We start from the raw sequence: 213,796 nt of genomic DNA, 5'->3' as shown, positions 1-213,796 counted from the left end.
AGTGATCCAAGTAGAAAAGTTGATATCATCATTTGATAGTACTTTCCAAGTTAAAGTAAAATAAAAAACTGTAAACAGAAAATAGTTTTAATTTTTCTTTTTTTTTTTTTTTAGAGACGGAGTCTCACTCTTTCTCCCAGGCCGGACTGCAGTGGCGCTATCTCAGCTCACTGCAAGCTCTGCCTCCCGGGTTCACGTCATTCCTGCCTCAGCCTCCCGAGTAGCTGGGATTACAGGCGCCCGCCACCGCGCCCGGCTAATTTTTTGTATTTTTAGTAGAGACAGGGTTTCACCGTGTTAGCCAAGATGGTCTCAATCTCCTGACCTCGTGATCCACGCGCCTCGGCCTCCCAAAGTGCTGGGATTACAGGAGTGAGCCACCACGCCCGGCCAGTTCTAAAAGTTTTAATTCCCTTTTTATGTTTCAGAAGTTTCTTTGATATTGTCAGTACCTTGAGATCAGTGTGAGCATAAGTTATCTCACATAGAAAAACAGTATGGGGTATATGAGATATCTTGCTACAAGCAATTATGTAGCCATATAAATAAATAAATAATAAATGGTTATAAAAAGAAAAACAATATGGTATAGCTGAAAGAAGTTAAATTTAGGAAATTGGGCAAACCTGTATTCATTATGGCTCTGCCATCTACCCGATGTGCAACTTTGAACGAGTTGCTGAAACTCTCTGAGCCTCAAGCTTATCATCTCTCTATAGAGTTCTCTTTTAACTTGGACGAGTTAGTTTTGTTGTCTTTGCTAAAGATTACTTCAGAGGCGCTCTAGCTCTTCTTCTGCAAAGTTAATCACATGAAAAGTGAAAAATCAACTTGTCTAAAGAATACAGGGGCCTCCTGGGAAGATTTTAACTGATATTCTTCAACATCTCCCTGGAATTCAGAGTTAACACAATTCATAGACATAAACTAATATGTCCGTGAGAATTACCAGGGGCAAGAAATGATAGGAAGCCTCCTGAGACTGAATAAAAAGAGAAATAAAGCTGTTGGCCATAGTTAAAACAGGCATTTTTAACCTGGAGTTCTATAAATATAATTCAGATGGTCCATATATTTAAATAGGGAAACAACAGTGCATTTAACTGAAATGTAACATTTTTTCTATTGTGAATGTAGAAAATAAACAACAGCATCATTAATAGTATTGATAACTGCCACTAATATAAATCACAAATAATTTTCTCTCTTTTACTTTTTTCAGATATCTCAAAATATTATTTACACTCATTACTTCAACTTGGAAATTATGCTCATTATTAGACATGCCACAAGATTTATTTCATCCATTATAGAGAAGCACCTATATCAGACAGTTGGGTATAGGTGCTTCTTTTATATTACAGTATTTTGATCGGTGTATTTCAATAGAACTGGTTTCCTTGGTAATCCAATGTATTTTATTTTGTGCATTTAAAATCTATTTTGATATGGGATTCAGAGGCTTGTGCCAAAAGTGTCCATAGCACAAAAATGTTAAGGGTCCCTAGCTTAAGGTAAGTTCCAAAGCCTTGGGCAGCTGCTTTGGAAATGCTAGTGCTGATTTCTCTGGTCCCGTAACCCTGCTCAATTCCAGTGTTCTGTGAAATAATGCTGAGTGCCACCAGGTAGCTGAAAAGAAAGCCCTAGGGGAGGGCACAGGGCCATCCACCATAGATCCGAGAAGTTGCAAAGAACCTTTATGGGAAGAAAGACCTTTTCTTTCACCAGATCCCCTATGGCAGCAAGAAATGTTTGTGTCTGCTCCTCACTTGGGAAGAGAAGTTGGACTGGCCATCCTATTAGACTAAATAAAACCCATGGTCTCTTTTTGGAAGGAAAACATTAAAGAAGCACAAAAAGAGAGTCACTGGACCTCATACCAGTATGGCAGTTGGGTGCTTAAGTAGCTACACATATAAACCAACGGAACAAGTTATGTTTGCAAAGTATAAAAATATATCAAATTGCAGGCCAGGCACAGTGGCTCACACCTGTAATCCCAGCACTTTGGGAGGCCAAGGTGGGTGGATTACCTGAGATCAGGAGTTTGAGACCAGCCTGCCCAACATGGTGAAACCCCGCCTCTACTGAAAATACAAATATTAGCTGGATGTGGTGGTGCACGCCTGTAATCCCAGCTACTCAGGTGGCTGAGGCAGGATAATCACTTGAACCTGGGAGGTGGAGGTTGCAGTGAGCCAAGATCGCGCCATTGCACTCCAGCCTGGGCAACAGAGCAAGACTCCGTCTCAAAAAAATAATAATAATATATGTGTGTGTGTATAAAATTGCAGTGGGACTAAACAAGGTGGGTAAATAGCCACCTAACACAGTGTCCAGAACAGAAAATGCTTAAGGTATTTTAGTACCTTCATCTTCCTAAATACCTCCCACCCTCCCACCACCATTACAAATACACAAAGGTAGAGAGAAAGAGACAGTTTAAAACAGTGGTGGTCCTGTTTCAATTATTCTTTGCTATTAAAAATAAGCAAACTCAAATTAAAATTCCAAATAATAACAATTAGCTACGTTTTACATATATTCAGAAAATAAGGCAAAGAAACTGTTTCTTTCCTAAAGTCACACAGCAAGTTGAGGATCAAAGATCCCTTGTAGCCCACTGGCTCCTGCATTAACCCAGGAATACTTCGTTTGTATCTGTGTATTTAGCTGGGAAGTTGAAGGTTCATTTGCTTGGTGTGTGTTTTATTTTGTTTGGTTTGGTTTGCACAAGAACGTGGCTTACCCATTCATGATTCTTTCCGATTTTACCTCTTTTACTGAAGGCACTAGAAGAAAGCCATCCTGTAGTTTCATAGGCAGACAAGGCAACAGATAAATCATTTCCACTTTAGGACACCCACACCCTCAGCCTATTGTCTTTGTGATTCAGAACTGTCAGGAAAGAGATTTCTAAAAAGCTGTTGAAATCTTCAGGTTCACACTACCATATGTTGGTCTGCCAGGAATTTGGCCCTCCCAAGCTTCATGGCTTGAGCTTGATCCTCCCTTTTGTTCTAGGCGCAGAGAACCTGATGATAAGCCCTCACTGATTGAAATAATGAGAGAGTAGACAGCAGTATGAAAGCTACTGTCAGGATTCTAAATATTTATAATTTAAAATGAAATTTATTAGAGTAAAGCTGTTCCTCTCTCCCTTCCTCACACCGCTGACCTGCCTGCTGAGTGTTTCTCCCTTCAAGTCTGCCCTTAATTCAATTCACTCAAATGATGTTTATCAATTATATATTGTGCTAGACATGGTATTATTCATTCTAGATAACAAATGAGGTGCAAAAGAGACACAGCCCCTGTCCTGGAGCTAACAGGCCAGTAAGGGAAACGGCCATTCTTAAAAATTACATATAAATACAAACACTACATAAATACAGCACACACAGCCAACTGTACTAATTGCAAAGAAAAGACCACAATTCAATGAGAGATAATAGTGGAAACCTGGTTCAAGATGGGAGATCAATGAAGGCTTTTCTGAGGAAGTATCATTTTATCTGAAAACTGAAGAATGATGGATGATGTATATAGGACAGGGAGCAGAGAATATGTGGGAAGATTTCCAGTTACAAAGAGAAGCTTATGTGAAGAACTGAACAAGAGAAATAATTTCCCAGATGGTAGACAATGCAGCTTATTTCAATACAAATGTCTACATTCAGAATAAGGCAAAAAATCTGAATTCCTCGAAGTTGAACAGGCTGAAGTCAAGTGCTGGCATAGTCCCATCACCTATATGAGTAAAATCCTCTACTCCCCATGTGTTGAGTGGTTGCTGAGCTGCTGGAAATGTCCCAGAGAAAGAGAGATGCCATCGGTCTTGGATTGTTTAATATACTGTGTCACTTTTTATTAAAGAGTTTAAAACCGCATTGGTTTATGATATTGTTTAGATGTTCTTGCAATTTATTATTTGATACTTGGTTTTCACAAGTTTATGCATAGTTTATTAACATATACACTTTTCATTTAGGATTTGTTGGAGTTCTCATGAACACTCTTTAGGCTGCTGCAAAACCAAAAATTAAAGTGTGAGATGTACACATGTATTTTCATAGCTAAGCATGTGAACCCACTCCTCTTGTACTATGCTGTAACGAATAATGGAAATAGTCATTTTTCAAAGTGTCTGTATATTTATAAAATTTCAAATATCACTTAGTCCTAACATATCATGTTCTACTGTGGAAAATCATACCAGAAAGACCAAAAAATCCTGCTGCTTTGTTTTATAAATATTTATTACAATGTATGTATCCTGGCAGTCAGTTGCACTCTCTCTCCAAATTCTGCATAGAATCTTTTGGAAATTGGGCTTCATGAAAGAAATTGTATTTAACTGGTAGCTCTTAGTTCTCAAAAACAGGTTTATTCTGCCATGAGAACAATTCCAAAGAGGAGACAAGAATTCCTCCACCTATATGGTAGTTTTGAATTGCTTAGCATCTTATTTACACTTGACTATCTATAAGGATGATAGATTAGTTATGTTCCTGTTTAAGTTTACTCTCTTCCTATTTAAGACTAAAAGATATATCACAACTCATTTGTGTATTTCCATATTTTCACTTGCGTAAATCAGAGTAAGGAGTCAAAAACTTCATAAGTACATAAAACTGCTTACAGTCCTATATATTCCCCATTGCTCATGGGATAATATTTAGCATCTAGCATCCTCGGTACTGAATGTGAGGGTCTTTACAACACAGCCACCTCCATGACAACATTATCTCTGCCACTTCCTCCTTTTCTCTTCATCTCTTTTACATTCCAGCTTTGCTTGACTGATTGCCGTTTCCAAAACATGCCATGTTCTTCCAAGATTTATATCATTCCCTCTTATCTGTTTTACTTGAAAAACCCTATTTATGTTCTAGTTCTCACATCCATATTGTTTTATATGCTAATGTTCTTGGCCTAAGGCAAAAAGTTTCACTGCCTTATTTATGTTTTATAATACTTTTATAACCACTATTATATCACATATTTGTTTTTATATAATCATTCACTTATATTTATGTTTTCCCAACTAGATTCTTAATTTTCTCAAGAAGTTAACAGACCAATTATATATATTGCTTTAGATTCATGCCTTCTACAAAGCCTACCACAATATTTGGTATACAATAAGCCCTCAAGAAATGTCTACTGAATTAAGTTAAACATGATTCTAGAGGCCTGTGCAATAGATTGTTGGCATCATCCAGGTTCTCACAATTTCATTGCATATTCTTCAGATCAACATTTAGAACGACAATTAGATTACAGAGCATAATTTTCCCCAATGGGTGGGGCATTTTAATCAGTCTTGCCCATTTTTTTTTTCTTGTGATGTCATTGGGGTGCCTTGAACATGCAGTCAAATTCCACACACAGAGCAGTCCTTTGTTCTTATCAACATCTCACAGCCTGTGAAGCTCTCAGTGTGCCTCTGTCCTTTGCCACAAACATGAGGTTCACATTCCCTCTCATGGCTATAGTCCTGGAAATTGCCATGATTGTTTTATTTGGATTATTTGTTGAGTATGAAACGGACCAGACTGTTCTCGAGCAGCTCAACATCACCAAGCCAACAGACATGGGCATATTCTTTGAGTTATATCCTCGTGAGTAGGCAATTTACTACTTACTATACATTTTTCGGTTCTTCGGTTTCTCAGAATGTAAAACAATTGAATACTATAAACCCTTGAGCTCTTTGTAGAATTATATGATGGTTATGAGTGCTAAGGATATTACATGTTTGTGATGTGACATCTGGTCTTCTTCTCTGTGATTAAGGTGCTTGGTTGGAACTTTTTCCTATTAAAATATCAGAACAAGAAGCTGAAAATTAAAATAATTGATGCCTTTTGTATTGCTTATCTACTGCTAAATGACCTTTTTCCTTCAGTTGGTCACTAGTTCTGCAAAGAAAAGTATCACGCTTCCTTTGCATTCCCCACTGAAAGGGCCAAAGGTAACTTTGGAGGAGAGAGAGTTCTAAGAATGGAGTTATAAGAAGGGAACCCTAGATTTCATGTGAGGACCCTAAGGAATAAGAAGGGGTATTTAGTATGATGTAGGAAGTTAATGGAGTTTTAATCAAAAAAGTGTACTCAGAGTTTTACAATATTCTGAAAGGAAGTCGGTTTGTTACTTTGAGATGAAAAGAAATGTGTGAATACTTAACATATTTTAAAAACAAAATCCTTCCTTGGGAATGATGATTGAGCAAAGAGAGAAATTTAATTCAAGTTTGGAAGGGTAGGCTGTAAAATAGTTAATATAACAATAACTACCATTTACTGCGTCCTTATTATAAACCAACACATCCATTACCTCATTAGCCAGGAAGGAAGACAGTAGTATGTCACTATTATATAGACTATTTGCTTTTCTTAAGTAAGGTTCAAATAATCTAAAAAATTTAAAAATTATTTAAAATGGTATAATGTTTATTATACTTCATAGCATATGTCTAAGCTTTTTAAAAAACAATTTGACACCCTTTTTTTTATTCCAACATTTTTTGAGGGAATTAATATGATGGGGGTATTCCCATGTAGAAATAATGGCCTAGAGTTGCTAAGTGACATAGGAAAAATATAAAATTGAAAGCTAAGGACAGAGTTAGGGTAATAAGACAGAGAAAACTAGACTCCAAGTCTAGCTGTCTTTACACTGCATAGATGTCTGAGAGGGTTCTTGATTAAATAAGTTTTATAGTTTGCAAGTTAGAGAATAAAACAGAAAAAATTCTGTTCATCTATGTATGCTTTTGTACATTTCATTCATTCATCCATTTATTCATTTAGTACATATTTTATTAAGCACTAAGCATGTGCTACAGCAAATTTATTAAAAAATAAAACAAATATGATTCTTTTATTCTAAGACTCCACTATCTGATACACTTGTAAACAAAGAGATGCAATACAATGTTAAAAATGCCAAAAATATGATCTAAGATTAATATGATTTAAATAAAGTTATCTTAAGACTTTAAGAGCTTAATAATTGTATCATTCAAGCTGAACTTTCTAAGTCCCAGCATCAAAGCTTCTAGGTAAAATTTCAATTCACAATTTGAGATCAACACCAGGTTGAAGGAAAGTCACTAAACATGGTCATTTTTCAGTAGCCTAGCTATAGATGTATAATTTTTGGACATCTAGTGTGCAACATAATGATGATAGTTAACAATACCGTATGGATATTTGTAATTTGCTGAGTGGATATTGCTTCAATTTAATCTGATCACCCCTCGCCCCACCCCCCCGACACACACAGGTATACACAAACACACACACACACACACACACAGGTGTACACACACAATAATAACAATGTAGAGGTAATGAATGTGTTAACTAGCTTGATTGTAGTGATCATTTCACAAAGTATATGCATATCAAAATGTCAAGTTGTATACCTCAAATGTATATAATTGTATACGTCAATTATATCTCAATAAATCTGTTTAAAAATATAGTTTAGTAGTCACATCGCTCTTCTACACTACTTGTAAAAACATGAAAATTTATTGATTTTATGATTCATGAAGAAAATATTTATTAAGCTACCAATTCTCGTAAGCAATCTTCAACTCTCTCAAGCTTGTAGGCACTAGATAGTGAATAAAACAAACAAAATGGGATTCCATTGTGTATATATGCCACATTTTTTTTTATCTATTCATCCACTGATGGATACTTAGGTTGATTACGTATCTTGGCTATTGTGAATCGTGCTGCAATAAACATAAGAGTGCAGATATCTCTTTCTCTTCAATATACTGATTTCATTTTCTTTGGAAATATCCCTAGTAGTGAGACTGCTGGTTCATGTGATAGTTATATTTTTAGTTTTTTGAGAAACTTCCATATTGTTTACATTATAATTTATATTCCCACCAACAGTGTGTAAGAATTTCCTTTTCTCTGCATGGAGGTAGAGAGTAGAATGATAATTACTAGATATTGGGAAGGGTGTTGGAACAGGGAAAGTGATGAAGAAAGTGTGGTTAATGGCTACAAATATACAGTTAGATAAAAGGAAAAAGTTCTAGTGTTTGTCGTACAGTAAGGTGACTGTAGTTAGCAACAACATATTGTATATTTTGAGATAACTAGAAGAGAAGATTTGAAATGTTTCTTATACAAAGAAATGATAAATGTTCAAGGTGATGGATATCCTGAATAACATGATTTGCTTATTACAATTCATATGCATTTATCGAAATACCATCCACATGTATCCCATAAATGTGTATACATATTACGTATCAATTTTAAACAGAAAAGAAAATGAAAAAAAGACAAAATGGGCAAAGTCCATGTCCTCAGGAAGTTTACATTCCACAGGGAAAGGCAGACAAGGAGATATGTGACCAGACACATCTGAATGTCTAAATGTATACCATATATTTAGATGGTTAAAAAAAATGCCATGGCTGTAAACGAAGCAAGATTAGAGACATAAATGCATTTGGACAAGAGATGTTTTTTCAGCCTCTCTCCACCAGAGAGAGAACAAAATCCTAATGACTCAAGGCATCCATTGCGTGCAATTAATTAACTTGTCTCCTATGCACCTAGAATGCCACAAAGTGAAATTTTACATGAAAGGTAGCCATCATTCACTCAAAATGCTGTCCATAACCCAGTCTATTCACAATTAAAAGTTCTCTCTTCAGGAAAGGTGGGTCTCAAGACTCAAAATTCTGGAAAATTCTCATCTTCCAGTTCAGTTATATTATTCCTGCTTAAAATTGTTTGTAGAATAGACTGAGAAAGTACATGACTGAGGTGTTATATACATATATATGCTATATGGATTTCCCTACATTTCAAATAATTGACTTACACAAAGTTTATGTAATGGTATAAGTTAATGGAGAACAGATAGTTAATATTCATTAATAGAAAACAATGTTCAAGTCAAATGAGTAAACATTTTGGGTGCCTACCTAGTTCCATGCCCAGTGCCAGTGCAGGGATTCAAGCAAAGAAAAGGCTCGGTTCCTCCCCAAGAAGTTCACAGTACATTATGATAGTTCTCAATTGTAGTGTGGTAAAAGATTTGAGTATTTCAAAAATAAATGAAATTGTATATTAATCTACATTTTAAGTAAACTACAGAAAATACAAATTTATTCTCATCACTTGTATTCTGTCGTGCTTTTTTAAACAGTAGAGAAGGGAATTAGGTTACAGAACCCTTGGGTTTGCACACAACCGTAAGCACAATCATGAAACTATGTTATGTACCTGAATATCATGTTTCATGCCATGAATATCCCCTGAGATACTCACTTGATAAACTAGCTATACTCCATGGTTTTTGGCTTCCATAGCACCTATCAAAGTGCTGGTCACCCTGTTGAGTCAAATAATTTAACAAGCACTGAAGTTTGACTGTGTCTGTCAGCTAATCCTTGCTAACATGTAGACGGACTAGAGAAAATTAAGGTTAAAGAGAAGGCTCTCTGGGGACTGCTTACATTTTATTAGAGATTCCACAGATGCCAGGTATTTAATATCTAGGGGACATTAAAATCATATTAATGATTTTTTTATACTCTGTGGCATTAAAAATCCGTTAGTTTATCCTGTACTTTGATTGGCTCATTTACTCATGTGTCACACTGTAATACTGTTACATTGTCCATTTGAAAAATATTGATTCACTGACTTATACAGGTCTTCCAAATGTTGACATATTTCCATATATAACATAAAAAAGAATATTCGTTAATATCATCAACAGTCTCTCTAGAAAAGCCTTGCCAAGTATCAGGAAGTTGATAAGCTTGTGATAGCAGACACAAATTTTCTGAAATTCTAATTGTTTAAAAACTGAGAATATATCATAGCTATAAATACTGTCAGTTCTTTAAATTGAGATGATAGCCTCATTTCATGCATTTTTCAGAAAATATCTGCCAGACACTCAAGTCTGAGAAGCAACAATGTATGTGTCAGTCTTTCTTTCAAGCAACAATGGAATCTTATTAAAATGGTTCTTGTTCAATTAGCAACTCAATCAATCACAGAAGTGCTTTTTTTCTGAGATACCATCACATTTCAGTAGTGCTTTACATATATTTGTATTTCACCAGGCTGATTCATACGTATTAAAAAGACATGTCATACACAAAAGGCAAATACGATCCTAGAATTGTCATGAAAATAGTTTTAACTTCTCAGACTCCCTGAAAGTCAGTCTGCAGGACACCCAGATATCTGTGGATCACAGTTTGGGAACCACTGAAGATAGAGGTGAACTGGCAAAGGATCTACACATCACTCGAAATCATTTCATGACTTTCACCAAAAGATTCAGCAAATCTTCATGTTACAAACAAAGGTAGCTGATTTCTACTGTGTAAACAATTCCTAGGAAATGGTTTGCTGCTGCATTGTTACCTGGAATTGTCATGATAACTGAATTAATATACTGTCTGTAATATATGACCTAACAATAAGATACTAGTCTCTAGCAGAACCGATGTGATGCCTTTGAATTGGACAGTTTTGCCTACTTAAAAGGCCTGCAAGCCATGGGCACAAATAGAACTAAGACCTTGGATTTGAAATATCATTCCCCACTCAGGGACTCATTGGAGAAATTGCTGGTTCCAGGTTGGGGCAAAGAAAGCACAAGGTAACCCAAGTGCTTAAAGACTAACAGGGCCATGTGAAAAGGACACAGGATCCTGCTTGAATGGGGCATCAACAGGCCAAATTAGGAATACATGGAGTGTTAAAATAATAATGACATAATGGTAATAGAAATTCAAATAAGGAAAAAGGGATTCAATAAGCCCATAGAAATATTGCATAAAAGAGAAAAAGAGGAGAAGGAGGAAGCTCTTCTTTATAGAAGAATACTAATTAATATAAAGGAGAATAGACATAGAAAATTACAATTTTGAAATTACCAATGTAATAATTCATTTCAGCAATGTTCATCATGGAAGCTAAAATCATTGGGTGAAAAGTTATTGGATAACATGGCATTCACATGTTCTGAAAGAGTCACCCAGAGATTACTTGATACTTACAGGGTCAAAGTTACACTTATAGTGGAGAGGTCTGGCAACACCAGTTTTAACCAAGTGGTCAAACCTACCATTATCAGTAATAGGAAAAACAAATTATGTGCTTCCTCATGTGATCTAGTGGGAAGTACACAATACTATCTGTATAATATTCTTGCCAACAATATTTAGTCTGATTCTAATCATGGTGAAACAATCAAACAAATCCAAATTGTAGGGCATTCTACATAAAAAATGAAATAATACCAGCAATGAAAAGCATGTAAGAGAACTGCTCTAAATCAAAGGCGTCTAAAGACACATGACAAAGAAAATGTATGAAACTTGAGTGAATAATTAATCCAGAAATTTTATAAAAAGACAGTCTGGGAATAGTTGGAGTAATCTGAATATAATTCTATGTTAGGTCATATTATTATACCGATGTTGGCATTTCTTGGATGTGATGCTGATATTATGGTATTTAGAATTGTATGGTATTTTACTTAGGAGATGTACACACACACACAAACACAGAAAGCAAGTGTGAAAATATTAATAACTGATAAATCTGAGTGAATAGTATGTAAGTGTTTATTGTATTCTCTTTTCTAAATATTTGAAATATGTAACAATAATATATTTAGAGGGAGGAAGGAAGATACTGCCCTAAGGATACTATTCTCTCAAAAAAGATGAGTTTAGAATACAACCCCATTGGTTCAAAAGATTGCCAAAAAGTTATATGTATAGCAAACTACCTTGCCAGCCTTGAGCCACTAAAAAGCTGGCCCTCACCAGTAATCTATTTATTTATGAATAAATCAGGCAGTTCCTAAAAAGCTACAGGTGGCAGACTTTCTGTTGAGTTCTCTGAGACAAGCCACCTAATGACTCCTATCTTCAGACTTGCATTCACTTTCTCCTGCAAAAGTGTCTAACTGGCAGTGTTCCATCAAGTCTATTTGAATAACTGACAAATGAGCACACAGAGCAACAAAACAGACAAACAAACGAAATAAAACAAGAGGGATATGCACAACATGGGTAACACTCAGAGAATGATTCTTAAAAGGTATCTAGAAGATTTTCAGGTAAAGGAGTATTGGGGCTGGGCTCATACCTGTGAGAGGTGACAGCGTGCTGGCAGTCCTCACAGCCCTCGCTCGCTCTCGGCGCCTCCTCTGCCTAGGCTCCCACTTTGGCGGCACTTGAGGAGCCCTTCAGCCCACCAGGGCACTGTGGGAACCTCTTTCTGGGCTGGCGAAGGCCTGAGCCCACTCCCTCAGCTTGCAGGGAGGTGTGGAGGGAGAGGCGCGAGCGGGAACCGGGGCTGCGTGCGGCTCTTGCGGGCCAGCTGGAGTTCTGGGTGGGCATGGGCTTGGCGGGCCCCGCACTCGGAGCAGCCGGCTGGCCCTGCCGGCCCCGGGCAATGAGGGACTTAGCACCAGGGCCAGCGGCTGCGGAGGGTGTACTGGGTCCCCCAGCAGTGCCAGCCCACCTGCGCTGCGCTCGATTTCTCACGGGGCCTTAGCTGCCTTCCCGTGGGGCAGGGCTCGGGACCTGCAGCCCGCCATGCCTGAGCCCCCCACCCCCTCCATGGGCTCCTGTGTGCCCGAGCCTCCCCGATGAACGCCACCCCCTGCTCCACGGCGCCCAGTCCCATCGACCACCCAAGGGCTGAGGAGTGTGGGTGCACAACACCGGGACTGGCAGGCAGCTCCACCTGCATGCCTGGTGCGGGATCCACTGGGTGAAGCCGGCTGAGCTCCTGAGTCTGGTGGGGCCTTGGAGAAGCTTTATGTCTAGCTCAGGGATTGTAAATACACCAACCGGCACTCTGTATCTAGCTCAAGGTTTGTAAACACACCAATCAGCACCTGTGTCTAGCTCAGGGTTTGTGAGTGCACCAATGGACACTCTGTATCTAGCTGCTCTGGTGGGGCCTTTGGAGAACCTTTATGTCTAGCTCAGGGATTGTAAATACACCAATCGGCACTCTGTATCTAGCTCAAGGTTTGTAAACACACCAATGAGCACCCTGTGTTTAGCTCAGGGTTTGTGAGTGCAGCCATCCACACTGTGTATCTAGCTGCTCTGGTGGGGCCTTGGAGAACCTTTGTGTGGATACTCTGTATCTAACTAATCTGATGGGGATGTGGAGAACCTTTGTATCTAGCTCAGGGATTGTAAATGCACCAATCAGCACCCTGTCAAAACGCACCACTTGGCTCTACCAATCATTAGGATGTGGGTGGGGCCAGATAAGAGAATAAAAGCAGGCTACCTGAGCCAGCAGTGGCAACCCACTCTGGTCCCCTTCCACAATGTGGAAGCTTTGTTCTTTTGCTTTTTGCAATAAATCTTGCTACTGCTCACTCTTTGGGTCCACACTGCTTTTATGAGCTGTAATACTCACCGTGAAGGTCTGCAGCTTCACTCCTGAAGCCAGCGAGACCACGAGCCCACCGGGAGGAACGAACAACTCGAGACGCGCCACCTTAAGAGCTGTAACACTCACCGCGAAGGTCTGCAGCTTCACTCCTGAAGCCAGCGAGACCATGAGCCCACCAGGAGGAACGAACAACTCCAGACGCGCCACCTTAAGAGCTGTAATACTCACCGCGAAGGTCTGCAGCTTCACTCCTGAGCCAGGGAGACCACGAACCCACCAGAAGGAAGAAACTCCGAACGCATCGGAACATCAGAAGAAACAAACTCCAGACCCAGACACGCCACCTTAAGAGCTGTAACACTCACCTCGAGGGTCCGCGGCTTCATTCTTGAAGTCAGTGAGACCAAGAACCCACCAATTCCGGACACACCTGCACTTTGGGAGGCTGAAGCAAGAAGATCACTTGGGCCCAGGAGTTTGAGATCAGCATGGAAAACATAGTGAGACCCTGTCGCTACAAAACAGAAAATAAAAAATTAGCTGAGTGTGGTAGTGTGCACCTGTAATCCCAGCTACTCAGGAGGCGGAGGCAGGAGGAGGTCAAGGCTGTAGTGAGTTATGTTCATGCCACTGCACTCCAGCCTGGGCAACAGAGCAAGACCCTGTCTCTCTCTCTCTCTCTGTGTGTGTGTGTGTGTGTGTGTGTGTCTCACACACACAAAGTGTTGGGTGTGAGATGGAGCGGACATCATTCCAAGCAGCTGGCATATATACATATCTATATAGGAAATAGAGGAAAAGGAGAGTTTTGTTTCATTTTGTTTCTTTTGGGTGGTAGAGAGTGTTAGAATAATCAGTTACATTTTAACATGTTGAGTTATTAAGTGATATGGTTTGGCTGTGTGTCCCCAACCAAATCTCATCTTGAATTGTAGTTCCCATAATTTCCACATGTCGTGGGAGGGACCCAGTGGAAGGTAATTGAATCATGAGGGCAAGTCTTTCCTGTGCTGTTCTTGTGATAGGAAGTCTCACAAGATCTGATGGTTTTATAAAGGGGAGTTCTCCTGCACCAGCTCTCTCACCTGCCACTATGTAAGACATGAGTTTGCTCCTCATTCGCCTTCCACCACGATTGTGAGGCCTCCCCAGCCATGTGGAACTGTGAGTCAATTAAACCTTTCCTTTATGAATTACGCAGTCTCAGGTATGTTTTCATTAGCAGTGTGAGAACAGATTAATGCAGTAAATTGGTACAGGTAGAGTTGGATGCTGCTGTAAAGATACCCGAAAATGTGAAAGCAACTTTGGAAATGGGTAACAAGCAGAGGTTGAAACAGTTTGGAGGGCTCAGAGGAAGACACGAAGGTGTGGGAAAGTTTGGAAGTTCCTTGAGACTTGTTAAATGGCTTAGACCAAAATGGTGATAGTGAGATGGGGAACTTGTTGGAAACTGGAGTAAAGGTCACTCTTGCTATACAAAGAGGCTGGCATAGTTTTGCCCCTCCCCTGAAGATCTGCAGAACTTTGAACTTGAGAGAGATGATTTAGGGTATCTAGTGGAAGAAATTTCTTAGCAGCAAAGCATTCGAGAGGTGACAGAGCATAAAAGTTTAGAAAATTTTCGGCCTGATGATGCAGTAGAAAACAAAAACCCATTTCTTGGGGAGAAATTTAAGACAGCTGCAGAAATTTACATAAGTAACCAGGAGCCAAATGTTCCCTCATCACCAAGACAATGTGGAAAATGTCACCAGGGCATGTCAGAGACCCTCATGGCCATCCCTCCCATTACAGGCCAGGAGGCCTAAGAGGGAAAAATGGCTTCATGGGCCAGGCCCAGGGCTTCCCTGCTCTATGCAACCTCACGACATGGTGCTCTGTATCCCAGCTGCTTCAGCTCCAGTCATGGCTAAAAGGGGTCAATGTACAGCTCCGGCTGTTTCTTCAGCGGGTGCAAGCCCCAAGTCCTGGCAGTTTACATGTGGTATTGGGACTGTGGGAGCACAGAAGTCAAGAATTGAAGTTTGGGAACTTCTGCCTACATTTCACAGGATGTATGGAAGTGCCTGGATATCCAGATAGAAACTTGCTGCAGGGGAAGAGCTGTCATGGAGAACCTCTGCTAGGGCAGTGCAGAAGGGAAATGTGGGGTGCAAGCCCAAACACAGAGTCACTACTAAAGCACTGTGTAGTGGAGCTGAGAAGAGGGCCACCATCCTCCAGACCCCAGAATGGTAGATCCACTGACAGCTTGCACCGTGCCCCTGGAAAAGCCACAGACACTCAACTCTAGCTGTGAAAGTAGCCTGGAAAGGGGGCTGTACCCTGAAAAGCCACAGAGGCAGAGCTGCCCAAGGCCATGGGAGCCCACCTCTTGCATCAGTGTGACCTGGATGTGAGACATGGAAGCAAAGGAGTTCATTTTGGAAATTTAAGATTTAAGGACTGCCCATTGGATTTCAGGCTTGCATGGGGCCTGTAGCCACTTTGTTTTTGCCAATTTCTCCCATTTGGAATGGGAGTATTTACCCAATGCCTATAACCCCACTGTGTCTAGGAAGTAACTAATTTGTATTTCATTTTACAGACTCACAGGTGGAAGGGACTTGCCTTGTCTCAGATGAAACTGTGGACTTTTGAGTTAATTCTGTAATGAGTTAAGACTTTGGGGGACGGTTGGGAAGGCATGATTGGTTTTGAAATGCAAGAACATGAGATTTTGGAGGGGCTGGAGCGAAATGAGATGGTTTGTCTGTGTTCCCACTCAAATCTCATCTTGAATTGTAGTTCTCATAATTCCCATGTGTTGTGGGAGGGAACCAGTGGGAGGTAATTGAAACACGGGGGCCACTCTTTCCTGCGCTGTTCCCATGATAGTGAATACGTCTCTTGAGAGCTGATGGTTTTATAAAGGGGAGTTGTCCTACACAAGCTCTCTTGCCTGCCGCCATGTAAGACATGACTTTGCTCCTCCTTTGCCTTTCACCATGATTGTGAGGCCTCCCCAGCCTTGTGGAACTGTGAGTCAATTAAACCTTTTTCCTCTACAGACTACCCAGTCCTGGGTATGTCTTTATTAGAACTGGGAGAACAGAGTAACACATTAGGGCTTGCAAGATATCCTATTGCAAGATATAAAGGTAGAATAGAACAAAATTAACAACATAAATTAAACTCTACTAATGAATGAGATGACGTTGAGGATGCTGCTGCTGCTGATGGTGGTGGTGATGGTGATGATGATGGTGAAATTGTATCCTGTCAGGTTCTGGTTACCAACCTCAAATCCAAATTTATTTTTAGCAGAAAAGTAGAACAAATTTTAAATTATAATAAAACCACTGATTATAATGATGCTTAATTTGTCATAGGCACTGTGTGAACTTATCGTGTATTTATTTTCTAATCCTCAAAACTACCCTTGGAATACACATGTTAAGAAGAAATACCTATGGTAAAGTTGAGGTTTAAAAAGATTAAGCAATTTGCCCAAGGTCAAATGTTTGGTAAATGAAAGAGCTTAGTCAGATTCCAACCCAGATTGTCTGCCTCCAAAACCTGTGTTTTAACCACTACATTCTATAGGCAGCATTGTTTATCAGGTAGGAATTTAGGCCACATTTGTCTACATGGATTGATTGTCTCCAACAGATTTGCCAAAATATTTCTTGGTCTTCACTAACATCAGTCAACTTTTAAAGGGTGAGAATGTATTCTTTGTGGGAAAATGAGTTCACTCAGTGAAAACATCAGGTGAGTGATCTTATATCCCTGTATTCTAAACAAAAATTGTAGAATTCAAAGCAATTGCTGATGTTTTCCAAGATAAGGCACTGTGAGCTTAAAATATATAAAGATATATACAGACAAACACATATTTACACATAGAGATAAAATTGATTTTTACACAGCTGATAATATGGGGGGTTTTATGCATGTCATCAACTAATAGCAAAGAAACAGGTTTGGCTATTTGAAAACGGCTAAATATTGTGGTCTCCCTGAAGATTGATCCTACATGTGATAGTCCTTAATATACACGAATATCAAAACATAAAAGTGTGTTAGATGTTAGATGTACACCACAGTTTACATGTTTATTCTGGATATATTTCACATGCACTCTGTACCAGATACTGGAGACATGAGGAGGTAAATAAAACACATGCCCTCATGGAGCCTTATGAAGTATTAGTCCCATTTTACAGATGAGGAAATCACTGGTTATCCAAAGACACACAGCTAGTAAACAATTAGAATGGAATATAAACTACTAGCTAGCATAGAGCTAATACAGTGTCTTTGATCAGTGTGATGCCTCTCTAAATGTGAAAGATGCCAGGCACAGTGGCTCATGCCTGTAATCCCAGCACTTTGGGAGGCCGAGGCTGGTGGATCACCTGAGGTCAGGAGTTCGAGACCAACCTGGCCAACATGGTGAAACCCTGTCTGTACTGAAAATACAAAATTAACCAGGTGTGGTGGCACACGCCTGTAGTCCCAGCTACTCGGGAGGCTGAGACAGGAGAATCACTTGAACCCAGGAGGCAGAGGCTGCAGTGAGCCGAGATTGCGCCACTGCACTCCAGCCTAGGCAAGACAGAGTGAGACTCCATCTCAAAATAAATTAATTAATTAATAAAAATAATAAGTAATAAATAAATGTGAAAGACACAACTTATCACAGCCAGGAGGATGGGAACGCTAAGAACAGTGTAGGATTCTAATGCCTTGAGATTTCTTCGCTTTTATACTTTTCACTATTCTCTTTTATTTTCTGTTAACAACTTTCAGGAAAATGCTTGAAATAAAAACACTGAGTTGCTATGATCTCAGGGGGCAGCAAGGAATGGGAGAAGGGAGCAAGGAAAATGTAGGCACCTGGTTCCCTCCCCGCTGCTATCTTGGCCCAAAACAGAGTGCAAAATTTGCTGTGCTGCTGGGCAGAAATTTTTAAGTAAATCAAGCCAGCATTTTCTGTTTTGGTCTAAAATGTTTAAAGAAAATTAAAGTTTTACACCGCTTACTATGAATCCTTAAAAGCATAGTTGATTTAGATGAGGGTTTCTCCACAGCAGCACCCTTAACACTTTGAGCCCAATACTTCCTTGTGGGAAGCTGTCCTATTCACCACAGCAAGTTTGGCAGCATCCCTAGTCTGTACCCTCAGGACATCAGCGGCACCACTCTACTTCCTCAAGTTGCAACAACCACAAATGTCTCCAGACATTGTCAAATGTAGTCTGGGGGTTAATATTACCTCTTGTTGAGAATCACTGATTTAGACAAGACTTGACAATCCTTAAAACCTGTTGGAAGATTTCTCCAAAGTGCGAACCCCTAAAGAAATTCCTTTTCTTCTATAAAATGGACACTGTATTCCTTTAGTGGCAGAGCCTTGCACCACACAACTATAGTTGTGGCCCTCTCCCTGGTCCCCACCCACAAACTCTTAAAGCAGGATAAATGATAATGCAATAATCCTAGTTGTTTATAAACCTTTTTATTCGTATATTTCACACGGAATCATTATCTGTCAAGAGCCTCCACAACTTTTAAGCTCTCATTAATTTAAATAATAAATGAGGTTCTTAAGCCCCCTTGTGGCGAAAAGCAGTAACAAGAATTACATCAGAAGAGGGAAAAACAGTGAAGCACAGTTAATATATGAAATTTCTTTACCCCAATATAAAATGTCTCAATGGCCGGGCGCGGTGGCTCACGCCTGTAGTCCCAGCACTTTGGGAGGCCGAGGCGGGCGGATCACGAGGTCAGGAGATCGAGACCATCCTGGCTAACACGGTGAAAACCCCGTCTCTACTAAAAATACAAAAAAAATTAGCCAGGCGTAGTGGCGGACGCCTGTAGTCCCAGCTACTCGGGAGGCTGAGGCAGGAGAATGGCGTGAACCCGGGAGGCGGAGCTTGCAGTGAGCCGAGATAGCGCCACTGCAGTCCGGCCTGGGCGACAGAGCGAGACTCCGTCTCAAAACAAAACAAAAAAAAAAAAAGTCTGGTTTTCCATCAAAGGGGAAGGGGGGTGAAATCTGCAGAATAATTGTTCCACTAACAGAAATTATGAAATTAGATAAAACAATTTCTTGAATTAGTTGGTGTATTAGTTCGTTTTCACACTGCTGGTAAAAACATACCCGAGACTGGCAATTTACGAACGAAAGAAGTTTATTTGACTTACAGTTCCACATGGCTGGGGAGGCCTCACAGTCATGGTGGAAGGCAAGGAGGAGCAAGTCACCTCTTGGGTGTCATGGTGTGTCAGGAGGCAAAGAGAGAGCTTGTGCAGAGAAACTCCTGTTTTTAAAACCATCAGATTGCCAGGCGCGGTGGCTTACGCCTGTAATCCAGCACTTTAGGAAGCCAAGGAGGGTGGATCACAAGGTCAGGAGTTCGAGACCAGCCTGACCAACATGGTGAAACCCTGTCCCCACTAAAAGTACCAAGTCCGGCATGGTGGCCCATACCTGTAACCCCAGCTACTTGGGAGGCTGAGACAGGAGAATCACTTGAGCCCGGGAGGTGGAGCTTGCAGTGAGCCAAGATCGCACCACTGCACTCCAGCCTGAGGGACAAGAATGAGACTCTGTCTAAAAAAAAAAAAAAAAAACCATCAGATCTTGTGACACCCACTCACTGTCAGAGAACAGCACGGGAAGGACCTGCCTCCATTATTCAGTCATCTCCTACCAGGTCCCTCCCACAACACATGGGAATTATGGGAGCTACAAGATGAGATTTGGGTGGAGACGCAGAGCCAAACCATATCATTTGGTAACTGCACAGTTTAAAACCAATAAATTACAGGCAGAACCAGAGTGCTCTAAGAAAAAAAAAAAAAGAATGTTAGGAAAAACTTTGTGTAATTAAAAAAAATGAACAAAATGAAAAAAACTGAGTCCTTATTTTTATTCTAGTTTGTGACTATAAACAAGTAACCTAACTTCTCTGTGTCTCAGTGTCCTGACCTAAATGCAAAATAAAATAAATTGTAGAGCTAAGACACTTTAGACATCATGTAATCCAAGTATTCCTTAAAAGATAACTGAGTCCCATAAAGGTTTACTAAAACCATACTAAGAATCATGCATATCCCCTAAGTTCCTGTCCAATTTATTCTATGATCTAGATCAAATTTTTACATACAAAAATTAAATGGTGGGTGACAAATCAATGTGTAAAGAAAAATGAATATATGTGATTATCTCTACTTCAAAAAGCAAAAAGGGAAACAGGTTGATATTAATTGACAAATGCCCATCAGCGAGTCAGGTAAAATCTCAGTTCTAGGGTACCCTGGGTAGGTATGGGATGGGAATCAACACCTTAAGGATCAACACCTGAGGGAAAGAATTTGGGCAGAGAAGGAGAAGGCCTCAGCTGACCCTTCAGGAGGCTCTGAAGCTAGGATTATCCAGTTTTAGGTGGTCCTTTTCTGAGACAAGCGGTTGCTCATGTGAATCAGTTATTGTGTCCAGACTACCCGAAGGAAGAGCTATGATCTTGAGCAAAAGAAGAGCATTTTCCAGAGAGAATTGAGAGCTTAGGGTTTCATCTGGCGGCACTCCTGACCGCCAGGGAAAATGAGAGGAATAAGTCTTTTGATCTGAAGGGGGCATCTGGGCAGCGCATCTCAGCATCCACTGCAGTAGACAAGCCTGAGTAGTGTACCACAGTCTCTTACCCTCAACACACTAGCCCCTGAGCCTGATGGCAGAACAGAAGTAGAGAGGAGCCAAGAAGCAGTAACGTCTCTGTGTGCCTCGGAAGCCAGAGCTCTGCTTCGGTTATTTTATACCCCTACAGTGCTCAATGAATGGAGAAATCAGGAAAGTCAGGTTGGAGTTCAAATCCTGACTTCATCCTTTGGGCAAATTAATGGACTTTTAATGTTGGTTTCTTCTGGGACATATTTTCCAGGCACATCCTCCCTCATACCTATTTCCACTTAAACCTCTGGCCACAATGGTGATGTTTAATTTAAAAGAGACTATGGGGCCGGGCATGGTGGGTCACACCTGTAATCCCAGCAATTTGGGAGGCCGAGGTGGGCAGATCACCTGAGGTCAGGAGTTTGAGACCAGCCTGGCCAACATGGTGAAATCTCATCTCTACAAAAATACAAAGATTATCTGGGCATGGTGGCATGCGCCCGTAATCCCAGCTACTTGGGAGGCTGAGGCAGGAGAATTGCTTGAACTTGGGAGGCGGAGGTTGCAGTGAGCCGAGTTCATGCCACTGCACTCCATCCTGGGAGACAGAGTCTCGCTCTGTCTCCCCCCCCAAAAAAAGAGAGAGAGAGAAACTATGGTGCCCCATTCAGGTTTGTCCACTGTAGTGGATGCTGTTATGTGTACTGCCCAGATCCTTCCTTCAGATCGAAGGACTATTTCCAATGCAAAAATGTCAATCTCATATATGGTTTATCCATATATATGTCTTACCAACTTAACTGTCAGTTTCTTGAAGGAAGAGCTCATGTTTTCACTATCTTGCATTTGATCATATGTTTTATTGGCATAATACTTTACCGTATGCAAATCCTCCTACACAGGTGATCCCACTTGGATTATTCTGTGAAATAGGGCCTTTACAATGTTGCAGATGAAAACACTGAAGCTCATAGAGAGTAAGTGACTTGCCCAGGGTCACACAGTCATGTGATTGAACTCAGGTACCTGAGCCCATATCCCCAGACACCAAGTTGAATATTTGTTACTCAAGAGGATACAGCCTTTATGTTTATTAATGCTTCATGGTTCATAAAGTGCTAACAAAGAAATTATCCCATTTGACCCAAATAATGATCTGGTAAGATTTTCGTGGCTGGTGCTATTATACATATTTGATAAATGGAGACTCATCCATCAAAGAAACGTACTACTTCTTCTCTGATATGCAAGCTATTATGCCAAGTTAAAGAGAGCCAGGTATGAATGGTTCCAAACCCCTTCAATCAAGAAGTTCACAATCTAGTGCAGGAGATGGACACCTTATTGACTATTACAGTGTGACAAATGCTAAATAAATGCTATTATAGCATGACAATGATAAAGCTAAAGTATATACACAAAGCTATGTAAATGAAAACAGAAAATAATTCTGTTTCCTGAGAGTATTGGGAAAGTCTTCAAGAAGGGGTGATGCTTGCTCTGTGCTTTGTAAGTCTGTCCTCAGGTGGAAAACAATGTAGAATTTCTCAGGGACAGGATGAAAGACACACTGTTGTAATAGTGCATAGTCTTCCCAATAAAAAGCTCCAACACTGAATAACTTGCCAAAGTCTCTTGGTTAGTAAGTAGTCAAGCTGGCATTGGAACAAGACTTTTGCTTCCCAGTTAAATGCTCTCTTTTCCTAGTGTGTTATACAAAGGTGGTAGCACTTAATAAGTGGGGTATACTATGATGCAGTACTTTCTTCATGCTCTCATAATGCAGATATTTTTTCCTTTCCTCTTTTCCAGTGTTCCAAGATGTACATGTTATGATATTTGTTGGGTTTGGCTTCCTCATGACCTTCCTGAAGAAATATGGCTTCAGCAGTGTGGGTATCAACCTACTCGTTGCTGCTTTGGGCCTCCAGTGGGGCACTATTGTACAGGGAATCCTGCAAAGCCAGGGACAGAAATTTAACATTGGAATCAAAAAGTGAGCATCCTTACTGTGGGCTGAATGTTTGCATCCTCCAGAATTCATATATTACACTCTTAACCTCCAACATGATGATATTAAGAGGTGGGGGACTGGGGAGGTGACCAGGTCATGAAGGCAGAGTGTTTATGAATGGGATCAGTGTCCTTGTGAAAGAGGTCCACAGGAGACTCCTGACCCCTTCCACTGTGTGAGAACACAGCTGGAAGGCACCATCTACCAACCAGAAAGGGAGCCCTCATCAGACACCAAGTCTGTCAGCATCTTGATCTTGGGCTTCCCAGCCTCCAGAACCATAAGAAATAGATTTCTGTTATTTATAAACAACCCAGTTTATGGTATTTTGTTATAGCAGTCCAAGCAGACTAAGACAATTCTTTATTTATCAGCCATTTCATTTTCAAATCAATCGTTTCTCTGGTAGTCCCCTGTCATTTACTGTACTGGCTGGCAAATTGCCTCCCTTATGCAACAGAAAATTGTTTAAATTCAAAAATCTGAATCAATGCCTTCCTCTACTGAGCTGGATAATACATTCATGTCTGTAACCTCTCTGGTTTGACTTTGAGGATATGAGAAACCCTCTTCCATAAAAGTATTATTCCTTCCATCTCAGCTACAGGGAGCAAAAATTTCCCATTAGTTATTTTTCAGATTGTTTCTAAAATGTAAACATGTATTCTTGTTGTGCAATAGTAAACACACACCCCAGGAAATAATTCACTTATTAGATCAAAGAATATAAAGGAAAACCCTAAATGAGATAAAAGGTGAGTTAAAATATATACATTAGAGCAATTAAAGAGTGTCTGGTCAAAAAGAGGAGGAATAAGGAAGTGGGAGATGATGAGTAAGCCTGGGAAGCACTGGATGTGCCTGGTGGGAGATGGGATTGCACTTTGGTCAGTTTTATGTTGGGTGTGCATTACTCTTCAATTTATTCTTGTTTCCCTTCAGCATGATAAATGCAGACTTCAGTGCAGCCACAGTTCTGATATCTTTTGGAGCTGTCCTGGGAAAAACGAGCCCCACCCAAATGCTGATCATGACAATTTTAGAAATTGTTTTCTTTGCCCACAATGAATACCTGGTTAGTGAAATATTTAAGGTAAGAGTTAGAAAATTTATACTTTCCTAGCTTTGGGCATCAGTTCTGGCTACAAAAAAACAATGGGTGTCTACGGTATATGGGAGCAAATCTTGGTGAGAGTGATACCGTAGCAAATAGTAACAATAACCATCATTTACTGAGTGCCTACTGTAAACTAGGAGTTTTGTAAACATTATCTTATTTCATCTTCACAACAACACTGCATTGTACGTATTATTTTTATTATCATGTATACACCATAAAAACTGATTATCACAGATGCTGAATGGCTTGCGAGAGTCTGAATTCACCTCCAGATTTTTCTAATTCCTCAACTCTTCTTTTGCCTATCAATGATGAATTCCTTTTTTATATTTTTACTACTAGGTGAATAGCCCCATATAAAACATTGTAGTGGTTTTTGTTAAGGCCTCAGTCAAACTTTTTTCTCCACAAATATTTCATTGATTCCCCCCAGGAATAATAAATAAATAAAGAACATTTAGGGGCATTCTAGTACTTTGTTACTTTGTTTGTATTTCTATTAACATTAATTCAACTGCAAATATTTTTGATAACTTTCTAGATGTTGGGGACTCAATGACAAACAAAATATGAAAGTTCCTGTTTTTATAGAGCTTACACTCTAGTGGGAGAGACAGAAACCAAATAAAGAATTACACATTCATCCACCCACCCAAAGACACAAACACACAAATGTTATTATAAATTGCAATACATGCTATGAAAAATATGTAGGGTAGGTCTATGAGAAAGTGTAACTGGAAGATTAGATTGTAGAATCAAGGAGGGGTTCCCTGAGTAAGTGACAGTTACGCTGGACCTAAAAGATACCTAGAAGTTTTCCAGTAACTAATGGGGAGAAAAGTTCTTTAAGCCAAGGTAACAACAACCAGTCTTGAATTGGTGATGAGGAACTAAAAGAAAACTTCTAGAGTAAGGTGAAAAGACTTGAGCGATACCAGATGAAACCACCAAAGTAAGTGGGTCAGATTAATAAAGACTCTGTAAACTCTGTGTGCTAGCTGAATGAAGACTTATTTGATGGTCCCAAAGGGAAAAACAGAGAAGGTTATTTTGCCTGCAAATATGTGAGCGTTTCAAGATAGGCACAGACTCACATGGTATTTGGAAAGTCCAAGCATGATTAATAGCCACCTCCCATCTTCCTGAAGCCACCTGGTGAAGCAAGGCAAGGTTTCCCAGCTGGGAAGGGACTAAGTGTTGCTGGGAGGCTAAAGGTTGCTAGATAGATCATATATGCTGGGAAGATATTTGACTCATTACAACCAAGTGTGGATCTTCAAGGGGACTGGGTCTGTCTATGTCTAGTAAACAAAGGAACAACAACTAGGAGACCCTTTTTACTTAAATTTGAAAATCTTTCATAAATAGATGTGTGTCATCTTACTGTCTATAAGTACAATTTGACCCTTTGAGTATTCCCTCTAGAGGAAAGAAATGTAGAAAACTGGGTCAAAACCACATCATATCCTAAAGAGGAATCTAAATCTCTTGAAGTGAATCTGGGACCTCAGCTGGTTTTCATGTCATCATAGAGCAGAATTAAAAAAATATGGGTAAAAACTCTGGTTTTTTGAAGTTTCAAGTCTTGAGTTACAATTAAGTGAGCTTTAACTGCAATTTCAAGTGAACATATCATCTTCATTTTGTATCGCAAGCAGTATCTTTTTTTTTTTTTTTTTTTTTGGTTTGAGATTAGTTCTTGCTTTGTCACCTAGGCTGGAATGCAATGTGACAATCATAGCTCACTGTAACCTCAAACTCCTAGGCTCAAGTCATTCTCCTGCCTCAGCCTCCCCAGTAGCTGGGACTACAAGGCGTGCACCACCAGGCCAGGCTGAGCAATACATATTTCACTCAAAATCTCCATCACCTAGAGAAGCAACCTTGCATGTCTTGTGTGCCCACCAGGGAACTAGCACTTTAGAAATATGTTCTTATCTAAGTCTCACCACAAACTCTGTTGAGAGTGGGTAATATTTCCCCATTTTACAGAATCCTTAGATCAGAGATGTTTAATAATTTGTCTAAAGTCACATTGCAAGGAAGTAACTGACCTAGGATTGAAAGTCAGTTCTGTATGGCTCCAAATTCTGTACTATTTCTGTTTTACTCCCTGTTTTACCCCCCTTTCTCTGACACAATCTTTCTGTCCCTCTTTAATTTTTTTAAGTTGTTTAACCAACAATGCAATTCTTTCATTGACTTTCCTCCCATAAATGAGTCTCAGGTTCACCTCTATTTATGTGAATGCTATTTTGTCCCTCAGGCCTCTGACATTGGAGCATCAATGACGATCCATGCCTTTGGGGCCTACTTTGGCTTGGCTGTAGCAGGCATCTTGTATCGATCTGGACTGAGAAAGGGGCATGAAAATGAAGAGTCCGCATACTACTCAGACTTGTTTGCAATGATTGGTGAGTGTGGATAAACTTGCTTGAATCTTATCTATTTGAAAAGGCACCAGAGAAGGTTAACTTCAACAAGGGTGTGAGATGCTCAAAAAGAACATCCAAGCCAGGCATGGTAGTGAACGACTGTATCCTCAGCTACTCAGGAGGCTGAGGTGGGATTACTTGAGCCCAGGAGTTTGAGTCCAGCCTGGGTAACATAATGAGACTCCATCTCTAAAAAATAATAATAATAATAATAAATTCAATTAAACTTTGAAAAAATGAGCATCTTTTGCATACTACTTTATGCTGGCTCAATTCTCCTCTTTTCTCTTAACTGTAGATAATCAAGACTAAACAGAGACATTGTCAGTGGCCAAAGGAAACTACATCCTCCAGGCTGGGCGTGGTGGCTCACGCCTGTAATCCCAGCACTTTGGGAGGCCGAGGCGGGTGGATCACGAGGTCAGGAGTTCGAGACCAGCCTGACCAACATGCTGAAACCCCGTCTCTACTAAAAATACAAAAAAAAGTTAGGTGGACATGGTAGCCCGCACCTGTAATCCCAGCTACTCAGGAGGCTGAAGCAGAAGAATTGCTTGAACCTGAGAGGTGGAAGTTGCAGTTAGCAGAGATCAAGCCACTGCACTCCAGCCTGGGTGACAGAGGGACACTCCATCTCAAAAATAAATAAATAAACAAATAAATAAGTAAATAAATAAATAAAGCAAACTGCATCCTCTGGACTGTCTTCCATATTCAGAACTAATATCCCCTCTTTTGGTTCACTACAGGGACTCTCTTTCTGTGGATGTTTTGGCCCAGCTTTAACTCGGCCATTGCTGAACCTGGAGACAAACAGTGCAGGGCCATTGTAAACACGTACTTCTCTCTCGCTGCCTGTGTGCTCACAGCCTTTGCCTTCTCCAGCCTAGTGGAGCACCGAGGCAAGCTCAACATGGTAAGTGCCGCCTTAGCCCTCATGGAAATTTTGCTTCACAACACTGACAGTTGCTCAGATAAGTAGTAGGTAATTTCTGCATCACTGCTGAACTCTCAAGACAAATCAGAAGCAGACCTTGTAGAATGTTCTAAAAACAACAACATTTATTCATTAATTCACTTATTCATCAAATCTGTACCCTGGGCTGGGCGCAGTGGCTAATGCCTGTAATCCCAGCACTTTGGGAGGCCTAGACAGGGGGATTACCTGAGGTCAAGAGTTCAAGACAAGCCTGGCCAACATGGAGAAACCCTGTGACTACTAAAAATACAAAAAAAAAAAAAATTAGCCAGGCGTGGAGGCAGACACCTGTCATCCCAGCTACTCGGGAGGCTGAGGCAGGAGAATCACTTGAACCTGGGAGGTGGAGGTTGCAGTGAGCCGAGATTATGCCATTGCACTCCAGACTAGGCAACAAGAGCGAAACTCCATCTCACAAAGAAAAAAAAAAAGAAAAAAAAAATTTTTGTCCTGGAAGATTAAAAAATGTTCTCAAGGGATTTACAGTCTAGTAGAGAATGAAGGTAGTCTTGTAAAAATCTTTGATTTGAGGTATATTTCTTTAATAATAGAGTTAACTGCTCCCAAGTTCTGAGAAAAGATTTCTTAGAAACAAGATTTATCAAACAGCAGAAAAAGAGAGTGGGATGATGCACACTGATTCTATTCTCCCAACTGCAAACATTCCTCTCAAAGAAATAACAACTAAATGCAATGTGGGATCTTCAATAGGATACTAGAAAAAATTTCAGTAGGAATAATGGTGAAATTCAAATGTCTTTAATAGTATTTTATCAATGCTAATTTCGATTCCATGGTTATGTAAGATTAACATCTTATTTGAGAAACTGGATGAGGGACATATGGAAACATTCTGTAGCATTTTTACAACTTTTATGTGTCTGCAATTAGTTCAAAATAAAATATTTTTTAAATTCCCCCAAATTGGTCTCTTGAGTTTCTTGCCTATGAGCTAGAGAAACACCAGTAAAGGAGTAACCCTCAGATCAGCCAGTCTACCCTTCTAGCTGGGTGGGGCAGGTGGGGTGGAGTGGGGAGGAAAATGCTATTGTAATTTATTTTTTAAGCATTGCTGAGGACATATATCTTATTTCTCCACAAATTGTCTCATGAGAGGTCATTAAAAACAATGAAAAGGAAAAATCGCACAGTTCAGTGTTTCTCTTTTAAAAGTACTGATGACCTCTGCTTCTCAGACAGAATAGCCAGACTGCAACTTTTCTGAGAAATTCTGCTAAACAAAAATTGATTCCTGTCCGGGCACAGTGGTTCATGCCTGTAATCCCAGTGCTTTGGGAGGCCAAGGTGGGTGGATCACCTGAGGTCAGGCATTCCAGAACAGCCTGGCCAACATGGCGAAACCCCATCTCTACTAAAAATACAAAAATTAGCTGGACATGGTGGCGTGCACCTGTAATCCCAGCTACTAGAGAGGCTGAGGCAGGAGAATCACTTGAACCCAGGAGGTGGAGGTTGCAGTGAGCCAAGATCGCGCTGCTGCACTCCAGCCTGGGAGACAGAGCAAGACTCCATCTCGAAAAAAAAAAAAAAAAATCAGTTCCTCTTTCCTTCATCCTCAAATGTCCTCAATCCAGTGACATTTGCAAAAACTATTGTCTTTCATATGTAATGTGTACATTTCAATGTCTCTACATTTCCTCTTTGAATATTAGAATATCATAGACTACAAAACACACGGTGGCCATAGTCATCTTTTGGTTCATGATAACCACAAATGTGTTCCGAAAACTGCATAAATAGAAAAAACATTGCGAGAATATTTGCTCTAAACACTCCTACCCTCCCACTACAACATCTTTTGATTTTCTCAAATGTCTTCCACCACTGGCCTTAAAGAGTTAAGCTGATTACTCATTCACTACCAAGGGACCGGCAAGAAAGATACCAAATGTCAACTTCTTGAAAGAAAGGCCTTCTATAAATCCAAACAAACCTCTTTTTAAAAAAGAACCAATAGCCCTTTCAACTGAAGAATGTGATGTGGGTCTCTTGAACTCTAGAATCCTCTGATCCTTCTGAATTCTCCATCATCCAGCTCACCTCATTTATGTTTCTGCCGCTCACACAGGTTCACATTCAGAATGCCACCCTTGCTGGAGGAGTTGCTGTGGGCACTTGTGCGGATATGGCAATTCACCCATTTGGTTCTATGATTATTGGGAGCATTGCAGGAATGGTCTCTGTGCTTGGATACAAGTTCCTGACTGTAAGTACAGCAGATGTTCTGAGTCAAACTCTGAATCTGCACCTTTTTTCTCACATGTCCCACCAGCAGAAAAAAAGCTACTAAGTTTTATTTTATAAACATTTTTATTTGGAGACCATTTGCCTTCTTTTTGGAAATACCACTCCCATTTCAGTGGTTCAGTGGTTCTACTCTGCCCTGACTTCTGTGTAACAGGAAAGAATCCAGTATCAATTATTTATAATTTAGTTTGAATTAAATGTTAAGTACATGGCCATTACTTTCCTTTGGGACTGCTCCATTGAAGTTGTTGTTGTTATTTGTCTTATGTAATTAAGGACTCTGCTCTTTTAAGAGATTTAGGATGTCGGCCAAGCATGGTGGCTCACAGCTATAATCCCAGCACTTTGGGAGGCTGAGGCAGGCAGATCACCTGAGGTCAGGAGTTCAAGACCAGCCTGGACAACATGGTGAAACCCCCGTCTCTACTAAAAAAAAAAATACAAAAATTAGCCGGGCATGGTGGCGGGTACCTGTAATCCTAGCTACTGGGGAGGCTAAGGCAGGAGAATCACTTGAACCCGGGAGGTGGAGGTTGCAGTGAGCCGAGATGGCACCATTACCCTCCAGCCTGGGCAATGGAGTGAGACTCTGTCTCAAAAGAAAAAAAAAAAAAAGAGAGATTTAGGATGTCATCAGTAGGTGAGAAGGAGTAGAATGTGAAATGATTCCTTTCAAACCCATCCACTAAAGACTGAAATGGGCAGTTTTGCCACAACTATATATTCAAATCCTTTAACTTTAAGTGGACTTCAGATATGGATGGAGAACTGTGCTCTACGTAAAATTTCTTCTGGGTGGAGAAGGAAATGGGGAGATGTAGTTCAGAGAATGCAAAGTAGCAGGAATACAGGAGGAATATGCCTAGAGCGCTAATGCACAGCATGAGGATTATAGGTAGTAAAATTGTACTATATATCTGTACATAGAATTTATTCTAAATGAGGAGATTTTTAGCTACTCTTAACACAAAAAAACAACAATAAAAGTAACTATGTAAGATGTTGGAGACGTTAATATTCTTCACTATATGACCTTTTTCTCTCTATATGTATCTCATAACATCATGTTGTATACCTTAAATATACATAAAAATTATTTATAAAATACTTTTTCTCCATGGAAGAATAGAGCCCAGCTATAGCTCTGTTTCAGTTCTAGAGTTCTATATGTTTAACTAAATAATAAACCTTCTTCCTTTTATAATTTTAGCCACTTTTTACTACTAAACTGAGGATCCATGATACATGTGGGGTCCATAACCTCCACGGCTTACCTGGTGTAGTGGGAGGCCTTGCAGGCATTGTGGCAGTAGCAATGGGCGCCTCCAACACGTGAGTAAAAGAATGGGTTTTTCAGCCCCTGTGGTCCCATGATGTTTTCTCTCACTCTGAGAAATGGGAGAGTTTTCATTTTAGCTGTTCTGGCCATGGTTTGTATTGTCTTTACTGGAGCCAAAGAGACGCGCCTGAGAGAAGATCATTAGAATAAAATTATATTGGAAGAGGCATTTTAACTGAAATTGTTAATTTAAAAAAATTAACAGTGTTATTTTAAATGTCTTTACCAGAAACAACTGTCTCCTAGCAGACAGGGAAATTTGATAATCACAGTCAGATTATAGAAGGATTAGTCTTTTTCTTGATCTCTCCAAAATGGAGGAGGAGGCACATATGATGAGCTGAACAGTCAGTTCCATCCAATCCACACAAAGAAGGATGAGTTGGAATAATACAGAAAGCAGTTGGTTCTGCAGAATCAACAACACTGGTATATGGCCCCAACTCTGCTACTAACTAGTTATGTGACCTCTGAGGTATCACTCAGCATTTCTGGTTTTCAGTCTTCTCCTCTGTAAAATAAGAAGATTGGAGTATTTATTCTCCAAAATCCCTTCTAGCTCTATCAGATGTAGATTCTTCCCTAAGTTGGGTATAAATGTTTACTTAAATGACCAGAGGAAAAACAACTATCAAGCAAACCCCAGAGAATGGAAGGGATGCCACAATATTGGAACAATTTGGTATGAATGTCATCCATGTGAAAAAGCTGAGAAGATCATAGAGTCCAGATCACACAGAGTAAATTAAGAAAAATCAGAATGCTCAATTTTTTTAAATTGTGTGTACTTTAAGTTCTGGATACATGTGCAGAATGTGCAGGTTTATTACATAGGTATACATGTATCTTGGTGGTTTGCTGCACCCATCAGCCAGTCATCTAGGTTTTAAGCCCCGTGTGCATTAGGTATTTGTCCTAATGCTCTCCCTCCCCTTGTACCCCACCCCCCATCAGGTCCGGCTGTGTGATGTTCTCCTCCCTGTGTCCATGTGTTCTCACTGTTCAACTCCCACTTATAAGTGAGAACATGCGGTGTTTGGTTTTCTGTTCCCGTGTTAGTGTGCTGAGAATGATGGTTTCCAGCTTCATCCATGTCCCTGCAAAGGACATTAACTCATTTTTTTTTATGGCTGCATAGCAGAATGCTCAATTTTTAAATCCAATTGAAAGCATGAAGAAGAGGGAAATGTGTGTCTAGAAATGTCTGAATGATCACTAACTAGAGGTGCATAATTTAAAAAGAAAAATCTTATCTTCAGTTTTAGCAGATTAAAATTTAACCCTGTTGAGATCAATAATAATAAATACTTGAAAAACGCATTTAATCATATTTCCTACTAAGTAGTTTGCTTCCTTCTTCATGTGTACAGTTGACACATTTCTTCTGTATTTTTTAACCCTTTTTGCAAATTTAGAAGACAGCTCCAGAATATGCACATCTTTTTCAGTTCCTGAGACTGTAGAGATCAAACACTAAAATATTTTAATGCAAATTAAGCATGATAAAAGCCTGTGTGAATGAGCTCAACTCCTCAGTGTTGGAGTGTGCATACACTGTGCAAACACCCTAAGAGGTGCCTATGATTAAGAATTCTTGAGCATCATGCCTAGAACAGTTTCACAGATGCAATAAAACACGTCTATCTGGCTCTCAAAAGGGAGGCCTCACTGGGAGGTCAGACATTGGTTAAGTCTCATGGTTGAGGGTCTGGTCCTTGGGAATGCAGGTTTAGAAACATCTCAATTTATTCGTTGGTGGGGGTAGGAGGCAGAGGAATATCAGAAGAGGGGAAGGGGGGCAAGCCTTGAAGGTGCATTCACTTCGGTAAAATTTACATATCTCACACCAAATAAAATACTGCCTGAGAACCAAACTACTTACATGTGTCTATTCAGAATATTAAAATGCAAATTAGGTTTTTGGTAAGCATAGAACAAGGGAAAGTTAATATTCTTAAGGGATGTTTTTGCAAATTATAGCAGCATAACTCTAGTAATGCTGTTAATTTTGTATAAATCAGTGTTTTCCAAGTTTATTTGATCACAGAACACTTGTTATCAAAAATATCTTTTAAGACCTTGTAAAAGATCTTGGCAAATTCCTATAAAATTAACAGGAAATTTACAAAAGAAGAAAATCAAATAAGTATATATAAAATACTCAACTTCACTCATAATCAAAGAAATGCAAATTAAAACAAGCTACCAGTTTTTCACTTATCAAAGCGATAAAGCATGAATGAATTAATAATAATAATAATACTGAATAATGGCTAAAGTAAAAAATTGGAATATAAATTGTACAATTTTCTATTTGGAAAAGTTCTTAAGAAGTATATAGACCGGACACGGTGGCTCAAGCCTGTAATCCTAGCACTTTGGGAGGCCGAGGCAGGTGGATCATCTGAGGTCAGGAGTTTGAGACCAGCCTGGCCAATATGGTGAAACCCCATCTCTACTAAAAACACAAAAAGTACCCGGCATGGTGGTGGGTGCCTATAATCCCAGCTACTTGCGAGGCTGAGTCAGGAGAATTGCTTGAACGCGGGGAGGAGACAGCAGTGAGCTGAGATCACCTCACTTCACTCTAGCCTGGCAACAGAGCGAGACTCCGTCTCAAAAAAAAGAGGTATATGTAGCCTTTTACTAATATTCTCATTTCTAGATAGGTTTTATATTAGGAAAATAATCAGACAAGTTCATAAGCATGTTCAGAGGAGATGTTCTCACAGCATTTTTAAAAATATGAAACACTGGAAGCAACCAATACTTTGCACAATTCAAACTATGGTCCAGATCTACACTGACTCACATAAACGGATCCCTAAAACATATTTAATGTGAAAATAAGTAATATAGTAAGATTGCATTTTAATAAAAATACATGTTTTTATTTTACATTTTTATTCTGATACAATCTGAGGGATATTAAACTTTTCTGCTTCTTTTTGTTATCTGCAGTTTCTAATGTTTTCACAATGATATGTTACTTGTGCAGTTTTTTTATATATTAAAATATGTAAACCCTTCAGATAAGGAGAAAAAAAAAGGAATCTGAGTTTAGTGCATCCTTTCCCTTGGATGATGAGACTGGAAGACCAAAAAAACTCTTATTTTCCAATTGTTTTATTCATTGGAGTCACTCATTCAGTCTTTCAACAACTCTTTATTGTCTGCTATGAGTAAGCTGCTGTGCTAAGAAGATCCCCACATTCCCAGGTCATTTGTCATTCATATAACACCTTTATGCACTTCAATGGCCTTTTATCACATTCTTTCATTCTCAAAATTACAAAGTATTTTTTACTAATTTCAGTTTAAGGCAATGACTTCTAAGATGACATATAGAGATATACTTGAATATCTTCAATGAGCTATCTCTACAATATATGCTGAAATTAGCTTTAGTAGCTCATGTTGTTTTATGTATTACTCTATCCTCTGTTCCTAGAAAAGAAACTGACAGAGAGTGGATACTCAATATTTATTAAATGAATCAGATCAGGTATCAATTTTTTGAGAGTGCTAAACCCTCCCTAAGGAAAGTCTTATTTCCAAAGTTTACATGAAAAGATGATTCTCTTCTTTAAGGTGTATCTCAGAATTTTCTAACACTGCTCAAGAGTTTCAAAGAAAATAAGAATATGAAAGAAAAATTGTAACAAATGCTTAATTTGCTGCTGTGTAATGTTACACTCTGGCCTGAAGATGGCAGTCATCCACACCCTCAGTGAGTGAGACTTTCTTTGGCTGAGATCCAGGAAAGACACTGATTCTTTTTTGTTTGCTTCCTTAGGTCTATGGCCATGCAGGCAGCTGCACTGGGTTCCTCTATCGGAACAGCAGTTGTTGGAGGTCTGATGACAGGTCAGCATAAAAAGTGAACACTTCCCTGTATCTTATGCTCTCAGATTATTTACAATAGATAATTAATGAGCAAGTCAATTGCTAAATTCAAAAATGTTCTAAACTTCTGGCAGTAAAGTAATTATGTCATTTAAAGGGGATGATTTTATAATAGTATATAAGCTACTATGCAAGTAGATTTTCCTCTTCAGCGTCACAACATGACTCATTTTCCCTCTACCGTCACAGGTTTAATTCTAAAGTTGCCTCTCTGGGGACAGCCATCTGACCAGAACTGCTATGATGATTCTGTTTATTGGAAGGTACTGTACAGTATTCTAAACAAGAATGTGAACGATGACTCCATTAGTGAAAGCTTTACACACTTCAAGCCTAGATATCTGTGTGCATAGGTGTGATGAAATTGAGTTAGCCTGGCATGGTAGGTAGCTCACACATGTAATCTCAGCACGTTGGGCGGCTGAGGCTGGAGGATTGTTTGATGCCAGGAGTTTGGGTCCAGCCTGGGCAACTCTCTACAAAAATTATAAATAATAAATTTAAAATTTTTCTTTCAATGGGATGTCAAGTGTAAAAGAAAAATAAATAAATGAAAAGAAACTGAATGAACTACCTATTTATAGAAAGAAATTGAGATGATGTGCCCAGCCAGATAAAATCAGAAGTTATGGTATTTTCTAAAGCAGAAGGAAAGAGAAAGAAAGACAGACAGAAAGACAGAAAGACAGAAAGAAAAGAATTTAGTTAGTAAATGTTGTTTCACTCCTCTGAGAGCCATAAAAAGCTATTCGTAAAAATAATATGAATTCTCAGAAATAGTGTGAGATTTTATACCATATATAGTCCACAGGTTTATTTGGTTAAAAACAAAAAACAAAAGAAATTTAACATAATTTTAAACTATGCTATACATAAAAGTAGTCAAAAGCAAGTGAAATATATAAGGTTGAAGAATTTGAGTGAGTACACATCAAGAGGTCCTATGAATAACGAAACATCAGCCTCTTTCTATCCTCCAGTTTCTCTTTACTCTATTGATACTTTTTCCCAAATTATTTCCCGCAAAGCTTGAGAGGGATAGATGTTTGGGTGTTTTCAGCAAAATTTCAGAGAGAATGAGTTTGGAAAAGCGGGAATGTAGTCAGGGTGGGTGAGATAAATGTTTTATTCTTTTATTTTTCTTCAACTCAAACAATTTTTATTCCCAGTTCTTTCCAAGCTTGAATAATAATTACCAAAAATATTTTTGTTTCAATACTAATTTCTGACAAGAACAGTGAAATAAACTATTAAGTGCCCTCAAACTTGTTTTTTTAAAGGTCCCTAAGACGAGATAACTTGACAATCAGTTCCATGGACATGGTGACCACAGCCAGCTGGAACCTGAAGTCTAAACACCATTCCTGCTCTCCAGCTTCCTTTCCCATTATCCAGAATCAAGTCCAAATAAACAAAAAGGGAGTAACCAAAGAGAGTATGGACCAGAGTGAATAGATCCTAAGTCCCAAATGGCCAGTGTAAAAATGTCCTTATGTCTGATGCTGTCTCTTGCTCTTCAATGATTAATTGAGGGGATGTTACTCATAAAACAGATAATCAAATAGATCTTCTCCAGGATTCCCAAAAAGCTTTTGGCAGTGAGTAAATACAGAGTAAACATGTCAGTTTCTTAATGTAGACACTATGTCTTCAATCCCAAAAATTATAAAACTGAAACCCATGAAGCAAGAATAGATGTGAGAAATCTATGTAAAAAAATAATTAAAGAAATGCATGTGTGTAAAGTAGTAATATGATGATTTTAGGTAGTGCTTTTTATTTTAAAAATAGTCTAGTTAGTAATGTTGTATCCTTGCATGAATATTATTCTTAATTCCTTTTGCATGTTGACTATTTGCAACGAGCTCAAATGCTATCTGATCAAAGTCTATTTTGCATAAAATGTCCAATAATTAAATATTGTTATAAAATAAAACATCAGTCTTTGACTCTCCTTTCTTTGGTAGTTGGAATTCATGTCAGTAACAAGCACACAGGTGCACACACACACACTTCATATTTAGTCCACACTCAATTTAAATATTTATCATGTATTTGCTATTTTTAAAAAATCAAGTTAATGTCTCATTATAGAATGTTGTAAAAAGTTAAATTTTAGAAAAGATAACTGACATCGTCAAAAAATCATTTTTAAGAAAATCAAATAACTTATTTTTTCTATCTGGAAGCTTTTAAAGATTTTTCTTCTAGCCTTGGAGTCCTGAAATGTTCCCAAGATGTATCTAGGTATCAACAAGGAAATCAGCCCTACCATAATTAACAGAACACCAGCTTCAGAATGAACTTAAAAATTATAACTAAGAGTGGATTATTTAATATTTTATTCCTTGAAAAAAATTATATAATTTATATTTTATTCATGTATATTACTTGACATAGTTGACTTCTTTTCTTTTATTTTATTTTATATATATAATTTTTATTATACTTTAAGTTCTAGGGTACATGTGCACAACGTGCAGGTTTGTTACATATGTACACATGTGACTTGTTGGTGTGCTGCACCCATTAACTCATCATTTACATTAGGTATATCTCCTAATGCTGTCCCTCCCCCCTCCCCCCACCACACAACAGGCCCCAGTGTGTGATGTTCCCCTTCCTGTGTCCAAGTGTTCTCATTGTTCAATTCCCACCTATGAGTGAGAACATGCGATGTTTGGTGTTTTGTCCTTGCGATAGTTTGCTGAGAATGATGGTTTCCAGCTTCATCCATGTCCCTACAAAGGACATGAACTCATCCTTTTTTATGGCTGCATAGTATTCCATGGTGTATATATGCCACATTTTCTTAATCCAGTCTATCATTGATGGACATTTGGGTTGGTTCCAAGTCTTTGCTATTGTGAATAGTGGTGCAATAAACATACATGTGCATGTGTCTTTATAGCAGCATGATTTACAATCCTTTGGCATATACCCAGTAATAGGATGGCTGGGTCAAATGGTATTTCTAGTTCTAGATCCCTGAGGAATCGCCACACTGTCTTCCACAATGGTTGAACTAGTTTACAGTCCCACCAACAGTGTAAAAGTGTTCCTATTTCTCCACATCCTCTCTAGCACCTGTTCTTTCCTGACTTTTTAATGATCACCATTCTAACTGGTGTGAGATGGCATCTCATTGTGGTTTTGATTTGCATTTCTCTGATGACCAGTGATGATGAGCATTTTTTCATGGGTCTGTTGGCTGCATAAATGTCTTCTTTTGAGAAGTGTCTGTTCATATCCTTTGCCCACTTGTTGATGGGGTTATTTGTTTTTTTCTTGTAAATTTGTTTAAGTTCTTTGTAGATTCTGGATATTAGCCCTTTGTCAGATGAGTAGATTGCAAAAATTTTCTCCCATTCTGTAGGTTGCCTGTTCATTCTGATGGTAGTTTCTTTTGCTGTGCAGGAGCTCTTTAGTTTAATTAGATCCCATTTGTCAATTTTGTCTTTTGTTGCCATTGCTTTTGGTGTTTTAGACATGAAGTCCTTGCCCATGCCTATGTCCTGAATGGTATTGCCTAGGTATTCTTCTGGGGTTTTTAAGGTTTTAGGTCTAACATTTAAGTCTTTAATCCATCTTGAATTAATTTTTGTGTAAGGTGTAAGGAAGGGATCCAGTTTCAGCTTTCTACATATGGCTAGCCAGTTTTCCCAGCACCATTTATTAAATAGGGAATCCTTTCCCCATTTCTTGCTTTTGTCAGGTTTGTCAAAGATCAGATGGTTGTAGATGTGTGGTATTATTTCTGAGGGCTCTGTTCTGTTCCGTTGGTCTATATCTCTGTTTTGGTACAAGTACCATGCTGTTTTGGTTACTATAGCCTTGTAGTATAGTTTGAAGTCAGGTAGTGTGATGCCTCCAGCTTTGTTCTTTTCGCTTAGGATTGACTTGGCAATGGGGGCTCTTTTTTGGTTCCATATGAACTTCAAAGTGTTTTTTTCGAGTTCTGTGAAGAAAGTCATTGGTAGCTTGATGGGGATGGCATTGAATCTAAAAATTACCTTGGGCAGCATGGGATTTTCACGATATTGATTATTCCTACCCATGAGCATGGAATGTTCTTCCATTTGTTTGTATCCTCTTTTATTTCGTTGAGCAGTGGTTTGTAGTTCTCCTTGAAGAGGTCCTTCACATCCCTTGTAAGTTGGATTCCTAGGTATTTTATTCTCTCTGTAGCAATTGTGAATGGGAGTTCACTCATGATTTGGCTCTCTGTTTGTCTGTTATTGGTGTATAAGAATGCTTTTGATTTTTGCACATTGATTTTGTATCCTGAGACTTTGCTGAAGTTGCTTATCAGCTTAAGGAGATTTTGGGCTGAGACAATGGGGTTTTCTAGATATACAATCATGTCATCTGCAAACAGGGACAATTTGACTTCCTCTTTTCCTAATTGAATACCCTTTATTTCTTTCTCCTGCCTGATTGACCTGGCCAGAACTTCCAACACTATTTTGAATAGGAGTGGTGAGAGAGGGCATCCCTGTCTTGTGCCACTTTTCAGAGGGAATGCTTCCAGTTTTTGTCCATTCAGTATGATATTGGCTGTGGGTATGTCATAAATAGCTCCTATTATTTTGAGATATGTCCCATCAATACCTAATTTATTGAAAGTTTTTAGCATGAAGGGCTGTTGAATTTTGTCAAAGGCCTTTTCTGCATCTAGTGAGATAATCATGTGGTTTTTGTCGTTGGTTCTGTTTATATGCTGGATTACATTCATTGATTTGCATATGTTGAACCAGCCTTGCATCCCAGGGATGAAGCCCACTTAATCATGGTGGATAAGCTTTTTGATATGCTGCTGGACTGGATTTGCCAGTATTTTATTGAGGATTTTTGCATCGATGTTCATCAGGGATATTGGTCTAAAATTCTCTTTTTTTGTTGTGTCTCTGCCAGGCTTTGGTATCAGGTTGATGCTAGCCTCATAAAATGAGTTAGGGAGGATTCCCTCTTTTTCTATTGATTGGAATAGTTTCAGGAGGAATGGTACCAGTTCCTCCTTGTACCTCTGGTAGAATTCGGCTGTGAATCCATCTGGTCCTGGACTTTTTTTGGTTGGTAAGCTATTAATTATTGCCTCAATTTCAGAGCCTGTTATTGGTCTATTCAGAGATTCAACTTCTTCCTGGTGTAGTCTGGGGATGGTGTATGTGTCCAGGAATTTATCCATTTCTTCTAGATTTCCTATTTTATTTGTGTAGAGGTGTTTATAGTATTCCCTGATGGTAGTTTGTATTTCTGTGGGATTGGTGGTGATATCCCCTTTATCATTTTTTGTTGCATCTATTTGATTCTTCTCTCTTTTCTTCTTTATTAGTCTTGCTAGCGGTCTATCAATTTTGTTGATCTTGTCGAAAAACAAGCTCCTGGATTCATTGATTTTTTGAAGGATTTTTCGTGTCTCATCTCCTTCAGTTCTGCTCTGATCTTAGTTATTTCTTGCCTTCTGCTAACTTTTGAATGTGTTTGCTCTTGCTTCTCTGGTTCTTTTAATTGTGATGTTAGGGTGTCAATTTTAGATCTTTCCTGCTTTCTCTTGTGGGCATTTAGTGCTATAAATTTCCCTCTACATACTGCTTTAAATGTGTCCCAGAGATTCTGGTATGTTGTGTCTTTGTTCTCATTGGTTTCAAAGAACATCTTTATTTCTGCCTTCATTTTCTTATGTACCCAGTAGTCATGCAGGAGCAGGTTGTTCAGTTTCCATGTATTTGTGCAATTTTGAGTGAGTTTCTTAATCCTGAGTTCTAGTTTGATTGCACTGTGGTCTGAGAGACAGTTTGTTTTGATTTCTGTTCTTTTACATTTGCTGAGGAGTGCTTTACTTCCAACTATGTTGTCAATTTTGGAATAGGTGTGGTGTGGTGCTGAGAAGAATGTATATTCTGTTGATTTGGGGTGGAGAGTTCTGTAGATGTCTATTAGGTCCACTTGGTGTGGAGCTGAGTTCAATTCCTGGATATCCTTGTTAACTTTCTGTCTCGTTGATCTGTCTAATGTTGACAGTGGGGTGTTAAAGTCTCCCATTATTAATGTGTGGGAGTCTAAGTCTCTTTGTAGGTCTCTACAATCTGGGTGCTCCTGTATTGGGTGCATATATATGTAGGATAGTTAGGTCTTCTTGTTGAATTAATCTCTTTACCATTATGTAATGGCCTTCTTTGTCTCTCTTGATCTTTGTTGGGTTGAAGTCTGTTTTATCAGAGACTAGGATTGCAACCCCTGCCTTTTTTTGTTTTCCATTTGCTTTGTAGATCTTTCTTCATCCCTTTATTTTGAGCCTATCTGTGTCTCTGCACATGAGTTGGGTTTCCTGAATACAGCACACTGATGGGTATTGACTCTTTATCCAATTTGCCAGTCTGTGTCTTTTAATTGGAGCATTTAACCCACTTACATTTAAGGTTAATATTGTTATGTGTGAATTTGATCCTGTCATTATGATGTTAGCTGGTTATTTTCTCATTAGTTGCTGCAGTTTCTTCCTAGCATCGATGGTCTTTACAATTTGGTATGGTTTTGCAGTGGCTTGTACCAGTTGTTCTTTTCCATGTTTAGTGCTTCCTTCAGGAGCTCTTTTAGGGCAGGCCTGGTGGTGACAAAATCTCCCAGCGTTTGTTTGTCTGTAAAGGATTTTATTTCTCTTTCACTTATGAGGCTTAGTTTGGCTGGATATGAAATTCTGGGTTGAAAATTCTTTTCTTTAAGAATGTTGAATATTGGCCCGCACTCTCTTCTGGCAGTTTCTGCCAAGAGATCTGCTGTTAGTCTGATGGTCTTCCCTTTGTGGGTAACCCAGCCTTTCTCTCTGGCTGCCCTTAACGTTTTTTCCTTCATTTCAACTTTGGTGAATCTGACAAGTATGTGTCTTGGAGTTGCTCTTTTCGAGGAGTATCTTTGTGGAGTTCTCTGTATTTCCCGAATTTGAATGTTGGCCTGCCTTGCTAGGTTGGGGAAGTTCTCCTGGATAATATCCTGCAGAGTGTTTTCCAACTTGGTTCCATTCTCCTCGTCACTTTCAGGTACACCAATCAGACGTACATTTGGTCTTTTCACAAAGTCCCATATTTCTTGGAGGCTTTGTTCATTTCTTTTTACTCTTTTTTCTCTAAACTTCTCTTCTCACTTCATTTCATTCATTTGATCTTCAATCACTGATACCCTTTCTTCCAGGTGATCGAATCGGCTACTGAAGCCTGTGCATTCGTCACATAGTTCTCGTGCCATGGTTTTCAGCTCCATCAGGTCCTTTAAGGACTTCTCTGTGTTGGTTATTATAGTTAGCCATTCGTCTAATCTTTTTTCAAGGTTTTTAGTTTCTTTGCGATGGGTTCAAACTTCCTCCTTTAGCTCAGAGAAGTTTGATCATCTGAAGCCTTCTCTCAACTCGTCAAAGTTATTCTCCATCCAGCTTTGTTCTGTTGCTGGTGAGGAACTGCGTTCCTTTGGAGGAGGAGAGGCACTCTGATTTATAGAATTTTCTGTTTTTCTGTTCTGTTTTTTCCCCATCTTTGTGGTTTTATCTACCTTTGGTCTTTGATGATGGTGACATACAGATGGGGTTTTGGTGTGGATGTCCTTTCTGTTTGTTAGTTTTCCTTCTAACAGTCAGGACTTTCAGCTGCAGGTCTGTTGGAGTTTGCTGAAGATCCACTCCAGACCCTGTTTTCCTGGGTATCAGCAGCAGAGGCTGCAGAACAGTGAATACTGCTGAACAGCAAATGTTGCTGCCTGATCATTCCTCTGGAAGTTTTGTCCCAGAGGGGTACCCGGCCGTGTGGGTGTCAGTCTGCCCCTACTGGGGAGTGCCTCCCCGTTAGGCTACTTGGGGGTCAGGGACCCACTTCAGGAGGCAGTCTGTCCCTTATCAGATCTCAAACTCCATTCTGGGAGAACCACTACTCTTTTCAAAACTATCAGGCAGGGACATTTAAGTCTGCAGAGGTTTCTGCTGCCTTTTGTTCAGCTATGACCTGCCCCCAGAGGTGGAGTCTACAGAGGGAGGCAGGCCTCCTTGAGCTGCAGTGGGCTCCTCCCAGTTCGAGCTTCCTGGCCACTTTGTTTACCTACTCAAGCCTCAGCAATGGTGGGTGCCCCTCCCCCAGCCTCCCTACCTCCTTGCAGTTCAATCTCCTACTGCTGTGCTAGCAATGAGCGAGGCTCCATGGGCATGGGACCCTCTGAGCCAGGTGCACAATATAATCTCCTGGTGTGCCATTTGCTAAGACCATTGGAAAAGCACAGTATTAGGGTGGGAGTGACCTGATTTTCCAGGTGCCGTCTGACACAGCTTTGCTTGGCTAGGAAACAGAAATCCCTGACGCTTTGCACTTCCCGGGTGAGGCGATGTCTCACCCTGCTTCAGCTCACACTTGGTGCACTGCACCCAGTGTCCTGCACCCACTGTCGAACAAGCCCCAGTGAGATGAACCCGGTACCTCAGTTGGAAATGCAGAAATCACCCGTCTTCTGCATTGCTCGTGCTGGGAGCTGTAGACTGGAGCTGTTCCTATTCGGCCATCTTGGAACTGCCCCCTAGTTGACTTCTTTTAAACACACGTCAGAACTTCTTTCAAATAGGTGTTCTGGAGTGTGCTCATTTATAAAGTCCACTCTTCTCTCCCTTCTGATCCTTAAAAAGAATCATTTTCATTACCAGGGTAATGAGACCCCCTCCCCTCCCTGCTGATCATAAAGCAAATCTTGGAGGGTCTTGGGTATACTCAGGAATATAAGTAAGTCTATCATTTTGATGTGCCAGGGAACTGGCTCATGATCATCATCACTCCCTGGCTTGTAAACACTCTCTCCTGCCTTCCTGCAAGGCAGTTCTTGTAAGTAATAAAGCCTTATTTTTCAAATTCTGAGATAGTGGTCTTCTTTTCACAGTAGAATAATATGTTTTTTATCTATCTTGCCTGGAATTTAGTGAAGCATTTTAATTGTAATACTTGAGTCTTCTGTTCAGTTACATTTTTTTCTACTATTTAGTAACTTTGTCTTCTTCAACTGTTAATTTTTTCTTTTTCTGGCACTCTTGTTATTCATATGGAAAGTCTGCTCGGTCTCTTATCCAAGATCTTCCCGATCTTTATTTCATTGGTTCCATTCATCTATTTCTTCAATTTATTTTTGTTTGTTTCATTGTTGTAAATCATGGTCCATTTTTGTAGGTCCAGCAAATCTGTGTGTGTGTGTTCACACGTGCATACACGTACATGTGCTATGCCTGAATTTCCTTACTTTTATAATTTTGTTTATTGGAGATGGGTGCTATTTTTGTTCAAGTTCAAAATCTGTCTGCAAAACTTAAATAACATCATACTTTATCTCTTCACACACACACACACACACAAACATCTAGGATGTTAACTAATACTGTATTTATGATAATTGGTTGATTTGATTAGAAATCTCGAGTTGTACTTACATGATCAATTCCAGGAAGTCTTTGTTATTCTTTGTTGTTATCTAAATCTGAAAGATTGACTCATAATCACTAACTGCAATTTCAGACAGTTTGGTGAAAGCTGAAATCTTCAGGCTTCCCCAACCCTTTTTTCCATAGTCCGTAACCCATTTCTTGCACAAGACAAGAGAACTCTGCTGAGGAAAGTTGTGGGCGGACTTTTCTAGTAGCTGCATTTTGTTAGAAGCCACTTACTTTGTGTGTTTTCTTGACTCTCTTCACTTTGAGTGCTGGAAGCATTAGGTGGATTGTCCTTTTTCTTTTTGTTTATTCACTGAGGGTTAAATTCCAGCTGCTGAGATACCTTGGGTGACAAAAATCTTAAAAATGAAGGAAGGGACAGTAATCTCTGGCTGAATGGATTAAAGTTTTGCCAGATGCCAAAATAGAACTTCCTTGGATTGGCACCCAAAGGAAATCTCTTTGTTCATTTGTTTTTTCACCTGCTAAAGCGTTGCATTATCTTAGAATCAGGGCTAAAAGTAGCTCAATGTATCTGCTAAGCCCTCCTGCCACCTATGGGGGACCAGAAAGACCCACTGTCATTTCAGGAACACTCAACTGAGAAGCTACATCACGATCCACTGGGAATTCACAAATCTCTGCAAACCAGCTGTACCCACATCCTTAGCTCATGACTCTACAACTGCCTCCAGACTTTCCTCCAACATACAGGAGGGAAGTTCTCTGTAGGTGTTGTCATTGGTGTCTTCCCAGAATCTAAAGGTTTCACATCCTTCAGTCCTGGTTAATGCTCAGCTCAGGAGAGGTCCTATACTTTAATTGTGGACAAGGTTAAGAGGGACACATTGAAGCGCCCATCTCCCCACTTAAATAAGCTATAAAGATGTCACTCCATGTATTTTACAACTCGATAACGTTACATGTTTCATTTAAAGTCTGCTCTTTTAAGAGCAGACACAATTCATTTATTTCTTTGTAACCCTCACATCTTCAATAGAGCACATGTTTTAGGGAAGCTTGTTTAGTGGATGAATTGATAAGTAATTGAATGACTTGAACAAACCAAGGCAATCAGCCTCAAAGAAGCAAAGGTATCCTTTTTTAAATTTATCTGGTTACTCATTTATTCAATAATGATTCATTGAGCACTGGCTAAGTTTGACTTTATAAATACAAAGTCATATAAGATAAAGCTCTTGATATATCCTAGATATATATATATATCCTAGATATATATATATCCTAGATATAGATATATCCTAGATATATATATATATATCCTAGATATAGATATATCCTAGATATAGATATATCCTAGATATATATATATATCCTAGATATAGATATATCCTAGATATATATATATATCCTAGATATATCCTAGATATATGTCCTAGATATATATATATCCTAGATATATATATATCTCCTAGATATATATATCTCCAAGATATATATATATATCTCCTAGATATATATATCTCCAAGATATATATATATATCTCCTAGATATATATATCTCCAAGATATATATATATATCTCCTAGATATATATATCTCCAAGATATATATATATATATCCTAGATATATATATCTAGGATATATATCAAGAGCTTTATCTTATATGACTTTGTATTTATAGAGTCAAACTTAGCCAGTGCTCAATGAATTATTATTGAATAAATGAGATATATATATACATATATATAGATATAGATATAGATACCCTAGAATATAGCTGGTGGATCAGTGACATACTAAAGTGTCTATACTGACAGGTTCTATTATGGTAGCAAACACAGAGTAGTATACATAGGAGGAGACAAGAACCTAAATCAAATTCAGCCACTCAAGGAAAACTTGCCAGAAAAAAATTCAAAATGACATAAAGAAAGCATACAGCTAAGCAGAGACTGGATTAAGAACGAATTCTACTGAAAATAAAACCGATACTCTTTTCCCTGGAGACCACCCTGCTCATGAAATGAAAGATTGAAAGTCTGCTCAATCAATTTCTTCTTCTCTTTTTGAAGGTAGAAGTTATTTGTGTGTGAGTGTGAGTGCTAACGTGGAGTAGGTCAGTTGGGGAGATTAGCAAATGGGAGGAGTTAGCAAACCCATGAACTATCAGATCTCTCCACTTTTCACTTTACTTCCTGGGCCACCTACCTCTATCCCTGTCCAACTCCAGACCTAAGTTCCCTTCTATTTTAGGAGTATAAAATCTAGTCTTTTCTAACTAATAATTTTGGCTTTTATATTGGCCTTATTTTGATGTGTGTCCATTGAAAATCTCTCAGAATAGTATGTATTCCAGCTTCATCTAACATAAATGAGAGCAGTTATAGTGCACCCTAGCTTTGTTAACCAGACAGACACTTCCAAGAATTAATTTGATAGAAAGTATAATTCCATCAAGCTGGGCTCAGTGGCTCACACCTGTAATCCCAGCACTTTGGGAGGCCGAGGCGGGCAGATCACCTGAGGTCAGCAGTTCGAGATCAGCCTGGCCATCATGGTAATACCCCTCCTCTACTAAAAATACAAAAATTAGCCAGGCGTGGTGGCATGCACCTGTAATCCCAGCTACTCAGGAGGCTGAAGCAGGAGAATCACATGAATCCAGGAGGCAGAGATTGCAGTGAGCCGAGATCATGCCATTGCACTCCACCCTGGGCAACAGAGCAAGACTCCATCTCAAAAAAAAAAAATATATATATATATATATATATTTAATGATATAATTTATATATATATATAAATTATATCAGATCTTCTTTTGAACAAAGTCATTCTCCCTTCTTTTGGCCTTGAATTTAATCCCTTCTTAATCTTTTACTATTTAAGTATCTTTAGACAAAATACTTTCTCTCTGAGCCTCTTTATTCAGTTATAAAAAGAGATAATACCTACTCTGCAGAGTTATTTTGAGGATGGGGAGGGACACACAATTCAGTCTATAACAACCATCGGATCCTGATATCCCATTCAAGTTTTGCCAAATGTTTTCATGATTTCCATTATAGCAAAATGATCTAGTTCAGGATTCCACTTTATACCTAGTTTCTTGCCTCTTTAGTCCTTCAGTCTGGAACAGTTCCTTGGTGTTTCTCTGACTTTCATGACCTTGACACTTTTGAAGAATGTAGGCAGTTATTTCATAGAAGGTCCCCACTCTGGGTTTTGCTGATGTTTCCCCATGATTAGATTTAGGTTATACAACTTTAAGAGCAATATCACAAAAGTGAGCCTATATACTGAATTGCATCCTACCAGGTGGAATTCTTTTTGAACTTGTTCCATTATTAATGATTATTCACTTCAATCATTGATGGAGAGCGTGTTTCTCTGCTTTAAAGTTTCTTGTTTTTATCTTTATAATTCATTTTATTTTGTGTGAAAGCAATATGAAATCTTCCACATCCCTATGTCAATGTCCCATTCCTCCTTAATCTTTCAATGCATTCATTTATTAACTTATATCCCTATAGATTCATGATTTTTTTATTTTATTAAATTATTTACAATACATTATAAAAACATTTGTTGTGACGGTGAAATTGTCCCAGATTTGCCAGTGCAAGTCTATTCATGCTGGTTCCTATGTCTTTCTGAGATGTGCTCATCTTATCCTTTTCCTGTTCTAGCTGTTTTCTCAATTCCTAATTTCTTTGTTTTTGTTTTGTTTGTTTGTTTGTTTGTTGTTTGTTTGTTTTTGAGACAAAATTTTGCTCTTGTTGCCCAGGCTGGAATGCAATGGTGCAATCTCGGCTCACTGCAACCTCTACCTCCCGGGTTCAAGCGATTCTCCTGTCTCAGCCTGCCGAGTACTTGCGATTACAGGCACCCGCCACCAAGCCTGGCTAATTTTTTGTATTTAGTAGAGACAGGATTTCACCATGTTAGTCAGGCTGGTCTCGAACTCCTGACCTCAGATGATCCACCTGCCTCAGCCTCCCAAAGTGCTGGGATTACAGCCATGAGCCACCGCACCTGGCCTCTGATTTCTTTTAGTTGTATTTATAGTCTGAGATCTGCAAGCTATGTGTGCTCATTGCTATTGGGATGCTGCCTTTCTCCAGCCCTCTCAGTTGGAGAGATAGGGAATATAAATGTCTCTGAAGGCATATATGTGCATCTACAATTATTTCTATATCTATCTATATATTTTAATATTCAATGAGTTCTGCTATAATGCTTGTTTGGAAAATGTGAATCTGTTTCAGTACAATTGACATATTAAGGAACAAATTAAGCATAGCATATATTTTGTGTTTGCTTATGCATTATTTTGTTTACAAGAAACACAAGATGAAAACAGAAAACTGCATCCAGCTGAACCAAGCCTGGACACAAAATATGCACATACACACATGCACAAATCTCTACATTACCTCAGTTCATCTCATGTGCTATGAGCTATACCCATCTCATCTAATGTCACAGCTTTCTGTCTGATTTAAAGTAAACCTCTTCCACCATTGCATAAGTTGCAATTCTTCTGTTCCCCACTTCCACAATCAAACTTCAGGTCCTTTTCAAGGTAAAATGACATATTTAGTATAATATTTATGTACTTCTTACCCACTTCACATGTGTAAACTGTACTATCATTTTTAAGTTTCAATCTTTTGTGTGTGTGTCAATAATGAAGTATTTGAGTTTTGTGCTCCAATATTATTTTATCATAAGCCCTGTGGGTTTTATTGTATAATTCTGCATGGCACAACAATTTTAAGTAATCAGCATGTCATGTTATAAAAGAACTGATTCTATCCAAAATCATAGGTTTGTTGCCCTGTATGGTGGCTCACACCTGTAATCCTAATACTTTGGGAGGCCAAGACAGGAGGATTGCTTGAGCTCAGCCTGGGCAACATGACAAGACCCCATCTCTACAAAAATAAATGAATTAGCCAAGCATGGTGGGGTGTGCCTGTGGTCCCAGCTGCTCAGGAGGCTGAAGTGGGAGGATCTCTGGATTCTGAGAGTTTGAGGTTGCAGTGAGCCATGTTCATGCCACTGTACAACTGGCCAGATGACAGAGCAAGACTTTGTCTCAAAAAAAAAAAAAAAAAAACCAAAAAACAAAACCTATAATTTTGCACAAGATGTCTAATTCTAACCCAACACTCAAAGATTCATTCTGGTTTTCTCATTTTCTGTATTTGGAGCTCCTTTCTCCAACAGCAACAAATCAGATTCCTATCATCCTTACTATAATTACTTAATTGATCAAGCTCCTGTATGTAGCCAATCTCTTATCGCTACTGTTGCCCCATTCTCCATGCAGATGGCTTCCACACCACCCACAATCAGGCTCCATAACCAGGGTTTCCCCTGTGTGTATGCCACTTCACCCTGCACAAGGCTATGACAATGCACACCAGACCACTCTTCCCTGTGGTCACCCTTCTCACGCCTCTTGGCTCTTATTCTCCCCAGGGAGCAGCCCTTTTACATGCACACACTCCTCACACTGCTCAGGCTCCAACATGTCGTGATCTCAAACATCACATCCCCTCATCACCAGGTGTGGACACCTACCTAGTTCTACCCAACTCAATGGCTATGTAACCGAATTGTTCATTAAAAGAAAAAATGAGAGAGGAAGAGCAAGAAAGAGAGTTGCCATTTGGGGCAGAGGAATAAAGAGTAGTGAACTATCACTCTGGGAGAATTCTATTTCCTGGACTTGCATTATGGAATTAGCTCTATTTTACTTTGGAAGAGTCTTTTACTCTTCTTGAAGGAGTGAGCTGGGGACAAATTCCTAGCCATCTTTCTTCCAAAATTCCAGTGGAATATACACAAAATGGGGCATAAAATGACTAAAAAGTATTGCTCCATAAACTGGTGGTTTAATAATTGTGGATGTTTAATGTGTTATGTGTTAAGGAAATTCATTTTATCCTTGATTTCAAGCAGAAAGTGATTTTTCAGTTCAAAGTGAGTTCTGCATGTCCATGATAAAAACATATAAAACATACTTCTTTTACAGATAAAATGCTGCCAAGGAGGGAGGAAAAGTATGTAGGCACCAGAGCACATAAGCAGTGAGCTGTTATGATGCTCCAGTACATCCTGGTTGTCTGTTTGTTGACTTCACCAGCAAACAGTCAGGATTTAGCTTATAACAGAGAAAAACAAAACACACATTCATTGATGCACACCTCTCCACTATTCTTTGAATAAGTGAATTATTTATTTAATTAATGAAGGCTAAATTTAAAATCTCAGGGCAAAATATCCTAAAGCAAAATAGTGTAAGAAGAAACAAATGGGAGACATAGGAGGATCTCTAGGATTTGACCTACAAAGAATCTAGTTCAATCCAAAACTAGTCTCCTAGAAACACTTTGTTTGTTTGTTTGTTTGTTTAAAATCACTAGTTTTTTAGTGAGCTAGGAATGAGAACTTAGGCCGAACACAGCAGCTTATGCCCATAATCCCAACACTTTGGGAGGCCTAGGTGGGTGGATCACGAAGTCAGGAGTTTGAGACCAGCCTGCCCAACATGGTGAAACCCTGTCTCTACTAAAAATACAAAAATTAGCCAGGCCTGTAATCCCAGCTACTCAGGAGGCTGAGGCAGCAGAATCGCTTGAACCCAGGAGGCGGAGGTTGCAGTGGCCTGAGATTGCGCCATTGCACTCCAGCCTGGGTGATATAGCAAGATTCTGCCCACAGTCCCCCCACCACCAAAAAAAAAAAAGAAAGAAAGAAAAAAAAAGAAATGAGAATTTATATCAGATCACAAAATGCATTCCTTTTAGTGTATTGACCATTCATGCACATAGTGAATTGTAAAATTTCGCATTATGATGTGCAGGTTCAGTCACTCTGTTCAAGCCCATTAGACATCTTCAAAAATCCAAGGTAATATATTCCTTTCAGATATCATCATATGTTTATACACAATGATATTGAAAATTCATGTGTCTGAAGTGAGCAAAATCAAGCAAAATGGTCTTATCATTTTTTTAACCTGCACACAAAAGTTTTTTGTTTTTTTTACTGACATGCATTTTACTAAACTCCTGGAATTAAGCCAAGCTGTCTATCCTGTGGTAAAACACACCAAGATGTCTTATAATACAAGGTTTTTGAATAAATGCATATGTGTGGATCTTTGTTCACTAAATCCTTTTTCTCATTTTAAACAAGTTTTTCAATTAACACGCCAAATACTAAATAGCGGAGATTTGACACTGTTTAATTTACCTGAGCCTTGTGCTCTTAGAAAATGGTGAAGGTTAAAGGGATTCCCTCTGCCACCATACACACACCCTTTTGTGTTCCAGAAAATGGCTTACTGCAAGAAAGCACCCTTCCCTACATGACTTAGACAAGACTCACAGATACCCCCTTGTTTACCTATGACAAGGCCAAGCACAGACCCTCCAAATTTCTATGCTTTACTGCATAAATGCTTAGCTGAACTACTTGTTTTTACTTATCAATTGAACAAAAATGCATGTTAACCAAATTGGTTAAGCTTCTTTCCTCCCCCTAGGCTGCTGAACTTTGGCTCACCCTCAGCCTAACCAGCATAGAACCTCTGCTGAGAATATACTGCCCCATAGTGAAATATTCTCTGATCTTCTCTCCAATCATGCCACTCTTATGCCGCTTCTCCAAAGCCAGTTCTTTCTGGCTTTGTTTATACCTCTCCAAACCCTTAAGACAGTAATAGACCTATGGTCTTAGCATTTTCCATATTTCAAGAGTCTCTCCTACTCTGTTGCAATAGTCCCTTTTCCTCCCTGCCAATAATCCTTTGGAGTTAAAGCCTCTCCTTACTATGTTGGATTTATTTTTTATCTGACAGATTCTACTGAATGTTGAAGCTATATAGATTATGGGGCATATTTATATATAAATTAATTTAAGTTAATATTCACACTAAAGAAGAATGTGGCAAAAAAAATATGGTAAAATTCAAAAACGAACGTGAAGATCCAGACATACTCCCACCCATTTATTTGAAAGACTCTGGGGTGATTTTAGGATGAATGTGTGTATGTATGTGTGGCGAATATTCATGAACCTAAAGATACCATATATGTGTGTGGATGCCAAGGCCCTTGGCTCTCTAAAAGCCTGCTAAAAAAATAATCACTGACATGGAACAGATTAATTAATAGGATAAAAGGCATACAAATTTGTTGAACATGTATACACTGGAGCCCTCAGAATGAAGACCCAACATTCTAAAAGAATGTGGCCTTTGACACTAAAAAGATCTGAATTTGAATTCAAGTTCGCACCTTTTATTATGTTGCTGGTGGCAAGCTACAGGGGAAATTTCCATTTTCATGCTTAGGTTTAACAAAGTATTGACGGCCATGAAGAAATATGATTGGACAAAAAAGGCATGATCTAATGCTTACAGACTAAGTGGGAAAACCCAGTGTGTTAGTCTGTTCTTGCATCACTGTAAAGAAATAACTGAGACTGGGTAATTTATCAATAAAGGAGGTTTAATTGATTTGTGGTTCTGCAGGCTGCACAATCATGGCACCGGCATCTGCTCAGCTTCTTGTGAGGCCTGGGGGAGTTTTACTCATGGCAGAAGGTGAAAGGGGAGCAGACACATCATATGGTGAGATCAAGAGCAAGAGGAGGGGGGAGGGACCACACACTTTTAAACAACCAGATCTCACAAGTATCATAGGATAGCACCAAGCTATTCATGACGGATCTGCCCCCAAGACCCAAACACCTCTCACCAGGCCTCATCTCCAACATTGGGGATTATATTTCAACATGAGACCTGGGGAACAAACGTCCAAACGGTATCACCCATCAAGGACTGTCCGTCTAGATTTTTCTTGGTTTCTCTATGTAGCGTTCCTTTCTTCTGAGTATGAGGTAGGACCCTTTCTGAAATGGAGGTCTTATGACCTACAGTCAAACAAGGTAGGACAGATAATTTCATTATGGCCAGTTTTTACACGGAATAATTTTAGGTTTTATGGCTGGCATTCGGGAAAAGGCGTTCTTGTTTCTTTGGGGAAGAGAGATTGGGACTCCACTAGAATCTCAGAGGAGTCCCAATCTCAGAGGAAAATGGGACTGAGAGACAGGAGGCCTGGAGAACTTCAGAGAAAAACTATTGTTTCTGAGGCTGCTGCTGTAGTCTTCATTTTAGGGTATTTGTTTCTGAGCCCCAACATATGGTATGGCTATCTGTGAATATAGAATTTTTTTTAATGTCTTTTCTCATTTTTTCCTTTTTATCCTATTTATTTATTTATTTGAGACAGGGTCTCCTTCTGTCACCCCGGCCCAGGCTCAAGACAACTTCCCAAGTAGCTGGAACTACAGACACCACCATGCCTGCCCAATTTGTAAAGTTGTTTTTTGGGGTTTTTTTGTTGTTGTTGTTTGGTTTTTTAATCAGGTCTCATTATGTTGTACGGGCTGGTCTCAAACTCTTGGGCTTGAGTGATCCTCTTGCCTCAATCTCATAAAGTACTGAAATTACAGGCATGAGCCACCACACTCAACCTCGTTTTTTTTTTAACATTCTTCCTTTCTCTCTTCTTTTTCCTCTTTCATTGCACTAGAAATCATCTCTTTCTTTCATTTCTACTTCTTCTTTTTTTTTCTTTGTTATTGCCCAGCTGTCAGGAAAATACTATCTCCCCTTACTCCCATTTTACCCTTTCCACACCCTTGTAATCTCAGGCCTGAGCATAGAACATCAAGCCCCTCTTCCTGAGGAAGAACCCTGAGGCCTAAGTCAACTAGCAGGCCCTCTAAGAATGTTTTTGGCATGTTTGTGCCTTACCTATTCTAAAGTCATTTAAGGCAATAATATTTACATTGATCAGATGATCTGGTTAAAAATTTTAAACTCAACTCAGAGAATGACCTATTTCTTAACATTTTTGTCATTTTTGATTTAAATTTAAATCTGAGTGATTAGTTTATAATTATTGACTGTAATTACAGATAGTGGTGTGAAAACTGATTTGTTTTCAGGCTGTTAGATATAAGTTCTGAATTTCTTTTCAAAGAATCAGTATGTCAGCATGTTCAATTCTTTGCCTTCTACTTTTAAACTTAATTTCCTTGTAAAGCAACCTTTTTCGATTACCTGCTCCATCCTGACTCATTCCGATTACCTACTCATCCCTGACTCATTCCGATTACCTGTTCTGTCATAACAATTTTTCCCGCCAAAACACCCTGTCATTCTCTTTAAATTAGCCAATTGGAATTAGTTTAGCCTGTGCAGTCTAACCCTAGCCAATAGGGGAATGACACAGCAGCAGGGGCCACGTTGCTACAGGGATAAGAACCCCTTCCCCTCCCTTGTCCTAGTGTGGCTCACCATTGCTCCATCTGTAAGGGCACACCTTTCTATAGAAGTAACTTGCCTTTCTGAGAACTAAAAAGAAAATTTTATATTCAAGTACTATTTCTTTTGCAGCACCGAAACTTTATTTATAACAAGGCTTTACCTGTCTTTGTTTCTGACAACAACTTTAAGCTACGTATTATACAATTTAAGAGAGTATGCTGAAAAGAAAAAAAAAAAAGAAGAAGTTTTTTCTCTGTTATCACACCACAGCAATCAATACAGAAGACTTCTGTGACCTCTGGTCACCAAGAAGTGTGTGGGGATTTCTCCCCACCAGCAACCACTCAATTCTGCAACAGACATCAATTGGGTGTACTCTAATTCAGTTCAATTCTGGCACTGTCAACATTGAGTTAGTGTTATGTCCAGATTGAGGGCTCAGTTCCATAAGACTGCCCTCCATTCCAGTACCAATCACAAGCCCCAGGTTGTTTTACCTTTGCTTTTGACCACAAATTGAGGTTCCCGTGACCTCATCCTTGGGTTTGATTACTTTGTTAGAGTAGCTCACAGCACTCAGGGAAACACTCACTTGTGTTTACTGGGTCATTATAAAGGATATTACAAGGACACAGATGCAGAGATGCATAAGGCAAGGTATGGGAGAAGGGGAGCAAATCTTCCATGCATTCTTGGGCATGCCACCCTCCAGGAGCCTCCACGTGTTCAGCTATCTGGAAGCTAAGTCCAATTCAAGGCCAGGCACAGTGGTTCACATCTGTAATGCAGCACTTTAGGAGGCTGAAGCAGAAGGATTGTTCGAGCCTAGGAGTTTGGGACAAGCCTGGGCAAGAAAGTGAGACCCCCATCTCCACAAAAAAATAAATACAAAATTGGCCAGATGTGGTGGTGTGTACTTGTAGTCCCAGCTACTTAGGAGGCTGAGGCAGGAGGATCACTTGAGCCCAGCAGGTTGAGGTTGAGGTTGAGGTTGCAGTAGGCCATGATTGCCTGGACAACAGAGCAACAGAGCAAAAACAAAACAAACAGCCCAGTTCATTTCTGTTTTTATGCAAGCTTCATTATATAGGCAAAATTGATTAAGTATTGGCCATTGGTCATCAACTTAACCTTCAGCCCGTCTCCCTCCATGGAGGTTGTGAGGTGGAGTTGAAAGTTCCAACCCTTTAGTCATAGCCTTGGTCTTTCCTGTGACCATACCTCATTCTGAAGCTACCCAGGGACTGCCAGCCACCAGTCAATTCATTAACATACAAAAGGACACTGATTACTTTGGAAATTCCAAGGAAATTAAGAGTTGTATACCAGGAGATGGGGATGAAGACCAAATAAATATTTCACAAAATCACATCTGCCTATGCAGAAGATGATGTGAGACTATACTTTACTCATCTAGGGGTTTTATCAGAGTTAAATAATATATACAGGAGTCCAATTTATTGACAAGGTCACCAATATGGGGAATAATGGGCATATTTTTCTGTATTTACAGATTACTTTATAACCCAGATTCCAATTATATGTAACCCCCAAGAAATATTCTTGAGAAAGTTTGGTATTCTGGTGTCCAATAGATGATATACTTAAGTTACTTCTTAAGTAAAACAATTACAGAATCATGGCTGATAGTCTTGGATGTAGTGAGAAAGAGATTAATAATAATAATAGCACATTTTATAAAGAACCAAATACTGGAGGGGTATGGAGGCTCACACCTGTATTCCCAGCACTTTGGGACACTGAGGTGGGCAGATCACTTGAGGTCAGAAGTTCAAGACCAGCCTGACCAACACGGTGAAACCCCACCTCTACTAAAGATACTAAAATTAGCCAGGCGTGGTGGTGAGTGCCTATAATCCCAGCTACTTGGGAGGCTGAGACAGGAGAATAACTTGAACATGGGAGGCGGAGGTTTCAGTGAGCTCAGATGGCACCACTGCACTCCAGCCTGGGTGACAGAATGAGACTCTGATTAAAAGAGAGAGAGAGGGAGAACCAACTATTTACCTAATAATTTCTATCCGCAAATCTACCAAAGTAGGTCAAATTTTGGAGATCAAATTGCCCAGCTTTTAAGTTGGAATTTTGGTCATCTAATGTCCTATAATTACAGAAAACATGCCCAATCATTAACAAATATGGACAACTGGCCAAGAAATCAGATATATATATATACAAACATGTATTTACATAAGTATTGATAAATTCCCTAGATGAGTAATACTACATATTGAGTCATATAGAGTTTAAGTAGCTTGCTACAAGCAACATAATAAAAGGGGCAAAATTGAATTCAAATTCAGATCTTTTTGGTGCCAAAGGCCACATTGTTTTAGTTATGATGCTGAATCAGACCCTTCCTAGGTCTAGATATTAATTACCATGGTGTAATATTTTGGGATTAAGGGAAAAAAATTTGGGATCATACTTCAAGAATCCAGGCAGTAGGTTATGTTTGTAACATCTAAGGTTGCAGAAGCAGTTGTGATTGATATATGTCTATAATCAAGCACTGCATATATTAATATAAATCAAAATTGTATAATTAGTATTAAGGCATAGTTTTAAAATATGAAAAGAAAGTGCAAACAGAATTTTGAGATCACTTTCACATACCTTTCTATGAGGAAAAAAGTATGAAAAAGGCCATTAGAATAATAAACCATCTTCTTTCTCATCAACTTCAGCCCAAAAAATGTTGGCTCAGTGGTTGGTGCCCAAACAGGTTTGTGACCTCCATCATTCTCTACCTGCCTGTGCCTTAATTTTCAGTAACCATCCTGTTATGAGCTGAATTGCATTCCCCCAAAATTCATATACTGACATCTTAACACCCAGTACTCAGAATGTTCCTGTAATTGTATTTGAAGACAGAGTCTTTAAAAGGTAATTAAGGTTACATGTGGTCATATGTCTGGGTCCTAACCTGATATGACTGATATCCTTATAAGAAGAGACAATTAGGATAGAAGCACACACAGAAAAATGACCCATTTGATGACATGGAGAAGGAGACCATGGATAAGCCAAGAAGAGAGGTCTTCAGAAGAATCCAACAATGTGGACATCTCAACCTTGAACTTCTCGCCTGCAGACTTAAGATAAAACAAATTTCTGTTGTTTAAGCCAGTCAATCTGTAGCACTTCGTTTTGACAGACTCAGTAAACTAATGTATACTCTGTCTGACCTAAGGAATTCTCCAGGCTCTCCCAACTGCCTCCTGTTTCCAATCATGCATGTTACCAGGTTTATGTATATTTAGCCTATTGCTTCTTGCTTTAATTTCCCCTGCCTATTTAGAAACTTATATAATGGTGCCATGGTTACCAGGCCCTAGAATAGTATTAAAATCCATTTTTGCCTGCAGAATCTATCTCTTGGGTTGGATCTTCAGACACTGAAGCTCATGGCCAGTTACTGCTTATTTTACATCCTGACATTGCAGCCAATTCTAGTCATAGCACCTTAAGTGATTATCACTTAAATTCAAGATAAAATGGTTGTCATGAAGGACACTTAAACAACTATGAAAAGAGTAAAATGTTGTGATCAAAGTGTAGATTCTGGGGCCAGGCTGCCTAGCTTGGATCCCAACTCTGTCTTTTACTTGTTACGTAACCTTAGAAAGTTTACTTATTTCCATTTTCTCACCAAGGATGATGGTAACAATGCCTAATCTCATAGGCTTATTGTGTTTATTCTGTACATACACATAAGTACTTATAATAAGCAAGTATGTGATAAACTCATAAGTAGTATGTTAATATAAACAATAAAATTATATGTTATCAAAACTATATGTCTCAAGGATTACTCTCTATGCTCCATTAATTTGCAGGCATGACAAATTAAACTTCTCCCCAGAATTAACACCCAACCCCTGACCTGCCATATTTCACAGTCACACACACATACACACACACACAAACACAAGCAAGTTCTTAACTTAGCATGAATTAGAAAGAAAAAACAAACAAGTTTTCTTCACAGCTTCCTTAACTCTGAGATGATTTTTTTAATTTCCAATTGTTTAAATTATGAAAATAATACACATATATGGCAAGTATATGGCAAAAATTCTAATAGTATTAATTATTTTTCAAAATGACAAGTGATAGCTTCCCTTTCCTTTACCACCAGACCGATGCCCTTTTCTTCCCTAACAGATGTTGCTACGACTACAGTTTAGTTAGATCCTTAAAAAGTATACATAAACAAACAAATGTTTGATTTCCTTTGTGTAATTGAGATCAAACTATACACTCTTTTGCCTATCGTTTATATTTTCACGTACTATATTTTACAGGCCTTCCAACTTCCACATCTGGCTAAAATGTATTCGTAGGAACCAAACTTACCCTCCCACTTGAACCAAACCAACAAACAAAAATAGGAAAATAATATATGGCAAGACATTGGACATCAGGTAACAAAGCACAGTTATCCATGAAAGATGTGAAACAAATGAGGTAACGTCTACTATTTTCTCAACTTACTGCCTTATGAAAGTTTTTAGGTTGTGGTGCAGGAAGTGGCAGCCCAGCACATTCCTGAGCTGAGAATGCATTACTTTGAATCCAGAGAGACAGTACAGTTGAAGTGTGCAAAACAGATAACCAGAGAGAACTGTACACAGAAAGAACCCTTCTGACCCTTATGAATAAGAGTCCCTCAAGTATTCAGCAAAATGCTATTTAGTGTATGCATGTGGAAAGAACTACCTGAGGCCAGGGAAAGCACTACCAAAAAGAATTAGAGGGATTAGTGCCTGATATTTAACAGGGCAGGAAATAATAGTGCCTGTAACCACCACCCAGAAGAAAAATTCATAATTCATGGGGTATTGTGTAAAATACTCAGAAAGGTCTTGTCTCAGAGGTGAAAAATAGCCCAAGATGGCCAAGCATGGTGGCTCACGCCTGTAATCCCAACACTTTGGGAGGTTGAGGTGGGAGGATCGCTTGAGGCTAGGAATTTGAGACCATCCTAGGCAACATAGTGACACCTCATCTCTACAATAGATTTAAAAACTAGCCGAGCATGGTGGCACATGCCTATGGTCTCAGCTACTCAGGAGGCTGAGGTAGGAGGATTGTTTGAGCACTGAAGGTCAAGGTTGCAGTAAGCAGTGATGGTGCCTGTGCACTCCAGCCTGTGAAACAGAGGAAGACTCTGCGTCTCAAAAAAAAAAAATTAGCCCAAGACTAAGACATTTCTGAAAATGACTACCAAATCATAAAAAACAAGACCCAAATTAAACTGTTTCCAAATAATTTAATGTCATTGTAGAATAAAGTGCCAGAATAGTCATATAAATATAAAAATATTCAGTACTTGACAAAGTTTAATTCACAATGTCTGATGGCAAATCAAAGATTACCAGGCATGCAAAGAAGTATAAAATACAACCAATAATGAGGATAATCAAAAAATCTTAAATATATTGAGGGCTTCTTTGCCAATATTTAAAAGAAGTTCAAACCTTCATGATACTAAACTAATGTTCTCCGTGATTACATGAATATTTTATTATCTGAAAGATACAATGACTTCTGTGGGCCCTTAATGTCCTAATACTGTATTCTAAAATGTAAAATTTTAAATATAAACATGAGATAGTCTGAAGAGTTACATATTTGTTATGAATGAGTTTTATGTAATACATGATTCACAGAGTAATATTATACTAATCCAATAATTCAGTGAGAGCAGAATCTAATCCTTCATTGGTATCCTTTCAAAGTAAGGCCTGACCTGACATGAGGTGGCAACAGCAACTCTGGAGTTTCTATTCCTTCATGTTGAGACCATATTATCCCATTTCTAACACCTAAGTTGCCTTAGTCTATTCTAGTTTTCTATTTCTGGTTACCAATCAAATTTAAAACATCCTCCCATGTCTTTTGTAACTCTATAGAAAAATGTGGGAAAGTGCAAATGAAAGAAGATCTGGGGCTAGGACTGACACAGAAGGAATAATGTCACTTTTACCACAAATTTCATCATGAAAATATGTTAACAACCTTAGCAACACTCTCTTTCCTTATTTTTCTATAAAGTGTTAGCATCTGCTCCAACTTTTCTGAGAAACTTTGCTTGAGTGATCATTTTTATTTCCTTTAACTATGCACAGATTCACATATCTGTTAATTCAGTAAATATTTATTGAGCATCTATGTGCTATAACAATGTTTCTCTAGATATTAGTATGTATAGCACTGATGTAGAAATTTGACTATACTTCTTGGTAATTATTTATTTCTAAGTTTTTACTTGGGTAATCTTATGTCTGCTAGACTGCATTTTTCCCTGGCAAAAATTACTTTCTTTGCTATTGTTCATCAACTGATTAACTGCAACTAGCACGATATAAGCATATAGCAGGTAATCAATAATTTTTTATCGAATGTGTTGAGAAAATGTAAATAAAAACAAAATCTTCTCCCAACCCAGAAATCTTCTCCACAAGAGTAATGCAGAGAGAAAACACTTTCATTATTGAAGAAGCACTAAACCAGAATAATGTGTATCACTATCCACTAAAAGACTGCAAAAACACAAAGAAATCTCACTCTCTCATATAGCCAATCAGATGCAACCCATTAGATACATGTTCTCAAGATAAACAAAAACTAGTCCTTAAATAAGAGGACTTGACCGCACTATTTGTCACACCATTTATTCTAGATTCACCTGGCAATTGAGATGATCATTTATGTTAACTGGCTTTATAAAAAGGAAAAATAAATTTATCATCTCTTTGTGACAAGAGGTAGTTTTGCAACTTGAGGAAGTACCCACTGAAGTTAGGCTCCTAACCTCACATGGAAACTGAGAGATAGGGTGCTATCTCCTTTGATGTTTATATTTCAAAAAGATTGTCCCCAAGTCCCTGAGAAAGGCATTCTTGGGTCATAAAGCTGATTAAAAAACTATCTTGTTTTCAAAAGGATTTATGAACATTTCAAAGAGAAGAGGAAGTACTTGCAAAGTTTTTTAAAGTAAAATCTCTAAGTAAAGAAAGGAGAGAGGGAGAAGTTTCTTCTTTTATTTTCAACAGGGAGAATTTACCTATATTTTTAATTTTTACTTGTACTTAAAAATTAAATTTTAAAAAGCTTAGAAGTAATAATTTAAGGACATTTCCTTCATTATAAGGAATTGCCTTCTCTCATGGTGAAACCTGGAAAACTATGAGACGGTTCAGCTTGACCACCTTACGAAATTTTGGAATGGGTGAGTGGATCATAGAAGACACAATTATAGAGGAATGCCAGAATCTCATACAGAACTTTGAGTTTCACAGAGGTGTGTAGGGTAAATAAAACCATGTCTTATTTTTCATCAGAAAGAAGTCAACAAAAGATATATTTAATTGTTTATTTTGTCAAGATAATAATTTCAGACTTATAGAAAAATTCCAAGAATATACAAATAATCCCCAACTACCATTCTACTCTTCTCCAATATCCTCTACATCAGCATTTTACATTTGTACATGTTCTCTTTCTCTCTTTCTCACTCTCTCTCTCACTCTTGGTCTATGTATCTACCTATGTAATCTATATTATTTTTTCTGAACTCTTTGAGAGTACTTTGAAGAAATACTTTGCCTTTATTCCTATATGCTTTAATATTTCTTAACAATAAGTAAAAACATCCTCCTACATAAACACAATACAATTCTCAAAAATCAGAAAATCAGCATTAACATATTATCATCTAATCTGCAGATCTTATGCAGATTTTGCCATTGTCCCAATAGTATTCTTAAGAACAAAAGGAAATCTTAAATTATGATTGCATTCAGTTGTCATGTTTCTTTTCCCTCCTTTAATCTAGAACAATTCCTCAGTAATGAGTGTGTTTCTGATCCTTTTCCATAATAAATGGAATTAATTCTGCATTAGTCCATTCTCATGCTGCTATGAAGACATACCCAAGACCTGAGACTGGGTAATTTATAAACGAAAGAGGTTTAATTGACTCACAGTTCAGCATGGCTGGGGAGGCCTCCGGAAACTTACAATAATGTTGGAAGGGGAAGCAAACACATCCTTCCTCACAAGACAGCAGGAGAGAGAAGAATGAGAGCAGAGTAAAGGGGGAAGCCCCCTATAAAACCCTGAGATATCATGAGAACTTACTATCACAAAAATAACATGGGGGAAACCACCCTCATGATTCAATTCCCTCCCACTGAGTCCCTCTCACGACACGTGGGGATTATGGGAACTACAATTCAAGACGAGATTTGGGTGGGAACACAACCAAACTATATCAAATGCCATATTATGTTCAGCAATATATGGGAGGAACAATCTAAAAATCTCGTTTTTCATGTCAAGAGTTTTACTCATTTCCTCATTAAACTGAGCTCATTCCTTATTCAAAATGAGCTAATTTGATGCAAGAATTAATATGAAGTGAAATGATCAAAGGTAGACAACCTGGGAATACATGGAGATGAGAAACAAAGGACTCAAGAACTCATGTGTTAAATTAGCAGTACCTGTATGTTTAGAAAGAGTGGGTCTTGGCAGTTTGGAGGAATTACATACACAAAAATGACTATTCCTCCCCCAGTGTTAAACTCCTAATGCACATTAATTCCTCAGGGCTTCGTTTACACAGCTTTCCCCAAGCTCTCCCATTTGTATTGAAAAAGAAAATGTATTCTCCATTAGACTTCCCCTAGGCTTTCAGCCTCTACATTTAAGGTGGGCGATGACTTCTTTTTCCCCCTTTTTTTTTTTTTTTTTTTTTGAGATAGAATTCAACACTTGTCATCCAGGCTGGAGTGCATTGGTATGATCTCAGCTCACTGCAACCTTGGCCTTCCAGGTTAAAGTGATTCTCCTGTTTAGCCTCCAGAGTAGCTGGGATTACAGGCATGTGCTACCACACCCGGCTAATTTTTTGTATTTTTAGTAGACACAGGGTTTTGCCATGTTGGTCAGGCTGGTCTCGAACTCCTGACCTCAAATGGTCTACATGCCTTGGCCTCCCAAAGTGCTGGAATTACAGGTGTGAGCCGCTGTGACCACCCAGGTGATGATTTTAAGAGTAAATCTTAGCAACTACAATGCTCTTCACTTACAAATGTATCCCCATTCACTGATATGTTAAGTAATCTAAACAGTCTTTAATGATGCTGAGAAAAACACGATGCAGTAACAGGGGAAATTAAAACAGGGAGCTGCCCTGGATGAAGTATTTTTAAATGAAACCATTTCAATCATCTAGATGTCCTATTTTAAACTTGAATGCAGCCTATTAGTTTGAAGTGACATTTTCCCAGATATTATGCATTACCCATCCGCCCCCAAACACACGTGTATGCATGCACACACACACACACTCACACACACAAGCTGCATACAGACACACACACTACACAGGCACTAAAATGCCCTCATCTGGCACATTTTTGTTTCTTTAGCTAAACCAAATGCAGGTTTCCTTTGACATATAGTTTTAGTTTTCCTCGTGGCAATCTTTTGAACAAATTCTGGGTATTTTTCAAGGCCTGTTCAAGTCTCATCTCTCCTTGAAAATTATAGTCATCAATAATCCCTTTCTTTTATAAAATCCTTTCCTTGACAATATGTCCCAATCAGTCTAGAACTGGTTTAATACTGTATATGTTAATATTCCTAACTTGATTAATGAGTTATCTCGTAGGAAAGCCTTTTGAAATCAAAACAATAATGAATGCTTCTGTTGCTAAGATCATTGTATTAGTGTTGCTTGGAAAATGGTTTGACTACAAGACTCCCAGTTCCTGAGACTCTTAGCCTTGACTGGTGAAAATGTGAAATTCATTGGAGGTCTTAGAATTGCAGTAACTGTATCATTGCTATTCACTTTTAATTTCTCTGAGGTACACTTGATTGTTAAAAGTGACTATGAAAAAGCATTAGAGAATTGCTATTTCACAAATGTATGCTTGTTTGGAACATTCTGAGTACACAGAAGTGGTGTGCTTGTTTGGCTAACACATCTGCTAATTCTCCCCTCATAAAATAGTACATCAAGTAAATTATGATACAGGGATTGTGAATCCCACCAATATCACATGTAAGTTCTTATAATTCTGGCTACCTTCTACCTATACTGCTAGTTAAGCACAGAATGTGGTAAAAGCAATGAGTGAACAAGGAACACTCAATAGAATTCACTGAGGAGAGTGAATTTTATGAAGTAAAAAGTACGATTTATGTATGGGCCAAGGGAAAATTTCCCTTTTGCTCTCTGAAGTTTTGCTGAAAAATCAACCCTAAAAAACTAGATTTTGTGGAGAAAAGGCAAAAACATGTATACACTGGTGCCTTCAGAAAGAAGACCCAAAGACACAGGAGAAATTGTCCATTTTTATGATTTTGTTCAATAATTATTAGAGAGATACAATAAGAGTGTGTTCTAATGCTAACAGACAGAGTGAGGAAACCCAGCAGGCCTGTCTAGACTCCTCTTGGCCTCTCTGAGCAGCATTCCTTCCTCTTGGGTATGGGCAGGACCCTCTCTAGAATGGGAGTCTTATGACCTACAGTCAAACAAGATGAGTCAGATAATTTCTTTATGGCTAGCTTTTACACAGAAAGGCAGAGGGAAAAATTGAGTAATATTTTTAGGTTTAGGGCTTGTTTGGTTAACACATCTGATAATTCTCCCACCAAAAGTAGATTTTGGGCCGAGTGTGGTGGCTCACGCCTATAATCCCAGCACTTTGGGAGGCCAAGGTGGGTGGATCACCTGAAGTCAGGAGTTCGAAACCAGCCTGGCCAACATGGCAAAACCATGTCTCTACTAAAAATACAAAAATTAGCTGGGCATGGTGGTGCACACCTGTAGGCTGAGACACGAGAATCGCTCAAACTCGAGATCATACCACTGTACTCCAGCATGAGTGACAGGGCACACACACACACAAAAGTAGATTTTGCTCTTCAAGCATCCTGAGGTGCTCTGGCTTTGTGGAAAAGGGGTTCTAGTTTCTATGGCTAGGCTCAAGAGAGAAGGGGACTGATAGGAGAGGGTCAGAGAAAAACTTATGCTTCTGAGGCTGCTTCTGAGGCCTTCATTTCGGGGTATTATTTTCTGATCCCCGACAACTACCAAATACAAAAAACCATAAGTGCTAAATAAAACTTTAGTATTTATTCTGAGCTATAGAATTTCACAATAGTGCTAAAATTCAATATTTTATCATTGTGAGTGATAAAGTCACTGTCTTCTAGAATCTAGGAAAAAAGAGCCTTCTCAAATAGATTTCATTTTGAATAGCATCACTGACAACCATATTACTTCACTTTGTAATAATTTAGGCTCTGTTACTATAAATATAGACTTACTCTAAATACAGGTGCTTGGCAACCCTGAAACAGACAATTATACTGTTTAATTTTAGATAGGGCATTTTATGTTGGTTTATTAAGTCATTTGAAGGCTCATGAACTCCTTTGAGAATATGACTAAATACGACTAAGTACATAGACCCTATCTCCCCAAAACTGAATATATTAACAAACACAAAATTTAGCAAACAATAAAGTCCTTCCTGAACTTTTTAAGAATCAGTGAATATTAGATTAAGTAGTGCTGCTCTATAGGACCTGTGAATAGTAAGTCCATTATAAACTTTTTAGTTTTTGTGATCTTACAGAAGACAGTAGTGGTAAGATTATGGTGTTATGTACAACTAAAATAGTTTGATTGTTCACCTGCAATCACCCAGGATTTTGTAAGAAAAACACTTGGATTTATAGCTCTTAACATAAAGCCAATATTATTTTCATGCCCCATCTAACCTCTAATTAGAGCTATTGCCACAGGAATAACATACAAAATACTCTGGGTACATAGAACTTAGTGTAAGCCATATCAGTATTCATTGTAGGTTAGTTAATTCCAAAAATTGAGGAAATCTCATCTAGTTCAGTCTGCCACTGTTATTAGGTTGGTGCAAAAGTAATTGCAGTTTTGCTCCAACCTAATAGTTGAGGTAAAATTCAAGGTGCTATTTCTATAATCCTTTCAGAAATAATGTTCTTTGTATTGTCACAAGTTGTACATATGTATATTTAATTACTTTTTAAAATTATTCTTTTAGCTTTTCAATATGTTTCTTGTTTTGGGGTTTCTCCTAAAAAGTCATAAGACCATACTCAGAAATAGAGATGAGTTGTTTTCTTTTATAAGGATGGCCTTTCTAGATCACCATCATAAACTTGACAAAAATGATCCAAGAAATTTCACTGATGTCTTTTTGGTAACACAGCAGGAGCTCATGTTTTTTTCTTTAGAGGTTTCCATAGCCTATTTTTTATCATTTGGTTTAATAGCATCTGAAGGAAAAACATTTCTTTTGAAGAAAGATTACTTTACTCAAGTTACTGGTAATTTGTACACTCCAAATAATGCTATTTATTACATTTTACATTCTTGAATATTCCCCACCACATTTTATATCACTTTCTGAAAAAAAAACAAAACATACAGAAGATCTCACATGTGTTAGTTTTTAGAATTAATATTTTTTTCTCAGCCTTGAGAAATATTTAAATTGGCAAACCTGAGAAAAATTATTTAATTAAAATTTGTTTAAGAAACTGCTGGCAATATTCTAATCATTCAATTAAAACTAATTTCCCACCTTCCAAGTGGCAAACAGCCTTGCTCATTTTTAGAATTATGTATTCTGGAATGTGCTTTATCCTAAAATTCTTCACTATATTTGTATAATTAAAAAACTCCACTCAATTGATGAGAAAACGTAATGCTTTGTTTTTTAAATCAATGATAAGGTACTTGTTATGGTTATCCATTACAAAATTATTTCATCGGTGGTTCATTTTACTCTTTCAGGAGAATGACACATTTGCTGACTATTTCAGTGATAAAAAGTTGGTGACACTTGTTAATAATCTGTTCACGACAGGTACAGAGACCACAGCCTCCACATTGCACTGGGGAATTTTGCTCGTGATGAGATATCCTGAGGTCCAGAGTAAGTCTCCTAAGATTCTGAGCTTTGTCTGAAAGAGAGAAACCAGAAATCTCTTGGACTGGACAAATGCAGAATTTTATAATCACAGAGGGTAACCTGTAATCTGTACCTTGAGGATAGTCTGTATCTTTAGTTTCCCTTCGATATAAGAAAGTAGATTTTGCTCTTTAAGCATCCTAAGATGCTCTGAAGGCACCACAACGTGCAGGTTCCCAGAAGAGCTTTAGGAATAGAGGCCGAGAGGTGGAAGCAGTGCAGGGAAAAAATGAACCAAAATTGGAAGAACACTGGGTTTAATTTCCGCAAGTAAAGAAAATGTTCCAACACCCACTCCCAGCCCAGACTCTAAACAGTTTAATTCCATTTTAACCAGAAAAGGTCCACAATGAGATCACCAAAGTTGTGGTATCGGCCCAATCTTGACTTGCACACCGAACTCAAATGACACACACAGATGCTGTCATTTAAGAAGTACAAAGATTTGCTAACATTCTGCCCACAAGCTTATCCCATGCAACAACCACAAATATATTTAAAAATTACTGCATTCCAAAGGTAAGGCTTAAGAAGGGGAGGTAAGGGGAGAAAACTTCTGATGCTTACAATCACAGAAGCACTGAGATAAACTGTCAAAGACAACCCCAGCCTGCCTTTCCCTCCCTCCCCTCTTCCTCCCTTCCTCCCTTCCTTCTTCTTTCCCTCTCTTTGCTTCCTTCCCTATCATTCAACAAAAGGTAACTGAATGTCTGTGTATGCATGTGTGATAATTATTGGATGAATTAGTGGATAATTAAGGATGACAATTATTCTGTGAAACTTTATAAGACAGTATGACATTTTATGTTATAGTTGGGAAAACTGGGGTTCAGAGAGTTCCAGCAAGTGTCAGGAATGCATGGTTGGCCTATAGGGAGCCAGAGTCCCAGGTAAGGTGTGCTCCTCCCAGAGCCTGTGCTTTCCCCACACAGTCCTCTCGCTAGGGTTACCTCCAGGCTTCACTTCCGTCCTCTCACAGAGACACTCTCATGCCCTCTGCTTCCTAACATTGAGATACCCAGATGCACCCCTCTGATTTCCCCTGGTAAACTGAGGAATTATGTGTAGATATTTCCTAACTGAAGGCAGAAATTGCCATAAAGTTACATGGTATACCCATAGTGCTAATTTTTTTTCTTGATACCTAGTTTCCTCATTGCTTCTGGGCCCACCTCTGCATGAATCCACAAAATCACTGGTTATGTGGGCCTCTCCCCTCACTATCACTTCCTATTCCGTGGGGACAAAAAGACTACATCCATCTTTGAGCTTCTCTTCTGGGCACACGTTAAACACTGTTGGGCTGAATGAGTGAGATTAGCAATGAAATAGAAAACAAATATAAACTATGTCAAAAGAATTTTTAAAGACCATAGAAACAGTAATAGTGGCAGGATTGTAGTTCCACCCACTTACCTTGCTGTGAGCTAGGTTGAGCATTGTATTAGAAAGGGGGCCAGGTATGGTGGCTTACGCCTATAATCCCAGCACTTTGGGAGGTCAAGGCAGGAGGATCGCTTGAGCTTAGGTGTTCAAGACCAGCCTGGGCAACATAGCAAGACCTTGTCTCTACAAATATAATTTAAAATATAGCCAGATGTGGTGGCATGCATTTGTAGTCTCAGCTACTCAAGAGATTGAAGAAAGAGGATTGTTTGAGCTCAGGAGTTTGAGGCTACAATGAGCCATGATTGCACCACTACCCTCCAGCCTGAGTGACAGAGCAAGACCCTGTCAAGGAAGGAAGGAAGGGAGGAAGGAAGGGAGGAAGGAAGGAAGGAAGGAAGGAAGGAAGGAAGGAAGGAGAAGGAAGATATAGGGGGTCTCACTTATTTGCTACAGAGACTCAGCCACAATCATCTCTTTTTTTATTTGTTTTTTTGTTAGTTTTGTTTTGTTTTTGAGATGGAGCCTCACTCTGTTGCCCAGGCTGGAGTACAGTGGCAGGATCTCGGCTCACTACAACCTCTGCCTCCCAGTCAAGCGATTCTCCTGCCTCAGACTCCCAAATAGCTGGGATTACAGGTGCATACCACCACGCTTGGCTATTTTTTGTATTTTTAGTAGATATGGGGTTTCACTATGTTGGCCAGGCTGGTCTCAAACTCTTGACCTCAGGTGATCTACCCGCCTCGGCTTTCCGAAGGGCTGGGATTACAGGTGTGAGCCACCATTCCTGGCCTCAATCATCTTTTTTGTGAAATGGAAACAACTAGCACAGTTGCTATGAGGAGGAGAAAGTCTGCACAATATCAGGATACAAATAATCACTCATAGATAAATAGACAGATAGTTTTTTATTTTTTATTTTTTTTAAACATAGGGTCACACTATGTTGCCCCAGGCTAGCCTTGGAACTTCTGGACTTGAGCGATCCTCATGCCTTAGCTTCATGAGTAGCTGGGACTACTGGTGTGCACCATCACACCCAGCCTAAAGTTTTAAAACAGAACATTTTAAAGCAGTTGTTTGCTTTTTGTAATTTGAAAAACTATACAGATTCATGTTGTAAAACAGCTAATCACCAAGATAGTATTACAAAGCCTTCTTAAAGAGGCCACTGTAGGGCCAGGCATGGCAGCTCATACCTGTAATACCAGCACTTTGGGAGGCCGAGGTGGGTGGATCACTTGAGGCCAGGGGTTCGAGACCAGCGTGGCCAACGTGGTGAACCCCATCTCTTTATGGTATTAAAAATACCGAAAAAAAAAAAAGTAGCTGAGTGTGGTGGTGCACACCTGTATTCCCAACTACTTAGAAGGCTGAGGCATGAGGATCACTCGAACATGGGAGGCAGAGCTTGCAGTGAGCTGAGATCGTGCCACTGCATTCCAGCCTGGGCAACAGAGTTAGGCTCTGTCTCAAAATAAATAAATAAATAAATAAAATTTAAAAAGAGGCAACTGTAATGAACCAAAATGAAGTAGAGAATATTGTTCTTAATTTGGTGGAGAGATTTTGTTTTTTATCATTATTTTATTTTATTTATTTTAGTTCTCAGAATATCCTTTCCCACATCACAATTAAAATTACTTTCTCTTTTGTAGAAAGTTGTTTCCCAGTATGCAGCAAGCTCTGGAAGCAGGGAAACTTGTTTTTGAGAATGTTTGGAATGGGCTTGTTTGATTTAATATCCACTATCATAGTCACTGGAGATAAAAGCCAACCTTCATAGAGCCCCCAAACCTTCCAGGAACTGTGCCAGTTTCTTTCACATGTATCCTTTCCTCTAAGGCTCAGTCTCAGATGAAGACTATTTAACTCTCATTATACAAATATAGAAAGTGGGGTTTATCAAAAGTTAAATGACATGCTGTTATCACATAGCCACTAGATGGCTAAGTAAGAATTTGTTCCCAGTTCTGAGTCCAAGGCTTGAGTTTTTTAGTAAGCACATGAATAAACATGTGGTTAGGAAAGCGAATACTCCACACTAAGCCTCAAGTCCACCTGCCACTGTTCGGCTTCCCCTTCTTCCATTTCCTTCCAGAACACCCTGCTTCTGAGTAATTGCCAACCAAGATCATGATATGTCTTTAGAGAGTGACCTTTTTAGGAAGAAATTTAATCTCTGTTACTAATACGAACATTTGTATTTCTAGGGCACTGAGGTTATCATCTTGCTGGCTTCAGTAGCTCGAGATCAAGCACAGTGGGAAAAACCAGACACTTTTAATCCTGAGCATTTCCTCAACTCTAAGGAAAAGTTTATCAAGAGAGAAGCGTTCCTGCCCTTTCAGTGGGTAATGTATCTTACTTGAGAAAGGCGGTTTGAAAAATCTGGAGAGACTTAAGACTGTGCTAAGGTTTCGTACTTTTCCATATAGCACTAAACTTCAGAACTGGTTCTAAATTGGCTCTGGGACACTAGGCACTAAAGCAACATTTTCTAAGGGAATCTTTGAAGACTCCTTGTGGCTGAGGCTAGGGTAGAACCTCAGGAGTTTGAGGAGAAAGTTAAGCAACAGAAAGACAGTTGGCAGCAACTTTACCCCAACCAAAAAAGTTCTGCCTTAATAATATGTGTAAATAGAAGATTTTGTTGTTGTTGTTTTGTTTTGTTTTTAGGATTTCTTTGGGGAAGGTAGGTGGGAGGAAAGAGCTTTCCGCTAGTGTTAATTTTGAAATTCAGAGAACGAAATGAATTTGTTCCATAAATGTCTGAAGCCTACGAACTTGAAATAAATTCTCTGTTCCTAGCAGAGTCACAGCAAAGCTGCACCACAAGCAGTTTGTGATTTTTGGCCTTTCTGCTTATACAAACAATGGCTTAACATTCACTCCAGATATCCACTCAGTGATGGATAAACAGCAGCCACCCAAGAATAGTCTTTCTTCACCTACTGGTAACTAAGTAATAAAAGATACACAGTATAATTCAGTCTCCTGATTTTTACACACACACACACACACACACACACACACACACACACACACAAGAGGATACATGAGAAAATATTACCTGGATTAATGACTTTCAAGTAAAAAATGTAATATCACACCTGGAACAAGAATTTTAAAAAATGAAAAACAATCTGCATATAATTTGCAGTGTTATAAACTCGATGTCTCTCAACATTTCAAAACAACATTTTGTTTTTTCTAAAAAACAAAAGAAAAAGAGCCTAGAAACATAAACAATGGTCTCTGGAGTGCACGTTAACAACATCTGACACTGAGCCATCATTTTGTAAGAGAAGACATGGAGCAATAATTTTTTCATGCATAAAGTTTTTTTTTTTTTTCAGACTCTTTTCCAGACTCTTGGACTTACTGCTGTTAGTATTTGGAGGGAAGGAATTATGTTTTTCTTAACACTCCCTTTTCACTATGAACAATTCTTTTACTTTGTCTCTTGAGCTCTAATCAATATTGTATATAAGCTCTTCCTGGTTTCTTACACAACTGGACCTGGAGGCTTCTTTGTACTAAGAGACAAGTAGCAATAGTCCAGATTTTCAGAGTGGCTTATTCTCAAAGGATTTTGCTGTTTACTTCAGGAATTCTAAACTTCCCTAGTTATACTTGACCTTTTTTTTTTCTGTTTTAATCCAGAAAATCCAGTAATAATACTATTTTTATTTTAGGCAAAAATGCATACATATTCCTTTTTTTTTTTTTTTTTTTTGACAGGGTCTTCTCTGTTGCCTAGGCTGGAGTGCAGTGGCATGATCACAGTTCACTGCAGCCTCGACCTCCTAGGCTCAAGCGATCCTCCCAGTTCAGCCTCCCAAGTAGCTTGGATTACAGGTTCATGGCACCATGCCCAGTTAATTTTTGTATTTTTAGTAGAGAAAGGGTTACACCATGTTGCCCAGGCTGGTCTCAAACTCCTGGGCTCAGGTGATCTACCCACATTGGCCTTCCAAAGTGCTGGGATTACAGATGTGAGCCACCACACCCAGCTGGAAATATTCTTAAAATACAATCATCGTTAAACTGTTACAGTGAGAAAAATTAATATTATAAAACTAATTTTGTGTTTCAATCATGAGTGCCACAATCTCTTCAAATCTTCATATTCCTCTAGTGTTTAAGGCACTCTTTTCTTCAATTATTTCCTTAACATTTATTACTTACTGCATTCAGATAGAAATTTTGCGAGGCAGACGGATCACCTGAGATCAGGAGTTCGAGACCAGCTTAGCCAACATGGTGAAACCCTGTCTCTACCAAAAATACAAAAATTAGCCGGGTATGGTGGTGGGCATCTGTAATCCCAGCTACTCGGGAGGCTGAGGCCGGAGAATCACTTGAACCTGGGAGGCAGAGATTGCAGTGAGCCAAGACTGTGCCTTTACACTCCAGCCTGGGTGACAAGAGCAGAACTGCATTTCAAAAAAAAAGGTAATTAATTAAAAAAATAAATGAGATCATCCTACTGTCTTCCCTTACTCTCAAGAATAAACAATAATAATATGTAATTTATCTTATTGGATAGCTAGACTCCTGCCATAAAACTGAATAATGCCTAAACATAGGGTACATAATATATACCTTAAGCTGCTTTATTTATCATCCAGTTGGATGACACCGCTCAATCATGCATTTATTTCTGGGCAAGTGGGAAAATCTAACCCAAAAAGCTAGATTAGGCCTTCCTTCCATGGGCAACCCCAGCACTCTATCTTGTAATACTGATAAAAATTATTTATCAGTAATTACTATTTAACTGGGCACAGTGGCTCACGTCTGTAATCCTAGCACGTTGGGAGGCTAAGGCAGGCAAGTTGCTTGAGCTCAGGAGTTCAAGACCAGCCTGGGCAACATGGTGAAACCCTGTCTCTACTAAAATTCAAAAAATTAGTGTGGGGTGGTGGCTCATGCCAGTAGTCCCAGCTACTCAGGAGGCTGAGGCACAAAAATTGCTTGAACCAGGGAGGCGGAGGTTGCAGTGAGCTGAGATTGTGCCACTGCACTCCAGCCTGGGTGAAAAAGTGAAACTCTGTCTCCAAAAAAAAAAACAAACAACAACAACAACAACAACAAAAAACTACCTATTTACTGTAAGATTCACCTATTACACAGCAAACCCCTTGAGAGCAAATCTCAGAGCCAAGCTCAAGCGACATTGACATTAAACATATCAATCTTGTTGCTATGAAACATACATTTGTGAATTGAATGGTTAGCTCTTATTTAACAAGCATTTCCAGGCACTATCTGCAGCCTTTCACCTCCCAAAAAGCTTGCTTTGTTATCAGACATAGTGAGAAAATGTTTCTCATTCTTGGAGTTAATCTATTTGCTGGAAGTCCTATATAAATAATGCTTTTTTTTTTTTTTTTTTTTTTTGAGACAGAGTCTCCCTGTGTCACCCAGGCTGGAGTGCCGTGGCGCGATCTTGGCTCACTGCAACCTCCGCCTCCCAGGTTCTAAGTGATTCTCCTGCCTCAGCCTCTGGAATACCTGGGATTACAGGTGCATACCACCATGCCTGGCTAATTTTGTACTTTTAGTAGAGACAGGGTTTTACCATGTTGGCCAGGCTGGTCTCAAACTCCTGACCTCAGGTGATCCACCTGCCTCAGCCTCCCAAAGTACTGGGATTACAGGGGTGACCCACTGCACCTGGTCAATATATCTGCTTTTAAATATTTTTCTGAGCTTTGAAGTCTTCAGTACACTTATCACACTTACCTTGTAAATTAAAGAAACAAAAACATGAAATCTAACTAAATTATATGCAACATTTTACTGACAAGCAGCAAGCAGCAAGTTTAGGATTTACAGACTATGGGAGCAGGAATGAAAAGACCTGGTTGGGTCTTCTGAAGGACTGGAAGTAGAAACATTTAATAATACTACATTTCAGTGCAGTAGGCTATCTTTGCTCTGTAAAACAACCACAAAGCTCATTAAACTTAAGCTGAAAAAAAATACCATTCTCAACACAATGTCTTAAGAAATACATATGTATAATCATTAAGACCACAGTAGTTTTAATAAAAACTTACCTAGAATGCTTCCTTCCTCAATTTTAACTCATTCCACTTTTCAGACACCTTGACATTTCCCAAATAATTCATGTTTCAATATAATACTAATCAAGTCTTTCTCCTCAAGGTGCTTTGGCAGCTTCTTAACGTTGGTTTCCAAGGTCCCGTGATGTAGTTTCTACTCATTCCTCTGGCTTCGGGTCTGAGAACCTAGTTCGCGCTCTATGCCCTAGCCAGAGTGAAATTTCTTCCAGCCCTCAAATCTTTCATGACCCCTTCCACAAATTCCCCATCTTTGCCTGGCCAACTTCTCACCCTTTGTATGAGAGTTTAGATACAAAGCCGTTGTACAAAGCACGAGCCCTCCCTGACTCTCCAAGCCACATTAGGCCCCTTTACTATGTCCCCTTGACACACTTGGCTTTACTTGTCATTAACATTTTTCACATTAAAATATGACCATTTTATTGTGTGTCTTTTCCATGGAGCTCATAAAGCAAAGCTGGCTTTTGTGCTTCGTTATGTATTTCCAGGGCTTAAACTGGAAGGCAGAGCTCATGAAGCTCAGGGAAAGTTAAGTGAGTGATCTACACATTCCAAAATAGAAGAAATCACATGTGGACTGTTTTTGTCTTTGTCTAGATTGTTTTTCAGATTTTTGTGCCAATATGTTTTATAACCCCCCAGCATGTCTGTGTCCAGGTCGCCGGATGTGTGCTGGTGAGTCATTCGCAGGAAGGAGCTTTTCCTGTTTTTCACCAGCCTCCTGCAAAGTTCACCTTCCAGCCACTCCCTGGAGTCTCCCATCTGGACCTGGACCTAAGCCTGGACGTTGGCTTCACCACTTGACCAGTGCCTCATAAGACCTACGCTCTGCCCAGGCCTAGGCTCTGCATATGCGCCGGAGCCTCAGTTCTCACTGTTATCTTGTCCGTAGCATGAATTTCTCCTTCCTGCACTTCGCCGGCCACAGTATTCTGCCAAGCGGTTTGAGATTATTTAGGTGGTCAGCTGTACCATCACAGAGCATTCTCATGTCACATCAGAATGAGTTCCTATGCTAACTGCTGTAGTGGAAACATCCTTACTGCCATCCTCCATCCAACAAATAAATAAAACATTTCACAAATAGAACCTTCACTTAGAGCTTTAGGGTTTTGTCTTTCAAACATGAAACTGGTCCTTCTGTCACCAATCAGTAGTTATAATTGATGTGTGTTTGTGAGGGGAAGGTACTTTATAACACTTTGTCCTGAGATCATGGACGTCACCAAAATGGCAATGAAAAAAACTGCAATAAAGAAAATTCAACTCTTAAGTGAGGATCACATCATACTAAACATGAGGCAATGGTTTTACTCTGTGAATAACTAAAAAAACAATGGTTAATAACAGAGAATTGTTTGGGCATACAGCCAGCTTGCTGAGATCAAAAGTATTCACTCCTGGCTGGGCACAGTGGTTCACGCATGTAATCCCAGCACTTTGGGAGGCCAAGGCAGGCAGATCACTTGAGTCCAGGAGTTCAAGACCTTCCTGGGCAACATAGCAAGACCCCATCTCTACTAAAAATACAAAAAAATAAAAATAAAAATAAAAATTAGCCAGGCTTGGTCATACACACCTGTAATCCCAGCTACCCTGGAGGCTGAGGCATGAGAATTGCTTGAAGCAGGGAGGCAGAAGTTGCAGTGAGCTGAGATTGTGCCACTGCACTCCAGCCTGGGTGACAGGGTGAGACTCTGTCTCAACAACAACAAAAAGGTATTCACTCTTTTTTTTAGCAAGGTTGGAACTTGAAGACTCCCACGTCCCTGTTTTCAGTGCTCTGAAGTCCCAGCAAAGGCATGAGCAAGGGACTCCTATCAGCACCATAAAGAAATCATTGTCAGTTGCTTGATACACAACTGATACACAAAGCATCTTTAGCCTTTATGAAATCAAATACTTCCCCATCATCAACATAAATCCTTCTCCCCTGCTGTTAGCTGATTTTTGTCAAAGAAAAAATTGCACTAGATAAAGTCAAACAAAGAAGACTTTATTTAAGGCTATTGCAACAGAGGAGAGAGGCTAGAATTGTCTAAATGCAACTCTGCTGAAACAAAGAGCAGAAAGGTTTAAAGCAGTGGGGTGAGCTATGAAAAAGTACTGAAGGAGGTTAGGGAGAGTTTCATCAGTAGGATGTGCCCACAACATTGTGTTACTCCTAACTTTACAAATATTTTCCCCTGTGATGAGGTTATCTGTGCTTGCTAATTGGTTCACGTTCAAATCAGGCTCCTACCCTTCCGCAGAGACTGGGAGTTAGGGGGGTTTTATCCCTTGATTACTACTTTTCAAAAAGATGGTTCCTAAGCCCTTGAGAAAGACATTTCTGGATTGTAAAACTAGCAAACTTTTTGATAGATTTACATCTCAAAGGAGAAGAGAAAGAATTTACAAACAAAAATTTTCCCAAAAAAACTTTAAAGTTTAGTTAAGCTGAGAGGAACATTAGGTGATCTTGGTCATCCCCAACCAGTATTTTCTATAAAGCATTTAATTTGTTTGTACTTTGTATTTTTAATTTTTGTGAGTATGTAGTAGGTGTATGTATTTATAGGGTACATGAGATGTTTTGGTACAGGCATACAGTGTGAATTAGGTAAGTCCATTGGAAAATACTCTGGTTCCCTGACTTCCCAGTTGAACTAAATGAAACTGTACATAATTAAAAAAATGGAAGCTGCTAATCTTAGTTCATTGTTTGAACACATTTAAGGGGTAGTTCCATTTTCTGAATTACACTTAGTTCACAAATGGTGTTCAATAACATATCAGTTAATTCTTAATCCAAAGTCAAAATTAATTCTGCAGTCCACAACCTTTTTGGCACCAGGGACTGGTTTCATGGAAGACAATTTTTCCATGAACCAGGGGTGGGGAGGGAGATGGTTTTGGGGTGATTCAAGCACATTACATTTGTTGTGCACTTTATTTCTCTTATTATTACATTGTATTACATAAGAAAATAATTATACAACTCACCATAAGGTGGAATCAGTGGGAGCCCTGAGCTTGTTTCCTGTAATAGTCCCATCTGGGGGTGATGGGAGACAGTGACATTGAAAGTGTGTTCCATATGTCCAGGTTACTCTGTAATCTCATTTTGGTTGCAGCCACTGCAGAAAACCCTGCTTCACAAAGATAAGATACTGAAAATGGAAGCAGGCTTTTCAGTGCTTTCTTTTGTGGGAATCTTAGGATATTCCACCTTAACTTTGATCCAGAACATACAGAGATTTGAAGTTGTTTCAAACAAACTTAAGGCCACCAGATGCAGCTGTACAATTGAAGTACAACTCACTTGCCACTATAAAGCCTGCTACCAAATGCAGGTTGTCACTTACCACTCACTGATAGGGTTTTGATACGAGTCTGCAAGCAACTGATTTATTATGGTCTCTGTGTAGTCAACCCACTCTGCTAATGCTAATCTGTATTTGCAGCTGTTCCCAGTGCTAGCATCACTGCCTCAGCTCCACCTCAGATCATCAGGCGTTAGATTCTCATAAGGAGCATGCAGCCTAGATCCCTTGCATGCGCAGTTCACAATAGGGTTCATGCTCCTAGATGAGAATCCAGTGCCGCTGCTGATCTGACGGGGGGCAGAGCTCAGGCAGTAATGTGAGTGATGGGGAGCAGCTGTAAATACAGATGAAGCTTGCTCACTTGCCTGCTGCTGCTCACCTCCTGCTGTGTGGCCTCATTCCTAACAGGCCACATACCAATACCAGTCTGTGCCCTGGTGGGTGAAGACCCCTGAAATAGTGGACTACTTTCTCTTGCAGGGAATAGAAACAGCTTTAATTAAAGATCAAGAAATCTAGCCTGGGCAACATGGTGAGACCCCCATCTCTATTAAAAATACAAAAAAAAAAAAAAAGTAGCTGGGTGTGGTGGCACACACCTGTGGTCCCAGTTACTCAGGAGGCTGAGGTGGGCAGATTACCTGAGGTCAGGACTTTGACACCAGCCTGGCCAGCATGGTGAAACCCTGTCTCTACTAAAACTACAAAAATTAGCCAGGCATGGGTGGTGCAAGCCTGTAGTACCAGCTACTTGGGAGATTGAGGTGGGAGGATCACTTGAGCCCAGGGGGCAGAGGTTGCAGTGAGCCGAGATCGTGCCACTGCACTCCAGCCTGGGTGACAGAGTGAGACACTGTCTAAAAAAAAAAAAAAAAAAAAAAAATCTAATTTTAGTTGCAACCCTATCTTCCTTCCGTATTTAGGACTCTATGACTATATATTGGCAGTGACGTACTTAGTGTATCCGCCATCAGAAGCGGTCAATTTTTACATTAATATGAGAAAATAAATTTTAGTAATAATCATAAAATAAGACAAATAATAACTTTGCTCTTTTGGTTAGTCTGATAATAATATTTCATGTAAATGTCAAGTTAATAAGAAAATTTTAATAAAACTGAAATGTCTGCAAAAGAAATGTATTAGTCCATTCTCAGACTGCTATAAAGAAATACCTGAGAATGGGTAATTTATAAAGAAAATAGTTTTAACTGGCTCATGTTTCTGCAAGCTGTACAGGAAGTATAGCGGCTTCTGCTTCTGGGGAAGCCTCAGGAAGCTTTCAATCATGGTGGAAGACAAAGTGGGAGCAGGCTGTCTTACATGGTGGGAGCAGGAGCAAGAGAGAAGGGAGGTGCTACGCACATTTAAACAACTGGATCTTGTGAGCGCTCACTCACTACAAGAGCAGCACCAAGGGGATGGTGCTAAGCCATTCATGGGAAACCACCCCCATGATCCAATCACCTCCCACCAAGCCCCACCTCTAACATTGGGGATTATAATGCAACATGAGATTTGGGCAGAGACACAGATCCAAATGATATCAAGAAACAATCAAGACAACTAAATTGTACCAGTCATGTAATGTTTTATTTTCTTCATTCCTTAGTTTAAAAAAAATTAACAAAAAAGAATAGCCAGGCATGGTAGCTTGTGCCTATAGTTCCAGCTACTTGGGAGGCTGAGGTGGGAGGATCACTTAAGCCAAGGAGTTTCAGGCTGCAGTGAGTTACAATGATGCCACTACATTCCAGGCTGGGTGACAGAGTGAGACTCCATCTCTATTTTTTAAGAAAAGAATAAGTTTTAATTAAAGACATTCACTCAAATCCAGTAAAACAGCTCAGCTGTGAAATAAATTAACACTTATCAAAAATAATACATTTTGCTATTTTCTTATTTTAAATGTTACACATAAATAAGTCATATATAATGGCAGGATAGAAGTAACTCAAGTTCTCTTCCTCAGACACCACAATTGCTGTGGTATTGTTTGTGTTAAATCTGTTCTTGAAGTGCAGGTATTTATATATAAGGATTGAAGACACAAGGTACACTCAAAGCGAGCTCTAAAGATTCTGAACCTGGCCAGGCGCGGTGGCTCATGCCTGTGATCCCAGCACTTTGGGAGGCCAAGGCAGGGGGATCACCTGAGGTCAGGAGTTTGAGACCAGCCTGGCCAACATAGTAAAAACTCCGTCTCTACTAAAAATACAAGAATTAGCCAGGTTTGGCTGCACGCACCCGTAATCTCAGCTACCTGGTAGGCTGAGGCACGAGAATCGCTTGAACCCAGGAGGCAGAGGTTGCAGTGAGCTGATATCGTGCCACTTAACTCTAGCCTGGGCGACAGAGAAAGACTCTGTCTCAAAAAAAAAAAAAATTACTCTCACAATGAATGCATTTAGTTGAGTTTATGTGTGAGACAGACAGAGAGAGAGAGAGAGAGAGAGAGAGACGGTGATGGAGAGACAGAGATATTAGGAGGACAACATAGAGGCTTTTCAATGACCTTCCACACAGAAAAAATAAAGAAAAATAAAAATGTGGTAATTTGAAAATCACATCTGCTTTATTAAAATTTAAGCAATAATCACGAGAATTTTTTAGAATTTAGAACAACAAATTTTTTTTCAGATAGAAGCATTTTATCACTAACTACATGACAGTAATAAAAAGTAGAGGCCAGGCTCGGTGGCTCAAGCCTGTAATCCCAGCACTTTGGGAGGCTGAGGCAGGCAGATCACCTGAGGTCAAGAGTTCGAGACCAGCCTGGCCAACATGGCAAAACCCCATCTCTACTAAAAGTACAAAAATTAGCTGGGTGTGGTTGCAGGCGCCTGTAATCCCAGCTACTCAGGAGGCTGAGGCAGGAGAATAGCTTGAACCCGGGAGGCAGGTGGTTGCAGTGAGCTCAGATCGTGCCATTGCACTCCAGCCTGAGCAACAGGCTAAAAAAAGAAAGCAGAAAGACTTTTAGTCTGGCTTTATCATTGTTTTAAAATCTCTAATGATGATGCACTGCTTATTGTTCTCTCCTGAGCAAACCCCACCCATTGCCTGGTCCTTAGCATGCCACTGAATATATAGGTCAGAGAATCCCTTCTTCCACTCCAACAGAATCCCAAACAGGGAGAAAAATGACCAATCTCTTTCTTTTCTTTTTTTTTGAGATGGAGTCTCACTCTGTCACCCAGGCTGGAGTGCGGTGGCGCGATCTCGGCTCACTGCAACCTCTGCCTCCTGAGTTCAAGCTATTCTTCTGCCTCAGCCACCCGAGTAGCTGGGATTACAGGTGCGCACCACCGCATCTGGCTAATTTTGTGTATCTTTAGTAGAGACAGGGTTTCACCATGTTAGTCAGGCTGGTTTCGAACTCCAGACCTCAGGTGATCCACCCACCTCAGCCTCCCAAAGTGTTGGGATTAAAGGCATGAGCCACCGCACCCAGCCTGATCAATTTCTAATATAAGGTTATTTCATTTGTAACTTTGTACGTTATTCCACCCAGTTAGGATAGAAAGACTGTAGGATAAACCCTATAACCTCAGGAGCCTGGGATAACATTGAGGCTGGATTGGAAAGTCCATAGGTTGGCTTAGGGCTTTTCCTGACACAGGGACACCAGTTAGAGAATCCTTACAGAAGCTGACTGCATTCCGAAGTTCTCCCTGAAAGTTCTCTCGCTTTGTTAAAAATTATGTGGTACCCCTTATGCCTCCTTTTTCCTCTTCCAAGTAAGCTGAATTCAAGATACCCAATTGTGCCCACTTTTCCAGGGACCTCATGGCCTTTCCAAATAAGCTCAAAGTCACAAGATGTTTTGAAGGTAGAAAATGGCCTAAGGATGGTCCAATGGTCACACAAAGCAAATTTAACACTCAGGGGTTTGGGCCAGGAACAAGTCACGCAGTCTAAAGGTAATGCTTATGTATGCTATAACCCCAGTGACCACTAGATAATACCCCATGCCTAGGTGGACTTATGCAGACTTGACTTTGCTTTCAGTAAGTAGCACTCATCCATTACATAGCATTTTGGATGTCAACAGGATTAAACTATGCCAAAGCATATTTCACTTCCAGAAAAAAGCTACTTGCAAGGCTGCATTCTGGATGTTTCTAATAAACAAGTATAATGTGATTATCTCCATAAAAGAAATCTGTGACTAAATCTTCCAGAATTTTATGACTGGGTTTTTCAGTTTCTAACTCTGTCTTTAGGATTGGTCTAACATAAATGAAAGACTGAATATATATATATATATATATATATATATATATATATATATATATATATATATATATATATATATATATGGACAATGACCAGATCATATATGGTAAAATATGAAAAAAGACAGAAAAGAGTCTTAGTAAAAACCACTGGTTTGGATTTGATTGTTTTGTGTGTGCTGTATGTCTTCTGCTCTTTGTCATTAAAGACTAAAGCCTAATTAGATTGAAGAGTAAACTGAAGGCTGGGCATGGTGGCTCATGCCTGTAATCCCACCACTTTGGGAGGCCGAGGCAGGTGGATCACGAGTTCAGGAGATCGAGACCATCCTGGCTAACACAGTGAAACCCCGTCTCTACTAAAAATACAAAAAATTAGCCAGGCATGGTGGCGGGCACCTGTAGTCCCAGCTACTCGGGAGGCTGAGGCAGGAGAATCACGTGGACCCAGGAGGCGGAGCTTGCAGTGAGCCAAGATCGTGCCACTGCACTCCAGCCTGGGCAACAGAGCAAGACTCCATCCCGCACCCCCCCCAAAAAAAATACGAAAAGTAAACTGAACACACTACCACTACCACTAATACTAATTATAATAATAATAGTTAATTTTGAGTATTTATTATAGGCCAGACACTGTTCTAAGAATTTTTTATTCACCTTAATCCTTGAAAAAAACTTATGAGGTTGATACCATTTATTACAGAATTCCAACCTACAAGTTTTGTGAGAAGGAAGTCACAACCTGGGAAGTCAAAACACAGCCTCTGGAGCAATCAGCTCAAAAGGTCAGGACTTGGTCAGTGACTGCCAGCTTCTCTCTCTCTCTCTCTTTTTTTTTTTTTTTTCCAACTCAGGGCCTACCTGAGAAATCCCTAAACTAATCATGTAAGAAGTTGTCCTAGATCACCTGCCTCCAGCTCCCCCCATGCCAATAGGCTCCAAGCAGAACATAACTAAAGCCTTTCTTTTTCCACTATTGTTGAAGAGTAATTGCATGGGACAGAGTTAAACAGCAAGGAAAACTTTATTCAAGACTATTGCATTAGAGGCCGGGCATGGTGGCTCACACCTGTTATCCGAGCACTTTGGGAGGCCAAGGCAAGTGGATCATTGAGGCCAGAAGTTTGAGACCAGCCTGGCCAACATGCCCAAAACCCGTCTCTACTAAAAAAAAAAAAAAAAAAAAAAAACATATTTGAGTGTAACGGCATGCACTTGTAGTCTCAGCTACTCAGGAGGCTCAGGCAGGAAAATCACTTGAACCCGGGAGGCGGAGGTTGCAGTAAGTCAAGATTGCGCCTCTGCCCTCCAGCCTGGACAACACAGTGAGACTGTCTCAAAAAACAAACAAACAAAAAACAAAAACTATTGCATTAGGGGAGAGAGATTGAACTTAATTCCTTTGAAACAAAAGGTGGGAATATTTTAAGCATTAAGGCGAGCTAGAGAAAAACTACGAGACAATGTTAAAAGGGACATTGGTCAATGTGATTATGCCATCTATGTTTGCTGATTGGCACTTTGAGAAGCTGGGCTTCCACCCTCCCACAGAGACTGATAGTTAGAGACCTCTGAGTTTTGTTTGTTTGTTTGTTTGTTTTCAGTGATTACACTTCACAGTAATGGCTCCTAGGTCCTCAAGAAAGACATACCTGGATCTTTCTTAGATTTACATTTCAAAGGGGCAGAGAAATAATTTACCATTCAAAGTCTTCTAAAGTAAATGCTCTAAGAAAAGGAAAGTCAGGGACCTAAGTCAAGAAGCTTATCTGAAATTTAGTCAAGCTGAGGAATGGGTAAGATCATCTTGGCCACTACAAAGCTTTCCTATTGCCCTACCTGCCTTCGCTTTCCTGCCAAGCACAAATGATGTTGGCTGACTCTCTTATTATAGCAAGCTCTGCAAACACAGCCTCTGTTTGTTCTATTTTGGGGAGGGCTGCAGTCTCCTCAAAATACTCTTGTTCTGTTTATTTATTAATTATTATTATTATTTTGAGATGGAGTTTTGCTCTTGTTGCCCAGGCTGGAGTGCAATGGCGCGATCTCAGCTCACTGCAACCTCCTCCTCCTGGGTTCAAGTGATTCTCCTGCCTCAGCCTCCTGAGTAGCTGGGATTATGGGCATGCACCATCACCTCGGCTAATTCTGTATTTTTAATAGAGATGGGGTTTCTCCATGTTGGTCAGGCTAGTCTTGAACTCCTGACCTCAGGTGATCCACCTGCTTTGGCCTCCCAAAGTGCTGGGATTACAGGCGTGAGCCACCGTGCTTGGCCTCTTGTTCTGTTTTAAGGTTAGAAATGTAAGTTTGAATTTGGTTAGTTCCTTGCTTTGAAGATAACCAAGTCTTAATGTTTTGTTTGTGACTATTGGCTGCATAATGCCTGAAAACCAATCATAACTCCTTACTCTCTCCAAAGTAATCTGGACTTTATCTTCATCTAGAGAAGTAAATTCACAGATTTGCCCTCCCTAATTACAGAGCAAAGTACTGACTGCAGTTATAGAGATGTCATGGTGTTCAAGAGTCACAGCCCTTTGTTTACTTATCTGAATCAGTTGATTCAAATTCTGGCTCCACCTTTTCCCCACCCCTCTCAATTCATCACAAGTGGCTGACAAGTTCTGACTCAGCCTGCAGAGTTGCAATTGTGCAATGTGTTAATGACTTCCTGCTTTTTCACCTTTACAGGAGTTTTTTATAATGTATTATTTCATATTCCTAGACAACAAAATAGCCATATTTCTGAAATAGTTTGAAATTCAATGATGAGTCAATGGTTCATTAGGACAAACTTTCAAATAATAAGGCTCTTTAAAAAAGACACTATAAAGCTTCATAGAGATCTCTTCGCCAATTTACCCATTCATATCCTCTATCTTTCACCTTCCTGTAATCTTTAACTGTGTTCAAAACTCTATGAATTATTATCTTCATGGCATTGTTAACAATTAATTGGGAATACAGAATAAAAAAACTTTTCAGTTTTGGTAAGTGACAAAATAGGATACAGAACTAAATATATGAGAATATGTCAGTGTTTCTCAAACTTTAATGTGAATCATCCAATGATCTTGACAAAATGCGAATTCTGATTCAACAGATCTGGAATGGGGCCTGAGATTCTACTTTTCTAAAAACCTTCTTGGAGATGCCCACGCTGCCGTTTCACAGAACGCCCATCTTGAGTAGCATCAGTATATGTTTGTTTATATACAGATCATATTCAGAAAATATACAGAGGTTACATTAATACTACTTTATATAGTTTATGCTTAGAAAGATGTATGTATATATGTAGGTATATTCACATGAAAATACAATAAAATAAAACCACACTTGGCCAGGCATGGTGGCTGATGCCTATAAGCCCAGCATGTTGGGAGGCCAAGGCAGGAGGATTGCTTGAGTCCAGGATTTTAATACTAGCCTGGGCACGCCAGGTGCGCGGTGGCTCACGCCTGTAATCACAGCACTTTGGGAGGCTGAGGTGGACAGATCACGAGATCAGGAGATCGAGACCATCCTGGCTAACATGGTGAAACCCCATTTCTCCTAAAAATACAAAAAATTAGCCGGGCGTGATGGCGAGCGCCTGTAGTCCCGGCTGCTCGGGAGGCTGAGGCAGGAGAATGGCATGAACCCGGGAGGCAGAGCTTGCAGTGAGCGAAGATTGCGCCACTGCACTCCAGCCTGGGCAACAGAGCGAGGCTCCGTCTCAAAAAAAAAAAAAGACTAGCCTGGGCAACATAGCAAGGTGCTGTCTCTATAAAACAAAAACAAAACAAAACAAAAAATTCATGCTTGAAACTTGCCAAATATTAAAAGAGATTTGGGGTCATCTGTAAATTTTTGTTTCCTTTATTATATCTTCTTTTTCTTCATAATATTTTCCCAATTTTTATGCAGTGTATACAACTGTTTCTTTTAATAAAAAGTTTTTTTCTTTTTCAAAGCAAAGAGCCACATCAAGTTTTATCACCAAGCACTGGTAACATCCAACAAAAATAAGCAGTAAGTCAAATGTAATGATTCCCAAAAGGAGATCATGGTTGTAAACAAAGAGTTTTAAGAGAGGATAACACTTGCCTGATCCTGGGGGTTATGCGATTCTGACATTTATCTTATGGTCACTGGAGTGGCTTCTGGAAGTCTTTGATGCGGTTCATCCACCTAACACAATTTTAGATAATCATGTTTTTCAGAGGAGTAGAGGTAAGATCAAAGAGCCAAGATCCAGTCATTCTCAGAGATTTCTTAGTATTGAGGATGCCCAAGTTTCACTTTGGATGCACTCCCAGGACATTTGTAAACGGGATAAGATTTCTCAGGCTCTTCAAATAACAGGGTTCTGCTTGGATCAGGAACACCTGTGAAGCAAATTCAACAGTATTTGGACTTACTACTTTTTGTTTCCAATGAAAAGGAACTCTATATTAAATGAAATCTATAAACATGTTCTAGGCAGTTAATAGGGAAGTTGAGTAAGCACTTTAAAAATAAATTTTCATTGCTTGAAACAGTGAGAAAAGGAAAAAAAAAATCACTTAAAATTAACTCAAACAGGCCGGGCATGGTGGCTCAGGCCTGTAATCCCACCACTTTGGGAGGCCGAGGCGGGCGCATCACAAGGTCAAGGAGATCGAGATCATCCTGGCTAACACGGTGAAACCCCGTCTCTACTAAAAATACAAAAAAACTAGCCAGGCATGGTGGCGGGCGCATGTAGTCCCAGCTACTCAGGAGGCTGAGGCAGGAGAATGGTGTGAACATGGGAGGCGGAGCTTGGAGTGAGCAGAGATCGTGCCACTGCACTCCAGCCTGGGCGACAGAGCAAGACTCTGTCTCAAAAACAAAACAAAATTAACTCAAACATATTTGGTTTAAAGGAGTTAAGCTAACTTGACTAAATACGTTTTTGGCTGAAAGACAAAATGAAAACAAATTGTGTCTATTCTGCTTTTCTAGACAACAGGGCATCAGATTTAAAATCCCAGAGGGAAAACAAACTAACCTGACAGGTCAAAGAAAGTATTCAAAGCTCCCATCTGCCCAGAACTAGGAGGTATGTAAACTCTTTTCAGTGACTGTTAAGGATAGTGTACCTTAGTCCTTTGAGCTTTACCATGAGTCCCTACAGAAGATGTGAAGGTCATTTCTAAAGAATTTAAGAAATATACTTACTGATCCATTAAAGGTTAGGAAAAGCTAGAAATAAGTCCTTTCTTTCAGGAGTAGAGAAGAGTCTTATTAAAAACCACCGGCTTGACTTTCATTAGCTTTCTTGTGTTATACAATTTCTGCTTTTTGTTACTAAACAAAAGACTAAAGCCTAGTTAGGATGAAAAGTGAACTAAACAATAACCGTGCTAATAATAAAAAATGTAACTAACTTTGAGGATTTATTGTATGACAGGCAGGGTTCTAAGTATTTTCATTTAACTTAACCCTAAAAAAAAAAAACCCTCTATGAAGTTGATACTATTTATTGTCCCCACTTAACAAATCAGGATACAGAGGCACACAGAGATAAGGCAACTTGCCCAAGGACACAAGTTAATAAAGAGGTAGAGCCAGTTTTGAACCCAAGCAGCTGAACGCCAGAAATTGCCTCCAGAGAAGGCAGCTGAGTGATGCTACTTACCATTTTTGGTTATTGTGAAAGAGACTTTTTTTGTTCTCTATATTCAATGATTAGTCACCTGGGACATGTGATGATTCAACCAAATTAATAAGCTCAGGTCTGAAACTTACATGCCAAGTAAGTTAATCTCCCACTGGAGTCAGGGAGGGTTGTTAAGGAAAAGAGATTCATTTTAAGGGATGAATCTTTTCTACCTGTCAAGCAATTTTGAACACAGATGAGCTCAGATGCTGAATTCCTCTCCCAAGTGAGGGTCTCACAGGCCTAAGAACTGCTAGTGATGATTCTCCAGCCAAGAGGCCTTGCAGAATTCAGGAACATTAAGGTGATTCTAGTACTTCTCATAAACATGAGTTAGAAAACCTAAGATATTGGCCAGGCATGGTGGCTCATACCTGTAATCCCAGCACTTTGGGAGGCGGAGGCAGGAGGATCACCTGAGGTTGGGAGTTCAAGACCAGCCTGGCCAACATGGAGAAACCCCATCTCTACTAAAAATACAGAATTAGCCGGGGTGATGGCACATGCCTGTAATCCCAGCTACTGAGGAGGCTGAGGTAGGAGCATCGCTTGAACCCTGGAGGTAGAGGTTGTGGTGAGCCAAGATCGTGCCGTTGCACTGCAGTCTGGGCAACAAGAGAGAAACTCTGTCTCAAAAAAAAGAAAAAAATAGAAAAAGAAAGAAAACCTAGGATATCCTCAGGCATCTTTTGACCCCTAAGTAAGGGTCAAATAAATCCTCTAAAGGCTGCCCCAAACCTTTAGGAGGGAGATTATCACATTCTTCATCCACTTAGTAAGCATATGCAATTACTAGCTGTGTGACTTAGACATGCTACAAGACCTCTAGGCCTAGGTTGGCTCATGAGTAAAACAGGGGCATCTTATCTATCTGGCCTGCCAGGAGGCAAGAGGTAGATCAGATGATCTTTTGAGAACACTTCAAGCTCTAAACTAAAAATGAAGGCAAAAGGGAAGACTGGGGAAGGAGGCACTTTTCAACTATTTGCTCATCAAAAGCCAGAGTCCTACCTGCTTTGTTAATTCTTGCAGTAAATACTCCTTCAGGTGGTAAAGTCAAGCAGTTCACCTGGAGAGGGCTGCTTTGCTCCTCACAGAGCTTCAACCAGGCCAACTACTAAAGAGTTAATTCACATAGTATTTAATAATAAAGAGGAACAAACAAAATAAGAAAAATTAGTTGTTTCAGTATTACCAGAGGAGATTTTTTTGAACTACACAAGGAGAATGGTATCTTCAATCTATTCTTGACTACAAGTCTCATTAATGAAGAACTATGGAAAAGAATAAGACATGCATTCATTTTATGGCAAACTACATATTGCTATCTACCTTTAGTTCAGAACATTTACATGCAGTATTTTTAATATTAAAATTAAAATGTATGATAAATGCATGTTTACAGGACTAAATTAGCTATTGTTTGCAGTAAAGCCTTTGTAAATGGAATTTCACGTTGAAATCTTAGTCTTCTGTCCCCAACTCCTTCTTTCCCTAGCTCCTCTCGTTTTCTTTCTAACACTGAAATGTGGGGGAGAAAAATGAAAAGTGCACATCAGAAGAGAGTCACTTGCTGCTTTGGTTTTACTTTCCCATTTCTTTTTACTTTCTGTTTTTGGCTTTTAAAACAAGCCTCTTCTCCACCCACTCCCACCCTCTTTGCAGAGAGCAGACTTCAAACTTCACTTCTGTTTCTAGGTCCTAAAGAGAAACAAGAGGGGGGCGGGGAACAGAAAAGAGATCAATTGAGAGTTATTCCAAAATGCAAATTAACAACAGGTTTTCTCATTTCAAAACTCCCACATTCTGCCAATCTGAAAATATCTTTTCTCCACCTCTTCTGAATGACTTAGGTCCCCAGACAGCGAAGGAATTCAAGCCACAAAGGAGGTATTATGCTGCTTACAGTTCTTAATCTGCCTCCCCGAAGCGCTGCACCAGCCTCTCAAAAGGTTCCTTCTGTAGGTTAATTGCAGGTTGGAGCTCCCAGAATAGCATTTTCTTTTAAGGATGATCGCTCATCCACCATCCCGGAACATTTCTCGAGCTACTCATTAGAGTTTAATTTCCTCGAGCCAAGTCCCTGGAGACGGTGAAACCCTCCTCCCCGCGGCGTGGACGCGGGATGCCCCTGTTCGTGCCTGGAGAGCCCGGGATTCAGCAGGGCCCCAGCGTTCCCCAGGCTGTCCCTCTCTACTGCTGCGAAAAGTGAGCGCGGTCACGAAGTGCTCCTCAGTCCTCGTGGTCATGCGACCCTTGGCCCAGGAGGTCTGCAACACTTCTTGTGTTACCTGATAATCCTCCACCCGCACAAGCACGTATTTGGGTGGGTCTGCTGCGTCCCGCGGCGGGGCTACACGCCTGCCAGAAATTCGCTTTTGTCGTTGAAAGACAGAAGGGTAGTTGGGCTCCTCGCCGTGGTCCTCTCCACCCGCATGAGGAAGGTCCTCTGCACCGGCCACCTCTTCCCGTGCAGGGTCCCCTCGAGTCCCTAACCACCTCTCTGGGTGCAGGAGAAAGAGCACTTTCTCTCTGACCCAGGACTCACGGTCCAATTCCTCCCCGGCCCGAGGTCCGAGGGCCCGATCTGCCGTTCTGTCCTCGTGGCCGCCGCCCTGGCTTCGGCTCGCCCCTGCCGTCGCGGGATTCCGGGCGCCCGGAGCTAGCGGAGCCCCGCGCCCTACCTCCCGCGGAAAAGGCCCGAGGTCCCCCAGGCTGCGGGAGGAGTCCATGGGATTCGCAGCTCCCTGAGGCCCCCGGGTCTCCATCCTGGCAAAAGGGTCATTCATTCGTTCCTTCTTTGACCGGTTCAAGCAGCAAGCGCCTGCTGAGCTCCGGAAAGCGCGGGACCACCAAGCCCTGGGTGTGGCCTCTGCTGCAGCTCCGGACTCCCAGCCGGTGAAAGCTGAAGACTAGATCAGCCCCAGGCTAACCGCGTGCGGAACCCGCCTCTTCACCCTCCGCCTCTCCCACCTGGCGGCTGTCTAGCCATTCAGAAGAAGCTTGACACAAGCCCCAGTCACTCCTCTTCTTCCTCCTACCCCTGTCCGGAGCCCTGCTCCCTTTGTCATTCGCTGATTCAGTCCCCTCTTACTTTTCACCTCTATCCTAGTTTCCCACCCACCTTTCGTTTTTCTCCGGAGCTGAGGCGCAAAGGACACCCTCGCACTGCGCCCCCACTGAAATGCCCCGAAGTATGTTTGCTTTCCAAGGACGCTCCTTGAGGTGAAGGAACAAAGAAGTTTGTGTGCATTTTAATTAGCTGATCTAATTCTGAAAAGGGTTTTTGTCCATTCCGAATCCACTCCCACCATGCTGCCAAAATAATGGAATGTAGATCAAATGGTCAGACTGAAAAGCTGAAGCCTTGGAGAAACTGGTTTTGGTTTCTTTGTCCTTCTTCCTTTAGAATGCCAGAATCTGTAGCTCTGGAGGACAATGGTCACACCTGTGTCCTCCTCCTCCTCTTCCTCCTCCTTCTTTTTTCCCGCTCTCTTTCTCTCTCCCTCTCCCCGCTCCCCCTTCCTCTTACCCCACCCCCCCACATTAGATATGGTCTCGCTCTGTAGCTCAGGATAGAGTGCAGTGGCGCAGCCTCGACTTTCCAGGCTCCCACCTCAGCCCGTCAAGTAGCCGGGACTACAGGCGCGCACCCCCATGCCCGGCTTTTATTTATTTATTTATTTATTTATTTATTTATTTATTTATTTATATTTTTCTAAGAGATGGTAGGGGTGGGGCTCTCCTATATTGCCCAGGCTGGTCTGGAACTCCTGGGCTTACGAGATACCCAGGATCCCCCACCCTACCCACACACCCACCTGGGCCTCCCAAAATTCTGGGATTACAGGCTTGAGCCACGGCCCTGGCCAGTCTTCATTTTGTGTGTAATCAACGCTTGTCTCAGGAAGGTGTAGTCTTTGATTTAAAACAAGCTATAAAACAGAAGCAAAACAAACATCCAAATGAATTTTTTCAGGACTTAAAATTGTTTGTGTTTGTGTCGTTTATAAAATTCCCTCTGCACCCACCCGTCCTCTTTAACCACAGGGGTTAAAAAAAGTTAAGTGTCTCTGGCGAGGCTTTTAGAATTTACCCATAGGCAGGCCCGCTGACCACTACTCTTTGCCTAAGGTTAACCGGGGAGGCTAGGTCATAGAAAAAGAGCTCAGTTTGTGGTTTCCAGTTCATCCTTAGCTGTTTGTTTTATTAAAAAACCCACTGATGGCTGGGTGTGGTGGTTCACACCTGTAGCCCCATCATTTTGGAAGTCTGAGGCCGGTGGATCACTTGATGCCAGGAGTTTGAGACCAGCCTGGTCAGCATGGTGAAACCCAGTCTCTACAAAAAGTACAAAAATTAGTCAGGCATGGTGGTACACACATGTAAGTAATCCCAGCTACTTGGGATGCTGAGGCACCAAATCGCTTGAACGGGAGAGGGGGAGGTTGCAGTGAGCCAAGATCATACCACTGCTCTCTAGTGTGGGTGTTAGAGCAAGAATCTGTCAAAAAAAAAAAGAAAAAGAAAAAAAAAGAAAGGAAAGAAAGAGAAATCTAAATCCTGCCTGATTTAGAAAAATGAGTGCAATGGTGAAAAATTCTGCCCATATGTAAAAAACAAAGTAGTATAGTGAGATATTTGGAAAGGGAGGACTTTTGATATCTGCCAAATCATATAAAGAAATAAAGTGATAGAGGAGGAGTGAGAAAATCTGGGTCAGACCTGGGTGATTAGAAGCCTGACCTTAGTGGGCACAGCGGCGCCTACTGGTAATCCCAGCTGCTTGGGAGATTGAGGTGGGAGGGTGTCTTGAGCCTAGGAGTTGGAATCTGGCCTGCACCATATGGTGAGACCTCTGTCTCTTCAACAACAAAAACAACCAAAAAATATACATGCCTGACCTTGGGCTGGTTTCTCCTCAATCACAATGAGCTCAAATTTTTGAGTGTCTTAGCCAAGAATTGTTCTAAGCACTCTATATATTTAAACACATTTATTCTTCACAATAAACTGTGAAAGTAGTAGTATTTCTTTGGTCTCCTTGAAATCTTTGAAGCACAAAGAGGTTAAGTGTGTGCCCAAGGTCAAACACCAATAAACAGTGGAGCCAAGATTCTAACTTATTTAAATGCTTGCTCCAAAATGACTTCTAAATTACCTTCATATTTTAAGCCTGTGACTTCATGTTCTTTTCTATTCATTTACATAACCACTAATTACTAACTATATGCTACTCTTCTAGGTGATAGAGACATCTGGAGGAACAAACCAAATTGCTTATCCTCTTAAAGATTTTATTTATTTATTTATTTACTTATTTATTTGAGACAGAGTTTCACTCTTGTTGCCCAGGCTGGAGTACAATGGCACCATCTCAGCTCACTGCAACCTCCACCTCCAAGGTTCAAGCAATTCTCCTGCCTCAGCCCCCTGAGTAAGCTGGGATTACAGGTATGTGCCACCACACCTGGCTAATTTTGTATTTTTTGTAGAGACGGACTTTTACCATGTTGGCCAGGCTAGTCTCAAACTCCTGACCTCAGATGATCCACCCACCTTGGCCTCCCAAAGTGCTGGGATTACAGGCATGAGCCACCACATCCGGCCTAAAGTTGTTATTCTTATATATGCAGTAACATACATCAATCCTCTGTTCAGAACTAGGAGATAATCAATTAACCTTAATATACATGAAAATTACCTGCAGCTCAAGTCTTACCCTCCTTACAAAGATTCTGTTCTTATAGGTTTGGGGTAGAGATTAGGATACAGATTTTTAGCAAATCCCTCAGTAATTCTAACCTAGTGGTTTATGGACATTATGAGAAGCATTTCCAAAAATATGTATAGATAAACTCTAACACTTTTTTGCTTATTTAGAGTTGCAACAAGAATACTATATTTTCTTTCCTTGAAGAATATTGGGAGAATTCCAATAAGGTATCTGTATTTTAAGGGAAATATAATGTAAACCACAACATTTATTGCTTTCAAATAGTTTTCTTGCCATTGTGGATTGCATGAGATATTAGAGTAGGGGGATGAGAAAAGAGGAAAAGTTATTTGCTGAAGAATGAAGCAGACTCATTTGTCATATTGCACTTGAATTTCTAGATGTCAAGAAGTTATGTATTAATGCATGAAAGAACATGAAGGGGAAATGCTAAATAAATCAATCTTCAAAAAGGTAAAGTCTAAAAAGAATATCAACCAGAAAAACAGGCAGCTTGCCTCAAGGATAGTGGTGTCTGTTGTGCATTAATATCTCAAAGTGCCTAAAAGACTGATAGAGGACACTAAAGTGAACCCATTTACTTCCTCTCTGATGTGCCCATTATAGCTGCAAATATGCAGGCCAATGAGGGGTAATAAAGAAATTTATATTTCTGGGATCTGTAAAATTATTGGGGATCATCAGCACATGCTCTGCCCTGGTAGGGCCAAAAGAAGAAGACTTTAATTAATAGCCCAATCTAACCAAAGACCAGTCCCTCTTATTTTGCCTATTAGAACTAGAACTTATTTTACATACTTATGACACTCTCAATCATTTGAGCAATTCTGCCTTCCGAAGGTTTACTCTCCACTTGCAGACCTCTGCCTTTAATTTACAACTGTAGCAATATTTCATAGCTTATTTTTCCCCAATCAGATATAACATTCTTGAGTTGAAAAACTTGTCTATTCAACAGTTTTTAACTTCTGAGAAAGCAAAAAGTGGCCCTTCAGGTGGCCAGGCCATGGTGATCCCAACTGAACATTATCAAAACTCAGAATAGAAGCATCGTTTATATAAAACCACTCTGTGACCATGTTTGGAACAAGACAGACAAGAACACTAAAAACCGTAAAGAAGATTAAACATCCCCCTCTTATAGCTAACAGAAGTGACTATCAATCCTTTACTAATGATACTTCTGGTCTACATCTACTTTAATCCTCTCCTTTCCTAGATAAAAGTCACCAAGGTACCCTATCACGGAGTTGATCCCAGTTCTTGACAACATCTAATGCAGCACTGGCTCCTGCTTCCTTAAATCTTATTTAGGACTATCATCTCTAGTCCAAATCCTATACAAAGCCTCTCCCAAATCCACTTAGTGAATTATCCCATAATTACTCAAGGGTGCATTCTTAGCTGCTGAAGCAAGAAAAATAAACCTAACTTATTTTTCTTTAGTACAGGAGTGTTCCTGCTGGTCTTTGTTTACTAAAATGTAAAACTTGTCAATTTAGAAAGCATATAATGTTGTACTCCCAAATGAAGTAGATACATACATTGTGGGTAGAAAGTGAGGGGGACACATTGGAGCAGGAATGGATTTGTAGTTACTTGGTTACAATCAGCTTGAAGTGGCTGATTAAGAAATGCGGCAATGCATCAATTGAATACATATATCAATCAAATAAAACAATACATTAATAGGATTTTACTTTTAAGTGGGAAATACAGAGTTGTAGCAAGTAGAAGGACAAAGAAGAACTCTTCTATTTAAGCATATTAGCTACAGTTTTTGTTTCTGTATCTGGTTGTAGAGTTAATGTGACACTCTATGAGTCTATACAATATTGGCAGATTAGTTGTCCATTAGTGCTTTTGGCAACAGAATTCACAATTCAGACAAGAGTCTTTCAGCAAAGACTCTTAGGCCCACTTACTCTTATTAGGTCAGTTGATAAATAAATATATTCAGATAATATTTTTCATCTTTAGAGATAAATGAGCCTGCCATGTTATGACAGGTTGTGCTCACTCACATATCAATTTCATCAAGAAATAGATTAGTGGTTGTTCTCAACTGTGGTTGTACATGAAGTTCAGGCCTCACCTGATACTATTTGATCAGACTGAATGAGGGGGTGCAGGCAAGACCATTTTTTGCACCACCCCATCTGAAATGATCAACGCGTAACTAAGATTAAGGACCATTTCGTAGGCTAAGTGTGATGGCTCATGCCTGTAATCCCAACACTTTGGGAGGCCGAGGTGGGCAGATCACTTGAGACCAAGAGTTGGAGATCGACCTGGCCAACATGATGAAACTGCATCTCTGCTAAAAAATACAAAAAAATTAGCCAGGTGCTGTGGTGCACACTGGGAGTCCCAGCAGCTACTCGGGAGGCTGAGGCATGAGAATCACTTGAACCTGGGAGGCGGAGGTTGCAGTGAGCTGAGATGACACCATTGCACTCCAGCCTTGGCAACAAAGCGAGACTCTACCACAAAAAAAAAAAAAAAAAAAAAAATGGATAATAAACCTTCTTTGCATAAAGAAGCTCATTAATTGTTTGCTAGATATGCACCCATCCTATATAACTACATTATTCTTGTTAAGTAAATGCAAAAATTTCTGTAACTAGAGTTTATAATCAGGTTGGGGGAACAAAACTAATAGACATAAAACAGCCAAATTTTCCAACTTGTAAATAAGATTGAATTACTTCAGTAATTTTCACATTTGGCTGTGCACCGAAATCACCTAGGGGAATATTTGTAAACAAAAATGTTATTTGGCTTCCTCTGAGCGGTTTGGATGTAATTGGCGGGGAGTGGACCTTAGGACACTGGCATTTTAAAAATCTGCTCAGATGATTCTAATATGCCACCAAGTCTGACAACCACCAAATTAGATTACCTTTAAGGTTATTAAATAAGGAAAAATTAAGAACAACATGTATATTTGGGACCACAATTTACTAAAGGGAATTTAAAGTAATGAAATTTAGTAAAGGAAAGAAAGTGGTGAGAGCTAGAGTAGTTGAGACAGGCTTCTTGGAAACAGGGAAATTCTGTCTGTATGGTTTGGATACTTTAGTTGGAAGCTACAGAAACCAAAGGCTATGTACTGAATGATAACCCCCCAAAGTTCCTAGGTTGAAACTCTGCCCCGCAGTGTGAATGTATCAGGAGCTAGGGTTTTTTTTAATGTGATAATAAGGTTAAATGAGGTAATAAGAGTAGTGACTTTAATCCCACAGGACTGTGACCTTAGAAGAGGGGAAGAGAGATTGTTCTCAAGGAAGAAAATCCCAAACCATGCTGACCCTTTGCTCTCAGACTTCCAGTCTCCAAAAACTGTAAGAAAATAAATTTCTGCTGTTTAAGCCATGCAATCTATGGTATTTTATTATGGAGCAGCCTGAGCTAATATACCAACTCTAATTCAGTTAAGGAAAATAGACTTAACTAATATAAGGATATTAGTAGCTCACAGGTTTGTTGGGGAAGCAGATGTAGCAGACTTTAACATAGGTAAAAAGGAAAGTTCTTGCAGATAATATTGCAGGAGAAGTCTCTGCAGTGGAAGCAGATTCCATCACTAGGCTGAATAAACTCTTTTTTTTTTTTTTTTTTTTTGAGACAGGGTTTTGCTCTGTTGTCCAGGCTGGAGTACAGTGATGCTATCGTGGCTCACTGCAGCCTCGACCTCCCCAGCTCAAGCAATCCTCCCACCTCAGCCTCCCTAATAGCTGTGTCTAAAGTGCACACCACCATGCCCAGCTAATTTTTGTGTTTTTCATAGACAGGGATTTGCCATGTTGGCCAGGATGGTCTCAAACTCCTAGGCCCAAGTGATCTACCCGCCTCAGCCTCCCAGAGTCCTGCGATTACAGGCATAAACCACCATGCCCAATAAATAAACTTGAACTCTCTCACTTGTCTTTGAGGCATTTAGGAAACAAAATCCCACTCAGAGGTATCCACTTGGCTGAGTTTATACCACCTGCTTACCCTTTGATAATACAGGACAATAAAAGAAAAGATATAGTCAAAAAAACTTTGGGGACCTCTTTGGCTTCTATAATGGAAAAGCACTCAGCTGAACAACAAATCCGTACAATACATTAGAAGTAGAATTTTGATATGGAAGTGACAAATAGGGTATTCTGAACAAAGCAACATTTTAAGCTATGATGCAATGGAGGCATATGAATAGAGCAATTTTGTTCTTGATATTTCTTTTATCATAAATCTAAAATACTCTCCATGATTTTAACTATCTCCATAGCTTCAACTGCAACCTGTACACTGATGATTCTCCAATTTATATTTCTATTCTAGACCATGCCGCTTACCTCTAGACTAGACTTGTGGTAGATTATATTATTGTCTCCAATTATTTACTTCCTCTTCCTGAAGGAGGATCATACTTATGAGCTTGTTTTTTATGTGATTTGCAATGCTTCCTCTATACAAATACACTTGCCCATTCCACTGATGTTGACATTGGTCATGTGACTTGCTGCAGCGTATAGGATGTAAGCAGATGTGACATTGGATGCATCTGAGCAGAAGTTTAAAGAGTCATTGCAAGGTTGGCTCTGGGAATGCCCCATATCACGGCTGCTATCTTGGCCATAATCCCAGAATGAAGACAACACACAGAACAAAGCTGAGTAGAATCGTGAAGCTGCGGCAGCTGATATGTATTTTGAGCATGAAGTAAACTTTTGTCGTTGAAAACCAATGAAATTTTGGGATTGTTTCTTATCACAGTCTAATGTAGCGAAAAATGTTTCACTGAGTTTTCTACTGGACTCTTTTCTGAGGGTTCTGCAGTCACTCTAAATCCAAAATCTCTAAAATTGAATTTATCATTACTTAAATTTGTCTTCTCTTTCTGCATTCCTTATTCTCAAAAATTACATAACTGGAAACTGTATGATCTTCCCTTTCTCTCAGAGGTTATCTGTATCCCGTATATCTAATACTAAGCCAAGTGCTATAGATCCCACTTACAAATTATTTATTTATTTATTTATTCATTTATTTATTTATTTTTGAGATGGAGTCTCACTCTGTCACCCAGGCTGGAGTGCAGTGACATGATCTCAGCTCACTGCAACCTCCACCTCCCAGGTTCAAGCGATTCTCCTGCCCCAGCCTCCTGAGTAGCTGGGATTACAGGAAGGCACTGCCATGCCTGGCTAATTTTTGTATCGTTAGAAGAGATGGGGTTTCACCATGTTGGCCAGGCTGATCTCTAACTCCTGAGCTCAGGAGATCCACCTGCCTCAGCCTCCCAAAGTGCTGGGATTACAGGCATGAGCCACTGTGCTTAGCCGTAAAATATTTTTTCTTTTCTATCCCTTCTTCTTCAATCCCTGAAGCTACAAAAATAAAGTCAAACTTTTAGACATGGCATAAAAGAGCTTCATAATCCTACCCTAAATGGTTATTATATATGGTTGAAGGTGAATAAACATTAATAAAAAGAATAAACAAACAGCCTAAATGAACACAAAGCACAGGTTTGAGGATAGAGTGAGATTACTCTAAATAAACAAAATTTAACCTGATTATGGACCGACATTAAAAACAGCAAGCCTTTAAAATGAGATCTTAATCATATTTCCTCTTATAATTAAGGTTTTCATGACCTGGATAACACAGCCTATGCAAAGAAAAACACCTGGCTATTTTTCTGGACTGAGTCAGGAGACTTGAACGGGTCACGTTACCTTGGCAAGTCTCCCTATGTTCTCATCTCTGAGGTATAAAGAATACCAGCCTTGCTTTCTTCCCAGTGTTATTATGGAGTTCAGCTGAAACAATTCTTCTGATAACTCTTTGTAAACTCTAAAACCTGTAAACAAATTTTAAAATTTAATTTTTAAAGTTCATTGTTCTTTAGAATTGTGGACCCAAAGCATAGTTTTTGATGAGGTCCTCAGGGAAAGATGTAGAAGTCAAGGACTTAAGCTAGATAATGAGAATCAGACTCGTAATTTTTGGGTAGAAGAGAAAATGTTGGAAGTTACAAATTTAGGGGGAAAAAGGAAAAGAGGGAGAGCGGCAATACTGTAAATATCCCCAGTGGTCTGAGATTAAATGGAAAGTGAAGTAACTGTTTTAAAAAGGTTTCTTCAGCTTAAATTTTGAGTGACTAATATCTTTCTTTTTTCCTGGGAAAAGATAAAAGAGGCTTAAGTTTACTTAGCATGTGGCCCTGAGACTCTCTCTCTCTCTTTTTTCTCTCTCAAAAGCACTTTCATTCCAAAGAGATGTGGCAACTCCTAAATGATGCTGGCAAGACATTTTGAAATTGCAGGTTAAAAGACAAAGAATATGAGGTTAGCTAGATAACTGCAAAGGATGACTCATGTAGTACTCTGATTAGTTGTTGCTTTAATGGGATTTTAAAAGTGTAATTCCGTGTCAGCTGCCTGCATTATCCAAAGTTTTAAAGTATATTCATCATCATTCTCTCCTGTCAGAGAACAAGATTTAAGATGAGGCTCTCTGACTGAGTTTGAATAAGCAAATTACTAAACAGGAAATTGCATCACCAGTAACTGAGTCAGCATTTAATGATGATAATAAAAAACCACTTTAGCCCATATCCATCTTGAGCACAAACAAAAGTTTACCTCTCCAATAGACAGAATTTAATCTTTGACTCAATATCAGTTAATATTAAATATTTCAAATAAAACAATCACTCATTATAGTTATAAAGAAAAGGTCACAATCAATATCAAACCTGGATTAGATAATAATTTAAAAATTTTTAAAAGATCAAGGCAATTTTTCCTCCAATTATATTATTACATAATCAATGTACAAGATCAAATTAGGTTATAACAACTGGAGGAATCTTCAATAATATATTATATCCACAGAGGCTTCATTTTCCAAATATTTAGCTCCATGTGAAGACATACAAATGTGCTATGTTATATCAACAAAGCAAAGAGTGGGTGGGTGGAAAATACTGTCTGTTGTTTGGCAGGTTTGCAAACAAGTTGATCTGGAATGTCCATGAAGTCAAAGAAACTGTTAGTAATAATCCTTCATTATCTTATATATACTTCATAATTCATCCCTCAAGGGCAAGGCTTGGGAAAAATGGCAAGGCAGGCTGAGTTGTGGTCATTGAGTTGGTCATTAATCAATTCTGCTCCTTACTTCTACTCCTCCTTCTTTCTTTACCTCTTTGTTAAGGATAAACTTGTATTATTTGCTTGTTTTCTTTCTTTTTCCTTTTTCCTTTTTTTTTTTTTTCTCTTGAGACAGAGTCTTGCTCTGTTGTCAGGCTGGAGTGCAATGGCACAATCTTGGCTCACTGCAACCTCCGCCTCCCGAGTTCAAGCGGTTCTCCTGTCTCAGCCTCCTGAGTAGCTGGGACTATAGGCACATGCCACCAGGCCCAGCTAATTTTTGTATTTTAGTAGAGATGGAGTTTCACCATGTTGGCCAGGATGGTCTTGATCTCTTGACCTTGTGTCCCACCCACCTCAGCCTCCCAAAGTGCTGGGATTACAGGCGTGAGCCACCGTGCCCGGTCCCTTTTAAAAAAAAAAAATGAAAAAAAATGAAAAAAAAGACAGGGTCTCACTCTGTTGCCCAGGCTGCAGTGCAGTGGCACTGTCATGCTCACTGCAGCCTTGGCCTTGCAGGCTCAAGTGTTCCTGCCTCAGCCTCCTGTGTAGCTGGGAATACAGGTGTGAGCCATGACACCCAGGTAATTTGCTGTAGTGATAAAATGTTCCTATATTGTCCCGGCTGGTCTCAAAGTCCTGGCCTCAAGCAATCCTTCTACCACAGTCTCCCAAAGTTTTGGGATTGCAGGCATGAGCCACTGAACACAGCTATTTTCTTACTTTCTATACTATAATTTTATTAAGAAAACCATGGAATTAGCCCTCTCTCAGTTAAATACTGATAGCAATCTTTTCCTCTGGCTGTGATTTACATCTGTTTTACTCTTTCTCTGTAATTTCTCACTGTCCCCTCCTCCTCCATTTTTATTTATTTATTTTTATTATTTATTTATTTATTTTAGTTTTTATGTAATCCTTCCTAATCCATTTTTCCATTTTGTGCTGCCACAACAGAACAGCACAGAATAGGCAATATACAATTAATAGAAATCTATTGGCTCATGGTTTGGAGGCTGGAAAGTCTAAGACTGAGGGGCCAGTATCTGGCAAGGGCCTTCTTGCTGCATCAGCTGACAGGAAAAAGTAGAAGGGCAAGAAAGAGGAGAGTACAGGGGGCCAAACTTCCTCTTTAATAATAAACCCACTTCCTCAATAAGAATATTCATCCGTTCATGAAGGCAGAGCCCTCATGGCCTGATCATCTCTTCTTAGGCCACACCGCCCAACACTGTTGCATTGGGAATTACATTTCCAACACATACTTTCTGGGGGACACATTGAAACCACAGCAGAATCCCTTCCTTACTTCCTAATGTGGTGTAGTGCAGAATTCAATAGTGAATGGTAGAGCCAAACTCCCTAGATGCAATTCCTACCTCTGCTACATGCTAGTTGCGTAATCATGGGCAGGATACTTACCTTCTCTTTGCCTTAGTTTCATCACATGAAAAAGTAGGTGAAGAAGAGTACAAATCTCATAAAGTGAGATAATAAATGTAAAGCCCCTAGAATAGTGCCTAGGTAGGCCTTTTTTTTCCTAGAACGAAAGTGGGGATTTTTGTTTCTTTTGTTCACTGCAGTTTAACCATTATCACTCTATCTCTAATACCTAGAAGAGTGCCTGATACAATTGTTTATTTTCTCTTCCTCATTATTATTATTAATTATTATTATTATTTGTTGTAGAGATGGGTCTCACTGTGTTGCTCAGGCTGGTCTCAAACTCCTGGCTTCAAGTGATCCTCCCAACTCAGCCTCCCTAAATTGCTAGGATTATAAGCATGAGCCACAGCACTCAGCCTGACACAATTGTTGAATTAATTAATTTGTCACTTTCCTCCTTATTTCTATCGTATTTATCTTACTATTTCTTTTCTCTTTGGAGCTTTGCTTCCTCTTTCCTCTGTGATTCATCTTTGTTCTACTGCATTTTTTCCTTCTTAGGTTTCTATCATCTACTGCTAACACTTTTTCTTTTATGTCTGTGTTTAAGGTTTTTGAAAAGAATAAAACATTAAAAAATCAATATTTATTAATAATTAGTAGTCATAAGGTTAATGATGAAGAGATAGAGAAAGAAGAACTCCTTAGTCAAGGAAAACTAAAAATAAAATACCATTTTTAGTGTATTATTTTATATTACATTTGTGATGACTTCTATTTCAGTCTTTTGTACATATTAATCTGCTACTTTTTATCAATAGCTTTAGTTTGGCTCAAACATAACAATAGTTCAAATAATGATATAATAAATAGTTCTATAACATTGATCTGGATTCATTAATTATTAATATTTTATCATTAAAATACTTTATTTCACATCTCTCCCCATCTCCCACCCTCCCTTACACATACAACCATGTATACATCCCTTCACTAAGAACAATTTGAAATTATTACAGATGCCACGTTTACCATTAAATACTCAAGGATGAATTAAAAAAATAAATTTCTATGTAACCACTACCATATTATACGTAAGAAAGTTAACACTAATCCAATAATATCATTTAATATGGAGTCCATATTTAATTTTTTACAGTGGTCCCCAAAAAGTGTATTTTAGATTTTATTCTCCTGCAGGTTTATAAATTACAGTTGGTTAAGAATCCTTAGTTCCCTATAATCTAGAATGAAGGAAGCATTCAATTTTTTATGACATTGACTATTTTTATGAGTTCAGGCCAATTGTCTAATAGAATGTTCCACCTTTTGAATTTTTCTGATTAGATTCTGCTTAAACACTTTAGACAAGAATTCTACATAGGCAACATATGGCACTTCTCATTGCATCATATCAGAAGACTCACGGTATTAGGTTGTTCTACCACTACTAATGCTAATTTGAATACTTAAGATGATAATTACTAGATATCCCATTATAAAGGTACATTTTACCCTTTGCAATTAATAAATAACCTGTGAGATTAGAGTTTGACACTATGTTATCCTGTTTCCCAATAGCCACTCATGCACTGACTTAACCATCCATTGATAATCCTTTCCTGAATCAATTATTAAACTGAGTTCTTTGAAATGGGAATTTTCTAATTTTGTCATTCCTTCTTCATTTCTTAGTAGATATTCTTCTATAAAGAAGAGCTGTTGGGCCCGGTGCTGTGGCTCACGCCTATAATCCCAGCACTTTGAGAGGCCAAGGTGAGCAGATGGCTTGAGCCTAGGAGTTTGAGACCAGCCTGGGCAACATGGAGAAACCCCATCTGTACTAAAAATACAGAAGTTAACCAGGGAGTAGTGGCAGTGCCTATACTCTCAGCTACTTTGGAGGTTCAGATGGGAGGATCACTTGAGCCTGGGAGGTTGAGGCTGCCATGAGCTGTGATTGTGTCCTTGCACTCCAGCCCCAGCGACAGAGCAAAAACCCGTCTCCAAATTATAAAAGAAAAGAAGTTTTTTGCTTGCTACCTATCCTACCCCTGCTTTTATATCATTGTGGACATAAGTATTTTTTAAAAATCAGTCTGTTATTCATTGCCATTGTTGTTATTTTTGATGCTCAAATTATACTAAATTTGGCAAGTTAGAGTTCTGTTACACCAGTTTTGTTTACTTTTGACAAGATCACATTTAGTCCACACACTTCATTACTTTCTTTCTTTACTTTTTTTTCTTTTTCTTTCTTTCTTTTTTTTTTTTTTTTTTTTTTTTTTGAGACACAGTCTCCCTCTATCACTCAGGCTGGAGTGCGGTGATGCGATCACAGCTCACTGCAACCTCTGCCTCCCGGGTTCAAGTGATTCTCCTGCCTCAGCCTCCTGAGTAGTTGGGATTACAGACGTGTGCCACCATGCCCAACTAATTTTTGTATTTTTAGTAGAGACGGAGTTTCATCATGTTGGCTTGTCTGGTCTCGAAGGCATGACCTCAGGTCATCCACGTGCCTCAGCCTTCCAAAGTGTTAGGATTACAGGCTTGAGCCACTGCGCCCCGGCCCCCACTTTGTTACTTTCTTGCCCAAGATGATCTTTCCTTGCCAGGGACCTAGAAGTAGACTTTTTATCAAAAGTCTTACTCCTCCTAACATGTATTAGAAACAAAGATCTGGATACTAGGAATGGTCATTGTTTCTCAGGAGTAGTTGTAGGTCTTTTCAGTGGGTAGAACTAGGGAGTAGATATTATTTTTATTTTTTTGTTTTTCTGTTTTAATTTTTTTTAGAGACAGAGTCCCACTATGTTGCCCAGGTGGGTCTCAAACTCCTGGGCTCAAGCAATCATTCCTCCTTGGCCTCCTAAAGTGCTGGGATTACAGGCGTGAGCCACTGCACCCAGCCTGATATTATTTTTAATCACAGGTTTATACCTTGTTCAAAACTATGTAAAAGGGATATATTCAAGGGAGTGTGTCCTTAGTCCAATCTCCACTATTTATAGGTCATTTTTTGTTAAAAGTTTCTGATTTAATTTTTTTGAGTTGCTATTTGCAAAATAAGTAGAGATCTATGTTGATGTACGTGTTTCTTATTCTTGTGCACCTAGGTTTTTTTCATACTTAAAAATATCATGGAGAATAGTGCTCCATTGTGTGCACGTATCATAATCTATTCAACTAGATTATTAACCTTGGGAATTTAGGTTGTTTCCAAAAGTTGCAACTACAAATAATATATCAGCATGAATTACTTTGTGCAAACATTTGTTTTATATTCACGGGGGAAATCTCAGGGTAAATTCCTAGACATTGAATTGCTTGAGTAAATGCATACGTACTTTATTAGCTATTACTAAATTCCCCTCACTGGAAATGTAATACTTTATGTGCTCAGTACCAATGTATATATAGGCCAATTTTCCACAATTCGTCAGTATTTAATTTTCAAGATTTTTGACTGTGGCCATCTGATAGATTAGAAATCGTATCTCATTATAGTTTAAATAGCATTTTTCTGTTGAGTGAATTTAAGCATCTTTTCATATGATTAGCAGCCACTTTGTTTATATTTTTCTGTGAATTAACTATGTCACTTGCCCATTTTTCTGTTCGGTTTTAAATATTTTTCATCTCTCAATTTTTGGGACTGTTTACATGTTGTAGAAAATAGCGCTTTATCTCTGACATAAGTTGCTAATTGTTGCTCTTAGTTTGTCATTTGTATTGTTGCTGTAGCTATGCTGTTTTGCAATTGAACAATTACATACATGCACCATACATTTCTACTCAATGTACTGAGCTTAATTTTTTTCTTTTATTGCTTCTAAATTTGTTTTGGTTTGTAGTTTTTGTTATAACCTAGATATTATAACCTCATATCTAGGTTATAATAAAACAAACCCATGTTTTCTTTTAGTAAATGTGTGACTTCTTTTTTAAAGTATTTGTTTATTTATTTTTTATTTTTATTTTTATTTTAGACAAGGTCTTGCTCTGTTGCCCAGGCTGGAGTGCAGTGGCACAATCACAGATCACTGCAGCTTCTCCCTTCCAGGCTCAAGCAATCTTCTTGCCTCAGCCCCCCGAGTAGCTAGGACTACAGGCACACACCACCATACCTGGCTAATTTTTTAAAACAATTTTTTTTTGTAGAGACTAGAGTCTAACTATGTTGCCCAGGTTGGTCTTGAACTCCTGAGCTTAGGCAATCCTCCTGCCTCAGCTTCTCAAAATGCTGGGATTGCAGGTATGAGCCACCTTGCACTTTTAAATTATTTTATACCTTGGATTAATTTGGAATTCATTGTGGTATAGAGTGTGAGTTATGGATCCAATTTTATTTTACTTTTTTCAAATTACTGTACAGTTGTCTCATTATCATTTATTTAAAATAGCATTTTTACCCAGGTGATTTGAGATTACACTTTTATCTTTCTCTAAACTTTCCTAGCTATTTGTTGTTATTTCTGAACTTTTTTTCTGTCTTACTGTTCTGCATAATCATGTACCATTCTACATTGTTTAAAATTATAGAAGGTTTATAGTGTATTTTAATACTGGTGAGGTTAACCTATTCTTTTATCTTGCTGTTTCAGACTTTGTATTGCTACTCTTACCTATTTATTTTACATGTGAACTCTAGAATAAACTTATCTAGCCCCAGAAAGTCAAAAATTAAAAAAACTTGTATTTTCCCCATACAATTGACATATAATAAAGATAAACATAATGTTGAGTGTCCTATTCAAAAGAAGATATTTCCACAAATAATAGAACACTTTAAAAGAAACATCATTTTTCTACTTTTACCAATAAAACCAGCAAGTAAGGCAAAGTAGAACCGCTTCAGTATAAGACCTTGGATATCTTTTAATAAATAGGTAAGAACTAATTATGATGAACTCATTTGTGACTTGAACACATATGTTAATACTTAAGTCATTGCTATTAAAAAGGCTCATGTCTCTTATTTATAAATATTGCTTGGAAAACTTCTTAATAGTTAATAAATAAAATTAGACCAGTTCACATCACAAACCAAAATACATTTCTTATGTATTTAATTAAACACAAAACTTCAAACCACTAAATTTACATATAATAATGAAAAGCAAAAAAAATCAAACAATTAGATTTTTAGAACAAGACTTAAGTCACTGAATCTTGAGTGGAATACAATTTTTAGCATAATCATTAAAAAAAGAGGCAGGGGGCAATGGCTCATGACTGTAATCCCAGCACTTTGGGAGGCTGAGGTGGGCGGATCATGAGCTCAGGAGTTCCAGACCATCCTGGCCAACATGGTGAAACCCTGTCTCTACTAAAAATACAAAATTAGCCGGGCATGGTGGCACATGCCTGTAATTCCAGCTACTCGGGAGGCTGAGGCAGGAGAATCCGGGAGGCGGAGGTTGCAGTGAGCTGAAATCGTGCTACTGCACTCCAGCCTGGCGCCAGAGCAAGACTCTGTTTCAAAAAAAAAAAAAAAAAAAAAAAAAGAGGAAAAGAAAGAAAAATTGATATGGGGATCCAAAAGTGGGGAGAATGTGAGGAGGGATAATGTTGAAAATTTACCTATTAGATAAAATGTTCACTATTTGGGTTTTGGGTACATTGGAAGCTCAATCCTCCCCAGTATGCAATATACCCATGTAACAAACAAGCATATGTAGCTCCTGAATCTAAAATAAAATAAGAAAAATCTGTATGAACTAACATGAAAAGATACTCAAGCTATATTGTTGAGTTGAAAACTAAGTTGCAAAGCAATATACGATGTGATTCCACTTTATAAGTGACAAAGTATATTTATGTGTTTTTATTATGTAATATGCACACACAAACACATATGGAGAGAATTCTGGATGGATATATAAACTATTAACAATTGTTATTCTTGGAAAGTAGCAGGCATGAGAGATGAGAGACTAGAAACTCACTGTATACTTTATATGTATGTAGTTATATACTGTTCAATTTCAATTTTTGTAATAAAGATTTATTTCATGACATTTTAAAATAACTTTTTAAATTTTAAAATAAAGCAATGTAAAAATAAAAGTAAAAGATTGATAGAATAGAAATGTCAAATATTTAAAAGATTTAAAAGCATCATATCTAATATTCTATTACATGAATATTAGTCTATTACATGAATAAAAGTCTGAAATTTTTGCAGCAAATAACAAAGGGCCTTATATTCTCAATAGGTAAACAGTCTCTTGTAGTTAATGGTTTAAAAATACAGCAAGAATCTAGCAGGTATACAGAAATAATTTGTATCATTGCAAAAGAGTATTAAAAATGATGACAATAATCTTGCTAAAAATCGAAGACCCATAAATTCCAGTAAACATAAGTGCTCCCCTCCCAATCAAATTAGCAAGATCTTGTTATCCATCACTTACAATGTAAAACAATTGCTTGGCCAGGTGTGGTGGCTCACGCCTGTAATCCCAGCACTTTGGGAGGCCAAGGCGAGTGGATCACGAGGTCAGGAGATCGAGACTATCCTGACCAACATGGTGAAACCCCGTCTTTACTAAAACTACAAAAATCAGCTGGGTGTGGTGGTCCATGCCTGTAATCCCAGCTACTTGGGAGGCTGAGGCAGGAGAATTGCTTGAACCCGGGAGGTGGAGATTGCAGTGAGCCAAGATCGCGCCACTGTACTCCAGCCTGGCGACAGAGCGAGATTCTGCCTTAAAAAAGAAACAAACCAACAACAACAACAACAAAAAAAAAAAAAAAAAAGAAAAGAAAGAAAAAGAAAAAAGAACTACTCAGCTCTGGGACAGTGAGGTCAAATGGGATAGGTTGGCACAATCATTTGAAACAAATGTTACACATTATATGTTTAGATTTAAAAATGTTCATATCCTTTGATATAGTAGTTAAGCTTATAGGAATCTGCTGAAAGGAAATAGTTCAAAATGCGGCAAAAATTCTAATGAAATGTTTAGAAACAATTCAAGTGCGCCCTCTATTGGGAAATAATCTAGAAGTAAAATCTGACATCTAGTGTTCACTGCAATAACTACATAGTATTAACTGAATGTCTCATAGTCCTATCATAAGCAATGTCTTGTAACAAACAGTGTTTAAAACCTAAAGCATATTTTGCCTTGGAAACACATACACCTGTTGGTGGAAGGGAAAATTGCACATAAATTAGTAAGAGGAAAATTCAGACATTAGCTATGCGTTTTGTAATTTTTTAAGTCACTAGAGCAAGATTAAGAAGTGAACAAGTTGTCTCAAGGAAAAAATTTCCTCAAGTGGTGAACAAAATTGGGACAGTCCTGGGAACACATATGACACTAGAACTACTGAGGTGGGAGGGGGTAAGGAAAAAAGGAGACACTAGGAATGACTATCTTCCTTCTTTTATTCCATCCTTCAGGGCCAAGATCAGAAAAAGCAAAGTGTTATTAATGATTAGGTTTTATTGTTGGAGCTTGGATTGAGAACCCTGGGCTATGAGAAGCTTAGGAAATGTTAACTAGCCACACTGATGTAGAAAAAAAAATATGTATTTTATGTTTCTACTATCTTCATTTTCCCCACTGAAACAAATAATTTTAATCCAACCATTTCAGGCAAGAAGGAAGAAATAATATTTGTACTCCATGTTTTGTTACTCCATCTGCTACCTTTTACTTTCATTGTCATTTTTTCCTTGCCCCTAGTATTTATTGAGGTTAGAAAAAGGATACAAAATTTGAGGTGTATCAAGGACAGCTTAAGGAAATTTAATATATATTTATCTCATGTTCTTTCTGAAAATTCAAATCACTGAACAAAACTTAGTGACTAAAAAAATGCAAAATTAACAGAATCAAATCTTGTATTATTAAATGAGATTCTATTTTAGAGGCTGTATAAATGTTCCCCACAATTGCACTTCCCTCTCTTGCTCCCAAAGTTTGAGCAGTTGAATTTTCAGTTATTCCCCTCTATGTCTCTTCAGTGATTCTTAGGCAGACTGAATACTCATTCTTGCTAAAATATACAGATGCTTACAAAACCTAGTCAAGATTTATCCCAAACAGAGAAACACACGTCTCAGGAAGCTGAGCATGTTGCCTGTACTGACTCCCTTTATCATTATATCTAACCATAGCCACACCATAAAATACGTGCCACCATTTACCAACTTTTACCTTTAATAAAACCTATTAAACTGTCTTCAAAACTATTTACCTACATACTTGCCCCCTCTTTACCTTCACAGTTGAATTTCAAATGGATTACACATATTTTCTGTAATTGTTTTTGCATTTAGTGTTATTATGTACATCTTTTCTGTATCACCAAACCTAGTTTTCTAGTACTCCATAAAATTTCATCGAATGCTTGTACTATATTTAACCAGTGAATTACTTAAAATATTTAGGTTTTTTCACCTTTACACACAATGCTGTAATAAACATCCTTTTATACAAATCTTTGCATACTTTTATATTATACCAATATAAATTTTAAAAAGTGGGATTTTTATGTAATGGAAATATGCATTTTTTTTCCAGATTTCAGGCCTGTTTTTTATTAACGAATATTCCTTATTGCAGTACAACTTGCATACAGAAAAGTAGATATATCATAATTATATAGCTTGATAATCATATGCTCTAGGCCCTGACTCACAGGGGGCGAGGAGGAGGTGGTTAGTCATGCAGATTTGCCTATGGAAAGACTGAGCCCAGCAGGGAAGGGCCTGGCTAAGTCAGGGCTGGAGGGAACATACTTGTGTTACCAAGTGGAACACAGCTGTGTAACAAAGTGTTACAAAGTGAACACACCTTTGTAACCCACCCAAGTCAAGAATCAGAATATTACTGGAAATCCAGAAGCCATTTCATGTCCAGTTTTACTTACTATCCTTCTGAAGGGTAATTACTTCCTGACTTCTACAGATATAGATTCATTTTGCCTGGTTTTAAACTTTATAGAAACAGGATTATGCAATATGCAGTTTCTGGCTTCTTTTTGGTACATATGTTTAAAATATTTGAGAGTGAAATATGGAATGAAGATGTTTCATTCCTAATGTATTCTTGACCTCTCAGCATAATTTGACACCATTGACCATCCCTCCATTTTTAAATTTTTCTTCTTTCTCTTCCATGGGAGTCATCTCCTGGCTTTCCTCCTATCTTCTGGCTGCTCCTTCTCCTATTCCAGAGCCTTTCTTTTCCCTTGCCTTAAATAGTTGATGCATTTAAGGTTCAGTCCTAGACAACCTCAGCTAAATTCATGGCTTCTGTTATCATCTATATCAGTTATCTGTTATCTATATCTATATTTATATCTATATCTATATCTATATCTATATCTATATCTATATCTATATCTATATCTGTTATCATCTAAGTCAATACATCTATCCCAAATAAATTCTCTGAGATTTAGACTCAAATATCCAACTTGGTCCCATCACTTGCATGTTTCAAAACTCAACATCCCAAAACTGAACAAACAATTTTCCCTGCTACAAATTGCTCCAGATCTGAGATTTTTCCAGGGTTTCTGATCTCAGTGAAAACTATCACCAGCTGTGGCTTTCACAACGTAGAAGCCCAGTAGTCATCCTTGACATTTCTCTCTCAGCATACCCTACAGCCACTAAATTATTAAGTTCTGACAACTCTTCCTTTTAAATAGTTTAAGTAACTGTTCACTTTTCACCATTATCATTGCTAGCATTCAGATCCAAGCTACCACCACCTTTTGCTTAGCTTATAGCCTCCCAACTAATTTCCAAACAGATTAATGCGCTGCTTAAGGCTTTTTTTTTGGTTTTTATATTACATTGAAGAATTTCCTTGAATTAACAAATAAAACCTATGTTAATCAAGCCTCTTCCTACTTCTTTTTGTTGAGACACAGTCTGGCTCTGTTGCCCAGGCTGGAGTGCAGTGGCGCTATCTTGGCTCACTGCAACCTCTGCTTCCTGGATTCAAGTGATTCTCATGCCTCAGCCACCCAAGCAGCTGGGCTTACAGGCATGTGCCACCATGCCCAGCTAATTTTTGTATTTTTAATAGAGATGGGTTTTTGCCATGTTGGCCAGGATGTTCTCTAACTCCTGGTCTCAAGTGATCCATCTGCCTTGGCCTTCCAAAGTGCTGGAATTACAGGTGTGAGCCCCCACGCCTGGCCCCGTTTCTACTTCTTGAGTTTTTCTCTTCTCCTTGTCCTCTCCTTACTCCAGACTTTCTCTGCACATGCCTTAAAAGGGTCAGAAACAGTGTTAAAAGTTGAGCAATTATATCCAACATAGTTAGCTGGAAGATGAAAGTAAGAAAATAGTATAAGAGCAATTTGGTAGGAACAAAAATCTTTCAAATATGGGGTCTGTTTTGGAGGTGCGGGTGAAGGTAGAAAATTCAGAATGTAACGAGATAAGGGAATAATTATTTACAAACTGTTCCAAGCTGCTTAAGAGGCCAATTAGCATAATGACTAGTAGTATAGGCTTTGCAATCCAACAAACCCATGTTCTGATCATGATTTGGCCACTTAGAGCCTGCATGACTTTGGTGACTCATAACACCTCTAAGCAAGAATTCCCACAACAAAGCAATACCTTATCCCTCACCAGGATTAAGTTATATACATCTCATATTTGGTACAATTATTAGCACATAGTTAAACGTTAAATGTCAGGCAAATTATCATTAGGAAGAAAATAAGGCTATAATAATATTGCTATATATCAAGCAGGATTAACTCATGCTTAAGCGATGCTAAACATAATTAGCGTCCTTAGGGCATATTCTCCTAAGAGGTTTATGGACTCTGGTTACTTGGTGCTTTCCCCTCTGGATCCAAGGCTAGATAAGTTTCCAGGTAACTGTGGGCTCAGGATGAACTAAGCATATATTTACTCTTACTGAGTCCTATTTTTTTAATTAAAATGTGTTTTACTTCAGCCAGTTTGCTTCCTTTTCTCAGAATGAATGCCTGAAAGTTGGATTTTCCCTTATCTTTGTAGTCAGAATTTTGTGACCTCCTTGGGGATAAGAAACCAATATTTTCTATATAGCTAAGTCAACATTATCAAGACAAGGCAAATCTAACTATTGTGTTAGTGCCTGCTTTTATTATAAATAGAGAACAGAGCTGGTGATGCTTATCTCTTTCTTTACTGACCTTGAAAGGTATACATACACAAGCAATCAGAACCCAAATTAAGAAATAATGACAAGAATAAGAGAAAACTAAAATTAATATTTTAATTATGTAAGCATTTTAATTTTCATTATAAAAAAGGATACATGATTTAGTGAAAATAACAGATTGGAATTAAAATGGCAGCATTCTGGCTTTGCCTCCAGTACTGATTATAAAGAATATAATCTTGAAAAAGTCATTTATTTTCTCTGGTCCTCAAATTTTTCATATGTAATCAAAGGGTTAAAATTTATTATCTTATCAAAATTCTATGAGTATATACCTATACATATAAAAGAAATGAAGAGAATGTATATATATGTGTATGCATATATGTTATATATTCATTTGCATACCCCCAAACACCCCTATATATAAATCTTAGTTTTATATGGGAAAGTAGACTATAAATAAGGGGGCTGAAATAGGTTATAGGTAAAGTCTAGTTCTATGGTGACAGCATTTGTTTATAGCATCAAAATGCCCATATTGTCATTCATCCAAGGCAAATAAGCAGTGGGAAGCTGTTAGAAATGCAAATTTTGGGCCCTACCTCGTAGAAGGAGAGGCCTAGTGATGTGTGTTGCAACCTGCCCTCTGGGTGATTCTGATAAACACTAAAATGTAAGAACCACTATATTTGAACATTCCCAGGGCAGTGAACTATAGGCTAGAGTCCTAGGCAGAAGTAAAGAGCAAGTAATTAAAGGGGAAAAAGGAGGTTACTCTACAGAGAACTTGGTGGCAGAGGTGTTAGGAACAGAGGTTGATGAGACATAGCAGTGGGGACAGGGGAATATGATGGCAGTAGGGAAGCGGTGTGGCTTTAAGAATACAGAGCAGAGGTCCAAGCAGCAATCAAAAAGCAGTAGCCACGTGGTCCTCTGTTAAATCATTTGTTCTCATGCAGTAATTTCTCCTAGTACACTAAAACTGCTGGCTTTAGAACCTATTCTCCTACAGTGGATCCTACAGGAGGACAATCGTCCTCAGTCTTCAGCCACAGCTACTCTTCACCCCCACAGCTATTTACTGGAGAAACCTGAGATACGAAAAATTAAGGCTTCTCAAGTGGATCCTGTATATATTCTCCAGACCCTTTCCAACAACTCAAGAGTCCCCTGATTCCCATTTTAACTCTCCCCTCGTTGGCAGCCAAGAGTGTGTGTATGCTCAGGGAAAGTAATAAAACCACTGCAGTTTTTTACTGGGCTAGAGGTGAGGCAGGCCAGAGAAAGTCGCAGGGGTGAGAATAAGCCTGTGGAAGCGACAAGGCAAGAACTCAGCATGGAGACTCTTCAGGAGGCTTATAGACGCCGTGTTGTCATCCAGGACGTTCCCCTGAGAGGGGAATCCCCGGCTTTGCAACTTCCTGGCCAGCGTGAGGGCCACCAGCCGGCTGTAACCTTTCCTGCGATGTTCTGGCAGGGTGTAGCCATGGCACATGGTGGCAAACTGGTCTGTGATGGACCAGGAGACCGGGTTTCCCTTCTCATCCCGGACACACACACTAGGGAAGCAGGAGATGAGGTTGGCGATGTACCGGAGACATTGTTCATTGCCTCCCCGGGACCAAGTCCGGTTGAGTAGATCCGCATTGGCAACACTCAGGTAGGTTAGTCGTGGGGAAGGCCCCTTGCTAGACCAGAATGACACAAAAACAAATAGGACCTCAGACTCATGTGGTTATACATAACTACACATTTTTTTTTTCGAGACACAGTCTTGCTCTGTCGCCCAGGCTGGAGTGCAGTGGCGTGATCTCTGCTCACTGCAACCTCTGCCTCCCGGGTTCAAGCAATTCTCCTGCCTCAGCCTCCCAAGTAGCTGGGATTACAGGCACCCGTCACCATCCCAGCTAATTTTTGTATTTTTAGTAGAGACGGGATTTCACGATGTTGGCCAGGCTGTTCTCGAACTCCTGACCTCGTGATTCACCCCTCCCGGCCTCCCAAAGAGCTGAGATTATAGGCGTGAGCCACCATGCCCGACCTATAACTACTCTTTTCATATTGGTTCAAACTGAGAAACCATCCCTGAGAGGGCACCTAAGATTTTCAGTGAGTTAGAATCCACCATTCCCGATTTACCAACACCTTTCCGGGTTTCATTTCTGAGAAGACAAAACACTTATTACATCAAATTTAAGTCGTTGCTTCTAATTTTATGTTCACTTGCTTTTGCCTTCAGCACAGGTTAAGGAAAGTGTTTCTGTTGTTAAATAAATTAAGTTTGGCCTGCAGCTCCCTCCATACCTTGAGTCCCCGCGTGTTGAACTGCAACCTAACTTGACACAAAACCAACCCTAGAACTATAATGCACAGCTGAGTTTGTTATACAAGTCAATCACAGGCAGGTAAGTGAGCAGACCATGCCCAAATATACCTAACTGTTGCCAATCAGAGGATTTACCTACTTTGCTTCTGTGTCTGGCGTATAAAATCTCCCACTGGTGGGTATAACTCTGAACTTCTCATTCTGAGTGCTGCCAGATTCATGAACTGTTCTTTGCTCAAATAAACGTTGCTGAATTTTTTTTTTTTTTTTTTTTTTTTTTTTTTTTTTTGAGAGCCTTGCTCTGTCTCTCAGTTTGGAGTTGCGGTGGTGCAATCTCGGCTCACTGCAACCTCCACCTCCCCGGTTCAAGCGATTCTCGTATCTCAGCCTCACGTGCGTGTGGGATTACAGGTGTGCCACCACGCCTGGCTAATTTTTGTATTTTTAGTAGAGACAAGGTTTCACCATTTTGGCTAGGCTGGCCTCCAACTGCTGCACTCCAGTGATCCAACATCCTAGACCTCCCAAAGTGTTGGGATTATTACAGGTGTGAGCCACTGCACCCAGACCAACGTTGCTAAATTTAATCTGTCTAAAGTTTTTCTTTTAACACTTTCTGTAAACAACAACAACAACAACAAAAACCCTCAGAATTGCTTTTATTTAGTCCTGACTCTGCTGAAATCCTCTCTGAGGCCTTGGTAAGTCCAGATTCTTGAAGCCCTAATCTTTTGCTCAATAAAAAAAAAAAAAAAATGTTTTAGAATAGAACTTCTGTGGTTATGCATCCATGGCCAAAAAAGAAATAAAATCTCTTAATATGCCAAGCATATGTGCATGCTTTAGAAATGTTTGTTCTTTTTTTTTTTTTTTTTTTTTTTGAGAGGGAGTCTCGCATTGTTGCCCAGGCTGGAGTGCAGTGGCTCACTGCAACCTCTGCCCCCTGAGTTCAAGCGATTCTCCTGCCTTAGCCTCCCAAGCAGCTGGGATGACAGGCGCGTGCCAACATGCCCAGCTAATTTTTTTATTTTCAGTAGATATGGAGTTTTGCCATGTTGGCCAGGCTGGTCTCGAATTCCTGACCTCAGGGTGATCTACCCGCCTCGGCAAGTGCTGGGATTACAGGTGTGAGCCACTGCACCTGGCCATATTTGTTCTTTAAAACTGTCTCCTCGGCCTGCTGTTTTCTAGGTTAAATAGTACCAACCTTCAACTTTTCCATTGGCAGTATTTGTATAGGCCACTAGCTTTCACTGTATTTATTCTAATGGTATGAAAGTTTTTATTAGTTTACTATATAAAGCCCCTGATATTAAGATAAAGAAAAAGAATTGCTGCAATTTCTCAAAACTGAAATGGATTACTTAGTTGAAAGCCTATGAGGCTGACAGTGCCTCAGAATTTGCTCTCAGTCTTAAAGCTATTAATATCATAAGACTATCCCCAGTGACCGGTAAGAGATAATGTTCTTGTCATCATTTTTATAAAGTAAAAATTTGTGTTTTCTTTTAATTAGAGGTGTGTAGTGTTATTGCACATTTCAGGCATATTATCAGCTATGGAACTGGGCCAGTCATCTATCCACTAAGCAGGGGGAAAAAATTAGCTGGCCTAATGGAATTTTCAATTGAGTTTTTGAAAATGAACTTTAAAGCAGGCAGAAATATCACTGCAAATAAAATCATTGCTAAGGCAAGTGTTTCAGGAGTAGTTGTGTTAGAGACTCTGACCTTGTTTCCAAAGGGCTGGGTGTTCAAAATAGAGTTCACGCAGTTGAGTAATGACTTAGGTGTTAAAGGCAAATTGTTTGCATCAGTGTTGTGTGGGAAGTTAAGAAAAAAAAAAAAAAGACAAAATGTCTAACTGTATGCAGAAGAGTTCAAGTTAAAACCCCATTTCAAAAGGCTTGACTGGACAGAGGAAATTTTAAAATAATACCTCAGGCATACAATAGTAAACAGATTATGGGATACTTCAAAGAACAAATAACTTGGTTTCTTCAACAGAAAAGTAATGCAAAAAATAAAGATGAAGGGGAACTTATAAGTCAAAGGAAACTTCAGATGTATTAAAGAGGTCTATGTATGAACCTTGTTTAGATGTTGATTCAAAACAAGCTTAAAAATATTACGACAATATCGGAAATATGAATAATGTTATTTTACTTTAAGGAAATATGTTAACAGTATTTTAAGGGAATGTGCAGAAAAGACTAACATAGAAGGCTTGAGGCCATCGCCCTTAAAAAGGCCGAATTGCAAGGTTGACCCTTGGTTGGTGTCTGAGAACATGGATCTGGAGGGGGGCTACCATTTCCAGGACTCACATAAATGGCTCACTGTGATTAAGTTGTGCAAACAGTGTGGGTTTTGCTGAACATTGGCTTTCCTTCTGCGAGTCTAGGAAATCAGTCTGTGCTAGGCAGAGGATGCTGCCAATAAAATCCTGGGCACTGAGTGTCTAATAATAAGTTTCCGTGGTAGACAACTTTTAGCAGAGCACGGTGGCTCATGCCTGTAATCCCATCATTTGGGGAGGCCCTGACAGGAGGATTGCTTGAGGCCAGGAGTTTGAAACGTTTTACACATATCATTACAGGTCATTGCTTAGGGACTGAGCACATTCTGTGTGACTCCACTGAGAGAGAACTCTTGGAAGCTTGTGCCTGGCTTCCTCTGGACTTTACACAATGCTCCCTTTCCCTTTGTTGATTTTGCATTTTATCTCTTCATTGTAATCAATCATAGCCGTGAGTATATTTGCTGAGTCCTGTATGTCAATATAGTGAACCATAGAACCTGTGGGTGTTCTTGGGGACCTCGGACACAGGAGTAATATCCGTATAGTGGGTGTTTTTTTTTTAAGACTCATTTTTTAGAGTTACATATTAAAATATTTAAGGATAATGTCTGGGACATTTTCTTCAAAATAATCCAGGAAGTGGAAAGAATATATAGTTGTATGAATTAAATAAGGTCAGCTATGTATTGGTGGGAGGTTCTTTATACTATCCTTTAAACATTTATGTGTGTTTGAAATTTTCATAATTAGAAATACAATAAAAGAAAATCCAGTTGCTTTCCTATGACTTAAAATGTACATTCTTAAGGTTTAGTGCTGTTTTGCTCAACAATTTCTTCAACATTCACTGTAGGAGTAAAGAAAATTAACATTCGTTGAGGTGGGTGATTTTTAACTATCTTGCTTCAGTCTCTTGCAAAACAACGTGTCAGGAAAATATTACAACTTTTTTTAATATTAACTGGCTTGGTTTAATCATTCTACAGTATATACATTTATCAAGACATCACATTGTACCCCATGAATGTGTACAATTATTATTTGTTGATTTAAAATGATATTAATTTAAAAAACACTTAAAGGAACGAATTCAGAAGAAATTGAGACTCAGAAAGGTAATTAGTAAATGACAGAGCAGGGACTCCAAAAGAAGAATAAATGCAGATACAAACTAATGAGTGTTTTGAAAGATTGCATCTGGAGTTGGACTTGGGATTCTTTCTTGGCTCTATAATTTGCCCTTGTGTGTTACTTCATCTCTGTTTAAAAAGGTGTGTGGGGGTGGGAGGGGCAATAATAATAGTCCTACTTCACAGGGTTGTGGAAAGAACTAATGGGATAATATATTTAAGATATGTAGTCCCTGACACATAAGAGCGCAACATAAGTCAGCTATATACCCCCATCCCTGAAACAGCAAAATCAATAACAACTTTGGACTCAGACAGTATATATTATTTAGAATTATTTGAGGGATAAGGACACCAAGGAATGCTTTTTCCATGGATACTATGAAAACACAGGAATTCTGAGTTCATTTATAACTATGGACAAATATACTGATTTGATTTTCAATGAAATTATGAGCAGTCAAGCACAGGAGAGAGGAGAAGAGTAAACACACACACACACTCACACACATACTCCCGTTTGTGCTCAATGGTTGAAATCCAGAGTGCCTGGATATTCCATAGTGATACTAAGTACCCCAGTTACTGCTACGTGTACTTCTATAGCAGTAAGTCCTGCCCCAAATGCAAAAACTTGGTTTACATACAGGAAACTGGTATCTGGCAGAGATGAAACAGGAGAAAAATGAACAGCCTTGAAGGAAGTTAGCTTTATATTCAACTGCTTTGAATTGGCAACCGCTTTGGAAACATCATATAACTCACTCTGCAGCCCTGTGTATAGAAAGACATAATTTAATATGTGGGCATTTTAGTTGAAAAAGCAAAAAGGAAATTTGTTGCAGTAATTTTATACTGAGAATCATCAATACTAGCAGTTTGCCACCTTGTATTATCCTAACCACTGTATACTTACATCTAAATTATTACAGCTATTGTCTAAGTTTCAAATTTTTGTAGGCGTTTCAAATTCCCATGATGTTGCCCATTGGGACCACTCATCACGATCTTCATAGAAACTTATGATGGGAATATCTCACGGGACTTTAGAATTTCTTGGGAGAATATTGATACTTTGGACTCTCGGACTAACCTTAAGCTCCACGAAATAAAGGATGACATTTTAGAGCTCTAAAAGTCTATGAAGTATACAAGAGCTTAGATTTGTTTGGCGTGGCAAACCAACTTCAAAGACTCTCTATTACACCTCGCCATTACAGAACTCAAGGTGTAACTCAGTGTTGGTGAGATTTACCCTGAACTTACCTCACCCAGATTCCACTTGTCATAGTTATTTGATAAATCTTGATTCAGTAGGTGTTGTATATATATAAAGTACTGTACTAGACAATGTTCATAGTGGTACACAAAAATGGTATGGTTTCTTTTCTTTATTTTATTTAGAAACAGGGTCTTGCTCTCTTGCCCAGGTTAGAGTGCAGTGGAATGATCATAGCTTACTATAACCATGAACTCCTGGGCTCAAATGATCCCCCTCTTTCAGCCTCCTGAGTGCATGCCACCACTTGGCTGATTTATTTTTTAAGTTTTGTTTTGTTTTGTTTTTGTAGAGATGGGGTCTCCCTATAAGTCCAGGTTGGTCTCAAACTCCTGGCCTCAAGTGATCCTCCTGCCTTGGTCTCCCAAAGCGCTTGGATTACAGGCATAATCCACCATGCCTGGCCCTTCCTGGTCTTTGTTCTTAGAGAGGTTATAGTATGATTCCTTTCTCCACCTTTCCAAATCCCCATCTACTCCATCCTTTCCAGCCTGTGTCCTGTTGGATTGAATTCTCTGCAAACTGACTTCCCCTCTTCCCATGACTAATGGCTTGTTTCTTCCCCACTGGTAAGGCTCTTCAGTGTGGGCCTGGGACTTCTTGAAGAATGCATGAGTGGGAAGGTGTATTGAACACAGTGTGGTATCGGAGCCTTGGCTCCTCCCTCAGGGAGTTAAGCCTCAGAAAAGATAAGTAGGCTTTTGAGTTAATGTTATTAAAATTACAGATGCTGTGGCTAGTATCTCATATTATAACACTGAATTCCATCTAAGTGATTCAAAAGACTATGAGAAAAAAGGAGGCAGTGCCTACTTTTCAAGTGTGTGTTCTTAAACACACTATAGTTTAATTTTGGTCTCAAATTTTTTAATCTACCTGTTTTCCTTCAATCCCTACCCCCACTCTTTGATTCTTTCAGTTTATTTGTTTAAAACACCGAGGTGTTTGCTGTGCAGTTTTCACAGTCTTGGATTTTGTTGATTGCCTCTTCATGGTGTTCTTGATCATGTCCTTTTGTCTTCTTTACAAGTTACGACTTTTAACAAATGATTTTCTCCTTTCCCACAAATGAAAGGAACTTCCCATCTTGCTCTGCCTCTTTCTACCTACCTTCTATGAGAAGAGTGGCTAACTGGATAAGCCAGAATTCAGGACATTTATTAGACTAGTTACCAATAAGCAGGATTCTGAAACTCTCAGGTTAGTACACATGTAGATTATCTTTTTCACGTCAGTGCAACCAGTAGTGAGCAGAAGAGCCTGGCCTGTGTGGGTAGCTGTATACTTTTTCACTTCCTGCTTTCATATGGCAAACTAAAGGGGTTTAGCTACTCTGGGTAGCTTGTTGGGTTAAACATGATTTAATATTGTTCATTAATGGCTCTCAGATTAAAAATGACAAAGGCATTCCTATGCAGGATATGTCATTCCTCTGGACATCAAGTCCTGAAGCAGCTCCACCACCTAATGCTTGATCTACCCAGTAGCCAAACTAGTATCTGTGACTGGAGCCTGCACTGTGGCAAATGTTGATCATGTATATGGCCAGTAGGTAGGCTTTTTGAATTGTGTTATGGAAACAGAGAGGATTTATGACCTTTTTGGATACTCCAATTAAGAATAGTAAACATACCAATGACTTCTTAGAAGGTATTCAGTATTCCAAGAACATTACAGCTATTACCACAGAAGTCTGTAGTCAAAATACCACAGGAGAAGCCGAAGGTAATGTCCAGGCTGACTTATGTGCTAAATGAGGGACCGTTACTACTCCAGCTATATTAGGTGATACTAATTCACATTTGTCCCCACCAAACCTTCAGAAAGAATGATTGGGTCAATTTAGATGACTATAACTTACAACTATCAGCTCAGCCTTCTGAAAAAGATATTGGAAATTATATAACTTTTTTCTATATAATGATGGATTGAGGTGATTTAGTGATAATAGGCCTCTAGCACCAAGATCCATCCAATTATTACCATGATTTTTCACACCAATGAGGAAATTTATTCATTTCCATGTTAAAGTAATACCGGTCAGAACATTTTTTTCTAAATTGGCTGTGGAAGTGATAGAATCATGTCTCATTTCTAACCAGCGTGACTGGGGCAAATCTGTAAAGGTGAGAGATAGTTTAGAGCTTCTTGCATAAGGTCTTTTTGCGCATTTACGAATAATTTTTTTCTTTTTTTTTTGAGATGGAGTCTCGCTCTGTCGCCCAGGCTGGAGTGCAGTGGCGCGATCTCGGCTCACTGCAAGCTCCACCTCCTGGGTTCACGCCATTCTCCTGCCTCAGCCTCCTGAGTAGCTGGGACTACAGGCGCCCGCCACCATGCCCGGCTAATTTTTTTGTATTTTTAGTAGAGACGGGGTTTCACCGTGTTAGCCAGAATGGTCTCAATCTCCTGACCTCACGATCTACCCACCTCGGCCTCCTAAAGTGCTGGGATTACAGGTGTGAGCCACCGCACCTGACTACGAATAAATTTTATATGACATCTGAAGTCTTTGGGTTATGACCATGTGTTAATCATTACTTGTAAATTTTCCAGGTGGATAGAAGCTTTTCCTTATTGGAGGACCTCAGCTTTCTGTAGTTGAAAAAAAATACTAGACTTTAGATTTCCAATATGAGGTTCCCTACTTTCCTGTTAAATGATCAAGGAACTCATTTCACTGGAACAATCATAAACAACAACATTATTGCCTGTGCCAACACCTAATCATTATGAAAAGCTGGAAGAGTAAGTGTACACTGACGCGGAAACTATTCATCTAAACTATCAGAAACCCTTAATCTTCTTCTCTCCTGGCATAAAGTTCTGCCCCAAGCCCTGATGGCCATGCCGTTATCTCCTCACAGCTCATATAAACTCTTTCTGTATAAAATCACTTTAGCAGCTTAGTCAATATGGTGAGATCCTGTCTCAACAACAACAACAACAACAAAAAAGGGCCCTGAATGGTGCCACCTGTAGTCCTAGCTACTCAGGAAGCTGAGGAGAGAGGATCCTTGAGCCCAGGAGTTCAAGGCTGCAGTGAGGTATGATCACACCACTGCATCCAGCCTAGGTTGCAGAGCAAGACCTTGACTCAGAAAAAAAACAGTCATTTGAGGACATTTTATGCAGATCAATCGATTATTTCTTTCCAGAATCATCTGCTTCAGAAAAAATAAAAGGCCTACCTATTGGCTAAGACCTAAATTATAGTTATTTTAAAAATGTGATAGAAAAGGATTAAAACCAATAAGGAAAAATATTCTCTGATTCTCACTGATATCCATCCATATTACAGTAATAGTAGAAAAAACATGTCACCTAAGAACAGCTCCATTTAAATGGTCTCTTTTTACCCTGAAGGCCATGCATGCCTCATTAGAAGTGACAAATGAGTGTTCTTACAACACTAGAATATAGAAATGGTAAATGCATAAAATGTATGTGTATGTATTTATACATACAGGTGTGTATAGATAATCTATATATTTTCATATATATGAAATATCTATAACTATCTGGATATATGCTAAGGAGGAAAAAAAAGACTGTGTAATATAAGTCTTGCACTTGACCTCACCTTGTATTTGAAAAACTTGGTCCCAGTTAAAAACATCACATTCTTCCAATAGCTGTCGATAAGCCCTGACATCCTTGTAGAACACAGCATAGGCATTAGTATAATGATCAAGGTTATCTGTCTCAGCCTAGGACAGAAGACATAATCACAAAAACATAAACGTATTATCTGGATAATCCAAATCTTAGGTAGATTAGATACCGTTAGCTGGACATGTCTAGCTAATTTTTATAGGTGGCTAACAAAATTAGACCCCTATAAAGCAATGGCTAAATGGGAATGGGGCTAATATGCTGTAGTGAGGGGAAAATGAAGTTGTGTAGCTTTTGCTTGATTCTTTCTTCTGGGATTAGGAAAGAGTTTTTCTTTGTCTTTCTTTCTTTTCTTTTTTTTTTTTTTAGACAGAGTCTCACTCTGTTGCAAGGCTGGAGTGCAGGAGAATCACTTGAACTGGGGAGGCGGAGATTGCAGTGAGCCAGTTCAAGTGATTCTCCTGCTTCAGCCTCCTAAGTAGCTGAGATTACAGGTGCACGCCACCACACCCAGCTATTTTTTGTATTTTTAGTAGAGATGGGGTTTCACCGTGTTGGCCAGGATGGTCTTGATCTCCTGACCTCATGATCCGCCCGCCTAGGCCTCCCAAAGTGTTGGCATTACAGGCATGAGCCACCGCGCTCAGCTGATTTTTTCTTGATTCTTTCTTCTGGGATTAGGAAAGGTTTTGTTTTGTTTAAAAATTTTAAAAATTATTTTTTATTTTTTAGCAACAGGGTCTTGCTTTGTTGCCCAGGCTGGAGTGCAGTGGTGAAATCATAGCTGACTGTAGTCTCGGACTCTGGGGCTCAAGCAAACCCCCTGCCTCAGCCTCTCAAGTAGGTGGGACTACAGGCACAAGCCACCACATCTGGCTAGGAAGGTTTTAAGACATCTATTTCACATTTTTCTAGGATTTTGTTTATTTATAAAAATAAAGAGGGTATATAACTCAGTGGATTCACCTCCAAGAATTACAACTCTCAGAATCTTCCTAATGTGGTCAGGACGGTACCTCTTTGGCCACATGAGCTTCTCCTTGGTCTCGGGGCAGATGTTGTCTTCACTCTTCTTCCAAATACCCACATGACCAAAGTCATCAGTCATAAGGAATCATTCACCCAGGGAAAAAGCTAGTATCTGTAAGTCAGCCATTTGTGCTTCATCCTTCTAGAGATCATGAAACACTAAGGAACCACTTTATTGAACATGTTTGGACTAGAGGTTTTTCAAGTTCCTGACACTCTGAAGCCAGTCAAATTAGAAACTAATGCTGAGGCTGGGCATAGTGACTCATGCCTGTAATCCCAGCACTTTGGGAGCCCGAGGTAGACGGATCACCTGAGGTCAGGAGTTCGAGATCAGCCTGGCCAACATGGTGAAATCCCATCTCTACTAAAGTGTCTACTAAAAATACAAAAATTAGCCAGGCATGGTGGTGGGTGCCTATAATCCCAACTACTCAGGAGGCGGAGGCAGGAGAATCGGTTCAACCTGGGAAGTGGAGATTACAATGAGCTGAGATCATGCCACTGCACTCTAGTCTGGGTGACAGAATGAGAGAGAGAGAGAGAGGGAGGGAGAGAGGGAGGGGAGGGAGGGAGGGAGGGAAGGAAAGAAGGGAAAGAAAGAAAGAAAAGAAATGAATGGTGAAACAGTGTTGTAAGCTAATGTAAATGGCTACTATGATTATAAAATACCATTACCTACTTTTTCTTTCCAATTCTTATTATTTTTAAACTTTTTACCTTTCAAAACTGTACCTCTCTTTGTCGTCGGGTGATAACAGCTTTGAAATCCGGCCATGAATCCAACACCACTTCCTTTTGAAAGGGGTTCCCACGATTTATGTTCATCACCGCTCCGTAAACCTGAGTCAGATAACCCAGAGACAAGCCAATCATACTATTAGCTGTTTCACTCACATATTATCGTCTTTACCTCTTGTTCTACTGTGTAATCATGTCCACAAGAGGGGAAATTATAAATATATATATACATACATTCAGACACATAATAGACACGTATATTAATTTTTCTATTATTTTATCAGTGCACTTGAAAACTTGTAAAAAGTCTATGAAATCCTATAAAAACTCTTTCCAAACCTAGTTTTTTATAGGATAGCAGTGAGAGGTACCAAATTCATAGGCTTACTAGGTGGGTACTTGGCACATAGGTCAGCAGTAAATACTTGCTGAATGAATCAGGATAACATATGCTCTTAGGGTTCATGCATATTTAAAAATTTCTGCAAATAATTTTGATGCTCAGCTTCTTTTCAAGCCCAGTATACTACTTGAAAATAACCTGTGAAATGCGACTACTTCTTCAACCCTAAATTACAATTAGACATCATTAGAGGGTGACACCAACTCAAATTAAAACAAACAAACAAACAAAAACTGTACTTTAGATTTGATGGAGCAAGGCTCTATAAGCATTCCCTGAGGGCTATAATGATGTCTCATTCATTATTATGTCCACGGAGCCTGACATAGATGATTGAATGCTTGGTGACTCAACCAAACTGGAATAATATTATAATTCTTTCTGTGGCCTTTCACATTTTTTATTTTCTTTCTTTAAAGTTTGCCCTTCTTTTATTATTATTATTATTTTGCGACAGTATCTCACTCTGTCATCCAGGCTGGAGTGTTATGGGGCAATCACAGATCACTGCAGCCTTGAACTCCTCAGTCTCGCTCTGTCACCCAGGCTGGAGTTCAGTGGCGCTATCTCTGCTCACTGCAACCTCCGCCTCCTGGGTTCAAACAATTCTCCCACCCCAGCCTCCTGAGTAGCTGGAACTAAGGCAAGCACCACCACACCTGGATAATTAAAAAAATTTTTTTTGTAGAGATGCGGTCTCATTATGTTGCCCAGGCAGGTCTCGAACTCCTGGGTTCAAGTGATCCTCCCACCTTGGCCTTCCAAAGTATTGAAATTACAGGCATGAGCCACCATATGCAGCCACATATTTTTATCTACTAAGAAAGATGACTGTCCTACAAAATAGCTTGCATATGTCACATGTATGCTTGTAGAAGCTGGACAAAGTTGGTGGTAACAAAGACTGCTGAACTATAGGAATCCTTTTTACCACCATTCATGTTCATCAACAGTGAAATGAATAAGTACATTGTCGCACATTGGTACTGTAGATTACAAAACAGCAATGAAATTAATTTCACAAACATAATGTTGAGCAAAAGAAGTTAGATACGAAAAAGATACTTACTGTGTGATCCAATTTATGTTACATTCAAAACAGGCACAACTAAATTATGGCTTTGGAAGTCAGGATAGTGGTCACTTTTAGGGAACAGGGAGAGGTAGCGGTTGGAAAGGGGCATTGCAGGTGGGAAGGAGTGACGTCAAAAGTAATTTTCTTTCTCTGTAGTAGTGGATGTTATGTAGGCATTTGCTTTATGAAAATTCATTAATTAAATTTCATAATTAAATTGTGTGCACTTTGTAGCTAGCATGTGTTAGATTTCAATGGACTTTGTTTTGCTTTGTTTTGTTTATAAGGACATTGGAACCTACATTTACCTCCCTTATCACTTTTTTGTTTAATTAAAAACAACTTTTTTAAAGAAAGGGGACCTTGCTGGCCTTGAACTCCTGGGCTCAAATGAACCTACTGCCTCTGCTTTCCGAGTAGATGGGACTACAAGCTTGCTACTGCACCTGACTTTATCACTATTGTAATCTAAATCACTCATTTTCTTCAATGCCTAGAATTGTACAACTTTCTTCTATATTACCCAATCTGGACCTCATTCACATATCCTCATAGAAGGAGTCTTTCCAAATTGGGTTCGGCTTATATTATTGTGTAACATGGATCACCCTTAGTGAAAATTCAAGATCTAAAGTAACCTGGAAGGGTCATGTTTGTTCTGTTAATCATTAAATTATGTGGCTGCTCATCTTGCATATACAGAGTAATGTTTATTAATAAGTTTCACATGAGGAAACTATACATTCTTACTCAAGAATGTAACCTAAATATGATTGGAATGCTCAGCATCTTAAAAGGCAAAAACCCTTTCAATATTCAGATTCAGAAAGAAAAAACATAACTTATTTGTATAGGATTTGGAACCAACTGAAATATTTGACACTGGTTAAATACAAACTCTTCCAATAGCTATTTATTCAAAGGGTGAATGTTGAGTTGAGGGGGTGTGGCTAGAAGGATATCAATGTGCTGGGGGAATGAGATGAGAACTTATGAAGGAACTTTGGAAGGATATTTAATCACTTAAAAACTAAGCTGAGGTTACAAAATCCATAGCCAAAAACTCCAAAAAATGGAGGAAGTTTAAATAAATGAAACTGTATTTTCTTTAATATTTTAATTCTCTAACACCTTTTATTATCCTGTAAAGGTCACTGAAATTTTTTTCATTATCTCTGGAAAAATAATTATTTGGACATATTATTAAAGCAAAGTAGCCTACCATTTCATTCCATTAATTCACTTCAGTGTCAGCATTGATCTTGGGAAAATTTGGGTTGGATTGTCAATTTGGTACATTTTATTTTTTAGCCAAATGATTCCAAATTCTTATTCATATTTTCGTTACCACATACAGTTTAAGCATGATCAATAAGGCAAGATGGCCAGATTTAATTCACACAGTATAGTGCATTAGAGGACTCCTTCTAGATCACTTTTGTTCAAATTTTAATGTACATAAGGATTAAATAGGGTCTTTGGTAAAAATGCAAGTCTCTGTGTTCACAAATTCTTATTTGTTATGTATCTCATGGGTGATTTGCATGCCACTCACATTTGAAAACCAGGCATAGGGCAGTCTCCTTGCTCAAGAAATTCAGCTCTTAAAGGCAATTTCACTGCATTTATAACAAGATCTAAACCTCAGTTTTATTATTTTAACTAGATTATGTTCTTAACTGCAGTGCCACCTAGTCCATACCCTTCTGCTATTTAAAATACTTTAGAACTCAAATTTATTTAGAAATAATCTAGAAATTACCTAAATTTCCTTAGGAGTCATCCAGGTGACTATGAAAAGTGTAGTTTCCAGGGGGTGAGAGGAAAGGGGAGGGAGAGCATTAGGACAAATACCTAATGCATGTAGGGCTTAAAACCTAGATGATGGGTTGATAGGTGCAGCAAACCACCATGGCACATGTATACTTATGTAACAAATCTGCACATTCAGCACATGCATCCCAGAACTTAAAGTTAAAAAAAAAAAAAAAAGAAAGAAAAAAAAAAAAAGAAAAGTGTAATTCCCTGGGCCTTATCCACAGTCTATTCAATCTGTCTCTAGCAGGAGGGAGCTGGGAAGCTGTATGTTTAACAAGTGCTCCTAGAGAGTCTTATTATCAGAAAAAAAGGAAAATAGCCACAAGTTTGACATTATTTTACAGATTAACACAATAAAGAAATAAAATAAAATTATTAATTTTATGGTACCTTGAGTGATTCAGGAAAGCAACTCTTCAACATTTTCTCCAGTATCAGTAATTTGGTAGAACAGTTTAGCACCAACATCTTTTCCAGAGCTCTTGCAACTCCACACCTAATTAGAAACTTGAAGGTAGGCATTTAATTTTTGCCTGTTAATATTTGGATCTATTTAGGAGTTTTCTTGTAATTCTATTTTCATTGGGTATAATTCTGACTGCCATTGCTCCCCCTGAAGAGGGAAAAGGGAAGATGGGGAGGCACTGGGATGGGTAAACCGGAGAATACATGGGAAGTGTTAATGACCTAATCCCAAACAGATGTGAGTATCTATCCTTGGTTAAGTCTATTATATACATTGATTGTACTCTAAACTCTGTCTTCAGAGCATGTATAACAGTTGTAATTTTGTATTTATTTGTGTTTTATTTGATCTAAATCCATCCTGAGTAACCTATAAGCTGTATGAAGGTAGGACCGATGCCTTCTTTGTGCTCCACTGTATCCACAGCACCTGCCAAAGGACCTGGCACACAGTAGGGACATTCTAAATAGTTGATGAATGGAAAATATGAAGCTCAGGGTAAGAACCTCGAGCTAAGTTGGAAAACATCTTTTTCACAATGTGGGGCAAAGACTAGAGAAAGACTTGAGTGGGTCGGGTCGTTATGAGGAAAAACTGGAGAGAAATACCTAGATTGAAGATGAAGAATCAGAAGTGGTCAAAGGCTGACACTCATTTTAGCCTGATAAAATTAAAGAAAAAAGAAGGGCCTAAATGTAATGTATGCAAAGTCATCTGTTCTCATGCAATTAGATTTTTTTTAGATTTGGGGGCTTCACCTCGCCTGCTTTGTTCCCAAGAAAACTTTTTCTGGCATTCCAATCAGGGATGGACTGAATTAAAGAAAAAAAATATTTCCTACATTCAATGTAGCAGAGCTTATCAACTTACATCTGGCAGACAGGCACTAGGATGGCAAAGAGAACTCAGCTAGACAGGAGAACATGGTGCCTCTGGGGTTGTGGTGGAGAGCTGGGATTATTCCTTTACAACGTATTTTCCAGGTAAAGAAAATTCTACTCAATTTCTCTATGTGGCATACCCCTGTGATTACAAGATACCCTGAATATTCAATTGTAATCTACCTAAAATCTCCTGTAAAATTCTATCATGAGGTTTATGTGAGCCTGAACCTCTGGAAAGCATATGATCAAGCCCTGTGGGCTCTAGTTCACTGAGTGGTACACTTGAGGTGTCTGTGCTCTCTGCAGGAGTCAGAAGAGATTGCAGGGGCCAGGGCAGCACCCGAACATTAAGAGGCTTTTGAATCCCAGTCTGGACCAATATTAGAAACTTTGAAAAGATCTAGTTTCCAGACTTCAGGATGGCAAAGAAAGAAGTACAGCCATCATCTCTTCACTTTTTCATCTGCTTAACTTTTCACTCATTTGTGTCATCTCTAAATACAATTTTAACTTTGTAATAGATACTTATTTGAAATACATTTATTTATTCGAATTCAATATATCCTGATAGAAAACGAAACAAAATTATTTCAAAGGGCAGTGGAATGTGAACCTCTTAATTAGGTTTGATGTCTAGAGATCTTTTTATGCCTGAATACTGAAGTAGCAAATGAAAAGAGTACGAATTAGAACATTTGTTGATAATTTGCTCCTTTATTACCTGGTTTGTTCCCTGAAGGATCTAAAGCCATTTATGAAAATACTTAGGCTGGGCGTGGTGTCTCATGCCTGTAATCCCAGCACTTTGGAAGGCCGAGGCGGGTGGATCACCTGAGGTCAGGAGTTCGAGACCAGCCTGACCAACATGGAGAAACCCTGTCTCTACTAAAAATACAAAATTAGCCAGGTGTGGTGGCACATGCCTGTAATCCCAGCTACTAGGGAGGCTGAGGTAGGAGAATCGCTTGAACCTGGGAGGCGGAGGTTGCGAGGTTGTGGTGAGCCAAGATCATGCCATTGCACTCCAGCCTGGGCAACAAGTGCAAAACTCCGTCAAAAAAATAAATAAATAAATAAATGAAATAAAGGAAGGAAGGAAAGAAAGAGAAAGAAAGAAAGAAAGAAAGAAAGAAAGAAAGAAAGAAAGAAAGAAAGAAAGAGAAAGAAAATACGTAAAATATATCAAGAAAAATAATTAAGTTTAAATTAAAATTTGGCAAAGGAGAAATAGAGGGACAAAGTAATATGGAGTCAAAAGTGAGGTTAATATGCAAAGTATGGAGCATGGAACATAATCCTATGTATACAATTGATCATCCTTAATCATGAATTTCATATTTGAAAATTTACCTGCTTGCTAAAATTTATTTGTAATTCCCAATTCAATACTCGTGGCACTTTTACAGTCATTTGCAGTCATGCATAGAGCAGCAAAAAGAACTGGGTTTCCTAACTCACATGTTTCCAGCTAAGGTTGAACAGGGAATGCTCTGTCTTCTTGTTTGTTCTCATATTGTAAACAAGTGCCCTTTTCATGGTCTGTTTAGTGCTAAGTTTTTCAAGTTTTTGTGCTTTGTGTTGATTTTGCTGTTTAAAAATGGACCAAAAGCATAGCACTTATTGGTTGTACTGGTGTTTCTAAGTGCAAAAATGCTGTGATGTGAATAATGGAGGAAATACACGTGTTAGGTAAGTTTCGTTTGGACATGAGTTACAATGCTCTTGAATCAACAATATATATTAATGTGTCTTTCAACAAAACACATATAAAACAAGGTTACTATTGACCTGCTGATGAAAATACCATAACCAGAGGCTGACAGGAACCTAACTGTATTTCTACTTGGAACAATGTTTCAGTATTGACTAAGTCAGTGTCTGGTATTTTATTGAAAATAACTACCACAATGAGAATCAATTGTACTTGCAGCAGGTGAGAGTCCACTTTTGACACTAAACTTTCTAACATAAAGAGAAACAAATATGATTAGTTTCATGATTCAGTTTGCCCAGAAAATTATCCTCCTTACACTCTTTCTTCTAACATTTACTTGTTTTTCACTTATGCCATCTCTAAAGTCCAATACTCTAGCTTATTTTTATTTATTATTAATTTATTATTATTATTATTTTTGACACAGTCTCGCTCTGTTGCCCAGGTTGGAGTGCAGTGGCATGATCTTGGCTCACTGCAACCTCCACCTCCCAGGTTCAAGCAATTCTCCTGTCTCAGCCTCCTGAGTAGCTGGGATTACAAGCACACACCTGTAGGCAGACCCCCTGAAACTATTGCTATGGAACAAAAGATGAAATGCTCCTGATTATTGTAAATACAAAATTGCATGCAGGATTGTGTAAAGACAATGCCAGGTTGGACTGCCAGAATGAGCCAACAGCACGTGATGTGCTTCCCCTGCAGAGAGCCTATGAAGGGACATGCATTCAGGGAGGTTTCACGTCACCAAGATTCCTATCCCAGAAAAGCAGATATTCATAGCTCTGGGAAAGGAATGCGACCGTTGTGGAGAGCCTATAAACGGATGCATGAGGGGCACCTGTCCATATGGATAAGATAGGGCTGTAATGCCCTCATCTTGCACAGCTCTTCTAGGCCTCTTTAGGGTTAAGGCATACTCCCTTCTGAAGATTTCTGGTCTAACCAGTTGTCTAGCTTCACATCCTGTTTCTATGGATTGTTTGTAACCAGCTTTTGCTTCAACTGTTACTGCTGATTAATATCTTGCTAATCATAGGTTATGGAAAGACTGTGTTTCTGGTTTTTGTTGTTGTTGTTGTTGTTGTTATTGTTGTTTGAGAGGGAGTCTCACTGTGTCGCCCAGGCTGGAATGCAGTGGTGCGATCTCGGCTCAGTGCAAGCTCTGCCTCCCGGGTTCACGCCATTCTCCTGCCTCAGCCTCCCGAGTAGCTGGGACTACAGGCGCCCGCCACCACACCCGGCTAATTTTTTAAATTTTTAGTAGAGACGGGGTTTCACCATGTTAGCCAGGATGGTCTTGATCTCCTGACCTTGCGATCCACCCGCCTCAGCCTCCCTGTGTTTCTGTTTTAAAGCTCTGTTAGAAATTACTGATGCACACGCTATATTGTAAATTCTTATCTCTGTATACTGTACTTCTGCATACAGATATTATGTTAAAGAATTACTTCATCCCCATGTGACCATCTCACCTCATAATCAAATGACCCTAAATTCCTCACTAACCTACCCCCGCCCTCACTAAACTTAATAAGAAATGCTGGTATATTCAGTGCATTGGTGGCACTGCAGGACCAGAAGGTGGTGACCCCCCTGGACTCAGCTTTCACTATCTTGTGTGTGTCTATTTAATTTTTCAACCTGCCGATCTGTCTGGGAACAAAGAGAGAGTCCCATTGCATTGCAGGCTGCTAGCTAGATCCCTCAATATCTGGCGCCCAAGGTGGCCTTCTTTGTTCCTCGGCTCAGTGCACTCCGAATGCAGGTTCATGACGACTGGTCTTCAGTCTTGACAGTAAGGTCCCTGGGTATGCTTTTCCAACTCTCCCCTCTTTTCAGGTTTGTCGATGAGTATTATTCCAGGGCTATTATGCGACAATCACAGTCTAAACACCAGGCTTATCTGTCTTTTATTAAACTTCTTCTTAAACAGGGTGGAATCAAGGCTGATTCCACTAACCTTATTCTTTTATTTCAGACTATTGAAAAATATTGTCCTTGGTTCCCTGACAAAGATTCTATGGACCTGTTAGACTGGGATAGAGTTGGTGCCACTCTCCACCAGCTCATGAGAGATGGTGTTTTACTTCCTATTTCTGTTTGGACTGACTGGGCTCTTATTCATGTTGCTTTACTTCCTTTTCCATCTGGTGATCCTCTTCAACTGCCACAAGTTAACGTGGATGATGAACTGCTCCCTTTACCTTGGGTAGCTGACCCCCCTACTAGTCCTCCTTCTGATGATGAGGGAGAATTTGATCTCTCCTTGGTTTCTTCCCAAGAGAAGGAACCTGATGATGATCCCCACCCTCTGCCTCCTATCTTGGAACCTGTATATGTTAACTCTTCTTCTACTAAGCCGTTGCCCCCTCTGCCAGAGGAGGATGTGTGGCATTCATCTGAATGGCATGTTTCTCATTCCCATCATCCTTTTGGACCTCTCCCCTATTCTAAGCCTACTGTTTCTTTCAACACTCCGGGACCCCTTCTTTCAGAGGCTTAGAATCCTGTTTTCCCCCAGTCCACGTCCTGGTGCCCTCACTCTCCTTCTTTTCCCCTGCCCCTTCACAATAGATGTGTGAGTCACCTGTTTGGGTAGAGCAGTGGCCACTTTCCAAACACAAATTGGAGGCTTTAATTTAAATTGTTAATGATTTACTACAAGCAAACACTATTGAGCCGTCCTTGTCTCCATGGAACTCGCCTGTGTTTGTTGTACAAAAAAAAGTCAGGAAAATGGAGGATGGTAACAGATTTAAGAGCTGTTAATGCAGTTATTAAACCTATGGGGGCATTACAATCTGGTATGCCCTCCCCCTCCATGATTGCTAAGGAATGGCCTTTAATTATCATTGACCTTAAAGACTGCTTTTTTCATATTCCTTTTGACAAGTCAGACTGTGAAAAATTTGCTTTCACTATACCTTCCATCAACAATTCAGCTCCTGCAGCTAGATATCAATGGAAAGTTTTACCTCAAGGAATGATAAAGAGTCCTACTATTTGTCAGTTGTTTGTCGGTACTGTGTTACAACCTATCTGACAGACTTTTAAAAATAATTACATTCTTCATTATATGGTTGATATACTAATTGCTGCCCCCACTAAAGATGAATTAATTCAATGTTTTACCTCTTTAAAATTAGCTGTTGCCAATGCAGGACTCCACATTGCTCCTGATAAAATTCAACAAGCCACTCCTTTTCTGTACTTAGGAATGCAGCTAGAAGCTCACTCCATTAAGCCCCCAAAAGTCCAACTTTGTACTGACAATTTAAACACCTTAAATGATTTTCAAAAATTACTAGGTGACATCAATTATCTCAGACCAACCATAGGCATCCCTGCTTATGCATTATCTCATCTATTTGCTACTTTATCAGGAAATACAGATCTAAACAGTCCTCGTTCTCTAACTGAACCAGCAAAACAAGAGTTGTCTTTTGTAGAACAACGAGTGAGAGAGGCACAAGTCTCTCGTATTGACCCAAATTTGCCTTTACAATTTTTAGTTTTTCCTTCCATCCACTCTCCTACGGGACTTATAGTACAAAATAATTCTCTAGTTGAATGGGTATTTCTTCCTAATTCAGCCTCTAAGACTCTTTCAATATATCTTGATCAAATGGCCACTTTGATTGGGTTAGGATGTCAGTGTGTCACTAAAATTTCTGGCTTTGATCCAAACATTATTGTGGTCCCTTTGTCAAAAAATGAAGTTTAAAATGCCTTTTCTACATCTTTGTGCTGGCAGACTAATCTGGCTGACTTCGTTGGCACTATTGATAATCATTTGCCTAAGTCAAAATTCTTTCAATTTCTAGGAAATACTTCCTGGATTCTACCAGAACTTACTCATTCATCATGATGAGAGGCAGCCGTTACCATTTTTACTGATGGATCCAGTAATGGAAAGGCAGGTTATGTAGGACCAAAAGATAAAGTCATTTCTACTCCATACACTTCTGCTCAAAAAGCCGAGTTGTTTGCTGTTATCTCTGCATTACAGGATTTTAGTCAGCCTCTTAATATTGTCTCTGACTCAGCTTATGTAGTCCATGCCACTAAGGCAATAGAAACAGCTACCATCAAAAATATTACTGACACTAATCTATTTTCCTTGTTCTCTTTGTTACAAAAAACTGTCAGAAACTGAAACCACCCTTTTTTCATCACTCACATTCGTTCTCATACTAACGTACCTGGACCTTTATCCAGTGGTAATCATAAAGTTGATACTCTAGTTTCTCTAGCCATTATAGATGCAGAACAATTTCATCAACTCACTCATACTAATGCCTCAGGTCTTAAACATAAATATTCTCTCAGTTGGAAAAAAGCTAAACAAATTGTACAACACTGTTCTCGATGTCAGGTTCTTGTCTTAACCACACAATCTCTCGGAGTTAATCCCCGAGGCCTTTCTCCTAATGCTATTTGGCAAATGGATGTTACTCATGTTCCTTCTTTTAGAAAATTAGCTTATGTGCATTTCACAGTTGACACCTTTTCCAATTTCATCTGGGCTACCTGTCAAACTGGAGAAGCCACTTCTCATGTTAAAAAACATATGTTTTCATGTTTTGCGGTTATGGGAATTCTTAGTGAGCGCAAAACAGACAATGATCCAGCCTATTGCAGTAAAGCTATTAAAAATTTTTTTCATCAGTGGCATATTAAACATATTACTCATATTCCTTATAACCCACAAGGCCAAGGTATTGTAGAAAAAAGTAACAGAACCTTAAAATTACAATTACTTAAACAAAAACAGGGGGATAAGGAGTTGTCTACCCCTCACATACAATTAAACTTTGCATTGCTCACATTAAATTTTCTTAATATTCCTAAATCTAGTTCTGTTACTGCTGCCGAAAAACATTTCTCTGGTAACTGTCCCACAGTAAACCAAGGAAGGGAAGTATGGTGGAAAGATGTTCAATCTAATATACGGTCAAAAGGCTCTATTTTAACGTGGGGTAGAGGCTATGCTTGTGTTTCCCCAGGTGAATATCAATCTCCTGTTTGGATTCCTGCTAGACACCTGAAATTTTGTCCTGAAGATGCATGCAACAATGAGACAGAGAAATTTGCTGAAAAAACACCACAGCAAAAAACAACTAACACATCCAACCGTCAAAAAAAAAAAAAGAAAAAGAAAAAAAGAAAAGAAAAAAAATAACCATGCTAACTCCTTTACAACAGACAATCCAGTCAGCCATCCTGAACAACTTGCCTCCAGCGATCCAGGTCTGGCTCAACCTCTGCCTCCTCCTGATTACACTGATCCTTTTACCCTCTGTCACCCCACAGACTGTTAAAAACTACGAATATTGGGCCTATATTCCTTTTCTTCTTCTTATTCGAGCCATGACGTGGATGGACGCTCCTATCGAGGTCTATGTTAATGATAGTATTTGGATGCCTGGTTCTGTAGACGATCGTTGTCCTGCCCAACCTTCAGAAGAAGGAACTCCTTTCAATATCACTTTAGGTTTTAGGTATCCACCTTTGTGCCTGGGACCCACAAATGGATGTCTCTCATTAGATATTCAAATTTGGGCAGTCACACTACCATCTGGTCACTCTTTAGGACACTTGGTATCAGGGATCTCATTAAAACCTCTAAGACAGATCAAAACATGAATCTCTGATTATATTCACACATCCCAATATAAGCCTTTAGGACCTGTGTGTCCTATCAACTTGTCTTCAAATGCTGACAAATTAATGTGGAAGGATTGTGTTAGTTCAGAAGGAGTGTGTTATTTAATTCTTCTCACTATACCATTGTTGATTGGGCTCCTAAAGGTCATATTACTAATGATTGCTCTCAAGGTCACAGAGATTGTCAACACTTTCTCTATGATATTACTTATCAAAAAAGTAGTGACAACCCTCCCCTATTATATCATATATTTAACTCCTTTTTTCCTTTTAAGTGGAAAGGGGCAGGGGTTGCCCCTCCAAAGCCAAGGCTCATTGTTCCCCACTTAGGACCTGAACATTCAGAATTATGGAGATTAACCATAGATATGACTGGTATGAGAGTTTGGGCTGGAGAAAGTGTTATAAGTAAATCCACCTTGTCACCTCGAAAACTAAGACAACAGATTGATTTACACTACTATTTTCACACAGCCAAAAATATCACTATGGCAATCGTCAAAAGGTCAATTCAAAGATGGGACAGTAAAGATGATGAGGACTTATATCCCCCCCTTTGCTAATGTCCCCACACCACCTCTCATACAACCTATTCCCCCCACCATGCATTCACAAAAAGAGTACCATCCCAAAATAAATATACTATCTATATGGAGTCCAATAAAACTATACCACTTAAAAGTTGTGTTAAACCACCATATATGTTATTAGTAGGAAAGATGCATATTAGTTCAAAAACCAACATAATTACATGTGTTAGTTGTTACTTGTATGCTTGGATTGACTCATCCTTTAATCAATATCATAGTATTTTAGTAGTCAGAGCCAGAGAAGGTATTTGGCTTCCCGTAGCCTTACATAGGCCTTGGGAATCTTCCCCTTCTATCCATGTTATTAATAATATTCTACAGAAAATTATTAAAAGGAGTAAATTATTTATTTTTACATTAATTGCAGTAATAATGGTTTGATTGCTGTTACTGTGACTGCTGCTACTGCTGGAGTTGCATTACATCAATCTATTCAAACTGTTCATTTTGTGGATAAATGGCAAAAAGATTCTACTTGGATGTGGAATTCTCAGTCAGGTATTGATCAAAAATTGGCCAATCAAATTAATAACCTGACAAACTGTTATCTGGATGGGAGATAGAATTATAAGAATTATAAGTTTAGAACATAGATTTCAAATGCAATGTGATTGGAATACTTCTGATTTTCTATAAATCCGTTTCAATGTAATGAGTCTGTTCACAATTGGGAATCAGTAAAATGCCATTTACAAGGAAGTGAAGATAATTTAAGTTTAGACATAAGCAAGCTAAAAGCACAGATTTTTGAGGCCTGTCAAGCACACTTAACTGCTTTACCCAGTGCTGAAGTTTTAGACGGTGTATCTGAGGGGTTATCTAATCTCAACCCCATTCAATGGGTAAAATCCTTGGGAGGATCCACTATTGTTAATTTTGTTCTATGTATAATTTGTGCTATTGGTTTATTGTTCATATACAAAATTGGAAAAAATATTCTTCAATCCAATCATGATCAGTGCCAAGCTATGATTGCTATGGTTCATTTAAATCAGAGAAAAGGAGGAGATGTAGGGAGACCCCCTGAAACTATTGCTATGGAGTAAAAGATGAAATGCTCCTGATTATTGTAAATACAAAATTGCATGCAGGATTGTGTAAAGACAATGCCAGGTTGGACTGCCAGAATGAACCAATAGCACGTGATGTGCTTCCCCCTGCAGACAGCCTATGAATGGATGTGCATTCAGGGAGGTTTCACATCACCAAGATTCCTATCCCAGAAAAGCAGATGTTCATAGCTCTGGGAATGGAATGCGACCCTTGTGGATAGCCTATAAATGGACGAATGAGGGGTGCCTGTCCATATGGATAAGATAGGGCTATAACACGCTCATCTTGCCACAGCTCTTCTAGGCCTCTTTAGGGTTAAGACATATTTCCTTCTGAGGATTTCTGGTCTAACTAGTTGTCTAGCTTCACATCCTGTTTCTATGGATTGTTTGTAACCAGCTTTTGCTGCAACTGTTACTGCTGATTAATATCCTGCTAATCATAGGTTATGGAAAGACTGTGTTTCTGTTTTAAGGCTCTGTTAGAAATTACTGATGCACACACTATATTGTAAATTCTTATCTCTGTATACTGTACTTCTGCATACAGATATTATGTTAAAGAATTACTTCATCCCCATGTGACCATCTCACCTCATAATCAAATGACCCTAAATCCCTCACTAACCTACCGCTGCCCTCACTAAACTTAATAATAAATGCTGGTATAGTCAGTGCATTGGCGGCACCGCGGGACCTGCTTTCACTATCTTGTGTGAGTCTCTTATTTCTCGACCTGCCAATCCACCTAGGAACAAAGAGAGAGCCCCGTTGCATTGCGGGCTGCTGGCCAGCTCCCGCGATACACACCACCAACGCCTGGCTAGTTTTTTTTATATTTTTAGTAGAGATGGGGGGTTTCACCATGTTGGCTAGGCTGATCTCAAACTCCTGACCTCATGTGATCCACCTGCCTTGGCCCCCCAAAGTGCTGGGATTACAGGTGTGAGCCACCCTGCCTGGCCTCCAGCTTCTTAATAGCAAAACCTCTACTTAATTGGCTTCAACTTACCCTTCTAGACTATACTCATGCAACTCACAAATTACTCAGGGTGACAAACTAAAATCAGAGACATTCCCCCATGGGTTCATGCAGAGAGGACACTACAATTAATCTACATTTGACAATACCCTTTCAGTAAACAGTGATTCATTTCATAAGGATCTTTCATTAAATAGAAATTTTTTTAATGCCACAAGGTAGAGCAGAAATTCTCATTGATGCAGAAAATATTTTCTACACATTTTTGTAACATGTTAGAGAGTCATAATGACGATTAACTCTGAAAGCTACAAGAGCAGAATGTCATATCCTTACCACTTGATTAGTACTGTCCATAATCAGTATGTTCTGGAATTGGAAGTTAAAGGTTGGTAACTCCTTTAACCAAATTATAACCAATAGACTCACTGTTTGAAAGTATTTGTCAAGAAAAAGAATTATGCTCATGTAAGTTTTAGAAACTGAAGTTTCTTTGGGGGCATTTGAGTGTTTATAAGCACAGAGCAAGCATCTAAAATATTTTATTCATTAATATTTATCATAACAATGAAAGCATGACACTCTCCTGGGAGACTTTTAAGTCTTATAAGCAATAAAACATAAGATCTCTGTTTTTGTAATGTAATACAATATTTACAATATAATGGTGGGCATTTGTTAATGAGGAAATACATTTTTTTAAGCACTTGGAATCCAATGCTAGTAATTATTTTTCATATGTTAGGATTTTTGTTCAGAGAGGTTGCTCTAGTTGTGCCCATATCACAATGCAAACAAATTTATACTTGGTAATACTTATTTTCCTCACATCAAAATTTAAGAGTAAAAATTTTCCTCATATCAAAATTTAGGAGTTAAAAAAACCCCAAACAAAAACACGCCAAGAAACAAAACAAAATATATCTTTCCTTGAAACCTAATTACAATGTATTCGTTCTGTATAAGGTTGGATTTCATCTCTTCTCTATTTTTCCCATCCCTTTCTGCAATTATAAACTATGACTTGAAATGTATTATATTAATGAATAAATGTTTACCTGCTGGGAGTTCAGTCCAGAACTGAGGGTTTTCAGCTGTGTATCAGTCCAGTAGCCCTTTTATATAAATGGTAAGTTTATTCTTCAAGGCTACCTCTCTAATTAGCCCTTAGTGGAAACAGGAGGGAGAGAAAAAAAAAAAAGTGCCCACACCTGTAGACGGGGAGGAGTTTATGATGGTGATCAGGTGAAAATCATCTCACATAGAGCACAGGCATTTCCACTCCATCTCTTCCTTTTTATCACATTTAGCCTTATGGTGTAAAAGCCAATGAATACTAATCTTGATTTAGAGATAGGTATTTTCTAGCCATAAAACCTGTCTATTAATCAGTATCTCATGAAGGAGAATAAAAAGAAGAGGAGCCCAGGCAAATGGTAGTACGATAAGAAAGTAATATAAAGGTATTGACCCTTTAGTTATTTTTTTATATATTCTGAAGAAAATGATTTTGCTGCCCTAAACTTCCAAGGCTGAAAGGGGGTAATCTCTACAGAGGATACATAAGTACATGAGAGTAATTTCAAGAATTTTAATTACTTCAGCCTATTCTTTTAAATGAAAAGTCATTCAGAGTTTACTCACTTCTTTCAAAAGACTGCAATTTTAACCACCATGTAAGTATTTACTTGGACATCTCAGCACTCAATATCTACATCTTGAAATAATATGCAACACAAATGTCTCAACGGCATATGCAGAGTGCTTCAGTTTGAATGTGGTTAGATGGGAGGATTCTGTTTACCACATTTAGGTCTCATAAAATGGTAAGGTAGGGCATTCTTCACTAGAGGACACTGAGCTTTGTAATACAATGGGCAGCTAGTAGTTGACAGCAAATGGAGAAATTGTATTAGATGTCAATTACTAGATGTCAAAATAAGAGTTTTTGATCTTGCTGTATACATTGATAACTTCTTTTTTAAAAGATGTTACTGAGAACAAAGTATACCTACTCTTGGACCTAAGGAGCCTATATAAATATAGTTTTCTAAATATTAACTGAGTAAAATATATTTTTTAAAAGTTAAGCTTTTTTTTTATTTGCAAAACAGGAACTCCTTTAGACAGTAAGTGCAATATCCTAGGGGAAACTTTAAAAAGTTTGGGGTCTGGTTATTTATAAACTCTGAGACATGTAAAAGTCTCCCCAAATTTAGATTACGTCTTGTTTCCAAGTGCATTTAAAACAGAAATTTGAGCTCTTTGTTCTTTATAAAACATCAGAACTAATTGGAACTAATTTTTGCCTGAAGAAAAAAATAATAAAAAGGCAAAACATTCCTTTTCCTGGAAAGTATGGTTGAAGGTAATTAAATTTGAGATATGTATATATATTAGGCTAAGGCAAACTTTTAACTCTGAGATTAACGGAAAAAGGAGGAAAAAAGGAGATTCCCAATGTAAGATTAATTTAAAGGAATTGTCTTCTGAAAACCCAGGTGAACAAATCCGCAATACATATTATCACTTTACTCAGAAAAATACATCAGATTGTACTTTGCTGTAATAGGGGTTACTCATTAGATTCACTAGCCCCTTCTACTTGTAGTTTATCAGAAAACTCCTAAGAAAAGGTTCAATTATTTTTTCACTTCCTTGTTCTATCATTTACTATCTGTGTGATCTCAAGTTATTTAGCCTCCCTGTGCCGCAGTTTCTTCACCTGCAGGATGGAGATAATAATGAATGTTATGAGGTTTAATTCCCATAGGGTTTCCATTAAGATTAAACATTGGCATAAATACATGTATATAGGTAATGGCATTGGACTAGTACCTGGCATGTAGCAAGCACTCAATAAATGTCAGCCATTTTTCTCATTGCTATGACTGTCTTATATCCCTGTTGTACTATTTGAAAACTTACAGTAATTTTAAGGACAACTCTAGGGGGTAGAAATGGGGCAAAATTGGCTAAGGCACATTTATTTCTATTAGTTTAAAAATGTATACATATGTAACAAACCTGCACGTTGTGCACATGTACCCTAGAACTTAAAGTATTAAAAAAAATGAACAACTTAATTTTAAAAATGTGCTCTATTGTAGTTCTAATGAATTCAGAAAATGTCCCTCTTTTATCTTCTTCTTTGTCTAGTTTTAACAACTACTATATCCAATTTTGGAGATGGTTGCTAAAGCAACTTCACAGCCCTGATAAGAACAGAGGCTACTTTAATAAGACAGCAAACACCTAAGTCAAGAAAAATTGGTTCTATGGTGGCTTAGTTGTGAAGAAACACATTTAGTAACAACTCTTAACCAAAATTGCGAATTAGAAAACAAAAATAGCTCACTTTTTGACATAATAAAACCCAACTGAGAAATTAAAATTTCTCTCTGCTTTTGCTTGCCTTCTTTCCCTTCTCTCTCTCAAAGCTAAATATTTCTTAACAATGAATGAAACATGAGAGGATTTAGACTTATGTTTAGAAACTAAGCCAACCCGTATAACTCAAATACTAATTTTGACAGGTGCAACTGCATATTTTTGGTAAACAGGGAATGCCAAGAAATTCTATCCAACCAAATAAACAAAAGTAAATCCTTTAATTTTAGGTTCCAGTGCAGGTGGCTCGTATTTAAACAAAGCCTGTTTGTTGAACATATGCCCAACTGGGAGTTGGGGAAAATCAAAGGGCTCATATAAAGTAAGAATTTGAAGTGGCCGACATTACACTAAGGTTCTGCAACATATCTGTAAAGTCTGCCTCTCAAAACAGTTCTACCAATTCACCTTCCTTTAGCACAAGTACTCGGTGCCCATTTTTCAGTATGTTCAGCAATTTTCTTTCAGCTTTTTCCCGTCTTCGTCAATTTGATAGGTGAAAATATGTTTTAATTTGCATTTAAATGGTGAAGTTAAGGTTGATCATCTTTCAAATACTTATGGATGTTTTCCTTTGAGAATTGCCCATTTTCCTATTTGTATTTAACCTATTTGTTAATGATATTTCAGAGCTCTTTATTTAAAAAAGTTTTATTTCTTTGTTTTATTTATATTGTAGATATTTTCCTATTTGTGATGTGTCTTTGGCTTGATTTTGTTTTATTTTTATTTTTTATTTTTTGAGACAGTCTCACTCTGTTGCCCAAGCTGGAGTGCAGTGGCACGATCTCATCTCACTACAACCTCTGCCTCCCAGGGTCAAGCGATTCTCCTGCCCCAGCCTCCTGAGTAGCTGGGATTACAGGCATGCACCATCATGCCCGGCTAATTTTTGTATTTTTAGTAGAGACAGGGTTTCACCATGTTGGCCAGGCTGGTCTCGAACTCCTGACCTCAGGTGATCCACCCACCTCGGCCTCCCAAAGTGCTGGGATTACAGGCATGAACTGCCATGCCCGGCCGGTTTTGTATTTTTAAAAATCTTATTTCAAAAAGTTCAAAATATTATGTAATAATCTTTCATGATTTTACTTTTGCTTATATGCATAATAGGGCATTTGCTACCCTGACATCCACTGTTCATTTCTTTCTTTTTAGCTTCTATTTTTATATTTAACTTTATTTAGTGGGAATGTACTTAGGCATAAAGTAGGAATATTAAACATCCTCTCACCCTCCATTATGTAGTTAGCCAGTTTTATGAAGACCATTTATTAATAAATATTTTTCTGTATTTCATTTGAAATGCCATCTTTATCATATGCTACATTTTAATACAATATATCCTCTATCTCAAAAGTGTATTTTTTTTGTTATTGTTTAAGTTTCTGACATTGGCATTTATCAGTCACTAGAGAAGAGATGTATCATAGTTGGCATGGGCTGTGCATGGGAGAACTTAGATGGCTGAGGTCACTACAGAGGAGGACTGTTATTTGAATTATTGGGACCATGTATAGTCAAAGTTTATTTATTTCTTTATTTTTATTTTTTTGAGATGGAGTCTCACTCTGTCACCTAGGCTGGAGTGTAGTGTCACTATCTGGGCTAACTGCAATCTCTGCCTCCCGGGTTCACGCGAGTCTCCTGCCTCAGCCTCCTGATTAGAGGAGCCCGCCACTGCGCCCGGCTAATTTTGGTATTTTTAGTAGAGACGGGGTTTCACCATGTTGGCCAGGCTGGTCTCGAACTCCTGACCTCAGGTGATCTGCCCGCCTCAGCCTCCCAAAGTGCTGAGATTACAGGTGTGAGCCACTGCGCCCGGCAGTTTAATTTTATTTGGATCTTGTCTTGGGTCTCTTTAGTGTTGCCATAAAGGAATACCTGAGGCTGGGTATTTTATAAACAAAAGAGATTTATTTGGCTCATCGTTCTGTAGGCTGCACAAAAAGCACGGTGCCAGCATCTGCTTCTGGCCAGGGACTCAGGCTGCTTCTACTCATGGTGGAATGTGAAGGGGAGCTGGCATTTGCAGATCATGTGGTGAGAGAGAAAACAAGAAAGAGATGGGGAGATGCTAGGCTTTTTAACAAGCAGTTCTCATGGGAACCAAGAGAACTTATTTACTCCTGGGAGAATGTCACCAAGCCATTCATGGGGGATCTGTTCCCAAATTTCTCCCATCTGGCCCCACCTCCAATATTGGGCATCAAATTTCAACATAAGATTTGGTGGCATGAAAAACAAATCTCATGTCTTTCTTGCATTGCAAAATACAATTATTCCATCCCCCAAAGTCTTAACTTGTTCCAGCATCAACTCAAAAGTCTAAAGTCTCATTTGAGACTCAAGGCAAGTTCCTTACAACTGTGAACCTGTAAAATAAAAAAAGAAGTTATTTACTTCCAAGATACAGTGGTGGTGCAGACATTCCCATTCCAAAAGGGAGGAATAGGCCAGAAGAAAGGGGTAATAGGCCTCATGTGAGTCCCAAACCTATCAGGACAGATATTAAATATTAAAGCTCCAAAATAATCTGCTTTGACTCCATGTCCCGCATCCTAAGAACACTGGTTCAAGGGGTGGGTTCCAGAGCCTCAGGCATCCCCATCCCCATGGCTTTGCTGGGTGCAGCCCACGTAGCTGCTCTCGTGGGTTGGAATCCAATACCTGCAGCTCTTCCAGGCTGAGATTGTAAGCTGTTGGTGGCTCTACCATTCTGAGGTTGGAGAGTGGTGCCCCTGCTCCATCTGCTCCACTAGGCACTTCTCTAGTAGAGGCTCTCAGACCCTGTGGCAGCCTTCTTTCTGGGCACCCAGGCTTTCTAATACATCCTCTCAAATGTAAGTGGAAGCTGCCAAGTCTCCACTACTCTTGCATTCTGCATGCTTGCAGACTTAACACCACATGGAAGTCTCCAAGGCTTACTGGGTACACCTTCCAGAGCAGCAGCCTGAGGCCCTTTGAGCTGGTGCCGCTGGGGTGTGGGGAGCAGTATCACCTGCCCCATCAAAAAGCCATTCTTTCATTCTAAACTTCTTAATCTGTGATGGGAGGGGTGGCAAAGATTTCTGAAATAGCTTTGAGACATTTTTTCCATAGTCTTATTAGCACCTGGCCCTTTTTAGTCATGCTCATCTCTTTAGCAAACTATTGCTGCTGCTTGGTCATACTCTTAGATTCCTCTCCTAAAAACACTCTTCTTTCCTTCTCTAACACAAGGCAAGGCTGCACATTTTCCAATTTTCCTCTGGTCTCTACTGTAAGCAGTTAGAAGTAACCATGCAGCAGCCTGAGCACTTTGCTGGTTAGAAATTTCTTTTCCCAGATACCCTAGGCCATCTCTTAAATGAAGCCTTCCATAAAGCCCTAGAGCATGGACACAATGCAGACAAGTTCTTTGCTACGGTGTAACAAGTGTGACTTTTGCTTCAGTAACTTATAAGTTCATCATTTCCATCTAAGGCTTCCTCAGTATGACCTTTGCTGTCTCTTTTTCTATAAGCATTTTGGTACACAACTACTTAACCAATCTCTAAGAAGTTCTACACTTTCCCTTGTCTTCCCTGTTTTCTCCTGAACCCTCCAAACTCTTCCAACCTCTGCCTATTACCCAGTTCAAAAGCTACTCCCACATTTTCAGGCATCTTTAGAGCAATGCCTCACTCCTGAATACCAATTTTCTTAGTATGTTTAGTGTTGCTATAAAGGAATATTTAAGGCTGGGTAATTTATTAATGAAGAGATTTGGCTCATGTTTCTGCAGGCTGTACAAGAAGCATGGCACCAGCATCTATGGCACCACGCCATTCATGAGCGATCCACGCCATGATCTAAACAACTCCCACCAGGCCCCGCTTCCAATATTGGGGATCAAATTTCAACATGAGGTTGGTGGGGCCAAATAAACCCTAGGCAAACCATAACAGATCTGTAATTAATTCTTAAATTCTTTCCAAAGAGTACACCAAAATGCAGTCTTATTTAAAGAAAATACTGTGTATGTTTTGGATTGGATGCTACCTACCAGAAGATATTGTAGATCTCTTAAAGTTAGATTATAAACTCTTCAAAGCTACAAGAGTAGTATGGCCAGTTCACACAGGGTGAAGAACTGTATCACTCAGCAACAATGGTAAGTTAAAATCCCAGTTAACTATCAGTTATCTGTTAAACAGATGCCCTGAGAGAAATGGCATACATAATTCCTCCCCCACCACCAAAAGCTACTATAACATTAGTGTTAAAAATCACTGAGTTAGGGCTCTACTACTCATTCTAAAAACATGAAGCTTTAAGTTTCCAAGTGAAGGGTTTTTAAGACATTTTGTAATAATCTTTACTTTTAGTCACTTTGCCAGGTTTTTCTTTGAGATTTTATTTTCCTCCAAAATCTATTAATAGGCCTTCTTTACCATTATTCCTATGAGGATATTGCTTGTGACCCTTTTCTTGAGCTGCCCCAGGGTCCTCATGTGTGATCTCCTCACTACACTGAAAACCCAACTTGTTTAACTACAGGTTTGTTGCCAGTGGTCTCTGCCTGAAGGGTGTTAACAGAATTATGGCATCTCCCAAATTAACTGATATTATAGGTCACATAAAAAAGTAATTGCAGTCATTTTATTTTACAGACTAAAAAAAAAAAAAAAAACCCAAGACAGTATACTGTAGTTTGTTAGAAATAATTTTTTATACACTAGGTTATAACTTATTCACATATATAAGCTTATTATCATAATAAGAAAAGGTTTATATATTTTGGGTTTTCTTGTTTTAATAAAATAAATGTGCTAAGGTTCCTTTTTAATACTTTTTGGGAATATGTTTTGATGACAGTAGAAAATATTCAACATTAATTCACTAAACAACCAAAGAAGTAAAATTTTGATACTACCTCCAAAGTTAAAGATAGCAGGCATATCTTAACTACTTCCCAAAAAGACTAGGGAGTTAGGTAAAAGAGTGAAGGCATTTGAGGATTTTTCAAGTTCCAGATGACCAGACAGAAACTGTAAGCCATTGGCTACAGAATGAATGATAGCAAACACTAAGGTTTTTATGCACTAGACAGTGTATGTAAACACTTACTTATCACAGCTCCTGATATGAGCTGTTAACCAATAAATGAGTTCCATTCAGGCATTATAAACTACTAGATCCTTAAGGCAATTCCTATTTTATGGTTTTAGGCAAATACTTATAGATACAGCAATATAAATGTTAGTTTCCTAGATTTGGCAACTGCTAAAAACAGTCTTCAGAACTACATTAGATGCTAATGATAGAACTACAAAGACTAATTTTAAAGTGCATATCAGGAGATAATAAATCCTGCAGAAGCCTTAGCCTCTGTACATATAATCATAGGTTAACAGTTTTACAAATTCACGAACATTAAATTAATATGGAACAATCTAAAAAAAAAACACTCTTTAAGATGCATCCAGTTTCTTATAGGCTTCTTCAATGAAGGTTGACATGCTCTTCATCTGTGATGAATTATGAAGAATATCCAAGTCCTTTAGAAGAGCATTCTGGTTTGGAATTAGCGCCAAAATTTCTTTCTGTGGGAAAGATAGTATTAAATGTAGTTGTTAACATTTTATTATGAGAAATCTCAAATGTATGTTAGAGAGAACAGTAAAATAAACCTTAAGTATCTATCATCCAACTTCAATAATTGTCAACGAATCGCCATTCTTCTTTCAAATCTATCTCTCCCTCTCCCCATCCTGCTCCTTTCACCACTGGTAAATGATAGGATTTGTTTGTTTGTTTGTTTTTGTTTTTTTGAGGTGGAGTTTTGCTCTTCTTGCCCAGGCTGGAGTACAATGGCGCAGTCCTGGCTCACTGCAACCTCCAGCTCCCAGGTTCAAGCAATTCTCCTGCCTCAGCCTCCCGAATAGCTGGGATTACAGGCATGTGCCACCACACCTGGCTAATTTTGTATTTTTAGTAGAGATGGGGTTTCTCCATGTTGGTCAGGCTGTTCTCGAACTCCTGACCTCAGGCAATCCGCCTGCCTTGGCCTCCCAAAGTGCTGGGATTACAGGTGTGAGCCACTGTGCCCAGCCAATAGGAAAATTTCAAATTACTTCTTGAGAAAACATGAAGACTTTCCAATGCTACAAACATTTATACTACAATGTCTACTAGAGCCCTTGGAAGAAATAGTTTACTACAAATAAGACAGTACTATTTTATAAGGAGTTATATGCTATTGTTAGAAGCATTAAAAAAACCAAACTGTCAGTATTTACTTCTAGAAATGTATCCTACAATTATGACTATACAAATCAGTAAAGACATATGTACAAGGGTGTACCCAGTCTTACCTGTATTAAAAAAATTATGTATTTCCATCAGTAATTTACAAATTATATGACCTCCATACAACAGAATGTTACATAGCTATCAACAAAAATGAGAGATCTACGTGACTGACAAGATGTTCAAACTATACAGTCGAATGAGAAAAGTAATTTGCCAAACAGTTTATATCAGGTTCCATTTGTTTAAAGAACGAAATAGGACATAATGTTTTCATATATGTAATGTATAATTGGTCTATGATATACCAGGATGCCTCATTTTACCGTGTTCCCAGACACTGCATTTTTTACAAACTGAAGGTTTGTGGCAACTCTGTGCAAAGGAGGTCTATCAGCACCATTTTTCCAAAAGCACATGCTCACTTTGTATCTCTACATCACATTTTGGTAATTCTTGTAATAGTTCAAACTTTAAAAATTATTACGGTATCTGTTATGGTGATCTATGCCCAGTGTTCTTTGATGGAACTGCTGTAATTGTTCTGGGTGCCATAACTGCAACCATATCAAACAGTGAACTGAATTGGTAATTGTTATGTGTTCTGACGGCTCCACCAACCGGCCATTTATTTCCCAGTTTCTCTCCCTCTCCTTGGGCCTCCCTATTCCCTGTGACACAACGATATTGAAATTAGGCCAGTTAATAATGCTACAATGGCCTCTAAGTGTTCAGGTGAAAAGAAGAATCATGTCTCTTACTTTAAATCAAAAACTAGAGATTACTAAGTTTAGTGAGGAAGGCCTATCAAAAGCCACGCAAACCAAAAGCTAGGCCTCTTGTGCCAAACGCCCAAGTTGTGAATGCAAAGGAAAAGTTCTTGAAGAAAATTTAAAGTGCTACTTCAGTGAATACATGAATAATGAGAAAGCAAAACAGCCTTATTGTTGATATGGGAAGTCTGAGTGGTCTGGATGGAAGATCAAACCAGCCACGACATTCCCTTAAACCAAATCCTAATCCACAGCAAGGCCCTAACTGTTTTCAAGTCTATGAAGGCTGACAGAGGTGAGGAAGTTGCAGAAGAAAAGTTTGAAGCTAGCAGAAGTTAGTTCATAAGGTTTAAGGAAAGAAGCTGTGTTTATAACATAAAAAGTGCAAGGTGAAGCAGCAAGTGCTGATAGAAAAATTACAGCTAGTTACCCAGAAGACCTAGCTAGCTAAGATCACTGGTGAAGGTGGCTATAGTAAACAACATATTTTCAATGTAAATAAAACAGCATTCTATTGGAAGAAGATGCTATCTCTAGGACTTTGATAGTTGGAAAAGAGAAGGCAATGCCTGGCTTCAAAGCTTTAAAGGAGATGCTTTTGTTAGGCTCTTGTTAGGGGCTAATGCAGCTGGTGACATGAAGTTGAAGCCAATGCTCACTGATCATTCTGAAAATCCCAGGGTCCTTAATTCTACTAAATCAACTACATCTGTGTTGTCTGTGCTCTGTAAATGGAACAACAAAGCCTGGATGACAGTACAACTGTTTAGAGCATGGCTTACTGAATATTTTAAGCCCACTGTTAAGAGCTACTGCTCAGAAAAGAAGATTCCTTTGAAAATATTACTGCTCATTGAAAATGTTCACAGTTACCCAAGAGCTCTGATGAAGATATACAAGGAGATTAATGTTGTTTTCACATCTGCTAACACATCTGTTCTGCAGCCTCTGAATCAAAGAGTCATTTCAATTTTCAAGTCTTATCACTTAAGAAATACATTTCATAAGGCTATAGCTGCCCTAGGTAGTGATTTCTCTGATGGATCTGGGCAAAATAAATTGTAAACATATTAAAATAAATTTATCATTCTAGATGTCAGTAAGAGCATTCATGATTCACAAGAGGAAGTCAAAATACCAATAACAGGAGTTTAGAAAAAATGGATTCAATTTTGAATCCTCATGGATGACTTTGAGAAGTTCAAGACTTTAGTGGAGGAAGTGACTGAAGATGTGGTGGAAACAGCAAGAGAACCAGAATTAGAAGTGGAGCCTGAAGATGTACCTGAATTGCTGCAATCTCATGATAAAAATTGGATGGACGAGGAGTTACTTCTTATGGATGAGCAAAGAAAGTGGTTTCTTGAGATGGAATCTATTCATGATGAAGATGTTATGAACATAGTTGAAATATCAATGAAGGATATAGTATATGACAAAAACTTAGCTGACAAAGCTGTGACAAGGAATGAGAGAACTGACTCCAATTTTGAAGGAGGTTCTACTGTGGGTAAAATGCTATGAAACAGCATCACATGCTACAGGGAAAACTTTCGTGAAAGGAAGAATCAACTGATGTGGCAAATTTCATTGTCTTCTTATTTTAAGAAATTGCCACATGCATCCCAACCTTCAGTAATCACCACGCTATCAGTCAGCAGCCATCAACATTGAGGCAAGACCCTCCACTGGCAAAAAGATTACGACCTGCTGAAGGTGCAGATGATTGTTAACATTTTTTAGCAGTAAAGCGTTTTCTAAATTAAGGTATGTCCCTTTAAAAAAAAAAAAAAGAAATAATGCTTTTTCACACTTACTAGACTACAGTATAGCGTAAACATAACTTCCATATGCCGTGGGAAACCAAAACATTTGTGTGACTTGCGTTATTGCAGTATTTGCTTTTTTGCTGTGGTCTGAATCCAAATTTGCAACATCTCTAAAGTATGCCTGTAATCAATATGGTAAATAGGCACTTACCTGAAGTGTGGGTGCTTTGAGAGTTTTCTGAGAAAGTTCCGGAAGAGAGAGTACTCCACTACTATTTATTTGATGCATCTAAAGTAGAAGAAAGCTACAGATTATTTCAAAAAGCTGATTTCTCTCATCATATTATACTCGAAAGTTATCTTTGCATAATTTAACCATTAAAAATTATATCCAAATTCCAATAATACAGTTTAAAATAATTACCTGTTTTACTCTCTCCTCTTCTTCTTCCACCTCACTTGCCAGAATCTGAATTTTGTTCTTTAGGCTCTGAATATTCCCAGTCATTAACTCTGTGGTCTCTACCATTTTATCTATTTCTTCCTGAGTCAGAAAGAGAAAAAAAACATTTTAACTTAAACACATTATTATATTAAATCCTAATAGATATTGTTATACATACACATTTTAAAAAAACACCATATATATTTAAAACATTTTTAGAAGCAACTGGTGAATTTACTTTTGTTTCTTTCAAAAAAGAGACTTCTTGGAAAGCTGGTATGTCAAGGTATTAATGTGTTATAAGGATATCTAATTTCCCTGGAATAAGGAGATGTACATGAACACTTCCTCAAAACGTACCAATGCTGGTAGGGTCAGAGATCCTGGAAGATCCAAGTGTAAATCTAGCAGAGCCCAGAACTGATGACAACAAATACAGCAACCTTCCTTAAGCAGCATAAAACTTCATGTAGTGGAGAAATTCTGAATTGTTTTCATTTATTTAGGAACATTTAAGAGCCTGCTATTTTAATTTGTCAAAAGGAAGTAATGTTGGGCATTAGAGCAGGGAGAATAAAAAAAAAGAGTAACAGTTTCCCACATTAAAGGAATACATAATTTAGAGAGGAAGATGAAAAGAAAATAAGAAATGAATAAAACAAGTATGGGGACAACACATCAAGGATGTGTTGTGTGCAGGCCAAGTATAAAATTAAAATTAGCAAGCCTCCAGGTTTCTAAAGGGTATTAAACATGGCACTGCTTTCAAATATGGTCCTAGCAACAGTCAATGATAACATTGCCTGTATGCTTTGGGGAACAAGTAAATAAGCCACACAGAAAATATACATAAGTAATAACTCTTAAATCTTGTTCAGCAATAAAGTTGATGCTATATCTATGTCTTTTCCAAATACTGGATGCAGAACTATTGCTGGGAGAGTAGTCTTCCTCAAGAAATATATTTTGGCTTCTAAATGACTTTTTTTTTTTTTTAAGAAAGGGTAGCTGCAGGGGTCAGCAATTGCCCATGGGATGTTTTTGTACAGTTCAAGAACTGTGAATTGTTTGTACATTTTAAAAGATTGGTCAAAACCTCAACAAAACAAAAGGATATGCAACAAAACAGTCAACCACATGTGGTCCATAAAGGCTAAAATGTTGTCTGGCCCCTTACTGGGAATGTGCTGTTCTCTGAATGCCTAAGATTTTGGGACTGTGAGCTCTATTCACTTGAATCTAAACTCCATGGAGGAACAGACTCTGTTTTTATTTTTTTTATTTTTTTTTTTTTTTTGAGATGGAGTTTTGCTCTTGTTGCCCAGGCTAGAGTGCAATGGCACTATTTTGGCTCACTGCAACCTCTGCCTCCCAGGTTCAAGTGATTCTCATGCCTCAGCCTCCCAAGTAGCTGGGACTACAGGCACCTGCCACTATGCCCAGATAATTTTTTTTTCTGTATTGTAAGTAGAGACAGGGTTTCACCATGTTGGCCAGGCTGGTCTTGAACTCCTGACCTCTGGTTATCCACCAGCCTCAGCCTCCAAAAGTGCTGGGATTACAGGCGTGAGCCACCACGCCTGGCCCATGGCCATCCTGTCACACCTTTAACTCCATCTGCTTCTCCTGCTTCCCCTGTGCTATTTCAAATCCTAGATATCCTATCATTTTATCTATAAATATTTCAGTATACAGCTCTAAAGGATTTAAAGATACATAAGAGTACAATATCATTACTACACTTTAAAAAAATCTCAATAAATTCCTTAATATCAAACATATGGTTAGTGTTCACATTTTCAATTTTCTCATAAATTGGAGTTTTTTTTTTACATTTTGTTTTAATCAGGTTCCAAACTGGTTGTGACTGGTTGATATGTCTGAGTCTCTTTTCATCCATAGAAGGCTTCCATTTCAATTTATTTGTGGAGATTAGATAGTTTACTCTGTGGAATTTCCCATGGGCTAAATTTTGTGAACTGTATTCCCTGGTGAAGTTTAACTGGTTCCTCAGCCCTGTGTTTTCTGTGAATTGGTTGTAGGATCTAAGAGAATGCTGTCCAACATAAATATAAAGCAAACCACATATATTAGTTTCCCGTGGCTGCTGTACCACCTACTTGGCTTAAAATAACAGAAATTCATTCTGTCATGGTTCTGGAGGACAGAAGTACAAAATCAAGGTGTTGGCAGGGCCACAATCCCTCTGAAGACAAGAGAGGAGAATGGTTTCTTGTCTTTTTCAGCTTTTGGTAGCTGTCAGCATTCTTTGTAGCTGCATTGCTCTAGTTTCTGCCTTTGCTTTCACGTGGCTTTTTATTTATGCCTTCTATTGTGTTTCACGTGGCTTTTTCTTTGTCTTTGTGCCTTCTCTTGTCTTTTATAAGAACACTTGTCATTGGATTTAGGACGTACCCGTGACGATACAGGATGCTTCATCTTGAGATCCTTAATTATATTGGACAAGACCCTTTTCCTAGATTCAACCCACTACAAAGGGAATGTATAACAGCATTGAATGAACAAAAGGGTTAAATATAACAAGGATTAAAATTTCTCATTATAAAATTTATTTTGTTCCATTGCTTTGGTTATCTTTGGGTATTACTACCATACTCATATGGTATCTTCTTTGAGGTTTTTTTTTTCTCAATTCCTTTTAAAAATGTTTTTATGATTCTGAAAATTTTCTCTTTATCTTCTATTTACCATAAGCATTATCTGTTGTTTATTTGCTTTAGTGTTTCTTCTAATTTAGTCTACATATCTGCAAGGTTTTCTCTTTTATGTCTCATTCATTCTTGAATTCTCTACTTACATTTATCAGTATTTCTAATTCTGATTTATAATTTTTCCCCTATACTTTCTATCATTTTTTCTGAATTTATTTCAGTTCACTTGATAAATTAGGTTAATGTTTATCTGTTCTAGGCACGTGTCTTTTTGGTATGCTTTCGGTGTATCAGGAATGTTATTTTTGGTCTTTATTGTCATATTTTCTTATGCTAACTCTGATTCTGAAATCCTATGGCTCCATTTTTATGACAAGATCAAGGGAGTCTAAAAAATTATGCTTCAGCTGTTCTAATGCCATCCTCCCAGAATCTCCGAGATGGTGTTCACCATTGTTGTTTCCCCAGCACCATTACTGAGTGAGAGCACGATGAAAATGTTAAATGAATAAAATTTCTGTTACTATTACAGGTTTTGGAAGATCATCACCAGCAATGACTCTAGGCTGCAGTGAGAAAAAGCAATGGTTCTAAGGCACAGAGGAGAAAACTAATGAATACAGATAGAGTTTACAAGCTGCTAGTCCAAAGATCTTCTTATGCCAATGGAGAACTCTCCTGCCCCAAATGCCAGCGGTGCTTCTTCTGAGTGACTAACAAGCAAATTATAGATTGTAATTATGCTTATGTCCCATGGAGGTCAAATTTCAGCTGGAGGCCAGAAATGCTTACCAGTAGCATAAAAATCACACTATCATTTATGACTTCAGAACACCCTTAACTGATGTGCATAAATACTAAATGTTAAAATTCTCCATGATTATACTTTCAAACCTTTTAAAATAACCTAAATAAACGTCATCTAAGTGTTTAGGTGATGAAGCTAGTGCCAATACTGAAAAGATGCCCTAAAAAAGTAGGAACCTTGGGATGGAAATAAAATATAATACCACAGTTTGAATAAAGTGAGGCAGCCACCAAAAAATGCCGCCCTATTAGCTAAAAATACATATAGATTTGTGCTCAGAAATTGTTCCTTCAACTTTATTCTCAATCCTATGGAAAAATGGGAATGAATTGTTACCTTTGAATTATTATAAATTTTGGGAATATATTCCTTCAGAAACTACTACCACCTTGTACTTAATAAATTGCAACTAAAATCTATGCACCACATCTACAAACTACTTCAAAATGTCTAAGAGATACGGTCCCATATGTGTTAGTTTTTATAATTATCTAATAAGCTCCTCAAGGTTGCTTTGACTTAGTTGTTTGGATATCCATTCATTAAAAGCTGGAAGTTAACCATGATAGATAAGGTTATCTCCTATTATCTTCCACAGGATGCCATACAACATAGTGATCAAGAATCATGTGCTACTGTCAGAATGACAAAGTTAGCATCTCAACTTTAAGCAACTTGTCTAAGGTTCAGTTAGAAATAGCATTATGTCTTTTTATCACATTTATAAAAACAGAATAATTTAGGTCATACTCTAAGTCATTGTGAGGATTAAGGGATATAACTATAAAGTGCTTAGAACAGTGTCTGGAGTGTAGGAAGTCCCCAGTATATATTAACTCTAATGATAATTGTGTTTTCTTGCCATACACAGGTCAGAAAAATTTCCACGTTTTAAAATTCCACAGTATTTAGTGATAAGCTCCTCTAAATTGATAATTAAAAATACTAAGATAGTTCAGTTAAAATCTGATGAAAAAATAGGACTGCTACTGACAGGTGACAGTGTGCTGGCAGCCCTTGCAGCCCTTGCTCACTCCTGGCGCCTCCTCTGCCTGGGCTCCCACTTTGGCGGCACTTGAGGAGCCCTTCAGCCCACTGCTGCACTGTGGGAGCCCCTTTCTGGGCTGGCCAAGGCTGGAGCTGGCTCCCTCAGCTTGCAGGGAGGTGTGGAGGGAGAGGCGCGAGCGGGAACCGGGGCTGCGCCCGGTGCTTGCAGGTCAGCTGTAGTTCCAGGTGGGCGTGGGTTTAGCAGGCCCCACACTTGGAGCAGCTGGCTGGCCCTGCCAGCCCTGGGCAATGAGGGGCTTAGCACCCAAGCCAGCGGCTGTGGAGGGTGTACTGGGTCCCCCAGCAGTGCCAGCCCACCGGCACTGCTCGATTTCTCGCTGGGCCTTAGCTGCCTCCCTGTGGGGCAGGGCTTGGGACCTGCAGCCCGACATGCCTGAGCCTCCCCCCTCAGAGGGTTCCTGTGCAGCAGGAGCCTCCCCCATGAGCGCCGCCCCCTGCTCCACAGTGCCCAGTCCCATCGACCACCCAAGGGCTGAGGAGTGCGGGCGCACAGCACAGGACTGGCAGGCAGCTCCACCTGCAGCCCCAGTGTGGGATCCACTGGGTGAAGCCAGCTGGGCTCCTGAGTCTGGTGGGGACTTGGAGAACCTTTATGTCTAGCTAAGGGATTGTAAATACACCAATCTGCACTCTGTATCTAGCTCAAGGTTTGTAAACACACCAATCAGCACCCTGTGTCTAGCTCAGGGTTTGTGAATGCACCATTCTACACTCCGTATCTAGCTACTCTGGTGGGGACGTGGAGAACCTTTGTGTCTAGCTCTCAGGGATTATAAATACACCAATCAGTGCCCTGTCAAAACAGACCACTCGGCTCTACCAATCAGCAGGATGTGGGTGGGGCCAGACAAGAGACTAAAAGCAGGCTGCCTGAGCCAGCAGTGGCAACCCGCTTGGGTCCCCTTCCACACTATGGAAGCTTTGTTCTTTTGCTCTTTGCAATAAATCTTGCTACTGCTCACTCTTTGGGTCCACGCTGCCTTTATGAGCTGTAACACTCACCGCGAAGGTCTGCAGCTTCACTCCTGAGCCAGCGAGACCACGAACCCACTGGGAGGAACAAACTCCGGAAACGCTGCCTTTAAGAACTGTAACACTCACCACGAGGGTCTGTGGCTTCATTCTTGAAGTCAGTGAGACCAAGAACCCACCAACTCCAGACACATTTTGGCGACCACAAAGGGACCTTCGCCTATCGCCAAGCGGTGAGACAATCGCCGAGCGGTGAGACCATCGCCAATCGCCGAGCAGTGAGACCATTGCCTATCACTGAGTAAATCGAGGCCATCAAGCTACAGATGGTCTTACAAATAGAATCCCAAAGGAGTTCAACTAACAACTTCTACTGAGGACCCCTGGACCGACCCACTGGCACTTTCCCTGGCCTAGAGACCTCCCCTCTGGAGGACACTACAACTCCAGGGCCCCTTCATCGCCCCATCCAGCAGGAAGTAGCTAGAGTGGTCATCAGGCAAATTCCCAACAGCAGTTGGGATGTCCTGTTTAGAGGGGGGATTGAGAGGTGACAGCGTGCTGGCAGCCCTTGCAGCCCTCGCTCACTCTCGGCGCCTCCTCTGCCTGGGCTCCCACTTTGGTGGCACTTGAGGAGCCCTTCAGCCCACCGCTGCACTGTGGGAGCCCCTTTCTGGGCTGGCCAAGGCCGGAGCTGGCTCCCTCAGCTTGCAGGGAGGTGTGGAGGGAGAGGTGCGAGCGGGAACCGGGGCTGCGCGCGGTGCTTGCGGGCCAGCTGGAGTTCCGGTGGGTGTGGGCTTGGCAGGCCCCACACTCGGAGCAGCTGGCTGGCCCTGCCAGCCCCAGGCAATGAAGGGCTTAGCACCCAAGCCAGCGGCTGCGGGGGGTGTACTGGGTCCCCCAGCAGTGCCGGCCCACCGGCCCTGCGCTCAATTTGTCGCCGGGCCTTAGCTGCCTCCCTGTGGGGCAGGGCTCAGGACCTGCAGCCCGCCATGCCTGAGCCTCCCTCCTCCGTGGGCTCCTGTGCAGCCCAAGCCTCCCCGATGAGTGCTGCCCCCTGCTCCATGGCGCCCAGTCCCATCGACCACCCAAGGGCTGAGGAGTGCTGGCACACGGTGTGGGACTGGCAGGCAGCTCCACCTGCAGCCCCAGTGTGGGCTCCACTGGGTGAAGCCAACTGGGCTCCTGAGTCTGGTGGGGACGTGGAGAACCTTTGTGTCTAGCTCAGGGATTGTAAATACACCAATCAGCGCCCTGTCAAAACAGACCACTCGGCTCTACCAATCAGCAGGATGTGGGTGGGGCCAGTTAAGATAATAAAAGCAGGCTGCCTGAGCCAGCAGTGGCAACCCTCTCGGGTCCCCTTCCATGCTGTGGAAGCTTTGTTCTTTCGCTCTTTGCAATAAATCTTGCTACTGCTCACTCTTTGGGTCCACACTGCCTTTATGAGCTGTAACACTCACCGCGAAGGTCTGCAGCTTCACTCCTGAGCCAGTGAGACCAGAAACCCACCGGGAGGAACAAATTCCAGACACGTCACCTTTAAGAACTGTAACACTCACCACGAGGGTCCGCAGCTTCATTCTTGAAGTCAGTGAGACCAAGAACCCACCAATTCCGGACACACTACTTAACCACAAATATATTAGAAATACTTCAACTTTAGAGGTGCCAAGTTCAGACAAATTTTTGCTTTAATGAAAACAACAACAAAAAAACAATTTAATGAAAAAACCTGGTTCAAGATCTAGTATTCACTACTGGAAGAACATCATGATAATTTTAAAAACTTTGGTCTTCTTCCCTTTCCCTAACTCTCTAATTATGGATTCCCTATTCAAATTTCATACCTGTAGTAATGCCAGACCTTCTTCATTAGCTTTGTCTCGTGCCCTTTCCATATTCAGTAGACTTGATACATTAGTTAAATCTTCCATCTTTTTGGGAGGGACTTTCAGAGTTTCACACTGTTGTAGCAATCTTAAGGATAAAATAAAAACAATTATTTTGTTTATTTTTGAGTACTATTATTATTTTAAAACAGTCCTCATTTTTTCTTGTCCTCATATTCTTAAGGGTACAATATTCTTTTATTACCACTGGGTAACATTGCCAGTAAATCTCCCCCTCTAAAAGCCCTGACAAATCATCATTTAGCCTTTCAATTTATTAAGATTTACCTCAAATTAAGGGACACTGGGGCTACTTTACTAAAAGCAAATTTTCTATCTTACACATTTGACAATTTATATACATTTTAAAACCAAAATTTCCTTTTATCATCCAGATGTTTTCTAGACTATTACACTACATGAGTCTATTATACATTGTGAATTATTGGTTGAGAGACAGAACACTAGTCTAGAAGTCTTAACTATGACCCTGGACCCCAAATCTCAATTATTTTAGAGAATGTGATCAAAAATAGAGAAGATTTACATTAGTTATTCTAAATGATTTCAAAGAAAACTGAGTTCTATAGAGTTTAAGGCAAATAAAACACTAAGATCAAAGTGCATTGCTCAAAAATTCTATAAACATGAATGGCATTTAATATTAAAGTTAAAAAATTCTTTTACAAATTTGAGTTGATCACCAGTAGAAACATCTATTTCTATCATCACATCTGGCAGACTGCAAAATAGCTTTCCCAGATTTGATTCTTGAATTTTATGAGGAGGAAAAGCTAAATTTGATTCCCTTTATAACAGCAGTATCTTTGGGTTCTAAAAAGTTCTACTACTTAAGATTTGAAGAAATCTGAACAATAGTGGAACCCACTATCCCACTTTTGGGATCTGGTTAAAAATCTTAATTAAAAAAAAATCTTTTATTTTAGATTCAGGAATACATATGCAGGTTATGTAGGCAAATGTTGTGGGGCTTTGGTGTACAGATTATTTTTTCACCCAGGTAATAAGCATAGTACCTGATAGGTAGTTTCTCAACCCTCACTCTCCTCCCGCAAGTAGGCCCTGGTATCTTTGTTCCCTTCTTTGTGTCCATATATATTCAATGTTTAGCTCCCACTTGTGAGAAAATGCACTATGTGGTTTTCTGTTCCTGTGTTAGTTTGCTTAGGATAATGACCTCTAGCTCCAACCGTGTTGCTGCAAAGGACATGATCTCATTCTTTTATGGCTGCATAGCATTCCAAGTTTTATATGTACTACATTTTCTTTATCTAATCTACCACTGATAGGCCTTTAGGTTGATTCTATGTCTTTGCAATTGTGAATAGTTCTGTGGTAAACATAAGTGTGCATGTGTCTTTATAACAATTTATATTCCTTCAGGTATATACCCACTAATGGGATTGCTGGGTTGGATGGTAGTTCTGTTTTAAGTTGAGAATCTGCCAAACTGCTTTCCACAATGGTTGAACTAATTTACATTCCCACTAGAAGTTTATAAGCATTCCCTTTTCTTGGCAACCTCCCAGCATCTGTTACTTTTTGACTTTTTAATAACAGCCATTTTGACTGGTTTAAGATGGTATCTCATTGTGGTTTTCATTTGCATTTCTCTAGTAATTAGTGATGTTGAGAGCATTTTTTTCATGTTTGTTGGCCGCATGTATGTTTTCTTTTGAAAAGTGTCTGTTCATGTCCTTTGCCCACTTTTTAATAGGATTGTTGGTTTTTTGCTTGCTAATTTGTTTAAGTTTCTAATAGAGTCTTGATACAGACCTTTGTTTGATGCATTGTTTGCAAATAAAATTTTAATTTTTGTAAAGAAAAAAGTAGGCAGCAAAAACCCCACAAATCATAATTCTCATTAAACTGTTAAGACAAACTCTAGTTATTTAGAAAAATCATCATTAGGCTATCACATTTAAACACAAACTATCTGCCTAAGCTTTCCTAAGAGGAATAAGTTTTTTATTTTCTTAACAAAAATATTTTAATTATGAAGTTTCTTCTATATGTTTATTAAACCAATTATGTGGAAGAGTCATTCACTGCTCCAAATGTTCTAAATAGCAGTTAGATTTCCAAGAGTCTCACTAACTCTTAGAAACTAAAACCATGGCTTGAATATATCCTATTATATCAGCAACATTTAATCACCACTTATAACATTGTTTCTATAGGGCAGACTTTCTGGAAGTATGTTCCTTTAGAATTGTAATGGCGAATAGTTTTGTTTGCCTAGCAAACTTGTCTGTGTAATCATGGGGCTAGGTATATAATCCAGTCTATATCAATCATATCCATGGTAGCTCTTGTCACAAAATCACGCCAAGAATAGGTGTATATCACCTAAGCTCAGCAAATCAGAAACCATCTCCTAGAATTTTCTAACTGAAGCTAAGGGGTAAGAATCGTCTTTTTCCTCTTTCTTCGCCAGGCTAAAATGATATACACAGGAAGCTGCCTATGACTATAGCTGTAATCTAGTAAGAACTGAAAACTAAAAAATGAAAATAATGAAGCTAACGTTTAGTCAAAAGCAGAGATGAGACTAATATATGAAAATGACTTCCCAGAAATATCAATTTGGGAGATGCTAGGTTAAAGAAAATGAAATAGATTTATATGAAAATGAGTTCCCAGAAATAGCAATTTGGGAGATGCTAGCTTAAAGAAAATGAAATAGATTTATTTACTGCAGGGCTTCTTACATGCTAAGGTACCCAAATATAATTCACCATAGGTTACTTTTATCCATAGACTATCTGTAAGAACAAGTGTTTCAAATATACTTTCAGAAACACTGCTACAGAAAAATGTATTTAGAGTTCCAATTAGGATCAGTTTGCTAATGTTGTACTTTGTTGTATTGGTAGAAGTAACTGTATCTTGGGTATGGTGACTTCAGGAACTAAAGAAAGCAAGCTGTGAAAGTAAAAATAAGGAGGAAATAGTCAGGCCTTGAAATGTATGTACTCCATAGCTGTTACATGACAAAGAGACTGCCTATCTGTTGAATATAATCTTTTCCAATGAACCAAGGTGATCACTATGAACAGCAACTATTATGTAATAGTCACATTCATAAACTAAACATTAGTATTTGTTCTATATTAAAAAGATCCTAAACAGCTACATTTTCATTATACTTGTATTAGCTTATTATCTTTTTAATATCTTCTTCCTTCTTTAATAATAGGCTGCTATACCTTTAAGCAATTTACAAGCCTGCTTCTAGCAGTTTTTAATTTGTTAAACCTTTCTCAGCAAACTCCCACCCTGACCCAACCCATCTGATTCACTCTTTCTACTTGGCTATTGTGGGTTGAAAATTATATTTAAAGAAAAACTAAATAGAATTTGTACTCAAAAGAATTCCTTAAAATAGGTCACAAATATTTCTAGGCAAACTTGAAACTGAGAAACAGAACATTTTCTTTTTTTTTTTTTTATTATACTTTAAGTTCTAGGGTACATGTGCACAACTGTGCAGGTTTGTTACATATGTATACATGTGCCATGTGGTGTGCTGTACCCATTAACTCATTTAGCATTAGGTATATCTCCTAATTCTATCCCTCCCCCTCCCCCCACCCCATGACAGGCCCCGGTGTGTGATGATCCCCTTCCTGTGCCCAGGTGTTCTCATTGTTCAATTCACACCTATGAGTGAGAATATGCGGTGTTTGGTTTTTCATCCTTGTGATAGTTTGCTGAGAATGATGGTTTCCAGCTTCATCCATGTCCCTACAAAGGACATGAACTCATCCTTTCTTATGGCTGCATAGTATTCCATGGTGTATATGTGCCACATTTTCTTAATCCAGTCTATCATTGATGGACATTTGGGTTGGTTCCAAGTCTTTGCTATTGTGAATAGTGCCGCAGTAAACACACATGTTCATGTGTCTTTATAGTAGCATGACTTATAATCCTTTGAGTATATACCCAGTAATGGGATGGCTAGATCAAATGGTATTTCTAGTTCTAGATCCTTGAGGAATCGCCACACTGTCTTCCACAATGGTTGAACTAGTTTACAGTCCCACCAACAGTGTAAAAGTGTTCCTATTTCTGCATGTCCTCTCCAGCACCTGTTGTTTCCTGACTTTTTAATGATCGCCATTCTAACTGGTGTGAGATGGTATCTCATTGTGGTTTTGATTTGCGTTTCTCTGATGGCCAGTGATGATGAACATTTTTTCATGTGTCTGTTGGCTGCATAAATGTCTTCTTTTGAGAAGTGTCTGTTCATATCCTTTGCCCACTTTGTGATAGGGTTGTTTTTTTCTTGTAAATTTGTTTGAGTTCATTGTAGATTCTGGATATTAGCCCTTTGTCAGATGAGTAGATTGCAAAAATTTTCTCCCATTCTGTAGGATGCCTGTTCACTCTGATGGTAGTTTCTTTTGATGTGCAGAAGCTCTTTAGTTTAATTAGATCCCATTTGTCAATTTTGGCTTTTGTTGTCATTGCTTTTGGTGTTTCGGACATGAAATCCTTGCCCATGCCTATGTCCTGAATGGTATTGCCTATGTTTTCTTCTAGGGTTTTTATGGTTTTAGTTCTAACATTTAAGTCTTTAATCCACCTTGAATTAATTTTTGTATAAGGTATAAGGAAGGGATCCAGTTTCAGCTTTCTACATATGGCTAGCCAGTTTTCCCAGCACCATTTATTAAATAGGAATCCTTTCCCCATTGCTTGTTTTTGTCAGGTTTGTCAAAGATCAGATGGTTGTAGATGTGTGGTATTATTTCTGAGGGCTCTGTTCTGTTCCATTGGTCTCTATCTCTGTTTTGGTACCAGTACCATGGTGTTTTGTTTACTATAGCCTTTTTATATAGTTTGAAGTCAGGTAGTGTGATGCCTCCAGCTTTGTTCTTTTTGCTTAGGATTGTCTTGGCAATGCGGGCCCTTTTTTGGTTCCATATGAACTTTAGTTTTTTTTTTCCAATTCTGTGAAGAAAGTCATTGGTAGCTTGATGGGGATGGCACTGAATCTATAAATTACCTTGGGCAGTATGGCCATTTTCACGATATTGATTCTTCCCATCCATGAGCATGGAATGTTCTTCCATTTGTTTGTATCCTCTTTTATTTCGTTGAGCAGTGGTTTGTAGTTCTCCTTGAAGAGGTCCTTCACGTCCCTTGTAAGGTGGATTCCTAGGTATTTTATTCTCTTTGAAGCAATTGTGAATGGGAGTTCACTCATGATTTGGCTCTCTGTTTGTCTGTTATTGGTGTATAAGAATGCTTGTGATTTTTGCACATTGATTTTGTATCCTGAGATTTTGCTGAAGTTGCTTATCAGCTTAAGGAGATTTTGGGCTGAGACAATGGGGTTTTCTAGATATACAATCATGTCATCTGCAAACAGGGACAATTTGACTTCCTCTTTTCCTAATTGAATACCCTTTATTTCTTTCTCCTGCCTGATTGCCCTGGCCAGAACTTCCAACACTATGTTGAATAGGATTGGTGAGAGAGGGCATCCCTGTCTTGTGCCAGTTTTCAAAGGGAATGCTTCCAGTTTTTGCCCATTCAGTATGACATTGGCTGTGGATTTGTCATAAAAAGCTCTTATTATTTTCAGATACATCCCCTCAATACCTAATTTATTTAGAGTTTTTAGCATGAAGGGTTGTTGAATTTTGTCAAAGGCCTTTTCTGCATCTAGTGAGATAATCATGTGGTTTTTGTTTTTGGTTTGGTTTATATGCTGGATTACGTTTATTGATGTTGAACCAGACTTGCATCCCAGGGATGAAGCCCACTTGATCATGGTGGATAAGCTTTTTGATGTGCTGCTGGATTTGGTTTGCCAGTATTTTATTGAGGATTTCTGCATCAATGTTCATCAGGGATATCGGTCTAAAATTCCCTCTTTTTCTATTGATTGGAATAGTTTCAGAAGGAATGGTTCCAGCTCCTCCTTGTATCTCTGGTAGAATTCGGCTGTGAATCTGTCTGGTCCTGGACTTTTTTTGGTTGGTAGGCTATTAATTATTGCCTCCATTTCAGAGCCTGTTATTGGTCTATTCAGGGATTCAACTTCTTCCCTGTTTAGTCTTGGGAGGTGTATGTGTCCAGGAATTTATCCATTTCTTCTAGATTTTCTATTTTATTTGCGTAGAGGTGTTTATAGTATTCTCTGATGGTAGTTTGTATCTCTGTGGGATCAGTGGTGATATCCCTTTTATCAGTTTTTTATTGCATCTATTTGATTCTTCTCTCTTTTCTTATTAGTCTTGCTAGTGGTCTATCAATTTTGTTGATCTTTTCAAAAAATCAGCTCCTGGATTCACTGATTTTTTGAAGGGTTTTTTGTGTCTCTATCTCCTTTAGTTCTGCTCTGATCTTAGTTATTTCTTGCCTTCTGCTAGCTTTTGAAAGTGTTTGCTCTTGCTTCTCTAGTTCTTTTAATTGTGATGTTAGGGTGTCAATTTTTCCTGCTTTCTCTTGTGGGCATTTAGTGCTATAAATTTCCCTCTACACACTGCTTTAAATGTGTCGCAGAGATTCTGGTATGTTGTGTCTTTGTTCTCGTTGGTTTCAAAGAACATCTTTATTTCTGCCTTCATTTCGTTATGTACCCAGTAGTCATTCAGGAGCAGGTTGTTCAGTTTCCATGTAGTTGAGTGGTTTTGAGTGAGTTTCTTAATCCTGAGTTCTAGTTTGATTGCACTGTGGTCTGAGAGACAGTTTGTTATAATTTCTGTTCTTTTGCATTTGCTGAGGAGTGCTTCACTTCCAACTATGTGGTCAATTTTGGAATAAGTGCAATGTGGTGCTTAGAAGAATATATATTCTGTTGATTGGGGTGGAGAGTTCTTTAGATGTCTATTAGGTCTGCTTGGTGCAGAGCTGAGTTCAATTACTGTATATCCTTGTTAATTTTCTGTCTCATTGGTCTGTCTAGTGTTGACAGTGGGGTGTTAAAGTCTCCCATTATTATTATGTGGGAGCCTAAGTCTCTTTGTAGGTCTCTAAGGACTTGCTTTATGAATCTGGGTGCTCCTGTATTAGGTGCATATATGTTTAGGATAGTTAGCTCTTCTTGTTGAATTGATCCCTTTACTATTATTAACGGTCTTCTTTGTCTCTTTTGATCTTTGTTGGTTTAAAGTCTGTTTTATCAGAGACTAGGATTGCAACCCCTGCCTTTTTTTGTTTTCCATTTGCTTGGTAGATCTTTCTCCATCCCTGTATTTTGAGCCTATGCGTATCTCTGCACATGAGATGGGTCTCCTGAATACAGCACACTGATGGGTTTTGACTCTATCCAATTTGCCAGTCTGTGTCTTTTAACTGGAGCATTTAGCCCATTTACATTTAAGGTTAATATTGTTATGTGTGAATTTGATCCTGTCATTATGATATTAGCTGGTTATTTTGCTCGTTAGTTGATGCAGTTTCTTCCTAGCATCGATGGTCTTTACAATTTGGCATGTTTTTGCAGTGGCTGGTACCGGTTTTTCCTTTCCATGTTTAGTGCTTCCTTCAGAAGCTCTTTTAGGGCAGGCCTGGTGGTGACAAAATCTCTCAGCATTTGCTTGTCTGTAAAGGATTTTATTTCTCCTTCACTTATGAAGCTTAGTTTCTTATAAAAAGAAAAAGTTGTGTAAATACTAGAGAAAAGTAATTATTGAAAATCACAGGCAGTGGTGTGCCTTTTAAGAACTCCTGAGAAGAAATCTCCATTGGTGATTTACCATAAGATGAAGAGCAATAATATCTTAGAAAATTATACTTGTTGCTCATGCAAATAATTTAAGACAATATGAAGTGGAAAAACACAGCAATAGGGTAAATATCAGATAGATAAGAGTTGTGAACTATTAACTTCAAATTATTAAAAATGAAGTTGAAGGGAGTTCAAGTTGACAAAACTGTTTTCAAATTCTGATATGGAAGAGTGAACTGTGGAAACAGAATTTCGTGATTTTCAGGGTTTTTTTTGTAAGTTCCCCTGAAACTTATTTGAGAAACATGTGGAGCAGCAGTTTAGAAAAAAGAGAAAACATACTTCCAAGTTGTTCACCTTCTCTAAAAAAAAAGAAAAACTTACATTCCACAAGTGTCTATTTGGCAACATAGAAAGAAGTCAGGTTTTTAAAAATTATGTTTTAATCATTTTAATTATGCAATAGTATTACCTTTTCTTCAGGAAGTTGAGATGGTATTGTATTTCTTCTTTTTCTTTAATACTGTTACTCAAAATTGTCCTAGAAAAGAAAAAAAGATGGAATAAATAGTAGTCTGATGCACAAATCATATACTCTTTGTACTTTTTCTCTCTGATTTCTCTCAAGTACCCCTCCCCACTAGCCAGGCAAAATCAATCACTTTTCCTTTCATATTAAAGACACTTTAAACAGAAGTACAATGAAAAAATTCTTCTTATATATATATTTTGCCACACTGTATTGTAATAAGTTACATGCCTGGCTCTTCTGATAGAATTTGCTCCACAATGGCAGAATTCTGTCTTATTTTCTCTGTATCCCCTCCAGTGTGGTAGCTTCTATGTAAAGTGTCACTTTGAACTCAACTTCTTCCTAAAGAATCTCTATTGACAAAAATTAAAATTTTATTGATAGCAAGTCAGGCCACAAACACTTGCTTTTATTTCACCGATGGAATTTCAGGTTTCTAAAATTAACAAAGACTTTTCTGCTGAAGGCAAATACCGTCACATTAATTTTATCTGCTTCCGAAATAGAAATATACTCTATTACCTTAAAATAGATAGCAATATTTAAAAGAATAATATCCATAGGAAACACCTAAATGGGAACCAAAAGAATGAAATGGAACAATTTTATACTCACATTATTACTGATTCCATCATAGTTTGCAAATGGTCTCTGGTACTCTTTGACAGAGGTTGCCAGGTTTTTCTCTTGCTGGCTGCTGTCTTTCCGTGTTTTAGGTTAGTGTGCTTTGTTTGTCCTGTCGTTAGTAATAGAAGAGGCTCTGATCAATCTAGATGTTTTACATGTTTTTGCTTAAAAATGGAATGTTTTCATCTAAAAAAGCTTATGAAATTATCAGAACAAAATATTATAAAGCTGTATAAACTGTTTAATTTACTTTTTATCACACAGCTGTAACATCCCAGGTGTTGAATATGAATATGCTTTCTATTGATAAGTTAACAGAAATACTACCAAGTGATAATAGAAATAATTTTAAATGAAGAATCAAACTTTAATTATGAAAAGTTTCATTCTCAGAAATGGCCTAAATTCTTTAAACATTTCATTGAGAGGACCAGGAAACTATTTTCCAAATGTTGGATGGCAACTGGAACAAAACAGACTAATCAAACCACAAATAGATAGTGTCAACTATGCTGTTGGTACTGTTCTACTTATTAGGTATTAAAAAAAAGAAGAAATAGTACTGGATCTCATGAAAATGAGTGTTGGAGAGAAGGGATATTGAACAAATTATAGGTGTGCAAAGCATACAAAAGGAAAAAAAAGTATTGTACACTATGGCAGTATAAAACCAGAGGACCTAACCTAGTGTTGGCTGAGGAGACGTAGAGAATCCTTCCATGAAACAGTGATGTTTAAGCAAAGGCAACTACTCTAAACTAGTTTACTCCAAACAAACTTATAATAATGGTTCCAAACTAATCTATACAGAACAGAAAGCATATTTGTCTTGAAGAAAAATTAGTACATTTGTATTTATATCACAGATCACTAATAATTCAGGCTGTGGGCCACTTTGAGTTTCTCTATTTCCTATCAACTCAGTGGCATTGAAGCCTCTACAGTATTTCGTCAGAGGTGCTAAGTAAAATTTCAGTTGACCAAAATAACTAACCACTACTACATATTCTTACAAAAATGCAAATGTAGTTGTTTATTACTATCTTTTGCAGAACTCATAAACAAGATGCTGAACATTTTTTCACGAATGTAGATATAGCTTGATATAGAAGCAGGTTAAACAAGGTAATAGAAAAGAAATACCTTCAGAAGACAGATCTTTCAGATGATTTTTATTTTTTTTCACTGTGTTTCTAACCTAGAGGGAAAAACACATGCATAAACATAAACAGAATTAAACATCAGATAAAAGGATCCTGCTTTTACAATAGATTTTTATATATGTCAAAGAGTATTCATATAATTTCTAGTACATAGAAAAAATGTATGTTGCTACTTCTAAAGAAAAATGGTGTATATTTATCACAGAGAGGACATACTAAAGCAATTCTTGACAATGATGATAATAACAGAATTTTATACAGTGTCAAAGAATGTTTTAAATGAATTATTACTCACTTTGCCTAAGAAATAATGTTATATACAAATATAGGCATTGCCTAATGAGTAGGGTAAAACCTGAAACTTTTTTTTTTTTTTTTTTTTTTTTGAGACGGAGTCTCACTCTTTTTGCCCAGGCTGGAGTGCAGTGGCACAAACTCGGTTCACTGCAACCTCTGCCTCCCGGGTTCAAGCAATTCTGCTGCTTCAACCTCCTCCCGAGTAGCTGAGATTACAGGTGTGCACCACCACGCCTGGCTAATTTTTTGTATTTTTTTTTTTGTTTTTTTTAAGTAGAGACGGGGTTTCATCATGTTAGCCAGGATGGTTTCGATCTCCTGACCTCGTGATCCACCCACCTCGGCCTCCCAAAGTGCTGGGATTACAGGCATGAGCCATAGTGCTTGGCCACAGTTGAAGATTTCTAAATGAGAAACTTGATATTTTCATTACCTTATTCTCTGACAACACAACTTCCTCATTATCCTTTTTTCTCTTTGGATTTCTTTTTAACTGTTGAGCGTTTTTCTTGGAAGCATTTGCTTTACCAGACATCTTGATCTAAACACAGTGCTTCGAAAAAAAAAAAAATCTGTAAAGATGAAAATAATACAAAAAAAGCTAAAGCCTTGCACAATGTTTTGTTTAAAAAACTATCCTGTAAATGTTCCACATTCTCTTTTTTTTTTTTTTTAAAGAAAAATCATAATAAAAGTTTGGGGATAGTATTGTATGCTTTTAAACAAGCATTTTTTAAAAGAAATAATTTTCACTCTTATCAGAATAAGGATATCTAATTCAATTTCATTCCTAGAAATTAACTTCCGTTTGTATGGATTTTAGAAAATCATTTAAAAATGCTTTTGTATCTCTTATTTTATACTCTATCGTATGATAACATCCTCTCCATGTTTAAGTCCAAGGAAATAGAAATATAAAGTAGTCACAGATAATGTCAGTTCAAGGAGTAAAGCCTAGGTCTTGTTATTTTAAGTAATAAATTTACCATTACCCAATTTTTGCCAAAAATGGAAGGAGACACTTTTTAGGATTATACCATCAATCTATGTGGAAATTCATGTGTTAGTCTGACACTATTAAGAATTTAAACTGCAATCCTATCTGGGCTATGTGCATTTTAACAAGAGTACAGAAATGTACTGAATACCCTGCCCTCCCACAAATTACAAAACAGACATGGGATTGGAAATGGGGATGTTGATAAAATTTAGAGTAATTTTCCCTCTTTTATTACCAAACTAATTTCTGATAAAAGGAACAGAAGAATGAAATACTTATTCTTGCATTACACCATAAGAAGTGGATAGAAGTTAGGTGCAGTATACAAGGAAATATGTATATGCACATATTAGCTATATATGCCTAGAAAATATATATATACACATATAAACATATACACATATTAGCCATAGCTAGATATACAGATAAATTATTCATCATTTATTTTCTAAACATTCAGAATTATTATACTGATACAGTTTAAATATATGTGCAGATTTAGAGAAAGACAATGATAAATCTATCCTCTCAAACGTTAAAAGCTTCAAACTCCCCTCCACACAAGACTGGAAAAAAAATTGGGAAAGAATTAACAGAAAGATCACAAACTACATTTAGCAACCACATATCACACCAGTTACAAAAAGCAGTGGAAGTCAAAATATCACTTTACCCTGCTCTTGAACAATGTGATACCTTACCAAACACTCATTCTCTATCTTGTGTTCAATTTCTAAAATGCCTAATTACCTCAACTTTACATCTACACCCTTATACTTCCCCTACTTAAAAACCCATCCACATGACAGAATTTCACTTGTAGATCTCTCCTGGAAGGGCTGACATGTACAATAGTTCAAGTTGTTCACTGAATAAGAGCATCCAGGTGAAGGGACAAGTAACAGCTGAGATTTTAGATTAAAAATGGTACACATTCCTTCTCATGATTGTTAATGAGCAGTAAGGTCTATGTTCCCTTGTCTTAAATCTTGGCAGACTCTGAAGCTGTTTGAGCAGTAGAATATAGTAGAAGTGATTCTGTTCTAGCTTACTGGCTTAGACATGAAGAGACTGGCAACTTTGACTTCTTCTTGCTTAGAAACACTTGCTTTTTTTTTAAGAAGTCTTGCACTGTCGCTTGGGCTGGAGTGCAGTGGTGCGATCTCGGCTCACTGCTGCAACCTCTGCCTCCCAGGTTTAAGCGATTCTCCTGCCTCAGCCTTCCAAGTAGCTGGGACTACAGGCACCCCCCACCACGCCCAGCTAATTTTCTGTATTTTTAGTAGAGACGGGGTTTCACCATGTTGTTCAGGCCGGTCTCGAACTCCTGACCTCAAGTGATCCTCCTGCCTCGGTCTCCCAAAGCGCTGAGATTACAGGCGTGAGCCACTGAGCCCGGCCAACACTTGCTCTTATAACCCAGCCACCACCATAGGAGGAAGGCCAACACCGAGAGGAACTGAAACCCCAGGAAAGTCTTAGCTGAGCTCCCAGCCAAGAGCCAGCACCAACTGGCCAGTCTGGTACATGTACCTAAGTCAATATGCTGCAGCCCACACTGTGTGGACAAGACATGAGCAAGCCCTGCCTAGTCCCTCCCAATCCCAAATTTTGGAACAAATTAATTGAGTAAAAAATTTACCCCAATACGTTCTGTGTAACATTCAAACTCTTTACCATGCCATTTTTAGTCCTTACCAACCTAACTCTGCCTACCTTTTCATACTTCTCTCCTACTACTCCTTAATCAAATCTCCCTCTCTAGCTAGATTTGATGATTTCCTGAACACACTTTGAGTAATTCTGCCTCCCAAACATACACTGTACCTTCTACCTGAGCAGCTCTCTTCTGTCTCTGCCCACCCTCTCAGATCATGAGCCACCTTCTTTTCAAAATCTTCCTAACTATTCTACTTCATTTCTCTCTAAGTCTGTGGCTCTTTTGCTCTGTCTCATTTGGTACTTATTTATAGCTTGGGTCCATTAATCATTTTCTTCTTGATATTCTTTATTAAAATAACATGTAATTTAGCGCTACTCCAAATCTCATTCAAACTGTTTGCCATAATCAAGTGTGGAAATTGAAGGTAATCATTTAGAAACTTTTGTAGCAATTTGATAGAGTAATTTTATGCACATTGAACCTTATCATAAAATAATTAGCCTTGTCTTTGCCATATCATTTTCTAGTAATTAGTATTTTTTTAAAAAAGACTTTTTTCAGAACAGTTTTAGGTTTACAGAAAATTGAGCAAAACATACAGAAACTTCTTATATAATCCCTGCCCTTCCCCATTCCCTGCAACCTCTAGTATTAACATCACACACCAAACTGGTACATTTGCTGTAATTGTTGACACATCATATTACCCAAAATCCATTGTTTACATCAGAGTTCACTCCTGGTATTATACCACAAGGGAGTTTGACTAATAATTGATTTTTAATTGCATTTTACAAAAGTATCAGTTATGACTGATTAGAAATAAAAAGCAAAACTGGTCTAACAGAGTTTGAGAAGTACTGTTAACAATGAAACCTACTTGAGGCACTAGACTATAGCACAAAGTTTCTCAACCTCAGCACTATTAACATTTTAGATGGATCATTCTTTGTTGTGGAGACTGTGGTGTGTATTGTAGGATGTTTAGCAGCATGCTTGGGTCTACGTAGACCGTCAGATGCTAGAATACTTCCAACCCCTGAGTAGAGCCAATCAAAATTGTTTCCAGACATTGCCAAATGTCTCCTGGGTCAAAATCAACCCAGGTTGAGAACACTACCATAATGGTTAAGAGCAGTCCTGCAACGAGGGTAAATTGTTCAAGCTCCAAATCTAGCCCTGCCACTTAATTAACTGTATATCTTTGGGCCAGTAAATTAACTCATTTTCCCCATTAGTAAAACGATTAATAAAAGTACTAACATTAAAGGCTTTTGTAAAGCAAAAATGATGTAACAAAGAATATATAAACCACCTAGAACGGTATTTGAGACATAGTAAGAATCCAATAAACAAAAGACATTGTTTCTATCACTTCTGGGCTACTCACAGTGCATATAAAAATGAATAGGTATTTTGTCCCATTCTTAGATCCAAGGGAAACCACAGCTTAGTGATAGTGCACAGGTAGAGACAGATATGAAAATAATTACTATGTGTATTTATAAATGTTATAAAGAGGCAAGTGAGCGAATGACTGTCTTAAACTGGTTTGTGCTATGGGTAAGAATGTACAGGCATAACTCTTTTTATTGTGTTTCACTTTATTGAGCCTCGCAGACACTGTATTTTGTTGTTGTTGTCTTACAAACTAAAGGTTTGTGGCAAGCCTGCACTGAACAACTATATTGATGCCATTTTTCCAACAGATTGTGCTCACTCTTCACATTTCTGTGTCATATTTTGATAACTCTCACAATATTTCAAACCTTTTCATTATTATATCTGTTATGGTGATTGATGTTACTCTGTAATTGTTTTAGGGCACCATGAACCATGCCAATATCAGACAGAGAACTTAATAGGTAAATGTTGCGTTGTGTTTTGACTGCTCCACCAACTGGCTGTTCCCTGCCTCTCTCCCTCTCCTTAGGCCTCCCTATTCCCTGAGACACAATGATATTGAAATTAGGCCATTTAATAACCCTACAATGGCCTCTAAGTGTTCAAGTGAAAGCAAAAATCACACCTCTCTCACTTTAAATTAAAAGCTAGAAATGTTTAAGCAAGGTGAGGTAGGCATGTCAAAAGCCAAGATAGGCTGGAAACTACACCAGTTAGCCAAGCTGTGAATGCAAAGGAAAAGTTCTTGAAGGAAATTTAAAGTGCTATTCCAGTGAAGACATGAATGATAAGAAAGCAAAAACAGCCTTATTACTGATAGGGAGAAAGTTTGAGTGGTCCGGGATTGAAGATCAAACTAGCCACAACACGCCCTTAAACCAAAGACGAATTCATGGCAAGGTCTTAACTCACTTCAATTCTATGAAAGCTGAGAGAGGTGAGAAAGCTGTAGCAAAAGAGCCTGAAGCTAGCAGAGCTTGGTTCCTGAGGTTTAAGGAAGTAAGCTATCTGCATAACATGAAAGTACAAAGTGAAGCAGCAAGTGCTGATGCAGAAGCTGCAGCAAGTTATCCAGTTCTAGGTAAGATAATTGATGAAGGGGCTACACTAAACAACAGATTTTCAATGAAGACAAAACAGCCTTCTATTGGAAGATGCTATCTAGGACTTTCATATCTAGAAAGAAGTCATTGCCTGGCTTCAAAGCTTCAAAAGACAGGCTGACTCTCTTGTAGGGGCTAATATGGGTGGTGACTTGAAGCCAATGCTCATTGACCATTCTGAAATATCCTAGGGCTCTTATTCTTTTAAATCTACTCTGTCTGTGCTCTGGAAATGGAAGAACAAAGCATGAGTGACAGCACATCTGTTTACAGCACGGTTTACTGAGTATTTTAAGCCCATCTTTGAGACCTACAGCTCACAAAAAGATTCCTTTCAAAATAATACTGCTCAATGACCACGTACTTGGTCACCCAAGAGCTCTGATAGAGATGTACAAGGAGATTAATGCTGTTTTCATGTCTGCTAACACAACATCCATTCTGCAGCCCATGAATCAAAGAATAATTTTGACTTTCAAGTTATATTATTTAAGAAATACATTTTGTAAAGCTATAGCTGCCCTAGACAGTGATTCCTCTGATGGATCTGGGCAAAATAAATTGAAAACTTCTGGAAATGATTCACCATCCCAAATGCTAGTAAGAACATTCATGATTCACGGGAGGAGGTCAAAATATCAACATTAACAGGAGTCTGGAAAAAGTTGATTCCAACCCTCATGGATGACTTTGTAAAGGTCATGACTTTGTTCAAGACTTCAGTGGAGGAAGTGATGAAAGATCTGGTGGCAATAGCAAGAGAAATAGTGGAGCCTGAAGATGTACCTGAATTGCTGCAATCTCATGATAAAACTAGTGGAAAAGAAGTTGCTTCTTATGAATGAGCGAAGTTCTTGAGATGGAATCTACCCCTGGTGAAGATGCTGTGAATATTCTTGAAATATCAACAAAGAATTCAGAATATCACAAAACCTTAGTTGCTAAAGCAATGGTAGGGGTTAAGAGGATTTACTCTAATTTTGAAAGAAGTTCTACAGTGGGTAAAATGCTTTCAAACAGCATCACATGCTACAGAGAAATCTTTAGTGAATGGAAGAGTCAACTGCTGTACAAAATTCATTATTTTGTTATTTTAAGAAACTGCCACAGCAACTCCAATCTTCAGCAACCATCACCCTGATTGGTCAACAGCCATCAACATCAAGCAAGACCCTCCACCAGCAAAAAGATTAGGACTTGCTGAAGGCTGAGATGATTAGTAGCATTTTTTAGCAATAAAATATTTTAAAATTACAGCATGTAATTTTTTTTTACACATAATGCTATTGCACACTTAATAGGTTACAATACAGTGTAAATACAACTGTTATATGCACTGGGAAACCAAAAAAATCGTGTGACAGGCTTTATTGGTCTGGAACCGACCCCGCAATATCTCGGAAGTATGTTTGTACATTATTCATAGAAAAAGTATTATTCTAATAACATTTTGAAATATTTAGCCAAAAAGTAGAAAAATGAAGCATCCAAGGGAAAACAGTAAAACTCGGACGGCAGGAAAGCTCGGAAAAAACACAAAAAACCTGGCGTGTTCAGGGACAGGATAATCCAGCGAGGCTTTTAATGTGTATAGGAGAAGTGAAAAGAAATAAGGCTGGTACAGTAGTTTGCCGCCAGACTATATGCTTTAGGAGAGAGGGAGGCATTCTAGGTTGTCTTGTTTTTCTTACCAGCTTGTTGATACTCATGGGACTCAATTACCTCAATTTAGACCTCTATGTGGGCACAAGAGTGAGTAGGACTCCTGGAGAAACACAGACACTAATGTCCAAGGCTGCACTTGACTTCACTAGTGCCCGCGGGAGAAATTTAGCAATGAGGATGAGCCATGAGGATGATTCGGGAGAAATAGGAAGTATTCATGGCTTTGCTCCCTCCCCCCTAATCAAACATCTCAATCTCAGGATCCTAAGGGCAGATCTTTTAGGACATCGGGCATTTCCCCGTAAGCAATCCCCCCTCGCTATCCTCAAATGCAAACTGCGGAGTCTGCCACAAACGCGTTGGCTTTAAAACTCATCCCTGAACTTTAGATCCACCCAGCCGGTTAAGGATATCACGACTCACCACTGATTCTTCTTGCACCCTTCTGAGAGCCGCGCTTAGAGTAATTCGCGCCCAAACATTCGTAAACAGAGGAGACCCGGAAGTGGGTGGGAAGAAAGCGGAAACGGGCATCTAACCCTACCCCTAAACGTCATCAGGAATGCGCCCATGAGAGCGCTATTAGATTGGCTGGAGGGAGGGCGGTGTCGGCCTACGCCCCCAGAGTCGTCCGGCTGACGCTGGCGGTGGCGCGGTTTGTGTGGGCTTGGTGAGGGCGGGGAGGCCTGGCTGTGTGGATGTCTGACAGGTGAGGCGGGGGACGCAGAAGTGCAGCCGCCCTCTCCCACAGCGGAGTCCAAAACAGGCCTACCAGTGAGTAGGACGTACACCTTTCAGATCGCTCCATTCTTCTGGCTCCTGTCCCTCCTCTACCCCTGTATTTTGAACTTTTGTCCTTTCTCTCCCGCTCTGTCCTTTACTTCTGTCTTCTTTACCTTCCTACTGTGACGGGATCCCACTCTCTGCCTTCTCCTTAGGTTTAGATTTTCACTTCGACCAACCTCTAGTTTTGGGCGAAGTCCCTGGCAATTCGGAGGTACTTCTGGAAAGAAGGTGCTTTTAATACTTTAGGGGCCATGTCGGTATCTTCTTTGGCCACTTAAGCACCCTGAACTGTTCCCGTTGGCAGAGGTCACTTTTTGTATGGTTCCAAAGGGATGCGCCTGCTTCATGGCTGCCTCCCTTCTAGGTTGTGGGTTATGTTATTGTCAGGGTTTTTCTAAGAGTTTTCGGGAATAAAAGTGATTTTCTGTGTGTAAACAGGATTAAGAGTGTAAACAGTGTTAAGAGTGAGAGGTAGAATAGAAAAGACAGGTCTAAATTGACATAAAAGCTTACATTACTAACTCGTTCTCAGTTTTATCTAGAAAGAAGGTGGTCTTAGGGAAGCTCGAAGCCCTGGATAACGTATGTGTGTAAAGTTTTAAACCACTTGATGATTTTCTGCCAATATAATTTTGTGTTTAATGATGTACTTATGCTAATATCAAATATAATTTTCATGCCCTATGTTTCCATCTCCAAACCCAACTAGTTGAACATCAAAGTACCTTCTTGAAGTATTAATGTGCAATCATACGTCAGCAGCCAAAGCTTGAAACTTATTGGTTCAAGAAATCTTTTTCTCACTGATTTGTTTTTGAGGTGTGGGGGTGGGATTAATCATTGCTCTTTAACTCATTTTAGTTGTCAGTAACATATTTGCTTTGCATGTTGCTTCTTTGAATGCTTGAGGCCTCTCTTGATGGTCTTCTGAGAAAATTCAGAGGTCGTATTGCCATCCGCAGTAGTTGTGTTTTTATCTAAAAATGGTGTCTGTTTCCAGCCTCCACCAATTCACATGTGATTTTCAGGAAGTCACTTAAACGGGGCTCTTTCCTATTAGTTGTTCAGATTTAGGAAAGCCCACGTGAAATGAGTGTGATATTTCCTGCCAACAGTTTAGTCTCAGGTGGTTTTCAAATTACCTTTTACAGGATTACTATTGAAACAGTTTAGTTGTTGCTTCATTATTTTTTTCATCCACCTTTTAAGCTAGTAAATGTAGTGGATGGCTTGCAAAAAGATGGATGACAAGGACCCCATGGATTTAAAGAATAAAAATCGTGCTAGTATTAAAAAAATGGAAGGTTTTTTTGTTTTGTTTTGAGACGGGGTCTCTCTCTGTTGCCCAGGTTGGAGTGCAGTGGCACGATCTCTGCTCACTGCAACCTCTGCTTCCCGGGTTGAAGTGATTCTCATGCCTCAGCCTCCTGAGTACCTGGGATTACTGGTGTGCGCCACCATGCCCAGCTAATTTTTGTATTTTTAGTAGAGACTGGGTTTCACCGTGTTGGCCAGGCTGGTCTTGAACCCCTGACCTCAGGTGATCCACCTGCCTCGGCCTCCTGAAGTGCTGGGATTCCAGGCGTGAACCACCATGCCCAGCCTTTTTTGTTATGTTTCCATTTAGACTTTGTTCTATGTACTTTTTACATAGTTGAACCTGTTGCACTTACAATTACGTGTCTTGAGTCTTTTACTTACTACTTTTTGAGTTTGTTTCTCTTTTTTTGGGAAACTATGCATAACACATTTTTAACTTTTTACTTATACATATATTTACAGAAACTGCATAAAACATAACTGTATAATTTGATGAATTTCCACAAACAGAATATATCTATGTAAGTGGCAATCAGATCAAGACCATTACCCCCAAAAGCCCCTCTCTTGCTCCTGTTGTATTCTAGCAACCATTAAGTAACCATTCTTCTGACTTCTGACATCAAAGATTAGTTTTGCCAGCTTTCTAAACATATTTTGATAACTACATGAAATTCTATCATTTGTATATGCTGTAATTCACTTATTCATATGTTATGAGATACTTACGATTTTCCTAAGTTTTCTCTATTACAAATAAAACTATAGGAAACATCTATTTTATATATTACTACAGAAGCTTTCCCAGGAGTAATGTTCCTCAGTGGAATGGCATAAACATTTCTGAAGCATTTCATGTATATTGACAATTTACTTTCCAAAGTAGTTAAAATAGTTAATACTGTCACCAGTGGTTTATGTCTCTTGTTTAACGACCCCATAATAAGTGTTGAGTATTGATTTCATTTAAGCTTTACTAAACTGATAGGTAAGAAGTGGTATGGAAAATAAAATTTGAAACTCCCTTTACTTGTTGCCTTATCCAGTATAAAACACATAGTATAGTGAATATATTAATGTTTGCATCTCAATATCTTTTTAAACAATGGGCTCTATATGTTTACGCTGTATGACTCTGACAAGTTTTAGTAATTCAGGTAAACAGTTTACGGCTTTGTGAGGTGGGATTTTGATCAAGCGACTTTATTTCTCTGAGCCTCAGTTTCTACATCTGGAAAATGATGACGCTGAACCCAGCAACCTAGTATAAAAGTCTATGCTAGTTATCCGGAATATGCAGCTCTAATGTTGGAGCAGTTTATAAACTAGCACAGAAGTAGATTATTGAAGAGGCCATTTAGCTCACCTTATGGGTTCTGGGATGAATTGTGTGCATATTAGTTAAATGCAAGGACTTTGAAACAGGCTGCATAGGTTCCAATCAATGCTGGCTCTTCTGTGCCTCAGTTTCCTAATCTGTAAAATAAGGATAATAATAGTACCTACCTCTTAGGGGTATTGTAAAGATTAAAATTGCTACTCTCTGTGATGTCTTTATAGCCTTCTATGTTACTGGCACATAGAAACGCTGCAAATTGGAGATAATGCCTTAGCTGAATTAGCCAGAGAAGAACATTTTAGGCAGAAGGAAGAGCAAGAGCAAATTCAGAAAACTTTGACATATGTGCAGCCAACTGTAGGTAATCCAGTATTTCTAGTGCACAAAATGCATAAAGAGGACAAAGACAGAGATGGGTCTGAGGGGGAAACAGAGACCAGTTCATGAAGGCCTTGAATGCCTGTTTGTCTTATTCATCACTTTTTTCTCTATTACCCAACATAATGTCGGTCATAAACTGATATTTAATAAAAGCACTTTGAATGAAAAAATTAATTAGGAGGCTGTAGTATATCTTCCACATGATACAGAGTCTTTGAAAAATTCCATGAGGAGTGTGACATAGTCATATTTACATTGATGTCATTGTATGGAAGGGATTCGTATAGAATGGAGTAGAAAAGGAGTAAGACTGGTCAGTAAGACCAGCTAAGAGGCTACTGAGGAAAAAGACTGAAACTACAGGACTGATAGTAATTGTGAAGAAGAGGGGCCAAAGTTATAAAATATCAGGTGCAGGAAGCAGAAAAGGGGAAGAAATGAAATCAGACTAATACATCCTCTTTCTTTTCTGTTCCTTTCTTATGAGTAGCTCCTATTTCCCACCCCCTCTTCTAAATGTTTTTACTCTATGTTTCTTTTTCTAGGTCAGTTCTTATTTCTATTGGGTGTTTCCATGCTCCACCATGTTAAGAGCTAAGAATCAGCTTTTTTTACTTTCACCTCATTACCTGAGGCAGGTAAAAGAATCATCAGGCTCCAGGCTCATACAGCAACGACTTCTACACCAGCAACAGCCCCTTCACCCAGAATGGGCTGCCCTGGCTAAAAAGCAGCTGAAAGGCAAAAACCCAGAAGACCTAATATGGCACACCCCGGAAGGGATCTCTATAAAACCCTTGTATTCCAAGAGAGATACTATGGACTTACCTGAAGAACTTCCAGGAGTGAAGCCATTCACACGTGGACCATATCCTACCATGTATACCTTTAGGCCCTGGACCATCCGCCAGTATGCTGGTTTTAGTACTGTGGAAGAAAGCAATAAGTTCTATAAGGACAACATTAAGGGTGAGATTTTAATGTAAGACATAATATTTATGATAAGTCATATGCCTCCTAGTTTTTTATTTTTTGGGGGTTAATCTCTGTAAAGATGATATTCACTCTATAATTTTGTAGTTAAAGACTATACTCTGAAAAAAGTGGATTTTTTTAACTTCTGTGGTCAAAAAGATAAGTGAATTAGAATAAGGTGCTAAATTTTTGAAAGAAAACAACACATGCACGTTGTTTAAAAGGAATTAGGTGAGGTAAAGTTGCATGAAGAAAAGAAGACATTAGCTTTGCCTTCGAAAAATGTTCAATTAACATTGTTGGGATAGCGATTGGAGAGGAAGATAGTTTAGATGATGCCCAAAGAAAGTGTAAATGTGATAACGTGGTACAAACATATTCAGTGCAACCTGGCATTCATTCACTGAAAATTATCTTAACTATTATTTCTTCTTTCTGAGCTGTAATAAAATTGTACTGTTTGAATACTAAACTTGTAGATTTATAAGTTTGTATTGCCCATGGAAGGTTGAACTTACATTTAGTATAGACTATTTTAGTTATTTAAAAATTTTGTACGATGGTCATAATTCTGTTTTCCAGAATATTTGAATAGCCAGGAATCCTTTGTGACCATATTAGATAAAAGAACAAAATAGTAAGCAAGCATACAAATGCTAAGTTATTTTTGCCATATATGAACAGCCAGATCTTTTCATGAATTTTAGAAATATTTCAATCAAGTACCATATCTTCAGATAGATACGAGATGATTGAGATTTGTTGTTTCTCCCATTCTTTCCTTTAGTGAGGTCTGGAACTAAATTTGTGCATTTTGGCACAAGGGAAACAACTGACTCTCTTAAGAAGTGAAGTATCTTTATTTAAGTTGGTTTTGACATGTATGAGCATAAAAATAGTTGTTATAAAAGTGTACTGTTATGAGATGAATCAACATTTTTAGTAGTGTTAAAAGTAAATCATTTTACCTTGATTCCAGACTCTTGAATCTTACATTATTTTTCTTTATATATTTAGCTGGTCAGCAGGGATTATCAGTTGCCTTTGATCTGGCGACACATCGTGGCTATGATTCAGACAACCCTCGAGTTCGTGGTGATGTTGGAATGGCTGGAGTTGCTATTGACACTGTGGAAGATACCAAAATTCTTTTTGATGGAATTCCTTTAGAAAAAATGTCAGTTTCCATGACTATGAATGGAGCAGTTATTCCAGTTCTTGCAAATTTTATAGTAACTGGAGAAGAACAAGGTGTACCTAAAGAGAAGCTTACTGGTACCATCCAAAATGATATACTAAAGGAATTTATGGTTCGAAATACATACATTTTTCCTCCAGAACCATCCATGAAAATTATTGCTGACATATTTGAATATACAGCAAAGGTATACTTTGTGGTTATTATAGGTTTTTCTATAGTTCCTTGAATGTAGGAATTTTTACAACATGCTATAACTGAATTTAAAAATTTAGTCTGAGTAATATAAATTTAGAATGTTTTGTTATTGTTACTTTTTGTTTTTAATGTACTAATTTTATGTTCTGTCGTTACTTGCAGGAATCTGGGCAACAGATCTTTACTGTGTTTTCTTTATTCCTAAAATTTAACTCTGATAATTGTTAGATTCAGGGAGGTCTTCTACTTACATTTTTAAATTTCCCTCCGAAATTCAGATGCAGTTGTGAAGTAGACACTGGTATCAGACAAATGGGGATTGGAATATCAGCTTTATTTCTGCTAAAAGCTGAATTGGAAGATATCACTTATCACTCATATCTGCAACCTCAAGGAGGTCCCTAATATTCACCCTTGAATTAGGCTCATCTTTCCCAATAAGAATGATGGGAAAAATCCTTCCATAGGGACACATTTTCCTCCTTCATTTTCCTGTGAGCAATTTGTTTATATTTCCCCCCATTATTCACTCTTTGCTTCTTACCAGCAACGTACTCCTTCTCCTTACCTACGTTAAAGTTAGATCATTATTTCATGGCACAGAGAAAATCGTCATCAACCCTTTTTATCTTTATCAACCCTTGTAATTACTGTTATCTCCAAACTCTAGCAAGCATTGTGTAGCAAGCATTTTATGTTTGGTTAACTCTTGGTAAAGATAGTTTTTCTTGGCTGTGCAGGATATGTGTGATGTACTCTACCTAACATGAAATTTTAGGGGAATAGTGGAAATACAGTTTTTGTAGTGATTGTGGTGGAAAGAACCTGTCTGGGATATGCTTAGTATTAAATGTCACAGTAAATCAAACTGAAATCTTTGATTTTTAAAGCCATGCATTTTATCCCATTTTGTTTCAACATATAGTACTAAGAATCAAATCATTTTATTTTTTTTCCTACTGTGTACTTATTCATGTTTGATGCCTTCATTCAAACTAGAAAATTAATAACTAGTAAATAATAATAAATTTATACATCTTAAGCAGATTAACCCAAGGTTTGGGTCTACAACCTCTTATGAGGTCCAAGTCATTGGTTTGGAATTAAAAATGCTTCATTTAGTTCTCAGGCCAAAGGTTACATTCCTAACCTCAGCTAGCTAATTCCACAATTTAAACTTTCAGAATGGTTAGTATAAATTCTTGTCCACCAGAAAAATAAAGTAGGTACAGTCCTGATGATGGTTCATGGACGAACCATTTAAATTGGAAAGCAAATTAAATGTAACAAATAAGCATTAAATATTTTGTTAACATTATGAACTACCAAGTTTATTTGAATTTAACATCATTTTAAAATAATGTTTATGCTTAGAAAGTGGATTTAATAGGACCTTTTAATATTTTTACTTATTCACTGTTACAATTTTTTTTTTTATGTAGCACATGCCAAAATTTAATTCAATTTCAATTAGTGGATACCATATGCAGGAAGCAGGGGCTGATGCCATTCTGGAGCTGGCCTATACTTTAGCAGATGGATTGGAGTACTCTAGAACTGGACTCCAGGCTGGCCTGACAATTGATGAATTTGCACCAAGGTGAGTAAATTAAACCTAGATATTGTTTCAACATTAAGAAATGCATAGGACCATTTTATATATTGATAAAATGAATTTATAAATATAAATGTCAGGCTAGATTTAGATTTTCTTATATTTTATCTGAGTGATAATGAGAGAAAAAGCCAATATTTCTAATAAAAAATAGAATTAAATTTGGCTGTACTTCTTTGTAAATTTGAGGAATATCTTGTCTCCAGCTATTTAGAGAACACAATTAAGTTCCACATTTTAACAAATTACATTAAAATGTAAACATAATGTTGAGACAGTTTTTTCTAATTTTTCCATTTTAGAATACAGAATTCATCTATTATTATTTTTTTTTCTGTTGCACTATCTAATGTAATGTTTTGGGATCCACTGTGCTGTTGAAACATTTGTTTCACAACAGTTTCTTAATAATGTTGTATGAAAAATATGGGAAAACTTAAATGTAGTTTATGAAATATTTAAATTTGGAAGTCGAAAGTCATTCGGTGGTTCAATCAGTACAGCAATCACTTGCTAAGCTTTGCTGTGCCAAACACTAGCCTATATGCTGACAATACAACATGTAGAAAACATAGCTTCTGCCTTTAGTGTTTATAGACTACTGAAATGCTCCTTTGTACCAGGGATTTGTGTACTTACTGTGACAGCAGTTCCCAAAGTGTGGTCTAAGAACAGTTGGGCATTGCTAAGACTCTTTCTGGGGTATTTGAGATCAAAACTGTTTTTATGCTTATGTTAGAGCTTTATTTGCCTTTTTCACTTTCATTTTCTCAAGAATTTATAGTGATGTTTTTCAGAAGCTACACGATATGTGATACTGCAACAGATTGCAGAAACAGATATGAGACTCCAGCTGTTTTCTCTTAAGCCATACATTGAAGAGATTTGCAAAAATGTAAAACAATGATGCTTTTATTATATATATATATATTTTTTTAAGAAGCATACTTATTTTTCATAAGAAATGTTACTAATGTTAACATGTTGTGGGTTTATTTTGATTTGATTTGATGATTATTGAGATAGGATCTTGCTCTGTTGCACATGCTGGAGTGCAATGGCATGATCACTGCTCATTGCAGCCTCAGCCTGCCAGGCTTAAGGGTTCCTCCCACCTCAGGCTCCCAAGTAGCTGTGACTACAGGTGTGTGCCACCATACCTGGCTAAGTTTTAAGTTTTCCTGTAGAGATGGGGTTTCCCTGTGTTGCCTAGCTGGTATCAAACTCCTGGGCTCAAGCTATCCTCCTGCCTTGGCCTCCTAAAGTGCTGAGATTCTAGGCAGTAGCCTCTGTGCCCTTCCTTATTGTTACTTTTGAATGAACTAGTAAATAAAATATTGATAGATATTATACAAATAAAGAAATAAATTCTTTGGAATTTTCAGTAAGTTTTAAGAGTAGAAAGGGAACCTGAGATCAAAATATTTGAAAACTGCTGTGTTAAGAACTTCTTTCAAGGCTGGGTGTGGTGGCTCATGCCTGTAATCCCAGTGCTTCGGGTGACCGAGGCGGACAGATCACATGAGGCCAGGAATTCAAGACCAGTCTGGCCAACATGGCGAAACCCAGTCTCTATTAAAAATACAAAAATTAGCTGGGCATGGTGGTGCTTGTCTGTAATTCCAGCTACTTGGGAGGGTGAGGCACAAGAATCGCTTGAACCTGGGAAGTGGAGGTTGCAGTGACCCGACATTGCTTCATTGCACTCCAGCCTGTGCAATAGAACAAGACTCTGTCTCAAAAAAAGAACTTCCAAAAATGTGTCAGAAGTAGATTTGCAAGCTTTGTGCCTTTAGAGACAGGCAAGTAACCTAAATGTTTAAATCAGCACAGAATATAAGATAAAAGGGAGAGGTGAAGGGCACAAATTGGAGAAGTATATGCCTAGACCAATGCACAATCATTCTTTTACAAAACACTTTTCTGGCTAAACAAAGCAAATTTGCTGTTTTATTTCATTCATAGGTGACTCCTGTCTTACATATTGAGTATTCCTAAAATATACATTTTTTAAATAAATTGAATCTTTATTTAATGAAGGGCATAGGAAGAGATTCTTTCATTAAGAAAACCAATTACAAAGTGAATAATTCTTACCTGAAGCAAAATTTCTTCCATATGCATAAAACTGTAATTTTATGTTAGGTTTAAAGTTACATAAATGTACGTGCACTGATCTTAATTCAAATTAAGTTCTTCGAAATTAAAATATAGACCTTGATTTTCTAGTGTGTGATACAATTAGTTTTATTTTCTGCTCTATATTGTTAACTTTAATTAAATTCTGGACCTAACGTTACTATTTTAGGTTGTCTTTCTTCTGGGGAATTGGAATGAATTTCTATATGGAAATAGCAAAGATGAGAGCTGGTAGAAGACTCTGGGCTCACTTAATAGAGAAAATGTTTCAGCCTAAAAACTCAAAATCTCTTCTTCTAAGAGCACACTGTCAGACATCTGGATGGTCACTTACTGAGCAGGTATGTATATAATTTAAAATGTAGAATTTTAATAAAGTTATATATATATATTTTTTCTGAGCAATGTGGCACAAGCAGGAAATAGAATTAAGAAGCTATCTGTTAATATTTGAAATGATAAATATTCTGAAGCATAATGTATACTTAGGTTTGTAATTATACATAATATAATAAATAAATAAATAAAAATTGTCTCCCTCTGGTGGTTAACAATATAAAATCACTTACATCCTAGCTTCCCTGTAGTGCTGAAACACTTGTAAAAGTAAACAAGGCTGGGCGAGTTGGCTCACACCAGTAATTCCAACATTTTGGGAGGCCGAGGCACCCAGCCTGGCCAACCTGGCAAAAACCTACCTCTACTAAAAATACAAAATTAGTTGGGCGTGGTGGTGCATGCCTATAATCCCAGCTACTTGGGAAGCTGACGTAGGAGAATCACTTGAACCTGGGAATCGGAGGTTGCAGTGAGCCAAGATGACGCCACTGCACTCCAGCCTGGGCAACAAGAGCACAACTACGTCTAAAAAAAAAAAAAAAAAAAACAAAGAAAGAAAGAAAACAGAATTTGATGATGAGAAGGAAGCAAAAGTCATAAGTTAGTACTCTCATATAATTGTAAGAGTTATAATTCTTAACATAAAACTGCCTATTTAAAATTAATTATATATACATACATATTTTATGTGTTAAAGTTATGTATTTAAGCAAGCATGCAAGCAGACTGTTTAAAGACTGTTTTTACTTGGGTAATTTAATTTGTTCTCTTAAAAATTGTATAGTTATGGCCTTGTTTTTATACATGTTCTCTTTACATATGAAATTATTTTGGTACATTTAAAAATAATTTATATGTGCAAAGTTACATTGCTTTTATACATTTAAATGTTGAATAATAACTATTATACTCTGTATGAAATAAAACTTCAGGTTCTTATAAATGGAGAAATAGACCTGGCACAGTGGCTCACGCCTGTAAATCCCAGCACTTTGGGAGGCCAAGGCGGGCAGATCACAAGGTCAGGAGATCAAGATCATCCTGGCTAACATGGTGAAACCCCGTCTCTACTAAAAATACAAAAAAATTAGCCAGGTGTGTTGGCAGGCACCTATAGTCCCAGCTACTCAGGAGGCTGAGGCAAGAGATTGGAGTGAACCCGGGAGGCAGAGCTTACAGTGAGCCGAGATTGCGCCACTGCACTCCAGCCTGGGCAACAGAGCGAGACTCCGTCTCAAAATAAATAAATAAATAAAATAAAAATAAATAAATAAATACATGGAGAAATAAGAGATTTTTAGGGTTGGAAGGAACTTTAATAATCATTTTTATTTTAACCTGCTTATTTTTTCAGCTAAAGAAACTGAAGTTCAGAGAGATCCAATGACTTGCCCAAATCACAATTAGGCATGCAATAAACTAGAACTCAAATTTCTGATATCTCAGTTCATTGTTCATCTATTTTATTAACATTTATTCAGTGCCTGTTTTGTACACATCATTGTGGTAGATACTGTGAGGTAGACAAAATAATCAGCAAAGAGTGAATTATGAAATGAAGGACTATATAATCTTAAGTAGAAAAAGAATGCATTGTTGATATACTTATAGAAAAGTATTTAGGCAATATAAAAGTAAGCACAACAATATCTGATATTTCAGAGGATTATAAGAGGCACTAAACACTGAACTCTGACTCTTCTAATTTTGGCTTCTAAACTAATTTGTCTGAATTTATTTGCTATTCTGAAGCTTAATATGGAAATTGACATAGAAAATATGCAGCAGTTGCTGTTTAATCATGTTGCTGTTTATAGTTGCAATATCTATCACCTGTTTCTTTGAGTTTTTGTTTTTTATCAAATATTTTAGGATCCCTACAATAATATTGTCCGTACTGCAATAGAAGCAATGGCAGCAGTATTTGGAGGGACTCAGTCTTTGCACACAAATTCTTTTGATGAAGCTTTGGGTTTGCCAACTGTGAAAAGTGCTCGAATTGCCAGGAACACACAAATCATCATTCAAGAAGAATCTGGGATTCCCAAAGTGGCTGATCCTTGGGGAGGTTCTTACATGATGGAATGTCTCACAAATGATGTTTATGATGCTGCTTTAAAGGTAAGTTTTTCCACTTTGCAACTTTGTTTTCAGAATTTACAGATTTGTAAAGATTTATAGATTTTAAAACTTACAAGTCAAGATTTATAGATTTTAAATTTATAAATCAAATCACTTACAGATTTATATAATAATTTAAACGATGTTTGCAAAAAAAATTCAGATTTGATTTTATAGTTTTCAAAACAATCCATTTAAAAATACATTTCTATTAAAGTATTTTATTAAAAGAATTAAAAAGACAGCTAGTATTAAAAAGCTCATACAAAGAACAGCAGTTTTTGATCATCCACTTGTTTTTTCCTGCTTCCTGGAGTAAGATACATACTTCTTTGCTTATTTTTGTTTTTATCTGCATAGTTTAAAATCACATGTATACTATTTCTTGTAATTTTATCAACTGTAGACATTACACATGAGACCTTAGACACTATCTATTGCTTTCCTAGTAGGGTAGTTTAGATTTTGGCTGATTCATACCCCTACTTTTCCTCCTCCCTTACTACCAATATAATTATATCTCAATGTAATCTTTTCTGAATTCTTCTAATGTTCTCATTTGACTTAAATTGTTTTTTCTCTATTTCTGCTCACTATTGCTGTTCTTTGACTCCTCTTTGCCATTATAGTAGGAATATATTTTCATTTCTCCTCTGTTTAATTCTGAATCTTGAATCCCATGTCTATCTCTTGGTTATTTGGAAGTACATCTCATAGAAACCTGCTAAAAATGGTGCATGGGAGATAAATTATTTGAAACTTTTCCTGTTTGGGAATGTCTTTATTCTATTTTTATAATTGATTAATAGCCTGACTAAGCTTGACATTATTTCCATTCAGGAAATTCATAAGCAAGTTTATAAGCATTGATCTGTTTTTTATTCTAGATTTTTATTCTGGCTTTCAATATTTCTGATCAGAAATTTGATGCCATTCTCATTCAGGATCTTTCTTTCTGAAAGTATTGGGACCTCTTCTTTATTTTTTGTATTGATGTATAACTTGGTGTATTTTTTCCTACATGGTACTGAACCTTTATTGGGTCTTTTTCATCTCACCTTTTTTTAAAAAATATTTTTATAGCTCTAGGAAATTTTCTTGTATTATTTCTTTGACAGTATTTTTCTTGTCATTTTCATATGGGTTCTCTTTCTAGAACTCCTAGTCATAAGCTACGGACCTCCTTAAATAATATCCTGATGTGCTGATGTTCTTATCTTTTTTTTTTTTTTTTTTAAGACAGAGTCTTACTCTGTCACCAGGCTGGAGTGCAGTGGCGTGATCTCGGCTTACTGCAACTTTTGACTCCCTAGTTCAAGCGATTCTCCTGTCTCAGCCTCCCGAGTAGCTGGGATTACAGGCACACACCACCACACCCGGATAATTTTTGTATTTTTAATGGAGACGGGGGTTCACCGTGTTGGTCAGGCTGGTCTCAAACTCCTGACCTCGTGATCCACTCACCTTGGCCTCCCAAAGAGCTGGGATTACAGGCATGAGCCACTGCTCCCTGCCTGCTCTTATCTTTTCTATAGTATATCTGTTTGCCTTTTTTTTCTGTGTTCTTAAAGATTTGTCAACTTTATATTTCTACTTATTTTTACATTCATGTATTATATTTTTGATTCGTAGAGCTCATTTTTGTTTTCTAATTTCCCCCTTATAATTAATGTCATCTTCATTTGTTTCATTAGTACAGAATCCATTTATATTCTGAATTCATGATATTTTCTGAAGTTTTCTTTTACATCCTGTATTGTCTCCATTTTCTCTCTGTGCTTTTTGTTTTTAGTCTTTAGTCAGAGTACAGGCTTTTATTTCAGTAAGACATCTTACCCTTACTTCTGTCTGTATTTGGTATTTGATAGTTCATTGTGTCTCGAGTTCATTTTCTGTAGACAGTAAACTTTGGTTCTCCTGACAGAATGAGAGAGGGGTGGTTGCAGACTCTCAAATTGTCTTCTTCTTTTTAGCTTCTCATTTTACACTTACGTAGAATCCAATATAGATTCTTCTTTCTTGAATTCATCAGGGAAAAGCAGGTTGACCTTGATCCTTTCTGCTAAGTCATATATCATTCCACTGTCTGTTTTCTGCCTTCATATATGAAGCTATGATTGAAGGTTTAAATGTTTCCTGATTTCATTAAAGATGAGGTTACATTGTTTCTCTGCAGCTCAAATCAAAAGTAAATTGCATTTTAAAATATATTTTTCTTACAGACTTTATGTAATTATGAAAACTTTATGTACCTAAAAATAAAGATTAGAGAATTGATGTTGCTTTAATTTTCTCCCAAGACTTAAGAGGTTTTGTGTTTTTTGGAATATACTTGTTAGTTGTCTTTTCAAGTAACTATAAACACACAAATTCTAATTAATGACTTTGATGTTTATTTAATTCTGTTCTTATGAAACATTAACATTTAGTTTATAATTTTATTAATATTAGTAATTATATAACACTCATAACAAATTTATATAGTTTACACACATTTTTAATATTCTCTTTTAGTTTTGTTAATGTTTTTCTTTTTAGCTCATTAATGAAATTGAAGAAATGGGTGGAATGGCCAAAGCTGTAGCTGAGGGAATACCTAAACTTCGAATTGAAGAATGTGCTGCCCGAAGACAAGCTAGAATAGATTCTGGTAAGATAGTGAGAAAGTTCATATATGAAATCCAGTAGTTAAAAAGAAATTCATTTCTGTTTGAAGATAACATGTATAGTTAACAAAACAAAAATAATGAAAAATGGAACTTGGGTAAATTTTTTCTCATATACTTGTATCTATCTATATATGTATTTTCACATACATGGATGCACACAGGCAAGCATATGTACAAAGTGTGTGTGGATGTCTAACCATTGTATATATGTACATGTTTGTGGGTAGATGTCATTAACATTTTGAAGATGACACTGTTGATGATCACAGTGTTCTCTGCATTGGAGTATTCATTCATTCAATGAATACTTCTTTAGTTTATTTTGTTTGAGGCACTTGCTATGTCTGGGCATACAACTGTGAACAGGACAGACATGACCTCTATGACCTCTATGCACACAAATCTTACATTCTAGTAAAAGAGAGGAAAATGAACAAGTAAATAAAGAATTATAGATCATGATAAGTGCTATGAAGGAAATATGAAGGAGTATAACCAGGGGTAGGGGTTGTGGGAAGTTTTATATAAGAGTAATAATCTGGTAGTTTGAGGTAAAATATATTCTTTATCATGTAAGGAAGTATCTTTGTAATTTTGATTTACTAATAGATTATAGAAGGGTTCTTTTTTTGTTTAAAAGTGACTGGCTGAATTCAAAAAAATATTAGAAAAGCTACTGGGTATTCATTCTCTACCTTATAAATCTTAGATGGCAGCTGCTCTGATTGTTATTTCGAAGTGTTAAAAGATTTATTAGAAACCGTGGGAAAGTGTATATTAATAGTTTGGTAGAATAATGAAAGTCCTTCCTTACAGAGACTCTGACATATACCTCTACTTTCCTCTCACACCCCCTTCTCAGATTGGGATTTGCTGATCTATATTGAAGTTGCATTAAGAATTAAGAATACTACTTAAAGATATTAAATTTATAAGGAAAATACATCATAACCAGAGCATTACAATTAGGTAATTATTTGTGAATAAAATTTTTCTTTGGGAAATTACCAGGTTCTGAAGTAATTGTTGGAGTAAATAAGTACCAGTTGGAAAAAGAAGACGCTGTAGAAGTTCTGGCAATTGATAATACTTCAGTGCGAAACAGGCAGATTGAAAAACTTAAGAAGGTATTAATAGCTTGCTTTTTTTTTTTTTTTTAAGTATTTTCTGTGTTCTGGGCTCTGGCTAAGCTTTTAAACTGTCCTGCTTAAATTAATCCTTACAACAGCATGAGGTGTGTATTAATTTCCATCATTTCAAATGTAAGGGAACTAAAGATAAGGCATTGAGAAACTTGCTCAGGATAAATAGACAACCAGGACTCAGTCTTAGTCTGTTGACACCAAAAACTTGTTTTAAACCATGATATCTACCTCTGTGAAACTTATAAGTTGTTATTAAAAACCACACTACAATAATAATACCTTCCATAATTTATAGATTAAAACCAAGGCTTAGATGATTATGTAACTTACTAAAAATTAAAAACAGAATAAAGTTTAGAGTTATTATTTGAACCCAGGGCTTCTTATTGTAATTTCTTTCACCAGAATGATGGCATCTGATACTACTTTGAAATAATTACTTGCTTTTTGATTTTTAAAATTCAACTATATTTGGTAGTGCTTTAGTAAGGTACAGTTTACAATAAACTTTATTTATTTTGATTGAAACTAGAGTATCGTATTCCCTTCTTATTTTTAGTTTGTCACTGAGTTGATCCAGAGCATATGAAATACTAAAATAGATAAATCAAATTAATTGTCACTGTTGTAACCTATATATTTTTGTTGTATGAAGCTACTTTGGCCTCTTAATCTTTGGCATTTGTAAGTACTGCTGTTTCCAAGGTAGGGAGCTTATACATTTAATGGTTTTCTTTGTTTACTTTTCCTGAGATTGTTTAATGTATGGCTTTTTTTTTAGTTCAATCTATAAAAATCTAATAGTATTTATTTTTGGAAAACCCTTTCTTTTCTGTTATACTTTAGGTTATTAACTTTATATCTTCATAGCCTGAAGGATTTCATTTATCATAAATAATGATAAGCCTTATTTTGGGCAACAGAGAGAAATTCATTAATGACAATATAGCAATAATAGTTAACATTTATTGAGCACTTACTGTGTACCCATACTGTACTAAATCCTTTTCTTGAATTGTTGTTTTTGTGTATTGTTTTATTTAACAGGTAGTTACTATTTTTATTTCCATTTACAGATGAGGGAACTAATGATTGGAGAGTCTCATTTAGTTGCTCAAGTTTATAGTATAAGTGACAAAGCTGGGATTTGAATGCAGGCTTTTTGACTCTAGAGCCAGTTTAGGAGAAATGGATATTCTGATGTAACTTTTTCCTAGTTTTGAACTTTCTTAGGACCATGACCAAATCAAAGTTCTTCTATTACAAAAATTAATTTTCATAGCTAGAATCAGATATTTTTATAGCAAAATATATTTCTGCTGCAATACTCTGAGCTCTCTTTAGTAATGAACTCAAGTTTATATTTTCTTACGCTTTCCTTTTACCTATGGTTTTAACAATATTTTACCTGTGGTGGTAATTTTTTTAAAAATGTGAACTATCTCAACAGTAATTTTATATTAAATTATTTTTCTGTAACCGTCAGCCCTAATTAATTTTAGCATCTGTTTTCACTCCCTGAATTTTAGTAATCTGTTGTTGAGATAATTATAGCAAACTACCTAATCTAAGGATGACTAATTTTCTAGTAAACCAGAAAAGGTGTACTTCTTAGGTCTTTGCTCAAATGTCACCTTATCTAAGAAGCTTACAGTGATCCAATATCTACAATAGCACCCTACTACCTTGTGCCAAATCACTTCGTTATTTACTCGATTTACTTTATTTTTCTCTTAAATTGTATGTGTTTATTGTTTCTTTCTCCAATAAAAGATAAAGAAAAATGGGCATTTTTATGGAGAATTTGGAGTTGAGTTTTTTCTTGCTCTAAATATAGTTGGACCTCCATATCTGTGGGTTCCACATCTATAGATTTAACCAATAATGAATTGAAGATATTTGAGAAAAAAAGAATGGATATGTCTGTACTGAATATGTACAGACTTTTTTCTTGTTATTTCCTAAACCATACACTATAACAACTATTTATATAGTATTTACATTGTATTAGGAATTATAAGTAATCTAGAGATGATTTAAAGTATACAAGAAAATGTACATAGGTTATATGCAAACACTACATCATTTTATATAAGGGCCTTGAACATCCCTGAATTTTGCTATCTGTGGATAGGGTGGGCAGTGGGTCATGAAACCAATCACTCACAGATACTGAGGGATGACTATAAATTTTCTGTACCTCTGCTTATATATGCTATATAATACTAGTGGCATCTTGAGCAGTATATTTTAGACTCTTTTACAGGTGGTACAATTTGTAAAAAAATGGATTTATGCAACTTTATTTTGACAAATTATTGGCAGAGCAGAGTTAGGACCCAGGGAAAACTTTTTTACTGTGCTTTTCATTGTATATCTTTTTCTTAGTCCCTCTTTCGCTCTCGAGATTATTTTTAAATAAAAGTATAGCAATATGCATATTATTATCAATACATTGTTATTTATCTAAAGGAAACTTAAAATATAACTAAAATATTCTCTAAGTTTTGATTTTTTTTCTTGTCACTATTAATCTTTAGTGTTCCTTCAAAATACTTCATATGAAAGACCCACTTGTTTACAATGTCTTGGTACTTTAGAAAAGCCTAAGTAACATGTGCTACTTGGGAAGGTCAGCACTATTATTGCCCTTCATGTTTCTGATTTGTTAGGATTATACCAAATGTAATATTATTTTAGGAAATCCTGAGTGAATGAATGAATTGAATGAATAAAATTCCTAGGTTATATATTATTCTTTTCAATTTTTTCCTCTTAAATTTGGAGTTAGGATTATGGAAAAAAATGCCATATGCTATGCATCAGGGTCTAATCTCTTGATCTCTGTTTTATTCTCTCTTCATGTAAATTGTCCCTTTCCTTGACTTTTTCCATAGATCAAATCCAGCAGGGATCAAGCTTTGGCTGAACGTTGTCTTGCTGCACTAACCGAATGTGCTGCTAGCGGAGATGGAAATATCCTGGCTCTTGCAGTGGATGCATCTCGGGCAAGGTGAAGATATATAAGTTTGGAGGTTTCCAAAGACTAAAAGTTGACCAGTTTAGCTTTTCAGAGTATACTTAAATAAAAGGTTGATCCTGTAAACCATGTGAGCCCAAAAGAAAATAATGGCATCCATCGTAAATTTAATTCTTATCATTTTAAAATTTCTGTATTTAAAACATTCATGTTTTGAGTGAACTGTATTAATAATTGTGTATTTTACTGTGGCTGAGGAATTTTGAAACTATTGAAATGAATCCATTTCACTGATTCGCAGGTTGAAATGTGTTGGACTCTCAAGTATATCACCAGGTTTATGCCTATTACCTTGGTATTTTACCAGTTAAAATGGCTGTGGGGTGGGGAGGGGAACATTAATCTGAGAATTTATAGGAAAAACTTGTCATCCCATTGCTTTTGAATTAGTTTTAACCATGAAGCAACCGGAAGAGCAACCAACTTCCCCACACCCCCCTCCCAGTCCTTCCCTTGTTATTGGAGCCATGTGTTCCTTTAGGAGTAGAATACTTATTAATTGTTACTAGTCTTTTATCTCCTTTTGACATTTTGGTCTACTGCATTTGATTTTCTACTGTAATATAATTGCTCTTACTAAGTTCACTAGAGACCTCCTCTTTGTCTGATATTGTGAATAATTTTTAGTCCTTATCTTGAATTCTCTACAGTATTTAACATTATTGACCACCTCTTCCTTCTTGAGACGTTTTGCCTTTGTAACCCTTAACATGCTCCTTTGTCTCCTAACTTTTGTCATCCTGCATTTAAAAAAGGCTGAGTGAAAAACAGAATCTAATCTCATGTTATATCTGCTTCAGTGTTCCCATAGACACGATATTTGGCAAGGTAAAGTTTTTTGTACTTACTACCTAATAGGATTTTTGTGAGAAGACATTAAATCATTAAAAATAGTTCCTGGAACAGAATATGGCACTTAATGTGTTAATTTTTATTATTTTTCTATTTGTTGTTATTTAAAAATTATCTCATTATATGTATCATATATAAATAAATTTATTATATTAAGAACCAGAAGGAGTCTGAAATATTACCCTTCTTGCAAGCTAACAAGTTATCCTGTATAGTGGGGTGTTGGTTGATGATATGAGATCCCTGGATCAGAACCTAATGACAGTTTGTTACTACAATATTAATAGCCATAACATCAGCAGGTTTTGGGCTAGTTCCTTTGATGCCCAATTGATGTGAGTGATGTGAAAAGGACTGCTAGATGATACCTCATGTACAGTGCATTGGGTTACATTCAAGGAGAGGAAGCCTGAGCTTAGGGATTCGGAATCTTTTGTAATGGGTAATAAGCATGTCCTCCATTTTTCTAGAGGAAGACATTATTATATTGGACAGAAAGCAAACCTACTCTTTGCTCTGGAGGTAGCCAATATTTCTGTCTTCTAAGGCGATTCACTATACAGACATCTTTGAAAAGATAGTCCAGAATAAAGAGGTGTCAGTGCTTTGCTCCACAGGATGTGCAGAAAAGCAAGTGACCCATGGAAAATTTTCTCCCAATATATGGCAGTATCATTAAATGATTACTTTTGCTTTTAAGTGTTTATTTCTTAATATAATGAAGTTTTAAAAAAATATGTTGCTTTAACTGGTTAAGGTATAGTATAACTTGTATGTACTGTTTTTTTCTACTACTAATTTCATTAAAAAAATTAGATGACTTTTATTAAAGTCCTTTGATGGTTGCCCATTCCTTTTATATTCAAACCTAATCTTCCGATAGTCTGCAAGATGTGCTAGATGTGACTCTTGCCCATCTCTCTGACCTCATCTTATACCACTTTCCTCACTATGCCGTGTTCCTAATGCCCTTCTTTCTATTTTTAGAACATAAAACATATTTTCCTACATCTCAGAGCCTTTGCTTTTAGTGCTTCCTTTTTCAAACACTCTTACTGTTTTATGTTCCCTTGGGATCCCCCTTTTTATAATTTATATCTTAGTTCAAAAGTCATATCTTCACATCTTCAATAACTTTAAAATGGTTCTTCCAGACAGCCCATTCCATCTTTGCGTGGTTTAGTGTCTTTGTAGTACTTATTACCTTATGAAATTGTCTTACTAGTTTATTTATTTAGTTATTTATCATCTGCATCCTCTGACTAGATGTTACAGATGTTAATGTCTATAAGAACAAGTACTTTTTCTTTGGTCTCATTTATTACTGTATCGCTATAGTAGATATAGAGATATAGTAATATCTGGCACATATTAGGCACACAGCTAATGTTGGATGAGTTAGTGAACAAATGGATGGAATATGCTAAAAGATTTACTTCTTATCAAAAAATATTTATGGGAGTGTTGCTGTTTATCCATTTGTGTTAAGTGGTGAATTATTCAGCAACCTTCAGGTACTTGTCTATATATATAATTATTAGGTCATTCAGTCATTTCTTGGTTGACAAATGTTGAAAAGAGAATTGGATGCATAAAGGCATCCAGAATAAATTTTTCTTAAGTAATTTCAGAAGAGATGCTTTCATAATGCATTAAAAAATTCTTATTTTACATTTTTACAGTCATTTACTTATGTAATAAAATGTTTAATTATATTGAATATTATGGTAAACAGATATCTTTATCACAAAATAATGAAGTTAATGGAACCACCATTTCATGTTTCAGATGTACAGTGGGAGAAATCACAGATGCCCTGAAAAAGGTATTTGGTGAACATAAAGCGAATGATCGAATGGTGAGTGGAGCATATCGCCAGGAATTTGGAGAAAGTAAAGAGATAACATCTGCTATCAAGAGGTAATATGTAAGGTTTCTTAGGCCAGAATTTCATCTTTTCTGTTAGCACAATCCCCTTGAATCTACTGGGAGCTTAATTTCCTTACATACAACTGAGAAAATTTTTGAATTTTATAATAATAAATAGTAAATTAAATATTAATTATATAGACTATATAACATATAATAGAGTATATAATTTATTCATTACATATAATATATAATTAGAAATATATCATACATGATACATATTATATATCTATACTATCATTTTAATAGGTACATGATAATATTTAATAATAAATATCAAATATTGAAACTAATATTAGTTTTCATATAATTAATACTATTTTGAACTTTCACCATAGTCCCCTTCAGGAGTTTCTCATGTCAAACAGATGTTTAACTAACAATGATATTGCTTCATATCCTCCAGGTATTTATATTTCAATCTGCTTACTATGGTAGAGTTTCATATTTTTTGAAGTTGTTTACATTTTTCATTGCTTGAATAATTATAAAATCTTAATTTTCATAATTGAAAGTAAACATTTAGTTGGCATCTATGCATACATTACAATCAGTATTTATTGAACTGATAATAACTTACATTTATTTCCACAGCATGACTTGGAAATATATATTAATGTGATCATATTTCTCAAGTGTAAGAACTAGCTTTTTGATGATTGGTCTTTCCAACCTCTGTAACAAGCTTCCAATTAAAAACTGAATTTCCATACTTGTACACTAGATAAATATCAAAACAGCCAAGGTGAAAGTCATCAAAATGGAACTTTTTTCTTTTAACAAAGATAAGTGCTTTTTTGTGTTGGAAGTAAATTTGTCAGTGGAGCAAGCAAGCATTTTGATTTATATAGCATGATAAGAAACCATATTGCTGTTACCTTGGGAGAGTTCACACTTATGAAGGGTAGATGAGATATGGACAATTCAAAGCAGCCAGTCTATCACATATATGTATAAATGACCATGAAGTCACTTTTTAGTTTATATTTCAATCTTTCTGCATGTTGTACTCTGTACCCTGGCTCACGAAGGTGGGAGGTTGTCATTTTTTGTCTTAGTTCACCGTGATGTTCTCAGTGTTATGTGCTTACAGTCTGTGCCATCTTTCAGACTTTCCTCTAAGGGGGAAATGGCTTTAATGGAGCTCTCAATGTAAAATAGATGCATTAACAAAATATGGACGAGAGTAGGGAGATCATCACAAAGAATAGCTAATGGATGCTGGGCTTAATACCTAGGTGATGGGGTGATCTATGCAGCTGTTTACCATGGCACGTGTTTAACTATGTAACAAGCCTGCACATTAACCCCTGAATGTAAAATAAAAATTGGAAAAAAAAAACAACCCAAAATACAAGTAAACAAATTAGGTGCTTTTAAATAAACTTGAAAGATTTGCTGTGAATAAATTAGTTTTTATATCTTCCCTTTGGAAAATTAGTATCTAACTACTGATATATTTTTAAATGTTTTTCAGGGTTCATAAATTCATGGAACGTGAAGGTCGCAGACCTCGTCTTCTTGTAGCAAAAATGGGACAAGATGGCCATGACAGAGGAGCAAAAGTTATTGCTACAGGATTTGCTGATCTTGGTTTTGATGTGGACATAGGCCCTCTTTTCCAGGTACTAAAAACTGTTGGGGGGAATTTCAAAAGTATTTACTAGTCACTTACATTTAGAAAATGTAGTAAAATGATGACAGACATTGAGCAAATTAATACATCTCCTGGTAACTGGTATGTAGCCACTGACTTGGCAAATGCCTTTCTCTCCATTCCTGCCCATAAGGCCCACCAGAAGCAATTTGCCTTCAGCTGGCAAGGCCAGCAATATACCTTTACTGTCCTACTGCAGGGGTTTATTAACTCTCTGGCTTTGTCATAATCTTATTCGGAGAGACCTTGATCACTTTTCACTTCTGCAAGATATCACACTGGTCCATTAATTGATGACATTATACTGATTAAATCCAGTGAGCAAGAAGTAGCAAACATACTGGACTTATTGGTGAGACAGTTGCATGCCAGAGGATGGGAAATAAATCTGACTAAAATTCAGGGACCTTCTCCCTCAGTAAGGGGTCCAGTGGTGTGGGACCTGTTGAGATATTCCTTCTAAGGATAATCTTAGAAGGATAAATTAATGAATTTGTCTCCTACTAAAACCAAGAAAGAGGAACAATGCCTAGTGGGCCTATTTGGATTTTTGGAAGCAACACATTCCTCATTTGGAATGTGTTACTCTGTGTTACTCTGGCCTATTTATCGAGTGACCCAAAAGACTGCCAGTTTTGAGTGGGGTCCAGAATAGGAGAAGGCTCTGCAACAGGTCCAGGCTGCTGTGCAAGCTACTCTGCCACTTGGGCCATATGACCCAGCAGATCCAATGGTGCTTGAGGTGTCAGTGGCAGATAGCAATGATGTTTGGAGCCTTTGGCAGGCCCCCATAGGTGAGTCACAGCAGAGGCCTCTAAGATTTTGGAGGAAGGGCCTGCCATCTTCTGCAGATAACTACTCTCCTTTTGAGAGACAGCTCTTGGCCTGTTACTGGACTTTGGTGGAAACTGAATGTTTGACTATGGGTCATCAAGTCACCATGCGACCAGAACTGCCTATCATGAACTGGGTGCTTTCTGACCCATCTAACTATAAAGTGGGTCTTGCACAGCAGCATTCCATCATCAAATGGAAGTGGTATATATGTGGTCCAGCTTGAGCAGGTCCTGAAGGCACAAGTAAGTTACATGAGAAAGTAGCTCAAATGCCCATGGTCTCCACTCCTGCCACCCTGCCTTCTCTCCCTCAGCCTTTATATATATATATGTAAGGGGGAGTTTATTAAGTGTTAACTCACATGATCACAAGGTCCCACAATAGGTCTTCTGCAGGCTGAGGAGCAAGGAGAGCCAGTCCGAGTTCCCAAACTGAAGTATTTGGAGTCCAATGTTCAAGGGCAGGAAGCATCCACCACGGGAGAAAGATGTAGGCTTGGAGGTTAGATCAGTCTCTCTATTCACATTTTTTTGCCTGCTTATATTCTAGCCACGCCTGGCAGCTGATTAGATGGTGCCCACCCAGATTAAGGGTGGGTCTAGCCCTTTCCTAGCCCACTGATTCAAATGTTAATCTCCTTTGACAACACCCTCACAGACACACTCAGGGTCAATACTTTGTATCCTTCAACCAAGTTGACATGGAGTATTAACCATAACACATATAGTCCAATTAATTATGATAGAAATAAAAATAAAATATAATTAATCTTTCAGACTTTTAAAAGTGTCAGTTCAGAACTAAAACTGATTATGCCTCTGGAACTATGAAGATTACTTTCAAAGATCTTATTGTACTCTTTATTGAGATTTGACTAATATTTTGTGGGAAAGATAGCCCACATGGGATTGGTGAAAAGTGTTTTGAAAAAGAAATCAAATAGCAATATAAACTCAATTCATAAGTAAGGTTATTTTCGTTTATTTTTGTTGTCTTTTTTTAACTCTCTACTAATATGTTACTTAGTCACAGAATATTAGACTTAGACAGGAAAATAGTTTGCAGGAGATAAATTACACTGACATTTTCCATAGAATGATAATACAAAAAAATTTGACTAGAAAGTACATTGTAATAATTTTATATGAAAAGCCTTCTCTACTACATATGTATTGATCATCTACCAGATGCTAGGCTCTGAGTTGAGTAGGATACAATTTTGTCCTCGAGGTTACAATCTCCTAACAAAGAGAGATTTACTTACTTGTAATTACATCGTATGAAATTTACTATGTAAATTATTACTATTTCGTACATAGTATGAAAATTACTATAACTAAATTACTATAACTTTATACTATACTATAACTATAGTATAAAATTACTATAACTAAAATATGGACAAAGAGGGCACCTCACTTGTTACAAGAAACCCAGAAACTTATATTTGTTGATCCTTAAAACTTATGTTTGTTTCAGAAGCACAGTGCCATTCACTTTCTAGTAAAATCACTCTCTGAAGTGGATGGAGGAGAGCTGCAACTAGATTCAAGCAGTACGGTGAAGAAAAACAATGAGAAACAACGAAGACCTTAACTAGGGCAATGTCAGGGTCTCAAGAGAAACCAAATCTCAGCTAGGATTTTGAAGAAAATTTAATGGAGGGACTACTTACAGATATGTAGGCAGGATTGCTAGAACCACTAAGGAATAATGAGGCCTCCAGGAATTAAATTTTTAAGAATTTCAAAAGCCAGTTGTTTTTCATGGTGTGAAATGGTGTCTCATTTGTTTAAGTTCCTTGTAGATTCTAGAGAGTAGACCTTTTACTATTGCCTAAAACCAAAAGTGATAAGTACTAAAAACTTATCACTCCCTATATTTATATATTTTATTATCTGCTTTTTAGGTTATTTCCATCTATTTTTTCTATATGGTAGTGATACTGTATAATTGTGTGGCTATTGTGTGTCTTTTTTTCTGCTTTGCATTTAGTAATGTCATGTTAATAGGGTGAAATTGGCTATGGTTGGAATATTCACAACATAAAAATCAGCAAACACTAAAAATTAGGGATTGAGTTATTGTTTTCAGAAAATTTGATGAAAAATGTAAATAATCAGAACAAAGTTCTCTGAGGGAAATAATGTAACGATGAATATTAAATTTAAAAGTTTCTGATATCTGTAGGCATTACATTAGGAAGACCCCCCAACATTTGAGGAAACATTCTTTTAGTATTCAAAAAAATATTATTTTTTGTTTGTTTTTTTAACTTTTATTTTAAGTTCAGGGGTACATGTGTAGATTTGTTATATAGGTAAACTTGTGTTGTTAAGCCTAGTACCCATTAGTTGTTTTTCTGACCTCCCTCCTCCTGCTCCTCTACCCTCTGATAGGCCCCAGTGTGTGTTGTTTCCCTCTTTGCCTTGTTTGTGTCCATGTGTTCTCATAATTTAGCTCCCAATTATAAGAAAGAACATGTGGTATTTGGTTTTCTGTTCCTGTATTAGTTTGCTAAGGGTAATGGCTTCCAGCTTCATCCATGTTCCTGCAAAGGACACGATCTCATTCTTTTTTTCTGGCTGCATAGTATTCTTTAGTGTGTGTGTATCACATTTTCTTTATCCAGTCTATCACTGATGGGCATTTAGGTTGATTCCATGTCTTTGCTGTGGTGAATAGTGCTACAATGAACATACATGTGAATGTGTATTTTTTTTTTTTTTTTTGAAACAGAGTCTCGCTCTTTCATCCATGCTGGAGTGCAGTGGTATGATCTTGGCTCACTACAACCTCCACCTCCTGGGTTCAAGTGAGTCTTCTGCCTCAGCCATATGAGTATCTGGTACTACAGGCACGTGCCACCATACCTGGCCAATTTTTGTATTTTTAGTAGAGATGGGTTTCACCATGTTGGCCAGGCTGGTCTCGAACTCATGACCTCAAGTGATCCACCCGCCTCTGCCTCCCAAAGTGCTAGAATTACAGGCATGAACCACCACGCCCAGCTGCAAGCATGTTTTTATAATAGAAAGATTTCTGTTCATTTGGGTATATGTACGGTAATGGGATTGCTGGGTTGGGAGGTATTTCTGTTTTGAGGTCTGTGCGGAATCACCACACTGTCGTCTACAATGGTTGAACTAATTTACACTCTCACCAACACTGTATAAACGTTCCATTTTCTCCACAACCTTGCTAGCATCTGTTATTTTTTGACTTTTTAATAATAGCCATTCTGACTGGTGTGAAATGGTGTCTCATTGGGGTTTTTATTTGCATTTCTCTAACAATCAGTGATTTGGAGCTTTTTAAAAATACGATTGTTGGCCACATGTATGTCTTTTTTGGAAAGTGTCTGTTCATGTCTTTTGCCTGCTTTTTAATGTTTTTTTGTAAATTTGTTTAAGTTTTTTATAGATGCAGGTATTAGACCTTTGTCAGATTCACAGTTTGCAAAAGTTTTCTCCCATTCTGTAGGTTATCTGTTTACTGTGTTGATAGTATCCTTTTCAGTGCAGATGCTTTTTAGTTTAATTATATCTCATTTGTCAATTTTTGCTTTTGTTGTAATTGCTTTTGGCATCTTCATCATGAAGTCTTTGCCCATTAGTATGTTCTGAATGGTATTGCCTAGATTGTCTTCCAGGGTTTTTATAGTCATTATCTAGTAATAAACAATGATTTATCTTTACTTTCTGACTGTTTAGACTCCTCGTGAAGTGGCCCAGCAGGCTGTGGATGCGGATGTGCATGCTGTGGGCATAAGCACCCTCGCTGCTGGTCATAAAACCCTAGTTCCTGAACTCATCAAAGAACTTAACTCCCTTGGACGGCCAGATATTCTTGTCATGTGTGGAGGGGTGATACCACCTCAGGTATTTTTTATCTCTATTTTTCTAGTACTGTGATGGGAATCTTGAGTAATGATAGCTTATTTGTGGTTCTAAAGATAAACTTGTAGATTTAGGAACATATTATTTCCTGGTGATTTCACTAAATAAATTCTACAAGGTCTAAAAGTGGACAGTGTTGTTTTGCATTCAAGTTATATTGCAATTTATTATGTATAATTTAACTTAACACTTTACAAAGCTTCAATGAGAGAACTACCTCCTTGCAAACCAGTAACCTATGCTAGATGTTTACCTTCATTCTCAATAAACAGTTATGGAGAAGGAACAGGATAAAAGTAATAAAACTCATAAGTGGAGTAGAGAACAGTGGTAGTAAATACACAGTGAATATATCAAAACCTAGCCAGAGATATAGTGAGTACTCCTTGTCCTGGGGGGTGGAATGAGTCCTTTAGTTTGCTTGCTTCTATTTAGAAGGAGCTACCTTGTGCTTTTCCTCCAGGATGGTCCCATCCCTAAATGTTATCTTACCTCAGAGCTATATCATTTACATGGTCCTATAAAACCCTTTATTATTTAAGCTAATCTGATTAGGGCTTGGTATTTCGGGAGCCAAAAATATCCTATTGCAGACATAAATGGAATCAGCTTGTCTTGAAAATTATAGGCTGAATGGGGAGGAGGTGAATACATGAACAAAACTGTGAGTCCTCTTAGTAGAGGAGAAACAGATGTTACCTACAATGATATCAGTTAATTTATTAATGAGGTAGGGAGACACCTTCCACATATGACATTCCTGGCCAGTTAAAATAGTTATTTAAAATACAAATAGGTTCTGTTTCCAATCCAGTTCTCAATTATATCAAGATTTTCTTTTTTACTGAGAATGGAAAAAATGTCAAGTTAGAAGAACTGTATATGAAGCTGTCGTAAGTAAATGACTCATAGATGCTAGCTGCAAAGGCCCCATCACTATAGCAGGAATCCATCAGTAAAATGTGACCTTGTTTCCAGCTCTACAGTTTTTTTTTCCTCCATTAATACTCAGAATATAGAATAGTACATTCATATACTACTTGTGAAAGGAGAAAATTCATATGAATAAAGTTGTGAGATTCGTAATAAAGTGGGGCTACTGAACAAACTACATATTTATTTTCTTTCCAACAACACATTATTTAATGTGATATAATCAACACAAAATTCTTTTTGTTAATATGCTTGCCTATTATATTCATAAAATAGGTCATTATTTGAGAAAATAAAGGGTAGTTATTCTTTATTGCAGTCTGTCTACAGAACGCTTCTATCAGCGTTGCAGTTTTAGAGTCTGTGATACCTAGGCATGATATTAAAATGTAAGGACCAAAATAATTAGCCAGTAGAAAACATTTGAATTGGAATTCATGTTGAGAAAAAAAAAATGCCTGTTATATAAGTGAGCTGACATTTTCAAGAATTATATTTCAAATAAGTTGTATTAATTCTCTGGATATTTAAATTACTTAGAACATCTTTAGGTGTTTGCCATGTGATTTTTCCCATGAATTTAACAACTAAGGATAAGGACCATTTTCTGTGTTATACTTTTGTGTGAATATGGGTATTATATAATTATAGCAGTTAACACCCTTGTATTTTCTCACTATTTGTTTGCAGTGAATATGTAAAATGTTGCTATTATTCAATTAAAGGTCACTTAGTTTTAAATTAGAAGGCACTAATATCTAGTGGCTAATCAAACAGATACAGCTTCTGCCATGTGGAGCTTAACAGTTTCTGCAGTCTGATTAAATGAATAAACGTGGTCTCTCCTCATCAGTATGTTACTACGATCAGTATTTTCTAACTCTCTTAGCAGCAGTCGCCTCCAAGTTTTTTCAGCAAGTTGAGTAGACTCACAATGCCTGCTTCCATCATGAAGCAGGCACTGTGCTATCCCTGGCCCAGCTAAGTGGAGGACATTCAAACATATATTTTTATTTGGAAATAATTTCAAACTAACAGATAAGTTGCAAAAATAAAAATAGTACAAAAAATATCTGTATACAACCCCCTCACAAAGGTATATTTTACAAGGCTTATGTAAGAAAGAGTTAGATAAGTCACATACCCTTTTTTCAGTTGCAACATCTTGCAGTTCTCTTCCAGTTGAATCCTCCATTCTAAATCCATAACTCAGATGTCAGGACAAATGGTACATGGGATTTTTAGGAAGGAGAGAAGTACAAGACCTATTAATCTGACATCTCCAATTTAGAGATGATTATTATTACATGTTTCATTCAGTTCCCTTATGAGCTCTTAAACTCTGTATCATCTACTCAAGAACAATGACATGTTTTGAGCACTTTTATGTGTCAAGTACTGGGGAAACAGATTGGACATGATCTCTACTCTCAGAATTTCACAGACTAGAAGGAGACAAGTTCAATGAGATGTGTTAAGTTCTGTTGCAATATTATAGTATTATAAGAATATTACAAGTATATAATAGAGACAGAAAAGTAGTAGTTGGGGAGTAATTAGCATGACCATATAATTTATCACTTGAGAATAGAAATGGGTGCTCTTAAAAAGGGTGCTGCAACAATAAACAAAAATCAGACTGTCCTGTCATATATGATCACCCTACTGGATAATGATCAGGTTCTTGTAGCACATCCTAACATCAATCGATATTGCAGCTACAAATGTTCAGATGTTATAACAGCCTAAATCCTGCAGTATTATTTGTGCCCTTGATATCTTTTCACTCATACTTTGACTGTTAAAATAAACTAAAAAGGCCAGGCACGGTGGCTCATGCCTGTAATCCCAGCACTTTGGGAGGCCAAGGTGGGCGGATCACGAGGTCAGGAGATTGAGACCATCCTGGCTAACGTGGTGAAACCCTGTGTCTACTAAAAATACAAAAAATTAGCCGGGCATGGTGGCGGGCGCCTGTAGCCACAGCTACTTGGAAGGCTGAGGCAGGAGAATGGCGTGAACCCGGGAGGCGGAGCTTGCAGTGAGCCGAGATAGCGCCACTGCACTCCAGTCTGGGCAACAGAGCGAGACTCCATCTCAAAAATAAATAAATAAACAAAACAAATAAATAAACTAAAAAAAATCAACAGCAACAGAGAATGAAAAAAAAAATGGGCTTATTTTCATTTATAGAAAATCTATCAGTTGTCCAAATTCAAAGTGCCATCATTCACTAACTGCAGACAAAATACCTAGGAGAAAATAGTTTTTTAGGCTCAAACTTATCACATCATACTAAATTTAACACACATAATGACAACTAGTGAAAATTTAGGTGAGAGAAAATTATGGCTTAAGGCTCAGAAGTTCTCAGTCAGGATATCCAGCTTCCTACCACAAGCAACACATAGAGGCATTTAGAAAATGGGCGGAGTGTTTTGTTTTTTAAATAACTTGGGCTGGGAGGCTGGTGCTGATGACTATTAGTAGCACTCCCAATCAAGGAAGAATTTTTTAGCCCCAAATGCCAGTAGTATACCAGTTGAGAAGGTTTTGGGTAATTGAGTGACAAAGAAGAAAGGATAGGGTTTTATTTCCGTGAAAATGGAAATAGTGGCTCTTATTAATTAAACACATTCTTTCAACAGGATTATGAATTTCTGTTTGAAGTTGGTGTTTCCAATGTATTTGGTCCTGGGACTCGAATTCCAAAGGCTGCCGTTCAGGTGCTTGATGATATTGAGAAGTGTTTGGAAAAGAAGCAGCAATCTGTATAATATCCTCTTTTTGTTTTAGCTTTTGTCTAAAATATTATTTTAGTTATGATCAAAGAAGAGAGTAAAGCTATGTCTTCAATTTAATTTCAATACCTGATTTGTACTTTCCTTGAAAGCTTTACTTTAAAATACCTTACTTATAGGCCTGGTGTCATGCTATAAGTATGTACATACAGTTTCACTTCAAAAATAAAAAAAAAATCCCTAAAAACTCTCTATACTCTCTATAACAATACTTTATCAAGAACTCTGGACAATGGTATTATTTTTAAAAATCATGGTGATGTATTTATTAGAATGTTTCTTATAAATCTGTTTACTTTTTATATTAAGAATTAAACTGTACCTAAAAAAACTCTGACTATTCCCATTTGTCAGTTTAGCATTACATTGTCTTGAGCACCAGAAAATAAAATCCATATATTAATAAAAACCTATCTTGAAAAACTAGTGGAGTGTATTTACGTGGCAAAAGAGATTTTGGGAGGAGTCCTCAGCCAAATTCTACCAGAATCACCTTAATAAAAGAAGTATTAAAATCAAGCACAGCAGGTTGGAATATGGGGAATTTGACAGTATATTTCTTCAAGTCTGAGTTTACTTTCTTCCTGATCATGACCATCTGACCTTGTTATTTCTGGGCTTGGCTCAAGACCAAGGAGAGTGGATGTTGATGAACATTCCTTTAAATAAAAGTGCTTAGGTTGTAGTTATGGCTTTGTCTAGAATGGTGATGTCAACTGTGAGTGTAGGTCTGTGATATAGAAAGAATTCAACTTTCCAGATCTAGAAAGATGCTACCTTGCATAGATTTGCTCCTTAAACATAAATTGCAAAAATAAAAATATCACAGAGAACACCTGTACTTTGCTTACTGAAAGATTTGCTCACTAAAGAAGGAAAGTTGCCATTTACCTGTTTAACAAATCTGCACATCCTGCACATGTTCCCCAGAATGTAAAATAAAAAAAGTTTAAATAAAAAAGGAAAGTTGTCCTTTATTGTTAACATGATCCATTACATGAATATAACATAAATAATTATCTTTTTTAATAAATTTCTATTGTATTAGATCAGAGAGCAGTCTTTTGGAAAGTATTATAGATACATTACTGTAGAATTTACAAACTCATTGTAATACAATGTATTTAATTTTCAGAATATGATTATCTGAATGGTATTGTCATGATTATTGTTCCCATTTTCAGATGAACACTGACTTCAAGTCCAATGATATATTCACTATGCCATTTTATTGACTTTTCCTTGTAAAGCAATGCACACTAATTTAGTAAGTATTTGGTTTCTGTGATGTGTTCAGTTGCGTGCTGGGTGACATGTGAAATAAACTCATCCTTGAGGAATTTACAGCTCTTGACAGTATCTTTTGAGTAGACTACTTTGGGAGGAAGAATAGCAGCCACTTGCTACCAAATTTCACATCCATTGTGTGTGTGTGTGTGTGTGTGTGTGTGTGTTTGTGTGTGTGTGTTTACCCGAAGTCAGAAGTACTGGCTCCAATAACCTTACTATTGAAAACCTATTTTCTGAAATATCCAGTGGCATAACTCATAGAAATGAAATCTGGCCTGACTCTAAGATTAAATTTTCTCATTATTATTAAATCGAGAAAGTGTTAAAACTTAAACACTTTAGTGTTATTTAGATTCCAAAAGATTCCAAAAGAAATTTCATCCGACCTTTATTACTATCCTTATTTTTGGATGAAAACTTGTATGCCCAACAATGAGCTGACTTTTGGAAATGATCAGGAAAATAACCAAGTATATTAAAAAAGTGGATAGATATTTTATACAGATAAGCTATCCGATATTCACCAAATAGTACAAGAAAATAATTAATGGATCAGGAAGACAACTACTTTCCTCATTTCCTTTCATCGAAAACATCTGATTCAAAATAGAAGATTCCAGCACAACCAAAACATACTGCACAAAGCAATTTAACTTACTGATATGTGTTGTTTCACAGGTGAGCACTTCATCAATCTAATAGTGCCCAATCTTAGTTACAGTTATTTCATCTTTGATAAGATTATATTTATGATGCATGATGCCAGTGAGGCAACTGACAGAGATAGGAAGAAGATTTTGCATTCATAGCCAGTGTGATCTAGATATCTTTGCTTTGTTTATAGGCTAATGAAGAATCAAGAGTTCATCTGTGAGAAACACACCATATACACATATCCACACCTGAACTGAAGAAATAGGGAACTCAGGCATTAACTAACTTAAACTCTTACCAATCAGGGTTCAGAGAAGAAGAATCAGTAGGAGACGTGTGTATGAGTGTGTGTGTGTGTGTGTGTGTGTGTGTGTGTGTGTGTGTTTATGAGCCGGCTGGAACCCCACAGGCATAAGCTGAAGCTTGTTTTCTTCAGGGAACCAGTCAGGAAGGAAGATAATAGACGGAAGGGAGAGCAATTGTTGATTCAATGACTGGAGTCTGGGCTCAGGAAAGGTTCAAACCCTTTTTATTATTTTTATTTTGTATTTTTAAATTATACTTTAAGTTCTAGGATGCATGTGCAGGACATGCAGGTTTTGTTACATAGATATACATGTGGCATGGCGGTTTGCTGCACCCATCAACCCATCATCTAAGTTTTTTAAGCCCTGCATGCATTAGGTATTTGTCCTGATGTTCTCCCTTGCCTTGCTCCCCAACTCCCCAACAGGCCACTGTATGTGATGTTCCCCTCCCTGTGTCCACGTGTTCAACTCTCACTTAGGAGTGAGAACATGCGGTGTTTGGTTTGCTGTTCCTGTGTTAGTTTGCTGAGAATGATGGTTTCCAGCTTCATCCATGTCCCTGCAAAGGACATGAACTCATTCTTTATTATGGCTGCATAGTATTCCATGGTGTATGTGTGCCACATTTTATTTATCTAGTGAGCTTTTATCTGATTAAGTCAGATGGCTTGCTCAGGATAATCTCTCTTTTGATTAAAGCCAATTGTTTAGGGGCTTTAATTATATCTACAAAATTTCTTTCCAGCATTATTCAGAGATTAGTGTTTGATCAACTGGGGGAATGTGTTTGTGTGTGTGCTACAGAAGGATTGTCTCCTTTCCATCCTCCAATCCACAAAAGAGAGGGAATATCTTATCCGTTGTATCTCATCCTAACTGGAGATATAATAGAAAGGGAATTTTGGAGACTGTAGTTCATTCTAGCTAAATTGACACATTACACATTACAAAATCGTCATATCCCCTCA

The 213,796-nt window shown here is 38.2% G+C and overlaps 5 protein-coding genes and 1 pseudogene across 61 annotated transcripts, besides 12 other annotated features; 3 read left to right on the top strand and 3 right to left on the bottom strand.

The window, feature by feature from the left end:
- RHAG (Rh associated glycoprotein) lies at nucleotides 5,441–37,105 on the top strand. Of its 2 annotated transcripts, NM_000324.3 has the most exons (10): nucleotides 5,441–5,624; nucleotides 22,918–23,101; nucleotides 24,062–24,212; nucleotides 26,509–26,656; nucleotides 27,427–27,593; nucleotides 29,746–29,883; nucleotides 31,135–31,256; nucleotides 35,060–35,130; nucleotides 35,359–35,432; nucleotides 36,450–37,105. In NM_000324.3, exons 1-10 carry the CDS (start codon nucleotides 5,468–5,470, stop codon nucleotides 36,465–36,467), a joined length of 1,230 nt encoding a protein of 409 aa, NP_000315.2. In that variant the 5' UTR covers nucleotides 5,441–5,467; the 3' UTR covers nucleotides 36,468–37,105. The 2 variants fall into 2 exon arrangements, with proteins under 2 accessions (NP_000315.2, XP_011513090.1); XM_011514788.2 differs by lacking the exons at nucleotides 27,427–27,593; nucleotides 29,746–29,883; nucleotides 31,135–31,256; ... (1 more) ...; nucleotides 35,359–35,432; nucleotides 36,450–37,105 and adding an exon at nucleotides 26,976–27,370.
- Nucleotides 43,838–44,038: a silencer, noted in NCBI's record as "peak5837 fragment used in MPRA reporter construct". NCBI's record gives its function as "represses an SCP1 promoter by STARR-seq MPRAs in K562 erythroleukemia cells {active_cell/tissue: K562}" and the evidence as "EXISTENCE:reporter gene assay evidence [ECO:0000049][PMID:32103011]".
- Nucleotides 55,998–56,499: an enhancer, noted in NCBI's record as "NANOG hESC enhancer chr6:49553494-49553995 (GRCh37/hg19 assembly coordinates)". NCBI's record gives its function as "activates a minimal SCP1, AML or CMV promoter by ChIP-STARR-seq in naive H9 embryonic stem cells {active_cell/tissue: H9 hESC(naive)}" and the evidence as "EXISTENCE:reporter gene assay evidence [ECO:0000049][PMID:30033119]".
- On the top strand, nucleotides 62,036–76,887 carry CYP2AC1P (cytochrome P450 family 2 subfamily AC member 1, pseudogene; annotated as a pseudogene).
- Nucleotides 71,350–71,644: a silencer, noted in NCBI's record as "tiled region #6456; K562 Repressive non-DNase unmatched - State 8:EnhW". NCBI's record gives its function as "represses a minimal TATA promoter and a strong SV40 promoter by Sharpr-MPRA in K562 cells {active_cell/tissue: K562}" and the evidence as "EXISTENCE:reporter gene assay evidence [ECO:0000049][PMID:27701403]".
- On the bottom strand, nucleotides 80,364–91,612 carry C6orf141 (chromosome 6 open reading frame 141). Of its 54 annotated transcripts, none has more exons than NR_170590.1 (6): nucleotides 90,605–91,612; nucleotides 89,710–90,399; nucleotides 89,206–89,303; nucleotides 87,307–87,403; nucleotides 87,123–87,206; nucleotides 80,364–80,576 (listed from the first exon to the last, which is right to left on the bottom strand). NR_170590.1 is itself a non-coding variant. In XM_047418230.1 (6 exons), exon 1 carries the CDS (start codon nucleotides 91,485–91,487, stop codon nucleotides 90,753–90,755), a length of 735 nt encoding a protein of 244 aa, XP_047274186.1. In that variant the 5' UTR covers nucleotides 91,488–91,612; the 3' UTR covers nucleotides 81,346–81,746; nucleotides 87,123–87,206; nucleotides 87,307–87,403; nucleotides 89,073–89,303; nucleotides 89,710–89,815; nucleotides 90,605–90,752. The 54 variants fall into 54 exon arrangements, 11 of the variants coding, with proteins under 11 accessions (XP_047274186.1, XP_047274185.1, XP_047274182.1 ...); NR_170578.1 differs by having other exon boundaries at nucleotides 89,073–89,303; nucleotides 90,990–91,612; NR_170576.1 differs by lacking the exon at nucleotides 80,364–80,576 and adding an exon at nucleotides 81,346–81,746 and having other exon boundaries at nucleotides 89,073–89,303.
- Nucleotides 90,292–90,811: an enhancer, noted in NCBI's record as "OCT4-NANOG-H3K27ac-H3K4me1 hESC enhancer chr6:49519182-49519701 (GRCh37/hg19 assembly coordinates)". NCBI's record gives its function as "activates a minimal SCP1, AML or CMV promoter by ChIP-STARR-seq in primed H9 embryonic stem cells {active_cell/tissue: H9 hESC(primed)}" and the evidence as "EXISTENCE:reporter gene assay evidence [ECO:0000049][PMID:30033119]".
- Nucleotides 90,828–90,897: an enhancer, noted in NCBI's record as "active region_24664". NCBI's record gives its function as "activates an Ori minimal core promoter by ATAC-STARR-seq in GM12878 lymphoblastoid cells {active_cell/tissue: GM12878}" and the evidence as "EXISTENCE:reporter gene assay evidence [ECO:0000049][PMID:35858748]".
- Nucleotides 91,568–91,627: a silencer, noted in NCBI's record as "silent region_17277". NCBI's record gives its function as "represses an Ori minimal core promoter by ATAC-STARR-seq in GM12878 lymphoblastoid cells {active_cell/tissue: GM12878}" and the evidence as "EXISTENCE:reporter gene assay evidence [ECO:0000049][PMID:35858748]".
- GLYATL3 (glycine-N-acyltransferase like 3) lies at nucleotides 114,202–142,357 on the bottom strand. The gene is made up of 6 exons (NM_001010904.2): nucleotides 142,238–142,357; nucleotides 130,212–130,317; nucleotides 126,520–126,627; nucleotides 124,724–124,850; nucleotides 120,509–120,635; nucleotides 114,202–115,792 (listed from the first exon to the last, which is right to left on the bottom strand). Exons 2-6 carry the CDS (start codon nucleotides 130,287–130,289, stop codon nucleotides 115,366–115,368), a joined length of 867 nt encoding a protein of 288 aa, NP_001010904.1. The 5' UTR covers nucleotides 130,290–130,317; nucleotides 142,238–142,357; the 3' UTR covers nucleotides 114,202–115,365.
- Nucleotides 122,345–122,394: a silencer, noted in NCBI's record as "silent region_17276". NCBI's record gives its function as "represses an Ori minimal core promoter by ATAC-STARR-seq in GM12878 lymphoblastoid cells {active_cell/tissue: GM12878}" and the evidence as "EXISTENCE:reporter gene assay evidence [ECO:0000049][PMID:35858748]".
- A 6,815-nt stretch (nucleotides 142,358–149,172) lies between the features above and the next one.
- On the bottom strand, nucleotides 149,173–178,910 carry CENPQ (centromere protein Q). Of its 2 annotated transcripts, none has more exons than XM_005249205.2 (9): nucleotides 178,827–178,910; nucleotides 172,002–172,140; nucleotides 171,252–171,306; nucleotides 170,097–170,217; nucleotides 169,422–169,490; nucleotides 161,200–161,329; nucleotides 153,809–153,928; nucleotides 153,596–153,673; nucleotides 149,173–150,136 (listed from the first exon to the last, which is right to left on the bottom strand). In XM_005249205.2, the coding sequence occupies exons 2-9, from the start codon at nucleotides 172,101–172,103 to the stop codon at nucleotides 150,005–150,007; spliced, it is 807 nt and encodes a 268-aa protein (XP_005249262.1). In that variant the 5' UTR covers nucleotides 172,104–172,140; nucleotides 178,827–178,910; the 3' UTR covers nucleotides 149,173–150,004. The 2 variants fall into 2 exon arrangements, with proteins under 2 accessions (XP_005249262.1, NP_060602.2); NM_018132.4 differs by having other exon boundaries at nucleotides 172,002–172,121.
- Nucleotides 158,139–158,642: an enhancer, noted in NCBI's record as "H3K27ac-H3K4me1 hESC enhancer chr6:49451351-49451854 (GRCh37/hg19 assembly coordinates)". NCBI's record gives its function as "activates a minimal SCP1, AML or CMV promoter by ChIP-STARR-seq in primed H9 embryonic stem cells {active_cell/tissue: H9 hESC(primed)}" and the evidence as "EXISTENCE:reporter gene assay evidence [ECO:0000049][PMID:30033119]".
- Nucleotides 158,643–159,147: an enhancer, noted in NCBI's record as "H3K27ac-H3K4me1 hESC enhancer chr6:49450846-49451350 (GRCh37/hg19 assembly coordinates)". NCBI's record gives its function as "activates a minimal SCP1, AML or CMV promoter by ChIP-STARR-seq in primed H9 embryonic stem cells {active_cell/tissue: H9 hESC(primed)}" and the evidence as "EXISTENCE:reporter gene assay evidence [ECO:0000049][PMID:30033119]".
- Nucleotides 178,044–178,943: an enhancer, noted in NCBI's record as "H3K27ac hESC enhancer chr6:49431050-49431949 (GRCh37/hg19 assembly coordinates)". NCBI's record gives its function as "activates a minimal SCP1, AML or CMV promoter by ChIP-STARR-seq in primed H9 embryonic stem cells {active_cell/tissue: H9 hESC(primed)}" and the evidence as "EXISTENCE:reporter gene assay evidence [ECO:0000049][PMID:30033119]".
- Nucleotides 178,944–179,844: an enhancer, noted in NCBI's record as "H3K27ac hESC enhancer chr6:49430149-49431049 (GRCh37/hg19 assembly coordinates)". NCBI's record gives its function as "activates a minimal SCP1, AML or CMV promoter by ChIP-STARR-seq in primed H9 embryonic stem cells {active_cell/tissue: H9 hESC(primed)}" and the evidence as "EXISTENCE:reporter gene assay evidence [ECO:0000049][PMID:30033119]".
- On the top strand, nucleotides 179,027–211,920 carry MMUT (methylmalonyl-CoA mutase). Of its 2 annotated transcripts, none has more exons than XM_005249143.4 (13): nucleotides 179,027–179,112; nucleotides 182,775–183,198; nucleotides 184,222–184,589; nucleotides 186,043–186,200; nucleotides 188,524–188,695; nucleotides 190,566–190,814; nucleotides 193,353–193,464; nucleotides 194,495–194,610; nucleotides 197,526–197,641; nucleotides 200,309–200,440; nucleotides 201,927–202,074; nucleotides 206,657–206,824; nucleotides 210,424–211,920. In XM_005249143.4, the coding sequence occupies exons 2-13, from the start codon at nucleotides 182,814–182,816 to the stop codon at nucleotides 210,550–210,552; spliced, it is 2,253 nt and encodes a 750-aa protein (XP_005249200.1). In that variant the 5' UTR covers nucleotides 179,027–179,112; nucleotides 182,775–182,813; the 3' UTR covers nucleotides 210,553–211,920. The 2 variants fall into 2 exon arrangements, with proteins under 2 accessions (XP_005249200.1, NP_000246.2); NM_000255.4 differs by having other exon boundaries at nucleotides 179,027–179,177.
- Nucleotides 179,288–179,357: an enhancer, noted in NCBI's record as "active region_24663". NCBI's record gives its function as "activates an Ori minimal core promoter by ATAC-STARR-seq in GM12878 lymphoblastoid cells {active_cell/tissue: GM12878}" and the evidence as "EXISTENCE:reporter gene assay evidence [ECO:0000049][PMID:35858748]".

This window comes from Homo sapiens, chromosome 6 (genome assembly GCF_000001405.40).
Source record: "Homo sapiens chromosome 6, GRCh38.p14 Primary Assembly".
NCBI classification, from domain to species: Eukaryota; Metazoa; Chordata; class Mammalia; order Primates; family Hominidae; genus Homo; species Homo sapiens.
This window is presented reverse-complemented; position numbering and strand designations above follow the sequence as displayed.

Bases quoted from the DNA above. Each gene is read 5' to 3' on its own strand.
- C6orf141 (XM_047418229.1), bottom strand. From the start codon at position 91,487: ATGAATGACCCTTTTGCCAGGATGGAGACCCGGGGGCCTCAGGGAGCT.
- RHAG (NM_000324.3), top strand. From the start codon at position 5,468: ATGAGGTTCACATTCCCTCTCATGGCTATAGTCCTGGAAATTGCCATG. The intron at 23,102-24,061 runs GTGAGCATCCTT...GTTTCCCTTCAG, and splicing joins TTTAACATTGGAATCAAAAA to CATGATAAATGCAGACTTCA. The intron at 29,884-31,134 runs GTAAGTACAGCA...TTATAATTTTAG, and splicing joins TTGGATACAAGTTCCTGACT to CCACTTTTTACTACTAAACT.
- MMUT (XM_005249143.4), top strand. From the start codon at position 182,814: ATGTTAAGAGCTAAGAATCAGCTTTTTTTACTTTCACCTCATTACCTG. The intron at 183,199-184,221 runs GTGAGATTTTAA...TTATATATTTAG, and splicing joins CTATAAGGACAACATTAAGG to CTGGTCAGCAGGGATTATCA. The intron at 193,465-194,494 runs GTAAGATAGTGA...GGAAATTACCAG, and splicing joins ACAAGCTAGAATAGATTCTG to GTTCTGAAGTAATTGTTGGA.
- CENPQ (XM_005249205.2), bottom strand. From the start codon at position 172,103: ATGTCTGGTAAAGCAAATGCTTCCAAGAAAAACGCTCAACAGTTAAAA. The intron at 171,307-172,001 runs GTAATGAAAATA...TTTTCCCTCTAG, and splicing joins TTGTGTTGTCAGAGAATAAG to GTTAGAAACACAGTGAAAAA. The intron at 161,330-169,421 runs GTAATACTATTG...TTTATCCTTAAG, and splicing joins CTCAACTTCCTGAAGAAAAG to ATTGCTACAACAGTGTGAAA.
- GLYATL3 (NM_001010904.2), bottom strand. From the start codon at position 130,289: ATGTTGGTGCTAAACTGTTCTACCAAATTACTGATACTGGAGAAAATG. The intron at 126,628-130,211 runs GTACCATAAAAT...TATCTGACTCAG, and splicing joins GCTTTCCTGAATCACTCAAG to GTTTACGGAGCGGTGATGAA. The intron at 115,793-120,508 runs GTATGTAAACCA...ATTCTGGTCTAG, and splicing joins CTGCCAGATACCAGTTTCCT to CAAGGGGCCTTCCCCACGAC.